General features: G+C 47.6%; 2 protein-coding genes across 4 annotated transcripts; both read left to right on the forward strand.

Annotated features, from left to right (window-relative positions):
- The first annotated feature begins 77098 nt into the window (after positions 1-77098).
- COL5A1 (collagen type V alpha 1 chain) lies at positions 77099-208776 on the forward strand. 2 transcript variants are annotated; one of them, XM_088525323.1, is made up of 66 exons: positions 77099-77422; positions 108635-108802; positions 114918-115131; positions 115750-115912; positions 135912-136043; positions 137807-137953; positions 138088-138336; positions 141789-141941; positions 142280-142336; positions 144995-145036; positions 145344-145406; positions 151164-151238; positions 152471-152563; positions 154579-154635; positions 155039-155092; positions 155555-155608; positions 155816-155869; positions 157472-157525; positions 158275-158328; positions 160072-160116; positions 161737-161790; positions 162963-163007; positions 163668-163721; positions 164350-164394; positions 165614-165667; positions 167931-167975; positions 170168-170221; positions 172978-173022; positions 174173-174226; positions 175548-175655; positions 176143-176196; positions 177534-177587; positions 180916-180960; positions 181193-181246; positions 181735-181779; positions 182380-182433; positions 183013-183066; positions 186384-186437; positions 187467-187574; positions 187825-187914; positions 188002-188055; positions 188726-188833; positions 190637-190744; positions 191350-191403; positions 191807-191860; positions 192011-192118; positions 192205-192258; positions 192341-192448; positions 193351-193404; positions 193831-193938; positions 194998-195051; positions 195425-195478; positions 195983-196036; positions 196449-196502; positions 197052-197159; positions 197610-197663; positions 197787-197840; positions 198195-198302; positions 198785-198838; positions 199087-199122; positions 199931-199984; positions 200318-200576; positions 200942-201054; positions 202745-202813; positions 206343-206576; positions 208526-208776. In XM_088525323.1, the coding sequence occupies exons 1-66, from the start codon at positions 77323-77325 to the stop codon at positions 208670-208672; spliced, it is 5514 nt and encodes a 1837-aa protein (XP_088381449.1). In that variant the 5' UTR covers positions 77099-77322; the 3' UTR covers positions 208673-208776. The 2 variants fall into 2 exon arrangements, with proteins under 2 accessions (XP_088381449.1, XP_088381450.1); XM_088525324.1 differs by lacking the exon at positions 202745-202813 and adding an exon at positions 202869-202937.
- Positions 208777-241036: 32260 nt separating this feature from the next.
- OLFM1 (olfactomedin 1) lies at positions 241037-267393 on the forward strand. Of its 2 annotated transcripts, none has more exons than XM_010220544.2 (6): positions 241037-241150; positions 250624-250773; positions 255339-255494; positions 257492-257711; positions 263111-263217; positions 265649-267393. In XM_010220544.2, the coding sequence occupies exons 1-6, from the start codon at positions 241085-241087 to the stop codon at positions 266321-266323; spliced, it is 1374 nt and encodes a 457-aa protein (XP_010218846.1). In that variant the 5' UTR covers positions 241037-241084; the 3' UTR covers positions 266324-267393. The 2 variants fall into 2 exon arrangements, with proteins under 2 accessions (XP_010218846.1, XP_010218847.2); XM_010220545.2 differs by lacking the exon at positions 241037-241150 and adding an exon at positions 248756-249138.
- Positions 267394-284327: the final 16934 nt, after the last annotated feature.

Here is a 284327-nt window from a genome sequence, read left to right on the forward strand (position 1 = left end):
AAAAAAATAAAATAAAATAAAAAGCAAACGCTGTCCTGGCCAGCTCTGGAAAATACCTGCCCTGCTCTCGGGAGGACCCTGCGGGCTGTTCCACAGTAACTGATTCAGGTGGAAGCTGTAAAGTTCAGTGGCTTCCTATGACATTTTTTTTTTTTTAGACTTGGCAAAATATGGCATTTGGGCTGAATTCTTGCTCTGAGTTCCGCTTCCATGAGAGCGGAGTTCGAAAGGCCATGGAGAAGCCAGCTGGAATGAAATCAAATCCAGGTTCCTGGGGAAACCTCCCAGCCACTTCTTTGTCTCACACCTAGCTAGATTTTAACTGGGATTCTGGTTCCAGGGATGAATATTATTGCCTTTGTCTGCTGTTATTTCTCTAGAATATGGGAAAAGTCCCTGTGGGATAGATGCTGCTTTTCCAGACTCCTTGACCTCAAAGTTCTTGCGAACTCTTAAAGAAAGGCAATGGCTAAAGAAAGGGCAGAAGGAGAAGCAACTTTTCCAGTAACGCCCAAGCCTCAATTTGCCTTTTTCTCCAGAGTCCTTGGCTGAGCAATTGCAGCACATTTTGCTAGCGAGTTCCACAAGGCTTTTGCAAAGCGCCTGTATTCTCCTCAAATGCAATTATTTGAAACGGAGCATGAACTTTTACCATGCCCAGCAATCCTCTGGAGCAGCATTCGGACCGTGTGCTGGTGAGCACCATAATTCCTGGTGGAAATCTGCTCCGTTTGGTCACATGTGCAGCTTGGAGCAAACGGAGCAGTTCCAACCCGCACGTTTGGAGATGCCCTTCCAAAAGTGTGCCATAATTGCAGAAGACAGCCAGGCCCCCTTTAAAACTCACTCAAGCCAATGCAAATCCCTCACTAACTCCAGCAGGCTTTTGGTGAGGTTTGCTCTGAGGGAGAGGGATTTTTGCTGCTTTTTGTGGGTTGTGGAAGCCAAAAGCTAATCTCCATGCTTATTGGAAATAATGAAGCACAAATGTTCCTGGAAAGCAAATATATCAGGGCTGCAAATATGGGTGCATTAACTGTTATAGCTGGGTTTTGCACACACAAAGACTTTCCTCCCTCAGGTCTGCTGTGCATGAACATTACCAGGTGTAGGAGCCAGGTGCTGTTCGGAGGGATGGTCCATGGTCCAAAGTTGATGGAAATGGATAAAGGAAGGTCCTAGGGTCCCAAACTTGCTCTTCATTGCTGATGATTCCTGCAGAGCCCCTCCTGTGCTCCGAGCTGCGGCTCTGCCCTGTGCAATGCCACCAGGTAAGTGCCAGGGTGGAACTGGGCAGGGAGAAGGGGCTTTCCCTGCGTTTGGGGTTTGCAGCCTGTTGTCTGGTAGCAATTTTGGGTGTAAGGTGGAAAGTCACCCCGCGCTAGGAGATAAAAGCTGTGCGGCTATCAAATAATTCCTGCTGCAGCTCCTGGTAATCCTGCTCGCAGGGCTGCCGCCTCCGTGGTGATCACTGAGCCTCCAGGTCCTCCCAACTTGGCTTTCCTGACCATTGTATGAAGAAAATATTATTCCTTTATTGCTATTGCTCCAGCCTATTACCCTGCGCCATTTCAGATCATGTTACAGCACGAGCCTCCCTGTTCGAAGCCAGGACTAATTCTAAATCATGTATGGATATTAAACGGGGCAGGTTAATGCGAGGGTACCGCACACGGCAGCGAGCAGAGCTCCCGGAGCCGAGTCCGTGCCTGGTGCTCACCTGGAATTGCAAAGTGCTTCCGTGTTCCCGAGGGAACATGTGTGGGCATCGCAACCCCGTCGGTGCTGCCGTTGGCTCCTCTTCCTCCTCCTCACCCCCTGGGAGGGCTTTTTCTCTTGGGCCAGGACTGAAGGTGCTTTAAAGCACCAAATCTCCCCCATTTCACCCCATTGCAAAGCTCCTTCTAGGGCCGCAGATCACCGCAGCGCCTGGGAACACTGTGCTCGCTTGTTAAGGCAAAACCAGGGGAATTTCAGTTTCTATCTAACCCCCCAGCTTCAGCTGTCCCTTTGGTGGCTGGGAACTGAGCCGAGACATGAAATAATGAACTGAAACCCTCCGAAGCATCGACCAAAGAAAACAAGCTGTCACACAGACATATTCCCCGTCCCTTCCCGAGGCGCTCCGAATCTCCCTCCCATCTGTACGGACCGCTAGGCCGGCAAGGCAGCATAAGTAACGCAGCATGAAATTGTCAGCGACAGCATGTGATACTGTTTGTAGAGCATAAATCAGTCTAGGAAATGAAAAGTGCTGTCTTTTTTCTTTTTTTTTTCTTTTTTTTCCAGGTTTGCTCAGCATTTTATACCTCTGCAGGGACTCTCTGAAGGTGGTTCTTTGACAGATGAAACCTAAGTCTAACTTTTGTTGTTAGGGCTTTAATTATGCTGAGGTTTCTTTGTGCCATTTGCATTAGGCTGTATCTCCCTCTCCTTTTCTCCAGCAGAGTCCGTGACTTTGGCAGGAATAGGCTTGGGAGAGGCTGAGTTGCTCCAGGTTTGCCTGTTTTTGACCAGGCCTGGAGAATGAGAGTCCAGGGCAGCTCTTCTTCATCGACCTTCCCCACCACGTCTGTGCTCAAACATCTGCTCCCACCAGGAAAGTAAATGCAACTTGAACTAATGCACCAAACCAGGCAGAGATTTCTGGGTGCAGATGGGTTTTGAATGAACTTGGGTCATCTGTAAACAGGGCCAAAGAGCAATCGCCAGCTCTGTGTTAAACACTCAGTGGAAAGCTCATTGGAAAGGGGATGCCCCACTCCCAGCTGGGGTAATGCCCAGTATCCGCCAGCAAATATGCAATTGGGAATTGCATTGCAATTGGGAATATGCAATTGGGGACCTGGAGGGAATCTGCTCCAGCCTTGGAGCCCGGACGCCACGGTGATGGCAGAGACACGAAAGCTGGGACAGACCGGGGTGGCCGTGCACATTGCTCTCCATTCCACGTTCCTGCAGAAGCCAAGGGCCTGTCCTGCCTCCGTGTCCCTGGATATTGCCAGCTTAGTGCCCAGCCAGCTCCATTCCTGCCTTCTCACCTCTCTCCCTCTCCTGAAGGCAGAGCCGGCTGCTGCATCCCAGCGCTTGCACGGAGCTCCGGCTGCAGCAGCTCCGCAGCCTGCACGGACCAGGCTGCGAATTCTCAAGCAAAACAACAACTTGCACACATTTTCCTAGACAACTGCTCCCATCTGTTCTCCACGCTATTTGTATTTGCTTAGTGCGGGTAGCAGATTTTTTTGCCGAGCTCACGTGGTTTCTTACAAGTACGGCAAAGTGAGATAGGCTGTTTAATTTAAGCCAGTTCCTTATTTTTTTTTTCCTACAAGGAGCCCAGCCAAGACTTTTGTTTTTAACTGCATGACAAAGCTGCATAAAGCAAAACCTTGGAGGAAGCACGAGCTGCAGAAACGTCTCTGAGGCTTCACTGATTTGCTGCAGAAACAGAACAAACTTTCCACGTGGCTTTGAGCTCAGCACAGTCCCTGGGACTTTGCGCCTCTTTGGCTAAGCCATGCAACTTTTGCTCAGTTTTGCATGGAGCAAAACTCCTCCTTTCTTCCCCAGCTCTGCCCGGGTCCGGTTGCAAATTCAGCTGTGGCCAATGGCCCTGGAGGCTTTGCAGGACGGGAGCGTCGGAGCTGCAAGCAGGGAGGAAATGCCATTTTGGGGGGAAATGGGTGTTTGCTGCAGTGGAGGAGAGGTCTTTTGGGCAGCGTGGTCTCTGGGAGACTCGTCTCTATGTGGCCCTGAGCTCCTACGGATCTCCTGTGCATTCCAAGAGGGATCCGTCATGCATGGGGAATGCAGAAGTTAGGATTACACTGAAAAATGTTGATTTTTTTTCCCTCCTCCCCATTCAGTCCTGCTGAACCCCGATTCCCTGGAAGTTTTTCAGGACTCAGCTATGCCAAAGTCGCTGCAAAAGTGCTGCCCCCCACGGGATCCCTTCACCACCCCCAAAGCCTGACCCAGCTTTGCATTGCTGGGCCTAAAGTGACTCTTTAGGGGAAACAGGTAACATGGCCAGGGTGTAACCAGCTCATGAGCATCATTTCTGGACTGCTAGTCTGGAAAAGGGCAGATGATCAAAATACTGAGCAAGAAATTTCCTACTCCACAGGAGCTATAGCTCATAGGCTTCCTGAAGAGCGTTGTTTCCTACATGGCTCCCAAGGGATGTGAGAGGCAAGGATTTGTTCAAGAGCCTTCAGGGAAGGCATAGTCCCATCTTCTGCATCCTGGTCCCATTCTCCTCCCTTTGGCTTGCTTTTATTGATAAAACAAGTGATATCTGACCACATAGCTTTTTGTTATCTCCTTGACAAATGAGGGTTACAAGGACTGATTTTTACATGACATTAACATCAGTGCTCTTCCAGCTGTTCCTTCATTCCCTGCTGCTCTAAGGGGATCATCTCATTTATTGCCAAATGCTTTCCTGCTGGGACACTGGCCTCGTGGCTATTTAACCTACATTTCCTGGTGCTGCCTGGTTATTTGTCCCACCTGAGTAGGATGGAGAGCCCATGTGGGGTGCAGTATGGAGAGGAGCAGGAGGGACAGCAGCTTTTGGCAGTGCCTGTGTCCTGGAAGCGAGACAGCAGGTATGTGGTGGGGTGAGAATAGACTCGTTGTGTGTGAATTGGTACCTGCTGCAGCCTTCTGGGCAATGGGACCCAGAGAAGAAGCTCTTCTTTGGGTTTGAAGGCTGAGGATTTGGGTGTTCCCCCAGAACTTGTCTATTTCGGCTCTTAAAGCTGATTCTTTTCTTGGCTGGGCTAAATTCTGCTTAACAGCAGTTTGGGTCTTGGTGCGTTGTCAGCTCCAAGCTTGTTTCCACTAGCTGGCAGGTGAGGGAAAGAAATCCCTGCTCCGGGCTGGCTCTGCACCAAGATTCCCTGGAGAGCCCGGCCGGGCGCTGCCTGCGCTCGTGTCTCCGGCTCAGCTGGATGCCTCCCGGCTTTGCAGCCTCCTCCATCACCGGATTTCTTCATCATTCCTGTGCTCCCTGTCTGCATCATTCCGGAGGTACCACTGCCCCCCTGGGGAGCAGAACTAACCAATAAATTGCTACTATAGGTGAGCAGGGAGGTGTCCAGGCCCCATAAGCACAAGACATTTGACCCCCAAGCAGAAATGCCCCCTAAATCAACTTTTATTTAATTTTTTTTCAGTAATGAACATTTGTTATGAGATGTTGCTACAGCAACCTTGCAAAGCTAGATCCTCCTCTCCTGCACTCTGCAGGCATCTGGATTGCATTTGGGATCGCGTGTGGCTCAACTTTGCATCTTGAGTCCAGCCAGGCTCGTAATTAATTGCACAGAAAGGCTATGCCACGTCCTGCTGCTCTGCAGGCTGGAAGTGTTGATGCAGTGGATGGAAAGAGTCATGCAAAGAGTTACATCGAGCCTGCAGGCCCTCTGGAAGAATGTTTTATGGATGCAATGGGGAGTTGAAGAGTAAACTGCAGAGATGAGTCAAATTAATGATTTTCCTACATTGTTGATGCTCTTTGGGCCTGTTCAGATACCGACCGTGGGCAAAGGAGGTGAGGGGAGATGGAGGCAGAACTTGTTGATGGTGAAACTGGATCTTAAAGGAAATTTGTTGCATTGGGTGCAGCTGAGCTGTGCTCTCTGGACCCCTGCGCTGGGCTCTTAGGATGTGTCCTGGTTTTCTACAGGAAATATGATCTTCTTGATCATCCTGTATCTTTCACAGCTAGGATGTGCTTGAAAGAGCATCTTGGTGTCTGTCTTGAAGGGCATTTGGAGAAATACCACTTCTACTTGGTAGAAGAATCACTTCTACCAGGACCCCCTGGTTAATTATGGACTGTTGTTGCACCTGGGTGCAAGGCAAACGTGAGGAGGGCTGCACAGCTCAGTCCCAGGAGACGCAGCAGCCGCTTCACAGCCCAAATGCTGCTCTAGGCTGGTGCAAATCTGCCCTGGATGCAGGATGAGAGCATCAAATCCCAAAAGACCCGAGAAAGCCTCATCTCTGACCATGCATCTGTGCCAGGAGGGAGCTGTGGAGCTGTGGCTGTGCAAGGGGAATGCAGGGGGATGAATAGCTCCTCTGTTCAATGCAAAGAGCTTGAGTTGAGCTTGAGGAGGAGGGTGCACAGGAGCAGTAGGAGAGGCCCTGCCTTGCAAGGCAAATAAACCACTGACACGTGAGCATGAGAAATCTGTTACCCTCCAGGGCCTAGGGGTGATTTAGCACCTGATGTCCAACTCCCTTGCCTTGAGGAAGGGATGCCAATGAATGGAAACTGAGGAAAGAGGGGGGAATAGCAGCTGCAGGAAAACAGCTGTATTTTTTAACTGCAAGGGTGAAATAACCCAGGCCTGATCATTTTCTTCAGTGGCTCTCTTTGATTCCTGACAATAATTAGGGCCACCCTTTTCTTGTTTACATGACATCACTGCAGGCTGTGTTGCAATGAGTAGAGTGGGCCTGTTTGTTTGGACTAGTTTAATCTTTCCATTTTCAAATCTGCTGATTTTTATAAACAGTTTTAAATAAGCGCCTGGATTGGATGCTCTGTTTCCTTGGACTCTGGCCCTTGCCAAACAGATACAGTGAAAACTGCATCTGGGCAATTCTGTAGCCATAATTCATCACTGAGATTCCAGGGAATAAAGCGTGAGGGGAAGGGTGAGGATCTGATACACTCGGTGGCAATTTTCTAAGTTATCAGAGTGACTTAGGAGCCAGGATTTAACCCCTGGTAGCAGCAAAAGCCACTGTGGCTGTGCCAGAGGCTTTCCTAGAGGTTCATTCCATGTGTGGAAGAAACGTCATCTTGATGGTGATCTCTGAGGGGGAATAAAATAAGTTCTGTTAGAGAGGGGCTCCAAGGACAAACCAGTCTCTGATTTTCTTTCCTTCCTTGGGTTAATCCCTCTTTCTCCTTTGGTCACTGGGGCCGAGGAGCTTCCTCGTGCTTCTGGAGCCGGTAGGTTTGTCACCAAGGCAGAGGTTCCATGGGAAACTGGAGTCCGTGTGGCCTCGTGAATGGCTCTGTGGTGACCCCACCGGGGCCACCAGCCCTTCGAGGTGCCCCGTGGGCAACGCATCAGCTGTGTCTTCTGCACACTTGGGCAGCAGTGGTGGTCAAGCTCCATTAATGATAAAAATGAGCTCTGTTCTGGGGGGGAAAAAACAGATTTGGAAAGAGTGTGGTGGGGAACAGCAAAAACCTTGCTCTGAAGTGCTCTTTTCTGGCCTTAATTTCCCTGCTCTCTGCTCGCTGGGTGGTGAGAGGGGAAGGTGCTGCACGGGCCCTGCTGCAGGAGGAATCGCGGGGCCAGCCTGAGCAATTCCAGATGCTGCGGGATGAGGTCGCGCCGGGATTCGGCCCTTCCCGGCCACGTTTGCCGGCAGCTCCGGGGCTGGCGAGGGGGAAAGGGCTCGGCCGGAGGTGGCCGGTGTCCGCTCTGCGCAGACACGTGGGTTGGTTGTTCCCGGGCTGAGATCTGGAGAGCAGCAGCAATGCAGGACACGCGGTGCCCTGAGGGTGGTGGGGACACGAGCTGGTCCCAGGGCAGCTGCTGGTGCCCCTGGAAGGGGGCAGAGCATCCCTGGAAGGGGGCAGAGCATCCCTGGCCATGAAGCCGCAGGCAATGGAACTGCAGCAGGCAGGAGGGCTGTACAAAGTGGGACCCGAGCGGGATTCTGCAGCGAGGGGCCGGTGGCAGGTCAGTCCCTGCCCTGTCCTGCAGTGAGAGCACAGAGGTGACCGTCCCTGGTGTATTGGCATGCCGTTTCCGCAGACGTCCCAATCCTTCGTTGCTATAAACAGATGGCTTTTGAGGAATTGTTTTCTTTTGCTTTTATTAAAATTGTGCAAACTGGAATTCCAGATTTATTGCTCTCCAGAGATCCAGGAGACACATGAAGGGCTGATTAGAGACGGGCCAATATATTCATTTATTTTTTTAAGGACAGCCCTGCAGGACGAGAAGTGAGGATATCCACTAGCACAACACAGCTTGTATTTTAATTCCGACAAGTCCTCCTGGTGCCCTAGAGATGCTTCATCTGCTTGAGTCAAATGACGTGGCAATTCAAGGGCAGCGTGTAGAGCCTTAAATTATCCTCTCTGTGCAATGCAACTCGTTAGCAGTGATGGCCAGAGGGGCTGGCCTGCGCTCGAAGAGCTTCATCTTACATGAGCCCCTGGGGATGGAGACGCAGGCAGATTGGAGGGAGTTGCTCATTTTTTTATGTGCTTGTAGTATGTGATTTAGCCGCTCGGTGTCTCTGCGGACTGCCCGGAGCTGGGAGAAATGTGACAATTTGGGGAGCAAGGCTGGGGAGCGAGCGAGGTTGGAGGTCTGGGCTTTGCATGGGCCTTTGCCAGCAAATACGTGATGCTGACGGTGACCTGCTAGTCCGCATCACACCCTGATTTCCAAAGCAAAACTGCTGAAACAAAGGATCTGGGGAATGTTTATTCTAATTTTCACACAGGAGGAGGGCAAAAAGGAGTGGGGGGAGCAGCTTTGCAGCTCAGTGTAAAGCCTGTCCAGCGCAGGGATGGTCAGTGTGGAGTTACTACCTGCTCTTGGGATTTTTGACTTTAAAGAGGAGCCAGTGGCTGGGACACAGTTTTCTCAGGGCCAGTTTTGCCACTTGGAGCCTTTTTCCATCAGCCACGGCTGAACTCCTGCGAGCTCCACAGAACTGCAGCCTGGCTGGTCCTGGATCCAGGGAAAAGCTGCCCCTGCGCGAGGGCCTGCAGGAAAAGATGGAGCTTGGTCCCCCTGGGCCAGCTTTACACTTCTGGAGCTTCCACGACTCTTGGAGTTTGCTTATTTGAAGCATGCACTTGGAATGCATTTTTTTCCTCTTTTTTGCACAAGTTGTGCACGTGCTCAGGTCTCAGTGGGTCCCAGCTTGCCCGGGAGCAGCGGGGCTGTATCGGGACCCCTTTCGGGGCGATGCTGAGGATGGGTTAAGCCGGGGCTCGTGCTGGCTGCCGGGCTGCGGTGGCTGCTGTTGTGCCTCAGCGGAAGGGAATGTTCCTGGGAAATTTTAAAGGCTGTCTGCAGCGCTCGCTCCGGATCGCATGAGTCACCGAGCCGGAGCACACGTTGGCTCCGGCTCAGCCCCTTTCCCGGAGCGCCAGCAGCAACGTAGCCTAGCAAGCGGGAGCAACCCTACGATAATAAAACGGAGGCAGCAGCTCTCAGAGCCTCTATAGCAAACCCACATTAACTAATTGCTCTTGATGAGCATTTTCCAGCAAGCAGGCAGCAGGGGCTGCCATTGTGGGGAAGGAGAGATGTCGGAGGAGCTGGGATCCATTTGCGGCGTGGGAATTGCTTCCAGGCGTTGCATTGCAAAATCCAAGTATTTTTGGCTCAGGGGGCAGATTCTGCTCACAGCTACTCTGCTCCCTGTTGCATCTGTGTGGCTTGTCATGGTGAAGTTCACGTTTGCTGTTTGCAAGCCTCTGTGTTGCACAGGGCTGGGTTTCCAGACTTGTATTGCTCATGCTGGGGGCTCTTTCTTTGCAACCCCCTTTCTTGCTTTTGCCTCCCTGGCCCGTCTTTTCCTTTTTCCCTGGCCCAATGGGCACACTGAGCGTGTTGTGCAACACAGAAGAATAAGTAATGTCAAGGTCTGCCCTCTGAATGAGGACACATGAGGACTGCTTTGCTTGGTGTGCTGAGAACTTAATTAACCTGATGAGTACGAGCCTATGCTTGCTGGCACGTGGCGTGAGTGATTCCTGCAAACCTTGTTCTGTTTTGCTGGCTTAGTGTAATGAAATTGCACTAGGAATGCAGCCCTCCGCCTAGGAAAGGGACAGCAACTGTGACCTAGAGAGGGATAATTTTTTCCTGAAACACTTTGTCTCTGCCATCGGAAAAATCTTGGTTCTTGGAAAGGGGAAACTTTCATGGCAGCAAAGCAGTGTTGATAAACCTTTTATTTGGAAAAGGGATTTTCGGGTCCTGGATGGGATTTCTGTGCCAAATCCTAGAGGAAGACAGAGGTTTGTAGAGGAGGAGAGTGGAGCCAGGTCTGCAGGAGAGCAGCAGGTCGGGGTTCACCCCGTGGTCTCCTGCCCGCAAGGAGGAACCGCTTCTCCCCCTGCTTTGGGGACAGGAGGTGGCTGCTCTTGTTGACAAAGTCTGGAAGGTCTTTGGCTTCCTGAGGAGGTAGGGGAAAATATTGCACATCTCAAATGCTTCTGTAGTGAGAAATAATCTGTTGCCTATGGCTGGTTGAGAGTCCGTGAACCGGGTTAGCCTTTGGAAACGCGCAGTATGGGAAGGCAGGAATGGTTGGAGTCTCCAAGTATTCATGGGTGAAAAGAAGCAATATTAAATGTTCTGAAATTCAACATGAATTAACTGGCCCAGCTATGGTCATTTATGATGTCTTTCAGGTTTTTTCTTTTTTTTTTAAAAAAAAAACCCTCCTCATTTCTGAGGATTTAGAGTCCACTCCTGCCTTTAATGGGACTATTCTCCTTGCAGCTCTTGCTGTGGGTAAAGACTTAAAGTGAAACCATAATTACTCCCAGGAAAGAAACACTGTTTTCATGTCATGTTCCATTAAATATTTCACAGCACGAGCCAAAGAATTAATGACCTTATTATCCAGCCTCCAAAATGTATCATTAAAGAGGCAAAGGCAACTCTGGCGAACACGGCAGGCTCTGGGGACGGGATGGCTGTTGGGATGCTCGGGGCTGGCTCTGAGGATCAACCAGGTGCCTAAGCAGTGGGAAAGGATGGCTCCAAGGATAGAGGCAATCCGGGAATCCTCCGCTAGGATTTGCTCCCTGCGGAGATGAGGCTTCTCCTTCACCTTGGCACGTGCGGTTGTCTCTGCTCCGGCTTTGCCCGCGGATGGTTGGTTGCAGTAGGTTCTTATGGCTCTCCAGGGCTGGCAGGACATGTCTTTGCTCCATGGTAGGTGTCAGCTGGAGCAGGGAATGTGCCGCAGCCCCGTGCTGGCAGCGGGAACGCGAGACGCGCCGGATCCGTGCGCGTTGCTGCTTCCCCTGGAGCCAGAGGACCTGGCAGCCTTCGGTATGTTTGGAAGAACATCAAATCCCCCAAGGAGAAGCAGAGTTTCCATCCCTCCCCCACGGCTCCAGGGCTTGCGGTGCGGAGGATCCAGCCCGTTCCTCACCCAGACACCTGCAGACGCGCTCGGACGTGCGCGAGAGGCCCCGGCTGCTGATCTCTGTGGCTCCAGGGCTGCTCGTTCCACCTCTGCAGCCTGGGGTTAAGAGATTTGCTCACTTGAGTTGAAGCTGGAGAAGTTCCAGGAGGCTCCGAGTGCTGCTCGTCTGCTTGTGGTTCAGATAGGGCACTTCTTCCACAGGCAACCGGTTTGAGATGCTCCTGTAGAGATGCAGGTCTCATGCATCTCCATACACTATGGTGAGGAGCCAAAAAAATCAAGGGATATCTGTTATATGGTGGTTACCCCACAAGGAATTTGTCTCGGGCATTGCCATGTCTTCTGCAGGCACCTTCCTCTGAAGAAATCTGGAAGAACTTTGAGGGAGAAACAAGGAGTGGAAGGCTTTGTTTTTCATGAATACTAAATTGCAGAGTGAAAATTCAGGGAAAATCCCTCCTGGCTCTCATGGGCCTGTGTCCATGCTGCCTCATTTGTCAGTCTTTAATTAGCTTGCAGACAGACTTGCCAATATTCCCATCCTTTCATTTTATGGGGTCAGTGGGACAGGAGGAGAACCCTCCGCTTGTGTCTTTCTTTTTCCTTTGCTCTGGAAGTGGGAATATCTCCTGCATAGCACCGGCAAAAAGCCTGGCTTTGTAGAGCATCGTGCGGAGGAGGCTGGGCGTGTGCCCCGTCTCCTCCGCTTCCTGCTCCGTGGTTTATTTTCCCTTGGGAATTGTAACTAAAAAGCACTTGGTGATGCAGGGCGGTGCTGGACTGCTCGACTCCATCCCACCAATGCTGCCAGGGTGCCACGTATCTGCTGTCGAGGGGGAGGAATTAAGGGAAGGAAACCACCGTCCGGCTCGTCAGCCCTGCGTTGGAGCCAAGCATCAAAAACCTGTAGCTGCAGCAGGATGTTGGGATGAAGCAAATCTGCTGCTCCCTGGCACAGGGAACTCAGGGCAGCATCCTAGACAAGACCTCATACGGCCCTCGGAGTCTGGAAAGGCAGCAGAGGAAAGGCTGGTGGTTCTGGTTTCCTTTCTCTCCTCTTGTGTGTCATGAGCTGGCAGCGCTCGGTGACATTTTAATCAAAGTTGGCTCATAGTGAGAGAAAAAGAAAACACAGAGGCGCAGGAGGCCAGGGGTCTCCTGGGACAGCCAGACAGAACTAGAGCCCAGAATTAGGAAGCTCAATCTGGGTCTGACAGAGGGCAGTGACATCTGGACCAAGCCCTTGAAAAACGTGTTTGCTGAGACCAGCTCCATTCCCTTGGGAAGTGCCTGTGGAACGTACTGGTTCTGTTGTTACCTTAAACTAGTGTCTTTTTCCTTTATTTAAATACATCACATCTCCATCTTTGTAAACACCTGCCCCTTCCCCATATAGTTCTGGCCCAGGTGAAGGTCAGCGAATGCTTTCAGAGACCAAGTGCAAGACGAGTCCCTCTAAAAGCCAGATGTTCCTCCACTGACCCAAGCTCAGAACCCCTACTGAGGTCTCTCCCAAAGATTAGGCTAGTTTAGGTAATAGAAAGATCTGTATTTCTATTCTTTTCTTACTGGGAAGAAGAAAATACGCCTGGAAATGTTGAAATGCCTTGTGACGCTGAGGCAAGCTCCAGGATCTTGTGGATATGGATGGGGCTGGTTGCAAGACATACTCATTAGGTGTCCTCTGTTAGTCTTATCTGGGTTGTGGTGGAAATCCTGCTGTACATGGTGCTGGATACCAATCCTGAAGGATTATTTTCTTGTAGAGGTGACTTTTAAAATAATGGCTCTTACCCTGCAGAGAGAAACTGGGGTCTGGGTCCATCTTATCCTTGAGCAACACAGGTGGCTGGACATTTTTTCCCTGCCAAAATGCTGCTGAAGAGTTTTACTGATAACTCATGGTCTCCGGTCCCCAGGAGGAAGAGGTTGTTTGTCATCTTCACACAGTGCTTTATTTAGAAAAGGCCTCGGCCTGTTGGTAGCGAGCTCTGCTTCCTAGAAAGCACCTCAGCACAGGCCACAAAAGGCGTTTACAGGTCAGGGGACTTATTCCCACCAAGGCAGCGGTGCCAGCGGTTGTTTCTGCAGCACGTGACGGCGGCTCCTGCCACGCTGGCAGTGCCGGGGTGACTCAGTGTGATGGGGAGGTGCCTTTTCCTGCCCAAGGAAACCTCTGGGACACGGTGGCTGCAGGACTGCCCATCCGAGAGGCCCGTGGTTAGGCGGGAGGTGCTGGGTACTGCAGGGAGGGTAGGGGATGGCGGGGATGATGGATGTGATGTTGGCCAACTGAGCTGGCCTGAGGCCAGTGGTGAGAGGAATGCAGTTTTTGTAGGGTGTTTAACATCAAAGCTTTACCATTTTATTCCCTTTTTTTTTTTCTCCTATAAATTGGAGTGTCATTATGTCCAAGATGAACCTTCCCGTGTAGGGTGGATGCGTTTCTGATGTTGAAGAATGCTGCTTTGGGAATGTTTTGCGTGGCTCTGTTATGTTGTGTTGTCCTCTGCCATGAGTCCAGCAACAGCATTTGCTGGTCCTTGGGCTTCTAGGCAACCTCAGGATGCAAAACGGTGCCATATTCCAGTGGGCTGATGTCCCCAGGAGGTCTCCTGACTTCTAGGGGAGGGAGACCTGCATGCACCAGCATTGCAACCCAGTGCCCATCTGCCACGGTCCCTGCAGAGCTCCCAAAGGAAGAGGAGAGTGACGGAGGATCGGCTGCTCCAACCCTGATCCAGCACATCCCTAGTATCTGTCCTTCCACAGCGGGGAAATGGGGATATCCCATTGCCCTGGTGCTCCCGCACGGACTCCTTGCCCGGCGTCTCGGGAGCCGTTTCTCCTTGCTGGGAAAATGAAGTCTCTGTTGATTCAGTCTCTGTTTACCTGGCCTTGCGTCCAGGAAAGTTTCCTTCTGGCCCGTCCATCGCTTTGGAACCGCTTCCAAATGTGTCAGGCAGCCCAAGAGAGTGCGAAACAAAAAGGAAATAAATCTTAATAAAGTTACTATGAGTTTTTTCCTTTTTTTAGGCTCTGCTGTACAAGCTCTTGCAGACCAAATGTTATTTTTCATTTTTTGGATGGACATAGCAGCTGTGAGGTTTTTAATAGCGCCTTCCTCTTCTAAATGCCAGTCTAAGAAGCTCATTTTTATGTACTTTGGTCTCTTCTGATTTCATTACCTATTTCAGTTTCAACAGAGATTGCTGGATAAAGCTAAGCTAATTTGAAGACAAAGGGACACTCTGCTGCTTGTTTTTCTGCTTCAGCCTAATGTCATTAATCAGGTCTGCATGATCTTTTCATTAAGAGGCTAGGCTTTAAATGCACTTTACAGATGAAAAATCCCTCTGTGCAGTGGTAGGGTGCTTACAACACAGGGCGCTCATCCAGCAGCTGAAATTATATTAGAGGGAACTTGACCAAGGGCAGTGGGACTTCTTGGAGTGACGTTAAGTTATGCGCAAGCGTGGAAGCTGCCAGGGTAGGAACCGTCTCATCCTAAATCAGATGTGAGAGGAAGAGCCTCACATGCCAGCAGACAGGGCCAAGTGACTTGGTTACCCCCCAAAAATGTTGAAGTGCGATCAATATTTTTTTTGCAGTTTATTTTTATTTCTAATTTGGTTTCTGCTCTGTGGAATGGGCTAAAAATTCCCAACTGAAAGAAAGACAAAGTTGGGCTCAGCAGTGTTAACCAGGCCACCTTCCAGGTGTTTCAGGAGTCACAGGATGCTATTCCTGCCCTGGTGCTGGGGCACAGAGAAATGCATCATCCCCAACCTGCCTTGTAGTGCTCTGTGTGGGGAAAAATATAAAGCTAATGCCCTCTTGTGGCTTGGTAAAGCAAAATATTTGGTTGCAGGGTAGTAGCTGAGTTTTCTCACCTTTTGGGGAATGGTAGGAAAAGTGATGGAGCTGCTCCTGGTTTATCAAGGCAAGGTGCAATGTGTTGGCCGAGCTCCTTGCCATGCAGCATCCCTGCGTCTAGCCTTGGCAGGCTCTTCCCCAGCTAAAAGGAGGGGTTTTTAGAAACATTTGAGTCAATTTGGCAGATCTGGAAGCTCTCCAGAAACACACAGTGTTTGGCTCTTTGCAGCTATTTGTGCTGCACCAGCAGTATTTTCTCTCGAGGCAAAGCAGCCTGTGGGCACTGGGCATGCAGAACCTCCTGGCCTGTCCCAGAACTGTCCATCCTCAATGGACACCCAAAGGGCAGCAGGTTCTGTGCAACTGCTTGTTTGTTTTTGATGCTTTTTTGTTTGTTTGTTTGTTTTTGATTTTTTTCCTAAATAAATCAAGTGATTTTAAGGGTTTTCATCAAAGCCCAATTCTCATCTGGTTTGGAACTGCTCCCAAATGTGTAGTTGTTGCCTGTCGGTGGTGCAAGGCACCTGAAGACACATCCAAGTACATGTTTAACATATTTTTTTTCTAAGTGTGGACATTAACATATAATAATAATAATAACTTGCCATATTTTAAAGCCCATATGCCTCTCCTCACACCGGCCTTCCAAGAAGGACCTTTGTCAGCATCTGTTTCTGATTACACATCACTGGGTTCCAGCCCAAAATAACTTCAAAGATTTATTGAATTCCATGATTTCTAGCTTGATCCCAAGGAGCAGGGCAGCAAAGGGGGTTGTCCGGCGCTTCCCGCGTTGATGCCGCTGTCCCAGCGGGATGAGATGATGCCTGGTGCTCCCTAGCCCTTGGATTGACCAGACCTGGAGCCTGTCATTTCCCATTTGGATCTTAGCCTAAAACTATTTGCACTATATTAGGAATATAGGAATAGTAAATTTGCTGAGCAGAAGGAAGATCAGACAGTGGACATCATAGCACACCCCAGCAGCGACCTCCCCTTCCCCGTGAAAAGTCTCCATCCATGAGGCATTAGCAACCTAAAAGGGGTGGATGTACCTGTTGTGACATTTTATTCAATCCCTGCTATTGTAAGTGGATATTCTCTCTCTCCAAAGCAAAACTGAATTTTTGTGGGCCCCAGGGCTCTGTGGTGACTGAGAGCTGTGGGCTTCAGGAACAGCATTGCTGCTGAGCTGGTTCTTCACTGTTTCTTTGTCTTCCATGAGAAATTTCAAGAGAAGAACAAAGTTTTCTGTCAAAACATAAGTTTAGAGTCGTTTGTAAAGATATTCTCAATTTCAGTTTTTTTTTCAGGCATCTAGAAAGCAAAGTTTTGTGTTTCTGCTTGAGCTCCAGTAAGCTGCAGTGAAAAGGGACTTTTTTTAGCTGCTTGGCTTGTTTCAGGGCAAATCAACCCGCAGTAGACGGCGTTTCTCGCTGGGCTTGCTTTCTGTTGCCTCCGACCTGGCTGCGTGGAGCCATGCACATCGAATTCCCACTGGGAGAATAACACAGAGGGAGCAAGTGGAGGGATGTGGTGGTTAATGTGTGACATGCAGAGGTGGGTTTGCACTGGGGCTCTCTGTGCTGGGGGAGCAACTGCAGCAGGAGCCGGGCAGGTCTCTGCCTTCTCCTACCAGCCCCCAAGCAGGGCATGGGGTTGGGGACGGTCCCTTCCTGCCTGGGAACAGGAGCATTTGCCACTGGCTGCTGTCCTGAGACCAAAGGGAGCCGGGAAGGGCTCCCATTCCGCACGTTTTTGTGGCCTGGGTAATGCGAGCCATGCCAAGCGCCCGGGGCATCCCCAGATGCCTCCCGCGGCTCCTGCCTGTTCCCAGCCCATTCCAGCGACGTGGCAAGGGAGAGACTGGGGCTGCGAGGAGGAACGTGGGGAAGCTGCAGGAGAGGACCCAGGGACAAGGTCCAGCAGGAGATGGGTAGGGAGAACTAGCCCTCAATCCTGAATGATTCCGGCTTAGGAGAGAGGAGCCGGCTCGCGGCACAGGGCTCCGGCAGCGGCGTTCCCAAGCCTCCAGATCAGCAGTGGGACAGAGGAGTAAATCCGACACATTTTTTCCATCCTCAGCTCTCTGCATTGCCCCTAACCTGATCCCAATTAGATACACAGAGGCAGCTGCCAAGGAACTTTTATGACTCATTGGAAAGGGAGCCTGCAGAAGAGCCGCCGGTCCCAATCCAGCTGTCTCCTCTCTGCTGTTGTTTAGGGAGGACATTTGTGCTCATTTAGTTACCTAGGAAAGGGCCAGCAGGCGCCTGCACACGGGGAAACAGCTACCAGCCCAGCCTGGGAACATGCTGCATTCCTTAGAAAAGGGAGAGATGCAGCAGAGTTGGGGTAACCACATTTAGTCTCATCCCAGACTTTAATAACGCCAGACCAACCTAAACCCTGAAAAGTGAACTGAAAATCGCTCCCTGAATGCTTACTGTTATAACAAGTGCCCTGATCCCTGCTGTTACCATGCTGCTCACGCTGCTTTCCTGTTCCCATGCAGTGCCACATGCTTCTGGGTATCGGCTGCACTCGGTGCCGGGAGTTTTTTCCACTGGAATTGGGCAACGTGCAGAATACGATGCCTGTGTCGTGTGAGGAGTCCGGACGCTGTGTGAGCAAAACATTATTTCCGATCCCAGTCTCATACAAGAAATAATGATGTTTATCTTGAAGATCACGGCTTTGCATCGAATCAAACATGCACAGAAACACCCCAGCGCAGTGAAGCCGAGGAGGCTCTCGCTGGCCCTTCTTGCTCAAAGGGCAGTTTCACAAAACCGGCCTGGAGATGGAGCGGTCACAGAGATGTCTGTCACTATCAGGGTTGATTTTCTCGGCAATTCCCCTGGCTTTTAGATATTTCGCTTTCAGCGTGGAACAGGCCACATTTTCCCTCAATACCCTGAAAACTTTCATGAAGTGGAATTCTCCTTTTACTGCCCATCTCTAGAATTAAATATCCGTAACACATCTCCCTCTTGGCTATGTAAGAGCCTGAAGCTCTGCCACTCACTTAGCTCATATTTTCCCAGCCTTTACAAATACGTATTTTTAAATGAGAGCCAAGAATCTTATAGATTCACATGATTCTAAGAACTGGGGTTTTGGGAAAAGTACCTGATATCCTGAGATATTTGCTAGCAAGAGAGGACGGGTGCTGTGCCATGGGTCTTCCTGTGCCACCGTGTTCCCTGAGCCACCATCTGCACCCTCTGTGCCTGCAGATCAGGGATTTATGTATTCCCCAAAGCGCAGGCAGATTCCAGCTGAGTTAAACACACTTGGCCCCTTACCCAGAGCAGGACTTCCATGTGTGGCACCAAGGCCAACACAGCAGCCCCATGGCCCTGCAGCCACTGCCAGCCTCATTTTTGGGGTCAGCTGGCACCGGGCCTGCTCTGGGCGCCCTGTGCCTTGAGGACCAGGGCCAGCATCACTAGATGGTGCTACCGCTTGCGTTTTCCCGAGCTGCCGACACGCTGCAAGGCCTGGGCATCCCGGCTGCACCGGCAGCAGGATACGGAAGGAGAGCGGCGACACTCTGGAAAGACGGGGCAGAGTTTGGGTTAGAAGGGGCCCTGCTCCACCTCTCCTTGTGGTGACACTCCAGCTCTGGGCATTCTCCTCCGGAGCAGGGCTGGGAATGGGGGATGTCGGGCACAGGCTTTTGCCAAATGGACTTGCACAAGTGCCATGCGTGGGTGGAGGGAGGGAAGATGTTCAAATCCAGGGTCAGGTCCTGTCCATCGCAGCTCTGCCACAGGTGTCCTGCATGACCCCATCAAGCTGCTCCATCCCGCTGTGCCTCTGATCCCAGCTGCAAATGGGCACTGAAGCTATTAACAGTAGCAGCAAGGAGGGATTTGCTTCTTTTCTGCTTTTCTCCAAGGGTCTGTGCTCAGCATGCTGCAGGATGGGTGACCCTTTTCCAGGTCCAGTGATGCTGCTGTTGGTGGTGGAGTTGGTGCTCAAATGGGAGCTTGCGGGATGGGAGCTTTTCTCTCCTGTAGGAGGATGACTTGCTTTTGGGATCCCTGCTCTCAGGGCTTTATTGATAAGGTACTTTCTGAGCTGCAGCTGGCTGGTTTTACCCCTCTTCTGTGTGAACAGGGCTCTGAGGAGGTGCTGGGGCACAAGAAAGAGGAGGCATCACCCACACAGTTGACTTAATGCTGACAAGCTGTTATAGCCAGAAACTAAACAAATGTGTCTGGGAATTTTCTGTTTCCACTAACCAGGCGCTCCTCAAGTTTCCTGGGATGTGCTTAGGGAATGGAGCTGCCTCTGCCTCCGAGGGTGTCAGTGTGCAGTGAGGGGGGCTGGCTCTCCTGGCGGGTCCTGGACAGCGATCCAAAGGGATGCATTCCCACCCAGGGAGGAGGTGGTCAGCAAGGCCCTCTTGCAGCAGCAGTCAAGGCCCTGAGTCATTCCCAGACAGGGTAGTCACTTCCAGGCCTGGGATGCAGCAGCCCTGGGCACGGATGGAGGAAGCAGAAGGGATGTTCTGTCAAGCCTGAAGTCTTCCCCAGGGAGAGAGTGTGGGAGTGCTCCTTACCCTGCCCGTCTTCCAAACCTCTCAGGCATCCATAAGGATGGCGAGATTTTTTGCAGAAAATGTATCTAAATATTATTTTTCTTGCTGAGCAAGAAGGGTGTAAACATTACAAATACTCCACGTCCTCAAACAGCCATTTCTGGAATAAAAGGCATGGCAACGTGCCCCTGGCAGAACCAAAGCAGGGCTATCATTTACTGAATTCTCTAGGAAAGCTCTTCTACCTCCCACATGCTGCATTCTCCTCTATGGCCAAACCCTCCAGACCATCACCATCAACCATGGAAATAACTTATTCATGGTCAACCCGAAGGCTCGTGCAAAAGCTCATGGGGCAGCTAGAGCTAGTGGTCTGTTTGGGGGAAAAAGCACAGCTTTGCAGGCTATGGCTTTGGCTGATCTTGATGCTGTACACAGAGCAAATACTATTTTCACCACCCTGGTGGTTCTTGCTCTTTGAAGCTAAATTGAGCCTGGAGCACAGAAACTTGAGGGAGGCCACATAGGGAGAGCAAGGCAAACCCAGGCTCAGATGCCTTGGGTACAACCATCACATGGCAGTTGCCTGTCTCGGGGTGACACTGACCTTGCTCAGCATGGAGGGATCCTTCCATAGCACAAACCGTGGGCAGAGAGGGATGTCCTTCACCTGCAGCTGCTGGCATCGCTTTGCTGCAGGTTACCCCCACTTAGGTGAGCAGGTTTGGCTCTCTGATCAGACACGTGGGAGTAATTAGCATCCTGGGCTTGTGATGTGATCGTATCAGGTTGAGCAAACACCTCCTGACATCTTAATCACAAGATCTTCTCTTCGCACTCTGTTCAGACGTAGGGAGGAGGATTAGAGCTGAGTGGAGGGCTCTCTGGGATGAGAATTACCTGCAGCTTCAAACCTGCTGCCGTGGGCAATTCTCCTCCCATGGGGATGTCCATGGCAGCCATCCCTGCACCAGAGCCTTCAAGAGAGAAGGTTGGATGGAGGTTTGTGGGCAGCAGCTGTATGGCCCAGGGTGGCTGCTCTGCCGTGGTGTCCAGAACTACTGCAGCCAGCTAAAGCTCCTCTAAAGGCTGTGAGCAGGGACCTTGTCTTCTCCTTTATTGCTCCTTTATCCTTGGGCTTGAGGAATGTTAAAAAACACAAGGAACATGTAAGGTACAGAAGTACTGTGAGGATGGCCAGGTGCCAGCCAAGCTTGTAATTTTGTTAATAGACTAATAGAGGAGCAAATGAAAACGCTGCAGGTAATATTAACACTGCACAGTCCCATCACGATCAGAAGTTCAGCCACATCACTAATGCGTTTACTTCTGCAGCAACTTATTTGTCCTTGGCTATATCAGAATTGGGTGATGCTGGTAATGTTTTCAATTCTTTGGCATTATTTTAATGAAAAGGCTCCAGTGGGCGTCTTAAGTTCACTTTTTAATGAATTGGTGTAAAGTAAAAGAGTAAGCACATAGTCTTCATGAGGATTTGTCTCAGGTGTTTAAGTTATGGCACTCGTATTTTAAATACTTAACTTACCAAGCGGTAAGTTAGAGGTCTAGGTGTCCAGGATCGTATAGAAATGCTCCCATAGATCCCACGAGCACTTTCCCTATGTGAGGACTGGGCCTGTGGGGTGTCTCGTGCTAAGATAGCGGAAGATTTATGTGACAGGCCAGAAATGCAAATACTGTGCGGGGCTGAGAAATGGCTTTAGCAGAGGAGTGCTCGGATGATGTAAACTCTACTAACACAAATTACCAGATTCCGACAGAGAAAGGCATCAATACTGCTCGCCTTCCTGCATGTCCTCCATCGCTCACGCTAGCTGGGAATTCCTTTGCCATTTGCTCCCATGTCTTGGGGGAAACCAGGTCCAGGCGAGGAAGGAATCACTGGCTCCAAATGGGAGGAAAAGCAAAGGCACAAGCACTCGAGGGCTGCAAAACTTCTTGCAAAAGGCATTGCCTTTTCCCTGGGCCCGTGCAGAGCTCGAGAAGGAGGCACTTGGGTACGGAGCAGCGTGGCCTGGGGACAAATGCCCTGCGGTGCTGGCAGGCTGCGACCCAATAACAAAGGTGTCATTTGCAGACCCAGTTACCCACCTATCCGAGGATGTGACACAGATCTGCCAGCTGAGAAATGCAATGCATTCTGCTCTAATAACTCGTGCTTTTCTTTGATTGCAGCAGACAGGTTGCACAAGCACAAGCTTTCCTTCCCCGATGCCAGGCAGCATCTGTATAGCCACAGGCCATGTGTTTCCTTGCCACTTGGGACCGGGCCATGACTAATTTTAGCCACCTAGTCTAGAAGGACGGGCTGTTAGTGAATGAAATATTGTTAATTCACCTGCTCCCCAAAGCAGATGCACTGAATGCGGAGAAGCAGGTAACTTGCTGCTGAAACATGAAGGAAGTGACAATGTCAGCTGTAAATAAAACCCCACTGCTCGAATCCCCCGGAGACCTCAAAGGAGAGGGGGAAATTTCTCCTGGATTTCCCTTTTCCCTCTCCTGCAGGGAGATTTCCCTCTTTTTTTTTTTTTTTTTTTTTTTTTTTTTTTGAGATTTAAAGTAAAGCAATGTTTCTTAATGGCCATCTCATTTAAAAAAAAAATTCTCCCCCCATTTTGGGGTGTCTCACACCTTGGTCTCAGGGGTTGCACTGGAAAGGACAGCAGGGCCAGGGAAAGCTTAGGGAAAATTTAAGGAGGCAGCTGGGATTAAGGAGGCATTCTAAGGATGCCTGCAGGAGTGGAACACCTGGGATTTCGCACTTTCACCTAAGGCTGGGGCAGGAATGAGCAGTGAAACTCAGTATTTTGCAGCGGGACTTGGGAATGCTGCAGCGAAGCAGCCGGAGAGGCCGGAGCCGTCGGGAAGGGCTTGCCGGAGCGGGGCCCCTGTGTCTGCGTGCGCCGGGGCCGCCTGACCTCACGCTGCATGTCCGCGAAGCCAGCAAAAAAAAGGGAAAAAGGAGGGGAAAAAAAAGCAACATGAGCAAACTGCAATGTGTTTTCACTTAGCTCGTCCTCCGGGGCCAAATGATGTAACTCCCGCGAAGCCCTGCAATATGTTGGCAGGAGGAGCCTAGTGACAACTCCAACTGTAAGTTCCTGAGCTAATGAGCGGAGAAACTGAATAAAAGAGAAAAAAAAAGAAGTCTTTTTCTTTGGCTTCACATTGCGATCCTCCCCGGGACTGTGTGTTTGAGCAGGGAAACAGCACACTGACGGAACAGAAATCCAGCCCCAAAAGATCCTGGCTCTCTTCCCGCTGGGTCTAAGTGGGGCCAAGTCAAGGGGTCAAAATCTATTGGGAAAAGGGTTTGGAGGCAGCAGAAGGGGCTTTGCTCAGCTTGTGGGATCCTGAAGCAGATCCCGGCTCCAGCAGCACCTCCCTCACCCTCCTTTTCTCCAGCGTTTACACAGATAACCGCAGTTATTATTATTAAGGGTGGGTTTTTCTTTCTTGGTGTGTGTTACTAGCAAAGAATGTTTTACTACGGCTCTCCACACAGCCACCAGCCTCCAAATGGACCATGTTACAGTAGAGCTAAATACTGTGTCAGGAACCATGTGTTCCTTGTAAGATGGGCTTGAGCCACGACTGTAGGAAATTGTTTATCTCTGTCTCCTCCGTCTCCCTCTTTCTGCCTTATCCTCCTGTGGACTGCGTGGACAGGCAAAACCCTGGGTATGCTGCCAATTTTTTTTCTTTTCCTTTTCCCCTTTTTTCCCATTTTTTAATTTATTTTTTGAGTTGTGGTGTGTCCTCCTGCATCTGCCTCCGCTTTGGTCTGAGGCTGCAGCAGAAATGCTAGTGATTTGCTGCGTGTTGCAAGGAGGAATTGCAGCACCAAGGTGGAGGGGAACCACGTTGCTTCAGTGGGATTCCTGATACCTGCAGGGTTGGGGCAGACAATGCGGGTTTGTAAAGTCAGCAGATTGATGCAAAAGTGGAACCATCTCCTTGACACTTGTCCTCTCAGCAGCTTATCCAGGGCAGGGCAGCCCTGCTGGGTCCATGTCCCCAGGATCTATATGGACTGGGGCAGGAATCCCAAAGATCCTCAGATGGCTCTGGACAAGGGCTTCCCATCCCCATTTCCCTACTTTTCCATGGATCATCTTGGCAGCCTGCAGGAGGGGAAAGAGGGTTGAAGGACCCACTTCCCCATGGCCCCCGGTCCCTGCTGAGCACCTGGGCTGGACCCCGGCGGGTTTAGCTCTTTCTTTGCAATCTCTCTCTGAAAAATGCAAGTTTCTTTCCCCCTTCAGCCCCAATCCCAGGGCAAAGTCTCCCTGCCCTTTGCTGGGTGGGAGCCGGAGGGTTTTGGCTGCGCTTCTCTCTCTGCTGCTCTGCAAAAGGGATGTGGGGGAAACCTGAGCCCCTCTCATGTTATCTGTCCATCTCCAAACTGAAAAAAAACCACTCTGCCCTTTTACTGCCTCTTCTCCCTCACTGTGCTCTGCCACCGATCTGCACAATACCATAATTGTATATAAACATCTGATTTCTTTTACTTTGCCTCGGTAATAGCTTGTAGCAGCTCTTTCCAACATCTATTAATACCGTGCTATATATTAGATCCAGGCTTCAGATCCCCAAACGCGAGTGTCTCCAGAAAGGGGGAGCGGCGGAGCGCAGATCAAACGTTCCCCCTCTGCACGGCTTTAATCCAGGATGAAGTGTGGTGCCACATAAACACAGCAAGCCCTGCCTGTTCGCTCTCGTCTCCGAACACCTCTTCTCTCTCTGAGATATCAGAGTCGAGGCCAGCCTGCATCAGACTGATGCTCCTTGACATTTGCTCCTTGCTGATAGGCATGCAGTTGCTTTCGGAGCCAGGTTTGTATTTGTTGTGTTATATAGAACAGGAGGGCTCTTATTCTTTCAAAAATCAAGATTTTTCCAGAGTGCCTTTCTTTTTCTGGCCTTTTTTTCACTTTTTTTTTTAGCTTTAAACAGATCTTGAGGCTGTCTCACTGGACATGTGTCCCCCATCCTTTTCCACCCAGCTGCAGGGGCAAAACCCCCCATCAACAAAAATAAAGCCATGTATAATTCCTGTCCTTTCCCACCGGAAAATAGGATCATTTTTGATCTATTCTGTAAAAAAACAGCTCCTGCTTTTAGTGTAGCTGGAAGGCTCTGAGAGTGAGTCGTGCCTGGGTGAAGTCAGGGCCAGGAATAGAGGCAGTGCTTTCCATTGAGAAATTAGCTCTCTTTGCTCAAAAAGAAAAATCCAGCCAGGTTATCATAACAAAAAAGCACATTAGCCCTGGTCACATTGATGGGAAGGAGGGAACCAGCTGGGGTTAAACCTCCCAGCTGGTTCTAATCCCCAGGAAATGCCCCCAGCTCTTCCTAGTTAGGACATTGCCAAGGTCCTTATTTTAAAAAGGTCACGTTGGGGGATGCCTAGACCTTGGGTCTTTGCTTCCTTCCTCCTATAGAGCACATGGAGTGCTGGTACTTGGCTGTTTGCTTATGCTAGGCTGCTATGAGACCATAGTGACTGCCTTATTGCTGCCAGAGTGTTCCTGTGGTGTGATCTACTAGAAGATGTTTAAGGTAAAAAGAGGGGAAGAAAATCTCTCAAGAGCTGCTGAGGTTTTTTGATAGGTTTTCATGTGTGTTAGGGCTGCTAAAAGTGGTTTGGTGGTTCTTCACTAGAAACAGCCACTTAGGGTTTTTCTCTGCTCTGGATTTCTTCTTAGGACTGATCATGAGCCTAAAAGCCAGGTATGAGGTGGAGATGGTTTTGTGTTTTTCTGTTCCTGATGGCTGAGCTGCCTGGTGGCCTGGACCAGCCCTTCGAGTGATGTTCAGCTTCACCACCAGCCTCTGCCCAGAATTTATTTGGCAGTAGCTAGAGATCTGTCTCTTTGATCCATCTCTGCTATTAAACAGTCTTCAGATAAAGCCAACAAACTCATTTCTAGGAAAGGAAGCGGAGCCTAAATCCTGGAGCTCAACAGCAGTGGAGGGTGGATCTGAGCACTGCGTTTCCTAACCTGCTTGAAAAGGCAAGTGGTTTGCTTTATAGCCTCTCTGTGCTTGAGGAATCACTAAAGCACCCTAAATGTGGACCCAATTCATCCCAGGATGCCAGGTACAACAAACTGCATCAGAAGCATCATCCCTATGGGTGTCTCATTGCCGTTGTCTCACTCCTTCACAAAGCTGGAACAAAAATAGTCTGGAGCACCATGTACATCCTCATACAGACATAACCCCCTAAAAGTGAAGCTGTTGTGTTGAGGAGTGAGCTGAACAGCCACGGGACCAAACTACAGCAAAGAGGAGAAAAAAAAAAAAGGCCTGGGAAATAATGTCCTAAAATCCTGAGCCTGTTCATCATTGTGGCTTCAGTGATTGTCTCCATCATAAATTCCCCTTTCACTCTATTGGAATCTGATGCTAGTGAAGTGCCTGTTATTGCAGAAGGAGATGGGCTGTAACTGGTGGGTAATTGGTAGGAAAAATTGCTGAACAGAGCAAAGAGCTGCTACTGTTGTAGTAGTTCTCCTGAGAGAGGGAAACTGGGGAATTCTGCTTAGCACAAGGGACATATTATTGGTGGATAAATGTGCTCGCTGCCTAAAGTCTTGCTTGTGTACGTAGATTCCTTCCTCACCAGCATCTTAACACAAAAATTAACCATTCTTTCCCCCTGCCCAGCAATTCTGGATTGAGTAACAGCAGAGCTATTACTTGGTAGAAACTGTTGTCAGTGCAAAAAATGACCTTAATGTGAGACTGGAGTGAATTTTTTATTCATTTCGTTCTGAGTTTTTTCCAGAAAGAGGGTGATTACAGTAATTTCTTAATCAGCTAGATTATTCAAATTCTGTGAATACCTCTGGCCCACAACATCCTTCCAGGCCAGAGCCGTTGTAGGATTTGTTTCTATTTCTCTGCAGGCTGGACAGTTGGTTTAGTAACACTGTTCCTTGCCACCTGACAACCCAGTTCCAGTGTGCTGTCTATAAATTATAGAGCCCATTTTGAGCTCTAAGTCTAACTTAGACTAAGTCAAATGGCAAAGCTGATATCTCTAAAAATGCCAGTGGAAGAGTTAGAACCAGGTCCAGAGAAAACATCTTGTCTCTGTTGCAATGAGTGATAGCTCTGTGTGATCTGGTGGATATGTGACTTTCTTGGAGATTTCCTGGTCCTCTTTTGCAGCAAAAGAGAGTTACTACTGAAATGAGAATGTTTTTTTTTTGTGAGTACATCAGCTTTTTAAATTAGCTCTCTTGAGTATTCACAAAAGCCAAGCTGAAAGGCATGGACTCAGAGGACTGAATTTGCTACAGAAACGCTAGCACTTATTCGTAGTAAAACATCTGCACTATTTGCTCTGCTCTGACAGTAGCTTGCCATCATGTCTTGTACCTTTCTGGGAAGAAGGCAATGATGATGGAGGATTGCTCCACTGGAGCCCAAGGGCATTTTGCAATTGCTTTCACTGGAGCTAGGGCTTTAACCCTGTGCATTCCCCATGTCTCTGCACCACCCCATGGGCTCCCCACCATGGGCATGTAACCAGCTGTGGAGAAAACAAACCCTGCATTTTCCATGCTGCTGCCAGCAGCTCAAAAGCAGACCAGCTTTGCCTGCGGAGAGCCTGAGGATCCAGGCTCTGCTCTTGAGCCCATTGTGGTTAATGTCCCACCAGTGGCTGCTGTTTTGGAGCCAAAATGAGCGCAGAAGCTGGTGAAACTCATCTCCCTTCAGAGATTGGGGTAGGGGGGTTATTTGAATTGTCAGTCTGATTTTGCTGGCTGGTGGGATGGATGTGGCGATCTGGATGGGAGTGCAGGAGAGTCTTCTATGCGGCAGGTAAATGAATTGGCAGCAGCTTTGCCCATTCTCAGCACTGCTATGGGACTGGTTGATTTGGGCACAAAGCATACGGCAAAGCTGTCCAGAGAGAAGGAGCCAGCAGGGATTGAAGTCAATCCTTAAAATAGGTTTGTCTGTAAAGGGGATTTGGACAAAGATGAGAAATCAGACCCCCAAAGAAAGAGCTGAACTTGCAAGGGTGAATGGAAACTTTGAGCTTCTCCTTGGGGCTGCCTGGGACAAGGGGTAGTAACAGCCCTTAGAGCTGCCAAGTGCTGCCCTGGCACTGAACTATCCTGTTCTGATGGTGTCTGGAGTTAATTCTCATGCCCTTGGTGCTGGTAGGAGCGGGAGGCACCAGCTCTCTCTGCACCTCTCCTAGAAGCTGCTGAAGTGGGGACTGAGATGTCAGCTTTTCCCTGCAGCCACATGGAACTGGGCGCTGAGCCTGCAAATCCTGACTCTGAACTCATTGCGCTCTGTTTTATGGGACACTGTGCAAAACGGTGTCAGCAGGGTGAAATAGATGTGATTGTAGTGGCTGTGTTCCCGCCTGCTTCTTATACTCTTCCACTTGACTCACCCTTGAGAAAGCCTAGATAATTTTTTTAGAGGCTGTTTTAGAAACTCCTTAATTCATCTAATTCATAGCCAGGGCCTCCCTAGTCCTGCTTGCTGTACCCTCCCCTAGGGCCGTGTTTAATCCGTGGTTGCACAGGGATGGTTGGGAAGGTGTCCGATGTGCTCGAGGCTGTTCCCATGCAGCTGTGGTGCTGCCTGGACAGGGATGTACCCTGCTGCTATCCGAGGCTGCACTTGGCAGTGAAAACCTTGGCTGCAGCCTGACACCAGCTTCATGTTCTTGCCTTTCAGCAAGGCAAGTTGTTTGCCAAGGAGGAGATGAACTTGCTGGGGTCTTCCAGGGTGCTCATAAGATACAGCTCTGAAGAACTGCAGTGCAATATCCCTGCAAGAAGTGTTTTCTTATCTTGTTGCCTCTTTTCTTTTCTTCTTTCTGCCATTCCCTCCTCACCCCTTCCCTCATTTGGGCCAATTGTACAGACCAGGAACCTGCGAATGGTTTTTTTTGGAGTCTTGGCAACAGCTCATGGTAACTGGAAACTGTCTTGATCTCCCCCATGATGAGTGAAGGATGTTGGAGGGGGAGGCGAGCTCCAGTGCCAGACATCCCTGGCCCTTTCCCTGCACATCCCTGGCGGAGCAGCCAGCGCTTCAAGAGGCTGGTGGCCCCAGAGAGGTTATGGGAGGAGTCCCTGTGATGGGAGACAACCTCCAGCACGAGCATCTTCATGTTTGATTTATCAAAGGGTAAGAGAAAGCAAGAGCAGGACCAGCCAAGCTGGAGCATTTCTGGTCCCCCGTGGCCTGGCCACATATTATTTTGTTTTATTCAAACCTGCTCTAATGCATCTCTGCATGTGCTTTGTGGACACCTCAGCTCTTCTTGCTCCTACCCGAAGAACCGCTTGAAGTCCATCCCAGAGTCTGTTTTTCCTGTTAGAAGATGAATGTGCTGAAAAGCAGCTTGCAAGACTCAAATTTTGACTCAAAGAATGACTTTTCATATCACCTATGCTTCTTGTTTGAGGTCTGTTTCCTTTTCTGTCCAAAAGGAAAGATTACTGTTAATACTTTATTGACAGATTTGTAGTTATGGAAGAGCAAATCCTGGTCAGAGAAGATATTGGAAAAGCTTTCCTTGAATTCAGTAGTGGGTCAGGAATGCTCAAATATCCCATTATTCTCTGCTCATTGCAAAGCATGTTCCCAAAGATTAGGCATGCAGTGATAAATGAATTTCCGTGAGCTTAGAGGTTCTACTTGGCTAAGGGGAAAAAATGCTGGTGCATCTCTGAACGCAGCAAACCTGATTTTCCGCTTACATGCCTGATTATAAATCAGGAGTAAATGTAATTATGTTGACATGCCAAGTTTTCCCCTGGATGTTGTTCTATAGGCACACGCTCCTTCAACCGCAGGTGATTAGATTTGATGAGGAAACCACGGAGTGAGGTGCTTTGGCTGGTATCAGCAGGAGGTCCTATTCGATTAGCCCGGTGTTGCCTTTTGGCTGTAGAATCTATGACTAATTTTGCACAGGCAAAGGAGGGATGCCAGCAGGAATTGTGACCCAGTGGAGATCCGGCCTGTGGGAATTCTCTGCCGGCAAAGCTCCTCAAGTCTGTAAAAAGGGGTTGGAAATCTCTTAAGAGGTTTTTGATTAATGTAAATTCCGCTTTTTTTTTTTTTGCAGCAAAATAAAGCTTTGGTTTATATTCATGTCCCCTTGAGGCTTATTCAGTCTGAGGTTTCCTTGCTAAGAATTATGTGCAGCTCTTCTTTTTGCTTGCTCCTAGGCACAGCAGAAAACCTCTTGTGCTTGTGGCTCGGAAGAGGCCTCAAGACTGCGAGCCAGAGCCACCAGGATGCAAAATAAGGCATGAGAAGAACAAGACAAGCAACCTTGGTAAGTCCCTGCAAACTGCAAAGGGGGTGCCAATTTAAGATAGGAGCAAAAGTTGAAATTATATGGAATTATATAAATTGATTAATCTGAGAAAAAGCAGGAGTCACGGGAGGTTGCCTACCTATCCTATTCCTGGGTCATAAAGCTGCCCACAGTCTTCCTGTGGGGCTGGTCTGCAGTTCAATCTATCTCACCTAATAATAATACACTGTCTTTCCCTCTTCAGTATCATTCCTTTGCTCCTAGTCACACTTCCTTGTACCATCCAACATATTTTTGTTTCAACCCTTGGTGTTCACACCCTTGAAATATTTCCAGGCTGCTATCGTGTCCACTCTAACTCACCTCTCCGAGCCAAGCTATACATCCAGGCTCTAATTCATCCCCATAAATCAATCCCTGTGGGCCCCTGACTTTTACTTTTTGTATTTGCATGAACTGTGCAACTCATTGTGGGTTCGGTTCTTCCCTCTGAACATTAATAAAAGTCCAGAGGCTTACACCAGGGCGAGAAGAGAGTCAGGTTTCTGGGTTTGTTTTATAACTTCTTGAAAGGCGAAGCTGAGGGATGCTTTACATGGTCTTTGCTGAGCAGTAAAGAACCAGGGCAGGACACATTGAGCAGATGGTGATTCTGGACTGCAGATGAGGCCTAAATTACTGTGTTCCAAACACATCTTTGATACACTTCCAGCTTTTATCAGATGGTTCCACTCAATGTTTGGCACAGCTGATGTGAAGGGAGGGCCAGGAAAGCAATGAAACGGTGCAAGCAGAGAGGCAGCTCGCGCGAGGAGCAGGGCCCCAGCCTCCTGTGCCTGTGTGCAATGCTGAGCACAGCTCCCTCTCCACCCCCAGATCCAGGGCATAGTGACCTGGGGACTTCCCTGGCTGCTCTGGCTCTTGCAAAGCTTCTATCTCTGCCCCTACGTGCTCTACTCTTGCAGCACTTGTTAGCATGTTTACAAAAACCCGGCGTTGCTCCTACTACGCAGGCCCTGCTCCTACTGCCACATCATTTCATGTTGCAAACAGCTTGCTCGGGCAATGCAACAGTAAGTTAAAATAGCTGGGAGTATTGATGGCATGTGAGCAATTCCTTGGAGTTAAGCTCTGTTCCTTGGGTTTTGGCTTTGGATGACCTTCGCTCTTAATGCACTCTTCACTTAATCCACCCCTGCCAGTACAAATGCTCTTATTTATGGGGTGGGTAATCACTTTCTATCAACACGCTCTGAAAATCTGCTCCTTCTGCAAAACTTCACATTGAGTAAATCCTTCCCCATGAATGTTCTCAGTGCAAGCCTAGTCCAAGACCTGCTCAGGGCCTATGTGAGGACTTTTGGAGGACTCCTACTGAGTTCAATTGGCTCAGACCATAGGCAAAAATGCACATCAACACCCACAAAGCTCAGGTAAAAATGGCCCAGTGCAAGCTCACAAGAAGGAAATGACACTTTTCCCCCAGTCCTTAGGAGGGTCCATGGTTATGTTGCCATCTCTACTGCACACAAACCATGGAATTTTTCCTTTAGGGAGGTATATAGGGCAGCACCATAAAGCACATGCAGGAAGGGCTGTGCTAATTTAAAATCTTCGCAGGACACTTTGGTGTCTTTCTTTTTTTTTTTTTCTTTTTTTTTTTAATTAACTTGAAAGCCACAAGAACATCTTGAAAAGTCTATACAGGAGAATGAATTGCATCACCAAGGAACCTTCTGGGTCCCACGAAAAACTCCATGCTTTTGGTCTGGATAGTTAATTCCTCCAGCTTTTGGGAGACAGCACAGATAGATTTTCCATTTGAAACATCCCAGGGTTCTTGAGACTCACGCTGAGCCCTCAGAAGTAAACAAGCCGCTTTCCTCAGCAGCAGGCCCAGCTGCAATTAAGAGCTGCTATATTTTTTGAGATGAGCTAGGCTGGCACTTGGTTCAAGCAGCAGGAAAGCTGCTGCTCCAGGCCACAAGGCCAGTTAAGGCACAGGCTGCATGCCAGCATAGTACCAATAAGGGTATAACTGACCATCTTAACTTGGAGTTTTCTGCTACATTATCTCCCAGCTGCTTTACAGAGCTCTTAATCAGCGTCATTTACTCAGCTATTAACTGTTTTTTGTTGTTTTTTTTTCTCCTTTTATTCCCCCCCCCCCCCTTTTCTATCCCCAAGCTCTGCAGTGGGCAAATAGAAACGTGCAATGAACTTGCCTCAAATCGAAACAGATATTTAACTAGAATAAACCAGCGGCTGGACTGAATAAACACTGCAGGCACTTAGGAAGAATGTTTAGTTGACATAAGATTTGTTGGATGAAATCAAGAACGGGGAGATTTTATTCTGAAATCATAAGTTTTGGGAGGTTAAGAAGAGGGTATTGCTGAGCTCTGCACCTTGGTGCCCGTCTGGGAGGCCAATACAGGATGTTTGCTGTCCTTGAGACTGTGGAGCTCTTGGTGTGGGCATTTAGGCTTCTTTCCTGTGACAGCTTTCCAGAAATGTGGATTTCTACCTGTTTCTGTTCTGCAGCCATAGAGGTTCCTGTAAGTCTGGGGCAAAGGGTCTTATTGACTGCTCGAACACAGGTATGTCATGGGGAGCCAAGTCTGAACTGCTAGACCCTGGCACAGGGGTGTCCTGTAGGACACAAATGCTCAAGAAGCTCCTTTGAAGCCCAGGCTCCCTGCATCGTTATCTACTCCACCTGGGACACCCTAAATGCTGCCCAGGGCCAAAAGTGTGCAGAGAGGCAGTGGATTTTCTAGGTGCAGCTCTCCCTGTGCCCAGAAACCAGCGTGCCCTTGTGTGACCCAACAAGCTCTTGCCTGTCTCGGTCCTCCTTTTCCTCTGAAATGTGAGCACGGGTGCAAGGGCGGATCTGTGCTCGATGGCTCTCTGCTCCTTATCGTTTTCGAGCAGCCCTATTGCAACAAGCAAGTTGTAGCGTGTTTTCCAGGGGCTTGCAGGTGCTTGTTTTATGCTCCGTGTTACACGTGGTCCTCACGGCCACAGGAAGCATGAATTGCCTGCAGCTCTGTACACAACCCACGACACTGATGAGAGTAGACTCAGAATGCCGATAGCCCCAGATGAAGTTCATCCCTGGGCTGAGTAGGATAACACCTTGTATACTGCTGAAATTCCCTTCTTTTTAGTGATGTAGCCCCTTCCGCAGGGGCTAATTTCGCACAAGGTGAGTAGATTTGGAAGAGCCCAGTGTGCTGTAATGCACGTGGCTACTGTATTTCTGCTGCAGAAAAGCCAGTGATGGATGCCTGGGGAGGGGGCTGCTCTCAACAAAATGAATTCCACTTCCCTCCATGTTTTCTGGAGCGTGGGCTCAGCAGTGATCCAAGGGGTGAGAGTTCACTCTGGTAAGTCAGCCTTTGCTAAAGACTGGCAGATGTTTAATATTTCTAGTCCTAGCTCCAAGAATAGGGAGAGAGAAGCTGCAATAGCAATACTTTTTTTTTCAATACATTCCATATGTTTCCTCCATAAGTAAAGATGAAACAGTGGTGCAGGTCAGAATAGAAATAAGCCTACAGGCTGTTCTGCTTTCTGGAGAAAGAATGAGCCTCAGCACAACTTGCCCTTTAGAGGGGAAAGTCTTCTGACCTGCTTTGAGAGTCTATTCTCATAGAAGCAGGTGGCTGAGCTGTCATTCACATCATCACCTCTCTCTGGGATGCTTTTGCCTTTCTAATTCCACTCTTGCTCCAAGGCCTTGTTGACCACGACTCCACCAGCATGGTGGAATATGCTGCTTTTGGACTCATCAGCTTGGAGGCTCCTGGTACCTTCCTGCTGTTGCACAGTGACATGCTCGAGTGTGTTTGGCTGGACCACACATCAAGCAGCCTCCCTTTTCCCCTGGCTTGTACCTGCCTCTTGGGTGCACCTTGGTGAGCACCTAGGGACAAACCTACCTTTAACCAGGTCCACTTTGAGACCCTCCTTTGCTAGAGCATATGCAAGGAGTGAGGCAGAAACCACAAATCTGTGTCCCCCAGAGCCTGTCACTGGAGTGTCCTTGATAACCTCCTGCATTGGCCACATCCCTAGAGCACCTGTGAAGATGCAGATCCTCCTTGGAATCCTCCAGGGAAACATGTGGAATTTCAGCCTTGTACCCAGTTGCCCACTGGCAACTGCAGATTTTGCAAAAATCATCACCGAGTAAGGCAGAGAGAGGAGGAAAATGCAGCAACCACAAGAAGAGGGAATGTGCTCTCCTGAAGGGCGTGCTTGGCATAATTATGCATGACAAACATGTACCAAAGTCCTTAGTAATTGCCATGGAAATCATTTCACATGTGTGGGTTTTTTCCTAGGCTTATGCATAGTTACAGCTAATTGTTGTTTGATTCCTGTTTACATAGCCATTAAAGGAATTGTTGAAATGTCTTTGCTCTAAAGGCTTTCCTCTTCCTTTTTTCTTTTTCTTAAATCATTCTAAAAAAGAGATCATGTTGCAACACTGGGTGTTCATGAATGGCCATTAGCTCTCCAATGATCTTGCAACAAAGAGCCACGTTAAGTCTGCAGAAATCTGCTGTTTTCCCAGTGTTGGGAACAGCCAGTGCTTGAATCTGCAGAAACAGCTAGAATTTGAAAATATCTTGGCTGTTTGTTAATGAAAGCTGCCTGGGCAAGAGGCTGAGTCTGGATTCATGTGAGGAGATGGGAGGATGTGAACCATTTGTTGCAAGAACAAGGATAGGTGCCCTCAACTAGTTGTTCCTATATTAAAGTTATTTTTCTGCTCTCTTCCCTTTGAGTAATTGGGCCAGGTGGATAGTATATAGCAAATACCTCTGTCCTATGCATGTAATTTTTCAGAAGGATCCAGTATTTTGGAGTGCTTTCTTGGCTCAGCATTTTGGGAGTTACCATGTTCTATTGGCCTGCAGTGAGGCCAGGTAATTATCACTTCATCAATTTAAGTGTGTGTGTGCACACAATACATATATAATATATCTTTGAGCCATCCTCCAGAATGGCTTTGCAGCTTTTTATTTTTATATGGGAATACTGGATTTCTGGTAAGGTTCTGAGCCAGTTTGGGGAAAGAAAACAGAAAGAGTCAGTTTTCCTGCTCTGGAAGAACCTTGCTTTCCCATGCCCATTCAGAATGAAAAAACTGAAACTGTGCAGGATGTTGATAGACAAAAATATTTTTGATTAGGCTCACTGAAATACTTTCAGGTTCACTCTTATTTTTTATGAAAAAAGATATGTTCTGTTTTTTAGTATTTGTTACTAGAAGATCAAGAAGGTGTGTTTTTCTTTTATTCTTCTCTTTTATTTTTTATTTTTTTTTCTCCAGAAGCTTCTCTCCTATGCATGTTGCCTCATGGACTACAGGTGTGGGACTGGCTGACCTCCTCATCTGCTCTTTGTGGACTGAGGTCCTTCTCTCCGGCCAGCACTTATTTCTTTTATTCTTCTCTCTTTTATTTTATTTTTTATTTTTATTTTTTTTTCTCCAGAAGCTTCTCTCCTATGCATGTTGCCTCATGGGCTCTTTGGGGACTGAGGTCCTCCTTTCTGTCCAGCTGTGTGCTCCTTGAGGAATGGTTTTCCTTGTCATTGGGCTCCTTGGATCTACGTGTGGCCAGGGGATTGCAAGTCAGCTGAGGCAGGATACTGACCATGGGCTTGAGGCTCAGGAGCAGAATTAGACACAAGGTGGGTGATACCCTATGGAAAGCTTGGCTAAAGATGGGTTGGAAAGAGACTCTTAAGATGCCTTTAAGCCCAGGTTGGAAACAGAGCCAGGCAGCCCCTCAAACCTCATGGGAACGCAGCGTTGTCCTGGAGGGAGGAGAGACCCTGTCTCATGCAATGGTCTCGGTCTGGAGCATTGTACCCTTCCGAAGGGACCATGACCCCAGGAAAACCATCTTGCATGTGGTTAGCCACGAGCAACGGCTCCAGCTCCTCCTCAGCCGCACGCAGGATTCAGAGTAATCACAGAAAACATGAGCATTACGTTACTAAGGGACTGGATGGAAAGAGAGAGCTGGTGCCATGGCAGCTTTTTGCCTTGGAAAATGGGGAATTTGCTTCTTTTATACTTTTACTTCTTTTGCCTTTTCTGTTTGGCTTCTGACTCTGCTCTAAGAAGCCAGATGAGCTCATGGTCTGAGGCTCCAGAGCTGAACATAAGCAGAAGCAAGCTGATGTTGGCTAGAAATAGGAGCAAAAATAGAGCTATTTACCATCCTCTTTTACTTTGACACTTCTCGGGAGCAGGAAGCAACTTCAGGGCATGGGCACTCGCATACAGACACCACAAACACGTCTGTAAGCCCGATGGTTTCCCGTACAGCAGATGCTTTATGGCTTCTCCTTATATCCACTCCAGAGTGGCAGGAACTGGGCACCCTCTGAGAGAAATTGTGACATGTTTTAGTGCAGACTAACTCAGACAGCTTTAAAATTCATCTGATTCTTTGCCCTGACACTGTCAAATTTCCCTTTCCCACTCCCCCTCCATTTCAGCTGCTGGATGCAGATGGACAGTTGCATTTTTTGGCCACTTGTAGTGTTCCAAATTTCAGGCTTTGGTTCATGGTAGGAGGAAAAAAAACCCAAATCTTTGTTGATTCTATTTTATGAAAAACAGAATGATGGCCATGAGTGGGTTTAGATGCCTGAGTAGTGATGGAGCCAGGAAATCAGCCAAGGAGACACTGATGGAGGTTCCTCCTCTGAATGGATTCAGTAGGAAAAGGACTTGGGCCCGTTTTCAAGCCACTGCCCTGTCACTAGATGGGACATGTGGCTACTGCCATGTGTCCCTGGCACTTCAGCTGTGCCTGAGCTCTGGCAATGCAAAATACTGTGGGCTAGGAAGTCACCTGCTTCAGCTAGGATGTCCCCCCACATCCAGTGGGTGTTAATAAACTGATATCTGTGAAGCCACATTGATTTTCCTGAGTAGAGGATCTGAGCTCACATCTCAGTTTCTCAGCTTCTTTTGCTGATTCACAGTTCATTAAGGAAAGAGGAAGATTGAAAACCACAACATCACGGCTGGTGGCTTATTCCTAATTAAGGACCCTTTGAACTGGTGATTCTCTGCAAGCTTCTGCCCACTCAGTGCAGGAGCATCTGTGGATATATGATGTATTTTTAACCAGACTCTTCCTCAGAAGATGATAATACAGTGGAGGCTCCTCCCTGCAATTTTGTAAAGCCTCTGTTTGGAAGATGATTTCAGCTCTGGTGCTTACACGGTAAGTAGAAGGTGGAGAAAGAATGAGCTCATGATAAAATAAGTCTAGACATCTTCAGTATTTATAGGTCCTGATTTTGAGGTCCTAGGTTTGGAGGGATTTACATCCTTTCCAAAATCTGATCTGCTGTTTCTGATGGTAGAAGCATGGTTCCCACAACCAACTCTCCATCTTATCAGTAGTCTCAGGATGTTTGCTATTCCCCTGGTGGCCCCAGCCTGGATCTGTCTGGCTATGGAGGAATATCAGCTTTCTTTGCTGTAAAAATAGAAAGTTATAATCCTTAATGAGACCCTTAGAGTGGGGTGAGGAGGGTAGTGAAACCAAATGGATATTAAATGGGGTATTTGGAGCCATCTCATGACTTTTGAAGGCTTGAGGTTGTTATGGCTGTAGTGTCTGTGATTCTTGCTTACCCACCATCCACCAAATGCTTTGAAAGGACCTGCTGTTGTGCAGGAATGATGGCCTGAGGGATGAGATGTGGCAACTGAGTCTTTCCAATGCAAGACCAGCTTGCTCCCATTCAAAACGTGCTGGCAGCAGCCACGGGATGGGTTTTCCAACAACGCGAATGGACACAAACTAAAAGCAATTTACTCTGCCTGTAGAAATGCATTAGGAGCCCAATCAGCCATGGTCCAGGCACCTGTTAAAAAACCTGCAATACACAAAACCCACCTGATTAATGGAGGCATTGGCTGCACATATCCTCCACTGCAATTATTGCTGACACTCAGCTTGATTTGAAAATCAATAACAGTCCTATTATTTAAACATGTTGAGCAAACCCAAAATAGTCTGCGGTTTCCACCCTCTGGTTAACTCTCAGCCAAACTGTTTTCAACATTTGCGATGTGAATGTGTGTTTAGTTGCAAAGACTTTTGGGCATAGGAACTCGCTGTCCAACCTGATGCAACTTGATTGAAGGAGTGAGTCTCCAAAATTGGCCTTCAAATGCAGACACAGGCAATACTCAAGGCTACTTTTGCAGAGAAAGAGAGATGGAAATACTCTGATTCTAAGAACAATGACGGTGATCCCTTGCAGAGATTCAGAGAAAACAGGTTCTGGAGTATTTGGGCACAAAATTAGTTCTGCCAAAGTCTGTTTCTCTTGCAGAAGTGTCTGATTCTGCAAGTCACTGAGCTGTTTTGGGAAGGACAGCTTTCTCCATGCTTTGCAAAGGAGATTTCCCAACAACCACTAAGGACTCATGGATCCCAGTGGACAAGGGGAAAAGGAAAGGAAGCACAGGAAAATGCAAAGGAAATAGAAGCCCCTAACAGACATAATGAAATTTGGATTAATTCCTAAATGGTCTCGAACGAGAAAATCAGAAGTGTGTGTTTTATCCTGACAGAAGAGTGATTTTATTTTTTTCAATTGCTGCCATGCCCAGCAGCATTAAATGAAAGACAGGATGAGAAAAATGAGGACTACCATGTGATTAACAATCCTCTAATCTGTTATGCTGAGAGTCTTGCTCTTATTACAAAAGCTTTTGTCCTATGAATGTGTAACCAAGAAGATAGTATTGTGCAGCTGGAATAACACTTCATGACAGCTTGTGGAGGTGGGACTTGAAAAAGTTAATGAGAAACACAAGCTTGCAAAAAGTGGGTGGGAAAAAAGGCTAGAGATACACCAAAGTGGCTTCTTTCCAGATCGGAACATCTAATGACTCAGTGCATGCTGATCTCCAAGCTACGGATGTTGTTGACTTCTTAATTATTTCTCCATCCATGGGTCTTTATGGTGGGTTTTAATGTACTGAAGATGTGAGTCACTATTCCAGCTCCTACAAGGCATAAGATCCCAAGGGAAAGCAAGAAATGGGTCCTTACTACGCCCTATGGGTATGACTGACCACAGGAACTCTCTGCAACTGTGTCATCGCAAGGGAATCATTGAAAATCCGTGTGGGAATCCTGCACCAGGATGGTGGCCAGGCAAACTGAACCACAAAGCAAAGTTAACTCTTGGATTTGTGTGCCCAACAGGAGCCTTGCTTCCAAGGGCTGATGTCTCTGCTCCCCATCAGCATCCCACCTTCCTTCTAGCTTGGAGCTGTCCTCTTTCCTTGGATGAAAGCTAATTTCCAAGGCAGATGGGGTGTCCTGCAGCTCTTGTCCTGTGTTTGTCTGCATAGTTCAGGCCATTGCTATCTCTTCTCACAGGGAACATCTGATCAGAAGCTCTGAATTTCATCTGAAAACTTACAAATGAAGCTTTCTACTAAATAAAACTTCTCCCCCCAGACTTTACTGAAATACTCTTTAAAAAAAACCAAATCCTTATATATTTTAAACTCAAAAACATCTGGGTTTCCAAGCCTCAGGAAATTACAACTCCCAATCTGGAAATAAAATACATGTTTGTCCATATATCACATTAATTAAAACCTATAATATGGAAAGAAGCTGGTAAAATGTTTTCCTGATGGCTACCAGATTTGCATAGCAATTTTTCATATTACCTATTGCAAATGTTATTATTATTGCTTAGAGGGTCATATTTTCCTTTATATCAGCTGAGTATAGATAGAAAATATGTTCTTTACAGATTAAGAGAGAAAAAGGCCTAGTCTCTGGGTGCTTTGTGAATTATTTACATGCATTGCCTTGTATCAGGGGATCCCAATGCCTTTTAGACATACTCAATTATTGATTTTTAGCATGTGATTTTAGCAAGGAAGAGATTTTATCACCAGGCTCAATACACTGAATTATGACACTGCTAATTTATTAAAACAAGCTCTGATGGAACTAAGACAACAGTGGATCTGTTCTCCAGCCTGCTACCGGCAGGGCTGTGGTTATATCCCCCACTTCTCTCTCGAAGAGTTTCCCATCTGCCTCTGTTAAGTGATGAATGGGAAAAGCCCTGGAGATGGAGTCTTCTCAGGGCTGAAATTCCCTCACGACTTTGTGAGGAAGCCCTGAGCTGGGTTGCTGCAGCTCCTGGCCCACGAGCCGAGCGGTAGGAAATGCCACATCAGAAACATTCCTGCTACTGGGGAAAATGATTTGATTGACTGGGAAAACTGCAGACTTTGGGTTATTCTTCGTGGGCTCTGCATTTTTTCCTGGTGAGGTACCGTGCACGGAAAACCATCGTATCGTATGTGGTCAGCACTTTTACCATAAATGGAGCAGTTGCACATTGTTAATTCATCGTTAGTTTAGTTACCCCTGGGAGGGTTGTCTTTGCCCCCTCCACCAGGACCAGAACAAACATCCATTGATTGCACAAGCTCTTAACTAGTTAGTAGGAATGCGTGACGCTCCCGGAATATGCACTAACATCTGTCCTTGCAGACACCAGTCCTTTTTCCTCCACGGCTAGAGAAAAAAGACAGAGCAGGCACGTCTCATCAGAAGAAATCATTTGCAAAGAGATGGGCTGAACTTGTGGGTTCTGAGTGGAGTCCAAATTTTTTCAGGCTTCAATATGCGACTCCCTTCACTTGTTGTGTGAGCCCATCCTCAGTTGAAGAACTGACTGCCAAGGAAAATCTGGACTCAAATTTTGGATCCCAACCTCAAGGGCTGGCAAAGTTTGCATCAAGAAAATTGACAAAATTAGGAAAGTTTGTGCATGGTCTATTTTCTGCTTGGATACTGCTCTTGCCATTCAGTGATGCCAACAACAATACCAATCCTGGGAAAGATTGTGAGGGTATTTTGCTGTGCCTAGGCCACAGGAAAAAGGTGTTACTTGGTCAACAACGGGCTTTGTGTAGGGTCTGTAGGAACAGCACGTAGCAAGCTCCTCATCCAAGGGGCATCCGTGAAAGCAAAGTTGAGATCTGGATCGCAGCCTTAACCTGGATGACCGTCCTGCTCTCCAGGGAGTCACGTTTCAGCCTCCAGAGCCCTGCTGAGAAGAGATGGCCAAGAAACGTGGCAATCTGCACGGGTCATCCCTCTGCCACAAATATCTGCTGTATGGACAGCTGGCAGCAGTGTGTTCAGTCGCTATGAGTTGGTACAGGAGGGAACGTTTCCTACATCCCAGTGCTGTGTCCCTGACCCCCCAGACCTCCTTGGCTTACACAACAGTTTCGAAACATCTAATCCCTCCAAGTCCAAGGAGGTTTCATTCTCAGCAATTTTGTTGGCCCAGAAACCATATACTCCTTATGTGAAAAGCTTAAGGTTTTAGGATAGTTACCTTGTCCTGCAAAGCAGGGGACATTGGACAAGACAAAACATCCCATTCCCTCTCTTCCCTTGTTCAAATAAATGTCATACACTGTGATCTGCCTCTGTGTACATGCGTGCAACCAACAGGATAAAATCAAACATCAAAAGGAAAATAAAACCCAAACCCACCCCAACAGGATATTGATATCAATAGGAGTTCAGTGCATAGAGATGAAATATAACATTGAGTTGCAGCTTGGCTGATAGAAGTAAAAGGAGCCGTTAACCCTTGAGCAGTTCTGCTGCTGGCCTCGAAGGGAGCAGAGCTGTTAGGGCTCAGGGCTGCTTGTTCTTACAGGACTGTGCTTTTCACAGGGATCTGGAGGGAATCTGGCACCCAAAATTCCATAGAAAATTAGGTACAAAAGCTTCTGATGGAAAATTCCAAGCAGTTTTAATGAACTTTGTGCAACCTCCCACAGACGCCCTCCCTGGACACCCAGCAGTCCGGTCTGGACACTGGGTCTGGATCCATCGTCCCGGCAGGAGGCAACTCAAGCTGGGAAATCAACCCCCAAATCCAAGACTGGGAGTGAAAAATCAAGCTCAGATGCCCATCTACATCCCCAGGTGAGGACTACAAACCAGACATGACCCTGAACCGCTGCCCTGAAACCTGCAATGTGCCATGAGTACGTTCCTATGTGCCTTTAGAAAACTCAGTTTATTTTCTTAGCATCTTTTTGTTTGTTTAAGAAATAACCAGGAATCGAGTTAATGTGAGGGATTGGCTTTTTGTGCACGTTTTTATCTGACAGAACAAAGGGATTTATTTCTGCCATGAAAAAAACAGCAAAACAACATGTAAGAGCCCACTGTAATCCCATCTATTTGAAGTTGCTGCTAGCTCCGAAGCAGCTGCAGATAACTTAAGATGTTGTAAGTTCAGAAGGGATTTTTATCTCGCCGCTTGGAAAAGCAGCGTGTTGGCTTTAGGGCTGGAATCTCAACACGAGGCTGTTGTTGAAAGAGCAGGAAGGGACGGCGGTGGCCCCAGGTCCAAGTTTGCCCCAGGATTTGGGATGAAAGCCTGGTCGTCTGGTGGGGTGGCCCCTTTCTGCAGAGCAGCCAGGGCTGTGATCCAGCCCATGTGCTCCTGCGGCAAGGGAGGAATTTGGGAGATGCCGATGCTCTCGGTGCTTTGGTGGGATCGGGAGGTCACTGTGACTTCAGGGGACCTTGAGACGAAGTGCGAAGCCAAGACGCGGTGGCAGGGAGCAGAATAGCCCCATGTTGAGGTTGTTTGGACCGTGCTGGGGTGAGCAGTGACACGGATGGACACATCCTCACCAGGGCTCCGCTTTGGCTCCCGACGGTCCCATCTGCTTGTCCGGCGCCAGCCGCTAAACAGCACCACTTGTCTGGCCTCGGCTGACCCCGCTCCTACCTGGAAGCGATGAGATGGAGCGGCCACGAAGGCAAAGGGAATCGTTATTTAACATCCCCTGGCTGCAACCTCACCCTTGCTCCTCCTCGAGGCCATGGGATATAGCCCCCTGGAATTCCTGGGAAAGGGAAGGGGCTCCTTGCTGGCAGCCTCAGCATGCTGCAAGTGCCAAAGACCCAGGTGCCAAAGCTTGGTGCCTCTTGGCTGCTGGCACACGTTTTGCTTTGTCTTAACTTTAGGTTTTCAGCTTGCATTTCTTCTCCTATTTTACAGAAACAGCCTAAATTACTCCCCATCGGAGCAGGATTAAGACAAAGGGTATGAGCTGCAGGTTTTCAAGCTCTGCAGCAATTCCCATCTGTGCAGCACCAATGACCTGGCCCTTTGCAAACGCTACAGCTGATTCTGCATGTGAACGGTGCTGGATACAGACCTTTCTGGCCCCAAATGGTGCTGAGCCCCACATGCATGTCGTCCCCAGCAAAAGGACCAGCACCGTCTCAAGTGCCTGCCACATTCCCAACTTTTGGACCCAGGCTCCCAGCCGGGGGTACATCATGAAGCCGATGACATGGGACATATGGAGCTGTGTGTTTCAACATACATTTTCAAAAGCTATTTAATACATTCCAACACGCCAAGTAATATGTTGGAAAAGGTCCAGGCTTAGGGATGTTTCTATAAACACATCATCCCTTTCTGCTCCTCTGCCTCCTTCTCTGGGACTTGAAGGATATGGTGTTTCCCTCTCTTTTTGAGGTACCCTTGGATGTTGTTTAAGAGCTCACTAATCCCTTAAAGTGCAATCTTTCATTCTTATTCACTGTTCAAGTCGATATAAGCCACAGCAGAAAAGGTTATTTTGAAACAGACAGTGGTTAAAAACAAGCTTTAGATGTTTGTTTCTATAGCACCAGCAGGCATATGTATACATATGCTGAAAATATCAGAACTGCTAGTTCAGGGGTTTTATTTAAAAGGAAAAGTCTTGTAGAAGCTTGGCGTGAGCCCTGGGTGCTGTGTTGAAACGCAGGCCAACATCTTCCAGGTGGGGAGGAGGAGACACTCAAACCAAAATTCACTCATTTCCCCAGTTTCTAAATTGCCCCAAAACCCAAACCAGCACTGGTTGTTACAGTGCAATATTCAAATCTCTATTTTGAACCTCAAACTAAACCAGTTGATTCTTTGCGTGGAAGGAAAACTCGGAGTTTTAGGTTTATAGCGAGGGTCATTGCAGAAAGTTTTCCTTCATCATGACGGGGGACGCGGCCACCCCATGTCCTCAGTACCCGGTGGCTCTGGGCTCCCCAGCAAGCCCTGAGGGCTACCGAAAGCAGCGATTTGGCAGTAAAATGGATTGGGAATCTCCTAACCTCAACCCAAAGTGGGAGCACGGACCAGAGCTCACGTGGGCAGATCAAGAGCAGCTATGAGAGCCGTGACCGTGCTGGGCGCAGACGCTCCTGGTCTTCCTGCCAACCCAGTTCAGCAGTTTTCTCAGGGCAAAGAGGTCTTTCTCACAGCCTTTAACTTACATTTTTATGTCAAGTTTCTTAGAGTTTGTCCTTAGTAGTTTAGACTTTATTTTCCTACCGCTTTCTGGCTCCGATCCAGCTCATCATATCTGGAAAGAGCCTTTACTCAGCAAGTCTCCACTCTTTTCTTCTTCAGCGAGATTCTCAGGATTATTATTTTCAAAGCAAAACATAATATAAAGGTTAATGGGAAGCAATAGCGCGGTGCCCCCCTCGAATGAATGTCAAATTATCCAGCGCAAGCAAATCATGCTGACGCTATACCTTTATTTTCCTGCTTATTCAATAGACTTTGATCCCATCTGCAGGCCTGGCAGCTCCTGCCTTCTAGCATCACACAAAGACTCGCTCATGAGTTACAGGAAAGTGAGTATAAAGGAGGAGGGTGACTCCATTGACCCTAATTAACAATTTCTAATTAACACGCGGTCTCTAGAAATTAATTTTTATGCGCTATTCAATGGGTTCTGCTGCTCCAGCAAAACATGACGTGTTCCCGAGACCCGAAGGCTGGAGGAGGGACATGACAAGGAGCGAATCTGGCTTCAGAGATGAGGAGGTGCAGCAATTAATTCCCAGAGTTTAGCTCATGGCCTGGCTCTGCCTGGATCCTCACGTCTTTCCAGACCAGCTTTCCAAAATCTGTGCTGCAAATGAGGGAGGCTGCGTGTCCCATTTTCCTGCCCCTGCTCCTGCTATAGCTCTCTCCGGAGCTGCCCTATTTCTTCTGCTGACCATCGTGTGCCTCTGCAGGGGCTGCAGCAACTTCTTAGGTAGTACAAGAAGCAAAAATCCTGTGTGTTCCCCATTAGGATCTGTTTAATTAAAGTCAGAGGGAATGGGCAATATGCTATGGCCATGTTTCTATTTTTTCCTAAAATTTCATTAACTTCTTTAATTACATCCAGAGCAGAAACGGGCATGTCCTGTTGTGTTTTGCTCTCCTGTTACGAGCATAAAACATTGCTTTTAATGGCTCTTCACCTTTTCTCCCATAAATAAGGACAGAATGTGCGTAATTAAAACAAAAGTTGCATGTTTTCATTCAGAGAGACATCCCAACAAAAGCAATTTGCAGCGCGGAGCAGCCCGAAGTTAGATGTAAGGGCTGAATCAATCTAACTCCAATTTTGTTGTAAGTGCTAATTAGAATCGGAGGCAACTTTGACTGAAGCAACAAGGCAAATGCAGCGTGCACCATTTCTTCCAATTTCCAGAGACCAATAGGCATGAGAACTGGACTCCCCATTTAATTTATGTTGTGAGAATCCCGTACTGCATAATGCCTGTGTTTCTAGATATTATTAACAGAGCTGGAGCGTCCTTCCATGTGTTCTGGTGGAAAGTAGCAATAAATCAGGAATGCTTCTGGGATGATTACAAAACCTCCATGCAACTTGACTCACAGTCTAAAAATGTGCTCGTGGAATGGCTGCGGTTGCATCACGTAGGTGCTGCAGAGCAAACACAAATCCAGGGACCTCCTCTCCCCATCGGCTCTTCCTTCCCTGGAGCACGTTGCCTTATCTCCCTCCTGGGGAAGATGCATCCCTGCCTCTGCTCCGGCTGTTGCTTTTCTCAAAGTGAAAAATTAACCAAAACTGGAATAAAACCGGAGAATAAAGGAGCAAGGAAGGCAGAGGAGAAATGCATTTGGAGGCTGGTCCATGGCAGCTTGGCCTCCACCTCCAGAGTGCTGTGTTGGGAAAGGGAATTGCCCTGTGGATGCTGATCCGAGCGTTTGCTTGCGAGGAGCGGTGGGCTTAGGCAGCGAAGGGAAATTCCTAAGTGCCAAGTGAAACACAAGGAAAAGCAATGCGGATCCTGGAAGGAAACTTATGCACTGAGGAGAATCATTAAGCAACTGAGTGTGGGCAAGGAGCTGGGATGGAAACGCAGCTGGGTGCCATGGAGGGACAGCTCCTGCTCTGCCCTTCCTGCACTGGGGTATCAAAGTCTTCCAGCATGGGGTGATTTCTTTCCCCATGTCCAGCTTGCTCACTGTGGAACCAGCAGTGGGGAGAAAAGAAAGGAAAAAGAGGGAAAAAAAAACCCACGACGACACTATTTTCTGTTTTTCTGTGACCCTCCTCCGGCCTCCTCGTACAAAAAGTCCTGGCATCCATACTGATCAGGCCTTTGATTGAGCGATGCTTTAATTTGGGATATATTAAAACAACATGTTTTCCATGAACCATCTCAGCATAGAAAGGGGAGAGGAGGCTCCCAAGAACGTCTCCAGCTTCAGAGTCTCAAGATGTGCCCCAGATGCCATCGCAGCATCTCTGATAGGCAGCCCGCTTGATTTAAACAGCGGCGGAGGGAGCTCAGCTAATTGAAACCATTGTGTTATGATAACCAAATGTCCTATATCTTTTGCATCTCCCATAGATGGCAACGCATATTGGAAAAAAGAAATAATAATGCTACGTCCGTTTTCAGGGAGAGATCAAAGGATCTCCTGGAAAGAGGAGCCCAGTTGTCCCTTGAATGCATCTGGACTGCAGACAGCCTCTGGAAAAGACTATCTCATTCATTCATGAGGCAAAGGAATGTTGTCTGGATGCTTTGGAAAGTGCATGGGCTGGTTCAGGGAGGGAAAAGACTATATGTAAAGAGAGCTGTAGTACCTTCATATGGGTTTTATGGCACCTCATGACTTTTCTCTGGATGGATCCAAGAGCCACAGGCCTCCACAGCAGCAAGGAGGGCATGGCATTCCTCCCATCCATCCATCCATCCATCCATCCATCCATCCATCCATCCATCCATCCACCCACACCTCTGGAACTGTGGCACCCATAATACTGTGGTCTGTAGCAAGGGACTGGTAAAAAGAAGATGCAACATCACAAACACAAACCCAAATAGACCTGGTAGTCTTGGGAGACACGGGCTTCCCCAAATTCCTATGGGAATCCTGGCTGGACAGAGATCTTCAGATGAACTACTGCCCATGGAGAATTAATCCCTGGAAACCAGTAGACTCCAAACCAGTCCACAAAATCACCTTGGCAGAGATTTCCTTCTCCATCCAGACCATGGTCTTCAAGACATCTCCACTCCCACTCGCTTTCAGCTAGAATCTGGCCTGGTTTTGGCAGATGAAGCTTTCTGTGTAGCTAAGGGTGTCCTGTCTAGATGAATCACGATCATTAAAATCCTGCAAAATAAATAAATTAAATAAATAAATAAATAAAAGCATGACCCTTTTGGGATTGCCCTGACATGTTCCTTGGCAGAACATCTGCTTGCACGTACCCAGCTGCTCAGGTGGAGCCGGCAGCTCATTGCAGTCACCTTTTATGCTCCTGGTGCACTTGCCTGACCTTAACGGCTGGGCATATCCAGGGCAGTAACCGCTTATGCAATAGCTGCTGTCTCTTAGCCAGGGAGATACCTCATTTATTTATAGGTTATAGCTGCTTCTGCAGGAAGCAAAATCAGTGGCCAAAATCTGATAGCCTAAAGGAATTCCCTGGGAATCTACCTGTCTGTGCCTGTGGAACAGGAGCACCTGATATCTGCCCAAGAAAAGGCAAAGAGCTCATAGAGTAAAGGGGACAACACTCGGATACCCTGAGCCCTGTTTTTATGCTGTAACTATGGGATAAGCCCTTTTCCTCATAGCAGGACAAAACAGAAATAACATTTACTTAATTAGTGGAAATTAGAGCAGAACTGGGAGGGATAAGGAGAGATTTGATACTCTGGTGCCACTCAGCATCACTCTGGGTGCCACCAAGGATGTTTTTTTCCCTTGTTCGTGAAGATATTTCTGAGGAAAAAGGGGTGAGCTTTGCTGATTTTGGAAGGCAACTGATTGCACCAGATGGTAAATATGTTTTTTGCATTCTCCTGGGAGGATGCCCTGTGAATCACCTAACAGGGCTTTATTGCTTTCTTCTGCATCCTCTGGCAAATTTCTGAGTGCAAAAGCTGTGTTTTGTTTGCATTTATAATGAGGAATTTGGAAACATCTGCCAGTAGCTCATCTTACCAACCAGACAGAAAGCCCACTTTCAATTACAGGCATTTTAAATTTCAGTTAAAATTACAGACCATATTCTCCTCATACTTCCACAAGAAGTGGGGTATGGCCTCTAGAAATCCAGAATAACCAAAAGCAGAGCTTGCTCCTATGTTTTGCTGAGGAGTATTCTGAATGCAAGACATCACAATGAAAAAGAAAAAGAAAAAAAAAAACCACTTTATTAAATGCACAACACTTGAGTCGATAGTTTCGCTAAACATTTATGAGATATTGGAAAATTCAACTCCAGCCCTCATGTTTCATCAGCTGCAGCTAAATACTTCAGTACAGATGGACGGAGCCCAGATGGCAACCTAATCTGTGGAATTTGTCTCTGCTCTGTACCATATGCTGCTAAGAAGTAGAAAAGGATGCAGAGTTTGCTTTGAAGCTAGTGCCTGTGGTACCCTTTGGGCTGACGGATGCCACATGGAAACTTCTTGCCTACGTGGGATTGACCTGCAAATTCGGTTCTGGTGATATGGCATGGAAGTGGTGCTGATAATCCCATGCACAGTCTCATCAGTTCATGGAGGTGCATCCTGCTAGGGAGGGAAGGGCATCCCAAAGAGCCAGGGACATTCATCCTTGTGCTGGGACAGAATCACTGCATCCCGCTTGCTGGCGCCACTGCCAGAAGAGCAACAAAACAAACAGGAGCATCTTTAGGGCAGCGCATATAGTTATGGATTTATATAGCAGAGTGAGGAGGGTTTGGTAATGTGGGCTCAGCACTATCCATATCCTAAGAGCAGGCAGATTTTCCTTCTAGAGCCAAGCAAGCATCTTCATGGACAACCTTGACCCATCTCTGTCTGAAACTGGCCTCCTCCCTGAAATGCCTGCAAAATTTAACCTTCTTCATGCCTTCCCCAGGCTCCTGGCCCAGGCTGTTGCAGGTGCCAGGCTTTGCACGAGTGACGTTCCCCAATTGAGCATGAGTTTCATTAACACCTGGTTAGCCGAGCAGCAGTCGGTGTGAGAGGAGGATGGATGAGGTTCCTAGACATATGAGTAAGTGCTAAGACTCAGTTTTCGCCCTGCAGTCTGCACGTCTGGCTTGGCACACGGCAACCCAAGGACGTGACCGCCTTGGTTCAGCAGAGAGGGGTATTTTTAATGGGCCTCAGCACAAGGCCCCGAATCAGAAAGAGGGTTTGGGGATGACAGATGCTGGAAAAAGGCACAAAATGGAGAAACCCAAGTGAGGGAATAACCAAATTGAATCAAGCTGTGCTTGCTTAGCAAGGTGTGCTGGTGACGGGCACCACGCTTCCATCTACCCTAGCCCTGGACAGGGTGTGATGCTCCTGGCACAGTCCAAGGAACCTCCTCCATTGGAACTGCCTCCAGCACACACGCAAAGGGATTGCTCTGCAGCTGGGTGACCTCCATCCCGCTCTGCATGGTGCTTCCCTGCTCCCTTCACTGGGCAGGGAGCAGACAGGACCTTCAGAGAGTCCCGTGCAATGATTATGTTTCAGAGACATATGTTTTTAAATGTAGCAGATGTTAAAGAAAGCCTGTTTGCCAATTCCCTTTGGTTTAACTGCTACTCTGGGAACCTTTCCCCTTATTTATTACCTCTGAAAGCAGGAGCGTGATATCAGTCTTCGCAGAGATGCAGTTAATTGAGCCCCCTTTTCCACTCGCTGCATGGCTTCCTGCCCTTCCCAGCCCCGCGACATCTCCATGGGCGCTGGAGCTGGGCCAGGAATCCTCCCCACTGCTCATCCCGGCCTGTTCCCTCCTTCTTGTGTCTTTGCACAGCTCTGGGTACAAGCAGATCCTCCTTCTGCAACCCCAAAATGATGGCTGTGCTGTGAAACCAGGTATCTCCAAGCATGCAAAAGAGCAGGCAGGATCCTCATGTTGGATCATGTTTTGGATCACGATCCCTTTGCACAAGCCTTCAAAGAAGGAGAGGGAACTCTCACTGCACTGACAGCTCCATGGACCTCGTCCGTAACATTTGTTTCTCCTAGATGTACATATGTTTATCTGCAGCCATTCCTACAAGCGGAGATGTTAATTTGGCATGATGCATGGAAAGTTTTAGATCAGAATCACCGCAAGCTTCTGGGAGCTGCTAGCCTGCTGAAGGCAAAAGAGAAGGCTGATATTAAAATGAAGCCTTTCCTTAATAAACATAAGTACTCACAATATAAACACATAAAAATGCTATTAACTGTACTTAGAAAGTTTTGGTGAATCAATAAATTATGGATAGGAAAGAGTGAGGCTGAGGCAACAAAATGCAAAGTTTGTGTTTTCTTCTTGGAGTGCCCTGAGAGAGATGGGCTTTCCAAAGCTGCCTCCCAATCTGCATGTCCGATTTTATATATGCAATTCATTTTATTTACTTTGAGCCTGATCCAAAGTCCTTTAAACTCCTTGCAGTCAACTGGGACTGTTCTTCCCCACCAGCCATCACTCATTTCTGCAGACAGCTTCTGTTCAGCACTGCCCGGGCGAGCAGCTTGTGCAGCCTCTTCTTCAGAAGAGGAGGCTGAGAAGGGTCCAGGCACCCAGCCTGGTGCCCCAGGTGCTCTTTTTGGGGGGAATCCAGGCTGTTTTCCCAGGAGGCAGCCCCAGGAATGAGCATGGGCTTTGGGCTCTGCTGCCTGTCCCGATGGGCAGCCCTCCTGCAGCAGTTTGCTCTGCAAACTTAGGGGCTTGGTGCCAAGATGGCAGAAACGCATGAAAAAATAAAGAGAGAAAACAAAAAGGGTCAAAGACAGAATTTGTTAGTTCTTGCAAACAGCTATGGAGAATATTTTTCTCAGCCACAAGCTAAAAATAGTTTTCCCTCTCTACCCTGCTGTCCTCCTTCTGTGGGTACTGCTTGTTCCTCATCAGACTGTGCAGAAGAAAATTTGGGATGGGGAGAGGGGAAGTGCCATGGAATGAGGCCCTAGAGCTGAAATACCTTCCCCACGTGGGGAAAATTGGGACCTTATCAGTCCGAAGAGAAAAAGACAGGATTGTCCATGGGCTCTCCAGCTTTGGGGAAGCTAGAGCGGATCTACAGCACTTCCCAGCAGGCAGGAACAGGAGTGTTGCCAGACCATGTCCTCAGTCATGGTGCCACCACGTTTCTCACCACTGTCTCTGGCTCTGCTTTGGCCCCATCACTATAATTAGGTGATCCCAATTTAGGTCTGCATATGCTTTGTTCTAGTCCCTCCTTCCCCTTGCAAGAGGCGCAGGGGTAGCCAGGCAAGGGCGTTCCAGCTATTTTGGGGCTGACACTATTATTCCTGACGTTGGGATTGGAAGCTCTGCCCACGGAGGGCAGCTGGGCCAGCAGCAGCGGCTGTCGGAGAAATGCAGGAGCCAGAGCAATGGCAAGCTGTTTGGGTGGTCCCCGTCACTCCGGGACATTTCGTGACGTTCCTCATTTCCCAATGGGCGGAAAAGGGGAGGCACAGCCCAGACACAGCTTTGGCTAAGCACGCGTTGCATTCGGGAGTGCAGAATCCAGCTTATTTAGACACCAGACTCTGCAGATGAAAAGAGAGCTTGGTGACTCCACAGGTTCCTTTATTTTTCATTATTTTTTTCTTTCCTTAGGTGCCCAGGGTTTGACAGATCTAGAAGTGCAGCTGCAGAACCTGAGGAGAGGTTGCCAGCAAAACACTGTGATCTTTGCAGATCTGATTTGAGTGTCCTACCCATAGGCAGGAGGACGACTTCCCTGATGAACAAGCAAAAACCCCAGCGCTCTCCCAGTCCCAGCTGAGAAGTTACTTGGGGATGGTCAGGAATACCCATTTTCTCTTTTTTTCCCTGTCTTTTTTTTTTGTTTTGTTCTATTTTTGGGGTTTTTGTTGTTTGTTTCCTTTCTGCACATCTCATGCTCTCCCTAGCTACCAAAGTTTGAAAAATATCAAGACATGTTTTGTGGCCCAAGCAGAACCATACAAAGGTGAAACACCTCTTGAGAAAACTCATTTGCAAGAGGAAGCTTCTATATCCCTGCATTTCTGCAGCCTAGGGGAGGACTGGGACTTGTCTGCTCTGCTGTAGCTGCAGCAATACATGTTCCTGGCTTCACTGAGGCACTGCTCAAAGACCCATGCCAAAGAGCACGCCAGAAACGTGGCCTTCTCATGAACTTTGGGTCTATTTTCTAGCCAGCGCCCAGCTCTTTGCAGGCAGGGCTGTTTGGCCGAGGCATTCTGGCCCTTTTGCATGGAAAGTGAGATGTGTCGGCCTCCATGGCTGGCTGGCTTGCCAGCTGTGTCCCTAACAGCACTCTGCATGCTCCTTGTGCTCCTTGTTCAACGTGTTGCCTTTGCTTATATTCACTTTGCACATGGGATTGCAGCAAGGGGACTCGTTCAAGTTGTCCTCGGGGGCCTCGGGCCAGCTGGCCAGCCCCAGCTTTCTCCACTGCAACAACCAGCAGGCTCCTTTGCAAAAGGGAACTTCATGTACAGCCTTTTCCCTCCTTCCTCTGTTCCTGCTGTTTTCTTTGCACCGTGCCCCATTTCCCAGTTTTTGGTGTATGGGATGCAGGGATCCCACCCTTCCCTGGCCTCTCGCTGCACTGGTGATGTCCAGCTGCCGTGGAGCTGAAACCAGCATCGCTCCTCACCCGCATCGGTGTGATCCACCCCAGACTAAGGCAGTTGCTGCTGATATTAATAACCAGGAGCCAAGTTACAGCATTAAGGATTTTCATTAAGCTTTCCACTCTGGACGCTAATTGAATTTGGTGGCTGCTTTTGCTTTGCTCCTGGTGTGTCAGCTTTTGCAGGGGCTCCCAAACCTCACCTGGCAAATCCCACCACCAAGTCCCCTCCAACTTGGTACCCATCCAGGGGCAAGGCTGGGTATTTCTAGACCACTTTGCTGCTAGAAAAAGACCCTGCTTCTTCTGTGGTTATGACATTGAAGAGAGAACTCTGCAGTTAAGCAGTTCTTCCAGTCACCCTATTCACGAGCCTTTTAATTAGTAGCTTTATTTGCTAATTGCTGTAGCATTAGCTCCACTTGGGTGATGCACGTGCACTAGAAGTGGGGCGCTCCAGGGAAGCAGAGGTGTTGAGCCAAACTCAGCCAAAGCTGCTTTTTGCAACTGAAAATAGGACTTAGGTCAGAAGGGGCTGTTAATAAGCTAATAATTAAATAATAGGCTACTAATTAAAAGTCTTAACCACAGTGATTTCTGGGGGATCTCAAGGGAGAGCTGGTCATGCTGGTGAGGAGCATCCTGGCAGGTTCCAGCTGGGCCATTCCTAAATGGCCATTCCCAGTTTTCAAGGGAAAGCAGAGAGGAGGTTCCGGGTGCTTTTGCACATGATCCCACTGGGAAGCCAGGGCTGGCGGTGTTGCTTCAGGTAAAAAAAACCCTATCCTTGTAGCTGGGAAAATTCCAGGTGAGTGGAATTCTGATGCACAGTAAACGGAGCCCCCGGTGCCAGGGCCCTGGAAAGCTCTCAGCTTTAAGGGCACTTTTCCTTCCAGCACTGTGGCTTCCTTTGCAGATGTGATGGGTTCCTGGTGAGACCCACATGTTCCCCCTCTTCTGAGGGGTGGCACCTGTGTCACTGACACCTTGGCCGTCTTTTTTCCTCCCTAGCTTTAAGGGCTTATGAGCAATACTTTGCATCAGAAAGGATGAAAAAGCATACACATATGTGTATATATACATATATGTTTATATATAGTAGTGTGCTGTAATGCACTAAAGGAGGAACCTCATCTTGCCCTCCGTGTTTTTTCTGGAAATGTCACTGCCCTTAATGCATCAAATAATTAGCATCACTTCTCCCCCTCTGTTTGCCTTGGCCTCGGAGCCCGTGTTGCAGAGGCCAACATAAACCCCCGCGCGACGCAGGGATTTTAGGCTGGGCCTATTCCGCAGAGCTGGGCTCCAAAGGGAGCCGTGATCCCGGCCGGGCTTCGCGTGTCCGAGCGGCCAGGGATGCACAGGGAACCCATTTAGTCCTGTTTCGTCCTCAAAGCTGTAGGCACATGAGAAAGGCAACACTTGGTGGTTCTGGGTCTAGCACCAAACACCAGCAATGAAAAAGGCTATTTTAGTCCTGAAATTCCCTATCTATGTCATCCCTGAATGTAAGGCAGTAGACTATTAAATATATGTATTGAGGATTAGCTATGCTGTAGGTACAGAGCCTTTTCAGATTTGCTGAGTTTCAGCAAGTATGTTTTCAATAATTGGCTAGTATTTTTAAGAAATGAGTAAACCATATCCTACTAAATCTAGTCCTTCTATTACAGTATGACGTTTACTGCATGTTCAATAGCATATGTCTTCAATAGCAGAAACAAAGTAATATAAAAGGTATTTTAAACTTGAATACATGTAGTCATAATCACAATTATTAGTCATCATTGGAGGTCCACTAATGGCATAAGGAAACCCTATTGTTAGTGACTTTACAACTGGAATATGCTTAAGAAATAAAAACAAATCAAGGTTTGTCCCTCTTAACAATTTGAGATTTAATAAGATAAAAAAAAAAAGAAACCCCAAAAAACTAAGTGTCCTGAGGTGTCTCTCCATCTTTGAAGGGATTTATAGACCAAGTGAACAGATCAAAACTCTTTGGGAGCCATGAAGATAATTCTGGAAGCCAGTTTTGCAACTGATTCCTGCTTCCAGTCTCTTGGAAAACTGCAGCTGGAAAATTCCCTGCTGCTGCTGCCACTGCAGAGGTATTTATGGGTGTGCAGGATTGTGGTCTGTCTGTGCAGCGGTGCAAACCCTGCTTCTCGACAGTGAGGGAATTGTGCAGGTTCTCAGTGGGAAGAACTACGCGTATTTCCAGGGATTTTTTGTTGTCTTTTGTTTGCAAACACAATCAAAGTCAGTTCTGCTCTTCGACCAAGCAGAACTCTAAATATTACCCGGGGAGCTCTTTTTAAATAAGAGCAGGACTTGCCACCAGCCACAGGTTGCAGTATTGCTGAGACTCCGCTCGCCAGCTGACTCTCTGTCCACATCGATTTCTTGCCTTTTTTATTCTGTTTTGAAGCTGGTGCTTGAGCTTTCTGGCTCTGAAACAGATTCTTTTCTTCCAAGATTTCATTGTTGAGGATTCTTATCCTAATCCTCAATAGTTCAGCCAATTATTAATCAGAATCAGAACCTAGCACCACTTTCTTGTACTGTGACACTGTAAAATCTGTGGCATGTAAAATCTGCGTCTTTTTTTTTGTTGTTTTTTCCTTTAAAGATACACCATGACTTTTTTTCTCTTTTGCCTCTGTTTGTTTTAGTTGTTGTTCCTCAGCCACAGAATAGCCACATTTCACATCTGCTTTCATCTTTTAGCTGTCTTCCTCTGGTACTCAATATCCTACCAGGATAACACAGGAGTCAAGGCACACTTTAAAAATACTGGTAAAACAAGAAAATACTCATTCAGGAAAGGCTTGGAATAAGCCAGAAAACCATAAAGAAGCTCTGCTCTTCCCCCTTTCCGCAGGGTGCTCCATCAAGTGCAGACAAGGGAATCTCCTTATAAAAACTTGGTGTATTGATAAGCAATTAGCTCCGGCAGTGACATGGGTTATAGAGCACAGGAGGGATTTGTACAGCACCATCCATATGCTGTGCATGCACAAACCTCTCGTATTCACCATTTATCTTAAAAGCAGACAGTAAGTCATGGCCAACCTACAATCTGGCTACACAGGAGTCCAAATACCTTGACTTTTCCTGCCTGGATGCACCTGCATGTGCAGGGCGGTTGGACTAGATGATCTCCAGAGGTCCCTTCCAACCTCAAGCAATTTATGGGATGAATTAACTGCCACCGGCTTCCTTGGGTCAGGAGATGTAGTGGTCCCTTCTGCTCCCGTGGCAAGCGGTCTGCTCTCTGCTTTGGTGGGGACTATGGCTTTTCATATCTCTTTCTGTGGATAAACACAGCACATAACACGTTTTGAAACGGTTCTCCTGGGCTGCATCCTGGTCCGTGCTGTCTGAAGCTCTTTGCTCGATAGACGGGCGCGCGCTGCCAGGGCTCGCGGCCACAAAACGGGACGTGATTTGCACTGGTCCCGCTCATTCCACGAGCTGTCACCAGGGATGGAGCTGGCACCGGATACCCGCTGAGGAATCCCCTGTTGTTGCTGCTGTTGTCTGACGAACTGCATGTGAAGGAATGTGTAAGCCAGTAGGTATTCTTGGAGACAAAACCCCCAGCCTGCTCCCAAAACCGTTCTTTGAGCTTTAGTTGGTTTCTTATTTCCTTGAGAATTGGATGCTTCTCCCTCTGTCCGCTGACAAAACTGCAGCCCGGACCAGGCCAGCTGCATCCTCTGTTTCAAACCAAGGACCAGATCCAAACGCTGCAAAGCCAGAGAAGCTCCCGCTGTCGCCAGCACTTGTTGGATCAAGCCCGGAGGAAGGAGCTGTGGCTTTTCAGTGAGCTCTGCTCGGAGAAGAGGCCATAAGCTAGTCCTGACTGCAGCCTGAATTTAAAGGTTCCCATAGGGTCCTTCTAGAAGGTAAATTCTGCCCAGACTTTTCAAGAAATCTAGCATCTGGGCGAAATGGTCCCATAATAACCATGAAAAAACAAATCTGAGGAAGCCAGGGTCTATTTCTGCATAAGACGGGCCTCGATTTATAAATACACTGCCTGCTGCACCAGTGCTGCCTCCTCCGTTTACCAGCCAGCAATTATCATCACTTGAGCTCCTGCTTATTGAGCTGCTTTGCAAGCCCCACGTGCAGGAGTGGGGTTTGCTCCCTGGGGGATAATGTGAAAATGTCACCAGCACTGAGGACAGGACAGCAAAGTGCGGGTCCGACTGCAGCCACCGCTTCCAAGCGGTGCCATGCAATGGGCTGGGGCTCTGCAGAGCTGGGTGGTTACAGGGACAGCAGGTATTATCATTATTTTTTTTTTTTTGGCAGCACATAAGACACACAAATCTTGCTTGCAACCCTCAGTCTCCTGAAACTGAGTGGTAATTTTGAGCAGAAGAGAAACCTGTAAAATTCTCCCGCTTTCATGCTTTATTGTGCAGATTTGGGTGTTTCAGTGGTGCAATTCCTTCACGAGAGGGGAACACCTCCCAGCCCCCTCAATGCCTGTCTGGCTTGACAGGCAGGAGAGGACTCATGCACATTGCAAGAGTGACCTGCAGGGCTGAGCTTCAACTGGGGCTCTTTGGGGACATGGAGCGACTAAAGAGCGTGCAAGGACTGACCATCCCAGCACTTTCTGCACTTGCTGCAGGCACGATGTCCAGACCCAGATGCCAGGAAGCCTCTGAACCCTTCTCTGAGGACATGCTCCACCTTCACATCTCACCTACGTCAGAATTACCTCATGTTCATAACTCCAGGAATTTCCAGCTGGCGCAGCCAAGCCTTTGGCTGCTAAGTTAAAGTTTCTACCTCTCCCTTGAGAGTTATTTTCTCTCTGTTCTCTTTCTTAATAAATTAATAATACAGTATTGTGCTGGAGAGACACTGGGAATTCATCAGAGTCTCACTCGGGGAGATAGAGGGAATTCATCTAAACACCAGCGTGAAACAAGTATAAACATCAGCTTGTGAAAAGAAGCACATCTATCTGCAGGGCTTGGGGACCAGAAAGCAAAAGCTTTGCCTAATATTTGCCGGAGTAATGGGAAGGTGCAATGGATACAGAAAACCAGCACCTTTCCTTGTACTCATGCAGTGAATAGCTGCTCGTGCACCTTCACCCTGCACCTGCAAGGCTCCTGGTTTCCTCTGCACTGTCCAAATTTTAGTGCTGTTCCTCCAAGGAACCATTAAGTTTTGCCCCTTAGAGGACATAACTGAGCATATTTGTTTATGGCTATGCCAAAATACCATCTCTCATCTCATTTATTAGCCCCAGGGCAGCAGCAGGGAGCTGCACTGTTATCGTGGTGGCAGGAAACTTCAGATGGAGCTGCTGGCCAGGGGACCATGGCTTTGATCAGCTGATGGTTTGGGCACCTGACTACTACAAATAGGTTGAGATTAAGAGGATGAATGAGCATATGAAGTCAGGACATAAATAAATTGTCCCAGTCTATCCATATCTCTGCTTTCTGTTCTCTGCTGAGCTCTGATGCCCAAAGATATCATATAGTTGTAAATACAAGTGGAAAACAGCAAAGTCTGCAATCCATTGGTTCATTACAGCACTTATATTCTTTTATTCATTAAGCTGGGACTCATTTTGTAATCATCACGCAAATCTCCAGCTCAGTGTTGATTTATATCACTGCTTTTTTCCCCCTAGCACTTAGGTGAACTAGAAGCCAACTGCACAAAAGGATTTTCCTTGGTCTGTATCTTGCAGGAACCTTTGGATTGCAGCATAGTAGGGGCTTCACAACACAGAGTGAAGTGGTTGAACACTGAAAAGCTGCACCTGGGAAGCCAAGTGTCCAAAGCCAAAGAGCGGACATCAAATCCATGGCTGCTACTGAGTCCCTAGTCTGGAATAGCTTGGAACAGCTGATCCTAGGAGAGAAAGCTGGTTTAGATTCCACATTGCCAACAGCTGAGCTACCAGCTGAGCTGCATTCAGGGTGATTGGGCAGGGCTGGGCTTTATTAGGAGCCCATGAGGAGCTCTGTTCTCTTTCTATGTCTTGGTGTGATGCTGGGAGGGTCTGCTAGGACCAAGCTGGAGCACAGAGGCACCAGGTAGGGGCTTTCTTTGGACTCTGCGAGGCTGCAGAGCTGAAGTTCATCACCCTTTTCCCATGTCTGCTGGTCCCAGGAAGCATCTTCATGAGGCTGCTCCTCTGCAAGCACCGAAGGTGGGAAATGCTCTTCTGGGAACCTTCTTCCAGGAGGATTCTCCTCTCTATGTGGGAATGGGGAAGCTCTAGAGAACCCATTCTTGGTGTAAAGGCGTCTGCAAGCTATGGGCATGTCTTGCTAGGAAGATTCCCATACCCAGAAATGAAGGGGAGAAGGAATTTTTTCTTTCTTAAGGAGGTTTTTTGTTTTATTTGTGTGCTCCTCTAAGGGCCTGTATGTTTTTGGTGTGGGTTAGGTTGAAATGTTAGGGGTAATGACAGGTTAAAATTCCAAATTAGTGCTAAAGAAATGTCTGGCTACTATAGCCTGAGTCAGGCCAAGTCTGCTCTTGGGTGATCTGGAAATTGCAGACGTGTCTTTGCATATATCTATATGGAGAAAGAGAGAGGGATGTCAGTGGAAAAACCCTGTTTATGTGCATATTCCTGGCACGCCATAGACATATTGATTTCCATATGAAAATGGAGTATGTTTGTATTACGGTAGCACCTGAGGTTTCCCGGGATGTGCAAGTATCAAAGACCTTGAGCTTGCAAGGGGCAGAGGATGCTCTGCAGATGACCATAACTTTGAGAGGAGCATTTCTTAATTTTGCTCAGAGACCAGGGGCTGTTTTAGCTGGAAGACTTAGAGTTCTGCTCAAGTGTGATTCAATTAAGGGATAAAAAATATTCCTCTGAATGAAAACCAGTCTTATGAATAAATGAATGAACTTTCCAGCAATTGGGCTTTTCTCTGTCCTTGGTGGTAGGAAAGAAAGCAAAATATCTTGATTTGTGGTATTTACTGCTCCTAGCTTTGCTTGATTCACTTGAACCTGAAATTCAAAGCTACATTAAAGTTAAAGGGTGTGAATCCAGTTAAATTGAAACCAAATGACAGCTGGCTGGGATGCCTGGGAAGGGAAACCACGGAGCTATGCATGGCTCCCTCCAAAGCCAATGGAAAAATGGCTGTATCTTTGTCAATGGAAAACTCCCATTGACTGTTAGTGACCAAATGAGTTTTCTAGTTAGCATCTAATGTGCAGTACCTGTGTTTGTAGGATTGTGCATGGGCAGGCCCAGAAGGGATCAAAATTTTAAGCCCCAGCCTTTGTTTAACTTTGGGAAAGCCTGTGCAAGTTCCTTGTGTCTGGGCTGAATTTTTAAGGAGCAACAGGGTGATGTGCATAAGGACAGGAGGCAGTTTTCCAGCCTAGCCTATTAAAAACTCATTTGTGATGTAACCACAGAACAGCATTCCAGGGACCAGAGGCACCATGCCTTCTTCCTCATTAATTAGAGATAATCCAGAATTACTGTGTCTAATTATTTGCAGAGAAGGATTTAATAATACTAACATGATGCACTGATTAAAGTTCAAGAAATTGCCTATTCCCAGGATAGTGCATCCTCTTGCAATGTCACTCAAAAGAAATATATTTATGAACAATTCAGGACTAATTCTGAATTAGTGAGGAGTGGAGGGCCTGAAATGTGGGGCTGTTGTGGGGCAGTTATGCTGGTGAATGGTCACTTGGAGGGCAGGTTTGCTTTCCTGAGTGTCTCTGTGCTCCCAGTTAGGAGCAGGTTCCAGCTATTAGCAATAACTGCTGGCTTCCCCTTGAAGCTGAGCTGAGTTTTGCAGCCTGAACAGCTGAGAGTTGCAGGTTTCTCTAAAGACTTGCCAGATACTTTTATGTTCTGCTGAGAAATTGTCATTAATTCACGCTGCTTTTATTTATAAGTGCATATCCAGATGTGCTGATGCAGTACTTGCATTATGGGCACACCAGTGCAAGAATTCTGGGTGTAATCCTGGGTGTTTTAGCGTTATGAGCAACATATGGGACAAGCTTCTCCTCCTCAACAAGAGATCCCAGCAGGAACTGCTCCCCTGCTTGGCTGCTCTTACCTGGCACCCCTTTGCAGGAGATGGAAGAAGGGCTGTTCTTGATCCAAACTCCTCTTCACGGTTCAGTGCTGGTCTTTGCCTTTGAGCTTTGCTTTGCTTCCAGTTCTTTGTGAAATGGGAATACAGACTTTTTTTTCCCTTTTCTCATGGGACTATCACATTTTTCAGACAAGGACTTTGCTTTCAGGCTGGAAGTCATAAAGCGAATCTGAAGCTACACCATGCAGCTCATGTCAGGCACAGCTCCCCTCACCCAGCCAGGCTTGTCTGCCCTCGTGATATATTCCCTTCCTTATTAATTTTATAGATTGCTTACAGCCTTGTGGCTCTTGAAGTCAGAATTTCCTATTGAACAGCCTCACAGTCAGTCATCATTAGCCATTACCAGCTTTGCATTGCTGCTTACTCTGATTTCATGCTGAAATAATTCTTTAATCTCTTCCAGAATTATGTGAGCTTTCTGTAAGTCACTTGGCAACTCCATGCTATAATTTAAGAAAAAGGAGGTAAAAGACACAGAAGTTAGGTTAAGCTGCTCCTCTCAGTGCAGCAAGTAGGCTCTTAAATGTACATTTAAGGCACAAAAGAAACCAGACAATGCATTTGTTAAGGAGCAAGGCATTAAGATATTGATTGTGCTGCAGGTTTTTGTCAGACTGAAATCATTTCCTGCATAGGATGGAAAGCGTGTGCCATCACCCAGCTGTAAGGCAGGAGGTGTGTGTACCTCATAATTTAAAAAGGGAAAAAAACAAGTGTAGTTTTGAAAGCATTCACAGTTCCCATCACAGCTTGCATAAGTGTCACCTTGCAGTGTCTAGCCAAAAGAGACAACTGTCTGAGGCAGAGAGCAAAAAAGGATGGTGTGACTCTAGAGCTTATGTTGGTTTAAATCCCAATGTTTTTGACATCTATGGAGTTGCGCTGGTTTAGAACTGTTGCGAATACGGACTTGGCCCTCAGTCTCTTGGTCCCAGTGCTTTCCATCACATTGGGGCTGTTTTTCACATGCCAGCATGAGAAGCTAGTGAAACAGCAACAAAAGTTGCTCTTTAGACCTGCCAGCTAAATGGAAGAATGAATCTGTCTTGCTTTGCTTGTTTAATGTTCCTCTTCTGGAGGGAACAGAGGCACTTACTTGCACTTTCCAATATGTTGGGACAGTCTTTTGGCCCCAGAATGCTCCAAAATAATGAAAAAGACTATTTACAGTAGCAAATGCTCAGTCTGCTTTCTCTTGGGATCAATTTACTACACTGGGATTTCTGAAAAGGCTGCTTTCTGTCTCAAAAAGAAGAGTGACTTGGCAGCTCCTCACCAATGCCAGTTAGGAAGCTTTCAGAAATGTCCCATGTGTTTTATTACTTGGACATTTGGGGGACCTTTCCTGAGGGGGGGAAGCTTCTATTCCATCCTGGCTCACCATGTGCCCTTGCCTTAGGCATAAAGAGCAAGGAGGATTTTGGATGCTATTTAATACCAGACATGTAATGGAGATAAATCTGGTGTTATCCTGCATGGTGCTTTGGAGGGTAAGTGTGGCAACAGGCACATCCTCTTACCTGGGCCTGGCTGAATCTTTTCCTTTTGGAAGATGTTGCATTTATTGCAATGATTTTTGCTTTGCTTTGCAGTAGTATTTGAGGAGGTTCTGCTGCTCGATCGTCACCCAGATGCGACCTTTGCTGCGTGGGATATACTTAATTTCTTTTGGAATTAGTGTCTGAAAGTGCAGTGAAGGAGAGCTGTTCTCTGCTGGTGGTAGCCAAGGAGCAGTTCCCCACAAATGTCCTTGGAGAGCTGTAAGAAGGTCCTCTGACTGCAGGTATCACAAATATGGGCTCTCTGGCCAATTCCCAAATGCAGAATATTGCATTTTATTTGCCTGTGTGGAAAAAAAGAGCAAGACTAGCCACTAAAAAAAGGAGTACAAAAGAGGCAGGTTTTATTCTTGCTTTTCCTGCATTCCTCTGAGTTGAATGGAGACTCTGGCCTTTCCCATCCCTGGCTCCCCCAGTTTCTTCCCTCCCTGCTCGCGAGTGCCTTCACACACATGCACTTTTGCTAGCTGATTTACATTCTTTGAGCTGAAATTTGACTCTGTGCTCCTGCTTGCAGCTTCAATTCACAAAATTCCAGGCTAACGTCACTGGAGGACTTGGAGGCAGTTAAGAAAATAAAAGCAAAGAGGGGGAGGGAATGACAAAGCCATCTGTGTTGTAGTAGAGGTGCCAGGGAGTTTGTTATTCCAGGTCACAACTGTGATTTCACTTCTGTATCATGATGCCAATTGCAGTACACTGGTCCCTGGGCTGCCCACCAGGTTACAACGTTCTTCCTTGCAGCCTATAGATTTTAGGCAAGACAGCTGATTTTCCATTACCAAGAGCTTCTGGACCCCCAAGGGTCCCTGAACTTAATTATTCCTAAGGCTGCCCAGCTCATAAATTTAACATTTCATTCAACTAGTTGCTCTCCTTAAAAATAACATCCCAGCTGTTTCTCATGTCCATCTCAGGTCTAACAAGGGGAAAAAGTAAGACTTGTCCAACTGTCTCGTGGAGTGTAGCTTTTCCATATGATATCCTCATGCTTTAAAGGTCTGGTAGACTCGTTATGATGTCTTCTAGCTGCAAGATCTGTTTGGCCAAGAGAAATCTCTTTTTTTTTTTCCTTGTGTCAAAAGCAAGCTGTGGTATGTATGAGAAATGCAAATAGCTTGGCTAATTTTGGAAGCCAGCAGCTAAGATTATGGACCATGTCCTGCAGAGTGGGATTTGGCCTTGGATGTGGTTCTTCAAGCAGTGTGTACTGTCAGCTGTAACCATACTGATCCCAAACCTCTGGGCAGAATAAGTGATTAGCACTGAAAAGCCAAAAGTAATTTAGCTTTTAGGAGGAGAGGCTCCTATACTGGGCTATTTCTCCTGTAAGATGTTTTCAGTTAGACTTATTAAATATCCTGAAAATTCTCATGTATTTAACTCCCTTGCATGCAAGAAATCCTTGTTTTTGCTCCCACCTGCATGCACATTCATGCACAGTCTGTTGTACCTGAACAGCTGTAATTTGAACTCATGCATTTGGGAAACTAGATTGTTTTGGAGGAAAAATACCTATCTGGTGGTACTCTCCTATTCCCACTTTTTGCAAGCACAGCAGTGGTTTTTACCTTTGAATATCAGGATTTTTCTTACTAGTTCCAGTGTATGCTGGTGAATGCACCAGACTGAAAAGAAAAGATTGTAATATGAGCAGGCAAAAGCCTGACAGTGACTTTAAAAAAAAAAAAAAAAATCTTATTTATTCCCAGCCTTTTGGCAAATGGTATCTGACACAATCCTTTGTATCACTGGTACCAGACATGTTCATAAACTGGTGACTGATTGCTGCTCTTCTGAAGGACAAACTGGAAACAGTTTCTCAGCAATTTTCTATTCTAATGCTCCCCCAAAAGCCTTAGCAGACACCATGGTGACTGGACCTGGAAAGAAGGGGGGAAAAAAACAGTGGTACCTTTTGCTATCTGGGAGGAACAAACAATAAGTGCCCTAGAGGGATATTCAGTGTCTAGAATGAGCTGCCTGAAAGGCTCTGAGTAGCATGTCTTGACAAGGATGTCCATAGAATTATCAAAAGCCACAGAAAATGGGAGTTTGTGCCCTCTCCATTTTTTAACAAAGACCATAGATTGCCTCCTCTTCATATTACTGTGCATTAAAAGAAACCAGAGTAAGGGATGCAGACTTTTCCCTATCCCCAGGGCTATTGATACTAGTGCAGCATGCAGGAAACAAGGGAGCCCCTGTTCAAACTCATAATGTTAACTCCATATCATAGCATAGGCAGCAAGGGGTTGAATAACCCTGCACAGCTGATTGCTGTTTGACTTAAAGGCAGTGATGAAAATGTGCTGTTTTATTGTGTGACCTTTTCTGTGCATGAAAGCAATGCTAGGGATGTTTGTGCTCAGCCTGGCACGGGGTGGCAGCTGAATCCTTGCGGTCTCTGCAAGGGGAGCACTGTGGTGCCTCTTCCCAAGTGCAGTGGCCAGAGTAAGAGGAGCTCGTAAGGAAAAGATGCCTTTGAACAGAGTGATGGATGTGGGAGCCTGTGCTTCCAACTTGACTGCCTGCAAGGTGATAAATCAAGGAGCAGAAGGGAGAGGGCTCTGCTGAGTTGCAGCTGTGGATGTAGTGGCTCCTGGAGGCGATGCTTGCAGGGTGCCTGCTTTTCTCAGAGTGCTTGAGGTCTGTTGCATGGCCAAGTTCCTGCTTGTGCAGGGATTGCTGTTATCTTTGCCTTGCTTTACAGGAGGATTTGCATGGGAATTTACTGTTATTGCAATGAATTCACCTTTTTACAAGCGAATGATGATCTCAGTCCTGCTATTAAGTGATAGCAGTGCTGGTGTGTGTTTAACATCCTTAATGAACTGAGATGCGTGGTGTCCCTGAAGGTCAAGTTGTGTATTGCAAGATGTGGTTCCTTCTGTGCTCTTGTTTTCCTGGGATCCAGCAGAAGAAAAGCCAGAGCAGGATAAGGATGATATATGTATATATATGTAAGCTTATACGATGTAAACTTATCAGACTTTGCATATCAGAGAGATTGCAGCATAACGCAGAGAAAAAGCTGTGCTTAGTGGTAAGTGAAATGGCACCAGAGAGATTTCTGCCCATGTTGCAGGGGATTGCTGTTGCATATGAGAAGATGAACCACAGGAAGCAAATGTAATGGTGAACCCCTTTTTGGCTCCAGGCTTTGCTCTCGAATGCTCAGATGATGCTGCTGGGAGCCTGGTGCTGCTACATTTAAGTGCCTGAGAATTTGAACTATAGCAAGGATGTGAAACAGCAAGCTGTGCTTGTCTGCCTTTATTTACACCAAGGGGATTTGTGTGGGGAGAATCGTTTTACGGTGGCTTCCAGGCTGATATTTTCATAAACATTTCCAGCTTGTTTGAGGACATTGCTCAATGGTCCATGCTTAAACTGCAAGCCTGAGAAATACAGATTCGGAGGCAGTTGGAGTAATTCAGTTGGGGATGCAGAAGTGCAGGCACTGAAGAGGCCAGCCTAGAGTTTTATTAGGAAATGATTCAGCTAGCACATCTGGGATGTTCCTAGCATCAGGACATGGTTCAGCTGCTATATGGCATGCCAAAAACCCCTCCAAGCTTTATGTGCCTGAACTCTTTTCAGTGTCCTACTATGCACGCACCCCTAACCTACACACTGTTGTGTCCTGGAGTTAACATACAAGAAAGAGCCCTTCAGACCCAGAAAGAGCCACTTCTGCCCCTTTCCTGTGTCCTGCCTTGGAGTAAATCAGGTGAAAAGTCATAAAAGTGAAAGATTTGTAGGACATTATTCAGAGCTGATCAGGAAAGATTTGGATGTGTTTGCTTGCTTTGTAGTTGGCAAGCTCTAATTCTCTGGAACAAAAACTTTTGGAAATTTATCATTTATCTTCCACAGTTAGGGAGGAGGAGGACAGGTTTAAATCTGTTCCAAATAAGGTAGACAAGGCTGGGTTGCTGAACAAATATCCAAAAATCATTTTCTTCTCAAAAGAATAGCAGTTTTGCAGACTACTTGGGGACTGCTGTTTAGCTTGTTTACAGTGACCCATTCACTAGTTAATGAAGGGACTGGAAGGGGAAAAAGAGATTTCTTCCCCATGCCAGTGGCTCAAAAGGCTCTTTCTCCTTGGACTGCTATGGCAAGCTACCAATTCAGGTGGGAGAGATGCACGTCTTGCTGCTGGAAGTCCTGAGCCTGGTCCTTGCTAATGTCTCCTGACTTATGTTAAAGAAGGCTAGACTGTTTCCTGCTAATGTTAAGACAAATTAGCGTGGGGATGGGGGAAGAGCTGGTGGGCTAATGCGCCTGCCTCTGCTGCAAAGGCTGTTTTATGAAGAGTTTGCAATGTGCTTTTTGTGGGGCAGGTGCTGTTCCTAGAGACTCCTCTGCTTCTCTTCTGCAAACCTGATTTCCTCTGCTTGGGCACATCTGCTTTTCCCATTTGCTGCCTCCTCCTCTAGTGAGGGTCTGCCTGGGTTGCAATGTGAGAGGTCTCAATTCTGCCATTCACTGAGGTCTGGCCAAGCAGAGATCCTCCAGCATTCCCTGCAGGAAAAGGTCCTTCCAGAACCTGGAAGGACATCCAAAGGATGTCTAACTTTTACTTTTTGCAAGTTTTACTGTGTTGGAGTAATTCTTTATAATTGAGTTCTTTTCCAATTTGGTGCTTCCCTGGAGTGTCAGGTTGTACTGACATTGGAAAAGGGAGCGGGGAGGAAGTAGTTTGCAGATTCACTAAGGAGCTCTTCTGTGAACCTTGCAATTCTGGCTGCATGCATGCATCAAAATCAATTACTGTAGGAAAAGCAGCAAGTGTTTGGGGGTGTGTAGCCCAGCAGCAAACATGCTGCGAGTCATTTGCTAATTAGAAGCTGGCAAAGCTGTTGCAATGAGAAGTTATGTGGAAAATGGAGTGGCCCTGCATTTGAATATTTAGATAAAAATGGTGAGATCAGGCCATTTTCTAAAAACTGAACACCTCTTTCCTAACTAGTCTGTTGTTTATGTGCAAAATTAAGGTTATTTGAAGTAAACCTGCTTTACTACTGTGATGCAGCATGGACATAATGAATGCAAGGACGGGCATAGCTACAAGATGCTCTCTTAGTTACTGCTATGGGAGGCATTGCCAGGGAAAATGTTTTCTGAGACCCTGCAGCCCAGGGCTCCCCTTTTTTTCCATTCCTACTGTTAAAAGTAGTTGGTGCAGCTTGCAGGAACTCTTAGCATGTGTCCATTAATGGCATTCTGCAAGGCTGCCCCTGAACTGGTGGATACAGAGGGTCTTAAAGGCAGGTTAGCCTTCCTATTTGTGGCCTTTCCAATCTGGTGAGATGACTAAGATATTAGTTTCCTCCCTATATCTTTGAATGCCAAAAGAAATAACCTCCTTCTGCTGAGCCTCTGTTCCCTTCTGAGGGCTAGTGCATTTCCAGAGGTGTAGGATATACAAAAACCAAAAAGGATGAATGCTTCCATGACATAATTTGAGATGTGACTTGCCAGCCCAAACTTGGCTGGCAGATGGATGCAGTAAGCTGTACCCACTGGGTAAGCAAATGGTGTCACCCGCTTCCCAAATCCCAAACAACCTCGTCAATGTGTAGGCAGCCGCTGCTGCTCCTCATGGAACAAACACGTCGCATTCCAGCATGAAATACGACACAAGGTCCTTTGATTCCTCCTAATTGCGTCTCAGTTTGTGGCACAATTGTATGGTTTCTGCAGGAGTGCAGCGGTTCTGGTTGCTGGCTTCCTCTCCTTGCTGACCTACAAATACCAGTTTTCAGAGCAAGATTTATGAGCAGTGTGAAATTACCATCTTGTAAAAGCAGCGATCGCAGCTATAAATAGGAGGTTGGTATAGGCAGCCCAGAAACCCCACGGGAATAGCAACTCTCCTGCTTTGTCTGAGATGGTCCTGCCAACCCAGGTTAAGGAGTCCAGTACTCTGACTCCTGTAAACTGGCCTAGGGCCAGCCAGCCTTTCCTAATCCATATCTTTGCATGGATGGAAATAACATCTGGTCAGGCTGACAGTAGTCAGGCTTCACAGTAATGGAGAGCTCTGCAGAGTGAACCTTCTCGAACCTTGTACCCATTTATCATCTTTTCCAGAACATTAGTAGGCAGAGTTTGTTTTCAATGAGTTCTTTAGCAGAAAGAGGGATTAGACCTAGGGCTAGCATTGATTAACCCCTGCATGTTGAGTTGTTTAACAGCCTAATGGATTAGTCATGTTTTCTAGTGGCCTGTGTGAATTTAATTCCCCATTTGAAGACTCTTCTGTCATCTTTCCTAAATATACAGATTCTTAAGTGGAATTAATGGTGAGATATAGCTAAGGGAATGGCCTATTTAGCAAAGCACAGGTGTGGGGACAAACAGTCTCAGGAGATCAAATCTGAGGTTTGACATTGTGTAGTCTGTCCTCCCACTGAGTGGAAGTCCACTTATGAACTTGAATGCTCAGTATTGCCTATGGAATTGACTAATAAATATTTGTGAGGGTGTATGTAAGAGCTCTGAGGGAGTCAAAAAAGTCTGAATGAAAAGGTGCTTCTGGAAAAAAAAAATTCCTTGAGCCATGGCAAATATAGAGTATAGTGCAAGCTTGTTTGACAGTAGGACTTAATGTCACCTTGGAGTTCAAATTGGTTTTGGTGATCAAGCAGTTGAGTTAAAGGAAGGTATAGGGGCCAGAGATGCTGCAAGCATAAGGGAGTGAAACTTCATTGCCTTCAGTGGAGCAAGATCAGTCTAAATCAGCTGAGCATCTGATGTAGATATAATATTTATGTGCTTCTGCTGCTGAAGCCAAGGATCCAAGGGGGAGACTGAAATTGCTCGCTGGGGCCAGATATGACACTAATAAAAGCATTTCCCACTGAGAAGGCTCTGGTAGCAGTTTAATGTCCCTTCATGTTGCTGGGAAAGGCATAAAGGGATCTCAAAAAAGGATTGGATGCAGTGAAGTGCCTGGGATGCAGCTGTCCCCTTGGCTCTTGCATGGTCTCAGCAATGCAGTGAGGAGGTTGTTATACTTGACTCCTCAACCATAACATCCTTCCACTGCAGCCAGGAGTTTTCTGGGCTCATTTTGCTGTAGTAGGTCAAGAAGCTGGGTTTGCTTAAAAAAAAAAAAAAAAAAAACTCTAGTTCAAACAAGTCTTAATTCAGTGGAGCCCTATGGCCTCTGAAACATGATCACCCCTGGCCTGGTGATTTATGAACACAAAGGCATGGGGCAAGTCTTGCCTGAAGAAAACAAGCTTGTGTGGTAGATAAATAAAAGGCACTGGGGCAGGAAAGGGTTAAAGGCACTCATCAGTCTGGAGGCTGCACAGCTGGGAGGTGTAATGAGCTGTGAAGGGCTCTGCCCTCCCAAAAAGGCCCTGTCTCATAGGGGTGGGCAGCTGCTGAGATGGTCTGGAGTAGGTGGCCTTGCTTTAGTAGAGGCTTTTGATTGTCTTGCAGGCCAGAGCTTGGTGACCAGCATGTAATGAGATGGTCAGGAATGATGTATCCATGTTCTGGACATGGGAGCACTGTGTCTGGCTAAGTGTTAGGGATCTGGCACCTCGTTCTGGCTGATGTCTGCACCAGGACATGCACCAGGAATGTTAGGACGTGCTGGCTGCTCTACCCAAGAGTTCCCCAAACTGAAAAACTCATCACTGAGAAGAAAGGCAGCAAGTTACTAGGGGACTTGTGGCAAGGTGCTGATGCATCTGAAAAGGTGACTTACTGGAAACACTGAATAGACAGAAGTAAAAATTAGTCATGTCAGAGACCACTAGGTAATTGGATCGGATTCTTTCAATGATTCATCCACAAAAATGTCTGCTTTGCTTGACATTTTGTTTCCCCTCTATTTAGAAAGTAGCTTAGACAAACCAAGACTGTGGCCTGTTGTCTGAATTGCTTTTTGATGGATGGGTGCTCATAAATCCTTGTATTATCATAACTTCTAAACCATTACTTGAACAAAGGAAAAGACGAAGAAATTATGGGCTTTATGACACCAGAAGCACTCAGTGGAATTGACCTGTAATCTTGCAAAAGTGAAGGGGAATCTACAAAATGTGTCATTTTTGGTGTTGCTGTTAATGCAACAAAGCTATATATGGAAATAGGAGTTTAGAAGTTGTGTTACAAGGTGAATTGTTGGGAATATTAGAGAAGGGAAAACATGGATGAAAATAGCTTGGAAAAATAAATCTGTAGGTTTAAGCTAATCTATAGCTTCCTCAAAAAGAGGAGTAGAGAATGAAGGGTAGGAATATCTATGCACTTTGATTACTAGACTTGTATAGAACAAATGATTAATTATGCTAATTTTGCTTGGATGGATGCCAAAAAAGTCACTTGGTGACTTTGGTGTGGGGGGAACATGTAGTAAATGATGCTGCTTGCCCTAAAGAGGGTATGTGCTCAATGAGCAAAGGAAGGGAAGGTCTGCTGGGATGTCCAGCACATTCCAGAGGAGACTGGGGCTTGAGATGAGAAGGGTCCAACCAGGCAGCTTTTTGGTAGAAGAGCCAGCAACAGCAGACCGGCCTGTCCTGGGCTGTGACTGGGCTTTATTGTGAAATTCACCCACATTTTTTCAGGATTACTGAACTGCAGAAACCATCAGTGGAAAAGATCTCTGGTCATCTAATATGTGTGTGTCAGGCACAGTTGCAGCAGTCTATAGTTTTGTCCAGACTAACCTGATTTGACTCAAGCAATGGGACTTTTCATCACTTCCTTTGGGAAGTCTAATAGATCTCCCACAGCTGCACTAGACCTTAATGTAAGGATTTTCCTGACACTTTAGTTGGAATTTTACACTGCTGAATGTTCAGCCAGGGATCTTGTTCAAGCTCAGACTTAGTACTGCTTGGTGTTGGTATTATTTGCTTAGATCTGACTTGCTCACATGCTGAGTGCAAGTGGCATGGGCTGCAAGATGCCTCCCACACCTGCTTTTGACAATACACAGCTATGGAACAGCTCTAATACCAAAAAAAAAGAGATGATAACTCTTTAGAAACCTATCTTTAGAAGTATAAAACTTTTGAAGCTTTTTTTTAACTAATATCAAATATTATGCATAGAATATTTGGCCAAAAAAGGCATAACGAAGGCCTGAAACAGGCAGGCAATGAGGAAAGACTGGGCATAACCACAAATGACTTCTGTCCTGACTTTTATTTGAGGAAATCAAAGGCTATGAGGAAAGGGGCCTCAGTTCTCAACTGGGTTCCACCAGCAGAAATGCTCATCCACCTCCATGGAACAACTATGTTAAAGTCACAGAAAAATAGGTGTTGCTGTCGTGGTAGGTGGTGGTTTAAGGAAACTTGTGATCATTGCTTAACATGCAAAGTGTAAGTGTCATCTGGCAGAGTGCTGCCCATTCACCTCCATCCTTGGGGAAAATATTGTGCATGGGTTGAGGGTGATGAACACCACTGTTTTCTAGATGAACATATTCTTACCAGACATTCCAGCCCAACCCCTCAACACAAATGTCACTGGGGAGTTTGGATCTGTGTGTAGATCTTGTGGTCTTGGGCTCACCTTTAATCTTCACAGACATGATTGTGATGGATAAATTTGAGCTTAAAAAAAAGTGAACTCTGCAGTCTGTACTCAACAAAGCTTTCTTTGGGTCAATGAGAGTTTACTCCAAGCAACTTGGGAACGTCTTCATTTTTGACCCTCGTGAAGATCATAGGGTCAGATCTTTGATGCTAATGTACAGCTTTGTGGTTTAGTGTGACACTTGTTGTAGCACCAAGAGTTATTTTTTTAGGAGTCTAGACAGATTGTGCAGGGTTTAGCCTGGGCCATCTGACCACAGATCACAGGGCATGAAGTGAAACTCAGGGATGGGAGCGGGAATGGCAGCTCTCCTATGGGTCTACCAGGCTGGTGGTGGGAGTGTGAAGAGGAACTGACCTATTCTGCCCCTTCCTTCAAGAAGGTCAACTGAGTTCATGCTTCTCAATAGACACTTTGATGCAAATTTTGCCTTTTTCCCATGTTTGATGAACAAGAACAGCCTGAACACATACAAGACTTGGAGTCCTGAGCATTAAACTGAAGGGAAGGCAGTAACACTGGAAAAAGAGGAGGAGTGGAAAGTCTGTTCTTGTTATAAAGATATTTCCTCTATTAAACCTCTTTTCTCTATGAAAAACATTGAAACCTACGGAAAAACAAGCCCCACCTCATGCTGGCTACACTGCACTCTCTTTCTCTGGTGGGGTTTGTCCCGATGCCACCCCATGGCAAAAACCAGCCTTAAATTTCCAACAGAGCAGACAAAATCAGGAAGAATTGGCAGTCTGGCTCCTGGATTCTTGCAGCACTAACTGTTTTTTAAAGAAATTGGCCTGCAAAGCCAAAACAAGTGTTCAGCTACAGAAATGGGGTGTTATTTTTATTGTTTTGTTACTTTCTTGGGGAAAAAGCTTTAATCCTAGGAGGAGTTTTGCATTTCTTACATTTGGGAGCTATAACTAAGGATGTCCCCAGCCAGTTTAAGGTCAGTTAAAACAGTGTTGTTGGCTTGTATGCTTTTTTGGTGTCATGTCTGCAATAAGTACTGCAATTAAGTGTTATTAATGTGTTGCCCATTATGGTGTTGTATAAAAGCTGGTTTGATCTTTAAGAGAATATTTTGAGAGGTTTAAGGTGTTGTGGAACCTCCAGCCCTAACCAGGCTAGGGATGGATATGAGTGGTCCTGAGTCAATAGAATAAGTATCTTGCCCAGGCTAAAGGAACCCAAAATGATGCAGATGTGGGGCAGGATACCAGATGTGCCACCCCCAGCTCTGCTTTGCCATGCTTGCTCTTTTGGAGGATGCAATGAGTCATGCTGCTGAAATGAAGGGAGGACTAGCTTTTTAGGGGGTAAGCATGTGCATCTGGTACAGTAATGATGGCCATGTCTGCACTCTGTGGCTGGGAAGTGGGCGATAATAGCTACTTATTGCAAAATTATAAGAGAAAAATCCATGTGACTATTAATATCCATAGATGTCATCAGAGCATAAAGCTTTTCTGAAAGGTGCCTCCTTGGTAGAAAAATCATAGCTTTAGTTTCCAAGTCTCTTAATCTAAAAACTTTCACTAGCACTCAATTCTCATTTTTTTTCTGAGGTCATAAGTTGATTTTAAGTGCTACTGTTGCCATAGCAACGTGCATGAGGTCACAAGTTAGGATTATGACTTCAGCATAAGACAATTTGTAAAGGCTGAGCTTTTTGCTCAGCTGCTTGCAAAGAAAGTGAAGGAAGGCATAAGATGGAAAGGGTGAAACAGTGTTTTTAGGAATTGTTCTTTGTAGGGAGCATTTTAAGCTATTCCAGACTGAAATTGTTCCTCCTGAGCACTTATACAACAGCACAGGCAGATTTAAGTCTCCTTTTCAATCAGCTCTCATCCCCTGTTTGTAGGGCATAACTGGCCAAGAACACCTAGTGTTGCTCCTTCCTGGTTATCCACATAGTTATTTTCAAAATAAAGAAGAATGTCTTAAAGTTTTTTGGCTGAATCCTCAAGTTGGATTGTTTCATAGTGTAAATGTCTATTAAATTTTCTACCTATGTATCCAGAGATTTTTTTGAGAGCCTGCGAATAATGCCTTCCACCTTGTAAACAAATGAGCTGAACTCAAGATGCTTTTAGTCTTAAATACTTTTATAAATAACCGCTTTTCCTAAAAGGGATTTGGCCATATGCCATGGTTGCAATCTAGTCTTTTGGATGTTCCCTTGTCACCCCAACTGGCTGCTGGAGGGGTTTGGAGCTGGCATGAGCCCATCTGACTCGTGTAAAGCTACCTGCACCTCCAGATGAGCTGGCCTGTGCTGCTTTGGAGGTTGGCTCCTTGCACTTGGCAGGAGACTGCTGGAATTTTTCAGTTTGCCATTGCAAGCTTCTCTTTCTGTTGTTGAGGAGGGGCAAACAGGTCTGCACAAGCCTCTAAATCACCTGGAAAGCAACTGAGAGCTAAACTATTGTGCAAAAAGCCCTTTTCAGTCAACTTTTCAACTGTCTAAATGCAAAGCAACTTTGCTTTGTGTCAGATGAAGGTCCATGTCTGGCTGCTTCTGGCTTGCTTCCTGAGTCAGGCAGTGGGAGTGCATGGAATACAGGTGATGTCTGTGTGTTTTGACTGCTCTGCCCTGCTTTTCTTTCCTTGTTTGCAGTGCTTTCACTATTTTAGTTATTCCCCTGGCTTCCTATCACTGCACATGCTTGAAAAGACATAATTTCAACACCTGAGCAGCAGTGTTCAGGTGTTGGTGGATTTTCCATTTGGAGATGGAGAAGACAAAGGTCTCACTGCACAGCAATGGGCTGCTGGTGTGATCACAAATGCCACAACATGTGGGACGGGAGGACTTGCAAGATCCTGGCATTAACTGGGGGACTGAAATGGGGCACCACCTCTTGCTGCTCAGGCTGGTGGTGCCTTGCAAGTGTCCCTATGCCTGGGAGCAAGGGATTGGGCAGAAATATCATGAAATAGATACAACAGAAATATAGCAGAAATAGATATAACAGAAATCATGGATGGAATTGCTGCTTTGTTTCATTATCATAATTAAAAAGGGCTCCTGGGAAGCTTTTGCAACCAGAATTTGCTGGTTTTAGCTGTCCTAGTTGTATATAAGTATGCATGGGATGCTCTGCTTTTCCAGATGAGAAATCATCTCCCTCTGTCAGTGTTTGAGCTGTGGGATGGCTGCTCTGCCCCACACCAGTTGCAGGTGTGAACTTGTGAGAAATGGAGTATTTGGAACAGGAAGTGCTAGAGATGGAGAACCCTTCCAATGCTGGGTTGCATCTGCTGGGTGCTCTGCAGTGATGCCCAGGTGTTACTTATGCTGAAAGAACTTGCCTCCAGGCTTCTCCTAGATAAGGAGCATCACTTAATTTGTCTCGCCAGCCTCTAGTCATCTGGTTACTCATGAAAGCTGCATCAGGGAAGGGGCTTTGATCTGGGTGGTTTTCCTGGGAGTGTGCCTGGTGCCCAGCACATGGTTCCAGCAGATGCAAGCGCCTGGAGTATCTTGTTCTCCTCAGCCCACAACTCAAGGGAGGGCAGCCAATACATCCTTTGCCTGTTTTTCTGCATGGAAGAATCTCAGCAGTCTCGTGTGGCTCATCCGAGGTGCTCCAGCTTCCTGGGAGGCTGCTAGCAGGGGAAGGCGTTTCAGCAAGCTTGCAAGTAAAGGGGGAGGTTATATTTGCCATAGCTCTTCTCCACTGAGCCATTAGCCTCTTTATTAGGCTGCAACCTGAGCTGATTGGGAACACCTCTTCCCCCTTGCTCCCTTATGGAGATATGGTGGGATTCAGGCTCCTGTGCTTGTGGATTTTGACCTATTATTGATATCAAAAATCTATCCAAGAAACTCATTCTGGTTTTGGCATGGTGCAGGGAAGGGAGCCCCCGGGTCAAGTTTGGAGTCAGCAGGTGAGATTACTGCTCCTTGACAACTAGTGTGACTCCAGATGCTAAACTCAAGAGGCTTCTCACCTGTTGCATGCCAGCAATAAGTGACCCCTGATGCTTAATGCACTGAAAATGCTGATACTAGTAAATCTTCAAAGTTTTTTAGGAAAATATAGGAAGGGTTAGGGCTGCACTTGGCTGTTGCTTCCTGCCAAGCACAGTGATGTGATCTGGGATTTGTCAAGGGGTTTGCAGTGGTGCATGCCTGGGTCCTGCTGGCCCAGGGCCTGGAGAGAGGGCACTGCTGGAGGGAAGGAGATGGGGAAGTTGAGATGGGTTGTTGCAGGTGCCTTGGTGCTGTGCTGATATTGCTGCAATAGGATATGCTATACAGAACCAGAGCTGGTGAAACTGGCTGGAGTTGATGCTTGCTACCAGCTTGTGCCATATTAGCTGTCACCAGCATGATGATGAGCAGCGTTGGATGCCTTAGAAGGGTTACAGGAGCAGAGGAGCAGTGGGGTTAGACCCAGTGCAAACTGCACAGCCTGAAGGCAGCAGTTCTGAGAGCTGATGTCCTCCTTGGCCACCAGCCAGGGACACATTTTGCCACTACTGAGCCAACCTGGCAGGGGATAACACCTTGCCATGCTTCCCTACCTGCAAAAGCATCCCTTTTTCCAAGGCAAAGGGATGCAGCAAAAGGAGGCTGCCCGAAGCATCTTTGAGCCCCATCCCTGCAACCACGAAGAAAAGGGGGCAAAAACCCCCAGCCTGGGGGCTACTGACGTGGGACCGAGCGGGGACCGGGCGGCAGCGGCCGGGCCGCCCGGTGCGGCCGTTCAAACTTGCCGGGGGGGGCCGGGCCGGGGCCGGGCGGCGCCGGGCGGGCCGGGCCGCGTAGGGGGCCGCGCCGCCCGGTCCTGATTTGCTGCGCGGCTCCGAGATTGACAAACTCTCGCCTTGGCTTTAAGAGAAAAAAGGAGCGAGGGGGCGAGAGAGAGAGGGAGCGAGCGAGGAAGAAAGTTTTTTGCTCCCGCAGCGAGCAGGGGAAGGGCCGAGCGCGGCGGAGCCCCCCGGCAGCCCCATGACTTTATAAAGCGGCTGCTCCCGGGGGGGGAGGCGGGGGGGTCTGAGCGGCTTTTCGTTGCTTTTTTCTTTTTCCCCTCCCTTTTCTCAGATTTTTTTTTTTTAATTTTTATTTTTTTTCTCGGTGCTTGCCGAGTTGTCCCGAGCTGGTGCCCCTTTTCCCTTGGAGCATGGATACGCACACGCGGTGGAAAAGGCGAAGCTGGATACGGAGCTGGCCGCTGCCCTGCGCGCTGCTCCTGCTGGGCGCCGCGGCCCTGCGCGCTGCAGGTAACGCGGCCGCGGAGCGGGGGGCGCGGGGGGACCCGGCCCGGGCGCTGCCCGCCCCGCACCCTCCGGGAAGGAAGGAAGGAGGGGAAGAAAAAGCTGGAGCTGCCCAAGTCTCTGGATGCCATTTGTCAGGGGGCCCGTAAAAGGGGAAAAACTTAAAACAAGACTTTTTTCCCCTTAAACGGATCTGCCTGTTGCTTGTTTTTCTGGAGCGGGAGGCAGTATGTGCATCTAGAGCTCGTGGTGGTTCTTATATGTGTGTATGTGTGTGTATGTGTGTGCGTTTAACTGGAAAACTCTTCTTGCCGAGTCGTTCCTCCTCCTCGAGGAAACTTTTGTCGGGAAGGAATCTGCTCTCCGCTTCAAAGCGCCTGAGCTCGGAGCACAAAAGCTGTGCAGGCTCCAGACCCCCAGGCTCCCTGTGCTTCTCTAACCCATTTTTTTAAGACTTTCCCCCTCAAATTACTACTGCTGAGAGTGGCAAGAAGTGCTGTGGAATAATAGATGTGAAAGTTAGATATGCAAGACAGGAACAACAAAAAAGGAAAAACTCCCTGAAATGTCATTATAAAAATCGTGCAGAAGAGGGACTAAGCACTTCAGCCGGATGCTTTAGCTGCCCGGCTAGGCAGCTCTTTAGGGAACTCTGTTTCTCAAATATCTGTGCTCCCTGCGGTGGATTGTGAAATACCAGAGCAGGACAGCTGGATACTTATGAATCTGCTGCAGAAGTTGTGCTTTCAGGGTCTTTTCTGAGATGGTAGGAGGCACTTGGAGGCATCGGTCCTCTGAGATGTTTCTGAATAGTGTTACAAGAGAATAAATGGTGTGTTGCCAGAGCTGATATGGAAAATTGCAATGCTAAAGTGGATTGAGTTTTGCAGGATACTTGCTGAACTAAGCTGAAAGTGCCCAAAATAGCTGCTCTGCCTGAGATTCAGTTTTCATGCTCAAGTTTGTGCAAGTTTTGGATGTTTTTGTGTCCTGGGAAGTTCTGCCTCCTGGGTTGCTTGTGTGTTTCTGGGATAAATGCATGTGGGATTTGTTATGTAGCTGTGTGGATGTTGCTTATTGTCACTTGTAGACTCTCAAAATGATTTTAAGGAACAAGATAAAAGGCAGTAGTATGAGGAATGCTTTCATCAAGAGTTTTCTTGCAAGTTCTGAGCAGAATGGAAAATGAGTTCTCCAGTGAATAAAATGCTCCTAGTTTTTTCCTGGCAACAATGTACTAATGGCAATTAGTTATTGAGACTGTATTCTATTGCAAAAGTATTGGATTATTCTTTAGAGTGGCTTTCACTACTAATACAGTATTGCAGCAATATTAACTTAATTTCCCTTTTTATGCAGCCAGTAGCATCAGGTAACTGTTACTTTGTGGTAACTGCAGATTGTATTAGTGATCTACAGGGTTTCCAAGAATAGAGATGTTCATTTTACAACCTCTGTGGTTACTCCAATAATATTTAGGTGGTTTCGGAGCATCCCTGAGCACGCTGCCTCTCAGGGCATATCCTCCAAGCAGCTTCAACGTAAGACCAGGTCTTTCTAAACTTATGGGCAACTTTTGCTGATTTCTGGATCCGTGGCTGTGGAAGCGGCAGTCTGTCCAGCTGGACGTGGGATGTGGTGGGAGCTGGGGAACATCTCCAGGGCCAGCTCTGAGCAGTGACTCCTGCAGCAAAAGGTTTGAGTTACCCTAATGAGCCTCCTGATAGGCCACCAAATAATTTAGCTGAGGGAGGAGTCGGATTTGGACAGCTGATGGCATTGACTGATACCCTCTCTGGCTCTTTTTAATCCTTCCAAGCTCTTAGTCTTCTATTAGCTGTTTCAGTTTCTTTTTATCCGGTATTTGTGAGGTGAAACCCTGAATCCTCTTCAGAAATACATCAGTTATGTCCCTCAAAAAAGGGGAAGGAAACATATCCACAAGGGTTTCCAGAATGTCAGAGAAGTCCTATCAGGAGAGACATGAACTGAAATGCTGCTGCACACTGTCCTGCTAACCTGGACTCTTCCTGCTTTTAACAGATATCTTATTAAAATCTAACTCACCAACTTGAGAGCATCTTCTTTAACAAGTCCCTATAAAACTGAATTGGGTTTCTGGGTAAAAAATTTTGGAAGTAGTAGTTTCCTTTAGTGGCAAAGAAAAGTGTAATAACAATACATGGCATGTCCTTTAAAAGAAATAAAAATACTGGAAGTCATGAAGTATCTTGTTGCCATCTGTTGCTTCTCTCCTTGGCTGTTCCCCAGTCATTTAAAATGAGCTTAAAAAAAAATCTTAGCATTCAGCCAGTTAGAACAGTTTTGTTTAATATTTTGCCAGTTGAAAATGTTGATATTGTTTTACAAGAAGAAATATGACTTTATAAGTTTGGAATTGGTGATGGATCTGATCTCTAGAGTGAGACCTGGATGCTGTCAGTGTGTTGCCTGCTTGGAAGAGGGCTCCAACTTAAATGCAGCTGTTATACATGCCTCATCCAGAGGATGGACTCGAGGCTTTCAGCTTAAGCAATGTATTATTCTTCCCTGTAAACTAGGGGTATGATGACACATCTTCTGAAGCCGTTCCCTCCCAGAGGCAGCTCTTTGAAGGCTGCTCGCTGCTCTCTTCCCTGCTGTCGTGCGGGATTGCTGGATGCAGGAGTTGCTGTTCCTGGACCCTGAGCTTGGCTCAGCTCTTGGGCAATGTGCACAGGGATTTTTCTCCAGTCCAGGACATTTGCTGCACTGCCTAGTTTTGGGGACTGGAGAAACACCACTCCATCCAAGGTCTTCAGGCCAAGCCTGTTGAATAACCACTGATTTCTGTGTAAAACAGCAGAACAGTGTGGACCTTCTGTCTGCTGGCATTGAATTCTGGCTACAGAGATCTTTTTTCTTTTCCTAGTTTGAAATTACCTCTTGGTGGGCATTACTATTTTAGATAGACTATTTTAGAATATTGGGTCTTTCCAGATAACTTCTCTTTAAAATCAAGGGTAACACTCTAAACAAACTCTATTGGCCTCAATGCAAACTCTTGCAGGCATGAAGGCTGCCCTAGAACAAATAGGAAAGGGCTGTAAAGGGGATGTGTGCCCTTGGTTTAAGTGGCTGTTGCCCCTGCCTTTGCATTTTGTAGTTTAAGGAGATGGACTTTCCTTTAGTTTTGTTCTTTTTAAATGTGGAGTGGATCTTTTCAGTCATTCCTTCATGATTCCTTGTGGTTCTGTAGTGTTGCCAGGGATGCGCTAGCATCTGCTGGTGGGTGAAGCCTTTGGGTGACTCCGGTTCCTATCTGAGCTCTCCTTCCCTTGTGCTGTGGGCTGGGATCCGGATATGGAGCAGGCCTGGGAAGGGGATGTGGGCATGGGAAAACCAGGCCTTGTGCAGAGCCCAGCTTACGGCTGGGGTGGTTAATCCCCTCTTTATCTGATCTCTTGGGATGAAATCCTCAGCTGCTATCCCAGGACCCAGACCCCTAATGGCCTGATGTCACTTGGCAGCATGCACCAAGTGACAGCAGTGTCCTGTGCCAATGTGCAGCATGTGCCTCCTGGTTTCCTTTAGCAGCTCAGTCCTGGTCCCTGCTGTTCCCCTCCGCTTGGGTGCAGAATACCTGCCTCAAAGCTTCCCCATCTGTCCTGAAGCCTGGCCTCAGTCTGCAGTTTGAGAATGTGCTTTCTCACAACTGCTTTGAGTTAGTGCTTAAAAGGAGACACAGCGTGGCAGCAGATGTGGAGACAGACAGTGCTGCTGTGGCAGATGTCACTAATGCAGAGGCATTTGTGCGAAGTACCCCTTATAGAGGTACTCTAGGTATTCTGGGTTTTGTGCCTCAACTTCAGAAATGAATATGTAGGAGAACAAGGAAATTGCTTTTCAGAGTTTCTTCTACAAAAGGAGAGCAAATTTGCTATCTAATTCTTTGACAATTACATTTTTCTACCTCTTATGCCCTGATTCTTCCACCTGTTTCATGCCCCGTTCCTCTCCCCAGGCTTCCTTGTTTTGATCCATTTGAATGCTGAATATGTTTCTTGGAGCAGTCGTTGAATGTTAGAAAATGGAATATGTGTATTCATAGGGCCTGATCCAGGTTTCTTTCATGTTGATGGAAAGTTGCCCACTGGCTTCAGTAGAAATTGGTTCTGGTTATAAAAGATAAGGAACAAGCAGGTGTCTATAAAAGCGCTGAGTCTGTTTTTAAGACTTCTAGTTCTGTCTACAACAGCAAATGCATATTTAACCAAGATTCCTTGTTCTAGGTAATTCCTGGGCTCTTGGCTGCAACTCTGCCTTGTCTGCTGGTGAATGTCAGTAGTGTAGAACAGACTGAAGTGCTTTAAGGACACCATGCTCCTACTTTCCTGTTGGAATTGAAGATCTTTCCTTTTGTGAAAAGTCGTGATATTGTGCTCCCTGGGGGATAGGGGCCATAGGATTTGGGTTATGACTGTTAGCAAAGTGCTCGGCACGATGCTGAGGATGCAGTGCAGGATGCTGCGTGGTCCCAGCCAGCTCGCTATGGAGGGGTGATGGACCCTGGGGTAGGTGAATGAATCACCAGTGAGTCATGGTTTTGCTATTTATGTTTGCTTGTTTGTGGATCCATCTGGAGAACATATGGATGAGAGGGGAGAGCTGAGCCCTGGGCTGCAGGTAGAGAGGGGCAGTGCTGGGACTCCTTGATGGTGCTCAGGTCCTGTGCATGTTGCAGCAGGTGATGCTTGGGCTCAAACACCTTCCCAACAGCTGAATTAGGAGCCTCTGGATTTATTGGCCTGCTGGTTGTTACTTGCATTGGAGAGATAAGGGCCTGTCTGCATATCAAGCAATTGGGGGTATAGCCCCCAAGGTCTGGGATCATCTGGCAAGAACAACTGCATTTGGAGTTTGCACTTTGCCTTGGTGTGAATTAATTTTGAAGCAAAACAATTCCAGAGATGGGGGAAATCCCTGTTGTATTATAAGTATGAATTTGGCACTTTCCTGAATTATACTTGCCCATTCATGTATGCTCTAGCTTAGTTATTTGGTAGGAATCTTCTCAATGCAACTATCTTTCTATAAAAAGAATTGTTTTACAGAGACAAAGAACATCACTTGGGTTTTGCTGAAAACATGACTAACTTCTGAATGCCTAGCCTTTGGTAAATGACAGTTGCTACTTTAAAGAGAAGAATTCTTTAATCTCTCCACTCATTTCCCTGCTTGATATGTGCATGTCTCTGCTAATTTTTAGCTGCTTTGTAGTGTTGGAGTGCAACCCTGTGTCCTGGATTTATCGCAAGCCTTGTTTGATCTTAGTAGTAGTACCTGGTACTGAAGAATGCAAATTGGGCTTTATTGATTACACTTGTCCTATCTGTGTAAGTGCGCAGGGCCTCTTCCTAAGCTCCTAAAACCCCAGTTGGGCCTTTGTGAATTTGAGATTAAAAATGAGGATGCTGCTTGGAGATCTTGGATGAGGTTATAAGGTGGATTTCTTCCCTGCCACATGCTTGACAGCTGTTCCAGTAGTCCAAGGCTGTTAGGGACTGTGACTTGTGGCATGTGCCATGCCTGCAGTTTGACAAGATTTTTTAAAATCTTTATATCTGAAATGGTGTTTCCTGGAAAATGGATATTTGTGGAGTCTTCACATGTCCTGTTTATGCCCTGTATCAGTGGCATGCTGGCTGTTGGACAGCTATAGGCAGATGGATCCTGATTCCAGGATGAAGTAGACTTGAGAGAATGATTAGAGTGGTGTCAGTTTTGGTAAAAGTCCACAAGCAGAAATTCTTTCTGGGTGTAGGGTGTGCAGGACCAGTCTGAAATACCTGTATTTTGCTGAGCTGAAACCTTCTGCCCTTGCAGGACTGTCCATAGGTCCAGGAGCTTCTTCCAGATGCAGGTTGCATTGCTCAGAGCCCTGCTGTCTCCCTATGGCTGAGCATCAGCAAAGCCCATGGGAATGCACTTAGCTAGTGACTTTGCTGGTGGGCCATGGCATGCATCTCTGCAAGGCAAAAAGGGGCAATTGTCAGGCTTAATTTCCTCAAATACCTGTTCTTGCCATCAGCTTATGGTAGGTGCAGTGCTAGCCCTCTTGTCTGCCCCCCTGGCTTGCTCCAGAGAGGCTCTTGGGCTGTGTTCTCCAGTTGCAGCCTTGCTTTGCTGCCTATCAAAGCTTTTATTCTTGCTAACTAGAGTGGAGCGCATGCGATATATGCTGACTATGCAAGCTGGCAGCTTTTTCCCTTAAAAAAAGAAAGAAAAAGAACACCCTGTAAATAGAAACCTTTGTGTGAAATGGGAAAAAAAATGAAGTGACCAAAACCAAAAAAGGCAAAAGAAAGGCATGAAAGAATGGAAAAATTTTGTTAAAATAGTGTTATATGGAAAAAACGCTTAGATTGGCAGCTAGGGTGCATTTAGCCACTGGGTTACTGTCTAAATTTCAGAGCCCTTGAAATGAAGCCGAGCAGCGAGTGAAGCATCCAAGTGATGCCGTGGTTTCTCTGGATGTGTCTGGAACATCTTCAGAACTAAAATAAATGAAGGAGCGACACAAAAGGCATTTTTGAGGTTGGTTGTTCAGAGTCTGGGCGGCTTATTCTCCAGAAGCCAAAAAGCTTCTCTTAGCATCATCTGGAAGCTTTCACAATGTTGAAAGACTTTTTTTTAAGAAAAAGAGGAGTATGGTATGAACATATTTACCATGCTGGAGTTTTCTTTTTAGATTGTGTAATGAGCTGGAAAGAAAAAAAGGATAGTTTGGGGATTGGATGCTGGAAGGAGCTGCCACCCCGGCCTGCCCTTGGCCTTGCTGCTCTCATGCTGTCCTGAACCTGTGCTTGCCCTCGAGGTATGGCTGCAACATGTGTAGTACTGCATGCTGATTGCTGACAAGGTGTATTTGTTTTGAAGCAGTGAAGTATTTTAAAAGCCTCTTCTCAACCCTGTGCCTCAGGCTGTTAGTGGTTGTGTTTGAAGCGATTTCTCCTTTAAAAATGCTTCTCTTCCATGGGATGGTGTGTTCCTTCCTAACCCTGCTGGTGCCTTAAATGTTGCAAACCCAGAAGGTTGTTTGGATTTTGTGTGTGGCTTTGGACAAGCTTGTGTTGCAGTTTAGGTCATGGAGTATAACACAGACCACTGCTGTTATATAAAGTTGTCTCAAGTCAAGTGAGATGGTCTCAGCATGACTTTCATCTGCCTTCAGACTTGATGACATCCAGCTATTTTACCAGTATACAGAAGTGCATTTTATATTTGAATGCTCTGCCTTGCACAGGCTTTTGGGGGCTAAAGTGCATTCATCCCTAAGGATCTGGAATGACTGAGATGCCTGATGCTGTGTTGCTGGCAGTATTCAGCCCTGCTGCAGCAAGTTCTCTGGTGGAAGAGGTTTGAAGGCCAAACCTTAGTCCTGCTGTGCTCAGTGTTAACTTTCTCCTGGTCTGAACAGTCTGTTTTACCTAAAGGAGCCGGATCCCCTGTTTTCCCATGGCCGATGGGTGCATTCGTGTGGCTCCTCCGTTGTCCCCAGAGGATGCTGCCGCTTGCTGGAGGTTTGAACTATCTGCCAAGTTAAATGCATCTAACCCTTGCTGTTGGCTTGGGATGACCCTGAATGCCATCCCTGCCTGGATCAAGCTGTGCATCTGCAGTCAGGGAGATGTTAATTCTTTCAGAGTAAATAAAGTGGTTTTTTTTTTTTTTTTTTTTTCCTGGCTCAGCTTTTAAGAAAACTGTTTGAAGCTTTCTTCTTTCCTCACTTTTCTGTACTTCGCTGCTAGAATTTGCAAAGGATGAGGAAGAGGCTACAGCTCTGCTGGAAATGCTGCAAGAAGTTAATGAGGGAACTTTGGGGAAGAGGTCCCTAGGGGTCTGTTGGAGTCTCTGCTTGAAGGGACTGTTTAGTGGCTAAATTTAGTTTCATTCACATGTCAGCTTGGGTTTCTATTTTGTTTTATGTGGACATACAGAAAGAGCTGGGCTTTAGCTGAAGTGCACATGTATTATCATGGAGAGCCTGGTTTCTTTTCCTTTTCTGTTCCTCCCATTTGCCCTCAACCCCTTTGTTGTTTCCAAGACAATATTTGAGTGAGAATGCACTGCAGCTGGATTCCTGGAGGTCATGCTGCCAGTTTCCCTGGATCAATGGAGGGGAGTCTTTACACAGTGAATTTGGCAGTATTGCACCCCTTGGATATGAAGTGGGAAGCAACAAATTTGGGTGGTTTTGCTAGGGCTCATCCTAGATGTACCCTGTGCTGGAATATCAAGATAGAGCCTGAGCGCTGTCGTCTGTTCCAGGTTAAAGATCTGGGTTGAGGACTGTGTTTCACCAGCAGAATAATGAATGCATTGTTTGTCTGCCCTTATTTTGAGCTTGCACTGTTAAAAGTGAATAGAAAGGTCAAGGAGATGAGTCACTGTGAATACAAGTGTCATTCTTTGGAGGAGAAATGGAAAAAAATAAAAAAGCTTCCAAGCCAGGTGCTTCAGCTGGTGCCAGACAGCTCAGTGTCACTGTGCTTTAAGGGAATTAGGAGGGTAAATGTGAGCTGGGGCCTGCTGAAGTGTTCTAGCACCTAGAAGTTAACAAGGGTCAGGAGCTGGGATTTGCTGCTGGTTGTTGCCAGGGATTGAGCTGGACTGTGCATTGCTGACCCAGGTAGCGTGCTGCGGTCCTGGCTCTTTGCTGTGATATTGCTATTGCTTTGCACAGCAAACTAGCTGAAAGGGTTAGTAAGCTCTTGACTTCCTTACAAGCTCTGTGATATGCAGGAAAAAAGGCTTTCTCTAAGTTGATGCAGAAGCACCTAATACTCACCAGACTGCTTTCCTGCAACGCTGGGATGCTATGTGCTCTGCTCTGGGGTAAGCAAGGCTACTAGTGCTGGGAAGATGCTATACTGGGAAAGTAGTGTTGCCTGTTGAAATGCTGGCAAGAAAACTCTCCTACCTTAAGCAGTAAGTCCCAGCATCACCCCAGGACATGCCCTGAGTGCAAGACTTTGCTGGAGTGATGGGCAGGGGGTGATGTGCCCATGGGCAGGGTGCCTGCAGGGACACAGGACTCCTTTGCCTGGCCCAGCTTCCACCAATGCCAGTTATAAACTAAGCTTTCTTAATTTCCTGCCCAAAAGCTTCATTCAAGCCCTAGGCAGTTGGTTAACCACATTGGCAGAGCTCTGGAAATGGGAATCTGGCTCATGGGCAGCATGTGTTGAAGGGGGAGCTGTGGATGGGCTGCTGCCAAGTGGGATAGGTTGGCTAGAACTTCTTTCATTGATACTGCTGGGGCAATTTCAGTAAAGGTGGCCCTGAGGCCAGAAAATAGAAGCCAGTCCAGAAGTCATTAATGCTCTTAATTGGCTGGAGTTTCTTTAAGCTGTGGCCAACTTTGGTACCTGTGGGTTTCCTTTTAAAGTGGCTGAAATGCCCTTGTTTGGGAGCAACTGGTTGGTTGGAGGAAACACGTGTAGCGTCCTGCTCAGTGCACCTGAGTTGGTGGGATGCTATGAGAGATCCCCGCCTGTTATCCAGCATTGCGCTGGGGTGGAATATGAATTCTATGAGATAAATATAATTGTGTGCCCTTCTAGTTTCTAGCTGATGGATTTTTTTTCTGTTGCAAAATATTATTCTGATGTAAACCAGATTTTTTTCACCCCAGAGTTTTAGAATCTTGATTGATTTATCCTATCAAAATCTTACTTGAATAGAAAACTTTTTTTTTTCTTGCCCACTTAATGCAGCATCACTTTCAAAAAGGGGAAAAAAGTGATTGATGGGCAAGTTTTGGGTTTGCAGTGTTTGGGCAAGCAGCAGGGTGGGTTTGCAGATGCTGTTGGCATCTCCCTGAAATTATTCCTGGAGCATGGGCTGCTTGGTGTCTGCCTTAGAGAGCCCTTGGTTCCTGGAGGGATGAAGATGGATGGCCTGGAGCAGCGGCTTTGCCGATGTTTTTCCGAATGAGGCCTATGTTACTTTGCTCTTGTTTCCTTTGGGTTTTCTGCTTTTTGTAAAAAAAGATTGGTGAGAATCCCCCTGTTGTCTGCGGCCCAAAAAGCGCTGTGAAGGGTGGGAGGAGGAAGCACCTTTGATCCATGTCACGGGTGCTTTGGCACCCAAGGGCCAGCGCTCGGATAGGAAACTGTTAGGAATGTCCCTGCACGAGGGCTTGCAGGGATAGGGAGAGGCGAACCATCACGTCGGGTGAGTTTGGGGAGAAAGCCTCTCTGCTTGGTGAATGCTTAAATTAAAACAAGCTGTCTGCAGCTGCTGGCTGCTTTCCCTCCGACCTCGGAGTTGGGATGGGGAGGAGCTGTCGGACCCCGGCGCTCCGAGCTGCCTCGGGAGTTTGTTAAGCTTCAGTTCCCATTCCCTGCAAAACAGAAGAGCCAAGAGGGCCATGTCTGCTCTGCAAACATCCATTTTCCCAGTGCTCTGTAATTAAAGAGCTATATTGGGAAGCAGCAAAGTCCTTATGTGCCGCAGGCTGTTGTCTTACAGGACTACATATAGGAAGAACAGACTTCAGCCCTCTGAGGGCTTTTGGGAACTTGAGCCTTGACCTGTCAGCTTTGGGGATTTAGGCAGTGAAATAGGCTTTGCACAGTGGGGACTAAATCACAAAGCTACTCTGTATCTCTTTACCACTGCTTTTCTTTCTTGTTCAAAGACACTTAAATTCCATTTAACTTTGATGCTCTGCAATCTTCTGCTCATGCTAGAAGTTAAAGGCCTTGCTAATGTGGGTGTTGGCCAGAGTATTTTCATGAACACCTTAGTAATGAGACACGTTTTGCATTTCCAAAATGCAAAGAACTTGTAAGAACTCCATGTACCTGCCATTCTGGCCGCGAGTTGGGGTCAACTTCATCATTTTTGAGTAGTGAAATGTGCAGGGTATTCCATAGGAAGTCTTGCAGTTAATGGTGGGACTGAAAGTCTGTGTGGGAGATGAGGGGAGAGAATATCCTCATCCTTGTAAAATGTTCCAGCCTCGTGAGGTGGGTCTGTTCTGTGACTTACTGAAGTCTCTTCATGCTGTTTTAAAGGGGTATTTCTCACCCTTAGAGTTCTGCTTGAACAATATGAAACAGGAATTGCTTCAGCCTCCTTTGGGACAAAACACTTGGTTGTACATTGCTAATTTGGGATGCGAAGGGCCAGAAAATCTGGCCTGTGCTGATGACTTCTCAGGAAAAGATTAGTGGCTTCCTGAATGGGCCATGTCTGTGTCTGCCTGCATACTTCAGTGCTGGGACACAGGGAAAGTGAATATTTAATTTTCCTTCCTTTGGAGGAGCCCCAGGCTTCTGTGCCTGCAGCAACAGACCTGGTTCATGCTTGCAAGCTTCTTCCCCCTGTTCTTTTTTGGGTCACTTAAACTCCAACTTTCACTGCCCATCGCTGAGGACCCAGTGCTGCAACATGCCACCAGTCATGGATTTGGGGAGCAGATCTGACTTGGCTTTTTTTCCTCTTCCTGATCCAAGGCCTGACAGGTGAGGGGTGTTAATGCAGCCAGGGATGTCACATCTGTGTAACATCAGTCAGCAGAGGATTAAATCAGGCATGTGGAAAATGCTCCTGGGAAGCAAAGTGCAGTGCAAAATAACTGGGGGGAGAGCTTGAAGGGCTGCTCTGGATGAGGCCTGGTCATCTTCTGTGTTGCTAGAAACCTGATAGGGGATGGATCAGCCCTTTCGGAGGGGATGGCACTGGTGTGGCTGCCAGACCATCCTGTGATGCTGGCAAGCTAAACAGCTTTGTTTCACTTAAACATACCTTTATATATGAGTTTCTTGGAATGCATGAAGGGAGCTGATATGACCCTGTTGGCTGCTGTGGAAGGGAAAGCATCAGTTCTTGGGGTCTGTGAGCAAGGAGGCTGGTGTCCATTGCAGCAGGAATGAACCACTGGGGCTTGGAAGAGCTGGATGGGAGAAGCAAAGCCCTTTTTCTTTGCACTGAGGATGGGTTTTGATGCTTGCAGAAAGTACCAGAGTTCAGGCCATTAGCCAAGTGGCAGGAGGGCAGGGGTGGATGGAGGAGGACTGAGAGGGCTGCACATGAGCTTTGGGTTTGTGCCTGTGGTGAACGGGTAATGGTGGATTTGACCTGTAATATTCTGCATTTAATCTGAAATTATGTAGCAATGGATTTAAACCAAATTTCTCTGTGGATGCAGCTATCCTGAAGCTTTTGCCCACAATATGCAGGAAGATTTAAGAGGGCCCTGACAAGGGGCAAAGGAGACCCAAATTTGCTGGGTTTGAACCCTGCATGCAGCTTGCAGTTTGGTTTTTTAGGATGTCTGACTTAGTGAATGGCTCCTCCCTTCTCTTTCCTCTGGAAAAGAGATCTTAGCGTGTTTATAAAGGAATTATTGAAGGGAAGAGGACTATACTGTAAGTGACCTCTTTGTGCTTTTGCAAGGATGAAACTTTTTCCCCCCATGGCTATGCAGAGACTGTCACTTTGAATAATAAATGATGGCATATTAAATGTACCCAGATGTCCTTTAGGCAATATAATATATTCTAGTGGATGGTATTATAACTATAGTAATACAGCTTATTTTAGTGATGGAGAGAATATCAAGAGCTCCCAGTTTATAATTCAGTTTTCTCAAAGTATGCTGATAACTCCCCTTGGCATTTGCCTTTGTCAATAGTTTTTTAAATATATATTTATTTCTACCTTGCTTGCCTGTTTTGCTATTCAATGCTCCTTGATCCTGGCCTGCTGCACCTATCTGGATGGGTTGAGGACTTGATGTGTCACTTTTGCTCTCTGTATATATGTAAAAATTCCAAATGTTATTTATACACACACACACATGAATGGATGCACAAATGATTGGAAGTGTCAGCATGCACTTTTCCAGATGGTGGAAGTATGTTCATTCCTTCATTTATTACACTTGTCAAACTCGGTGAGATTAATTACTGCCAGACTTGCATTGCTTCTCTTCTAGAAGATGTTTTTCTCAGTTTGCACTGACTTTCGGGACAGGAATTCCAGAAATACCTGTGGGATGTAGGCAAAATTCCCAAACTGGGTGCTAGCTTTGGGTGCCGCAGTTAGGTGAAGGGCTGGATTTCAGCCTAGCGCTTGCTGCACAGGGAGGGTTTTTGCTTTCCATGCAGTTGGGAACCAGGCCTGACAAGTCTGGAGTCCCCCAGGAACCCCAGCAGCGACCCCAGCAACTGTGGCCGTGGTTCCTGCTTGCTGTTGTGCATTGCATTTCCCTGCTGTGTTTGCTTTGTGCTTGTCCTAGTTCTGGGAATTGCAGAGAGCTCCAGGGAATTGATTGATGTTGCAGACGCTGCGTCAGAAGCAGAGCTGAGAGGCTTCATGCAGGTTCTTAGCAATGACACTGTGCAGTTATTTTCAGTGTTTGGTTTTCACGCTCTCCTTTGACTTCTCGTAGAAAGAAAGCCTGTTCTTGTAAGGGCTTTTCTTGATAATTTGTTATAATCCTGTGTGTGTCAGACCCTCCTTCCTCCTTTTGGGTGATAACCTGCAGCAAGAACTGCAAGTCGATCACAGGAGTTTGCCATTCACTGCAGGGAAATAGCTGTTATCAGAGTGTCTCACTATGGCTAATTAGGGATTCATCCATTTTTAACCCTGTGGTTTTCAGTCCTGACTTATGTCTGATGCTCTCGGTCTTAGTGGCCAGTTTTCCCATTGTTCCCAGCACTCCGTGCAATGGCTCCCTTGTCCCATAGCTGGAAAAATCAACAGCCCATCTCCTCCTGCCCTCTCTTGTCTCTTCCCTTTGTGTTAAGTACAGTAATGCTCTGAGCTACCCGGCGGCTTCTGTGTTCCCTCTTACAAAGGACTCTTTTCTCCAGGCTTTCTGTGTGTTATGGCTCTGCAAACATGTGCCACACATTCTGTGTAAAAATAGGCACTGCCTTTCAGTAGCTGTCACTTATTTTTGGTCCTTTAATTAGATTTGATCATGCTTGTGTTTTTTTTCCCCCTTGACCCTTCTCTTTACTCTGGCAAGTGTATCTTTGAAAAGCTTTTCCTTTTCTGTATCTGTAGATGCAGCCTTACTGGCTCATGCAACTGTGTCTCTTTGGATTGAGTTTGGAGCAACTTTAATTGCAAGATGGAAATTTTCCCAAGTGCTTCCTGCTTTTCCAGGATCCTTCTAGGATGGTGCTATGATTCCCATCACCCTGTCTGCTTTTGTCTCAATCTGGCAGCTATTTGCATGACTCCCTCAAATGCTTGCCTCCGTGGGTATTTTAATACCGCTATCATCATTAAATCTGAAATATTCCTACTCGGTGGCATCTTCATTTATCCTGTCTGGCTGCTTTTCAAGGCACATGTCCAGGCAGGGAAGGACCTGATAATTCTCATGTGTGTTGATCATCATCTGCTGTGGCTTCTCCATGTGTGGGAGATCTTTCCCTGCAATAAACTGCACACACTGGTTTTCAGCAGAGAGCTGATACAACTGCATGTGGATCTGCCCTGTGGCACCAACTGTAGATAGATATATGAATATACACACTTACAGAAAGCTCTTTTTCCACCTCATCAATATCTCATTAATCAAAATCTCTTTTCCCTAAGGATCAAAGTGGGTCTGGTCTTCACACAAGCACAGCCTGATCTGCAGAAACCTTTCTGGCTGCGACCACCCTGGAAGTGGAGCCTAGAGCAGCATCCCTGGAGCACCTGGTGCCTTTATTGTCCCTGGCTCCCTGTCATCCTGCAGTGTGTCCCATCAGACAGTGTTTATACCATATCTCTGGAGGCCCAGTTTCATTTCTTGCCAAAGCTCCTACCTCTTCCTCCTGTTGTCTTTAACCCTTGAGCAGGCTGTGCTGGGGGTTTGTGTGGGTTTCCTTGGCTGCTGCCACAAAGTGTGGATGTGATTTGCACTGGCAACACTTCCAAATGCACCTTTGGGAGTCAGCTGGGCTTTCCGAGCATCTTGGTGCTACATCCTTGTTGTGAACGTGCTTTTACCCAGGTGATCCTTGTATTTGAGCCTTAAGCTGGAAAATTTTCCTGTTATAAAGCACATGCTTAATTAACATCTAATGTCTAAGGTAATTAAGGGAAAGAGTTGGTTGATCAAGTCAGTATTTTTGAATATTTAGAGCTGTGGATGATATGGCTCCATCTGTTGCTGATGGCCTCTGTGACCTTCCTCAAGGTTGCTTTTCTTTTCTATAACCAGGACAGTAATACACTTAAATAATGGGGACAATGTCAAGGTAAATGTATTACCATATAAAATGATACAAAATTTGTCTGATATGTCTAGGTATTGATCTCAGAGCTTTGTACTCATCTGTGTTATTTACCTCCTGCATTTTGCAGCCTTTAGAAAGGTTGGAAGTTGTGGGCTGTATATATTGTATATGTTGTCTATTGTAATTGAGGTGGGTAAAGTGACCTGTGTGGCTTCAGTTATCCTGGATTTATCTTTTGAAACCCACTAGGATGGGTTCCAAGGGCTGCTTAGCTTATTCCAAGCAGCTGGCTGTATACCCATGCCTGGGGCTGTGACTCTGCTGTAGGTACTCAAGGTTGCTGTATTAGAGCTTGTTTGGCTGTGTTTTTAGATGCTGTGACTCTGCTTCCCAACATCATGCAAATGAATGCTTGTTTTGCTCTGTTCTCCTACACAAATTTGCTTTTTGATTACCCATCTCTTAGGGACAGATTCTGCCAGCCTTATTGCCTTACCTTCTTAAGTAAATTGTTGCTGAACATATTGGATTGTTTGAAAGCAATGTAATGCTCTGCTCCTCAGTGGGAATAAGGACCTGCAAGAATTGTGGGGAACATATGGCTGTTAGGCTTCTCTGTAAAACCTTAGCTTTGCTAAGGCACTTTATTTACAGAGCTGGAGTTCAGTTGTTTCCCTTTAGAGAAGTCATTTGTCATCTGATGCAGAATTTGTTCTTCAGTGCTAGCAAAGATCCCACCAAAACAGAGCCTGGCTTTTAGCAGCCAACGTATCAAAGTGTCCAGAGCTTCTGTGCTTCACCTGGCTTTAAATCAAGTCTCTAAACTGTCTGCAGTTTTGTCCTGGAAACTTGCAATAATTCTAGAAATATTTGTTCCCTGATAAAATTTTGAATTCCTTCCCCAATTCGGCACCATTTCAGGTTGAGAAACATCAGGAGGACTCCACAGTGAAATTAAGCCTGTAGTGTCTACTTAATCTATTTAGTTTTGGTCTCAAATATGTGGGAAAGACTGGGGCTGAGATGAAAATTGCCTTGTACAGCTACTGACAATGCCTCAGTTTTCCTGATCTATTTTCCTAAACAGCCCCAAGACGTCCTTTTAATATTTGCTCTTACCTGACCCTCTGATGGAACCTCTTTACCGGAACCTCTAGATCCCTGAAATAACTCAGAGGCATCTGCTATGTCAGCCTGTAAACGCAATCTTTCATCTAAGCACAGTATTTGCCAAATTATTTGGACCAAAACTTGAAGATGAAGTTCACTGGCAATTTGGGTGGAGGAAACCTGCTTTAATGGGGACATTAGCTTTTTATACTGCCTGCTGTCTGCCCATTGGCCATGATTTAAGAGGCAGCGAAACTGAAAACGTGATAGGAATTGCTGCTGCACATGCAAGGGGTGGTCCACGTTGACCTGCCAAAGTGTGCAAGAAAGATGTTAATCCCACTGCATCCCTTTGCCAAGCCTGCGCTCGTGGCACCCTTTATATTGCCCTGTTTGGTGCTTTATTGATTTATTTTCCCCTGAGAATGCAAATATGCCCAGCTGCCTGTCAGGAGCAGAGGTTGGCATTGCTGGAAGGGCTCTGCATCCTGCTGCTGCCAGGGGCTGTCCTTGCCCGCGGTGCTGCTCACGCTGGTGCAATGCTAAACACCTTGTCCGCGTGCCAAGCTCTTCCTTCAATGTCATGGAACTTGCTTGCTAGCAGTTAAGAGGCCAGAAGTATCACTTCTTGAAAGGACTCGAGGAATATATGCATTAGGATAGGAATAGCATCATTATAGCAGCCTGCAAATATTACAGGCCTGACTGATCAAAGCTGTGATTGAGCTCTTTAAACCTCCAAGTGTGATTAAAGGGTAATGCCATGAGCTAGTTTCAGGCAACCGAAAATACACCGGAGACTGGAATTTATCTCTTGTAGATGCTTTTTGCATAAAGCTTGAGAAAGTGTCCTGCAGATGCAGCTATTCAAATACAACACTCTTCTTACCTGTCGAAAGCCTTTATGCAGCAGCAGTCACCTGCTAGATAAATATTGCCAAACAATCTTGAGCTGTTTTTGCTCATTGGAAAGAAATGAGTAGAGATTGTATCTTTTCAGCTGCAGCACTCGATCTGGATTCTTTGTATACTAATGTGAATAAAGGCTTTTATTTACTTTAACTCCCTGAACATAGTGATTAACCCTGCTGTTTGATGGCTAATTTGCCCTGGCTGCAGGCTTTGGCTTTTGCAACCCACAGTGATCTGTGGTTCATGTGGAACCTCTCTAGTGAAAGCTCTTGCCCGTGTTCAGTGATAAACACACACTCTTCTCATTTGAACAAACCACTCGAGTGTCTGGGCTTTTGGATATTTTAATGGAAATGAAAGGCTTCCAGGTGTGGTTTTGGTGCTTGGGTTCACCAGAAGGTTATTCCCTCATTGTTTTCTTGTATTTTAGCAGGAAGGAGCACTAATTGTGTTTTTGCATGGGCTCTGTGACCTGAGTTTGTGGGGAGCACATAGAGGCTTTCCTCTCCACTGGCATCCCAAGGAGGGCTTGTGCTGACTTGCACTTTGCAGCGTGAGCTGTTGTGCACTGCCTCCCTTACTGCAAAGGTAGCAGCTTCCAAAGAAAGTCCTTGACTTTTGAGGACTTTCCTTTCTTCACATCTATCCTTGGGGTGGGAAGATCAAGAGGGGAAAGAAATTTCCTTTCTTGCTGTTCCAACTTAGCTTTATGGTCCTGGATAGCTTCATTTCTGTTCTTTCTCCACAGCCCTCTGATGGATTGCCTTGCTGTCAGTAACTTGAATCCCAGCTCGAAAGGCCTCAGGAGCACAATAAAACTGTGAGAAAAGAGGAGGAAAAAAGATATTCAGCAAGCGATTATGTACTTGAGGCATCTATTGCTGGTTATCAGCTTGTGGCTTGATGTGGCAGTGCGGGGGAGTGAGAGGGAAGAAATCAAACCTTTGAGCTGCAAAGAGGGTCATGACCAGGAGCTGCTTATTAATGGTCCTTCCTTGCCTGCTGTGCAAGGCCCTCAGGAGAATATGGTTTTCCTGCCTTCTTTCTTGCTTAGAAGACTTAGGGAAGCTGAAAAGGCTCTGGGAAAGCACAGCTGGCATGGTGATTTGAGGCTGGATTGATAGAAGCAAATCAACAGGCAAAGGTCATTTCCAGAGGCATGAATATTTAGGTGCTTCATCTGACTCTTTGCTCAGGTCTGTGAGTCTGGGGGAGAGCTGGGTGCCTAAGCCAGAGTCAGGCTGTAATGAAAATGGCCTTGAGTGAAGTTATGAGGGTCCTGGAGCAGGGACTTTCCAGCTATGGAGCAAAACTTAGGAGGAAAGAAGCAATCTGAATAACAGCAGAAATGGTGCGTGGCCCCCAGCGTCATCTCCATTGGTGTGATCTCAAGCATGGACAGAAGGGGCTTGATGGATATTGGTGGTTTTGTGCTGTAGTGCCAGGAATGCCTTTTCCTCATCTTTTACTTCATCAGGATACTTGCAACCTTACCTTCCTTCAAACATTACTTTTATTAAATTGAACAGTTTATTAATAAAGTGGGCCATGGGTACATCAGCATGTGTTTGTTTTCTATGCTAAGCAGATCTATACTCACAAAATATAGCTAAGTTATGGTGGGAATTCGGAACAAAATGTATATTTTGGGTAGCCTGCACGCCTTCAGAAAAAGCCCAGTCCCCTAAGGATGCTCAGTATGACAGAGGTGACTTGTTCAGTGTTTACTGGTGCTAAACTTGAGAAAGTACCTGATATCCATGGGCATTTTAGCCAAGGGACTTTTGATCACTTGTTCTTCCATTTTTTGCAGCACACAACAAGCCAGATAGAAAAGCCACTGCCTCTCTAGCCTCTTGTCTGCAGGAGGATGGTCCTTTTTTAATAACTCCCTCCTGATTTCCCAAGCCAATGGGGAGGGTGGCCACAGCTTTGGTGCTCCTGATGACTGAAATAGCACTTGCTTTTTGTCAATGCTGCAGGAGAATTTGCAGTGAGCTTTATAACTGTCATTGGCCTCTAATTAGATGGTAGATGCCAAAGTAGTAATAAAAGGCTCTTTATTTAAAACAAGCCCATGTGAATAATTGTGTAAATATTTGTCTGGGCCAGTGTTGCTCTGAGTCCTGGGAAAGCTTTTGGATGGGTATCTAGGATATTTGTTAGCTTTTTATAGAAGCATATTTAAATGCAGATGTTATCTTTGGGGTTGAATTCACCTTCATGTATAGTAGACATGCAATGGCATTACACTATTCTTGGAAATACCTAGTGCACTTGAGAATTGAGAGAACTTCATTTTAATCAATTTTACAGAAAATATGTAAGGGAGGAGGAAGAAAATGAAGCTAAGCCCTGAATGGTGATCTAAGGTGTTAAATCAGTTCTGTTGTATCTTGGTGTATGATGACAAAATGCTGCAAGGTAACTGGGTTTTGCACAGGCAGAGCCAAAATTTAGAGCAATTTTGCTATAGCGAGCAAAAAACCTGCTATTTCTTTATCTTCTGAGGCTGAAGTGAGATTTCTGATGCTTTTTCTTTGCATTTCTGCTGTCACAGGTAGGACAGTGCAGGAGGTGGGGAGCTGGTGCTGGGTCATCAGTCTGCGTTTGGGTCGTGGTAGTTATTTGTAACGGAGACACAGCTGCTCTGCTGCAAGTCTAAGGGTGGATTAATCACTTGGCTTTCTCCCCTAATGACCGAGGGTCAGGGATGGCAAAGGTCAGTCAAGGCTGAGCATGAGTTCCTTGGTGTTACTCTAATGCTGCCCGATGTGCTCATTTCTTCTTTCGGGGAATATGTCATGTACTCATGGCTTGTTTGTAATGGGGCTGGAATCAGAAAGGGATGGGAGCTGGATTGCTGTGTTTGGATGAGCCTCTCTTTTTCTGTGCATGTTTGGACATCAGCAGCTTATGTATTGTTCCAGCTGGTGTATTAAAAAAAACCTCAATTGGCTTAAAGGAAAATAGTATTCACTTGCTATTGATGGTAAGAAAGAAATACATTTAAGCACCTTATCAGGACTAAGATCTGCTGAACAAATATGGATTGGAACTGAGAAAATCATTAGGAGTAATTGATTTGCTGCACTTTTCTCTTCCTGCTTGCAAACTTCCCTTGGGGGAATCACAGGTTTTTTTTTTTGTTTTAGTGGAGTTTATTGTGTATTGATGAAACTTGCAGTAGTGGCTGGCTAGGTGTGGGTCATTAATTCAGGCCGGCATCTTATTTGCCCTATTTCTTCTCCCCCAAAGCAGCATTTGTGAGGATGTGGATTATATAAATTCCCAGAGGCAGGGAGCAAGTGTGCCTGAGAATTTTGGAGAACAAGCCTAGGAAACCTTTTCACGAAGCCAAGCAGGTATCAGTTAGAAATTTGCCTTCTGGCTACTTTTTTTGAAGGAAAATCAAATACAGATATAAAGCAAATGCTGAGAGCTATTGATTTAAATATTTGTAAGAAAGGAGTAGTTTTACATTTCTCTTTCAAAATATTTAAATCTTCTTCAGTGTTAAAGTAATTCAGTGTTTTCTACACATTTAATAAAATGTTTCAAAATTGGTACAGTTACTTATGTCCAGTTCTGTTAACTTTATGGACAGCAAAACACCATGAAAAGGAGTTTTTTTTGCTCTTAAATGACTCTGTCCTGGCAGTGCTGCAGCTGGGCTACCTGCATCGTGTTGGATGGGCCCTGCTGTCACCTCCTTAGTGGTTTTGTGGTGTTCTCTGTATGTGTTTAACATATAGGCTGCAATGCTGATTGCTAGCCCAAACGGAGCTGCTATGTTTACTGTGGCGGAAAGGATTCTAATTGCATGGGTGCTTGTGTTAATGTGTTTAATTAAGCTCATAGTTGGGTGATCCATTTACAATGCCACAGAAATTAAAGGTCTGGGCATGGTTAGGGGAAGGCTGTAAAGAGGGAGTTATTGCAGAATGACTAATGTTCTCCCAAAGCTCTGCAGTATTCTGTATATTCTATAAAAAGCATTTTCTCAACCGTGTAGGTTTGGCATAGGCTGCCTGGCCTATGTACCTTGTCCCTTCTGTCTTTGTGGTGTGGCAGCTCTAGCTGCAGTTACTTAAAAACCTGCTCAATATGAACTTTCTCCTTGCTCAGGAAAAGCAAGAACTTGAATGTGTGTTTTCTCTCAGATGATTTTTCTCTCGTGCTTGGTACTTCTGTGTGCTCTCTCAGGCCAAGGTGGTCCAGAGACCTTGCAAGGATTAAAAAAGTGGCTGTTTCTTGTCCCTCTTCCTCTTGCATAAAGGGGATAGATTTAATGGAGCGGGGGAACAGGGATGCCTGTTATTTGCACCAAACTTGTCGTCTTTTACATCCTTTTGCATCCTGGCTTTCAGAAACTGCTCCTGAAGTTGAGCCTTCTTTAAGACCTTAGTTAATCCCTCCAGAAGGAGCTGCCCTGTCACTGTTTCCTCTTGCAACTCTGCTGAGCACATGAGCCTGTAGTTTGAACGCTCAGACCCCAATAGGGTATTTTTAAAGGCTGAGATTCTTGCTAGCCGTCAAGTTTCTGTTGGAAAACTTCCTAAAATGCCAGGGTGACCCAGAAATGCTCAATCCCAAGTGAGGGGGAAGCTGAGAGGCTCCGCGCTGGGCCGGTAGCCGGCCGGGCCGCCGTGGGCTGGCCGGAATGCGAGGCATCTCGGCGGCGGCGGCGTGCGAGCGGAGGCCGCGCGGGGATGCCGAGGCTGCTGATTCACCTCTATCTCTTGACCCTGCTGTCAGGACGAGCCCGTAAAAACTCCTTGGATGCTGAACAGCCGCTCCGAGCGCTGACGTGGCCGGGAGGGCCGAGGCCTTGGGCCAGGCTTGGATGGGCTCTGCCTTAAAAGGCTTCGCGCTGTTCCCAGCGGATCGTCCTGCGCTTTGCCGTGGTTGGCGGGCCCTCTCTTTTGGGGGAAATGGTGAAAAAATGGCACAAATCCCATGGATTTGGGCAGGGCTGGGATGAACAGGGCAGGCAGGATGTGCGCTGTTGGCCTGTGCAACTGCAGGGCCCTGCCATGTCCTCACAGGCCATTGCTGGGCCAAGCAGTCCTTTCCCTGATGGATTCACATGAATCCCCTTTTCCTGGGATTCATGGGGGGCCCCATGCAGGGGTCAGGAGCGGCTCCTGGGATCTCCCTGCCTGTGTGCGCTTCCCAAGGAGCCATGTGTCACCGCCACCTCCTCACTTGGCTCCCAGCTGGGCACGGAGGCACCGGAGCCAGGCAGCATGGCACGGCTCCCACGCTGGCACGCGCCAGGAATCTCCCTGCCAGAGCCGTGCCTATGCCAGGAGAAAGCTGGGCCTCTTCCCTGTGCCCCTCAGCATCCCTCTGCCTGCATCGGGCCCTTCCTGTGCTCCTGGAGATGATCCTACTGTGAGAGAACCCCAAAACCTTCAGTTCTTTCAAACAAGTTGCCCTGGACTTGAATTGGGACCGGAATTTCTCCCGGTGTCTTAAAGGTTTGCTGATTTTCTGTGTTTAGGTCAGGTCCTGGATGGCATTTGCAGCTAAGATTTTTGGCGTGGTTCAGTTGCAGTCAGTGCAGGGAAGGCCTGTTCTTGGCTTGGTGTTGGCCAAGAACACCTGTGCTTTGTTAAGAACCCAAATGATTGATTATTTTCAAGAAATGATTTATACTCAAAGAAACAAAGATTACTTGATCCTTGGGATTTAATATATTCTTGCAGAGCTGCTCCAGTATATCAGCCATGGGTTTCTTTCTTTTCCTTTTGGGATTATGCATACAGTCTTTTGAATCTGGCTCAGTATAATGGTTTCCTTTGTTCACAGTTGGGACTATTTGGGCCCTAAAAAATGGGGGGGGTGACATGAGTCACTAGTGAAATATTCAGCTATCTGGACCCATGTGAGTGGACACAGCTCTGCAGTTAATGGAAGTGAGCTGATGTGCACCAGATGAGTATCTGGCCCTTCTGAGGTTGGCCTTTTTGCTGTATTATGCCCCTTCCTAGGGAACAGACTTTTATAGCTTCAGTCCTGCAGTTCACATGCCTTGATTCTCTCTCTTAAAGCGCCTTTCCTCTTTGTCCAAATATATCACTTTGTTTTATTGGGCAGCTGAAGAATTCGAGTGGCTGCAATAAGTCTATCCAAAGGATGGTTAAATGATGGCAGCTGGGCCTTTCCATTATTATTATTATTTTTTGTCTGTGCTTTGGCTTGGCCTCTATCATCTTGTTTATTTAGTCACTAATCCAGAGACTGCAGCAAGGAGAGCAACAGTGGGTGAAAACAGTTCAGATAAGGAGCAACTGTTAAAATCCCATGAGTATGACCTGGAGCCCCCAGGCCCCATGGAGGTAGGTAGCTATCTGCACATCCAGCTCTGCATTTGGCTTTGGATCTCAGTGCAGGAACATCTAGCTCTCAATGTTCAAATAGTTCCTGCAATTGTCTAGAATAAAACTAAGCTTGCTGAAGTGAGGAACGGCAGCTCCAGGACAGCTGGGCACACACTGCTCCTCGCTGCAGGCTTGAGCTTACTCCCCTTGCTGTGATCCCTGGCTAAGGTGAGGGAGGAATTTGGTGTTCAATTAGTGCTAAGGGAATAAATAACAATGGAAAAGTTTTCTCTGGAGAGAAAAAATCAGAAGCTGGTGCAGATGGGAAGCTCTGTGGCTTTGCTGCTGTTTGGAGGGGTTTGTTTTCCCTAGCTGGTTTCCACGCTGGGCCAACGCAGCCAGCGCGTTGCTCCGGCGGCAGCGTTGTCAGCGCTGAGGAATTTCGGTGTGAGCCCCTGCGGATGGGGATTAAAGCGTGGCGCTGCTGCTGGTCACAGCTGGCGTTCCTGCCTCCTGGCCGGGGCGATGCTGCAGTGTGAGTACCCCTCAGCTCACTGCTATATAGAATTTGTTCCTATAAAATGACTCTTTTCTCCTTTCTGTGGGTCTCATGATAATTTTTAAGGAGATACTACTTTTGAAATTTGCCTCAATTTCCTTGTTTGGTGTTACTACTTGAGCTGGGGTGGGGAGTTTGTTTTATGTTGGCTGGTTCATTAGCGATGTGATGTTTGGATGCCGATACCCAGACTCTGGTGGGCTATGCAGGAAATGATGGGAAAGCTTGCAGACTGGCCCTGGAATGAGTGGGAACACTAACGCTTACTCATTTTCCACCTTTTGACCTCAAGTCTTTGGCAATAATTGCGCATAGGCTATGGCATGACTAAGTGCTGTGTCATGAAGTCCTGGAGGGCTTCGGATGCCCTTCAGCTGTTATGAAAGCAAGTACAGAAGAAGGGTTCTCTGCTGTTACAGGATGGTGACCTCTCCTCCAGCCCCCAAACCTTTCCATTATGGATTACCCAAATAGGCCTGTTGTGCAGAGTAAGTACATGTTTCAAGATGCTGATGGAGAATATTTTACTGTGAAGGGTGGTGTTGGGCAAAGTGCTGGAAAAGGGGGATATCCTTGACTTTAAATACTAGGAATTAGAATTAGTTACAGAAGTAGATTAGGATGACATTGGTTTTCAGGGGCCTCTTAAGACCACATTTGGATACAGCTGGTGATGCTGCTGACTGTGGCAGTACAGCTGTTTTCTTGCCTTGTGGATAACTGTGTTGTGCTTGATGGAGTTGCTGGTGTGTGTGCTGTTCTGCTATTTTAAACCACTCTGCTAAAACCTTTTCAGCTCCTGGTCCCTTGAGAGCCTCGAGGCTGCTGACCCTCTTAATAGGGTGAGCAAAAAGCAGCAGGAAGAGCTGGCTTTTCGGCAATATGCCACGTCTTGCTGCAAAATTCACTGCAGCTCCACTAAAAAGCATGTAGAGGTCTGTAGATCGGAAAAGGTTGGGCTTGGTGCAAACTGGTTTGGAGTGTTCAAACTGTTCCAGTTACTGATCTTATTGCAATGAGGACACTGGCCTCATAGGGCAAGTAGACTTTCCATGTTGACTGGTAGGCACGCGCTCTTTCCAGCCCGGCAGAGGAAGGAATTAGCCGGGCATGGTGTGGGAGCCTGTCTGCTGCTCTCATTACTGCAAATGTTCTCAAAGAGTTGGCTTTGATCTCCAGGGATGTCAAGCCAGAGCCTTTCACTAGCAATCAAATGAATGCAGCAGTGAGTCATTAAGAGTTGGGGTAGGTTTTCCAGATGTGCTCCCTGTGCTAGAAACAGCCTTTCTCCTCCTACCAAACACATGCTGTGTTACTCTGCCTTGGGTACCTGGCATCTCTGCAGCAGATTGCTTGGAGTCTGGGCTGCCCTTGAATCCTACTCTACCCTTGTGCTAAATGTGCTGTTTTGAGATGCGAAGCAGCACTGCTGATTTGCTGGATTTGCATGCGGAGTCCCAGGATGGCTGGTTGGATCTTTTGCTTCCCATTTCTGAAAGTCTCTGCTCCTGCAGCAACCTAATTGCTTTAAGTTTAAAAAAGCCTTCCTGAACACCCTCTGGAAGAGGGCACAACTTCAACAGCGGCTTTATTAAAACCTCCTGTATGTGATTAGAGTGCACTTAAATTTTGTAGTTTATAAGAAGTTGTAGGGGGCTGCTTAGCAGGCCCTGATGGGCCAGGGGAGCGCGAGTGCCACCAGATGCCATCACCTGCAGAAGGAGGAAGGTCACTGCACATGTCTGTCACAAGCGCTGCGAGGCTGCAATAACTTGAGCCTTCAGCTCAGTGGCAAGCTTAAATATTTCAGATTTCCTTGGGGATAGGGATTTAATTAAATACTCAGAAAAATGATGGGGGGAGAATTGTTTAGAGGCTTGTTACTTGCAGCTTAGTAATTTTTCAGACACTGGAAATGCAGAATCCTGCCAGTAACATATAGGTGACTTATGTATTCTGACGCTTGGCAGAAAAAAAGCTCTGGGTTTGGTTGGAGAGCTCTGCTCCAGGTGTTAAAATTGATGATTACAGGCACAAATGTGGCTTAGATGAATGATCTCTGGCTGCTGCTTGTGCTGGGCTTCTCCATGTGGCTTTGGGAGAGGCTTGAATCAGCCTGGCATGAGTTGCAATAGCACCGTTTGCTCCTTGCTCCTGTATTCCTGCTGCTCAAGGAAGGCAATGGGAATTGCTGAGGGCCAGGGAAGCCAATGGGCAGGATAAAAATCGGCCTTGGCCTGGTGGGATATGGGAAGAGGGTCTGGGGTTGGTGTCCTCATGGATCTGATAGTGGCAGTGTCCAGGGCTCTCGCTGAAGTTGGATCAATGGGATGGAATTGGATCTGGATTTCTGATGTAGATAATTCCATTTGAGGATGGAGCAGGGAATAATAGTGAAGGCTGAACCCACCCTTGTTGTCACTCCTCTTCTGCAGTGGCTCAGAGTGGAATGGCCTTAGCAGGCGGCTGCAGTGAGAAAAGGCTTTAACCTTTCTGTGTGTTTAAAAAAAGAAAAAAAAGGGGAAAAGGGCTATTGGCTGGTGTGGAGCTATAAAGTGAACACCAGCAGCCTCTCCTCCAGGCTTTAGCTGGTAATTAACTAATTAGGAGCCTGATTAACACAGGAAGGTTGGCCTTGTAGTTAAAGTCCTGGTGGGTGCTGAGGAATTGGGGACTTAATGGCTGCTTTTGCCACTGTGGAGCTCATCAGTGAGACATTCATCTGCTTTGCCTGGTTAAAGCGGGGGAATTAATGGTTCCTCTGTCTCCTAATGCCCCTTTTGGGCACAGGAGCTTTTGGGACAGGGTCTGGTGCTGGTTATTTGATGAGACCCTGTAGCTCTGCATCCTGCATCTGCCAGCAGCAAGGACCTGCATCCTCAGATTTGCACCAGAGTTTCAAGCATTTCTTCTACTTTCCACCCTCCTGTGCTGAGCAGGTGAAGCAGGGAGGTCTACAGCATGGATTAAACATCATTTGGGGTTTCCACCTTTTTCCTCTGCCCACCCAAACCCCAATCAGGTTGTTGCTGCAGTGGGCTTGCCCTTGGCTCTTTGCATTTGGCTGCCACCTTCTCCTGGTGCATCAGGGCAGGAACGGAGCCGCTGGTCTCCTGGGCAGCCGTGTGCATCTTGATGGGAAGAATGCTCCTGTGTAGTGTCGCATAGTGATGTTATTCATGGAGCAGCAAGCAAGGAAAGCAACAGCTTATTTGGTTCTAGGATGAAGGCCAAGCCCAGTGCAAGCTGGTAGGAAATACCCTATAGGGCCCATTTTCTAGTCAGTCTGGTCTGTCCTTCCCTGTCCAAATCACCGTAGCCACTCGTAGGGGAGGCTGCTGAGCTTAGATTTGGCTGGAAAATCAAGGGAAAACAAGCTAGTTAGCATGAAGCGCATCTTTGTGGAAGGTGCTACTGAAGGCTTTCATGCTGCTCAAGTCCTCCTCAGACCAGGGCTTTTAGTGGTTAAGTGCAATACGAGTGGGTCTGTAGGGCATAAGTTGGATCTTTGCCTCTCCTTGGGTTTCCAGGAGCTGGCACAGTTCTGCCCAGCGGTGATGTCCTCTCCTGCCACGGCCCTGAGCAGCTTGCAGGCGGCTCTGCACCAACAGTGCTGCATCCGCTGGGATATTTCACTAATGACTTGGTCAGTTCGGTCCTTGTTGCCTGTGGGGTTTGGAGGACCTTCCTGCAAAGCAGGAGCTGTGTTTGGAGCCTTGCAGCACCATTCCCTTAAGTTAAATTTCCTTCCTCTCCTGAGACGTTGCACAACTCATAGGCTGTCGGATCATTGCAAACTGACTTGTTCCACGCTGCCCATCTCCTGCACGATGCCGGTGACAGGCTCTGTGGTTTGCCTGGCTCTTGTGGCTGTAGCAACCAGGCTTTTGGAGGACCAAGGCTCCTGCTGCAGATATTTTGGTCCTTCCCTCCGCAGAGCTCAGCCCTGCTGTGCTGGCTGCTCCCTGGGAATGGTTTATGTGCAATCCTGCAGGCGAGTCTCCAAATTCCCCCTGCAGCAGCCTTTGCTTGGGAAGCAGCAGGCTGATGTCAGGAGTCTGGAATTCACGTCCCCTCCCCCTTCCTCTTTGCCTTTTTTCCCCCTCTTTCAAAGTTTGGGGACTGATAGGAATCTCTCCGAGCTCAAGGAGGTGCCTGGAGAGAGGGTATTTTATTGTAATAATTTGCTCAAAGTCAGCCTGAGCTAAATGTGCTGATATTTTTGCATAAAATAAAGCACAGTTAGAGGCAGCAGGAACATCTAAGCTGTAGATGTGTCATCTAGTAGGCTTTGTCTAACGAGTGAGAGATGGGGAGACTTCACAGCTGCTTGGACAAACCAGCTCAGAGAGCCTGATCTGCACTCTTGACTTGCATTTGCCATGTGTTTGTAATCTCTCATTAAGGGCCCAAATTCTCTGGCCTGGAAACTTCTCATTCTGTTTAACAGTATACATGATTTTTCCATGCAAGTATTAGGTCTCGGTAAGCACAGCCTGTTGTATTTCAGATCTGTACGTGTTGCTGTCAGCACTGGCGTGTTTGGGTTCCAGTGCTATTGGACATTCTGTAGCCCTTCCCCGTGTCACTGCCCCTCGTGTGTGGCATGTGTCCTGGGGACCCCCTCTTGCAAATCCCCTCCCCTCCTTCCTTTCTGGTGTTTCTTCTAATGTGCATGATCCCAGTAGGAAGTTGCTTATTTTTTTGCATTTTTTCCTATATTTTCTTGCCTTTTGGAGATTGGTGCTTTTTGGCCATGAAGGAGATCTCACGTTGGGCTAGATGATCTCTAGAGGTCCCTTCCACCTCGATCGTTCTGTGATTCCCTGATGATACACCTTGTGTAGATGGGCTGTTTGTTTTCCTATGAGTTGAAAACCTGGTTGCACCCTTGGCAAGACAGCTTGGGAACATGGGGAGAAGCTGAAGGCCAGCCAGCCCCGGAGCCTTGTTTGGTCTCATGACAAATGTTGGACTACTGAATATGCAGCTCTCCTTGAGGGTCTGAGTAACATCATTCTTCAGGGAAAATAATGGATTAGGTGGCGAAAGAGGGCAGCTGTGATATACTGTCCAGACAAGGCTAAATGGAGCTGTCGTGCAGACGTTTGCTCTGGGCCTTGCCAGGCTCTCACTGAGTCGGATGGTTCATCATTTTTGACAGTAGCTCCAAGTATCAGGTCAAAATTCAGAGTTTATTTTAAATGCTTGAAGTCAGATCTGGTTACTCTTTTGGAGGCACCGTCTATCCTGACATGAGCAAGGCCAGATTAGGAAGCTGATGAGATGTGCACATTGCATATTTGCTTTCCTAGATGTTTAAATATCTGGAGGTGAGCAATCCCTGAACCAGCTAGCACAGGAGCACTGGGCACAAATGTTCTTCCATTAGAGCCTTAAAAGGCTTTTGCTCCCTGAAGGGTTAATTGGTGTGTAGGCCTAATGGGATGTGGTTGGGAAGGGCTGCTGAGGAAAGGAGCCTTTCCCTTTGCTTCCTTAGTCAGGATGCTCTGCAGTTTGTTCTGAGGGCCTCTGGATGCCCAAACCCAAAGCTCTTGGCCCAGGTGGCAGCTGCAGTAGGTGGCAAAACCAGAACCAAGGTTCTGCCCAAGCCAGGGTGTTACTGGGCTCTTCCACGATGCCCATGCGCTGTGTGGGTAACCCCAGCTGAACGTTGCGGGCACAATGGCTTGTGCAGAAACCCTGGCATGTTGGAGGGGAAACCATAGAATCATGGAATCCTTAAGGCTGGAAGGGACCTCTAGAGGTCCTCTAGTCCAACCCCCTGCACACGCAGGGTCACCTAGAGCATGTGGCACAGGACTGTGTCCAAGCGGGTTTGAAGATCTCCAGAGAAGGAGACTCCACAACCTCTCCGGGCAGCCTGTTCCAGGGCTCTGGCACCCTCACTGTTAAAAATTTTTTCTTTAAGTTCCTGTGGAACTTTTGGTGCTTCAGTTTGTGGCCATTACCTCTAGTTCTCTTAGTGGCCACCAGTGAAAAGAGGCCAGCCCATCCTCCTCACTGCCTCCCTTGAGGTACTTGTAGACACTGCTCAGGTCCCCTCTCAGCCTTCTCTTCTCCAGCTGAACAGGCCCAGCTCACTCAGCCTCTCCTCATAGGGCAGATGTTCTAGGCCCCTGATCATCCTTGTGGCCCTGCGCTGGACTCTCTCCAGCAGCTCCACATCCCTCTTGTCCTGTGGAGCCCAGAACTGGACACAATACTCCAGATGTGGCCTCACCAGGGCTGAGTAGAGGGGCAGGATCCCCTCCCTCGACCTGCTGGAGACGCTGCTTTTACTGCACCTGAGGATCCCATTGGCCTTCTTGGCCACAAGGGCAAATAGCTGGTGAAGGGGGCGAGTTATCAACGGGACAGAGCTGGGGTTGGGAGATGCGCGGGTGAGTGCCGTGGGGTTGGGCCGCATCCCTGCCTGGATGTGGGATGTGCAGCAAATCCTCGCAGTGTCCCCAGGGGAGCAGGGCCTTGGGGCCTTGCCCTGCTCTGCCATAACTCGCTCCTACCCTGTGGCACGGGGTTGTCCCAGCTGCTGTGACTGCATGGGCAGTTCTCCTCCAGTGTGGAATCCTCTAGGGAACTTACCCAGGCATTTGCCTCAAAACAATTTTAGGATCAATGAATTTATGGAAAAAAAATATTTGCACTGGTATGACAATAATTTCTTGATTTAAAGCCTTTCTCTGAGATCATGAATTTCTTCTCTAATGCTTAATCTTTAGGATGTGCTTGAGTGATGGGGACTGGGTGAAGACATCCAGAAAATATATAACTACTAGGACTAATAAGACAGTATATCCTTCCTTCCCTCCTAGTGCAGACAGCTGATAAACGGCTCCTCTCTGTATTGAATTAGTGTCTTTAACCAGCAATACAGTGGTCTAGCCTTGATGCTGGTTATTAATACTGTATTTGCAGATGTATTGGAAACATTTCATCTGTTACTTTTCAAATTGTGATGAATGATTTGTGTGATATGGGCCAATGATTTGGCTCTTAGCAAATGCCAATACTGTTGCCTGCTAATTCTTGTTTTCTCCTTCTCTGTTTACAGCTGAGCCTGCAGATCTCTTGAAGGTATTAGATTTTCATAATTTACCTGATGGTATAAAAAAAACAACAGGGTTTTGCACAAGCAGAAGATCTTCAAAAGAAGCAGATGTTGCTTATCGAGTAACAAAAGATGCTCAGCTTAGTGCACCAACAAAGCAGCTGTATCCTGGTGAGTCTACACCATTTTATTTGGTTAGCATGTGGAAATACCTGCTCCTTTTCTTGGATTCTCCAGCCACACACTGGGCATGTGCTGTTCTCTTGGCAAAGGGGCAGTTTCACTGTTTGGGGGATGCAGACTTTGAGCCATCAAGCAGCACTGCAATAACTGCTTTTCCATTATTGCATTTGAACACAGTGACTGGTTTCACTATGGAAGATGTAGCCCCTGCCTACATCTGTTCTCCTATATTAGAAAGTTTTCACTATCCCATTATCGCACAGTGAAATCCAGCTGGGAAGAGAGAATTGGAAGATGCAAAGGAACGTGGACTGTGTTTTGCTCTGCATGTGTAGAGTGCCAAGCACAGTAGGGTTTTATTCTGTGGTTGTGGTGTGTCTCATAGTACAAATAATCACCATATAAAAATAAGACTGCCCCACAAGAGCAGATGTCCTAAGAAAAGTTGTTTGAAAATACATGTCATGGAATTCAGAGGTTTGTTGGACACGAGGATGCAGGAAGTTCACAAAGCCCTTAAAGAATACGTGGGCCACTGACCATTTTATTTCTCACTGAGAATATGTTGGGGACTTCTGATCTTTCAAGCCAAAGAATAACTGTTGCTCTAGAGCAAAATGTGCCTTTAAAAAAAGACATATGGGCTGAATTATTCACTGTCTGAGGGCTTCACAGACTAGGACAAATAGTCACCTTTGAAAACTTCCTTACAGAGATGAGGGGTGATGGATCCCTCCTTTACATAGGAGGAAGCTTAGGGATACCGGGAGTAGATATTGTAGAAGTTCTGGGTTTGTAGGAAGTTCTGTGTCTGCATTCTGCAAGTCTGTGAGAGTCAGAAATGAATCTGACCTGCCTGCATGAGAGGGTCCTCATGCCTTCCAGGGACAGGCAGGATAGATGGCAACAAGCTCCTTGCAGTGAACAAAAAGCCCTTCTAGCAGCAGGCAGAAGGGCACTGAAGAACTGAGCTGTAAAGCAGCAGATGACTTGGGCTGCATGCACACACTGCTCTGGTGTTGGGAAGGAATTCAATCATACAGAATCCATTAGCTAAATCACAGGTAATGTGACATGCTGCTACCAGTACTTCCAATTAACGTGCAGTATCTATCAGACCCAGTCTGTCAGCAGCCTAAATGAGGATTCGGAGTCTACTGTGGATGCACTTCCATCCTCTAGTCCTGTATTTCCTTTACTGAGGACTGCTATTAAGGTTATTTTAAGACTTATTATCTTATTGTGACAGTAAGCAGGTGAATTATTTAATCCCTGGGGAACATAAGCATAACCTATAGCTGTCCTTCCTGCTCGACTTGTGTAGTAACTGGAGACAGACAGTAAGAAGACAGTGGCTGCGGCAGGGACGGGTGTGACATGCCTTGCTGGAAGCTGGAAGTGCTCCATGGTACAGTCAGCCCTTAGCTTGGCTTTTGTTTTGTCTAAAGCCTGCTTCAGAATCTGAAGTGCAGAGCAGACCCTTTATCCACATCTTCATTAGGATTCCTGCCCAGGAATCCTAATCCAGGATTTGGGATGATAGCCATCACATGCCCAACTGCACCTTTTCCTTTTCTGGTTTTGCCTGCACCTCCCTGTGGATTGCACCAGTGGATACTGGGAATACTCAGTTTTCTCCCAGATACGCTTGAAGAAACGTATCCTGTTTGGAATACAGACCCAAACCGATTTGGGAAAGCGCTTTCCAATGGTCATGTTAATGGTCATGGAATCTTGCCTAATTGCTTTTGTTGTGGACACCAGGAAACAAAACAACCAAGACCACAAGATAGAAAAGTAATGGATGAAGTTTTCCATCTGTTTAGTGTGAATGCAGTGAAGAAACCGATGCTATTTCTGGTAAAGGTTAGCATGACACAGCATGCAGAATTTGATCTTGGTCCCAGGAATTTGATATTGCGGTAGATATCTTGGTTTTGTCACACCTTACTATTCATGGATCCTCTTTGAGTTCGTATTTTGCACTGAATTTTTTTTTGGGTGTTGATCTGCATGGTGTTTCCTTGGTGTCATCAGGCAACTTTTAAATCATCCCATAGTCTGGATAATCACATGGTCACTGAAATCTCCCCCTGCCAAGACTTCCAAAGTCGTTAGTCCTAGTTTTGCTAAGGAAATAAGAAGCAAAGATCTGAATGAAGAAACCCAGGGCTTTCAATCAGATGCACAGATGGTGTCTCAATATATCTCCATAACTAGATGGGACTTCAGCTCATACCACCAAATGAATGAGTGCAGATAAAGATGATAAAGTAATTGTAGTGCACTGTACCTGGGGAAATGTGGTTTTAGAGATTTCAGTAACCTATGGGTGAGTTGTAGTAAAACCTTCTCTGCTACAGAGCACCCTAGACAACTGTCCACTACACATAATATTTTTGTGCTAATTACAAGTTGGTGTTTTTCTAAGATGGTAATTTTATGGGCTTTGCCTTCTGCTTCTGTAGCCACAGCCAACAAAGCACGACAGATGTGTCTGTGTGTGTGTGTATATATATATGTATATATATGTATGTATATATGTATATATATATATGTATATATGTGTATATATATATATATACACACACACACATGTGTAGAAAAGCCTGTCTGCTTTTGAAGCCCTCAAAAGTGAGAAGATCTGCTGAGATGCTCTGTCTTTGCGGCCTAAACAAGTTTTGCTTCCCACCAAAGCTGCCCTCTTCCAGCAGAGACAAGGAAGGCAAAGTCTTCCGTGGCAGCCAGCAAAGTGTCATTTACATTCTTTTAGCAGACTTCATATTCTGTGCTCCATGTGGGTGTCTGCATATATATTTAAAGAGCTAAAAAGTCATTATTATAGCTTGAACAGTCATCTCGGAAGAAAAGGAGCCATTCTAAAACTGAAAGTTCTCGGATGAAAAAAAGGCCAAAACTGAGACCTTTGGATAACTGTTCTCCTTTGAAAAGTGTGGAAGTGACAGTCTTGCACTACCAGAAGCTGGATCAGCTCAGTACATTATCAGAGGATTCATTTTGATTTTTTGCCTTTAAGAGGCTGCAGCTTTCCTAGGTCAGCAGCAGGTCTGATCTGATGGAACCTGCAAGGTGAGCAGCAGGAGTGGCTTGTTCCCAAGACAAGGATTGTCCTGGAGCCCTCGAGTTCTGGTCACAGTGCTTAAAGAAGCACCGAATTCCCTGGTCGGAGCTGGGTTGTTGCTAATAACTGATGATGGAATTGTGGTGTGTGTGGAGGGGGGACTCTCTCCATCACCATCCTGGTGTTCCTGATGGCAGAGCAGTGAAAGCATGGAAGGGGAAGGCAGGCTGAGGTCCAGGGTCTGGATGGACATTCCCAGGGTCTCTGTCCCCTTCCAGCAGTCAAGCTGACGGCAGGATATGGATTTCTTCCTGCCGGAGCGCTAAGTGTGGAGCACACGGAAAGGGCAAGGAATTCATGTGGTTTGTGGAGTTTGTAGGGCCTGGGCAATGGGGTGAAGCTGCACTGAGCCACATTGGAGCAGGTCCCCTTGCTGGAGAGGTGGCTGTGCAGCATCTTTCAGCGTGAGCTCATTTGGAAAACTGGGATTGACCATAAGAGCATTATCCCAAACCTGTTGTCACTGCATGTCTCTACCTTTACAGGAATTTGGGCTGTTTTCTATGTCCTTTATATATTTATTGTGAAGTATTTATTATTATTGCTGCCTATGCGGATGGGTTTTCATACATCATTCAATAGCCTGGGCCATTTCTGGCTGTGACAGTGAAGGCATTGTTATTTTGCCAGGATAGCAGAGCAATAACAGAGTAATGTCAGCTATAATTCATCCATTATGGTTATTTGGGTTGAGAAACTCGCATCACCATGGAGACATTTTAATAATAATGAAAAAAAAAATTAAAAGCAGACTTTTAATGAGTTGGCAGCTTGTCCAAGTTGAAAGGTACTGTATTGTGGATTCATAATGAAATTTTGGACATGAACTATTTTACATAAAAGGCCCAAAAACCGTAGCCTGTAATTGGGACCAGGAAGGCGTATGGTCTTGATTCAGAGCTACGGGAGAGTTTGTGTATGGCAGGAGGGAGATAAAGCTCAGATCATCTTATAGGGACGCACAATAATCATGTCTTCCTTTGCCAAATATCTGGGTCTGTGTCCAGGCCTATAATTCGGTCATTTAATGACTGTCTGCATCCTCCATTCAAAATAATGCTAAATGCTTTCTATCTTAGTGCTGTCTAAGGAGGGAATGTTAAGTTGGGGTAAATGCCATGTGCTTCTAGCTCTCCTCACGTGTCTTGCAGTGCCCCAGTGTTTTCCCCTATGTGGGGCAGTGTTACTGATATCTGTTTGTCAACATGCCCTTTCTGACATGGCTTTCAATTAAAGCAGCCAAATGCATTCAAAATAGGGGCAGTGGTTAATAAGAGCTGCAGCAAACTCCCAGACAGGAGCGGAGAGGGTGATTTTTGTGGCCTCTTGCTTTTGAACTTCTGAGCTTTGCTGTGGTCAGAAGAATTCCCTGCTCATGTTCTCCATCCCCTCCCTGGGTCAAAACCCCTTAGGCAGCCCCAGGATACCATCTACAAAAAGCCTAAAGGGGAGCAGGAAATCTATTTGAAGCTTCTGGGCGCAGAGCTTGACATTTTTGTGGTTTATACGGCTACAAATGTGCAGTTTAAGAAGGATCCATTGTGTTGCCGGCTGCCACACACGTAGAGTCCCATCGCGCTGCCCAGGACGGCGCTGCCCCACTTTGCCGTGCCGAGGTTTAAGATTTCCCACCCAGATACCCAGTGCTACAATGCAACTTGTGTTTTGAGAGCCTGAACCTTTAAAGGAAAGACACCCTGCAAGTCCTGCAGCTGAAATGCAGCATGTGGAGAGGTTACACTGTGTAGGTCTCATCTCCAAAACTTCATCAAGCTCCTCTGCTAACACTTCAGTGTTTTTGAAGACCTCCTGTTTTGGGGCTATTTGTGCAGACTTTTCAGTGGGGCCCATCTGTCCAATCTGTGTTTTTGCTAGAATAGCATAGAAAATCCAAAATGAGGAGCTCCCATGCAGAGTATGGGCAACTTGGTTCATGTTGACTTGAAACTTCAGGTGGGTTGATCAGGATTTGCAGGGAATAGACCCTTCCCTTGGGGCCAGCACTGGCTCATACTAACTGGGTGCACTCAATGCTGCTTTAATCCTTCAAGAAAACCCATGGGAATCACCTGGGCTTCTTTAAGGTTGCTTCCTTTGAAAGAGCAGACAACCCCCAATGCCTCCTTAATGACTAGGAGAGACTTTCCTAGCTGCTTTTAAATATGCAGGCAAACTCATGTCTCCTACCGATTGCCAGATTAATTTCTGCTTTCAATTTTTTTGAACCAGCCCAATGAGACAGCCACAGAATGTTCTGTTCTGGTGTAAAACAGACAAAACCTAATGCATCTCCCCATTCCCTTAAACCCCTTCAATATTGTGCAGGCTGAACTAGCACAAGATGCTTAATTTCTTCTCTTCCTCTGACATTTTAAGTCAATTTGGAGACCTTATGATGCATGAAATAGAAGACAGCCAAAACTTTCTCTAAATAGTGCCAGGATGCACTAAGGAAAGGGTGTTTGGTTCAAGAAATAGAGAGAAATCCACTTTTTTCAGGACCTCTGCTCCTTGACCGCAGCCCTTCCATCCCAAAACAGTTGCCCTCTTGCTGTCTTTCAGCTTGGATGCAAAGGGCTGTTGTCTCTGTAATGGACTGCAACAAGCTGGAGAGAAAAAACAACAACAAAAAACAAAAACACTTTCTGATGATTATTTAAGATGCTGTTAGAACAGGTAGCCTTTGGGACATGCTACCTTCCATTGGCTTCGCTAGTGCAATGTGCTTTGGGCTGATCACATCACAGCCTCATATCACAGTAGGTTGTGGGGGGAGAAAACCAGGTCTTCAGATGGTAACTGAAATGCTGCTCAATTCCAACTTGGGGTTGCTGATGTGCAAATAACTGTAGGGGCAAATAGTTGCTAGTGGTCTCCCCATGGGCAATTAGACAACAGGACTGTTTATTAAACAAGCGTTTTTGAAATGACCTGGCTAACCTCTTTGCTTCTTCACTCCAGCTTCCCCATTCCCAGAGGACTTCTCCATTTTAACCACTGTAAAAGCAAAGAAAGGAGGTCAGTCCTTCTTGATCTCAATTTACAATGAGCAAGGGATCCAGCAAATTGGTGTGGAGATGGGTAGATCTCCTGTATTCCTGTATGAAGACCATACAGGAAAGCCAGGCCCAGAAGACTATCCTCTCTTTAGAGGCATTAACCTAGCAGATGGCAAGTAAGTGAAACTTTATGCACAAAAGGGAAAAAATACACTGTTTATATCGATACCAGCATATGTTGAATATCGTGTGCAAAATAGAAATTATGTATTAATGTATGTACACACTCTTCATGACTGCCAAGCCTTCCATTCTTGAGTTTTTTGCTTTGCCAGATAATACTGCAGATATGGTAAAGTGAATCTGAAGAATCAGTTCAGGTTATTTGAAATTTATGGGAGATAGCAGAGCTGAATTTTGTTACAAAAATTCATAGATAAGTTAGTGTACTGTACCATGTCAATTTAAATACTTTGCCAAACAAAAGGAGAATGAAAGAGAGGGGTAGTTAGGGGGTAATCTTGAGAGCTTTCATGGACCTCTTTTTAAAACCAGAGCATACTCCCCTACCTGTTCTGGAGGAACAAGTGATATCCTTTGGCAACACAGCTAGTAATTTCCATTTCCAATAGCACATTTAGGGTCTGCCCAGGGATGACTTTCATCCTTTTGCCCATGATAACTGGTGTCAAGTTTTGCAGGAACGTTATTTCATGAGTCGTTGTTATAAAGCTGGCTTGTTCTCCAATGCCTAAAGCTCTGTTTAACTCCTCTGTGGGACTATGTTCTTCTAGGTGGCACAGAATAGCCATCAGTGTGCAGAAGAAAAACATCACCTTAATTTTGGACTGTAAAAAGAAGATAACCAAATTCTTGGACCGAAGTGACCACCCCATCATTGACGTCAATGGCATCATTGTATTTGGAACAAGGATACTGGATGAGGAAGTCTTCGAGGTAAGTCATGGCAATAAGGAGCTGGAGAGGTTCCACAGAGAAGAGCTGGCTTCTGCTTTGCTAAGTTGTTAGCTTGTTTTTGAGATGCTTCCTGTGTGTTTGTGTAGTAAAATTGTAAGACTGTTGTCAGAATTTGTTTGGACTAGGTAAAGGCTTTCTGTAATAGCCATCAAAAGAGTGAGCCAGAGCATCTGCTGCAATGAGCTCTCCTGGTTCTCTTTGGTTTCATGCCCTTGTTGTTCTAGACGAGCTGCTGTGCCAGGACTTTGTATGTCTGTAGTTTTCAGTCTCTTGGCTTGTTCAGTGTGGGAAGGGCTCCACCCTTGGATGCAGCAGGATCTCATTCATCCCTGCACTGTGATTTAAGTTGTATTTCAGGGGCAGTTAACAGACTGAGGGAAAGCAGCTCCCTTGCAAATCGCAGTTTACTGAGGACTAAGAATTTGTTCTTTCCACATGTGCTGGACATGGATTATTGGTTTCCTGCATTTTGGTGTAACAGCAGTCTCCTCTTTAAAAGCAGCCCCAAATCTTGATGGGCAGAGTGTTTCTGTGAGCAGAGATGCAAGATTATAGAGGAGGAAGGAATAGAGCAGCAGTTCCTCCTGTAGTTTAGTGGCTCATTTGATGTATGAATTTAACTAGCAGTCTCAGCTTTGGTGATCTGCTGCATTTCTGAGGCTTTTGTGCAAAAATACTGACCCTGATGTTGAAAGCTAGAAGAGCTGAAATCAGAGCCAGTGCAGAGGAGTGTAAACTAAGACTTATTGACTTCTTTATCTCCTTATATGTTGTGTTTACTTGGAAGGAAGAGGTGTTTGCTGCTTGTGGGTTTAGCTGACAAATACAGCAAAGGAATGGGGAGCATCTTATGACAGTGGGGAATAATTAGTCACAGTGAAGCCAGCTCTCATCTGCTTTGCACTATCTGTCACTCGGAAGGAAAGTTCCAGTCTATTTGACATTGCCAACATCTGGGAGCTGCTCAGCTGTAAGCAGAGCAAGAATGCCTGGACTGAACGTTGCTGCCAAAATCCTAGTTAGGGAGTTAGAGCGGGATCTGTAAACTGCATTAAGCTAATAGACAGTCCCTGGAAAGTTTTTAAATTAGAAGGGAAAGTAAAAGCTGGGTTTAAGGGGCACTGGATTGGACAATCTGTCAAGAATTTCTGCAATTGCACTGGGTGTGATAGTGTAAGTAGAGCTGTTAGGTAAAGCGGTCAGCTTTTCTGGGAGGCCACTGAACCCAGAGATCTAGTAGATGCTCTAAAAAGTCAGTATTGCATCCAAATCGGATAAGGAAGCTGCAGTTTGGAGGCTTGACCTGTTGCTGATGAGGCTGTGATGATACCTGCCTTGCTGGAGGCTGCAGCGTGCACGGGGCTGTGCTGATGTAGGTGCAGTCCCTGCAGTAATGCAGTTTCCATAACTGCCCCTAAAGCTTGAGATCTTCCTTTGCAGGCTTTTAAGGGTGAGGACTAACAGACCCTCTTCCAGACAGGGCAACATGTGCATTTAGGGATGGCAGCCTGATCCCAGCTCTCCTCTTGAGCCTTCCCAGGAGGTTGGACACCAGTTCCCCTGCTGAACATGATCATCTTGGCATACGAGTTGACAGGACTTGTGAAATGTGGCTCTTGGGAGATGGTGTGAAACGGCTGTAGCTCCTCTTCCCTGGAGCCCTTTGCGGTCAGCTCCAAGCACACGACGACTACCAGCTCGTTGCAGATCTCTCCAGAGAGACTTGGCATAAGGGGCAGTTTGTGTTTCCCTCATGTGTTGTACAGTATTAGTACATGTGTTAAACAGCCTCTCCAGTTCTGACCTTTGTCCTTTCCTCTTCTGTCTTGTCCACCAAACTGTTTTCAGCCTGTCCACGTGCCCAAGCTCTAAACTGAATGCAACAAGCTTCCTGAAGGCAGCTATAACCTCATCTCCTAATTCCTATCTCAGCAACCTAATTTCTTTTGGGTCCTTCTTCCTTTTCTCTCCAGTCTGCAAGCCTAAGCAGAAACTTGGGAAAAAATCTGAGCCCACAAAAATGGGAAAGGCATGGAACTAATCCAGGGTGGTATGTGTTCCTAGAAAGCTGCTAACTTCTGGATTTTGAATTGCAGCCACAACGAGATGAAGCTGCTGCTGTCTTGAACTCCTCCATAGGCTGAGATGTTCCCCAGGGTTTTGTGTAGCCATGGAGTTGTCTGGCTGTTATGTCTGTGCCTGTTGCTAGGATCTAAAATAACCAAGTTAACCTAGAGTGAGGTGGAAGGCCTTGGAGGCCTAGTCTTGTTTCAGCACAGATCAGTAAGAGCTCTAAGTTATGGGGATTCACATTGTGCTTCTCTGAACCTGTCAGGACTGAAACCAAATAAAACCTGAAACTTTCTTGTTTTGAAAGTTCAAGTTATTTAAACTTTAGGTCTAGCTGGGTCCCAAGCAAAGCAACAGTTGAGTGTGCAGGGGGTGACTTCCTTGCTCATACTCCATTGCAGAAAGACTCTGGCAGGGAAGGTTAGAGAAGTTTCAAAACATTTCTGTAGAACGACATTCTTCCAGTGGAAAAACGACTTCCCTTCATTAAAATTCAATTAGTTTGGAGGCTCCGTGGATCTCTGTGTGGCTCTGGGAATGCCGAGTTGGTTTGAAAAAGGGCCAAGCAGGAGCCCAGGTTATACAAGTTAAGTTTTGTGCTGAGCTGTTGAAAACAGGAGTTTACAAATGTGAAAAAGCGTCAGGACAGGCTCTCGCGCTGGGTTTGGGAAGTGGCGCCTGGCTTCGTGCTGGGAATGAGGGGATGATGTTGTGAGACAGAAAAGAGCCATTTGCAGAGAGCAAAAGAAAAGAAGTAGCCCCTGGTGCAAGATAAACACATTCTCTTTGTCCAGGCTGTAGTAAGCAGAGTTCCTATGGATTTAGCAACACTGGGAGGAAGTCAAAGACATGTGAATGCATCTTGCCTTTTTTTTTTAGAGAGATTAACTGTTTCTTTTTGCTGTGTGATCTTTTCTAATATGTCTTAAAAGGCAGTGGACCTTCTGCTGGAAGCTTTACCTGTCAACCACGGCTGTGGGTCATCTCTGTACTCGGTAGCCTTCAAGCAAGGTTGTTCTTGGAAGATACATAAATCTGATTGCTGGCCTCAGTGGATGGCAGCAATCACCCCAGGGCTTGCTCCTGGTCCTCAGATGGGAATGGGGCTGGAATATTGCCCCCTTGCTTGGCAAAGCTTGGATATGTTTAGCTAAAACATGTAGCTCCATCCCATGTATTGCATGTTCCAGGGCCATATGGGTGGCACCTTGCAGAGGGTTTGGGTTTCTGACCTGCTGTTTTCCATAGTGGTTGTCCTTTGGAAAAGCAGTTGAGCACTTTGGGCCGAAGTTGCTCTGATTTAGCACGTGTGGGGTGAAGTGAAGGCCAAGTCACGGCTCCTTTGCAAGGTGGCTGATGCTGGGCTCTCAACCCAGGAGCGGTGATGAAAAAAGAAACCCCCAAACCTCCTGTTGGAGGATCTTTTATAAATGAAAAGTGGTGTTATAACATCTGTGACAGCAAAATGTCCCTGTGGGCTGGATTAGGTGAAAAGCCCATTTGCAGAGGTGTTTTTGGACATACGGTCCCACAATAGCATGTGGGCCAGCCCTGTTTTACTACCCAGTGTTGCTCTGTAGGCTAGGTGGGCTGATGAAATGAAACTTGCCCAGACCTTGCTGAAGTCCCAGGTGTGTAATGCTGTTGATATTTCTACAGGAAATCCTGTATTTCCTGCTTTTCTCCTGATCTGTCTCCTGAAGTCTCCTGGTGCTACAGCACCTAGAAAGTGCCCTACAGCCCCAGCTGGCCCACAACTACAGTGTTAATGGGTAAAATTGTTCTGTGGATGGTGGCGAAATTGCTGAGGAAACCCTGGTATAAAAAATAGGTGCTTAATTTGACTAATTTTGGTTCATCTATTTACAATTTTGTGGGGCTGTCCCACAAGGTAAGTGGTGTTTGGAGCATCTAGAAATACGTCGTTTTGGGTTAGTCTCTGGTATTTGCCTTGAGAAAAATGTAGCTGCTTTTCCTAAGAGTGGGAAAGCTGGTGCATATGAATATTGCCATTTAGCTTGATGCTTGTTCCGGTTGGCTTTCCTGGAAATGGAGGGAGCCAATTTTGTTCCCCCTGAATACCTTGTGTGTCGCACTGGCCGTAGCCGGTGCTGTAACATGAAGGGGCTTCTGATTCTGTAAAGCAAGGTGCAAAAGTTAGGAGCTTTGCATTTGCTGTTGTGCCAAAGCAATAAAACTGATGAGCAGAAGCATTTGTGCTAGCCAGAGGCATGGGAGGAAGAGGCAGGGAGCACTGCTGTGTTCTGGATGATGCAAAAAGGAGGGTGCTGCTTATTCCTTTCCCGCTTTGCGTTTTGGGAGACCAGGAGTGAGATGAAGGCAGCAGAAGCGGAGGGAGGGCAGGTTGTGCCGGGGACGCCAGCAGGGCTGGGCACGGTGCCTGCGGCGCTTTCAGGGCTGCTGAATGTTTCAAGGTGCCACAAGACAAAGCGGGATGGAAACCCCAGCGACCTGGGCCGTAACGGTGCCGCTGGGGCGCTCGGATCGAAACGCCAGCTCCCTTGTAATCTTGTCCTTTTGTTAGGTGTAAACAGCTCTTATCCTTAACGTTGATAACGCCAGGTTCCATTTCATTATTGTCACAATTAACCTCCCTTCCTTCCCATGCTCTTGGTTTTAGTGTTTTCAGCCCTGGGGAGTGCTCTTGTTTTCAATATTTGTGTGTGTTTTTTTTTCCAGGAACTCCTGGGGTTAGCAGAGGGGATCGATAGCTCTTGCTTTACCAAATTGTGTGCAAATGATACCAAGATTCCTGCTGTGGAACTCCTTGTAGTGCTTGTCATTGAGGACAGAGTCTGGGGCTTCCCTTCTGCAAGCAAAGCTGCTCTCCTATAGTCTGTTCTATAGGGATGCATTATATAGTGTCTATGTAACCTTGCAGGAAGATAGCCGTAGAGGAGTACACTGGGCTGTGTTTGCAAAATTCAGGTGTTTTTTTTTTTTTTTTTTTTTTTTAGTTCAAATGTACCATGGGGGCCTCTGCTGTGAATCCCCCAATTCCCATCTAGCTCCAGGTTTTCCTCCCCGGGGAGATCTCGGGGAGTCCTGTTTGCAGGAGCCTCTTGTACAAATAACAGAGTAGGGCCCAGGCATGGAGCACCCTGGAGCACTTATTTATGGGAGCAGTAACAAATTCCCCAATCTCCTCAACCTATGTGTGTTTTATTGCACATCGGGCTATGCCAGGTGTGCTCAGCAAGATCCGGGCCTAGTCCAGAGCAGGAGAAAGGAAGCAGGCCCAGCTCTTGCCTTAGGTTTTTGCTCAACCCTCAAAAACGATTTCTACTAATTAATCCGAGTTGTGCTAACCTGAATTTCCCTGCCGGGATGCGCTGCGGCCACGTGCTCCGGGGTGGTTTTTTCCCTCCTTGGGCAGACTGCTGAAAGAAGCTGATTTACAGCCCTGGCTGCTCGTGCTGCTGGCCCTGCCAAATCTGATTTCACCTCTCCTGCTGTAGGGCCTTTCAGGGAGCGCAAGGAGAGGAGGTGTTTAACACCATGGTGTACACCGGGGTGCGAGGGGATGGAAAATGGAGCCCTAGGAGCCAGCGTGAGGGCTCCTTGCTGGAGATGTCTGTAGCTTTCCCTGCTCTCCTAATAATTCTCCGTTTAGTTGCTGGTTTTGTCATTGTTGCTTCGGCTTTTGGTTTTTCCAAGGGGTCGTCTCCAGTGAAATGGTGCGGTCGAGACAAATGGATCAAATCCCAGGGCTGGGTGCTTTGGGAATAGCAATGCTGCCTAGAAAACGTCTGCAGTTGCAGAAGGTTGTGCCCTTGGCTTGGCAATTAATGATGGGACTTCTGTGCAAAAATCCAAGCGATGCAGTCAGTCTATCAAAACCCAAACGTGATATTTGGCTTCTGTAGGTGAGGACTTACATCCAGGATTGTTTTACCTAGGGATGTCATCTGGTTTTATCAGCATGTCTCAACACATGCTGTACAGAGCAGGAGGGACAGGGCTATATCCAGCCCCAGGGCTGGAAAACAGCTCAAACAGCTCCAGGTAACTTGGTTTGGATCCGAAGGGGATCCCTTTCTATGGATGGGAGGAACATCATATGTTTGAGAACACTTCTCAGCTCGTGCTCTTCGTTTCCTGTTAATTTACTTGGTTATTGTCACTTTAGGCAGCTGGGCTGCAGGGAGGCTTGGTGACTGGGTCAGTGTTACCTGCAATGATGTGACATTATTACTAATGATGACAAAAAACAAATATTAAATGCTTTAGTCTTTATTTCTCAGTGATAAATTCCCTTTCATAAACTGTGTAAGAAACCTCATGCTGGGTATGTGTGGATAATTACTGCAGTTTGCTGGTATTGAATGTCTTCTAGCCTACGGCCACAAATAATGTGAACAAAGATATGTTTTTTTTGTTCAAACAGACCATAAAAAGGCTTTTACTGAGATTTAACAGCTATGCAGTGCATCATCTATCTTATAATATGGCCAAGTTATGCATCAGACCTAAGAAGCTCTATGGTCTCACTGTTTCTTGCTATTTGTCTCGAGTCAAACCCAGTCTCACAGCAAGATCCACATGGACCTTGGTAGGATCCAGGTGTACTGTGAGTCTGGGAAGGGTTTTGGTCCTTCAGGTGTTGTTTTGGGTAAGAAGCTTCAAATTAATGCTTTTCTGTGGGTTTGTATTTGTGGGTGCAGGACCTTGCTTGAAGTACCATGAAGGAGAAGCAGATGAGCTTGTAATATGTAGTTGTTTTGGACTGGATATGGTCAATGCAGGAGGTATCAAACAGCTCTGAGGAGGTACTTGGCTGTGAGCTGGGGTTTGCAAGCAGGGACTGCTCCCTGCTTGAGGGCAGAAACAAGGTGGTAGGTGCTTGTAAATGGAAAATTTGTTCAAATCGGAGCAATTTCTTCTTGAAAGGTCTGTCCTGGTGACTGTTAGCAAAGCCTGATGAATTCCTGCCTTGCTAGTGATGCCAATTTGCTGTTTTTGGGGTTGGGTTGGAAGGCAGAGGTGATGGTCAGCTGGAAGGATGCTGAGAGACAGGGAGCAGGGAAGATGTTCCATCACCACCATCCTGTTGGGATGGCGCATGGTGGCCTCCTTTCCAGGGCAAAAGCCATCCTGGAAAGACGGGGTGGACAGACCCCACTGTCTGTTTCTTTCCTGGCCTGGGAATTCCTGCTGCCGAGTGGAGCTCCCGGGATAACAAGTACAAGCTGCTAGTGAGGAAACCGGAGCAGCCTCTGGAAGGCAGGCCTCATCCTTCAAATGGACTGCTGGCCTCCAAAGGGATTGCGAGATTCTGGGAGCAAATTCCATGTGTTTGCTCCTGACACCTGGCAGAGCGTTCAGTGCTGCAGCCAGGGCCATGGGCCGGCTCGTTGTGTTTGATGGATGCTGCTCCGCGCCGGGTCGTTACTCCTGGAGCTGATGGCTTCATTTGTAGCTTGCTTTTCCCTCTTAAATAACGGGAGGGAGGACGAGCAGCCCAGGGAGAAGCTCCGGTTTGTTCCATGGAAACTCTGAGGTGAAGACGCTCAGCCCAGACAGGGTGATGTAATGCTGGAAACCTGCTCCTCTCCATGACATCGCGCCAGGGCTTACGGAGGGTTTTGGAAAGGGGTGTCCCCCCGGAGGGGCACCGGGAGCAGAAGAGGCCCTGAAAGGGACCTGGGCTGTGGTAGAAAAGTACTGGAGGGGGGACAAAACTGGGGCCTGCTTGGGAAGCTTTGAAAAGGTGATTTTTTTCCTCAGTTTGAACAAGGAGGGGAAAGCTGAATACTCGTGCTACTGGGGGTGATGCTTCCAGCTGGATGTCATTGGCAGCATCCCTGTGCAATATGTAAAAGTAATCACTGAGAGCAGCAAGAGTGTTAGGGTGTCAGACCCAGGCAGTGGATGTTTTCCTCTTCCTGCTTATTTGGGAAGCTTGATCAATGTGGAAGGTCACACATGCTGCTCACTTGCATAAAAGTGCATTTGTGGAGCAGAAGTCTGTGGATAGGAGTAAGACTGCTTTCTTCTCTTAGATAAAAAAAGAGTCTGACTTTTTTTCTTCGTTTTGGCAGGAATGTGTTATAGGAAATCAGACTTATCCAAACCAAACTCCAGGGAGAAATGCAGGGAAGGGTTGTGGCAAAGCAGTGAGTGATTAATTCAGACAGGCAGCTCAGGGCGCTGAGCTTGTGTCCTCGGTGCTCTAAGTGAAGTTGCAGTAAAATTTAGGGACTTCTTGTTGCTGTCCTGCCCTTGCAGGGCCCTGCTTGAAGTCCATCCTGCCTCTAGGCCAGGTTTTGGTGCACATGGGCCTTTCTTTGCAGCAAGGACAGAGCGAAAACCCAGCATAGAGAACCTGTCCTATCTAGGAACCTCTTAGCTGACTGCATTCACCACCTTCCCTTGTGTTTTAGGTATGAACAAATGAAGCACATGTTCCCTGCACACGGTGAGGCTTGCTTTATTTTATTTTTCTGAGGCAGTCTGGGCTGCTTGCCAAAGCCCAAAGGAAAATCCGAGCCCGCTCCAGACATCCCTAGTGTGCAGGTGTACTGCTCTGTCAGAGCTGAGCAGGATTGAATGTATATGTTCACAATAAATACATCACCCTGGGGACAGGAGCTGGAAGAGGGGATTCCTAATGAGCTGTGCAGAGTATTGGATGGGGTTTGTGTGTTTTCTCTTCCCTCCAAGAACATGGAAAAAAGTCTCTAAGCGTGGACTCATTGTTCTGCACACGTAGCCACATACTGGCCATGGTTCAGGAGGTCAGGGCTGCTTGAACAAACAGTGCTCTGGCCACTGGAGCGAGATGTGCGTGTGCAGATGAGAGGATCTGTGGTGCAAATTACATTTGTCCGCAGTTCTTTTCTCTGGAATGTCTGCAAACATAGCGAGGTTTTCCTGGGGCCCTGATGCCTGGCACAAATTTATCTGCAAATTATGTTTACCCTCTTACAGCTTTGCTGCTTGAAGCATCAACCTGGGCTATGATGCTTAGTCCCTGCTAGCCGTGCCAGTCACCCTGCATTATCTCCTCTTTCTTGGTGAGTTTTGGCCACACAAGCACATTTCTAGGCTGAGCTTGGCCTCTTCGGGCCATAGGGTGTAGGAACCCAAGCCCTGTTTTGGGATGAAAACTGGTGCCCAGTTGGTTTGGTTATGGAAGCTAAAAGCAGGTTTTTATGTTTCAACACAAGACTTGAGAGCAGAATTTGAGATGAGAGCCCTGCACAAAGGAAAAATTATCTTTCCTGGACATTAGTGCTCTTGAAACAACCACAGAAGGAAGGAATTTGGAGCAGGGATGCCCAGATTTGCAGAAATGGTGGCAAAGAGGACTGGGAACCTACACAAAAGTCCTTCTCTGGTGGTCCCGGCAGCTGGGTCCTGCTTGCTGCTCCATGACTTGGTGATGGTTGCCTGTCAAACACAGGGAAATTCTTTTGCAACCAAAATTTGGTGTTAAGTTTAAATTCCGAGTGTGTCAGCAAATATCCCCATGGCTAAACATGCAGCCCCACTTATAACCTGAGATAACTTTGGCAGCCAGATCTGTTTTTCCCCATTTACTTCAATCCATAAAACCTGGATTCTGTGTTTACCTCCTGGGGCAGGAAACATTCCAGGAACTGATTCAAAGCCTCTGTGTATCCGAAATGCTCAATCCTGAGCTGCTGCAGGATTGGGGATGATAACTTGGGGTGGATCTCCGGGTTGTGGACAGAGCTTAGCTTGGGAAAGGGGAAAACTCTGCACTGCGCCTGGTTGCTTTTCCTTCCCTTATAGCATCGGTGTGAATCGTCCAGCAATCTATTGAGAGCTCATCCCTTGCACGTGGGTAATGATTCCCCTTATTTCTCCCTTATTTCCTAGGGTGAGCGCATATTAAAAACAGTTAAGGTTGTCTCCAGGCTCCCCTGGTGTCCCTTGAGCTTCATTCCCTGCCTTTCCTACCTCTGCTCTTTCCCTTTGCTCCTCGCTTTCCCTCATAGCCAGGTGTGGGATTGATCCTGCAGGGTTTTGGGTCGCTGGGATCAGCACCCTCCAGGTTTCCCTGTTTACACAGGGCTGAGTGGGATGCGAATGGGGCTGGCTCGGTGCAGCACCCGCAGCAACTCGGGCCAGCAGCTTCACTAAATTTACTACATATTTTCCATGGTGTGAGAGCCCTGCTTACAATACGCCTGCAGAGCCAGCTTTGTGTGGGCGGTGCAGCGAGCAGGATCTAATCTTGTTCCTAATTTTCCATAGACTAAAGGGAAATAAATCACTGGAGCCAGGAAACGGCAAGTTTTGGGGCAAAGGAGGAAGATGCAGAAGAGCCGCGCGGCGACGCACTGCAGCTTGCAAGGAGGGGGAATCTGGTTTTAAGCTATCCTGTATGCTTCACGCATATGTCATTGAAAAATAACTTCTATGGGGAAAAAAGGCAGCTTTTTGTTGGCTATTAGTGGGTTATTTGAGTTGGATGAAGGAGGGGAACTTGGAGCAGGGTTGAGCGGTGCTTGGTAACACGGTGACATAAGGAGATTAAGGCGAATGGAGGGAGTGCAGCACTAGGTGGAACGGTAAAGAAAATACGGAATGGTAACAAAAATATGAAATGGTAAAGAAAATATGAAACTTGAGTATGTGGTCAGGTCTGTGCGCCCACAAGAAGGCGGCTGCAGCCTGGGCAGCCTTTGGCAGCCCTGGGCCCTGTAATTTGGGCTTGCACGGAGTTTTCTGGAGACTCTGCTGCACTACGTGGGGCTGGAGCTCCTCTCCCCTGGAAACCCTGCAATTTCCTCCGGTCGGAATAGAAGGGGAGCCTGGATGAAACTGCTGGTCAGAACTGATGCCCTCAGCAGATTTCAGCAGCTGGGAAAGGCTTTAGCCCATGGGGGAGGCAGAATTGGAGGGTTCCCCATAGCCTTGATTGATTTGTGCAATCCAGAGCTGCAAACTGCTCCTGCTGGGATGGGAATGCGGTGCTTGGTACCTCACCCCAGACACCCCCATGGGCTCCCACCGAAAAGGGAGGCAGGGAGGGGGCCTGGCTGTGTTCACCCTGCAGCAAGGAAGGCAGGGAACCAACACTGATAACAAGAGACCACGCAAAGTTAGTGACAGGGGAGCAGGAAGCAAAGAAAACCCACCCAGGAATAAAATAGATCCATCCTAGAGCTACGGAGAACCGTAGCTGAATGTGGTTAGTCCCAGGAAGGTGTTGCCAGGGGCCACGATGGCTTTGCTGTCACTCGTTGGGATGGATCCCGCGGTGGCCACCAGGCTGAGGCTCCTTCGGCTCCTCTGATCCTTCACCCCCAAAAGCAGCTCTGGGGCAGCCTGAGGCGCCCTGCTTAGGGCCCAAACCCGGTAGTGTGGAGAAAAGGGGTGCACAAGAGGCTTCCTGGGTAGCCAGAGGCGCTCCTAAAATCCTCACAGCCTTTGCTGTGTGATTCGGAATACACCGGACACAAAAACGAGGGCCTGATGGCAGAATTGCTCATTGTTTCATCCCCTCTCTCCCTCTCAGCTTTATTAACTGCCAGTTAGAGCCCTGGCAGATGACAGACAATGACATCCATTCATTTGGCCCCATTCATTTCTCAGAGGCCAGGGTTGGGCTCTTTTTTTTCTTTTCCCTTTTTAATTTCCATGCTGGACAGTAGAAGGTCAGGCACAAACTGTCCTCCCTTTATGTGAGTGCCTCCCCCAGCACGCAGGCCATCAGATACTGCAGTTTTTAAGCAGGGCTCAGTCCGAGGGTTGCAGTTTGCACTGATATTGTCCAGGCAAGGCTGGGACCTTGTGCTCGGGGCACCCACAAAGCGGGTGGCATCTCTGCTTGTCCCAACTGTGGTCCTTGCTGGACACTTGGTCCATGGCATGTGGCCACACTGCCTGGCATCTCACCTAGGTTCACAGAAAACCCATCCCTGCCTTGCAATCCCTAATCCCTGCTTGTAAAGTTACTCTTAGCTGGCATTACTATTGAAAGCCTGTAGGGATTAGGTCTGTTATAGTCCAAAAAAAAAAAAAAAAAAAAGCTATGAACTCGGCAATACAATCTCTAAGTAGTCTAAAGGTCTTTTAGAAGATATTGTATGTATTTACATTATTCTTAGCTGATATTTGTAATCTGGAAAAAGAAATGGCTATGGTGGCCCTAGTTAAAAGTTTATATTAAGGCTAAGGGTTCAGACAGTGACAACAGCCCATGTGATTGCGGGGCCACTATTTTGAGAGATCAATGCTGTAATTTGTCTGTGTGGAATCTGCTCTAAGTGCTGATTTTACGTTACCAAATGAAGAGTTTGAAGGCAGAGATCACAGAGCAGCAAACTGCAGTGTGGCCATGTAGGAAAACAACTTCAAGGGTTTGATCCTAGCGTGCTTGCTGGAAAGCCAGTGATAATTAAAGTCTGCTCTGTGCATGGGTAAATCACTCGTGGTGGCTTGTTCGAGGTCACCTGGATGCCCGTGTCAGGTGTGGCCATGGCCAGCACGTGGTGATGGTCCCTGTGCTGGGGGATGTGGGTGAGAGCTCCCTGGGTGCTGGTTAGAGCCTTGGTTTTCCCCTCTATTCTTTATGTGCCTGACAAATTGAGGAGGAGGAGAGGGTGTTTTCTATGTATAGACAGACATGCAGCAAGAACCACTTATTTTGTGGTGCTTCAGCTCATCTTTTCTTCAGTTGTTGGATTTGGGAATTCTAGAGATGCCTTGAGGTTGAAGTCTTTCCATGAGTGCTGGAATTAGTCAAGTCTGGGTTCCTTCTAATTTGTGTCTTGTGGTCGCTTAAAGCCTGTCCTATGGTTGGAACATGAAGGAGATGTCATCTTGTGGATGCTTCTCTAGGCAATAAGATGCAAACTCACCCTGCAAAGCCTCCCTCCAGACAGTGAACTTGCACAGGGCCTTTTTACCTGGCTGCCTCCTTCCATGACATTTATAGGGATTTAATTATCTCGAGCCTTTTTCCTCTGTCAGATGTGATTGAAATCAGCTCTGGGATCCGGGAGTTATTGAGGCAGACACACACACCTGTAGCTGTGCAGAGATCATGCACGGTTTATTTTCCAGGGAAACCAGCCAAAAAATGCACTGCTGTCCTAATGGTTTGTTAGAGGAGAAGACTTCCTCACGTGTTAGAGTATAAAACTTCATATTAAATCACTCCGGGGTTTCTGGTGTATGAAAGTGAGGTGAATTTTTAGTTGTTACAAACATGTTGGCATAGATGGATGGGAGGATGGATTATTTCTTTAGCAGAGGTGTCTCTCTCCAGCATGCCCACACCTGCCATGCATGCAACACACAGACTGAATCTGTTCTCAAGATAGGAACATTTTAAGGAGAGTCACCTAGCTTCCCCGTAGTTCTTTGTGCTGGCAATATTTACTTCAATGTGATGAAATTTGAACTAGAAGTCATGCAGTTTAATGAAAACGTGTGGTTTGGATTCCGTGTTCTTCCCATATGTTTCTAATCTGCTGGGGGGTTTCAGACGTCTGCCCAGAACATACAACTTGCACACAAAGAAAAAGTTTAAAAATGCTCCTTTTGCAAAGAGAAAGACTGACTTTACAACAGGAAAAAAAAATTTGAGAGCAATATCCTCTCTTTATTGGAGTGAAGTGGGACTGTCAGGGTTTTCTTTGTTTTTCTTTGCCTTTAAAAAGGCCTGAACTATGTGTCGTTGTGTTCTTCCTCTTTGAAATAGCTACAGAAACCTCCCCTATGAGCTCTGCCCGTGCTGCTGCAGTGAAGAAACAAATATAAGAGCTTGTCCAGCCCGGCCCTTCTCCAGCCTGCAGAGCCAGAGAAATCCACTCGATAGCCCAACTGTGCTCCCTGCGACCCAAAACGATGGTTTTGCTCGTAAAAATTCTACATAAAGAGATTTTGCTTTAGAAGGTGCAAGTGCATCTCAAACTCTTCTCCACCAGCTCGTATTTTCACTATTATTTGCTAGAGTAAAATAAGATAACTGAGCAGCTCCTGCACAACACCCTGCTGCACCAATGTTGCAGTATTGGCATGGTAGCCTCGCTGCTTGTTGTCCCCTGCCGATGCCACCTGCTTCCCAAGCTGTCCCTTTCTCAAGCTGCTTTCTTGTCTACTTTATCTGCCTTAAATTCCTGGGTCATAATTAAAGGGCAAGTTGTTGATCTGCTGATCTTATCAGGGTTTTTCCACTGCTTGGCAGGGGCTCTGGTGGGATGGGACACCCGTTGTGGGCAGGTGACGTCCCTGTGGGCCCTGCTCTGCGGCCCCTTGGCCGGCAGCGAGGTGTGGGGTTGCATGAGGTTAAATGCAGTTGCCTGCAAGCGTGAACCAGCCCTGGAGCTTTTCAGGTCCTTTAAACCAGGATTAGACCCCTCTTCTGGAAGGCTGGAAGCTTCAATTAGGCAACGCGCCAGGGGATGAATCAGCAGCGGCTCCTGCCCAAAAGGGCACCCGGTGCGAGGCAGGTGGGGAGGACTCGTGTCTCGTGAGGTAAAAAGATGTCTCCCCTTTGGGATGGTGCCCAGCAAAGCCAATATATTGTATTAAAAACCAAGAGGGGGATGCTTCTCCCTTCCCAAGGCACCCCGGTATCCGGGAGCCGTAGGTAGAGCTGCCGCGTGGGATCGGAGGGACGCGGGCTCTGTGCTGCTGGGGTTTGATGAGGAGTCTATGGAAAGTTGCATGAATTATGCATGTGTAATTAGGAATGATTAATGGATTTGACAAACTCAGCCATTTGGAAAAAGGGAAGAAAATCCTTCATCCATTACAAATAGGAAACTCTCTGGAATGGCGGCTGGGCCCGTCCGCCGCCTGTAAAGCACTGTTGTGTAAATAATCCATACTGCTGATTAATACTTTGTGTATATTGTCTTTGGGAATTAGGCCTGCGCCGTCATACAGGCGGGAATAGGCCTTGGCATGGGCCGTGGCTCTGCTCCGGCTTCATCGCGGAGAGGGCGCTGGGGCCGAACATGCAGCTCCCAGGAATGTCCCATGGAGGAGACATTCCTGTGTCTTCCTGTGGGACACCGGAATGAGCAGGGGGAAGGGAACCACTTGGGAATGAGCGTCTCCCCCTCTGCTGATGGCTCGAGCCCTTGACGGGTGTTTGGGTTTTGGCGGAGCGGAGGCTTTTTCGGGGGAGCTTTCCGGAGTTAAAGAGCCATGTGGCTTTTGTTCACGCAGGAGAGCATTGCTCGTTGTTATTCCAGCAAGGAGGTGCTGGTTAAAGCGCCCGGAGCTCGTGGGGAGGGTTGTGCTGGCAGAGCTGTCGCGGCCGGAGCCCTAATCCGCTTGGACACTGCCAGGGTATAAGAAACGGATCCACTTGCTCCAGCGAGGCCGTTTGCCGGGCAGTGCCACCCCTGGGAAGGGGCCTTTGGGCTCTCTGAAGAGCTGTTCTAGTTTTAATGTGGTGTCGGAAGGGTAGCGGGGTTGTTTGGAGATGGGGATGCAGAATTAGGTGCGAAACGTGTTGGGCGAAGAGAGTTGTCGAGGTGCTGATGCAGTGGGAGTGAGGGAGCGTTGTTGGCTCTTGCAAAATGCTTTTACTTGGGGCCGTATTTGGTTTTGGGGAAATTTCCGTCCCTTTTGTGCGTAATCAAGTATGGCTTTTTTTGAGGAGGGGGTCAGCAGAGGTTCCTACCCTAGTGCTAGGAGCCTTGGGTTTGTCCACACCACCAAGGCTTTGTAGCTGATTCATGACTGCTTGTGAATTCAGATGGGGTTTTTGGAGCCAGTTGTCCAACTATTGCCTTGCAGTTTTGTTCTGGAGATTATTTGGAAGCTCAAAGGGTGTCATTTAGATCCCAGCAAACGAGGAGTCACCTGGAGCCTGGATTGGGAGAGCCTCCATCCATGGACAAGCCCTAATGACACCTTCTATCAAGGGGAACATCGGAGGGCTGGCAGGCCCTCTCCAAGACAGGGATTATGTGTTTTGGAGGCTCTCTGGTGCCTGGATTTCAAAGCCTTCACTTCATCATAGGCTCTCATTGAACTTCTGCCACTCTTTAGCCACCTGACTCAGTTGCATTTGCAGAAGCAACAAGGTTTTATGTCATAATAAAAGAAAACACAGCAGCATCCCAATTGCTTCTGATAATTTTTATGACCTTTCTTTGTTGCAGCAGGACTGGGCCTGTGGTTATTTGCTTTAAATGTAGGAGTTTAAAAAAGACACATCAAGCAGTATTTATTTTTATTGATGGTAAGAGTCTCTAAGACTTCTGTTGTAAGGCACTAAAACAACAGTCCAGTTAATTATTAGTGCATTGCGGTGAGAGCCCCAAAGAATTCCAGTATTTATGGAGCTGCTGCCAATGCCAGATGAAGTCACTGCTCTTATCCTCACCGGCTGTTTGTTTTGTTGAACCGCAGCAGTTTCTCCGAGTTACTGAAGTTGATGTCATTGGAAGCGATGTGACATTTTTTTGCACACGTATAGAATAAGTGTTAAAAACTGCTCCAGAAAAGCTTTTCCAGTCTTGTCTGGGAGCTGGTTGGGGAGTTGAATTAAACTCGCCCTATGGAACTTAATCCATAGCGCAAATGAGTCATCCGGCATAAATGACTTTACCATAAACGTCAGACAAACTCGCACTGGTCGTGACAGTTAGCACTTCCATTTGTTTGGTGGAGCAAATAAAACCTCTCAGTTCACAATTGCTTTTATAAATGTGCTGTCTTGCCTCTTCCTTGGAATTTTTATGAATAAAGGTCAAAATGGGATTTATTTCAGTTTTTTAAATAGACCTTCTGGTGAATGAAATGTTTTTTTTCGGACAAAACTGACCTTTTTTCCCCTCTTCAGATTTTTGTTAAATTGGGAAATTTGGACTAGTCTCTTATGTGCCATGAAGTATTCCATTCCTGAAATGTTGTGTGAAATACTCCTGTTTGAGCTCTAGCTTTGTCCCAGTAACGAGAGAATCTGCACTAAGGAGGCTGTGGCTCCAGCTGCAATCCATTTTTGAGTTTCTTGGGATAACACTCCAGGAAAACGTTTGGAAAGTCAAGGAGCTCCATGGCATTTAGGGCCAGGTTGATGCTAGCAGAAGCCTTGGGAGGCTCTTGTTCATGGTGGGGGCTCCTGACAGTATCCACCTGCTAGTCATATTCCAGGGATGGAATATATCACATCTGGAAGTGCTTTCTTGAGCCTTCCATGTGTCCAGGCACCACCAACACATTAATGTGCCCAAAGATGGTGCTGGTGGCATGGGCCATGCTGCCCCTTCCATTGCGCTTACCCGTTTCCTCCCTGGCTTGAGGGCTTTGCTTGAAAATAGGACTTAAAAACCTCAATTATTTGGCCGGTAAAGCCTTCAAGCTGCCGCCTTGGGTGCAGTTACACATTATAGATCTTGCAAAGGCTTCGTGGAAGGTCTGTCACTGGGGTGCATGGGGAGCACGAGGGCACGGACCCATGCCGGGCTGGGGGCGGCTATCGGGGCAATATTTATTAGCAGCAACACACTTGAGAGGCCACAAAAGGCTCGTGAGCCTCCCCGCACAGCTTGCTTTATGTAAAGTCAGCTTTTTAAATCAAAGAAATGGGGCGTCTTGACAGCACAGCTTTGTGCGTCTTTTGTGAAGTGCAGATAGTGGGGCTTTTTATTGCTGGCTAAATTAGCCCATTTTATTGTTTTGCGCTGAAGGATGAGGTCAGTTGACTGGGAATCTTGCTAACAAGGTTTTTACTTCTGTCTTCCTTTTCTAAGTGTTAAGGCAGGGCACGCACTGGTGCTTGGCAGTTGCTGTTAATGAAACAAGGATGAATGGTCTAGTAGCCCTTGGAGTCTCTCCCCTCTCTCCAGCTGCTCACCTCATCGCAGCGTCCGCGAGCTCGGATGGTTCCTCGGGCTCTCATTCCTCCAAAATCCGATGTGTTGATTTTCCTCCTGGCTTTACGTGCTTGCATGTTGCTGCTGGAGCAGCAAGGGAGCGATGGGCAGGGTGATTGATGGGGTTCGAAAAGGAAATCGGGAAGGACGCTTAGCGTCGAGCTGGGATTTCTTCCCGTACGTAGCTCAGGAGCTGCAGTCAGCCGAGACGAAAAGCAAACTCAGCGCTGAAAAATTCTTTTCCGCTTAACCTTTTGCACTGCGTTTAGCCTACGTGCCTTTCTTTGCTTTATCTGTTCCTCAAGGAAACAGAATTTTAGTCCTCGTTACTTATAGGATACAGCCTGTCAGCTCTCCTTGAGGTGTAAATCCGTGCTTATCAGGAAGAAAAAGCTTTCAGCCTTCCTTCCTTGCCTCTTGGAGACAAGTGTCAGGTCTGTTGGTGGCTGTTTTATTTCAGCTTGTCCCAGGAGTGCAGGAGAGTCCCCAAAGCCTCATGGAAAGTGGGGAGTTGCAGCCACCAACCAAGAGAAGGACATGGGTGACTTAAGTCAGTTGGCCATGAAGGGACAGAAGTAGTTGAGAACCTGTCCTGGGAAATAGGAGCTAAACAGATATTCACATCATTACCTTAAATTATCTTAGCCAGGTAAGCAGCCTGGCCCTGTTCCCTTTGCTTATCTCGCTATCGGTGTGACAAAAGCTCAGTGAGAAAAATACCTGGTGTTTTTTGACCGTTTTCCCTGTGTTTCATCCCAGTTTTGAGTGGTTAGATGGAAAAAGCGTAAGGCAGCAATGACAAAAGCAAATAATAATAATCGCAAAGGGGGATAAAAGCCCTTTTCTGATCTAAGGCAGTAATTGGAAACCTGCTTGCAGACGTTTCTGCTAATCTTGCAAAGGTTAGTCACAGGAAATTATGACTAATAAGCGAAAACCAACCCGCAGTTTTGGGATAACTCGCGGAGCGCTCGAAAGCTGCCCAGATGTCGCAGGGAGCAGCAGCGGGAACGCGGAGCAGGGCGGGATGGCGCTGGGTCCGTGCAGCTCCTCGCAGCCCTTCCTCTCCTGGGGGTTTCTGCATTGAAGAAACTGGCTCGTTTTGGGGGGACACGGAGGGTGCCGTGGTGGGTGTCCAGATGGCATCGGCGCCGATGGCTCCGAGGGTTGAATTCCTCCCGCTCCGTCTGCTCCCACAGCTGGAGCGGGTGTCGCTTGCATGCACAAAAGCAGAGCCGGCCCGTTGGTTCAAAAATATACTCTGGTTTTCCATGGGGCTTTTAGACATTTTGGCCAGACTCCATCCTGAGCTTCTGGTTCCTATTACATGCCCAAGTCATCCTCCCAGTTTTGCTGTAATGCTTCTTTTTTCTTCTTTTTTCTCCCTGATGCCTTAGCAATACTTTTCTATTATTAAATGAGACTTTTTCCCCAATTAAAGCATCAGCTCTAATAATTCAAGTAGTAAAGTCTTTTCTTATGTAACTGTCTACTGGATAAACTGTGTTTTGGCGCAAAGGTTGAGCAGTGCTGTGGTTCTTTAGAAAACTAAGCAGCAATTTGGACCTGACCCCCGGGCTTCGGCTGTGCTGTGCTTAGTTTGCTGAGTATCAAGGGGTCCTTAGGTAGTCACAGGAAACTCGCCTGGTTTTCAAGAAGCCACTTCTGATTTTCTTTTTTTTCCCTCCTTATCAGGCTTGTTTCTAATGTGTTTCTAAGTTTGGCAGCTGCTGTGGGTGGGAAGTTGAGGATGAGCAAGAGGCTGAAGCCCCTAGAACCTCTTCCCTCGCTCTTGTCCCTGGGGCTGTCGGCGCTGCCGGGTCGGCAGGGCAGGACTGAGCCTGTCCAGGGCTGGTGAGCGCTCTCCAGATAGGATTATCCCATTGGAAAGATGCTGCTGGGATGCAGGGTGACCGGCGCTAAGTGGCCGCTTGACACAGCCCTGGGACCGGGCACGTGTGCGGCTGGCTTAGCTCAGGCGCAGTTTTGAGCAGCTCCCTGATCTGCCTTTAATTTCTCGCTGTTCTTATCCCCTCGTAGCCGTTTCCCTTACCCGTTTCCTTCCCTTGCAGGGTGACATCCAGCAGCTCCTGATCGTGGCAGACCCCAGAGCAGCGCACGATTACTGCGAGCACTACAGCCCCGACTGCGACACCGCCGTCCCCGACTCGCCCCAGTCCCAGGACCCCAACCAGGACGAATACGTGAGTGGGGAGCGCGCCGAGGAGGCGGAGGGGAGGCGATGAAGGCTGCTCCGTCGGCCTCCCGGGCGCGCCGGCCTCCGCGGTGCAGACTTCCTTCTGCTCCGCTTCCCCGCAGATCATCCATAAGTCATCTGCCCATCTTCGCGTGTTCCCCCTGCGGTTAACAGCATCATTTGGATAACGAAATCAATGGGAGCAGTCAAGTTGAAACTTTGCCTTTTTCCTTTCCCTCTCTTCTGGTCTATTGACCTCAATAGTTTTTCCTCCTCTGCGAGCCGGAGGCCGCGCAGCCAGCGCGGGCACCGGGAAGCAGCGCCGATGCAGAGCTTGTTTTTAGGGCTTGCAGGTTTGCATCCCAGCTCTGCTTCTGCCTTGGGTTTTCCCTTAGGAATTTTGTTTTGTTTCTGCACTGTTCCTAGTCACTAAAGGGAGTGTTTACTTGGAGCCCTATGGCCATCAGTAACTGCAGTGGAAATGTTGCTGCCTTTCCTTGCTTGCTGCCATCCCATGCAAGACTTGTTTCTAAATTTGAATTTTTGTTATTGCCCATTTTAAAAGAATATCTTTCTTTGTTACTACCTGAAAAAATAGGTATGGCTGGGGGGATCCTATTTGCCTATGCATTTGCCATTTATATTTCATTTTGACAGGAATGCTGCAAGCTGATATGTTCCCCTGTATAAACTGTTGTACTTTACTGCTGCACTGCATCAGATTTCAGCCAAAGATTTTTATTTTTTACGTCCAGTGCTCTGCTCCTGTCTTACTTCTGTAGCTAATTAGAGATGTCTGAATGGGGCTGATTGCCAGACGACTCCTTGCATCCATCACTTGGAATTTGCACTTTTTTTTAAGGGGTCTCAAGCTCGCTCACAGGAACTGGACTGTCTAGCATCCTCAGGCGCTTCTGAAAATCTTGGCTGCTCCCAGTGTCTGATTTGCAGGCACAGGCTGCCCTTCCTTTAGGCTGACCTTGTACCTGAGGGCTTCTCCGGGTCCCTGCGAGTCCATGGGGCAGTGAACATGCTGCTTTTGGGGTGGGTTTGGGCCTGAGGTAAGAAACCACCCGTGACTTGAAGGATTTTTGGGTTCACGTTTGCAAGGGCTGTTTGCATTGCAGCCGGGTCACTTTGCACCAGAGCAAGGTGCTGCCTCCGAGCCCCGGGAAAAAGCTGTAACAGCTCCACCAGCTTCTGCAGAACCAATAAATAAGTAGAATAAAATAGACTCCGGCATGGTCAAAATACAGAGGAGCGGGAAAATAAACTCCTCTTTTGGAGCCAGCAGGCTAACAAGGGCTGGCTTGTCTCTGCAGGGCCGCGGGGCTCGGAGCCGGGATAACTCCCGTGTGCCGGCATCTCCCGCCAGGGAAACCAGTGGCCTGGCTAGGGAATGTGCCGTGCCCGGCTGCGACCAAACGTTTTGTTTGTTTTTCATCTTGAAGAATGACTGACTGACGCCTTGTGGAAAGCTCGGAAAACATCTTGGTTTTGAAGGCGTTTGGGCCGCCGGCCGCGGGTGGATCGGGAGTCGCACATGTGCTGTTATTGCAGTTGCATGAATGAAAATAGCAGAGCTGCTTCTCGGAGTGGCTGCGTGGTTCAAGGTTTTCCATCCCCTCCCTGAATATGCAAGATGTGACCTCAAAAAAATCACTTTTTTGTTTAAAAAAAAAATCTTTATTTTCCTTTCTATTGTGTTATCCTGGGTGACTCAATTGGCGTGCTGGATATTTATCTCGTGTTCTCGTGCTCTCTTGGCAGTACACGGATGGGGAGGGAGAAAGCGACACTTATTACTACGAATACCCCTACTACGAGGATGTGGATGAAACCGTGAAGCCAGAAGCCCCAACCACCAAACCTGGCCCTGCAGAGGCGGCCGCGGGAGAGCGGCCCGAAACCAAGCAGGTACCAACGTGGATTCCTCCTGGAATCGTGGTAACCCCTTGCACCTTTCCAGAGCGACTGATGGGAGAGTTGGGGGGAAGATGCAGATGCTCAGTTTACCTCAGTTTACCATTTTCACCCCATTTTTGCAATAGGACTACCCTGCGCCCACGCAGTCACCCGATGGAGAAGCCCCCGGCAAGGAGAGGAAGGAGGAGCGCGAGGTGGACGATCCCATCGTGGACGAGTACAACTACGAGACCATCAACGAGGAGTATTTCACACCTCCGCCTTACGAGGATATCAACTACAACGAGGAGCTGGATCCCCAGGGAGGGCTTACGGAAAACGCAGTTGAAGCGGAGCTCCCCACTAGCACCGTCATCACCTACAATGACACCGAGGTAATTCTTCATAATTCTTCATGCATTTTTCCCAATTTGAGTTGTTTTTTTTTTGGTATTTCCTAGCCCTCGGAGAAAGGAGTTGATGCGCGTGTGGTAAAGCTTTAAGAGACTTGGGCAGCTGTTGGAATAGGGAGGTTCTCGTAAAATATTATCACTCCAGGCCATGTTTCAGGGCGTGCACTGCAGATATGTAGAATTGGTTGAGGATTATCCTGGTGGAGAAATCTGTTCTTACTGACATCAGCGTTTCCTGCAAGCAGCACAATTTGACAAAAAGAAAAATGAGGTTTTAGTGTAAAAAACTTAAGCAAGACCATTTTATTTCAGAGCTGTTGATATAAATTCTTAAAATGTTGACTCCATAGAGAGCATCAGTATTTCTCATTTTACTGCTCTCACTGAATTGCATTCTGACATTTTTTTGGATTGTAACTTTTAAAAAATTTTCCCCATTAAAAAAAAAAAAACACCCTCAATTCCAAGCTATTAAACTCTCCCACAGACAGGTATTCCCTTTGTGCAGATCTGCTAAAAGATGATATCGCTCCAGGTCCCATAGCCAACTTTGTGGAGCAGTTACATTTTTAGTTACCCACACTTAATACAACTGAATCATGTTGCACTTGTGAATATTCTACCCTTAGACTAGCCCGGATTTTCTTTTTTTGTATTGGTGCTCAAATATATGAATGTTGGTCACATTCTCAGATCAAACTGCAATAAATTTCCATGCACTTGGGTGTGTGTCTTGCAATGCAAGAGAATGACTTTGTGCTAGACAAGGAATGGTTTCTGTTGCCCAGGATCATGGGGAAGTAGAGTCCATAGTGGGATAATGTTTCCAGGGAGGTTGGTTTGGGCTTGGCAGCTTTGTGCTTGTATATTAATAATTCAGTTATGGGACTGTCAAAAGTCAAAGCTATCTGGGAATCAATGAAGGGTGGCAGAAGAGGCAGCCGAAGCTGGCCAGAACAACTGGAGCTGGCCCAAAAAGCTTGAATTAAGTGGGAAGCGGAGACATGGAAAGGGTCCAAGCAGAGAGCTGAACAGCTGGAGCGAGAGGCAGCCCCAGCTGGGGGCTCGTGACAAGGCAGGGATGAGTCTGCTCAACTGGGGACACAAACTGTGGTGTCCAAAAGGATGCATGGAGAAGGAGAAAGGAGACACTTAAGGGTATCGAGGATGCAAGCACCAACCTAAGGGAAACTTCCCTGCATTCGGAAAGAGAGCCAGAAATGTTTGGCCAAGCTAGAACTTTCTAATAGAGAAGAACTAAGGATTGGATAAGGTGACTTTGTACAAAGAAACGGAAGAGGGAATAAGAGACTTAAAGGCCACTTCAGTTGTTGGGATAAGGAAACTGAAGAAAGTTCAGGTGAGGAAATGGGCTGCTTTCCCATGGAAGGGGAAGGCTGGAGGCTGCTCTGGGATGGCTGCCTGTCCCAGGGGACCAAGGGCCTCATGTAGCAGATGATGCAGCTGGTCCTGCTGCAGGGACCTGCCCTTGGGCGAAGGCCAACGCAGTGTGACCATAGCAGGGATCCTGGAGAGCATCAGGACTGCCCAGGAGGTTCTGGAAGCTGTAGCCTTGAGCTCTTAGGAGGTCCAAGTCCTTTAATCCTGCAGCAGATGGAGCAGCTTAGGAGCACACTGGGGTCTGGGTCTCGTGAATGTAATCGCCTGCTTAACGCCTGTTATTAGGAGTGGGATTTTGGTCGGAGATATGGACCGCTGGAGCCATTCAGCTAGTTAGTGGGAATTGCAAGGGAATTTAGCAACTTTCTGGAGCCCGTGGGTTAGATTTAGTCAATGAATTCACCCTGGGCTTGGATTTTGCTGTGGTTTGTAAGTGATAAATGCCAGGGAAGCGATTCTGAGCTGGAGCAGGTTGCAGTGGTGCTGTGAACATGAGCAACCAGGGGGAAATATACTCTGTTCATTGCCTGTTTTTCATCAGGCAGTCTGCTCTCCTTGTCCAGGTGCAGGTACCAAGGCTCCAAACCTGCCTTGCTTTCTCAAAAGGGAAGATTAAAGTTGATTTAAATGAGGCAATTAACAACAAAACAGAATTGCTGTATTTTGTGTGATCATTTTTGACCTCTTTCTTTCCTTCCGGGCTATTTTGTGATCCAAATTTCCTAACAGCATTTTTGAAAAATTATTCTTAGGAGTTTCCCATCAGCACCAAATGGCACAAATCTCAGCATGCAGAACCTCTCCTTTCCCCTGAAGGATTTTCTGATATAGGAGCTTGTGGATTTTTCAAGGAAGGAAAGTTACCCTTGTAGCAATTGCCAAACTGTAATTTCTGCTAAGAATACTTGGATTTGAAGAGGTTTAAAAAAAAAAAAAAAAAGACAAGATGGTGGGGGGTGACTATTGAAATTTAGTTTATTCTTGTTTTAAAACCTCTTGCCTATTAAATACAGATGCTCACGCTTATAGATGCTGAGCAGTTTTGGCAGAAACACAAGGTCTGGAAGCGATGGTGGCATTTAACAGTAATTTGGGATTCTTAGTAGTGAGATTTTTTTTCTTGGAAGTGTTGGAAATAATTCATTTTATGGATACTTTGTTCATTACCTGGCCAGGAAAGAAGGCAAACAAAACAATTATCAGCACATATTCTTCCTTATATTGCTCCTCAGACTGAAGGGTGCCAAGGGACAGTTGGCTTATGAGGTTGCAAGAAGTGCAGGGGTGTGATTTTCACACACAGACCTGGACAGAAGGCAGGGAAATTCTGGTGCTCATCTAAAAGTCCTTGTCTGTGAGCAAGAACATCTGTTACTTTGAAGATTCAGAAAGGACTTGGGGGTTATTGCATCAGATTTTCAAAAATTGCTGCTCTGCTCTTAGGACAAGCGCAGTTACAGCCTGGATTCTAGACTAAACAAACAGGATTTCTTCATACAAGCAAACTTGGATTTTTCCAAAGTTCCTCCTATAACCTGATACTTGTAGTAATGACTCACTGTGTTCTGATATGGATTTAAAATACGGGACTGGCTGTGGGACTCTTGATGCTTAATAATCTAGTGACTCCAGTATTCAGGCTGCAAGAGATGAGTTGGAAGTTTTGAACTCAAGACCCATCTCATGGGTTTTTAGGCTTATCTAGTGCTTGCGGGGTGCTTCGTTTTCCAAGGAATGTGACCCTTGCAGCATTTCATAGACGGATGGAGAATTCCTGGGGAATGCCAGGCTGTGCGCTTAGACAAGGACATCATCCCATCCGCTTTTCCCAACACAGGACCCTTATGGGTCACTGGAGACCTTTAAACTCCAGGCGTTAACTTTTATTGTGAATTTTATTTTCAATCATTGTTCTAAAGCTTTTTTCCGTGACAAAAGAAAAAAAAAAAAAAAGGAAAAAGCCATAATCGGATATAAAAAGGATATAAAGGCATAAAGAGACTTGCATGTTGACATGTTATTCCTGTTTTCAGGGTGGTCAAGGAGGAGAGGACCTGGATAAAGATTTCACCGAGGAAACAATAAAAGAATATGATGGGAATTACTATGACAGCTATTATGACCGGACAGTATCTCCTGATATTGGGCCGGGAATGCCGGCCAACCAGGACACCATCTACGAAGGGGTAAGAGGGCACTGGGGGTTTTCCAGCCTCCAGACAGCATCAAACCTAAACCTGGTCCCAAATGTTCTTCTTCCCATCATTATAGCATAGGAATTAGCCATGGATTCATGCACCTGAAATGGATCTTTGCGCAGGAGGGAAGTCTTTGCCCAAACTAGGAAGAGATGCTCTATGTCTAGTCAAATATTAATGGTCCTCTGCCTGCATAATTCTCCCCAATATGTATTTTCCCCAATACAAGATATAATTTCCTCAATATGTTCCTGCTCCCACTCTAGCTGATGAGGCCATCGATGTCCCCTATGACTGTTTGACTTTTTCTCTGTTGTGTCCTATAGATCGGTGGCCCACGGGGCGAGAAAGGGCAGAAAGGGGAGCCTGCAATTATCGAACCGGTGAGGACAACTTCTTTTTTTTCCAAGGAAAAAGGTAGAAGGGGGATGTCCTCTGCATGACTTGATACTCCCAGTGGAACAGTTGGCATGAAGCATTTCTCATGGAACAATTATTTGCTTATTTAGAAGTCTTTTAACACGAAATTCTCTATTTTTGTCAACCTCAAGAAGCAAACTAAATTAGGAAGTGCAGAATTTCCCATGAAATTTTGCATTTGCCCAAGCAAAATCCAGACTATTTAAAAATGAAGCAATGGACAGAGAATTTCCCAGCTCTGCAGGGTCTTTGATGAGCCCATGGGCTTGGTGAAGCTTCCGAGGCCGCTGCCTGCCCGGGCTGGTGACGGGGACGTTTGGGCCCTTCCAATTACCCCATTCCGCCGGGTCCCCGGGGCCGAGCGCACGCTCGCTGCACACCAGCAACTCAATTAACCTAATTTTGATTGGCAGCGTGCCAGCACGGCGCCCGCGGAGACGCCAGCGCTTCCCAGCGCTCGGAGCCCATTAGTTTTTCTTTTAATTCCTTCTCCCTTTCCCTCCTTGCCCAATATTTTGCCGGCTGGGGGCAGGGAGAAGAGGCAGCAGGAGCGTTTTGGAAGCCCAAGTCAGTGCCTTATAGCAGAGTTTCCAACCCTTCCTTCCTCCGCTTCCTTGTGGGCTCTCCCGCAAACAAAGGCAGAGCCGGAGCTGGGATGGGAGCTGGGAATGGGCAGGATGGGGAGCAGGGAAGGGGCGAGCGAAGCCGCCCCAGCCTGGCCTGCCCTTGTCCAGAACCAATGTGAGTTACCGAGCGAGCAGAAGAGTTAAATTTAATCATCCAGAAGGAATTTGGCTGCCTTCGCTGTTTCAAAACACTGGAGCACGTATAGCTTTTGCCAGAAAGTAAACAAGACCAAATGCCGCTTTCTTCCCCGCTCAGTCGCACTCAGCTGGGATATTGGGATTTGCTGCACTTTTTGTCTTTCTGTGATCGGAGCTGCTGCAAAAAGGGGGATGAGAAGCCCCGGCAGCAGCAGGTTCTGGGAGGTTCTCCCTCCTCTCGCTCCATCCCGCCGTTCTCCATCCTTACTCGGTGCTGACGCTCGCTGGAGGCGGCTGGGCAGCACAGGCTGGAGCATTCCAGAGGCTTGGAAGAGCCGCGGGACTCTGAGGATGCCTCCATCCTCAAAGCCTTTGCTCTTTCCTGGATGATGCTTGGGAATGCAGGGAGGGTTTTTGAAAGGGAAATGCACCCCTGGGCAGAATGGGCAGCCCTTCTCCCCCTTGGGTAGTCCCAAATCCGTATCCATCCACTCGCCCCATCCATCCGAGCGGCCGCTCCTCCCCCGGTCCGGGTGCTTCCCGCTCCTCCCGCTGAGATGTCTCGTGGAGGAGAATCTCCAGATGTCCCCGAAGCCGGAGCTCAACATAAACCAACGGAGAAATATGGGAAGATGCCAAGGCTGTTTGCATCCGGAATCGGCTAATTAGGCCAGGCCCTTCCCCCTTGCAGAGCAGCCTCCCTGGCCGCGGGGCTGCCCTGGGAGAGGGCAGGATAGGGGAATGCCCAGTGTACACCCAGAAGAGCAGGATAATTTATAGAAGTGTGTGAAATTGCAGGCAAAATGGATATGGGGTGAAGGCTGCGAGCTAAATTCTTTACCAGTGAAAAAAGACCACACATGACAGCGTGTTTTGCTCCATTTCTGCTTTTCTTGGGCTGTGGACTTTGGGGGCAGGAATCTCTGGATTCCTCCATGCATTTTGGATTCGTTCAGCTCAGCCCCATCCGCCGTGGCCTCAGCTGACACTTTGGTGGCTTAGAGCCATCGGCTGAGCCCAGCACAAAGTGGTCTGTGGTCTGGGCTCGCCTCCTCCAGGCTCCCCCTTGGATATTTGCTGATTTTTATGGGCTGATCTCATCCCAAAGGAGAAACATTCTTCCTTCTCCCGTTTTCTGTGGAGAAGCCTTTGAGCTGAACCTGCTTTGGCTCGAGTTGGGTGCCCCGCTGGGTGCACGGTCGCAGCTCCAGAAGGAAAAGGGCAGCGCTCACCGGGGGGCTCTTCCCAACAGATCATCCCAGCTCCTTCCCTGAAAGCATTTGCCAGGTTCATTGGAAGGTTTATTTCCTCTCTTACATACACATGAGGAAAAAAATATCCAGTTCTACCAAGGACATGACATACCTGATTTAAAGTTATGACAAAATATTTAGATTAAAAAGAATGAAATAACATTATTCTACCATTTTGCCCACAGAGTGATTTCCTAGGTACACAGAGTAAATCACAGCATGCAGCCTGCTAGGAAAGTCATTTCAAAACCACCTTGCAATTTGATTATTAACTTTTTTTTTCCCCCTCGTTAAGCTGCTTGGGTCTACAGACATCTCGTTCTGGAAGAGGAGCTCTTCTCTCCTACGCTGGCATGAGCAGGGCTTGCCAGTGCCTTGGTGTGCTCCGTTTGCCTGTCCTGGAGCTAAGGGAGCAAGGTCAGAGCAGGAGAGATGCCCCTGTGCTGGGGCAAGGATTTTGCCCTGCTCTGCTGTGCCCTGGCATCCATGGGGAGCAAAATCTCAGGGGGTTTGAAGAACAAATGAGGCTCTGGCATTTAAGCACTGTATTTGGATGCCTTTGAGGAGGCCCCTTGCTAATCCCTACTCTTTCTACCTGTTTTAGGGCATGCTGGTGGAAGGGCCACCCGGTCCCGAAGGCCCAGCGGTAAGTTGAGCTTTGTGTGCAGCTTGGAGGGAGGGATGCCCACCCCGCTGCAGGGCACCTATATATAAACCTATATGCATAGGTTTGTGCATAGCCCCAGGTGCAGATGCTTGGTGTGCCCAGATGTTTTGGGGGCTCCATCACTTCCATAAGACATGTACATGTATTAAAAGAACTTCGGGGTCAGTTTTCTGGAGCCAAAATCGACAGCCCTAATTCCTTTTCTCTTGTTCTTTATGCAAATAAATTACAAACAATAAAGTCTTTTTATTTAATAGCTGTTTTTTTTCTGTCTTTTCCATGCTAGGGCATGCCAGGACCACCAGGGCCGACTGGACCCGTGGGCCAAATGGGTGACCCTGGGGAGCGAGTGAGTATCCACATGTTGTGCTTTGGCTGGGGCCTTGTGTCGCTGCACGCATGCAAAGCTGGACTTGAGTGTATCATCACAGTCCTAAAATATCCCACAGGGGTTTTGGTAGCAATCCCTGGAGTCCTTAACCCCATTCCCTCCAAATTAAGCTGAGGGGATGTCACTCCTAGAGAGCCTGGGCTAGGGGTAAGGGCTTTGTGTCTGGGGACAAATGATTTGGGAACGGCCAAGCAGGGTAAATGTGACGAGGGATTTTCTGCAGGTTAAACAAGAGCATCTTCCTCCCTTTTTTCTCTCTGACTGCTCCATTGGGAAGGTTTCACTTCACACCATCTCACCTTTTTAGACCATGGATTGCTGATCTGTACCAGCAGTCACTAGAGACTGATTTATGTACTTCAGCAGTGCAGTAACTTAGGTTTTGCGTATCTGACGTTGCTTTAGATCAATTTTATCCCTGCTAGCCGATGCTTTGTGCACTAATGTCTGCGCTCAAGGTAGCATTTCCTGAGCATTATGGTCTGTAACCTCAAATCCCATGGCTGGGCTTGGGAACGGCTGAACCTTGATTCAGTAAGTGGTGGTCAAGCACCAAACCAGCTGCAATCCATAAACTTTGCAATACTGGGGGGGGAAAAAAAAAAAAAAAAAAAGAAAGAAAACCTTTGCTCTGCAGACCTGAGTCCCAGAAATGACCATTTGCTTTTGTATCTGAACCACTGATCCCTGTGCAAAGTCTATTCCTCTTGCTGATGGAAGGTGGTCCAGCATGGAAAGGTTCCCCCTGTGCAATGGGCTCTGCAGGAGCCAAGCTGCCTCCTCCGGGCTACATGGTGTTCCTAGCTGTGTGTGGAGTGGTAATTTTGGCCTGACATCTAGTGGAAGATTCACCATAGCACAGAAGGGCTCTGGTTTTACAGAAAGGCTAAAACAGCCTCAGCCTCGGCTGCTAGAGCAGCTCAGCTCAAGTCTAAAGCTGGAGGGGTCCAATAGTCCCTTTGGAAGAGCCTGGGTTCAGCTGATGGAGCGTGTAAATCACTGCTTTGCTCTAGGAAAAAGGTTAAGGGAGTGAGGGTGGGAAGAGAGTCTTGTTAGGAAACATTACTCTTGCTTTTTCTGCTAAAAAACTATGGCTGGAGAGGTCTAATTTTAGGTTTAAATCAGGATTTTCCCTGAGTGGCTCCTCCAGATGTCCAGGGCCCATGAGACCTTTTTTGTGGCCCATAAGCAGCCTGATACCTGCAGCAGGCACCGGTGTCCAGGAGCATCTTCTGCTGGTTTACCAGCCCTGCAGGACTGGTTTCCAGCTGGGGAATTGTCCCGTTTGCCTCCGGGTTGTCCCATGGCTTCCAGCAGAAGGGACCCCTGGACCCCCAGTTTTTCTCCTGGCAGCAAGTTCCCTGATGCTCTTAAGTTCTCTATGGCCTGATGAGGTTTGAACGAGCCCTAAGCAGGAAAGGGAGAGAGGGGAGAGTTTTGCCCTGCTATTCTGATGTGTTTCTCACTGCAGCTAATTGCTTTGACTCCTAATGGCGATACCTTGTTGTCTATCTTCTCTTTAACCTTTCTTTTCTCTTTTAATTGCATAGCCTAAGACCTAGAATAAACTTAAGGGAGCACTTGCTGCTTTGTAGAGAATCTGCACAAGATCTCAGCACTACAAAACAAAAAATCCCACTTCAGCCTAATTTTGAAAGCCCAAGCAAGGGGAGAGGTTTGAGGTGGCACTTCGAGTTGCCATCGGCCGTGCATCAAATCCCCTGGTTTTATTTCTCCTGGTCTGGTTGCTGGCACCAGAGCTGATCCACCTCTGGAAATGACTAAGCACATTTATACCTTAGAGCACATTAAAAGATACCAAAATATGCAAGCACTGATCATACAGACTGACCAAATGCTTTTCCCTTGCTAAGGTAAATAGGTGAAAGCTGTTGTTTATCTCCCTGCTCCATGGCATGTATGCTGCAAAATAGAACGACCGTGAGGACTGGGAAGCATCTCCTGGAGATTGAAGGAGTGCCTAGGGAAATAACTTGGGTGTTGGAGTATCGGTGGCCCAAATTTGGGCACTTATTTTTTAATTAAGCTACTTTGTTCTGCTGGTTCCTGAGCATCTTGGATGGAGTTCCCTGGTCGTTGTGCGCCCATGGCCTCTCTGAAGCCCTTCTGCAAAGGCAGCCCCTGCCTCCTTGAAGCTCCTGGTGTATTTATTGTTTTTTGATGGAGCAGTAATAGCGTTTCTTGTGGTTGTGACATGATTGAGAACTAGAGGCCTTGACTGTGCTCCATCGATCGGCGCCTTGGAAGGCTGAGGAAGTCGATACGTGACCGCAGGCTCAGGCTTGTTCCGGGGGGATTAACCCTTGGAGACACCGCGGTGCCGATTCCCCCTGCATCAGGAAGGCTGAGAGGGGCGTCTGCATCTGTTGGGTGCTGGACCGTATCAGGGAACCTTTGCAGTTCAGCTGGGTAGGTCCCAGGCAGCTCTTGCATCCCAAGAAATCCCCGATACAGCAGGATGGACGCTCATCCCAATCCCCTACAACCAAATGCAACATATTGCATGTAGAAAAGGGATGAGCTTGCAGAGCCAGGAGCTGCGACCATGTTAAAATACTCCTTTCCAATTAAAGCAGCCCCTCTTTAATTTGTTTATTATTATTATTAAGCTGCACATAGCTCATGAATTTACGTGGCACTTGTGTGTGTAAAGCGAGGAGCATCTCATATGCCTGCGTTTGATGGAAAGACTTTTTATTTGCAATCAGGCAGGTGCACCGAGTTAATGTACCACCAATATTCAGCTTTGTTAATATGACCAACGCGTGTTTAGCTCTGCTCCATTCATCACGTCAGTTTGTTCATTTATCCCAGTTATTTTACAATGCTGGGAAGCGCTGGCGTCACCAGCAGAGCAGCCTGGTTGTGGGAGGTTTTGGAGAAACGAGGGCAGTTTGGGAGGGTTTAGGCAGGTTTCTGAGTAGTGGGAAGGAGAAATATGGCACTTGGGAGAAGAGAGAGCTGTTTCCTGGGAACACCAAGGAAGTGGGAAAAATAGGCTCTTTTTTTACAAGATGATCTGCAGCAGTAGAACAGACTGGAGCTCTCTAACTACTGCACCCTGTGCTGGAAGCCGTCGGCACTTTGCTGCTGCTGGGCTCTCTGATGAGTCTGCTCAAAGCAGTGGTTATATTTTCCAAGACTGTTGCAGGCATCGCTTCCCAATGGACTTATTCCCAGTGAGGCCAGTTTTGCATTTCAGAAATGTAATGCATCTCTAAAATCCTTCCTGCAGTTCTGAAATATTTAAAGTTTTCAGGGTGCCCTTTTTCCCATCAGACTGCAAGTGGGGCCTTACCTCGAAGTCCCCAAAATACTGCATGAAAGCTGTTTTCTTGCAGAATGCTCTGGCCAGGCCTGAATAGGGCAGAAGTGTAATCCTTGAGAGGGACTTCAAGCAAATTTGGAGGCTCAAAAATGTGGGCTCTTAAGTGGATCGATGCCGCTGCTGCTGGGGACCGTGCTGAGCACTGAGCTGCCTTCAGCCTGTCTGTCACCATCTCTCGTTACAGCCGCACGAGCAGCAACACACTGAGATATCCAGCGAAACGGTTCCTTGCAGGATCACATTAATGCTTGCACTCAGCATGGCATTTTGGAGCACTGCACCAAATAAAAATTAAAGTCCCCCTCCTTGGCTGCTATATATCAGCAGCTCTCTATTTACATAATTAGTGATGCTCATTTACACCAGCTGAGAGTCTGCTGGGTTAAGGTGCCTAAAAGCATTTAAAGGCTTCAGAAAACCAGCCTGGATTTAAATGGAAGCAATGCTTTATGGTTTTGTTTTTTCCTTCCTTTCATTGCCTCTTCTACTCCTTGTACCCTCTGAAATAAGCCCTAACATGGTCAAATTGAAACAAACCCGGGCATTTATGTGCAAAAACCTTCCACCAACGTTTGTGAGGCAAAGCACACAGAGATCCATCGTAGGTGGGACTGAAGCTACTGAAGAGGGGGCAGAGAAGAAGGAGAGTTTATTGTATAAGATGAGTCTGGCCTAAATTATTTACTGGGCTTCTGATGCAGCAGCTGGGGCTGCCCTCTGTGCCGATGTGCTCCTCATCTGCAGCGACAGGGACCCGGTGTCGGAGAGGCCGAGTAAACAGCAGGAACCTGTCGTGGAAAACGGATGGCCGGGCTGCTTGGCAGCTTCCCCCCGCACACAGGGACCTGCTGGGGGGTGGCTGATAAATCACGGGCTGCAGCGCTGTTTGCTGCAGCCCTGGGAGCAGCCTTGGTCCGGGATGCTGATCCAGGCAGGGTGGGAATGGTGCTTCCCAGTCCCATCCGCTCCCTTTCCTGCATCGGGACTCCTGGCTGGTGCCTGAAACTCAGCCCGAGGCAAAACAGGTCTCAAGGCATTTCCAAAAATAGATCTGCAAACACCTGAATCTCGCTGGGAAACAGTAGGGCTAAGATAACACTTCAGTTACCTTTTTCTTGTTGTTGTTCTAGTTTTCCATTTGTTTCTGTTTGTTTATTTTCTTTCCAAGTGCTTTGCTTTCAGCACTTTGTACCCTTTCCCTGTGCCCTCTCTCACCTTTACCACCTCCCATTGCCTCGTCCCATGAGCGTGTTGTTTCCCCAAGTCAAGGACTGTCTCTACTGTCGCGTGTGCATCCGGGTCTTTGATTTGTGGCAGGGTTTTATTTTTACTTTAGTTTGGTGTATGGGCTTGTAGGCAGGTTGAAGGGACTGAGAACTAATGCAGATATTTGTTGCTTGCCCTTCCAAGAGCTTTGGATCTGCAAAAATGAATATATTATTGGTATTTGTTAAGGTTATGAGTGTTCTCAGTCCTCAGCCTAGAGGTGTCCGCCAGGCAGCTCTGGTTACCTCCCCGTGACACGAGCACCCTGGCTTGGCCTCCCTGTCATATATTCAGCTCTAGGAGCTGCTGTTATAATTGCAATTATGCAGGCAAGTTGAGTTGTTGGAGGTCATCCTCATGTGCATGTAGGATTGTCGGATGTGCAAATTTGGGTTAATTTAAACTTTCCACCGAGTACACAATTGGGAATGCAAATGATCTATGGGCTGCCGTAGGAAAATTGGCCATATTTGATTATTTATGGGTTCATCAATAGATCTTTTACTGCATACTCGTTTCTTTAGTGCGAGTTAAAGATACTCAACTGATATTAATCAGCATAGCTCCATTGAAATCCTCCGAGCTTTGCTGATTTACTGCTGCTGACAGCAGTGCTCAATTGTAGACAGAAGTAGCCTCATAGGACAAAAAAAAAAAAAAGAAGAGAGAAAAATGGAATGACCCAGATGACTGAACATGTATGGAAATATATTTATCTTTCCACATTTCTGTTTCTCTAGCCTGAGTTATGAAGCTTCATATACTTTTTTTAATAGATTTTTAACAGACCTAAGTAAACATTGATTCTTTTGCTCTGGAACCTTGCAGAGGTTTTTATTGTTCATTGGGTATGGCAGACCTTGAAACTGCAGGGGCCAGAATGCAAGGAGAGAGAGCTGCTAAGGAAAACCATGTGCATTTACAGATCTGCTTTCCCAGATTTTTGCCTCAGCATCGGGGTGCTAAAGGACTCACTATCTATCTGTCAAGACAGGGAGCCCTTTGTGGTGTGACACGTGCCTTTACAGCCACAACTGCTTATGTAAGGCCATGACTCAGATGACATTATAGAAATTTATTTTTATTTGCCTCTCTTCTAGGGACCACCTGGTCGACCAGGTCTTCCAGGAGCAGATGGTTTGCCCGGACCACCAGGGACAATGCTTATGTTGCCTGTAAGTATGAATGTAGCTTAAAAATAGCATTAAAATGACTATATCCTGTGCTTTGCTACTGCTTAGTACCAGTTCTTGCAGAAGTCCCCTCCTCTCCTCATTTACAAGGGCAATCCAGGTGATTCTTCTCGGAAATGTACATTTTTCCAAGTCCTGGGTCATCTTCACTAGTCAGAAGTGCAGAGCAATGATTAAGTTTAAGTACTTCAGGTTAGGCATGGTATTGGGGGGGTGAAAGTCATGAGATAACTGAAGACACCTCCAAGGGCCAAGGTTATAGTAAAACCCTCTCTGTGGTGAGGAACTTCTAAAGGCTCTTCAAAACCGGTACCAATGGAGTGAGCACCTAAATTAACTGATCTCTTCTGATGCCCAGTGGTTAATTTGCCCTGTGTTTTTGCTCTGCACCAAGTTAGCAAGTCCTGAGTCAGCCTTCTTGGTTCTGGGACACTAAAGGAATGATTATGGTTGTCTCTGCTTTGATGTGAGAAAGCCCTAAGGAAACCAGCTGCTGAAAATAACTGGTTAGGTACTGAGAGGAGGAGTCGTTAATGAGGAACCACAGCACGCTTGTCCAGACTCCACATGGCAGGGGAAACACGTGTAGGTTCCTGGCAGGGTGCCTAGGGCGGCCGGGCCAAGTGCTCGACACGGAGCTTGGCTGCCCGGTGCGATACATCTGTTGGCCCTTGCAGTGACCAACTGTAGGCCTAGAAATTGTGCCTTTTTGCCTCAGTTTGCCACGTTTGTGTGGTCATGTCCCTAGCGCCAACCTGGCGAAACGCAGGGGTGAAACTGAGGTGAAAGAGCCACCCAAAAGGTCCTGCAGCCCAGGGAGTCCCTCTTGCAAGCCCCCAAAGAGGACAGGTGGTTAAGGTGGGTGAAGGGTGTGTGTGCCAGAAGGAAGGAAGAAGATGATAAGGGTTTGGAAGAGCAGTGATGGGGTTGGGTCTGTCATGCTAGAGAGAGGTATTGAGGAATATGAAGAACTTCTTTGCTAAGAGGGTGACAGAGCACTGGAACAGGCTGCCCACAGAGGTCGTGGAGGCTCCTTCTCTGGAGATCTTCAAACCCACCTGGGTGCCACCCTGTGCTCCGTGCTCTGGGTGTCCCTGCTGGAGCAGGGGGTTGGACTGGGTGATCCCTAGAGGTCCCTTCCAACCTCGACCATTCTGGGTGAAGCTGCCTAGTGCAAGCCCCGTGACCTGCCTTGTCCATCTTGTTCCTACCAGTTCCGCTTCAGCGGTGGAGGAGACGCTGGCTCCAAAGGACCCCTCGTGTCGGCGCAGGAGGCCCAGGCCCAAGCCATCCTGCAGCAGGCGAGGGTAAGTGAGGGGCCTCTGCAACGGGTGCCCGAGGACGAGCGAAATGATTGCGTGGAGGAGATGTCTCTGCACTTGCACCGTCTCCAGCAGTGCTATGGTTGGAACACTATCTCAGCCTGGTCTGGAGGTGAAGAATTGCTGCTATGGCTTAAGATGATCACATTTACCTGACTTGGTCTTTTATTAATGGCCATGAACAGGTTTTGGGTGACTTGCAGTGTGCAGATCAGGCCTGTCACTGATGCAAGTTCTTGTGTTGGTGCAAGGGGATGTTGACCCAAAGGGACATTGACCTGTTGGCTTCAACACTTTGGCTCATGCTGACAGAAGGAGCAGCCCTTGGTTCTGTGAAGGCTCGTGGTATATGCTTGCTTTATAGGCGGCTTGCTTTATTTTTTCTCAGTAAATCTTACTCGATCACTGACTGTATGTCACAGGAGTTAGCTGTTCTCAGCTCTGTGGGTCTCTGCAGGCAACCTGCAATTTCCTTTAATGTGTTTATTTGGAAATATGTGATGAATATCCTTGCAATATTTTTTTCTCGGAAGACCACATTGATTGATGATAAAATATTCCCTGCAGTGTTTATTATTTAGGCCTCACTGGTGAAATGAGACCAGCCCCGCACAGCACTAATACAATTCCTGTTCCCTGGCCAGAGGAGCATGTTTGTGTTGCAAGCTCTAAGAAGAAACTTCAGTTTCTAGATAGTAAAATTTCGAAACTTGTGTGGCCCACAGAAAGGAAGTTTCAAGATGTTAAAAGCAGAAATGCAACAGGCACAATTCCAAATTTCAAATTGGGGAGGCAGTAGGCAGAGGGACACCGGCCTTCAGGATTGTACGTGTCCCTTTTAGGTTAGCAATGAGGATTTTGGCTTAGCTGGTTATTCTGGTTTCCATCCAACCCGCTTTTTACCCAGGAGTTCAGTTTTAAGCATTTTCAGGCAGAGTGCAGGGCCCTGATGCCATCAGCCGTTGCATTTTCCCAGCCATTTACTTTCCTCGGAGCAGAGTATTGGTGGATTATGATTCTGGCATTACCTCATCAGTCCTAATTCTAAGACTGCCTACAACTTTTTCATCGGTATTTATTTTCTGGGAGATTGGATTTTCGACTGAATGAAAATTTCATGAGAAGCATCTGCTCTCACAGACTCCCTATTCTTGTTTGTTTTTTTTTCCTCCTGACCATTGCAAATTAGGACTGTTTTGAAAAACAAAGCAGTGCCCCCCCACCTTCCCTCCTTCAAAGTAAATTCCCTTTTCTCTCTAGTTTCTCAATTGTTCGGTTAAATGTTGAAAAAAAAATGTGTGTGTGTATAAATATATATATATATATATATATATATATATACACCTAGGTGACTCAGGCAATAGATGAGAAGTTGAACATTTCCAATGAGGAAGAGATTGGTTTCTGGACTAGATTCAACCAATCATGAGACGATTTCAGCTGAAAACCGTAACAAAGCTGAAAGGGAGATAAAATAATGTTTTCTGTGGGGAACTTTTTGAATGTGGTGGGAAAGGAAATGGAGTGCTGCAGATGGGGGAAATATCTCTTGTTTTGTTTGTTATTCGGTTGATTTATTCCCTTAAAATTCGATTTTCCATATAGACACTGAACATTGTCCCAGCAGGCAGCATTTCAGAGCAACTCCTATTTAATGGAGAGCTGTAAAAAGATGCCCTGCAATTTAGCATTTGTGCCATTCCAAGTGCAGCCACGGGTAGATGTTAATCACTGGAGTACACAGATAATTACGAGCCTTTTAAAATATCGAATTGTCACAACGGTACAAATTGTCCAAGGGATGTTATAAAATGTGGACTGCCCCATTAGCCACCATGAAAATCATTGACTTGATGCTGGCTGCATGACTTAATTATTGAGCTAAGCTCCCCGCACTGTAAGAACTGTTCTGTTTGGAGGAATATTAAACGGTTGCCAAGAAGAGGTTGATAGTAACAAAGCCCGGAGACCAACTAAGTGCTGTTTTCTTCCCCTTGCAGCTGGCGCTGAGAGGACCGGCCGGTCCAATGGGCCTGACGGGACGGCCAGGCCCTGTGGTGAGTAAATGGGCGAGGAGGAGGATGGAGCTGGTGAAGCAGGAGCCTGGCCAGCACCAGGCTTTGGAGCCTGATTTCTTGTTTCTGTGACATTGAGCTGGGTGCAGACGCCAACCTGTGTCTCTGGAGAGCAGTGTGCGACCCATCCCGTCGCGCAGCCTCGTTGCTGGCGTCTCCCGTTGTCTTCCCACACGTTTATCCCTTTGCATGGAAGCTCCTGGCGGGTGCCAGCCATGCCCAAACCTGCCGTGGTGCTCGGAGGACACGGTTGACCTGAGCATCTGCTGCACGGGGGGCTGCGTTGGCCCCACGAGCTCTCTTGGTTCCCTGCACGTGCCTCTTCCTTGAGGCCTGCTCCGTCTTCCCGTCGGCACAGCCTGATAAATGTCCTCTCTTCCCAAAGGGACCACCGGGCAGCGGAGGACTGAAGGGCGAAGCAGGAGAAATGGGACCACAGGTGCGTGGGGCTGGTTTGGGGACGGGGGGATGCGGAGGTGAGGAGCAGGTCCCCTCAGGGAGGCTGCTGTGAAGGAGCAACCCAAATCCCTAAATGTCATGGACGTGGGGAAGCTGTGGGAACATCTGTTTTGGGTGCAAATGTCCCTTCGAGTCCCCACATGCAGACTGAAAAAGTAAAAAATCAGAAATCCTGCTGCAGATGATGCTCCTTGGCAGTGAAGGCATCCATGGAGATGCTTGGAAAACCCAGATTCTTGCGTTTGTGTGAGCCCAGGTGGCCCAGGGGAGGTGACTACTTGGCTGCCCTGTGCATTTGGATCCATGGCCTCCGTTCCAGGGACTTTTGTCCTATTTTGAAGCCCCAGTGACCCTCAGTGCCGAGCTGAGGCTGGCAGGGATTCGGTGCATCCGAATGCTTTGGGATGCTGCGATCTCCCGTTCACTCCTTTCTGCCTTGCAGGGTCCACGAGGCATCCAAGGCCCTCCAGGCCCAGCAGGAAAACCAGGCCGCAGGGTGAGTGTCCCGGGAATTGCGCTGCTGGCGGCTGTTCATCTCCCTGTGCCCAGCTGAGCTGGGGATGCTGCTTCAAACGCAGACTGTCGTTTCCTCCCCTTGCTCCCAGCCATCAGGCTGCAGCTTAAAACTCTGCTCAGACCAACAAGCAGGTGTCTGGGCTCTGGTTTTACCCGTTGTCCTTGACTTTGCTCCTCTCTTTTGCAGGGACGTGCAGGCAGCGATGGTGCCCGGGGAATGCCAGGCCAGACAGGCCCAAAGGTAGTGCCATGTATTTACATATTAATATGCTTTAGGGATTTACCTCTGCTTTCTTTAATTTATTTTTTATTCTTTTTGGTGCAAGTTTTTAAAATTGCTTGATCCTCTTAAGGATAAATACACTCCCATGGTTGCAGTTGTAGAGCAAACACTTTGGAATCTCAATTAAGCAAAACAAACATGAATGAGCAATTGAACATGCCCTAAAATATAACTACCCAAAAACACCTATTAACTGGGTGAGGGAAACGTAGACGGTGTGGTGTGGAATTCTAATGCCCTGTACTTATATTTGAGAGCAAATCCCTTCGTTCAGCTGTGATCTGCTGGTATTATCAAGCAAGACAGGAGCTGTTCGACCAAAATTGAATTCTGAGAAAGTTTGCTTGGGGAATCATGTATTAGAAGGCTTAAGTACTTTATGATGTAGATATTTAAAGCTGGAATAGATGAGGGGTGATGCAAAGACAGGACACTGCAAATCATTTACCCACTAAAGCACTTTAACGAGCGCCAACTGCCCTCGGAGGAGTGGATACCAGGGATGAAGGGAAAACAGAATAGGGAACAGCACGAGAAATGAAGACTAAATTCACTGTGAGAAGAGAAAGAGCAATTTTCTACGGTGTGACCACAATGAACGAGCTGTCAGCGCATGTACGTCCTGGTCAACCTACCAAAATGCTTTGCACTTTTGCTGGATGGATGTATCCTTCAAGCAAGTTTCTTTTCCTTGTTAATAGATGAAGGGTTTGTGGGCGGTAGGATGAATTATGTGCTGGCACTCTTGGCACTTAGCAGTAGTGCTATGGTGTGGCTTTTCACAAGGGCTTTCCCTCTTCTGCAGAGGAAAAAGGACTTTTTTAGTTACTGGGTGATGCTGCTGTTTTTTGCACTGGCCATGGTGAGACAGCATCAGCCCCAAACTGCCCTCTGGTCAGGTTTACCCAACTTTTGCTTTTTCTTCTTTGTGATTGAATTTGACGTGAGTTGTCCAAGCTCGTGCGGTGGTTGGGACGGAGCCGCCTTCCGGCATGCGGCCACACTGTCCTGTTGCAAGAGGTTTTGGGGCAGAAAGGGTCCAAACCAAGACTTGACTTAGCCCATTGGAAGGGACTGGGTATGTCGTGTTGGAATAGGGTCCATGGTTTGTATATTTGCTCCCACGGAGCATCCAGGAGGGTTAAAAGCAATGTCTTGTCCATAGAGGTGGGATGCCTTATAGGCCTGTTAGTAGGTATGGGAATACTGATGTTCAGTTTGTGACTAGTGGATCATGATTTGTAGTTTTGTGGAATTAAAAATAACAAGTTGACTGGAAGAAAATTCTGGAGAAACTGGAGAGAAATCACTTAGGGAAGCTCTGAAATCCACGTGAGAGAAAAAAAAAATGTGTAGGTGTTGAGGGAGAGGGAGGATGTACAATGGCTTTATTTGAGCCTTTTTTTAATCTATAACTTTGAAATCATGACTAGTCTGATGAGATGTGAAGCCACAACATCTCAGGGAGAAAATTGATTCCTTCTTGATACAGCGAGGAAACAAATTGGAAACATATTCAATGGCAAGTGGAAATGTGAACTAAACTGTTTTTTCTTTCAGGGTGACCGAGGGTTTGACGGCTTGGCTGGTTTGCCTGGCGAGAAGGGGAATAGGGTAAGTTATTTTCCGGTTGTCTTCTGGCCACCGTCTACAATGAGAACTTGGCAGCGGGATGTGGGCAGGTGGGAAGAGCCAGAACGTGACACTTGGGAGAGGATGGGAATGTACCAGCACTCAGGGTGTCCCTGCAACCCTCCCAGTCCCAGCACTTGCATCCAGGGAAGCTGCAGAGTCCTTCTAGGATTGCACAGACCTGGGGAAGAACATGACAATTGCTTTAATAAAATGCAAACTAAAAGATCAAGCGGGAGACAAAATCTGCTTTTAGACAGTGCAGCCGCTGATGGAAACTGCCAAATTTTAATCGTGTTCTTCTCTGCTTTATAATTAAGCCATGGAAAAAATGCAAGGAACTGGTTCTTTGGGCAGGCTGTTCCTACCTCCTCTTCCCAAGGAATGCAACCATTGCTTTATAAAGCAGGGGAGGGCTGGCACAGCAGGGATTGCATGGTGGTTACAAACTGCACAGGAAAAAGGGAAGAGGGTGCCTAAGAAGGGTCTTCCAGAAATGGAAGAGCACGTGTTGGGTAAAAGTCATAACGATGCGCAGTGCTGGAGACCCTGTCCTGCAGGAGGAGCTAGATCTAGACCCCTAGAGAGGGATCACAAGCAAATCTGGTGAAAATATCCAGGATAGGGTGCAGACAGAAACGTCAAGGCCGTTGCTGGGTTTCTCAGCGTTGTCTGTTTTGCATCGCGGTGAGTCTGGCTTCTCTGAGGCTTATTCTGGTTTCTCTTTATAGGGAGAGCCTGGTCCCCACGGACCCCCGGGAGCGCCCGGAGAGGACGGCGAGAGGGTGAGTTGCCTCTGGGCTCCTTTGCATTTGCAGCTAAATCCTGCAAACAAGAAGCAGATGCAATGTCAACCAGACACGGCCTGTAAAGCACTGGCATGTCATCTAACACAGAGTCAGATAACTCCAAAAGTCCTGGGGATGTCGCACAGGGCTGTGTCCCTGCAGGGTGGGAGTCACTCCGGTCCTGTTTTCTGGGCTAAATCAAGCAAATTTTACCTTGAGCTGAAGGCCAGCCTGGAATGGGGCTTGTTGCATTGATAAGACGGAGAGATGAAGGTTCTGACTCAACTTTTTTTTTTTTTCTCCACACACAAACGTTTTTTTTTAATGGAAAAGCAGGGGTTTTCCATGATTTTCTATTTTTAGCAAGACAAAACTTCAAAACGTTTGGGTGTTTTGTTTTGATTTTTCTTACCTTCTCTTATTATTTTCCTCCTTCTGCATAAGAAGGAGCATGTAGGCTCTATAGACCCATAGGGAGATGGGAAGAAAAGTTAAAACTGGAACATCTTCTTTAAAGATTGGTTTTGGTCATAAAACTCTGGTTTTGTTAAACGAAATTGAGAAGTATGTTCTTCATCTGTGTGTGCAGACTATTATTTCTTGCTTTCTAAGATACAGCACTAAGATATTGCACTAAGACTCAAGGAGCAGAGATTCCAGACAGACATGGAAGTCAAAGATTAAGTTGTTCAATTCTCCTTTAACGCTGTTTAGTCAATAATTGGAAGGCCTTTAGCAAAACACTAAACTAAGTGATTACAGGGCTAGAAGGGCTGGTTTAGGAGGAAAGATTGAAAATGCTGAATACATAGCTCTGAGAAATGTGTGGTTTAATCAGGGAATTTAGTAGAGATTTCCGAGGCTCTAATCCCCATCCACAATGTTCTTTTCCACCTCTGGCTATTTGTTTCTTCTGTAAAGCGCGGATGATAACACCTTCCTCGCCACAAAATTGTGAGGACTAATTAGTTGTGGAGATGAAATGCTCTGAAGGGGAAAAGCCCTCAGCTTTCATTGGTACCATGAGTCTGGGGAGAAATTTAATCCTAAGGCACAAGAGAAGCTGTTTAAGGGATGTGGGGAGCGATGCTCAGAGGTCATAATGGGAATGGGAAAAATGAATTTTACCAATGGAAGAGGCAGGTTTACAAGGGCTGACTGCAGGGATTGCTTTCCTAAGAGGGAGTATCCCAGGCTGTGATAGCCCCAGGGGAGCCTCCTGTTTTGAGTGATTTAGAAGTGACTTGGAGAAAGCACCAAACATTCCCTGGAGCCCTGTGCTCCATCAGCAGGAGACAGAAGGGCTCAGAACGAGCCCTCTGATGCCTCTAGTTGATCTGAGGAGCCAGTAGGTTAATTTGGCCAAACCAGCCTCCCAAGCTGGTGTTCCCAGGCTAGTTTCCCATTGCATTAGGTCCTCAACCTGGAGGTTATCGACTCACACGCCTTGAATTGTTCCTACAATCTCTCGTCTATTAGCAAAATCCATTTTTAGAAGCACTGACATGAATTATGAAGTCTCCTTACAGCATTTCTAATCCTCAGTAAATTCCACACGCACGGTATTAGTCTCAGGGCTTACGATGTCTTCCTTATGCACGGCTACACTTTTATTACTCCAGGGGAGCTGGTTTTTGGTGTGATTATTATTTAACAAGGAGGAAACGCCTGTGATGTGACTGAAATATAACGGGTTTACTCTCTTTTGCTGTTTCTCTTGGCATCTTTGCTACCAAACAGGGAGATGATGGAGAAGTTGGACCTAGAGGGCTGCCTGGTGAACCCGTAAGTACCTCCTTGCCTTGATGTACATCAGCACTGCTTTAGTCAAGGGTTTGGTCAGCCCTGTTTTCTTTTGGGAGCTAAATAAGTCCTCTGAGGTCTTGCAGGGCCTGAGCTTTTGTTGCATCAAGATTTAAGTGACCAGTTTACAGAACATCTTTGTCTTCACGATGGTTTTGTTCAGATGGCTGCAATTAGCCATGAATCTCCCTTATGCACCCATTTAAGCTCTGTGCAGTGTAAATGGTCCTGTTTAAATCTCAGGATGAAGTCCTAGCAGGCTTAAGTTCAAGTAGACTTTTGCCAAGGCTTCAGTGGGGTCAATATTCTAATCACAGTGGATAAGACCTCCTAAATCTGCAAATTTGTCAATGTTTTGGCCTACAGCTCTAGGTGTTGCTAACAGTGGAGCAGCTAAAGCAAGGTTAGCAACAAATCAAATTCCTATGATCAATAAGGCTAAAGAGAGGTGCCAGCATCATTGAATGGAATTCTCTTGAAAAATTCAAGGGAACGTTTTCATGGAGTAAAAGATGGAAAAGAAACAGTTGGATTGTCAAATTTGAGACTCTGAAGGCTCTTTTTGCACTGAATACAAGTCTTTTTGACTTTATTGGGAAGGATAAACTTAGTTTCCAACAGCTCATAGATTTCTGTGAGCAGTACAATTATAGCAGTGCTATAATTAAGCGCTTATTGTGTCCAAAATACATTTCCTTTGTAATAAAAAGAACATTAGCTATATATCATTTAGCATCAGCTCTGATTTTAAATGTCTTATTTTGCTGTTTTAAGCCCCAGCATGGTGGCCTGAGATTAATTGATGAGAAAAATGTTGGACACACTTCGTGTAAGAAAGGAAAGGGTTGGCATTTACAGACTCATTGGAACTAAATTATAGATGAGATGTCTGATTAACTTCTGGGAAAGATTAATCAGCCCGGCTACCTCCTTAGCACATGTCTAAGCAATAACTTCTGGGTTATTAACTTCTTAAAAGCATTTATGTGCTCAGGTAATACAGTCACAAAAGAGGGACATAAATGATGATAATACATGCAGGAAAGTTTATTTTTGCATCAGCAGCACAGGAAAAAAATGTCTATGATGCCCAGAGGAAAGGCGTAAATTGCATTACAGGAAGCTTTTAGTCCTAAAAACACACCCCAAATCTGCACATTTGCAGCCACGAGCCTTGGCTACCTCTGGTTTAGGAACCAAATGCCTCTCAAGATAAACTTTTGGCTGTGGACTGCAAACCCTTCCAGACCTGCCAAGTTATATAGATTGTCAATGATAAAAATTGAATCTGGACCGATTTTGAAATGCTAACCCTAACGATCCATTAACCGTGTCAGTTCATTCCTCGTAACGCCAGCTAGAATGACTTGGCTGCAAAGTATTTTACATCATTGTGTGCATTATAGGGTAATTCAGGATTATGAGCGAATTAGTGAGAAGGGGGGGGAAAAAAAGAAAAAGTTAAAGCGAGATGCCTTCCCTTCCAAAGAATAAGTGTCTGTTTATATTATTTATCTTTATTAAAAGCATTTCAAGGATATGTGCACACAGGAACACATCTGTCGGCACTGCTAAGCTCACCCCGTTTGCTTGCTCCAACAGGGACCTCGAGGACTGCTGGGACCCAAAGGACCACCGGGTCCTCCAGGGCCACCGGTACGTGTAGGACCCCTTGCCTGGACCTGCTGCTCTCCCTGGATCCTCTTGGCCAGCACAGCTGAGCTTTCCAGGGAAAACTACCCTGTTCTGATGGGTTATTCAGGCAGATGATGCAAGTGGGTCATTTTATATGTGCTATGAAAAGAAGCAGCATTAAAAAACAATCAATAAATAAAGCTCAAAGACCATATTCTACTTCTTTTCAGTGGCATCGTGCCCATTTGCTGCTACTCAAGATCTGACCCACCCGAGTAAAAATTAAAGCCTATAGGAAAGGGGAGAATGGGAGTTATTAACACAGTGGCCTCACTATTAACTTTTGCCTGAGAGCTGTTGAATCTTTAGAGCCATTTGCTTGGATTTCAGGCAAAAGCAGTGAAGAAACATGTAAGATTTTTTTTATTCAGGAACTGGGAAGAGATCTTCCAAAATTGACTGGCTTTCCTGAGTGTGCCAGGAAGCCAGGATAACTTACCCTACCCCCAGGGTAAACCAGTAAATTCAGAAGTTCCAGCAAGAGGTTTCCAGTTGACCTGTCTGTGGTGTTAGATTCTTAACGAAGATGCTCAGAGCACATAGAACCTGCCCGTTCTTCTTGGTCCTCAGCTGCGTTTTGTTTGCACATGGAAAGGAGAGGATTTGGGGGGGTCTCAGCATGTCGTCTTTGTGAAGAGACCTCAGCCAGCCCTGGGGGCTCTGCTTCATCTGTAACGGCACTAAAAACAGTGAGGGCCAGGTCCTTATTTTGGCATCGATCAGTGCAGCCTTGTTGGCTTCACCCCCCGTCTGGCTGGACAAAACATTCAATTTCTGAGCGAGATCTTTTGTCCAGTTGTTCCTTTTCATTAGCTCCTACGAGCCTGCTTGCTGTCGGAAGCAATCAGGCTGCAGTGCTTAGCCAGGATTTGCACAATCTGGCGCTGATTCTTCTTTGCAGGCAGGTTAAACCAGTGGGAAAAACTCTGAAATGACTTTTTTTTTTTAAGGCATAAACCTGCATTGGATTCCTGGAGCTTGCTGCTTTACCGAGCACCTTGAGAAAATTGTTCCATTTCCATTCCATCCAAAGTGCCTCCTGATGCTTTGCTATTTTTATTGCAATTTCCCTGTTGTTGTACTGCAAAATAGTCACATATTTTCATAATACTACTTCTTAAATCCTTTTGCAGGGTGTGGCTGGTATGGATGGACAAACCGGTCCCAAGGGGAATGTGGTAAGTTTGCACTGCTGATTTTACAGGCAGTTGAGATATATAGAGAGAGTGTCTGAAATGTAGAATCTAAATTAGATTTGCTAATTGCTTTTAAGTCTAGATTCATATCAGTGCCTGTGAAAGCCATGGAGAGTATCTTCCTGCTGCAAATGAATGTTAATTTATTATAATTTCTGATGGAAGTGCACATTATTTCCCCATGAAGATCAAGTGTTTTCATCAGGATGTGTGTTGTTTTAATGAGTATCAAAATATAGTAGTTTAAGGGAAAAAAAAACCCTTTATATTCCTCATGCTTTGTGCTGCTAGGAGGAAATGGGCTCCCTGCAGCAGAGCCCATGCAGAAGCAGGGAGCGGTAAAGCCCTGCTCTGCTCTTTTGGGCTGCGTGTCCGTGTGTAGGAGCAAGTGTGAGCAGCAATAACAACATTCCTGCCTTACCCCCCTGTGTAGGGAAGTCAGGAAGGTGTTTGCCCTTCCCAGGAGTGCCAGGTTGGTGATGCTGCCCCCAGGCAGGGCTTTAGGGAGGGCTTCAAGATGCTGAAGAGGAGTTGGGAAGCAGGACAGTCTCCTTCCTGAGCCATGGGCTGATGCCCAAGGGTGTTAGCACCATTCCCACTCCAGGGTTTCCTGCTCTCAACTCTCCTCTTGTTTCCTGACAGGGTCCTCAAGGTGAACCAGGTCCCCCAGGACAACAGGGTAATCCAGGCGCCCAGGTAAGATGGAAACTCTTCTCCCATGGATGGGAAAAGGAATTGGGTGTTCGTTTTGGACAAACTTGGCTCCTCTGTGGAGAAAGGAGCAGCAGTAAGGAGATTTGCCAGGAATTGGCTGGATTATATGCAATTGGCTTGAGAGCTCACATGCTTGATGCATGAAATCAAGCCCGGTTTTAGATCCCCATGGTTCTCACCTGGCTCTTGCTGCCATAATCCAATGCAACATCCCGGTCCATGTGCTGACCCCCATCCAGTGGCTCATGTCTAACTTTTAGTATCCAGCGGTCCAGTTGCTTTGGAGCTATTTGGGTAATACCAGATGTCTATATATCACTGTGAGCCTTCTGCAGGACCTTGAGCAAGTCTTGTTGCCCAGGCTGTCTCCATTCCCCGTCTTGGAGATGAACCTGGCTGCACACTGCTGAGAAATGTGGTTTTCCAGGCCTTACACGCCATACAAAAATTAAATTTTATCTTCTCTCTGAAGACATTTTGAGAATGAATGGAGCTGGGGAAATCCCAAGCCATTGCAAGCACTAGAATGATGTTTAGCTGAGGCACTGCCAAAATGCATTTGGAATGAATAACTTGTTACTTAATGACCCTAGTTTTCTTCTGTTCACAGGGTCTTCCAGGTCCACAAGGCCCAATCGGTCCCCCAGGAGAGAAAGTACGTTAAAATGCTGCAGCTCTGACTTAAAACAACTGTTGCCATTAAAATGCATTTGCTACTTCAGCTGCTCCTTTGCCCCATATGCAACATCTGTTTGCAGCCGTGTCTATGAAAGTCTAATGTGTCTCATTCCAGACAGACGAGAGACAAGAAAACACAGTTTACCTCTAATTCATAATATTTGCATTCATTTCCCATTTTAAGAGAAACATTTTGAAGGCAGCCCACAGTAAAACATTAGGGGAGCCCTGAAAATTGTCTCGTTCTGTGGGCTGAATGCCTGTAAGTCTGAAGAGGATGGTAATGGGCAGAGCCTGCGGATTCGGATTGCTCAGCCAAGACCTCCTCCCAGCTCCCACGGATTTTCCATTGCCGATACCACGGGATAACTGCTGACCTGGCTTCCGCCCGGGCAGCACTGTGGCCATCAGGGGTTGAACACGGGCAACGTTTTTGCCTGCTGAGCTGGCAGAGCAGCGATTCTCCCAGGGTGTTTGTGCAGCTCCCATTGACGAGGGATATACCATGTGCACCCACACGTGCACGAGGAGAATTCCCTGCTTGCGTTGGCAGCGTCTGGTGTGATGACATTATTGATCCGTCACTCCCCAAGAGAAGGGCTGGCTGGATGCACTAGCACGTTGGGCAGATAACCCAGCTCTCCGATTGCAGGGCTGGCTCACATGCTTGCAGCAGTGGCAGCGCTCCTTGACAGTGTGAGAAATCAGGGATTTGCTTAATTAAAAGGGTCATCACTTAATAGCCTTAAAGCAGCAAAACACAGTCAATGGGGTGAGCTCCACTCTGCTAACTTTGCTTCCTTTGACAGTTAATCTTCCTGTCGTTTGTCACCAAAGGCTTTTTTGGTCCAGTGAACCCTGTGCTTTGGTAGCCTCCAACTAGCACTTACACAAATGCGCAGTGTGGTGTCTGCTGCCAGCCTTGGGATCCACTGGCTTTTGCAGCCCTGTGTCCAGGCTTTTCTTGTTGAGCTCCCATGGCTATTTTGTGCCTGCCTCAGTGAGGTCCTGGCACTAATCCTGCAGCATCCCCAGCTGCTAGAACAACTCTGCCCCCCAAAATCATCAGGTTCCCTGCAAGTGGCAACTTTTCCCAAAGACCTTCCTCTCTGCAGCATCCTGACCAAGAAAAGCAAGAACTCTGTGCCATCCCCTGTTCTCACTGCTTCTGTGGTTGATTTTCTGTTTGCTTGCAGGGCCCACTGGGCAAACCTGGTCTTCCTGGCATGCCTGGTGCAGATGGTCCTCCGGTGAGTAGTCGGGTCCCTGCTTGGTGTGACTGCTGGGCACGCCGTGGGCTGCTGGAGCTGGCAAGCTCAGACCAGCACAATCTGCCCACATTTTCACTATGTTGAACCATTTGCACTTGAGAAGCCTCGGCCCTGCTCCAAGCTTAGCTCTGCATGACATCAGGGTCTTCTCATCCTCTCCTTGGGTCTCTCTCTGCCCTCCCTCTGTTTCTCTCTCTGTTTTACATAGGTCAGGCCGGGCTCTCCTGGCTGTGCCTGTTCCGCAGCCCTAACGTGATAAGAACAGGTCGAAACTGCATGCTGATGTTGTATTCCTGCTGCTGCCTCCTAATCCTGCTTTAAACATCATTTACTCCTTGCCCTGGAAGTTGGGCTTGAAAATTTCCTGGCCTTTAAAATTGACCTCGTTTTGTGCATGTCTCAGATACACCTGGTTTTAAGAGTGATAAATGTAAAATAGTTACATGCAAAGCATGGGGAAAAAAAAAAAAAAAAGAAAATTATTCACCCTGGGGTTATGATCCCTATAGTGGGCATTTAGGACGTCCATAAAACTTAACGGAGTCAACAGAGCAGCTAAAGCAAAGTCCAGAACATCAAGGCTGTCGCTTTTGGTGTGAAATTCTTGCAGCAGCCTCCAGGGAAGGGCAGGTGTAGAAGATGCCAGGTCTGTTTTTATGCAGGTGAAGGTTGTGGATGACCTCCAAGGCGAGCAGATAGGTGAGCACGGACACAGCTCCTTTGTCACTGGTCACCACATAGTTTGCAGGCAGTAGTTTGTCAGTTTGTAAGTATATGGGTTGCCCTTCCTAAGGGCAAAACCCTGCCCATGGACTCTTTGCAGGAAGTAGTTTTGCAAGATATTGGAAAACCCCTAAAGGTCCGGGGCATCTTGCTGCACAAACCAAGTCACTCATCATTTTTTGATCTCAGCAATGATGATGGAGATGGGTGTTTTGAAAAGGGGGATGGTGCATTGTGCAGTGGATGAGGGCTTGTGGAATGCTGTTGTACTTGCATTTCACCTCTCTTGAAGTGCAGACGAGTGCTGGGCTGATGGTTATATGGCCTGTTTTGTGCCCCAATGCTGTTAATGCCATTTAAATTCTCAGGCACTGTAGGGTGGATTCAGATGGCAATTTCTCAGCTGTTTTGAAGGTGTATTAATGACAGCTGTCACTTTCCTTCTTTTAAACCAGACCTGCTCGATGAAATCTGGGTGTTTGACCTTCCCTTTATAAAGACAGATCATGAAAAATAGTCAATGAATTTGCTTGCTTGGCTGCTAGAATGTTATTTGTGTATTGAGGAGAGTTTATGTGTAAAGAAACTCTTGAGCACAGAAGTTCTCAGTGGCTGTAGAGTGCCTGGATGCACTTTTATCCCCCTTAAAAAAAAAAAAAAAGGGGGGGGGGGACCATAACTGTGCATTAGCAGAGGTTAACTTGTTGGCATGAGTGCCTAAGCTGAGATTTAATGCCTTTGTATGAACACTACCAACCCAAACGTCATGTTTCCTATTAGCACCAATTGATTCCTACAGCAGGAAAATCAACATTGCAGACCGCTTCCGTGGCTTTCCACAATTTCTCACTAATCTTCCCAGCTACATCTGAAGCAATTCACACCTTCATTTTCTACAGTTTGAAATCCCAACAGAAGGCTTCCGAAAGCTGAGAGTGTGTTGGAAACTCTAGGACGTTGGGTTATTCGGCATCAAATCCCAAGCGGAATGCTGGCAGGCACCCAGGCGGCATGCAACCCGGGCACGGGTTAACGGAGCCTTTGTCATGAGATCTCACAACTGACTCTAGGAATTAGTAAATTAATGAGGGGCTCTGACCAGTCTGGGCATCTTGTGACCTTCACAAGTTTCCTAACACAAGGCGTTAATTTTATCTTGGATTCCCATCTGCAAAATTGATATGCAGCTCACTCCTGAACTCGCTGAGGTGTTCTAATTTGTGAATTAATATTTGCAAAGTGGTTTGTGCTTCTCTGTTGAAAGGCAGTGAAGAATAAGAAGGTGTAGAATAATAACAAAGTAGAGTACCACCAAGAGCCCAAGGACAGTCCTCTCTTAGGGTGAGAGCTTATTCATGCAAGCTGGCTTCAGTGGGGCTGTTTGTACCAGTAAGTGCTTTCTGGAGGGTAGCTGTTCTCTTGCAAATAAATCATAGCTGGCTGATTGAGCTTGCTGCTTTCTGAAGCATTAGGCACACAATAAACCCATTTCCCTCTTCTCTTTGCCTCTAATTAATAGGGTCATCCTGGCAAGGAAGGTCCTCCTGGAGAGAAGGGCAGTCAGGTAAGTGTCAACAAGCTCCTTATTATTAGGAAGTGTCACAAAATATGAATTAAGAGCTTAACATTAGCCTTGAAGTTGGAGATACATTCATTACCACAGAGGCATGAAAGTGCTGCAGTCAGTGTTGAAGAGGAGAATGTGTCTGTATTAAGGGCAGTTGCTATTAGCAGCTGCTGCTTGTATTACCAAAAGAGAGATTTTTCTGTTACGGTCATAGCTCTTCTTTCTTCCCCAAATAAACAATACTGTCAGGAAGATGCTTGCCAGCATGAGGACTTCTGCTGGCAGAGCCGTGTCGAGCAGTTTCTCATTCCCAGCTGACACGGGGATGTTGCAAGTGCTGGGCCTGGGTGGGAGCACGGATGCGCGCTGGGAAGCTCGAATTAACGGGATGGGGACAAACCTTCTGGAGCCCAGGGGTGGCCAAGCAGCTGGGAGATCTGGTTCATGGGAGGTGGCAAGAAGCAAACCACATCTGTTTGTCTTTCTCTTTTGATTTTTTGGGGCTATTCTTTCCTCAATTAATTTTTCAAGGTGAAGAAAGAAATATGCAGATAATACGATATTCTTTCAGTGTGTGTGAGAACCAAGAAGATGCCACCTGGAAGGGTGGATATTGCAAGACTAGCAGCTGGTTTAGCTGTCAGATTTTTGTTTAATCCTGAGCCCTTTCCAATGGTTGTGCCAGGGAGTTTTCTCTTGGGTGCTTTGGTCGCAGGAGGAGCGAGGGGGCAGCTGTGATTTTTCCAATAATGCAGCAGTTACCCCAGAAATCCAGCAAAACATCATTACTTCTCCCTGCTCTCCTGGCAAGCAGCACCGAGTAGCTCAACTGACATAAAGACTGAAACTGTGAAGGAAAACCTTCTCTTAATCAGACACAAATAAATATGCTTCGTGGCTCAGGGGAATGCAGAAAATTACTCTTTTTTTGTATTCGTGGTCTTTCTTTTCCTCCCCCACCCCAGTCAAAGTCCCTCTTTAACAATATATTCAAGCATATTGCTCGAGGCTAGAGTCCTTGAATTATACGGTCGTCAGTCTGTCTGGGAGATTTACCATCTGCATTCCCGCTGCGTCCCATTCGGTTGAAAAACATTGCATTTGTCAAAAGTCTTTTATTAGAGCTAGGGCCGCTTTGATTGAAGTTCACCCGAGCCCCGGCCGGGCACCGTGCGGAGCAGGAAATGATGGCCCTGATTGGGGCCATTTGTCCGGCTGGCATCGCGCAAGGCCAGGAATCTCAAAGTTCAGGGCTGGAGAATATTAAAAGCCAATAAGCGGCGGTGCCGGTGCTGCCTGGGTTGGAGACATTTAGCAAACGTCGGGGAGTCGGCAGGTGTCAGGGTAAAAGTCCAGATCCTGGCCGTAAGTTTCTCCATGAGTTATTGCTGGAGCAGTTATGATCTCAGAGCAGTGTTTGCGCTGCTAGATTGGTTCCAATTGACACCAGCGTGAGGTCTGAGGCTCCGGAGCTAGAGCCCTCTGCTCCGGCTGGCTGTCAGGCTGGAAAAAATTGTCCAGCTCCATCCAAAAGAAATGGAAGAGCGTTTACTTAGTCTGCTGATGGAGCAAAAAATAAAACACGACCAAATTGAAGAGAGAAGGTGGTTTATCTGCAGGGTGGCAGCAAGGGGACCGGGCAGGTTCCTGGCGCTGCATCCAGCACTAGTAGTGCCCGTGGTGATTCACAGCTTTTGGGGCCAGAGAGGAGTTTTATGAGCATCTCCTCTCTGTGTAAGTGAGGCCAGAGAACATCACCCAGGGGCTTGTCCATCATCTGCGACTCCTGTTTGCGGTCACTACCGCACGCCCTTGTCTTGCACCCAAGGAGGGCTGCTGCGTTAGTGCAAAACCAGAACCCTCTTTCTTTTCTTTTTTTTCCCTTTTCTCTCTCACATCCAACACGAGTCTTCGGTCTCGTATATGAATCTGCTTTGTAGCAAGTTGCCACTCTGTTGTTTGGCTCTCCCGTCTCTTCCTCCTTTCCTGCCGTATAGATCCTTGAGGAGCTGTGCTCAAGCAACGCTCCTGTATTATTCTGACACATTTTCAGATGGTTGTTGCCATTCCTGCCTGGCTTGAGGCAGTCAGATAACTGGATGGTTTGTTCCCCACACATTCTCTTTAGTCTTGCACCTTTGAATTGATTTAATGCACTTTTCTTTTTGGTATTTTTTTTTTAACCACAGGGTCCACCAGGTCCTCAGGGCCCCATTGGATACCCAGGGCCACGTGGAGTCAAGGTAAGAAGAAGGTAGAGATGCTGTCTTGCTTGAATTGATTTCTCCAGCTTATGCTGGAGATCCATAGGACCTGCCAGGTCTTCTTGAGCAAACCTGAAGCAGGATCCCACCTTGGTGCTTGGGTGAACAGGATGCTGCCCGCTCTGGTTCTGTGGCTGCAGCAGTGATGAGAGAGTGACAGGAGAGGGTGCTGCATGGAAGTGAGTTGTGGGGAAACTCATGGGCATGGCAGAGATGTCTGAAGGAAACAGTCATGGTAAATGTGGAAGGTTTTACTTGAAAAAAGACCTTGTGGCCTCATTCAGCGCTTTGGAGAGATTTCTCTCTTAATTCTTGGTGAGTATGGCTCAGTCCCATTCCAATCGTTTTCAGTTTACAACCAAACTAAATCTCAGCCAGAATGTGAAGACTTTAACAAGCCTGTTAATGAAACAGAATAGGCTATTACGAAAACAAAGCAAGCTTTTCATGCTCCTGATCCAAACTCTTGTCAGACGAAGCCTGTGTGTCTCAGCAATGGGTTTTCTCACTAGATTGAATTCCTCCTCTCTGGCTTGCTGTGCTGCCTGCACTCCTGCACACTGATAAGAAGGCAGGATTTTTTTTTTCCCTGCTCTGTTAGGGCTGTTATGCTCTGTCAGGATATATTAGTTCAGCTGTGGTTGCATCCTGCATCCCAAGGGCCCATTGAATCTGCAGGGACCTGTGCTGGTGGATGCAAACACAGTCTGAGGCTGCAGGTGAAATTAAGCCCTCTTAAATCCCCTGTATATTTTTTTTCAATAGCAAAAGCCCATTTGCTGTTCTGCCTTCAAAATCTAAGCTAGATGTATTTAGCCAAAGCAAGCTTTCATCTCATTTCTTGCAGTGCTGCAGATGGAGATGCAGTGGCCCACTGGGAATGGTTTGCTGTTGTGTTTACCATTAAGTGGAACTGTTCCACATTATAGTGATCTGCAGAAAGTGTGTCATGCACCAAATCCATAGTGCTTACAAAAAAGGTTTTGTTTCCTACAAGCAGTGCTCTAGTAAGTGAACGAATCTCCAGTTCTGAGAAAAATGTGCCTCTTTGGGCTTGAAGCTATAAATAATTTTTAGATCTTGCCTCACTTACCAGAATCCTGTCCTGCTGCAAAAATTGCTGATGTGCTTTTGATTTTACTTTTTTCTTGACATGCCAAAGGGAGGGAAAAGATGTTAGAGTACCTGGAGCAAAATATTAGTCCTTGAAGAAAAAAAAAATGTATTGTAAGAATTACATCACCTCCAGGAATGATCCTGCCGTGAGGCTGGTGATGCAGGGATGCTCAGTGTGGTCCTTTGCCTGTAGCCCCAACCTGCAGCAAGGCAGCTCGTGCACCTGGGGCAGCCCTGCTCCCTCTTGGAGAGAAACACTAGCCCAGGTGGAGCCTGGATTGATCCCGTTTCCTCTCTCCCAGGCTCTCTTTTGTGTTGCTCCCTCCTTTCCTCAACTCTGAGCTGGAAGTGCAAAATTCCTCTTCGTTCTCCCACTGGAGAACTAGCAGTTGAGGGGATGGAGAGTGACCTGCGTTAATGCAATTAGTTATCGTGCTGCATCGATAAGTGACAGCTTTGCTCTTGTGCACAGCTTCAACCTTAGCTTGACTGCAGGTGCCTGTCCCCACTGCTCCCCTCTCGCCCCAGGTTCTTGGTGTCAGCAGCTTTTCTCTTAGATGTAGCAGACGGGTGCTGAGCACAGCGGGGCTCCGAGCACAGTGACGAGCAGCCCTGGGAAGGGGTTAGCACTAGATACCCCTTGGCTGCATCTCCCGAATCCCGAGAGCAGCGATATCTGCTGGAAAATTACACCCTCCTTACCTTGCCCGTTTGCAACTAACGATCTCGGCCACCGGGAGCTAATTAAGCAGCAGCCTGTTTAATGGCACCGCCGAGCCGTGTCGCCCGGGACGCACGTGGGTTACAGGTAATGCTGCCTTGGATGCTGTTTGTGTGAAGTCCCGCTCTGGCTTTGAGCTGCAGGGCTGAGCTGTGTGATTCCAGGTGCAGGGGGATATTCCCAGGCCATGGGAATGCTGTGGGATGGCATCTGTGTGGGCTGCTGGGCCTTGCAGGGCAAGGGAAAGCAGAGCACATGCTTCAAAAGCAGCCTTAAATGTGCTCATTTGCCCTGCCAATGGTCCAGCTCCATCCCATCAGGCAGGGGAAGAGAAATCCAGGTGTTGTCATTGACCTGAGGAGCTTCCAGGTTCTCCAGACAGTGGAAGTCATAAAAACCCTGTGCATGCACAGAGCTGAGATCCATGGTAAAAGGAGCCAGGCTTAACATCCATGAGCACTGTAGCAACGTTGCTCACCAGATCAGCACGGAAAGCCTGGGATTCGTGCTCCAGGGTGCTGAATGGATCCACTTCTCAAGCAGAGTCTGCACCAGGCTGCTTTTCTGCTAAAACTCAAGTGAGCTCAACATGCAGGCAAGGCATTTGCAAAACTACTTTTGGAGAGTACATACAGAAAACGTATGTTTCATCCTCAGTTTTATGCCTGGAAATTTGATTGCAGGAACCTGCTCTATCAACTCAGCAGAAGTTTTTGTGTATCAACACTCCCTGAGAAGCCAAAAGCCAGTAATGAGCAGCTGATGTTCGATGACTGATACCTTTAGGGGCATAACTTGTACAGATGTTGTTGGCAACGCAGCAGGAAGCAGAAATCAATGGTTCTTGAATCTTAAGCTTGCATGTACCCTTGTAACATGTCTTTTTATCTCCTGCAAGGGAGCAGATGGTGTTCGTGGACTGAAAGGTACCAAAGGTGAAAAGGTGAGTTAATATAATATTATTTGGCTTGTTTTTTTATAAGGGCTGTGAGCATTTTTGCAGGCTGTCCTGCAGCATGCCCTCCAGAGAAGCTTTCTCATCGGAATGAGTGCTCGAGCTGAGGGCCTCGGGATCTGGTCACCTCCGTTTATTTTTTGGAGCGGATGCAGGCTGGATGCTCTGCCACACGTCTCGGCTCCCACCTACCACTAATTGAGTCTTGGTGACCTGCTCGGGTTTGGGTCTGATGGCTGAGGCCACCCGTTGCTCATAACTCAGAGTCCAGGTTCGTGGCCGTTTCGTCCTGGCAGAATTTGCAGATTTAGTGTTCCGGGCACAATTCCACAGAGATGGAGGGCGTGAAGGGTGAGTTACAGCTGGATAGGTGCGAGCAGATTTAGACCTGGAAGTCAGCATATGGAATACGCTACCCAGGCCAGTCAGCAGAGTAGCTTGTGAAATCTAAGTCAGTAAGAAAGTCGACACAGTCTATAAGTCCATATATCAATGATGCAGTGGGTTTTTTTTTTTTTCCTAGGGGAAGAGTAGGAGATGGAGAAAACTCTTGCCCTTTTCCAGTCCTAAAGAAATCCATATTCTTTCGTTCTTACCTCCTAACAATTTGGCAGCAGAGCTGACAGTTTTAGCTAGGGAATCCTGGCAGAGGCCTTCCAGACTCCAAAGGTGTTTCTGGGAACTATGTCTTCATTGCCTGTGAGGGATTTGCTGTAGGATGAAATACATTATTGATTTGAGCTCAGCAATTAAAGCGTCTTGGCTGACAGAAATATTGCCACTATCCTAGAGGTTGCTTGGAAGCAGGGTGTAAAACATTCTCTGTGAAAATAAAGCCGGTTTTACTTCGGAAATAATTGATTCCCGATCCTGGCAAGGCGGCGTTATTCACGTGGAGCCAGATTTGTGATCTCGACTCGCAGCCAGTGCGGGATGGGAGGGAGTAGATGCCTGGGATCCCTCCGTGGCCTTGGCTGTGCAGCCTGGCTGGGCTGTGCAGCACGAGGACGTTAGTCCTTCCTTGGAGCAGCTCTGCACCTTTTCATTCCTGCTCAGGTATGGCAAAGACAGAAGCCTTTTTCCTTTCTTTTTACCCTTAATCTATGCAACTTTTCTATTTTCTCTCTCTCTCATATAGGGTGAAGATGGTTTCCCTGGCTTCAAAGGTGATATGGGCATCAAGGGAGACCGGGTAAGGTTCCTTGTGGTGCAGTGTGGCTCCTACTGAGGGTAGGAAAATATGAGGCACATCCTGGTTCCTGCAACCCAGTTACCCATCCAGAGGATTTCCTTTGCACAGACCTAGGAGTGACCAGGAGCAAAATCCTGCAGCTGCATGGTTCTTGCTTTATCTCTTGCATTTTATTGGGAAAAATGACTAGGGATAATAGCAAGTTACGTTCTTCTCCAAGTTCTTCTGTCACGTCCAAGCTCTAGGAGCAAGAGGTTTGTGTTCACATAAAGTAAAAGAATTATCCCTAAATTTTCTAGTTCGACTTAGAAGGTAAAATAAATCTGAGTAATAATAGAAGGCCCTGTTCTGCTGCTTTGGCTGCTGAGAATCCTAAAAGATCCGGCTGCATCATTTATTCATTTCCAGTACCTCCTTTCCCCATAATATTGCGCCTAGGGTCTGGTAGGTCTCTATTTGCAGAGCATAATGTGCTTCTGTACCATCAGTGCCAAGTGTAGAGATACCAGGAACTGGAGCAGTGCTAAGAAAACTGCAAAGACTACGGTTTTATAGTACACTCATCTCTATCAGTGGAGCACTGTGCTCTCAAAAGCTTTTAAAGCCATTGGCACAAGCAGACCAAACCAAAACCAAAATAATGCTTCCACGCGGGCACATGCCTTTGGAGCTGTCCTAGGCTGACCTGGGAAAGCTCCCCAGTCCCCCACTCCTTTCCAGGGAAGACGTGGGGCTGCGGTGCCCAAGGGCAGCATCGCGGGGAGGCGACTTTCGTCCTTGCCAAGTGCAGATGGGCAGAAGCGGTTTCAAACGGAGCTCTCGGCTCCTGCTTCCCACCGACAAGCGCTTTGTATTTTATGATGATAAATGTACCGAGCTGTGAAAGGACAAGGGGTACTTGAGAGCCTCGCAGATAAATCTGAGGCCATCCAGCATCCTGGGAGCAAGGAAAGGCTGCCCGTGTTCACAGTGTAGGAACATCTCTCCGTACTCTGCACGACAAGATGACAGCTGAGGTTTTGTGTTCCGAAGCCCGCAGTGTCATAACAATTCATGTTAATAGCTCAATCCTAGCTGCTCTCGGATTTCTTAATGATTTTCAGCACAAAAGCTGGAGTCCTCTATTTCATCTCGAGTCTCCCAGCTCAGTTACACAAGTCCCAGGACTTGCTTGCCCCCAAACCCGCAATTTGGGAAGCTGGAAGGGGTTAAAGGGTGCAGGGCAATCACAGCTATGGAAGGCTGTTTTGGTGGGCATGTCTGTGGATGGGATAGTTGAGTGAAGAGCCTTCTTCATTGGTACCTGTCTTGTGATCCACAGGGTGAAATTGGTCCTCCTGGGCCTAGAGGTGAGGACGGTCCTGAAGGCCCCAAAGGTCGTTCTGGTCCCAATGGAGATCCTGGTCCTCTTGGTCCTGCTGGAGAAAAGGTGAGTCCTTAGGGTGGAGTAGATGATTTACAACAAAACCTGCTTCTCGGGTGTGTGGCCAGGGCAGTGGCCAAGGTGAAGAAGCTGGAGATCAGGTTTAGGGCAGAAACAGAGCTGGGGATGCTCTGTGTGAAGGCTGATGTGACCAGTTCAGATGAGAAGACCAGAGGGGAGGGTTGCACTGCAGTGGGGTGACCCAGTGTACCCAGACATTGGTCTCTTCAAGGTTACCTGCTTGTGGGATCTGTCTTGCAATGGGAAAGAAAGAGGAAAAATGCAAATATTGGGGATTACAGTTTAATTTCTACAAGCATCAAGTGGAGAAGAAAATTGATGGCAAAAAAACAGACGTGTGATGGACATCAGCTTGATTTCACCCATGTGATACCTGCCCTGCTCTCAGCTTCTCAGCACCCGGCACTTTTCCTTTTTCCTGGTATAAACTTGCACCTTTCCCTCTGCTAACGTGCTTTTATCTGCATTCCAGGGAAAACTCGGCGTTCCAGGATTACCAGGGTACCCTGGAAGACAAGGTCCAAAGGTAACTGCAACACGTACCCCGCCAGAGAGGTGAGGTGTGGATGGGACCGTTGGGGGCCATCGCATCCCTGCTCCTGTGTCATACGGAGGGCTTGGATGTCAGCTAACAGGGATAACGTGGAATGGCAGCTGCTTTCCGGCATATCCATGTCAGGCTCTTCAAGCCCAAATCAGGGGGGACATTTTGCAGGAGGAGGACAGGCAGCACCTTCTCCTCTGGGCCCTCTGCCATCACCGTGTCACTTTGCAAGGGCACAATTTGCTGCATAAAATCCAAGGCAATGAAGCCTTTCCCTCCTCCCTTCCGGAGCTGTTGGGTGTGCAGCATTCCCAGCATTTCCTACCCGGTCCTGGGGAAAAATGGCCCCCATCCCTAGCATGGGAATGGGCCGCGTTGCTTCCATAAGGGATTCTGAAGGGGCTGAGGACAAGGTGTGCAGCCCACGGGACGACTTGCAGCGCGTGGGAAGGGGCTCCGTGCTGCTCATACCGGTGCTTCTCCCTCCGCCACGCTCGGCATCCTCAAAGCTCTCGGCAGCTGCACACCAATTATTAAGGAGAATGGCTGATGAATCGGGGTCTCCCTGAATATAAAAATAAAACTGCCGTTTTCAGCTTTGCAAATATCCTTTGCACCTTCTCTGCACGCCCACCTTTGTTGGGGCTATTTTCAGATCTTCTTTTTAAATTAAAAGCGAGAATTCCTCTACATAGAGGCTCTTACACACCCTGGGGGCTTTGGGAACTTATGCTTTTGTTAACATTTTTTTTAGAAGAATCATATTTCATTATTCATGTTCATTGCTTGAAAAAACAGGCTTGTTTAACACTGGAGACATAATTAACTGTGAAAGATTGTTTCCTGGTTGTGGTGTTGATGTTTTATTTTTTTAATTTGCATTTTATATCTGTTTTTTTTTTTTTTCTGCGTTGCTTTAGTGATTCAAATTTTAAAAGCAGCAGCAGCAGCTATTCCCTAGGTGTTTAAATCAGAAAGGAAAAGCCAGGAGTTAAATTTTCATGAGCAAAAAAAAGTGACTTAGGAGCTAAAAACAAAACCCTTCCTATTCTTCAGGCGTCTGATACAATTGTGAGCTTGAGCCTTCGCAGTGGCCACTAATGAGGCATGGATGCTTTTTTTGTTGTTGTTATTTTTGGATGAAAGTTAGTTTCTGAGGTCATTTCAGGACTGTCTTTGGTTTTGTTTTTAATAGAGGAATGTTTAACAAAAAGACACGTTGGGAGCTGTAGACGTCAGCAGGATTGGATGGGGGTTATTTGAGGCCAGCGGCGCCTCCCGCCGCTTGACCCCTTCTCTCTCTCTCCTGTTTCCCCAAGGGCTCAATCGGATTCCCAGGATTTCCAGGAGCCAACGGAGAGAAGGGTGCACGGGTAAGTGCTGTTTGGTTGGATTTCAGCTCAAAAACAAGGTGGTCACTTGTGGACCATGCCTGGCACCAACCCACGCGATTCCGTAGCTCGGGTGGACGCCAGCAAGATCGTGGTTTCCTACGTGGACTGCAGCTTTCCAATGAAGCGCTGGGTATTTTCCCCTTAAGATATTTTAAGAGATTTCTCTCAACCTGAATCCCTCCCTTGCTGTCAGACATTGCTGGGAACAAGAAGAGCTTTTTAATTAGCAGCAATTATCAGAGAGGGGCAGATCTTTTGAAAAGCAGCAAGAGCCATCTCTGACCTAACTTGAAATGTGTAATGCATAGGCAAAAAACATCCATCTCCATACATATGTACCCATGGACAACTCGGCACCGGAGCAGCTATGGAGGTGGCACAGGGTTGTCTCAATCTACTGGTGTGTTTTATTTTGTGGAAGGAAAACTGGAGCCAGGCAGTTCAGAGCACAAATATTAAGTCATAATTTGCACCAGCTCGTGTCACAGGGGAGGAAGAAAATATTGTGTGTGTGCGGAGAGTGGGTAGAATTAGTTTCCTTTTTATTCTCATTTAAATACAAATGACTTTTAACAGACGGGTTTGATAGGAGCGTGAAAAATATAAATCACTTGGCACTGCATTAATATTGTGCTGCTGAAATTCAGTTTATCTCTCAGCGGATTCCCCCCTACCGCTGTTGCTTCCACCAAGTAATTTCATCTCCTTGGGAGCTGCAAACCCGGTGGCTCCCGCGCTCTCCATCCCTGTCGGAGAGGGCAGCCCTGGAATTACGGGTGGCTTATCCGGATGGCAGGCGGGAAGCCCTGGAACTGGTGCCTGGGGGTCTGTGTCCCCAGGAAGGGCCTGCAAAGGGAGCAGGAGGGATGGGAAGGGGCACAAGCAGTTGAGACACCGGAGCTAAGAAGCAGCAAGGCACCAGTTTTGCATCGCTAAGGTTTGTGTTGGTCTGTGCACGAGGTGAGGAGAACACCTTCACCTGCAAATCCCCAAATCTGAGCAGGAGTCCAGCCTTTAAAAGTAGCAAAAATGCAAATTTACTCTTTTAGTATCCTTTTATTTCTCTCTCTCTCTCTCTCCCAGTTATCTGATTCAAAATAAGTGAAGAGCTATTATATATAGAGCAAGGCAGAGCTAGGATCACACCACACCAGATGAAACGGAGGCTATCAGCTTAAATTTACCTTTACCCCTCTCTGAGTTAGGCTTGACAAATTACACTCTGCCTCTCCTGAGAGCAGTAAATTTGCTATTTTATGAGCATGTCTACCTATAGTGAAGAAAGAGTGTTTGTAAGATTCGTTTCTCCGGTGCAATGCAGGGTAACCCAATTTGCAGCTAAAACATCCCCAAATCATTTGTTTGTCTTTCTCTTTGCAAGGTGTTACTGTTAGAGTGTCCAGCGTGGTTATTGATGGGCCCCCAATTGTATCAATCACCGGCTTCCCTTATGGTTGTCATCATCTAGGAATTGCAATAAGCTTTCCAGCTCGTTATTTCAGCAACACAAAAGACTTCCCAAGTTTTCTTTTTTTAAATAAATAAATAAGAGATGGACAACAAGAGCAGCAGGAGCAGAGCAGCAGCTCTCGAGGCTCAGTGCATGCAGACGGATTTGGGCTTTGCTGGAGCCCTGCGGAGCTGAGGACAGAATGGGGTGCTCAGGGCTCCTGCATCCCTAGGGATTTGCCTCTGGAATTTGCCAGCCTGGCTTGCAGAAGCAGGAATAGCCACAGGTGAGCTCTAGCTCTCCTGGATGCTTTCAAAACCTGGTCAGAGAATCAATACGTGAATGGTGAATAGGTGGTTTTATTTTTAGAGCTAATAAGCCTCTGCTATTAGCACAGAATAATAGATCTTCCTGCCCTTCTTGTCTGACAGTGCCCGGAGGGTACATGGAGCTACTGAAATCCAGGCCATTTATTTGGGTACCTAGGAAATAATCTGAATTTAGATGCCTTTCCTTCTGCATCCCTGTTTGAAAAATATAGGCCTGTGTGCGTTTACAGCGCCATATAAATTCTTAGCAACGGTACACCAGGCTGTATGCATGATTAATGATAGCAATAAGCAGGGTAAAATTTTGCTTAAAAATAGAATTGGAAAAGCAGGACAGGGTTGCATGGGGCTACCTGCAGGCAGGCTGCGCTCCTCGACCCCTCAGCTGCATTCGACCTCTCAGAGATTAAGGAAAACCAGACAGGGCACTTCATAATGGTTTTAGTAATTAATTTTAAAAAGTATGTGAGGAAGGTTTGTTAAATGGAGATGCAGAACCAGGAGGATTCAGCAGGGCTAATTTTAGTAGCTGAAAAAAAAAAGTTGATTCTAAAGTTTTCTAGGTCCTGTTTTATGTTTGCCTGTTTAATGAGTGCCAAATAGGAGAAGGCAGGATTTTGAGCTGATGGATTTGGGGCAGAAGAGACAAGCGATATTTTGAGCTTCCTTGTGCCTTTGAAGGAAAATGAGTCTTTTCCTTTCTTTAACGGGGGGATTGGTAAAAACAGTGGACTGTTGGTCTGAAGGAATAAAGGGAAACCCACTGTTTTTGATGTGTGTGGGTTTTTTGGGTGTATTTTTCTTTTCGATCATTTGGCTCTAGCCAAAACAGTGTTTGCAGGGAGTGAGATCTAGGCAATTACTCCTCTTCTAGGTAGATGCTTATGGGGGTTAAGCTAATGCTGCATTTGGGACCCAGACCTCTCCGTTTTCTTTCCATCAGAGCTGATTGCAGTTGGCCTTTGCTCTTATATCCTGCTGTTCTGTCACCTCCTTAAATTACTTATTCAGCACCGAGTTCACCAAAACAGTGTAGGACCTATAAAGATGTGAGGTGGCTGAATTGGCTTGTATTGTGTAAAGGAATTGCTGAGGTTCAGGGTCCAGCCCTGCAGCTCCTTGAGCATTCAGCAAGGCAGGGCCAGGAGCCTGATTTCTGCACAGCGGGTGCTCAAGAAGGATGAGGAGAAGATCGGCAGGGAAAAAGGGCAGATTTGGGGTGTTGAGGTGGAAGAGCTTTGGCTTCGGTGTGTTTGCTGGCTTTCTATATTTTAATTAAAAAAAAAATTGTGTATGTGCCATTTCACTGATGCGACTGCATGGTCCATGCTGGTGGCCTCGTCTTCGAATTACTTTAAAGGCCCTGGGTAGAGGATGCTGTAAGAGACTCCCTTCCTCCAATGTGGAGTTTCATCGAGGCATTGGGATCGTGGGCCAGGCCTGTCCAGACGTTTTAACTGAAAGCAAATACAAGAATCAGGAGGCCAGAGCAAAGCGAGCAACTCACCCGTGTTTCTTCTCATTGCAGGGGACACCTGGCAAACCAGGTCCAAGGGGGCAGCGCGGTCCAACGGTAACAATAATTTTATTTTCTTTATTCTGTTTTCCTGTGCATTTTGAAAGCTTGTTGAGGCCATCACGTGGGTGAAGACTGATGTGATTCCCACCCTGGCTGGCTAAGATCTGGCCCTCCAATGCTTGTCCAGCACCAAAGTGCTTTTTTGCCTAATACATGTTTTAAAGTGCCATCGGGATGCTGTGGGCACCAAGAAGAGCTGAAATGTTGTATTTTTCTTCTTTTTAAGGGTCCACGTGGTGAAAGAGGCCCTAGGGGCAGCACTGGAAAACCTGGTCCAAAGGTAAGGAGTTGGAGCCTTTGCCAGCAGTTAGAAGAGGAATTACATCCTAAAGGGGGCTGATGCACAAGACTGGCTCCTTGCCCTCCATTTCCCTTCTTCTCTGGAGAAAAACGGGAGACCCCTCTGGAGCATCAGCTGGATCGACCCCTCTGGAGCGGCACTTGGGCAGTGAAACGTTGTCACCGCGGCGTTGGCAGCTTTACAGATCAATGTTGATCCTCGTTGTGTCAGCATGAACTCGTGACAAATCCTGTGGATTTGCCGTGCGGTTTATCTCACAGAGAGAGGCTGTTATCTAGCAGCAATATCATGCATTTGCTGCCGTTATCTTTCCTGTGTTTTTATTAAGCCGTGCTGGGGGACGAGCAGCCGCTCGTCTGCCGCTGGATGCTGCTCCTGGTGCAGAGTTGTTAGCGTTTAAAGTCTTTGTGCAAAGCAGCAGAATTGGCGATATGTATTTTTAATGTTGTTTTGTTTCTCCTTAAAAGGGCAACTCTGGTGGTGACGGCCCCCCTGGTCCTCCTGGCGAAAGGGTAAGCGTGTCCCATGGGGGTAGAGCTGAGTTTAAAAGTCTGTTGGGTTAATACGGTGCAAGGGGCCTGGTGCTGAGGCAGGGGGTCCTCCAGGACCCTCGCTGCTTCCTCCAGGATGTGAGGACACAGCTGGGATTTTCATCATTTTAGCCCCTGTTTGTGCAGGGTGTGGATAAGGTTGACTTTGCACCTTGCTGCTGGTGACATCGGGATGCCACAGCACAGACTGACTTTGCATTGGGAGCAGCAGTCCCCAAATCACTTTTATTTCTGCTCAGGACATGGACGCTGGTAGTTCCTAGATGCTCGACATTGAGCAGTGATGGGAGAAGACCTATTTTCCCTTGTGTTGGGAGGGAAAGCTACAGAGGGGTCAAAAACCTGCTTAACATCTGTAGTGTTTCCTCCAACCAGCCACTCGGTTCTTGTTTCCCCATGCGTTTCTTCAAGGGATGGCCCTGGGGTCACTGCAGTGACACTTCTTTGTGGCAGAGAGGGAATGGGCATCTCTGTGCTCACCTGATGTTCACACAGTGGGGATATTTTGTTCTAAGTGTGTAAGCCTTTTAACTGTGTTTTCTGGCTTGTTTTGCATCCCAGGGACCACCAGGGCCTCAAGGACCAACTGGATTTCCAGGACCAAAAGGCCCCCCTGTAAGTAACTCTTTCCAGAACATGCAAAGAAATGCATTAAGTATTTTCCATCCAGCTGTGATCGTCTGTGCCAGCTCAGTCCTAGCCACTTCTCCAACGAGTGGTGATGTATCCAGTAAAAGGCAATGCTGAGACATCCTGGTAATAACGTAACAGTTTAAGATTTTAAATAGCTAAGTAAATTGTGGCTCATTGTAAGTGTTCATTTCCTAATGACTCAATAGCACCAGGATCGCTCATGGTTGCTCTTTTCCTTCTCCCTCCCTCTATACTGGGAGGACAACGCAATAGAGTGACACTTGTAGCTCTGCAGTTGTTATATGTGGATGGGGAACCTCAGAAACCTTTTTGGAGTGATTTCTTTCCCCGTGGTGGACAACTCTCTCCATCTCTGGATCTTAATCTTCCTTTTAGAGAGTTGTGCAAAAGGGCTGTATCTTTCAGGGTTTTGAGCAGCCCCCGTTTCACTGTAAGATGAATGGGAATTAATGTAAGGATGCAAGCAGATTTGATTCCTCGTCACATTTGAACTACCAAGCCAGTAGTCACGGTTCTTCTCATCCTCTTTTTCTTCTCTAGGGTCCTCCTGGAAAGGATGGATTGCCTGGTCACCCCGGACAGCGAGGAGAAACTGTAAGTAGCCCCAGCTCTTGGGTAGATCATTAGTCCTGAGTCTTGTCCTGCTGGTTGGTTTCTCTAAACCGTTCTGTGCAGCCGAGGAGATGTTGCCATGTGTTGTTTTTCTCAAAGAGGTCTGTGTCTCTTCAGCTGCATGGGATGGTCTACGGGAAGCAACCCTGTTGTGGGCAGGACGAGTCGGTCTAATGATGCTTTGCATGATGGCCCTGAACCAGCTTCTCTCCCCATCCCTTTTGTGGTCTGCGGTGGCCACAGTGGCATCATGCACAGAGAAAACATGAGCAGAGATGTAGTGAAAGCGGTGACCAGCGTCGAGGCCAGTGGCTTCCTGCAGTGCCGGGTGCTGCGGAGTTGGCCACCATGGTCCTTGCTGCATGGGGGGTTGCTGCAATTGAGGCTCTGAGATGCTCTTGGGACCGATACAGCCAAATCTGTGGGTTTTTTTCTCACTCTGCCCTTGGAAACATGCGAGTTTTGCAGCTCTCTGCTCCATGATGCAGCCCCAGACCTGTGATTGCAGGGATTTTCCCTTAGAAAAGGACTTCCTCCTTCACAGCTGTCACTGCTTAGGTTGGGGCAGGTTCCTTCTGCCATTTGTCTTTCTGTGGAACCTGACAGGGGGAGAAATAAATGCTTTTCCTTGTCCCTCATGCTTCATGTGGCCGGCACCAACAGTTCTGCAGCAGAAGACACTTGCAGCCCAGTTTTAACAGCACCTATTACGAAAAAAGAAAGCAATCTCTGGCCCAGAGCAAGGATGCAATGGTTTTGCTCTAGCTTTTCTGCTCGGGTATCAGCCCCTGCTTTAGCACACCAGCAAGAAGAGCATCCCTGCTGCTGCTTCTGCCTTGAGCTAAAGCTACTCGTGGTGGCCCTGCAAAGCCTGGGCTAAGCCCTGGCCATGAATAACCCCTTGGCACGGCTGCCCCGCGAGGAGCCTGGCTGGGCTAGGGACCCCTCTGTGTCCTGCGCTTACGGCTTTGTCAACTCTGAAGGATTTTGTCGCACAGATGTAATCAGTGTTTCTCACCAAAGGAGAATGATGAGGCATGTGGAAGGTATGAGAATACGGCTGTTGTACGTCTCTGGTGGTCTGTTTTCTGCACCTTTTTTTGCTTAAAGGATGCCCTGAGCAAAAATGATCATTGTGCCATGTGTTCTTCTGCATGCAGTGATTGGTATCGTTCTGTTTTGTGTTTGGGGGGATTTTTTTTATTCTTTTTTCTCAACTGATCACAACCCAGCTCATTTGCTGCTGCTGGTATTTTGCTGTCCCCCATGCTGCATGCTGCATGTTAGCAGATAGACTCTACTTTGTTCTCTGTTTATTTTACAGGAGAAAAAACCTGACTATTTCCTCTACCCAGCTTTGCATTTTTCTCCACTGCCTTTCCTAGCAAATGAGCATTACAAAGGCTTTGCACATTATGCGTTTTTTTTCCCTCAACTTATCACACAGAAATTTAATTAACTTGCCTGGCATTTGCTAGGCAAGGCAATGCAAATACTGCACAACGCAACAGCGGATATTTATTTCCACTCCATAAGACTGACTTTATGGCAGTGCTCGTGGTATTTTCAAGCACACAGTTCTCAGGTCAGGATTAGTTTAAAGGTGAAGATGAGTGCTCACCTGCCGAAGTCTGATTGTACCATTTAGTCTCCCTTCATTGAGTTATCTATAGCATTAGGGACGCCTACATTCAAATAAGGACAAGCAGTGAAGTCTTAACTTGCTTCTGCTGCTTTCAGCACTTGACACTGGAGTAGAGCATCCAAGTGAACGTGTATATAAACACAGCTTTCCGTTATTTAGAGTGTGGATTCCCAAAGAAAACCATTCCCTAATGGCTTTCGTTAGTCATTCTGGTAAGGACCTACCTATATGAACAACTGCTTGCAGGAAACAAGTTTCTCTCCATCTTGGCCTGGATGAGGCTTGCAGAAATCCTTCCCCCCAGCTCCTTGGGGGCACCCGGGTTTGTCCACAGCCCTTTTGGTATCTCCGACTTCCAGCTGCTAGAAACAATTCAGCTTAGGCTGCCCATGAGGCTACTAGATTTAGTGCCCAGGCAGATTTTAAAGCAAATGGTCAGTGCTGGCTCACTTAAGATAGTTTCCCATTTCTCTCCCCTTTTTTTTTGGTCCACTTTTCTTATGATGTGCCGAAGGGGAGAGGAGATAAGCACAAAAAAAAAAAAAAAAAAAGGAAAATTGAGACAGGATTAAAAAAAAAATTAAGTCCAGCATAGAAGTAGTTGGAATATTTTTCTAAAAATAGGGTTTAAATTGTACTTTGGTTTCACACAGGTATTTTACCATTTCCCCATCGACTATGGGATATTTTCTGTGATCTACAGGCAGCTGTACTAGTGCTGGGTAGTCTTTTAGCATCACATGGTACCATTGGCTTGGGATTTATCTGATCATCTTTTGTGGCAATGAGAAAATGAGCTTTTAAGCCCTAAATGACATTTTTCAAGCATGTCAACCTGATATAGCAAGAATGATAATTATGTGCTTTTAGAAGGGTGGTTTAGGAGAGCTAAACAATTATCGTGGTGATAGTTCGTTACTGTCACCCTTTAAAGGTCATTCTAAGAAGCTGTCATGGGTCTCAGATTTGCAGGCTTGGTTATTCATCATCATTTGGTGATCTAAAGAGAAACACACTAGTGACTTTTTTAACAGGTGTTGATGAAGGAAATAAAACTTCACTCAAAACCCAAAGCTGACATGGTTGTGTGCTTAGCAGAACTAGGGATTGGTGCTGCCTGTGTGAAAAATGAAAGATGGTCACCCAGTTCCAGAGCTCCTGAGAAGCTTAAAATGGCAATTTTACCAGAAGTGGGAATAGGAGAAGGGTTATTAAGAATTGCTCAGCGTTAAGCATCTTGCCCATTCTGACTTTAGTGGCTATTTTCTCTATAGGTTTCAGGAGTGTAGCAATTTTTAAATACTTTTTTTCTTGCATGTGTGGCCAGTCCTTCAGTAGCTCCATCAGAATAGCAGAGCTGGGCTGAGGATCTGGTCCCTGTCGGAAGGACTCAGTGCCCAGGGAAGTGCTGCTCCCAGAGCCCTTGCTGGAGCTGAAAGACTTTGATCATCCCTTTTCCCTTCCACCCCTTTGCAAATATATAGATAGATATTTTCCATTTTCTGTTTGATTCCTCCTTTCTTTTGCTTTTGGGTGTCCATTCTTTCATAGTCAGTAGTCTCCTTGGAGTAGGAGCAGTTGAGGAACTCGCTTGACCCTCGCTTGATTACTCATGAGAAGTGTCATCGATTTGTCTTCTCCCTTTTCCCAACAGGGTTTCCAAGGCAAGACCGGCCCTCCAGGCCCTCCTGGTGTCGTGGGCCCTCAGGTAAGAACCGTCTGCTCCGTGGTTGAGCCTTGCCCGTGCAGCATCCCGGGGATGTCCTGGATCAGCTGGGATTAGCGGCACATTGCCCAGCCCAGAGCATCTGCACAACCAGTGTCCGTATCCCTGAACAGGGGCTTGCAGCCTCATGCATCAGTTTTATAGCTAGAGCCTCAGACCAAATAGGACTGGGTCTTGGTAGTCATCCCTTCTGAACTGCTGGGGAGGTGCACTCTTTAATTAAAAAGTAATTAACTTGTCCTCTTTAGTGGCAGTGTCAGTTCCACAGTTTATAAATTCCCTGATTGGGGCAATTCCCTGTTTCTGTCTATCTTCACAAGTGCAAATTAGGTTTTGTGGCAGTTGCATTTGGCTCTTCTGTGCGTAGTTAGTGTGATGGGTGGTTGCTGAGTGATCACAGCGTTATCCTTCTGCTTACACTAAGCGGCACCCTGTGGCGTGACGTGAGTTATTACCATGGTCCCAGCGGACACCAATGTGCAGGAATGTCACAGACTTGTGCGAAGGGATTTTGTCCTCCCCTGGAACGGGCCGCTTGGGAGCCTTCTGCCTAGAGCCTTACGTTACACTTGTCACCATTAGTGCCCCTATACAGCACAGAGGCAGTCAATAATTGCCATGTACTACAAGCCTAATCCATTATTTATGCCCAATATGAGGAAGAAATAGCATGATTGTAGAATACTTAGGAAGCTTTCAATATTAAAAACCCTAAGCATAATAACCGTAATAGTAGTATCTGTCACTTATGTGAACACTTGAATTCCAGTGGTTCCCAGTGCCTGGAGGTTGTTAAGTACCATTTTAACCCCTTTCAAAACAATGTCCCTTTATATGCTAAAAGAAAGCATCCCTACTGGGCTTCCCAGTGATGCCATGTGTGGCAGAAGAAGCATCTTCTGTCCCCTCTGTCCCATTGCAGCTTAAAGGATGAAACTGTTAAACTTTATCATTTTTTCTTGCTTGCTTTGCTGATCTCCAACACCTTCTCCTTGATCTCTGCTTCTTTAGGGTCCGACCGGTGAGACTGGCCCAATGGGTGAGCGGGGACATCCAGGCCCTCCAGGGCCCCCCGGCGAACAGGGTCTTCCTGGCCTCACTGGAAAGGAAGGGACCAAGGTAGGCGACTGCTGCTGCAGTCCTACTGCGTAGGATGGAGATGAGGATGAGCCCAAGTTCCCTTTGTGGGATGAAGAAGGAAGGAATTCAGCAGGAAGGAAGGAATTCACTTTCTTTGCAAGTCTGGTGGAGAGCAGAGGATTCAGGAAAAAGATCCTGTTTCACAACGTGCCATCAAGAGTTGAATCCAGAGAAGGGGAACTGAGTCCTGAAGTCTGCAGATCCTCAGGATTTATCACTCTTATTGCAGGGTGACCCTGGTCCCGCCGGTCTCCCAGGAAAGGACGGTCCCCCCGGCTTGAGAGGCTTCCCTGGAGAGAGGGGCCTCCCTGGCCCCATTGTAAGTAAAGGCTTTTCCAGCCTTTCCAGTGGGAGGGATGCTCAGGCAGCACACGGCTCTGGAGTGACTTTGTTCTCCTCCTTCCAGGGTGCTCCAGGCCTGAAAGGCAACGAAGGTCCCCCAGGCCCCCCAGGTCCAGCAGTAAGTACCCTTGTCCTCACATCACCACCTAACACGTTTGCAAGCTTGGCAAGCCAAAAGTGAGGTGAAGTCACAGCTCAGAGCTTTGCCTGCTGTTTCTTTTGCACTATCTTACTGCTTGCTGTGGATACTGCTTTACTTTACAAGGCACGTGTGTAATAGTTCAGTCATTTTGTGGTGTCAGCCATGAACATATGTGACAAACTGAGGGTGCTGGATGATTCAGGACATAGAGAATGAGGAAGCTGAGCATTTTGCTTCAGCGTCACCAGCCTTCCTTCTGAAAGCTACTCCCACTTGAGATTCTTGCACAGTGCAGCCCTCCTGGAAGAAAATATTCACCTTATTCACCTGGAATAAAATATTCAGCCTTAACTGTGAAATGGCTTATGCTCTTCCTCCAAACTCTGATAATATGCTCCCAGGAACGGAGCTCCCTACTCTGGCCCTGGAAGAACTCAGCTATTCCAGGGATTTTAATTAAAAAGATTCCACAGGGCCCCTTGGGTTGGTGGTACCAAGTCATTACATGACAGTCACCCCATCAAATGCACTCGCTTGCTCACATCTGCACGTGATGCATTTGCAGCATCCTGCTGTAGCGTCACCTTCTTTCCACAGCTCTATAAATCCGTATACGCCGATTAATGCTGCTTTCTTCTCCAAACAGGGCTCTCCTGGTGAGCGAGGTCCTGCGGGTTCAGCTGGCCCAATAGGCCTGCCAGGACGCCCGGGCCCACAGGGACCTCCAGGACCTGCAGGTGAAAAGGGAGCCCCGGTAAGGACTGGTGTGAGATGATCGGTTGGGGGTCAAATAGGTGTGTGGGCAGCTGAGTGTGGGGTAGCTCTGTAAAGGGAGAAGAAAAAAGAATCCAGTTAAGAAGAGTCGTCTCGTCTTGGCTGCATCAAGGCAGGTAATGTTCTCTGCTAACTACCCTGTTTGGGACATCCGTGCTGTCAAAAATGGATATGGTGCTAGGGACCAAAATAACTTGAGGCCTTAGGAAGGTATGCGGACTGAAGAGGTGAAATGACAGGCAGTGTGACCTTGTTGTGACAAATAGCCACAGGACAGGCCTCTGGGCACTGAAGTGACCCTTGTCTGCGCTTATGAGAATATGAGAGTAAAGCAGCATCTGTGATCATTTCCATTGGGGCCAAATCTGAGCAGCACTTTTTAATGGATGCAGTGGAATAAGCCATCCTGGACTGTAGCTAAGCAACAGAAGTAACAACCACCCCGAATAAAAGTGGTGCTGAATAAAATCCTTATCCCTGCTCTATCCCTGGCCGAGAGCCCACGGCGGGTAGCCAGGGGGTTGTGGCTGGGGATCATCCCCCTGGCTGGGGATGCCGCGTGCTCCTACAGCACACGTGGCCCAGGTTATCCCACCGGCGCCCATAGGAAGGGCTGATTTAAGCAGGATTGGGGCAGGTAGCTGCTGAGTGCTGCCATATGGTCCTGCCCCTGCGTGTTCGACAGCCTGTGCAGGCTGTCAAGTCTTTCGCTCCCGAGGCGTGCGCGTGAAGCATCACATGAAGGCAGCAGAGACTATTTTTGTGATTGAAAAACACAGCATCGTGGCAGTCCCAAGGAGGCAGGCTGCACATCTCTCTTACACCCAAATGGTTTTGCAGAGAAATATCAGCGGCTTTTGCTTTGCCTGGTTCAAACTCGAGCTCAGCTTCAGGTGCAGCAAAATGGGCAAATGCTGGCATCAGTTATTTCAGACTGCACTAGGACACTTGGGTTGACTGTTGTTATTAAAGGTGTTTATCAACCTCTGTATTCTGTATTTGCAGGCTTATTAAAAATGCTGACAGCTAGTCCAGAGGCAAGAATTTCCTGGTGAATCAGCTCTATGAACATCTGTACTGCCGAGTGTCTATATGATGTGTTATTGGATAGATGAATAGGCAATTTATGTGGCATCTATTTATCCAGAGGAGAGCATAGATGCGATTAAATTATGTGCTAGGGAAGTGAAAAATATCCACTGTTCAGTTCCTATAAACAAACAAAATTTGATTGAAGGCTCCAGGTTTGAGGAATAGAAGTAGATCGTTGGAGCAGGAGGCAGCAGAGATTGGTTTGTTTGCTTAGTGTGTTTTCTGCTGTCCAGAAGGCTCGGGAGGGAGGTCAGGGACTCCTGAGAAATCTCCATCTGCTGTGCAATGGCCAGGAAGGAGGCAGTCATGCAGGGAGGATTGGCATCAGTAAAACTTGGCTTGTGGGAATAAAAGATAGTCGGAGTCTTGTTCCTTATTGAGAGAGAGATATGAGGGAGATGACAGAGGGCTCAGACTGAACATGATTATGTTGTTATAGCAGCAAAATTACAGCCGTGATACAAGCATTCACCATTTAGATTTATCTGTGTTTTATTTGTCTCCTGAGATAGAAATTTTGTCTTGCTGAGACAACGAACACAGAGACACCCATGAAACATCCGCTGAAAACTAGCTCTGTTACACACGATCCTATCACATGGGGTCATTAGTTAATGTTAATGGAATTTAATGGGTAGATAGGAAGATGAAGGAGAGTGTTATATAACCTGTCTGCTCATTTCATTTCTAGGGTGAGAAAGGTCCTCAAGGACCAGCTGGCCGGGATGGCATCCAGGGCCCCGTTGGACTCCCAGGGCCAGCAGGTCCTGTTGGGCCACCCGGAGAGGATGGTGACAAGGTGAGAAAAGTCTCTCCACGGTTCTGCTCTCTTGGAAGAAACTGTGCAGCATGATCCTTCCCCACCGTGTGGATCTGCTGCTTGTATTTGATTGTGTCAGATTGCTGCATATCCTAACATGAAGATGTCTTGTAGTCCTTCCGATGCTATTAGATCAACCGAGTCAGATTTGAGGGAGAATCAGACTGTGCTGTGTGTGCATTGTCAACTGGACTGTTTGTGGAATCACACTTACTCTCCATAAGCTTATTCTGGATGTTCTGCCCCCAGATTCCTGTCCTTTCCAAACTTTTCCCCACTCTTTCAGTCCCTCTGGATTCTTAGAAGACATTGGCTGGGCTGTATCACTCATCACAGCTAACAAGGGTAGCAAAAGGATATCTCCAGCTTCTAGCAGCAGCTCAGGAGAGATTTAGGGTGCAGAAGGGTTTGGTTACACATGCAGTGGCCAAAGCCCTGGCCTTTTCCAAAGCTTCCTGGGGAAGGCTTATGGGACTTGACATCTTTGGAACCAAGCCCAGATGTGTAAGACTATTACTTGATTGTCGAGGTGTTGAATTGGTCACCAAGGCGTTTGAACTAACTGTGCACCTTTACCCTGGCAGGGTGAGATTGGAGAACCTGGTCAGAAGGGCAGCAAGGGCGACAAAGGGGAGCAGGTAAGTGGGACACATGGCTTTGGTAGCTGCTTTCCAGCCGGGATACATACTTATGTTGTGTGATTTGCTGGGAATAGAAAGCTATATGTTTTTAATTTCTCCCCTTTTCTTCACTCCCCTTTTCTACATTGAATAGCAACTTTTTTGCAGAGAGACTCTTTAGACACATCTTTGGATGTGTCCTTCAGTGCAGTGCTGTCATACTGTTGGCATCAGTCCTGCTAGAGGCTGGTGTGTCCAGTGAGACCTGACCCAGTCTTCCCAATCCTTTATTTTGAGAGTTTGTGCTAGTCTAAGGGAGACTGTGCTGGAATGGCTTCTTATTTTATAGGTGATCTTTTATTTATTTATTTATTTATTGCTCTGCTGCCAAATGTGACTCTGCATTTCTGTTTCTCAACAGGGTCCACCAGGTCCTACAGGACCACAGGGTCCAATCGGTCAGCCAGGCCCAGCGGTGAGTATTGTCCCCTGTTAGTAGTATTCCTGTCCTTGGGAATCGCTGTAAAGAATTGCTGTTGGTGACTCCCTGTCAAAGCTGGGTGGGAATGGGGCTTTGCATGCAGTGTGTGCCCACACTAACCCGTGTTAGACCCTTTCCTTGTAGGGTGCTGATGGAGAGCCGGGTCCCAGAGGACAGCAAGGCCTCTTTGGTCAGAAAGGTGATGAAGGACCCCGAGGTTTCCCTGGTCCCCCCGGCCCTGTAGGATTGCAGGTAATTTCCAACATCAAGGGAGGGCTTCGGGTAATGGCAACGAGGGTTGAACTTGAGCTGAGTTATTCCTTCCCACATCTCCATAGGGCTTGCCTGGACCACCTGGTGAGAAGGGAGAAACAGGCGATGTTGGGCAAATGGTAAGATGTTTTCCTCCCTTTATTTCCATTGCAGACATTGCTTCAAAAAACATGACTTACATTTGCCTCCCTTTTCTTTCAGGGCCCACCAGGCCCACCTGGGCCTAGAGGTCCATCTGGACCACCAGGAGCAGACGGTCCACAGGGTCCTCCTGGGGGAATAGGAAATCCTGGCGCAGTAGGAGAGAAGGTAAAATACTCAGGAATACCCAAGCTGAGCCAGCAGGAAGCTTGCTGCCAAAGTCATTTGGGGGTTTTATGATTAGACACTCTTCTTCGTTAAGATATCAGTGTCATGGTCATTTGTAAAGGCAAGTGGAGGCAGGAAAGCATCCAAGAAGATAAGCCAGATCTGCTTGTCGGTAAAGCCTTGGCTTATACTAATCCTTGAGAGGGCTCAGGTGCACAAGTGCCTACCAGCTGCCCGTGCACAATTACTATTGGTCTCATTAGAGACCATTTTTGGGATGACAAGGTGAGAGTTTGGGCAGGAAAGTGGGGCAGTGAGGGGGTAATTCATGGCTGTGGCCACTTGGTGCATTCACTTGATGTATAAGTCAGTAAATGTATTTAGAGGAGGCAGCTTCTTCCAGCTTGAAGCACATTTAATTTCTGTTTGAGATGCTTGTAATAGTGTTTGCTTCTACTTAAGTGAACAGATTCATTTAAGAATGTATATGTTGCTGTGTTTTTGTTATGAGCCCGCAAGATGGAAATGCACCCACACAGAAAGGAAAATGATAATGCAGTGTCTGAGATGAGCACTAAGGAGGAAATGGGGAAGAAGTGGTGTCAGCCTGGTGTGCTGCTGAGACGGCCCCCAGCAAGCTCGGGGGGAACAGAGGATGTTGAGCACATTAGCAGAAACTCAGCACACTCCAGAAACTGGTTTATGGTCAGTCAGTGCTAGGCCATGAGCAACACCACAGGAGCTGGAATTAGAATATTTTAGCCCTTAATCCAGAAGTTTAGGATTTTTCGTTTGTTTTCTCCTGAGCTTTTGCTTCCATCCCCCTGCTGAGGACTGCTGTGGCCGTGAAGCACTATGACAACAGCAGCATAATCCTGTTTATCCTCCTTTCCCATCTGCAGGGTGAACCTGGGGAATCTGGTGAGCCTGGTCTTCCTGGGGAAGTTGGCCTCCCGGTAAGTGTGCTGCGGGTTGACTCTTGCTCTTTTAGTAGGCGTTAAATACTCTGCCTTCAGCTACAGAAGAGCTGTTCTGCGGTGGTTTTCCCTAAGGTTAAAGGGGTTTCAGAAAGGCAGGAATGTGGATGGGACTGAGCCAGGTGTCTCCTCATTCTGGGGTCAGCCAGAGCCATCGTCAGTGGCCCCAAGGGGCTGGCATAGCTATGAGATAAGATTTTTACAATATAACGTATAGGTGCTAGATATAAGCTACCCATGATTTAACAACATGAACATGATCAAATCTTTGTGGGAGGGGATTGCTAAACCATGCCCACATGTTTTAAGATACGAATGGAGGGTCTTTTTCAGAATTGATTAAAAGATAGTTGGAGATAATGAGATTATTTCCCTGAGCAATGGAAACATCCTTTTTCTTTACAGGGTCCTAAAGGTGAAAGAGGTGAAAAAGGTGAAGCAGGTCCCTCGGGTGCTGCTGGTCCACCTGGCCCCAAAGGTCCCCCAGGCGACGACGGTCCCAAGGGCAGCCCCGTAAGTACCTTGTCCTGCAGAGCAGGGCTCCCTTGCCTTATCCAGCAGAGATTTCCCTGTGCACAGATGTTTGTAGAAACTGGAAGTAGTTGAGCAGACAGAGAATTATGCCCCCTAATGATAGGTGATATTAATCTGTTCTTTTGCAGTGCTAATGAGAAAAGATCTAACTGCAATATATTCCAGTAATGCTCAAGTTGTTAGTCTTTTTTTTGCAAAGCTGTTTCAAAACTCATCTCTGGGGGCCCATGGCAGGCTTGCTTTGCACTTAACGTTACGCGCTGGCAAGATCCTCTGCATCAGGGAAGCTTCTGAGATAGCATAGAGGAAATTTCTGTGAATTTGGGATTTTTACCTTTAGGGGCATCTGATGCAAATTGGTGTAGTCTATTGAAGCCAGTAGAGCTACACTGATTTATACCAGATGACCGTGGTACAGTATTTGTCTTTCCTGCTCCTTTGATGCTTGCAGGTGGAAGAAATTTATTATGTGTTAAGCAAAGATGGTACAAAACAGCAGAGGAGGCAGGGGGGAGTTAGTCATCTCTCTTAGCAGATGGGTTTTAGGGATATTGTATTATTGGTTGCAGTCTATTGTGTGAACACCGTTCTCGGAGTCATTTGAAACGCGCAGCAGACATTGTACTGAGAAGAGTCGGGAAGTGTTTTAGTCATTAAATGCATTGAGAGGATCTTCATGTGAAAATGTTACGCATCATGTAGCAAGCAAACGCAAAGCCTTCCCATCTGCACTCTGCTGCAAGGATTTCACTGTCACTTGGGCGATATATTTTTGAAAAACTAGACAGATTTCACAGTGTTAAGATCAGAGGTTTCCATAGTCCAGTTCTGGAGCTGATCTGATAGTTGTGATGGCGTTTTGGGAATATTTCACCCAAAACTGGGATGTGATCTAGTTCTGTTTGAGGGTGACGACTTAGGATCTTGTTCTGCAGGGTGACTCCTCATGTTGTTGCTGTGGTAGCAGGTCCCTGGTGCTCTGCAGTTCTCCAAAGGCAGTATCTCTAATTTGGGGATATCTTTCTTATCTGTTTCCAGGGCCCAGTTGGCTTTCCTGGTGATCCTGGTCCTCCTGGAGAACCTGGTCCAGCTGTAAGTGTTTGTCTCACAGAACTGCCCTTAAGTTCTTCCTTTTGGTTTTGTGAAGCCTGACTGTTCCCTGGTCATTGAGCAGCAGCAGCTCTGACATTTACTCTCTCTTTTCTGGGGAAAGAGGAGAAAGTTCCACCCTAAAGTTGTTCTTCTGACCATGCTATAATCTTTGGGACAGGAGCAATACAAATGTTGCTTGCTATCTTCAATATTTGACAGTGAATCAGGAAGCCATTGCTGACATTCTTAATGGGAAGGGATGGTGCCTGGTGGCATGAAAATGAGTGGAACCACTGCTGCTATTGCTGACCCTCCATTCAGCTTCATTCTTACCCTAAATAAGGATGCTCATTTCGTTTTTCTCCCCTTTTAGGGTCAAGATGGTCCCCCTGGTGACAAAGGTGATGATGGCGAACCTGGGCAGACTGTGAGTAAAATGATGGACAGGATCTGTGGTGGCCAGTCCCAGCAGTTCCTGTGCTAAATCCAAGGACTTCAGTGCACATATATGACACATTTAACACATGCACATTTAATGACAGCATCTAATTCCCGCTGGCTTCACCCGACATCTGTAAATCCCTTTCCTTCCTTCCTTCCTCTCTGCCTAAGCCTGGTTGCAACCATCTAGCTTGGCTACTCAGCAATGAATTCTGAAGAGAAAAATTAGCTTAAAGGAAGGAAAAAAAAATCTAGCCTTTAAGTTTGCTGTGCCTTCTGGTATTACATTGTGGGAGGGCAATAAAACAAGATACCACCTGCACCCCCGAGGAGGTGTCAGAAGTTGTGCTGACCGCCTACACCTCGGCTTAGCACAAACTCTAGAGCTCAGCTCGAGTTTTACTCTAGAGCTCAGCTCGAGCTCAGCTCGCTCCTCCCTTGCGCATCTCGTGGTGCATTTATGGCTTGTTCTCCTCTGCTCTCCATCTAGGGTTCCCCTGGTCCCACAGGAGAGCCAGGCCCCTCTGGACCACCAGGAAAAAGGGTAAGCTGATTATTTAGGAATATTTTTCTGTGTATAGCGGTATTGATTTTTTTAAAAAAACAATGTTATTTTTAGGCTTAAAGGAGATGCAAAGCAGTAGTTGCATTAAAAAAATAACATGTGCCATCTACAGCCATTGGAAATTGATGGAAGTCCACTAAAGTCCCTGGTTTTTTGTGATTTTTAAAACCCAAATGAAAACATAAATATTAAGTGCTCCTGCTCTTCCTTCTTTGCTGGCAGAGCCCTGGGATTAATTTATCAAGAAGCTAATTTATAAAACTTTTCAGAGATATTTGGCTGTGTGTTGCCCTCTTCCCTAGGGCTGCACTATCATTTTGATAATTCCTCTAGACCATTTCAGATCAGTGGTGATCAACCATGTTTTATATCTATTTTGTGCTTTCCCTAGGGTCCCCCTGGTCCAGCTGGTCCTGAAGGAAGACAAGGAGAGAAAGGAGCCAAGGTAAGCACCGAATGGATTTTGACTTCTACCATATCCTTCTCATGCCAAAATGCTGGTAACAGTTGTGTTTTGAAAGAAAGTGAATTGATTTGCGGTACATTGCAACAAATAATCCTGAATTTGAGGCCATCAGCCTCAAATCTAAGTGTGTGTTTTGTCTTTTAACAAATCCCTTGGATATAAGTAAGGCTTGGTAAGGTTATGGGCATGTTTTTCTTTTTGTGAAATGACCAAGTGCCATATTTGGCAATTTAGTGTGTTGCAAAAAGCATGGCATGCTCTTGCAAGGAGATAACAAGGAGAGGTTCCTGCTCTAGAGAGTTTCTGTTCTTGCTGTAAATCAGCAGAAATGAGCAGGGCTGAAAAGTGAGGCCGTTTACAGGCTAATTCTCAGCACGGAAGGGGTAGGAAGCCGGGGGATTCAACAAGAGGAAGTTTTAACTGTTGTGTAGGGGCCCTATGTTCATTCTGTGTAGTCCTGCCAGTGCCAATCAAATTTGCAGTTTGATGCTCCACTGCATATTAAAGCAAACTGTCTCTTGCATCTAGGGTGAAGCTGGTTTGGAAGGACCTCCTGGGAAGACTGGCCCAATTGGTCCCCAAGGTGCTCCAGGGAAACCCGGCCCCGATGGCCTTCGAGGAATTCCTGGTCCAGTCGTGAGTATTCCCCAGCTGAGGAAAGATGGAGAAAGTTACTGAGCAGGATGGCTTTCCATGCTTTACCAAAATCCATGTGCCTTGGAAGATGCCTTTCTGTAACATTCTGTTCACAAGTGAGCTGGTACTTCCGATGCTCGAATGCCTGACAGCAGTAAGCCATAGTAATGGAGATAATATAACAACAAAAATCGTCTCCCAGCATGATTTATCTGAGTGTTGAGTCTGCTTATCTGCTCTCTGGATAACATTTCCGTGAGATCCCAAGTCCTTTTCCAGTAGAGACTTGAGCATGATAGGAACATAAGTCCTTTTGCCTTCATGGAAAGTAAAGACAAACATTTCCCAGCCATGGTGAGCAGATAAGGATGGGTGAATAATCAAAATGATCCCAGCTGGGGAGCCCCTCTCTGTGGATGCCTTGTCTGAGCAGATTCCATTGCTTTACAGGGTGAACAAGGTCTCCCAGGGTCCCCTGGCCCAGACGGTCCTCCAGGCCCAATGGTATGTGCACGCTGATCAAATTCTATGAGATTTTATAAAAAGTGTAAATGTACAGATGTTACACAGAATCATATTCTCTCATTCTATGTATCCATTTATTTTACCCCCTTTTGTCTCCTACAGGGTCCACCTGGTTTGCCTGGTCTTAAAGGAGACTCTGGTCCCAAGGGTGAGAAGGTGAGAGTGCTGCACACCAGGGCCGGTGTGTGGCTGCGGGCAGCCTGTGTCATTGCAAACACCTGCCTTGCTTGAGGGCATGAGTCTCAACCTTGCAGAAATTTCTGTAATGCATCTTGGTGTGTGATGTGAGCAGATGCCCTAGTGCAGCGGTTCTGTTTCTGCATTTCTAGCATTTTTGGTTGCAAAAACCTAATGTTCCTCCCTGCTCTGGGACTTCCAGGTGTCAGGGATAGCTATAATTACCTTGCTTAGATTTTTTGCTTTTGTATCCAGAAATGTCGTTCATGGGAGGCTTGGGTGTTTTGGTCACTTCCAAAGAGAGCATAATTAACATCTACTGTTTTCCCTTAGGGTCATCCAGGCTTAATTGGCCTTATTGGACCACCAGGCGAGCAAGGAGAGAAGGGTGACAGAGGCCTCCCAGGACCCCAGGGCTCAGCTGGCCCCAAAGGAGAGCAGGTAAATGTCCATTGCACGTGACCCTCGTTGCATGCACCTTTGAACAGTGGGGTTCACTGCCTTGGAGAAGGGAATAACTGCAGAGATGGTTGGCTGCTGTCACAGTAGGACAGACCTGCTGGTTTTTGAGGAATACATCTGGTATTGCTGGGCTTTGCTCCCTATTTGAAAGGTGAAATGAGTCACTCTGGACCCTATTTTGGTGGAAAAGCAGAAGCCAAAGGGTCGTGTGAATATGCTGAAGAGACCTGGAGGGATGCTAACATTAAATATACATCTAGGGGGATGATTTCTATACCTGGCTGCCTATATGAGCTTCCCCCCTCTCGCTCGTCTGGACCATGTACATGTCTGAAAAGCAGCTGAATCTCCAAATCTGAAATACTTCCAAATCAGAGTCAGTGGGGAACAGGGTTTAGCTGTGTAGTTATAGGCAAGCATCTCTGCATTCACATAAATGCCTTTCTCCTTTTATTTTTCAGGGTATCACAGGTCCTTCTGGGCCAATTGGACCTCCAGGGCCACCAGGATTACCGGTAGGTGACCTGTAAGAGCAGCAGGGAGGCTGGTCAGACACGTTTGCAAATAAAAGGAACATCCAACTCCAATGGATGTGAAACATAGAAAGGAAGGGATTTTTAAGGGATTTTTTCTCTTTCTTTTTTTTTTTTTTTATTGAAAATATTTAACATTATTCTACCTCACTTTTTAAGGGGAGAGATAGATTGACAAGTCCTCTAATTAAGAACAATGCTAACTTTCTTTTTTATTTTTCTCTATATAGGGTCCACCTGGTCCCAAAGGTGCTAAAGGATCATCAGTGAGTATAGACATTGATAAATGAAATGCATAACCTGCTGCTACTCCTCCACTTTGGTGGCATTAAGGCAATTAGCTAAAGATGACTGTGGCAAATGTGGCCTTTACAGGCTGTTGAAATCCAGAAATTATAATTGGGAAAGGGTGCTGTTACATGCATTGTACTTTATTCAACATCAGTGTAGCAAAGATCATAACGAGGGCTTCAGTGCACACTCTTTAGGAGAAAACCTACTACTGTAAAGAGAGGATAGTAAAAATAGGCTGTGAAGGCTGTGAAGCGGGAGGTGGCAGCTAAATAGCAAAGAACTTGGTGAGAAATGCCACACTAAAGCCAGCTTCATGTTACAGCTCTCCGTGTACATGTAGCTAAAAATTTCTCCTGGGCAACTTCCTAAAGGCTTTTGCCCTCACGGAACATATTATACATTTTAGTTTTTTGATTTATAAAATGCTAAATTGATTTGGATAGTTAATATTTTCATGCATTGAAAGACACTTTCTTTTCTATCTAGAAACTTAAACAAAAGTTTTCTATTTAACCCCAGTATTAGACAGACAGTTTTTTACCCAATCATCAGAGAATAATCCTCAAAAAATAATTTCTTGGAGGAGGGGAAGAGACTCCTCTTGTGTTCCTAAAGGGACAGGAAGAAAGTCTTTGCCACAGCAGACTGTTACACCTTCATTTGAGGCGACAGAGCACTGTTAAAGGAATAACATTTGGGCTGTGATTTAAGTTTTGGGGTTTTTTTGTTATTTTTTTTTCCCTGAGTAATTCATATTTATCCCTCTGTTTTGCCCTCCAGGGTCCAACGGGTCCAAAGGGTGAATCTGGTCTTCCTGGGCCCCCAGGACCTCCTGTAAGTAGATCCTATGTCATAAGTATCAAATAGGATTGAGATCTAATGGGTGTCATGGTGTTAGTAAATGCAAGATTTCCAGACAAAGATGCAGCAGGTAGTGAGCAGCATCTCTTAGAAATACTGGGGAGGAAGGCAGGATGTGAAAGGATAAGTTGCTAATGGGCAGATGAGGGCATTGAGCCAGCCCTGAAGTCTGGCTGAGGTTTTCACGAGTGCCATCGTGGATGTCTTGCTTGTCTAGTGTGTATCTTGTCATGCTGTTTCTCAGCACTGTTGGCCAATGGTTCTTCTGGCTGATAAGAAGTTATATCTTCCTTCCCCACAAACCAGGGTCCTCCTGGAGAAGTCATCCAGCCCCTGCCCATCCAGGCTTCCAAGAGGACCAGGCGCAACATCGATGCCAGCCAGCTGGTGGACGATGGCAATGCGGACAACTATATGGACTATGCAGATGGCATGGAGGAAATTTTTGGCTCACTGAATTCCTTGAAACTGGAAATCGAGCAGATGAAGCATCCTTTGGGCACTCAACACAACCCAGCTCGCACCTGCAAGGACCTGCAGCTCTGTCACCCTGATTTCCCAGATGGTGTGTCCTGGGGTAGAGGGTGCCCGGGCAAAACGGTGGCTTTCACAGGACCTCCATACAGTGAATAACATCAAATGTAGTAAGAGAAATAATTTGGACACTCCCCAGCCCCACAAGAGATGTGTGGCTGGCAAAGGAGCAATAAGTAGAGGAGAACAGGGGCATTTAATGCAAAATAGCTGCTCTTGTGAGGTGTCACAGTATTATCTGGAAAGAGAGCATGACCATTTTTCCAAGAATACATATAGCATTAGTCCATCACTGGGGCAAAATATCCCTGATAAGATGGTTGTTGACCTTCCCGTTGTTCTGGTTTGAATGTACTGATGTTTTCTTCCATTTTCTTCCATCTCTCACCAATCCAGGTGAATACTGGGTTGATCCTAACCAAGGATGCTCTAGGGACTCTTTCAAAGTTTACTGTAATTTCACAGCTGGTGGAGAGACTTGCATCTTCCCTGACAAGAAATCAGAAGGAGTAAGTCCATACAATCTTTTCCTCCCCTCATATTGTGATGATAATAGATTGTTTCTCAATATGAGTGTTCACAGACAGCCATTTTCAGATGAAATCAACAATTCAAAGATTAAAGAAACAGAATATTTTTGTTAGATGAAATAAGCTTCTAAAACAATAAGCAATGCGTATACAAAGAGCATTTCTTTGAGTGAAAAGTCATTTTAAACAGTGTTCTAGAACAAGTCTGATTTCCTAGACATGATAAAACCTTAATGTTTTATGTTGCTTTACAAAGGCAGAAGTTTGTGTTGGCACCAGAACTGTGGGTCCGGCGGAGCTTCGTTTAATTCATCCCGTTTTCCCTCCTGTAGCCTGTCTGCCCTGCTGTTTGCAAACATAAGCACTACTGGCTCCTCTTCCCTTACTTTGTCTTCAGGCGGAGCAGATGATGTTTATCTCCTGTATTTTTTCCTGGTGTTTCTTGTGGATATTTGATTTCCTGAATGGTTGACAGTAGCCTCAGCTCTGTCCTGCCCCTGGTGCACAAGGTTGATGGAGTTCACACGTATTGCTATATTCAGCTCATCTGTGCTCAAATGACTGTCACACTGGCTCTGTAGGAGTCCTCCAGCCACCAGCTGGGATGCTCCCCAAATGCAAATGGTTGTTGCTCTTTTGCAATGCTCATAAAGGAGAGAAAGGTCCAGCCTGCTGTTTGTCCCCACAGCAGAAGGAGAACAGCTACCATGCTAGCACTGATTTATTATAAACCACAGTAGAGTTTAAGACAATATCCCATTTTAGTCCATCCTTAGCACTGCAGAGAGACACTGACTTGTTTTATGGTTCACATCATGGGAAGGAAAGGACAGTCCCCAGACACTTGCATTACGTTTGGCCATTTTTTTTTGAGAGCTTTACTGGAGAAGTGAGGGAACTTGTGGAAGAGCAAGGAAGCGGGCTGTAAACACACTCCTTGTGTTTTGACTGGAAAAAAAAAATGATCCAGCCTAGACAGGTCTGCCATAGAGGATGCTCCGACAGCTCATTTCTTGTCAAGGTCACTTGCAGTGTCGCTCCCAGTGCCTGGAGCTCCATCACCTACGATGGATCGTGGTCTGCGGAGGGGCCCTGCTCCCTGGGCTGTGCTTCACTGCTCTACAAGGGTAGAAAGCAGACAGAGGCTTTTTCTTAATCCCAATCTCTCCCTGCTTCCCAGCCCTACCACATCTGGATTTAGTCAGAGCAGCCTTCTCTGTTATCAGCATCACTTTTCCAACCCAGCCCTCCCTTGAAGATCATGAATCGTTTGCTGTTAATATCTCCTTTTTTCTTCTTTTTTTCTTCTTTCCTGAAAAGGACTGTGCTGACAATTTCACATCCAAAGTATTTAGGGTTACAGATTATTATCCCGTGAAGGAGGGTGATGCTGAGCCATCCACACTGCTGTGCAGCGATGAGCACCCTGACCCAGGGCCACACCATCCATGGTCTCGTTTTGAGGCTGCTGGGTCCTTAGGGCTCGGCAAACTGGGTTTATTACTGGTGCATAAAGGTTAAGAAAACATGTTTCTCTAGAAAATTGGACTACTTTCAGTAAGACATGCAGACTCTGCTTACAAAACTGAATGTAACTTCTTTTAATTCTTTTTTTTTCTTTCCTTCTCTTTTTTTCTCTTTCCTTTCCAACTTGCCGTCTACAAACTAGGCTAGAATTACTTCTTGGCCCAAGGAAAACCCAGGCTCCTGGTTCAGTGAATTCAAGCGCGGTAAACTGGTAAGATGCATCTCGCTGCTTTCTGGTTTTCTTTAACCCGTGTCGTATTTTACAGAGTAAAATGGCTCGCTGGCCCAAAGAGCAGCCCTCCACATGGTATAGTCAATACAAGCGGGGGTCTCTGGTAAGTGGCTAACCTTGGCGCTCGGGCTGCAATCCGAGCACGTCCCCTGCTTTGGAATGGCCAAGCCTGTTGCTCTCTGCATGCTGGACTAATAAACCTCACGAGCCGCGGAGAAAACGTTTCAGGTGGAATGCTGGAAACAAAGTAGGATCCAGTGCGGGTGCTTTCCCAGCCCCAGGTTCTGCCCGACTTTGGAGAGCTGCTGATGCAGCGTGGCCTTATCCAGAGAGACTTCTTATGTGATGCTTTGGTCTGGAGTGGGGCTCTGCAGCCCATATTTGTTATTTGCCTTGTTCAGCGTGTCCCAGAGTCCGTGCTGAGTCTGGGAATCTGTCCCTCTCCAGGATGGGGCTGTCCTTGTGGCAGAGCCCCATATACCCCCACCAGCCTCTTGGCTTGGGGGACGTCACTCACTCAAAGGCAGGTTTCAAACCAAGTGTGTTTTTCAAGCCTGGTGGCCTTGAGCTTGGCTTAGTGACAATTAAGGATTTTTAAAGGGAGAAAACCTGTCTTGGGGTCAAACAAGACATTGATGTCAGCAAGAAAAGCAAGACACTGAGCTGAAAAGGAAAGAAATCTCTAGTGTTTGGTCCTGTGAAAAGGATGGTCATGCACATGTGGTCAAACTTTGGTCCAGGACCTCAGAGCAGCGAGTAACTACCATGAATTGGGTCTCCTTGAGCAACAGAAACATCCCACTTGTGTGTTAGATCCTTTAGGATTAGTGGGATGTGGCAAATAAGCTCAGTTTATCCTTGATTCCACCACGGGCACAGAGGTTTCTTGCCATGCAGAGAAACTTTCACCTTAAAAGGCAAGCGATGAGGAAAACCAGCCCGTTGTTTTCCTTCCTGAGCCGTTTCTTTGCTGCTGAGCACACGCTCGGGTTCTGCCCACGAGAAGGCAACGGCTTCTGTAGCTCCTTCTGCACCAAGCCATAAAGCCAAAGCTTCAGCCTCTTAGTGACTTGGAGGGCAATCGCTCATAGCTTCATTACAGGGCACTTAATTAATGTTATGAGCACTCCTCTTTGCCGCCTTTCTGCTTTTCTTCAGTCTGTTTGGCAGCTACTGTAGAGACTGAATTGCCAAAGTAGGTTTTAGGGCCCGATTTTTAAATAGAAATTTCAGCGCTACTTAGAGCCCCTTTGTTTCACTTTCTGCATTGCCATTTTCTTGCTTTTTACCTGTCCTGTATTGACTGTTTGAGAAAGAAAAAAAACCACCAGCACATAGAAGACCTTTTTTTAAGCAAAATACAATGTTTTAAGCACATAAGCCATAAAAATGAGGTTTGTTTTGTAAAAGCGCCTGTTGTTTTGCTCCCGTCAATGGTTTGGAGCTAGGGAATAGGAAAATCGGGGAAAAACGTGCCTGGAGAAGTGGGTTTGAGTTTTCCCACACCCTTTGGGCACTGATCCGAAGGCTCCCTCAAGACCATGGGGAGATTCCTATGGATGGGAGCAGCCAGTGAGCTGCATTTGCAGGTGCTTAATGCAGGCTGTGCAATCCAGGCAGCATTTGCCTTTCTTCTGGGCAGGGGACATCCAAAGCAGAAAGGACACAGCAAATGTGAAGTACAGAGAAAACAGCTTATTTTGATGTTTTCACATCTTAATTGATCAATATCTGAGGAACATGGAGTATTCACAGCTCATTTCCTACCACTTGTCCTGATGCAGCCCAACATGGTTAGAGGGATCAAAGGGCTCCGGGTGCTTCCTTGAGGACTTTCCTCCCATGTGTTACACATGTGCACACATAATTCCCACTAGCCCAACAAGCCCTTCCACCCAGCCAGCCCTATTACCATTCAGTGCCAGATGGCATCTGTCAAAACCAAAGCATCACACTAAAAAAAAGGAAAAGATGTTTTTTTGCCAAGCCGCATTCCCAGAGCACACCTTGTGCACACAGCTGGTTCCCAGGGGCTGGAGCTTCAAAGGGAAAGGCCCTTGTACCATCTGTAGAAGAAAGAGCAGCAACATCCCTTAAACTTCTGTTCCCCTCCTTCTACGTCCTGGTGGTTCTCTGGCCTCTCTCTGCGCCTGGCATGTTTGGCTTTCCCCTGGTCAGTCATATTTAGCTCTCAGGAGGACAGTGCAACAGTATCCTGACAACCGGTTGGTATATTTATTTATTTTTATTCCCTCTCACTCATGATTGTGTTGTCTGGTTATGAATCTCTTCTACTGTTTGCAGCTCACAGCGCAGCTTGATGTTTTTGTGGCACCTCGAAGAACCCTACGCTGTTGGCGTGCCGGAATTTTTCTCCCGGTTATTTCAAAAGACTTGGACTGTCTGGAGCTCCCAGCCCACGGGCAGCAGCTCTCGTAGCTTGGCTGTGGTTGGAGATGCCCCCTCATTTGCAATCAGTTTGCACATGCAATGTAGCTGGCCTGTTGCACGTTTGCCTCCTTGGTGGGGTATGAGATGAAGTCCCACCTTAACCTTATCCCTAGGTGCTAGGCAAATCCTAAGGTGCTGCATGGGGGCTCCATGGATTGTCTTTTGCAGAAATACATTCCTAGAAGCAGCTCTGCTCCTGGGCAGAGAGGGATTGCAGGATGGTGCAAATCCCTGTGACGTGCACAGGGATAGGGAGCATCCCTTCCCTCCTGCTGAGCACTGCCGTCCTGGACCTCACCTGCAGGAGCTGAATTTCTGCAGATTTGGTGCCACGTTCGCTTTGAAAGCAGCGTGTGGACATGCAGGAGAGATGCTGGGGAAATACCCCAGCATGTGCAGAGTGAGGTCAGGCAGTGGGAGCAAGCAGGGAATGTCCCCAGCTCTGCCCTGCACCTTCTGCAACCCCCGGGTTGCAACCCCCGTGCAACAGCAGAGGAGAGCGGGGCCCCTGGTAGCCCAGCTGCAGGGTTGGAAGCACCCAGCAAGTGCCCAGTGGGGTGCCAGGAGCCCGGACGAGCATCCCGAGCGGGACAAGCATCCTGACTGGGGTGCCAGGAGCCCCAGTGAGCATCCCGAGTGGGACAAGCATCCTGAGTGGGATGCCAGGAGCCCCGATGAGCATCCCAAGTGGGACAAGCATCCCGAGCAGGATGCGAAGAGCCCCAGTGAGCATCCCAAGCGGGACAAGCATCCTCAGTGGGATGCCAGGAGTCCCAGTGAGCATCCCGAGTGGGACAAGCATCCTCAGTGGGATGCCAGGAGTCCCAGTGAGCATCCCGAGTGGGACAAGCATCCTGAGTGGAATGCCGGGAGCCCCAGTGAGCATCCCGAGTGGGACAAGCATCCCGAGCGGGATGCTGGGAGACCCGGGGGGTATCCCAATTGGGACAAGCATCCCAAGCAGGACAAGCATTCCAAGTGGGATGCCAGGAGCCCCGGCGAGCATCCCGAGCAGGGCTCCGGGTCCCTCACTGCGCAGCGTGTCCCCTTCCCACAGCTCTCCTACGTGGATGCGGATGGGAACCCCATCGGCGTGGTGCAGATGACCTTCCTGCGGCTGCTGAGCGCCTCGGCCCGCCAGAACGTCACCTACAACTGCTACCAGTCCGTGGCGTGGCACGACGCCACCGCCGACAGCTACGACAAGGCCATCCGCTTCCTGGGCTCCAACGACGAGGAGATGTCCTACGACAACAACCCCTACATCCGAGCCGCCCTCGACGGCTGCGCGGTGAGTGGCCCCGAGCTGTCCCCCCTTTGGTGGCCTTTGCACCACCTTGCTTGGGGTTTGCTTCCTAAAACTGCTTTGGGATGCTCCGTGTTATCCTCTCTCTTGCTCCACTCACCCCTGGGAGCTGAGCGCTTGGCAGGTGCCAGTTGTGTTGATTTGGAACCCCGTTTTGCTACAAAACATGCATAATTCCCACCCTCTACAATGATTGAAGCCCATGGGACCAAGAGATGTTTAACAGGAAAAAAAAAATCCCTATAATCCAAGATTAAAATGATTCTGTTTTGGCAGACCTTTTTTTTTTTTTTTTTAGCTGTAGGAGTAAGGAGCAAAATCAAATTAGAATCACTTATTCTCTTAATGGTGCTGCAGAAAGGGAAAGGACATTCATTCCTCTGCTGCAAACGTACAGAAACCACATGGGGAAGTTTATCCTCAAGTACTTCCTATCTCCTGATAATGCAACGTGTTGTCAGAATAAAAAAGGGAAAAAAAAAAAAACCCCTTCCCCTCCCTTTTCCTTGTTAAGTGCCAGGGATGCTGCAAGATCGTGTGTCACAGATCTTAAGGCTGAGGTGTCTGATGAGAACACTTTGTGTAAGAGATTCTGCTCAGGTGCCCTACATTGCTCTTCTCCCTAATGAGGGATATTTGCATGGAAACGGGGCTGCAGCTCCTGTGGGTTTGTTGTCCCTGCAGCTCCTTATGGGAAGCTGTAATGCAGCCTGGTGTAACCAGTCTCAATGTCACAGGGAAAAGATGTCACAAAAATAAGCAGCAGGGAATGGGACCTGGGGGAGCTGGAGCAACTCGGGTCCCTGATGCTGCTCCGGATGCTCCCAGATGGATATTGGGGATAATAGAGCCTTGTTGTTTGGACCGGGATGCAGCAATGCTGCCCAGGTCTGAGATGTTTGGGTACTTGGCTGTGTTTTTCCTGCTCTAACAGCCCTTTTTCTGTACCTCTGTTCTGCTGAGATGCACAAATCGGCGAGTAGGGTTGAGCCAAAAGCTGCCCCATAAATTCACTTGTTTGTGCACTTTTTGTATGCCCTCGGGTGCGCTTCTGCTCCCCTAATAATTATTTATATTTTGGGAACAACTGTATGGCTACCAGGCACAATAAAAAAAAGACACCCTCACCTTGTGAATTCCATCAAACTTTAAACACGGTCTTTTTTGAGAGCCCTCGGATATAATAGTCGAACTAATATATTCAAATTAAATCGCTCACATTTGCTCAACAACCCATGCGTGTCCTCAGGGAGGCAAAACAACTCTACCGCAGCCACAGTTTTACTGGTCTCCTGCTCCAGCCCTGAGATGTGCTGAAAAGCCACTTTTAGTGTCTTTAGATCTGCTCAGCAACAGCCTTTTCTGCTCCCGAGCCCGAGCTCAGGCCGTTGTCCCTCCTATTTGTGCTCAGCCGTGGGCCTGGGGACTGGTCCTTCCCTGTCGAGGTCACTAGTTGTGACAGCAGCTGCTGCTTGACACTTTGTCCTTGTAGACCGTGTTTTATTTGACCCGTCTCTATTTCTCCACATCAGATTCCTTGTTTTACACCTCCCCGTGGTGTAAGTTGGCCCGTAGGGTGCTGTCATCAGGAACCTTCCTCTCCTTGTCCTCGAGTTTTGTTAGCTGTGACTGGCATGAGAGTGCAGGGACTCCAACCTTGCCATGCGTGTCCTTGTGGGGTGCATAAAATCCAAATAATCCACCCCTCTTGCCTTGTTCCATGGATCTGGTGCAAGTGCACACCTGGGAGCATATCTGTTAGGTTTTGGGGTGAATGAATCATCTTTAGGGACCGGGTCCCCGTGGATCAGCTTTGATGGCACCTAGGCAAGTCATCTCCATGTGGACTGGCTGATGCTCACGGGTGGTAACTTTCTGTCACCGTGTCAAAGGTGTCATCACCGTTCCTCTTTCTCCCTTTTCCCCTCTTTCAGGCAAGGAAAGGCTATCAGAAGACTATCCTGGAGATCAACACGCCCAAGGTAGAGCAAGTTCCTGTAGTCGACATCATGTTCAATGACTTCGGAGAAGCGTCACAGAAATTTGGATTCGAGGTGGGACCAGCTTGCTTCTTGGGCTAAGAGCCACCTGAAAACTAGTCTCCAAATGAGCAACCTCGTAACCTCATTGCGCCATTTAATGAATTAAAAAATCTAAAAAAAAAAAAAAGAAAAAAAAAAGAAAATCCCTTGTCACATGCACGTTCTGAAACTGGACAGTGATGGGTTGTTATTTTTTTTTCCCCCCGTTTCATTCCTCGTTTTTCCCGAGTTCTCCCGCGCCGCCGGGCGCAGAATCGCACGACCCGCGCGCCCCGCTCCCGCCGCCGCCTCCGTGGGGTATCCGCACGCGGAAGCAGAGCTCAGACTTTTCCTTGCCGTGACGTGACACCCGGCGCTTGTCTCTAGGTTATTTTCTTCGTTTGCTCGCTTGGTTTCTAAGGAAAAAAAAAAACATGGAAAAACTTGAAACTCCTGCGTTCAACTTGACGTTGAAGTCCCGACAGCCCTGGCGCTAACCCGAGCCCTGCCGCTCGTTGACTTCCATGAGATTGGGATGCAAGCAGAAGTAATGGCCATCTCCAGAGTTTCCAGTGCCTCTATTGAATCATCTTTGTTTTTTTAATCAAAAATTAACCCGATAAATTTGACAGCAAAAAAAAAAAAAAAATCACACTGGGCATCTCCTTCCCGGGTGTTAAAGGTGCTTATATTTTTGTATGTTTGTAAGTAAATATATGTATTTTATATTATTTTAAATGTTTAAATGTTTCCGGCTTCAAAACATGCATGTGACCCTGTCTGTATTCCCGCTCGCCTCCCAGCCACGCGGCCACCTCGAAATGCCATCGGTCCCCCCGTGCCCGAGGCCTGCAGGGACAGGGGGTGCTCAGGGGCTGCCCTTAAACCCAGGCCGAGGTCCCAACCCGGAGCCACCGGTGCCTTCTGGAGTCATTTGCTCCAAAGCAAGAATAGCCAGAGCCCCTTTTGCAACAAAATTTCCACCAAACCCTGATTCAAAACCAGGATGCAGTTGAAATCTCTGCTTTTTCACACGCTTGTTTGCCTTTAGCATACGTGGTTTAAATTAATTTCTTCCTGCTTTTTGTTTCCTGCCCCACCTTCAAAAATTCTGCTAAAATGAAGATATAAATCCATTCCTGGTGGCAGATTGGCCTGGCAGGGGAGACCCATTGGGCCTCTCTTCATATAATGTGTAAAAAAACAAAAGAAAGCAAGCCAGAAAAGGTGCTCTCTGTTTTTATATTTCTCTTTGTGGTGCTATCTATTTGAATACCTTTAATACAACACTGGTGATTCCCTGCCAGCGGCCAACCTCCCGCATCATTTTCCATGCACAGTGCATGCCTCTCTGCTTATAAATGCATGTTGCCTTCCTCTGTTATGTAGAAAACCTGCTTTTCTCCATTGTACTGTGGTTTCTTATGCGGCCCATATAGAAAGTATTAAATGTGCTTTTTTCTTTTTTTTTTTTTTTTTTTTGCAAGCATATTCATGCATTTTATGCAGCGGTAACCAGGCCAGATTGTACTCGGTCGCTCAGTGTTCGTGGTGCTAATTTATGTATTTGTTCCCGTACGGAGGTGAGGATGCGGCTCCCGCAGCCGGGCTGCCCACAGTGTGCAATGTTCCTTGTCTTCCCGTGTGGCATTTTCGGATTGCAGCCTGCTGCTGACACCAGCTTGCTTTATTTTTTTTTTTTAATTATTACTTTATTTTTTCCCCCATTTTCCTGGCCATTTCCATGTTTGGCTGGAAAATAAGATATTGCAGGGCTTTTTGCGTGGCCGGGAGGCTTAGAGCGCGCTCGAGCCCGGAGAGGGGGGTCTGTCACCGTGCTGGAAATGACATCACATTTACTGTGAATAAAAGCCTATATATGATGTCTTTTCCCCCGCTCCTTCCCAGCGGAGCGCGGCGGATCCCGCGAGGCCGCGCGGTGCTTCTCCCTCCCCGAGACCGGCTCCATCCGTCTCCCTCGTCTCGTTTTATTTCTGGTTATTTCCCACCCTGCATTTTAGGGGGGGAAAATGATTTTTACAAAAGGTGCTACCCTAAAAACCGCCGAGTCCAGCAGCAAAGCAGTGACCAGGAGCGTGGGACGTGTCGGCGTGCGGGGACAGCGGGGAGGTGGCACGTCCCTCTCTGCAGCAAAGCCATATCCATGCGTGCGCATCCGCTAGGTCGTGTGATTCTGTTACCGTGCGTTTTCATCAAGGGAGCTTTTTTCTTCTTTTTTTTTTTTTCCTTTTATTTCTTTGCTTTAAGAAAAAAAAAATCCTCTGTCAACTTCCACAGTGTTGTAATTGTACTGAAGTTCAAAACTGTTCCGATTTCCCCAGACCACTTAGCTCTACGGTATATTGCAATAAAATTACTACTTGTATTTGCAGACATTCTTTTTGTGTAATTTTATTTCCCTCCTCCCTTAATATATATGACTTGAACAAATGTTGATAAGAAAAATAAACCTATGGAAAAAAAAAGAATTTAGTACATTAAGGCCCTTTTTAAAATATACTGTCAAATGACATATTGTACATTTCTTCGAAGCCCAATAAACATGTCGTAAAATTTAAGTGTAATGCCCATAAGAGCTATTTTAAAATATTTTAAACCTGTGTAATAAAGGAATAAATGTAATAGATTTTTTTTCAATAAATCAAGTTTACTGTTTCCACCTAATCCACCGTGATGTGAATGTCTTCTTGGAGTTGGTTGCAGCGTGATTTCCCCACGACCCTCTGCTGAGCGGAGCACGAAGAGCTCGTCAGAGGAGCGGCCAAGCCCCCAAAAGCAAAATATACTGAGAAATCACAAGAGAAGAACGTCGGAGAGGGGACTCCCACTTCCCAGCCTGGGATCTTTGCTCCATAAGAAACGCGGATGGACTCAACGAGTGCTGGGACTGAGAGGAGGAGATAGAGAGGCCGCCAGCCCTCCTCATCCATCATCCATCGTTTCCTCATCTCCATCCATCGCGGTACACAGGAGCGGCTGCCTCCCCTGGTGCTTTTGCCCAACCATGGATTTGGGAAAAAGGAGCAACAGGGCCCGTTGTGGAGGAATCTCCGGATTCGGGTCACAGCCGCCAGCCCCTCCACCTCTAGCAGCGGCACCTTTCAAACGAAGGGAGAGCCAGAGGTAAGTAGCCAAAGTTCTTTATTTGATGTGTATAAAATTAACTTAGGAGAGATGGAAACCTTGAGATGCTGCAGCCAAAGCCTCCTCCGAACAGACCCCAGAAATGCAGAGGTAGCGCAACGGGGGGAAGGAAATAGGGGGGAAGAAGTGGAGTTATTTGAACCTGGGCAGAAGGATTTGCCGTTGATCCTGCAGGCGCCTCGTGGCGATGCTGCCCACGTGCCCTTTGCAGGAAACGCCACCAAGATGAGCAGAAAGAGGCTTCCATCTCCTGGTTGGAAAAAGCGCTTGGAATTCTGCGAGCTGAGATCCGTGTGTGGGTCTGGAGGCGCCTGGAGCTGCTCCATGGGAAAGGTGCAGCGTGTTGCTCATCTCTGTAGATAGCAGGGCCCTGTTTGGTGCTGCAGGGAGAACGTGGTGGTTTTGCCTGCCAGGTGGGACGTGGAGAATCAGTGCTGGGCAGCAGATCATGGAAACCCGGTGCAGGAGCTGGAGATGGCTCAGATTTGTGCCGTGGTCTGAAGTTTTCCTTGTCAAGATGCACTCGTATAAATAAGGGTGGTGCATGGGCCAAGGATGCAGACTGGAGTGGGGAAATGTGGGCCAGCTGCACCCAAAGGCCAGCCCCATACACGGGGCTGGAGCAGAGGGATGGGAATGTGGGATTCAGCTGCGAGGGGTCAGCCTGGCCCTCCTGGACCAGCACCAACCATCACACCCAAACCCTGGCCCCGGCACGATGCCAGTGACGAGGTGTTGGGGACCATGGATGCGTCTGAGCACCTCTTTCCTACCTCATGGTGATAAGGAAGGGGCCAGCTTGAGCCTGGATTTGCAGGGTAACTTGTTTGAAAGCAAAACTGAGGGGTCTTGGAGACCTATTAAAAAAATCCCCTCTCCTCCTTTAATGCATCTGCCTGACTTCATCTTCCCGCTTCCTTTCTCATTTGTGGGAAGAGGGAGGAGGAAAATTCCCAGCTCTGGCGCATCCCTTTGGCAGCGCAATCTGTGCTGCAGCCCCCAGGCTCTGTGCAGGACGAGGTGGCAGCAGGGGGACACCCCACGCTGTCCTTGTCCCTGAGCAAAGCTCCTTCCAAGCACCCAAAATACCGTGTTTGCACAAGGCCGACACGCTGGGCAAGAATAAGAGTGGCTAAAAAAGGAGCATTGCCGAGGATTAAATTTAGAGTCTGGATCCGTGGGGTTTATTCCCAATGGTGAGTTTGGGAAAAAAAAAAAAAACACAGAAGAAAATACTTTTTAAAAATATATATGTATAAATATACCAAGCCTTGGGCTTCCTTAACACTGCTAAAGCTCTGTTAGAAAGAGAAAAATAGCCAGGCCAGGTAGGAGGCTGTGACTAGGAGAGAGGAGGAGTGTGTTTTAGCACGAAGTGAGTATGCAAAGCATTGGGCAGAGCACGATTTTCATGCCTAAAAGGCAAGGGAGTTTCTTCCAATATTCATCTGTTTTCCATCCAGCATCTTTTCTCATCAACTAAGGCTAGTTTGTTCCTGTTTTTTTTTTATTATCGCCTCAAACAAATCAGTTGAAATGATGTGCTCTAAAGCACCTGGACGAGACTTCCATGACTTGCCATGGGAAAGAGCGAGTGCCCTGGAGATGCCTCCTGGCAGTTCTCCACCTCCTCTAAATTAAGCTGAAGAGTCTCCAGCAAAAATAAGGCCGTGCAAGAGGAATTGACCCCTCTCTGCTCCCACCTCAAACTTGAGCCTTGCAGTGCCCAAAGCTCCTGGGGTGCCCTGCTCTACTCTGCTCTTCCTACCAGCGAGCTTTCCCATTTTCCCTGTTTTTCCCTCTGCTCTGCCGTGCTGCATAGCTCAAAAGCAGCAGGTGGGAAGCAATATATTATCATATAGTTATCCATAAATCATTATGTCACTGCAAGGAGGCCTTTTTTTTCCCATCTTCTTTTCTTTCCATTTTCTTTTTCTTTCCTTCAGGCAAGAGGGAATTGCCCGCTTGGCTTGGCCTTGGCCACGTCGTTTTTGAAACTGCCCAGGGCTGATGCTCTCCACATCTACCCATAGCTGTTTAACCAGCTGAAAGAACATCCTGGAACCCGCTGCTTCGTGCCAGGTATCAGGGTCATCCTACAGAGTCACCACAGAGCCATTCTCTGGGTCCTTAAAGCCTTGGGATCATCCCAAGACTGCAGGTTCCAGCTGGGAAGATCCTGAGGATGCCCCAGGATCCAGGACCATCAAGGACCTTGGCCATCGTGGAGCCCTTCAGCTTTTCAGAGCACGGGATCAGCCTGCAAATTTGGGGACTTTACCCCAAGTTACACCCCTAAAAAACGTTTTTGCTTTTGCTCTTTAAAGCAGAAAGGGAACTGCTAATCGGCTGCAACTTTATTTATGGTCCCCGTGACCATTTCACTTGCTCCTTGAAGCTTCTGGTGTGGATTGGAGCATCCTCCGGCACTGTGGCAGCCAAGTGGTTTTCTCCAGAGGCGCCAGTTCAGGCCCTACATGCATCTCCCTTCCCGACAAGCAAAACTTGGCAATCCACGCTCATCTCCGATCGGTTTTCTCAGTTATCCAAGGGCGAAAATAAACACCCCAAAGAAATCAGAAACCTGAAAACCCTGAAGCAGCAGCAGCTTTTCTCATGCCGGGAGAAGCCAGCGCTCTTGTTTGCAGGAGACGCACGACGAGGAGCGCTCCGAAGCGCTAAAATTACATCTTGTAACGCGCGGCTGTCACGCTCGGCACAGCCCCGCGCGGGAGCCAGCGCGCCGCCGTCGCGCCTCGTGTTGGGACTTAACGTTCTCCTTCTGCCTAATTATTAATATGTTAATTTGACAACGAGATGTTCCTCATTGCAGAAATTTTCCACACCGCGCTGTTTTTTTTTTTCAGCTGCTCTGTAGCTCTGCGAATTTGCTGTTTTTCTGCATTTCTGTGGCGTGTTTTAGCACTGGGGAGGGACATTTGGGCTTTTTGAGGCCCCTTGCCCTTGGGGACTGCAACTAAGTCACTTATGGGCTGGTTCTGCTATAGGTCCTGCACTCGCAGCCCAGTTGAGACAAGTTACTCCCTGGCCGAGATGCCAGAAGAAATTCCAGCCGTGAATTCAGGAACATCCTGAATCCCGGATTTCAGGAACAAGCAGGAGCATCAACCGAAAGGGGAGAAAAAAAAAAAAATCCCTTTTTGAGGTTTTTCTTTCAAGCAGCCTGATCAGAGACCCTGTTGAAATGGAAATCAAAAAGCTGCCAGACTCAAAGCATTAATTAAGATACACAACAGGGAGAAGGAAGGAGGGGAGCGCCTCTCCATGAATTATCCGCTCGGAGAGGAAGTGTTTGTGGAGTCAAAGTGCGTATATCATTTTGGTGGTGAATGAAAGAAATTAAATCAAACTACACAGGAAGTTTATACACCACGGTGGATTTAATTTTCAGACTCGCATTGGGTGAAGATTAACCTTGCTGAAGGGCGTTAGCTGAGCAGGCAAAATGTGTAAAATTAATCCTTCTCTAAGATTATTTTTTCAGGAGAAAACACTAAGCAGGAATAAATATTTATTGTATATAAATAGGTATTTTTTTCTGCTGTTTTCTGGTGGCATTTCTGTCACTTTTGCTCAGGCCTATCTGCGCAGCGGAGCAGAACGGCTGCTCCGCGCTGCAGCCGTCGCTGCACGAGGCCGCTGCGAATCCCAGGATGCTGCGAGTGCAGGACCTGCTGTTTGGAGCACGATCGGATGCAGCAGAGCCCAGGCAGGTCTGAGCGCTGGTGGCCAAGGCCGAGTGGCCCCAGGGCCAGAGAAACATGTGGTTTTAATGTGCACGGCAGCAAAATCTTCCGTAGGCTGTAACGATGCTGCGCACAAACACCTGTGTGGAATTTATGGCATCTTTTAGACCAAACAGCTCAAGCTGTTGCAGAAGATGCCCATAATTGTTTTTTATCAAGGAGAATATCTTTGGATGCCTCAGCCTCACCCAAGTGGTGTTAAATTGCAGCTGATGGGCACAGCTCTGCCTGGAAAAGAAACTGGGACTCAACTATGGATCCCGAAATGTGTCTCGGGAAGGGAATGGATCACTAGGGAGGAGGGGATACCCCTGCATCCCCTGCTAGCATTGACGTCCCTTTCTGCATCGCACGGCTCATGTATTTTTTAGCATGTCTGAGGGGGGCGGATGACCCACTTCTCTGCTTCACTCCCTATATATTTCCTCTGATTTCTCTCATCTCATGTCTGGCAAAACCCGGGCGTTTCTATTGCAGAGCGTTGTGTTGCCTAATTAAATAAATGTTTCTAAAAGGGGTTGAGACCTGTGGAAGAAAGCCAGATGTTTACAACCAAATATTCTTAATAAGGTCGATGATGCTCCGGGCCCACGATGTTTGTGTTTGTGTAAAGGGGGTTGTAACAGCCTCTGCAACCTAAAAGGCAGTGGTTTGATTTCATGGGGCTGCAAGCTGAGCCTGCTGGCCCTGGAGTCCAGGATTTGGAGCTGTGGGTTGGATTTCTGCTATTAGATGTGTCTGTCCAGGCTGATGTCTGGGGCTACATGGCCCTCGTGCTGTTGCATGTACCATAGTGCAAGGTTTTCCTTTTTTTTTTTTTCGCGGATAAAGGAATCGATATGAGGAATGATGTGTTTGCCCCCTTGATATTTTTACTCATTGCTCTGTAGAGATTGATACCATTTTAAAGAGAAAAGAGAAAAAAACAGGTTGTGTTGATCTAAAACAAGATTCTGCTTGTTCCTGTAAAGCCTCATCTGCAATTTGGCATCTTTGGAATGAACATCCCTGTGCGATCTCCCCATCTGGTTGGAAATATGCCATTACTTCCCTCCTCTTCCTTCTCAAATGCCATATCCTTCCCGTGAGGACAAGATGGTACAAATGCTGTGGATGGTGCTTCACATTCAGATGGTTGTGGAAGTTCTGGACCGTGAGGAATGTTCTCATGCAGCTCAGGAAGGACCACGCTGCCTCTTTGTTTCCTTTTCCTTCTTTCTATTCTTTTCTCCTCTCTTTTTACTCCAGATTTTGGAACGGGTGATGAATTCATCACTTCTCCTCATGGTTTGTAGGAGTATTTGCTATTTAGCGGCACGGCGGGACCGAGCCTGGGCTGCCCTTGTCCCGCTGTGTCCTGCTCCGGCCACCATGAGCGGAGCGGACAGGCAGGAATCCACCTGAGACACTCATCCCATCGGATCCGTCTCGTCCTCAAGTGCTTTCCTGGCTCTGATCCCACCGCCTTTCTCGTGGCTTCGTTTCTATCCATTTTCTAACACACAAGATCCTGTTTTGTTGCAGTTTTCTGGAGAGCTAATCGGATTGGCAAGGAGAAAGCGCTTCCAGGAGAAGCAGCCGCTGAGCAGTTAGTGCAGAGAGCGGCAAGTGTAATCCCAGCTTTATTAAGATCTAGATTTTTTCTTTTCTTTGCAGACATATATCCGGCTGAATTTCTTATTAGGTCTCTGTGATTTCTCCCTCTCCTTCACGGTGGATTTTTTTTTTCCCACATAATTTGCTGCCTTTTGCTGGAGGAAAGAATCTAGTTTAACAGGCACACGTGCGGCACCGAGGAACAGCCTCCATTTAAATGGAAATTGTATCGATAGCGAACACGCACTATCTCTCCCACCTGCAAAAGGGCTTGGGAAATATCACGGAGAGGTTATAGAAAAACCAGAGCTCGAGCCCAGCTCTACAAGTGCAGCCACAGCCTTTGCACCGAGGCCAATCGCAGATAACAAGCTGCCCACTTGGTAGCATGAATTATCTGGGGGAAATACGAGTTTAGGAGCCAGGCTGGAAATACAGCTAGGGCTGGGGGGATATGAGAAGCACGTTATAGAATTAGTATTATCACTTTTTTTGCAGCCTGAAGCCAACCTGTCTCATGGCAGATGGGCAGAGGATGGTGGAAATATCCCTTTAGGTGCCCCAACACCCTGTGGCCTTGGCCATGTGGAAAGGAGGGTCCTAGCCTGTTCCTTCCCTGTGCTGGAATTAGATGTGGAAACCTGGCTGTATACTTAAAACAAAGATTTCTCTGCATATATAATGCCATAGAGGCTTCATAATCATTCTTCTGCTTTGTAGAGGTCTTAATGCAAAATCACGATGAAAAATGAAACAGACTTAAAAATATTTTGAGTGGGGAGAAGAAGGAGCTCGACTAATTCAGTCTCATTTCATCATTCCGAATTTCAGAAATCTTCAGAAACTCTTCTTTTCTGGATGAGGAACTTCCCAAAAGGAGAACCCTTGCCAGATGTCAACATTGTTTAAAAAGCCCTTTTCTGCTAAAAGGGCTGCTCCGAAGGAAATTCTTCAGCCTGCTGTAAAAATAAATCACTGAGTATTGCTTCCTTTGACAGGTAATATTTATCGGTGCTGTATGGGTGATTTATAGAGAGGCTCACATAAAGATGCATTCTCGGCTTTACTCAATCCACCCCAAGTCTTCGGCCTGTGTTCGGCTGCTGCTCGTTGCGAATCAAACCCGTTGGCATCGTCACTAAATGTGCGAATGGTTCCGTCCTCCCTGCGGCTCCGACCACACTCCTGTCCCCTTCTTTTCCTGCCAGAGCTGGAGGTTGGCCAAGCCAAGGAGATTGGCCAAGCATGGAGAGATGGGGAGACCCCCAGGACATCCCTTGGGATGTCCATCCCTTAGCGGGCACCACAAGGGATGAACGTCTCTTTCAATGTGTATTGGGTTTGCTCATTAATTTAATGCGCTCCTTAATTTCTTGCCATCCAGAACAGCAGGTCCACAGGGTCCCCAGCCTCCCTGGACTGAGGCTACGGGGGGAGAAGCCCATCTCATGTTGGATGAGCTTCAGGAACTGTCCAGATTGGGGGATTTGGACAGTTTGCTAAATCTGTAGAGGTTCATTTGTCACTGCAATGGATCCGCTGCCCATATGTCTAAATACCAAAGAAATTTGTGCTCAGCTGGGATGAATAATTCTGCTTGACAGGCAATCAAAACAACATTAGTATTTTTGTTGTCACCAACAAGTCTAAAATACTTGGTGAGTAGTTTCCACGCGCCTCCTTTTTGCAAAGCTACTTGGTGTCTCATCATTATTTTTGCTGCTGGTGATAGTGGTGTTTTGTTTTTCCCTTTCGTCTCATTCCCAGAGGGCAGAGCTATTTGCAAACCCAATAACATGTTCAGGGATTTTAACCTTGCAGGAAAAGTGAAATTATGGGCTCCTATGGGCCCCCAGGCTGGTGTTGAATTCATCAGTCCTCTGTTCTGTCCAGTGCTGCTTGTGGCTGAGCCTTTTATGAACAGTTTTGCAGGCAGCGGATGTTTCCGAACTTGTGGTAACAGTAGTAATGAGGAAAAATAATATGCAATCATCTATATTGTCTGGCCGCACTGACTATATTTCAGAAAATGCTGTAGGAGCCACCTGTGTGAAATAAAAGGCTTTAAAGAGCAAAAACATCAGTTTTACCCAAAGATGTTTCCTCAGAAGCTGAAAAGAGACTTTCTTTGCCTTCATATGCTTCTTTGGTCAGTAACTGGTACTGTTTTCTATATGGAAAATGGTGCTATTTTCTATATGGGAAATAGTATGGAAAAATCTACACCCTCCTTCAATAGATGCAGTTTAGGAGGGAGGGAAATGCGCGAGGAACAGAAAAACCTCCTTCACTGTGTGTGTGGCATCTGCTGAAATTTTTTTTCTGGCATCTATAAAGCATCTCTTCTCCCTGCTGAATTTGTATCCGGTCATGTTTGCTTAAGGGAAAAATAAACTCCACCAAACAATAAATAAATACGAGCGATAAATTAAATAAAACAGCGCGTCTCCCCTAAGGAGAGGGCTGTCCTGGAGCTGCGGAGGATCCAGGCGCCTGGCCGGGAGGTTTGGGAGCAGTTTTGAGGCCATCCTGATTCCCGTGCAGGAGCCCCGAGGCAGCCCTGCAACTCAACCTCCAAAGCAGTGCAATTTTCCAGGGCAGAGGAACCGCGGAAAGGTTAACGTATTATTAAAAATTCATTAATATGCTAACGATCAAAAAAACTCATGCTAATGATCAGGGAAACCTTTGGTGAAAATCGTTTCTACTGCCTGTGCTTTCCCCACTCCTTTCTGCCCATGGGCGCCGATCCCAGCCCGGCACTAAGGGACTTTTTTAACGTCATTCCAAGGTTTCTGACTCTATTTCCCCTTGGTTCAAGCTCCGGGGCAATGGGGGCTTTTTCAGCACCACGGGGCTGGTCTGATATCCTGGGGCCAACATCCACCATCCTCCTGGATGGCTCCTATATCTGCAGACCTTCCCGGTCTGAAAACAAGGTGAGATCTTCCTTAGGAGCAGGACCATCGGCACAGGACTAATATACTCGAGCTTAGCTACAGCACGTGGCTTTGCAGTCCTCTGCTTCCAGGCAATGCCTCCTAACTGAGCTCAGATGCTGCTGACTCACTTATTCCATTGCTTTTAGAACAGCTATATATATATGTACACATATATATACGTGCTGTGATGGGTGCGCTTTGCATTGCAAGGGAGGTGGGGGACAGGGGGAAGCAGCAGGAGGAGGGAGCGTTAGACTCAGCTGCAGCAGCGTTTAAGGATGGCAACAAAACATGGAAATGAGTTGATGTCCCATCAATACCAGTATGTTCTTGAAAGCTTCTCGCATGTTGTTTCTCCAAGCCCTGGAAAATGCACATTTCCAGAGTGTGTCTTTCCAGATGTGTTCTCCTAGAGAGCAGGAGCATAGGAACGTTGTGGATTCCTTTAAAAGGGAATCATCCCCTTTTTGAGCCAGGCTTTGGGTTTTGCAGGTGGGATAAGTTGCTTTCAGAAGCTACCTGTGCTGAGAGGAGAGCGGCCAGGGTAAGAGCACCCCTGAAACCAGCTGCTTTTGCCTTAAACAGCTGAGGACAGAAGGGTTGCAGAGCACTTACAGATTGGACTTTATGAGGGATTTGTGCACCCAAATCCTCCAGAAAGCTCTAGCCCAGGTCCTTCTCTCCACATTTATGGCATGTGGCATACCCTTGTTAAGTGTTGAGGTTTATGTGGCTTAAAAAAGTAAATAAACAAGCCACAAACTGTCTATTGTGGGTCTACAACTTGGCCTAGCACCCAAGGGTGCTCACTAACCACCATGGGGCAAACCCAGGGCAAGACGTGGCATTGGGCTTGCTTCGAGCCCCAGACGTTTTGCGGTCAGGAAATTCTCACCATGTGCTACATAAAACAAAGGAAACTTGTGTTCGTTCGTTCGTTTCTTTCTTTCTTTCTTTCTTTCTTTCTGTCTTTCTGTCTTTCTGTCTTTCTGTCTTTCTGTCTTTCTGTCTTTCTGTCTTTCTGTCTTCTTTCTGTCTTTCTGTCTGTCTTTCATGGGGCCTCTTTCCATATTAAAGTGAATGAGAAGATCATAAGGATATAAGAGAAAGATATTGAAAGAACAGTCCAAATTGTTTCAGAAATGGGTCTCAGTGGGGAGCGGAGTTATAAAAATTAAGCCAATTAGACACAGGTTGTTTTTCTCTATCATGAAGAATCAGGCAGAGGTGGGTAATTAAGACCAGCGCAGAGGTAAGGATTAGTTTTCCTGTGAAATACCGTGGATTTAATTACTCACTGGGTCTTTCTGCAAGGCCATGTTAAGTAGACAAGGGCATGCTGATCCTTCCTTCCCTTTTCCTTTTCCCTTCCCTTTTCCCTTCCCTTTTCCCTTCCCTTTTCCCTTCCCTTTTCCCTTCCCTTTTCCCTTCCCTTTTCCCTTTCCTTTTCCTTTTCCCTTTCCCTTTCCCTTTCCCTTTCCCTTTTCCTTTCTCTGGAAAGTGAGAAATGCAGCGGCCAAAGAGCCCATGGGACCAAAGTAGGGATGCCCCCTGGGATGTATGGATCATATTTTCAAAGGCATCTACTTCACTTTATATGAAAGTCACTGAAATAAGCTTTTAATATGGGTAGACACTTGTCACAACGTTATTCTCTATTTCTATCTTCCTGGTGTTCTGCCTACAGGCAAACATGGTTTTCTCCTTTTCCCTTTCCTATACATGCTACTTCTACCCTGTTATCTACACCTCCTTTTAAGAAAAATACCGTGAGATTTCTTAGGGAAATCTTAAGAAAGCAGAGACACCTTTAAAGTACTGATAAGTTCAACACGTCATCTCCAGCTTGCCGGCTGCCTTGCACAAGCAAATTCCCCCGAAGCTCTTTGAAATACAATGAGTATTTATAAAAATAGGAAACTTGCCATTGACCATGTCTCGTGGCTGTGATTTTTCCACTATTACAAGCATCATTGCCAATATATATAGGATAAAGCCCAAACCCACGCATGAAGGAATGTGCATTTATTGCATGTGAGACGCTATTAGAGGGCTGAGGGTGATAGAAGTGAGACAGAGATTTTGGGTTCTGTTCAGAGCTCTGTGTACAGAAGCTTTTCAAGTGTAAAGTAAATAAGAAGAGGGAGAGGCTGAAAATGCTTTCCTGGATAAAGGAAAGAGAGTAAAAGGATGGATGTGGCTGACAGTGGAGCATAGGATCTAGTAAGGGTGTTTGGGAATGACAAAATACAGCGGTGAGACTCAATCCCAGCCTTATGGACATTGCTCCTCTTGTCACAAGCAACTGCTCAGCCCAATTCCTCATAAAAGAAGAAAACCTCTTTTTCGTCAGTAGTTTAGGTTTGAAGACCCTCCCTTCAGGATTTCTCTGCTCTTTATTTGGGAGCAAAGTAATATTTGAAAGCGCAGTGAGATGCAGCACTGTGTGGAGCACAGGAAGCATCCCAGGTGCATGTTCATGGAGCAAGTTTCCCTATCACTAGGATCAAACTGCATTTAAGAAGTTGCATGGGGGTAAATATATGTCTGTGTGTGTGTAATAACAAGTAGCTGTTTAGCAAACCATTGATCTGCTAGGTTTTATTGATGCAGAAAGATAATTTGCAGGTCTTTGAAATGAAAGAAATCGCCTAGTCCCTTTTGTAACAATTTCAGTGTTTATACCTTGCTGGAGTAAATCAGCTGGATCGAGTTTGCTGCATCTCTGCCATTAGATCAGGATCAAGTCCAAAACCTGGCAATAAGTGAACCGCATCAGCAAAAACAAGAGTAATGGATACGCGCAGCCCTTGGTTTATTGCTGGCTTGTAGGAGAACAGCAACCATTTAATTGACTTTGATAGCAGAGGGTCTCTTTAACGCTGTAGACTAGGGCAAAACTGATGAAGAGTATAAAGAAGGCATTTACTTCCAAGTACACTTGTTCCAGTTTTGCTGTAACTCCTGCTATGCAAATTTTGCAAGCAATGGAGGATCTCAATGATTTCTTTCCTTTCCTTTTTTTTTTTTTTTTTTTTTTTTTTCCTTGAGGGGGAATTGAAGGTTATTGAGCAGCTGCCTTTGGCTTTTGGAAGCAAATCAAGAGCTAAATGTGACCCCCCGTCTACCTCAGAGAGGGGATTTGCCTTGTTCTTCCCCTCTGGATGAGGTTCCCTCATTGCCATCCTTCCAAATGCAGAGTACAAACGCAACACAATTATCACCCAATTAATTCCAGTCTTGTCCCTGTTACCCTCTCTTTGGCCTTATCCATAGAGACTTGATCTCCATCTCTTTAATATTTCAGGTGACCTTTTGGGCTGCCGTTTCTCGGTGGCGGCGCCGAGCGCGGCCGTCATCCCTCCTCGTTCATCATCCCGTTGCAGGTGGCGGCAGAGCCATTAGTCAAGCGGCCGGTCACCCGCGTGATCAATCTTTAATGAAACAATAATTGCACCTTCCGCTCCGGGAGACCTCTGCCTCTCTTGAAGATATCTCGTGTATTAATTATGGGTCACAATTGTGTTTTACCAGCAACAAGGGTTGTTTTGCATCAGTTGCCATCTTCCAAGAGAATTTTAATTGGGAAATATATGACCTGCGAACAGTGTTTTCTATTCTTCTTTCTCCTGTTATAGCATTTCTCTTGATGATGGTCGGGTTTTGCACCTTGCCAGAAACAGCGAAGGACAAGGGACAAGGAAAGGGTCCCACTTGTACCTGCCACCCCAAGGGGACCTTGGCTGAATGTCCCTGTGCAAAGAACCTCACTTTATGGCAAATGAAAAGTTTGGAGAAGGTTTCCAGGTGACTTTACAGCTGCCCATGCCTTGTTTCCTTCAGAGAAGTATCCAGACTCGCATCATTTGCTAATATTTGATATTGTAAATTCTGAAACTAAGGTTTTCACCAGGAGAGGGTCCTTTTGGCTTCTGGCCCATAAAAAGCCACCAGGTAAATTGCTCAGTGACAGAGCAGCATTTGGAAAAGTTAAAGCACAGGCTGTGTGCTAAGTGCTGTCATAGCTCGGGGTCTAACCTCTGTGGATTTGAGAAATAGCAGCAGGGCACCAGCCCTATTATAGCAACAGGGATGCTAATATTAAGAAAGTTGCATTATTAGTCGTCTTATTTGCTCAGGATTGTGGTTTTCTGCATGGTTCCTTCAGCCTGCTCACAGGCTTGTCAGCGGTTATTCTAGAGGAGCTGTTTGTTTGCTTGTTTTGTCTTGCTTTCTTCCTGAAATTGCTCACGGTCTCATTGGAAAAGGATACTACAAGGGCCTGGCGTCCTGTGCTATTTGCTCTGCTATCCCTGCGGAGGAGGTGAGCTGGCAGGGAGAGGAAAATGAACAGTTCTGTTTATGCAGCAAGTGCGACGATGGGGGAACAAGGTAAATATGCCACCAAGAGCCTCCTGTTTGCCTCGGTGGCAGCAGAGCTGTGTCTTGGGTAACGATCGGCCCTGCTGCTGAGTTTCTCCCTGGTTCTTATCGACCGGCTTTGCACTGCGTTAAAACAGCCCTTGCAAAGTCTAGCAAAATTGTGGTGGATCAGGCAAGCAGTCGAGCACGTGAAGGTGGATTTTCTCTCAAATGATGTCCCTTGTTTGCCCCCAGCTCAAGCTCTGGGGTTTCTTGCAGGGTTGCTGCTCGCTGCCCCTGGGGACCCAGCGCTGGAGGTGCCACCACAGCAGAAATGTCCCCAGGAATCCTGCAGCGTGACCGGGACCCGCTGCAAGGGCAGGAGCTGCCACCAACCTCCTGCTGAGCCAAAGCTGAGCAGGTTCCAGGGCCCCAGGGTCCTACAGAGGGAAGGAAATAAAAAACATTAAACCATTCTGCCAGCACAGGGTTAGGGAGAGGTGGCTTAAATTCCTCTCCTTTAAAAGGATGGATTGCAGGGTGATAAATGGCTTAACTTCCAGTATTATTTGATAATTAATTATCTGAATCCCATTGTGCTAAGTGAGGAGGGGAGGTGGGGAAAGGAAAGATAAAAGGAATGCCCTGTTCCTTCCCATGTGCACTGAACTCCATTCAGTGGGGAAAGGATTTATAGTTTTCATCATAGTTTAATTCTAAAACATATCACTTAATTAAAGGGATTTATTAAAATCCTCTGGCACTGCCTTTTTACGGTTAGCCCAGGACTCAGCCCGTGAATGTCATGGAGAAAATTCATCAATTGATTTGTTTAACTGCACCTTTTTCCCTCCTCCCTGCTCTGGCCGACGCTGAGTGGAGGGCAGAAATCTATAGTCAAAGCTTCAGAATCTAGAAGATAGATAGATCAGTTTGCTGTTTTCACCCCCTTTTTTTTCCCTCCCTATCCCTCTGGGACTGGTTTTACCCGCCTTCGTTAATGAGGTGATTAGTATTGATGGTAGAGCACTAAGCTGTCAGCCTGTGTGCCAAAGGGGCCCAGGCGACCGGGCACCCGCATCCAAGGGGCTGGGGTCTGCACGGTGCTGTCCCCAGTGCAGAGGGGACAGACAAGTGCTGGACACTGCTATTTGAAGAAGAAATACAGGTTAGTTCCAAAAGGGATGCACTATGCACCAATCCTTTGGTCACTGGGACCTCAAACCTTGCTATTGTGTTGGCTGCTCTCCTCCAATTTAGGTTTCTTATTAAATATCTTGAGAACAGCCCCTCTCTAAACCCATAATTCTTCCCCTAACCCAAAAAGAGAGCTTGGGACTCCTGCTAAAAAAATCTCATGAATGAGTTCAAGCTTTCTCTGATGACATTGTTGTGCCTTTCGCCTTTCAAGTGTTCCACTGTGAAAGCAGGAATTTCAGCCCCGAGCCTGGCATCCCTCCCCGAGCTAATGTCTCGTGCTGAATACAAATCAGTGCTTTAGGGCTACATCTGCGAAGCCTCATGTCAGCCTTACGAGCAGTAAATCTTTGGATGTAGCTGTCTATTAGCCCTGTTTATTGGATCTGGAAGGACTACGGGGAAAAGCAAAAGGAAAAAGGCCCTCAAAGGGCGCGTTCTCCAGTCCTTCTCCTGTGCTATACAGTGATGGAGATTGAAGATGAAATGATAGTTTGGGTGGCACCTTTGCAATATTGCTCTGCTAACGTTTTAATTGGCCCTGCATGTTTGTAGTAGGTGATTCCAGTGTTAGTGTTTGATGCTTTTCTTCCACTCTACCATCTCAGCACCAGGGACCAGACCTCTTCTTCAGGTCATCCCAAGACGCCTGCGCAGGCTCAATGTTTGTGGTGGGATTTAGAAAGGCAGTGAAATTATCTGGGAATTTGGCCCCTCAGAGGGTGTTTTATGGTTTTTTCCTCCCATCTTTTCTCCTGGGGGTGGGTTGGGGTGGGAGGGCTGCTGCATAGCAGCTCCTTTGCGTTACACATTGGGAATCAGACGTTGTCCTCAGACTTCCAAAGCGCCATCAGGACTGAATTAAAACACAATGCCCCAGTCCCGCTCAGTTTGTATTTAATTAAGGCCTTTAATTCATCATTTATTTCAGCATCCCATCATCTTTAGTGCTTGATCAAGGAAGAGAAAAGAGGTTTTCCTCTGTCAAAGATGCTGATGAATGCTTTTTGAAGGCAACAGACTCCTCCGCCATCTATATCTCGATTGCTTTTTTTCTTTTTTTAATGACACATGCACTTTTATGTTCATTTTATATTTATTTTTCACTTAAGAGAACCCTGCCAGGTCTACAAGCAACAGAGAACTACTTATTTTCCCTCTCACCGGGCTGGTTAACAGAAATGGGAGCTCTTATCTACACACCTCAGTTTCACTGCAGTCATTGGTGCCCAGCACTTTTGAGGGTGGAGAACGGGATGATGATGCATTTGGAGAAAACTGAGTAAACAGTGAGGAAAATAGAGCAATGAGGTCTGCCTACTGATTTTTCTCTTGTGGCAATGCCATGAGTCAGAAACTTCCACCTCTCCTTAGCAAATGCTTCCCCAGCAGAGCATTCGTTCAAAGTTTGGCTATGAAAGTGATGTTTTATACAAACCTCGGCTTGGTTTCTGTAAAAAATCAAGGAGGAGGAAGAGGATTCAGGTAATCCTAATACATATCCCGTTGCTTATGTTCCATTCTTTACATAGGCTTAATGGGGATCTGTGTTCTGCCTCATTCTCCAAAGATCCATATTCCAGCTATGACTTTTGAGAGCTCCTTTCCACAATCCATATAGACATCTCCAAGCACTTGCCCAGCTCTCACCCCCCCAAACAATACATTATTTAAGTAAATTAGATCTGAAGTGCATACGTGACTATGGGCCCATGCAGCAGGGGATTTGCTGGGACACATGAAGACCTCTCCTCGCGAAGTCTCCCGCTACGTTTGTCATCACCCGAATCATTTCTGACAGTGCTTATGAATTATTTGGGTCCTCATTGCCTAGGGAAGGCTCTTTGCAATGATATCAATGCCCAAAATCTCAGGTCCCCAGTGCTGCTCCCTCCTGACGACGTCTCCTTTGCTCTTGGCCAAGCAGGAATTTCCTCCCCTGGGTTTCTTCTCCATCCAGATGTGCAGGGGATTGTGAGAGACAGAGACAGGGATAAACGGTGGGTCTGTTTGTTTGATTTTTGCCCTTCCTCACTTCATGTAAAACAGTGGAATGGGAATGTGTTTTGACCCAAAATCTGACATATAGCACCACAATCTAGCAATGAAGTTTGAAAAAACAAATTTGGGGCTTTGCAGCATCCAAAACTCTCCCCAGCGGGAGAGGACTCACTAAAATCCAAGACTTTTTGTGCCCCCCACCCCAATCCAGCTGATCCATATCTGCCAGCTCCCCTCTTAAAACCTCCTCCCCTGCGCTCCCAGTTTGCTGCCCTGGATGAATCAGTGAAAATGGATCGTCATTGTTATTTATGACGCTCTGTATAGATTTGGTGGCAAGCCTGGAAGACTGAATGTCCCCTTTATCTCCACACATCGTCCTCCAGGGCCGGGCTGGGTGATGCAGAGCCTTTACCACTGCTCATCCCCATGTACCTATTCAGGAGGTGACAAAAGGCCACCTTTCTCCTGGGCTGGCAGCCCTATTCCTCTCTCCAGTGATTTTTTTCCCTATTTCGGTGTGGTTCTTAATAAGAGCTTTAGAAAGCAGAAGCCTTGTAGGGTATTTTCTGAAACAGGCCCCGGCTCAGCCAAGCACTGTTATTAAGAAGGCACTTGAAGCAAGGCAGATGTTTACGTGAATTTTGGAGCGGGAGCAGGGACGTGCTTGCAGAACACGGCTCTCAGCTTGGTATCTGGAGACACAGATACATTTCATGCTGCAATTCAGGGCATTCAGACACAGCCTGCCTCCACTGATGTTTTGAAACGTTCCCTTTGCCATTAATCTAACAGTTCTGAGCACATAATGGTGCATTTCCCGCTTCTCGCTTTTTTTTCCCTCCTCCTCTCATTGCCTTTTTTTTTTTTTTTCCTCTTTTTCTTAGAAAATCCTTTGATTTATCTTGCTGGATTGATCCCCAGGAGCTGCGTCTCAAGGCAGGTAAATGCAGCCAGGGCAGTGCAAGGTGCTGGGGGCTGCTGCATCCTCAAGCACAGAATGGGCCTAATGCAGTTAAGACCATGAATGTGTTTGGTGGGTTTATTTTTTTTTTTTTTTTGTAGCTCATTACTCAGCAAGTCATTTTAATTAACACCATCTAATACGGGCTGAGATGTATTATGCAAATGTCAGCACTCTTCATTTCCTTTTTTTTTTTCTCCCTGCAGACCAAATGTGGAAAGTTCCAAGAGGACAGCGCTAAATGATCGCCGTTGATTTAGCAGTGGCAAAGCAAGTCGTTAGCAAAGTGCTTTATGAAGCCGTAAATGTCCTTTCTGAGACCTTTATGGGGTTCTTGGGGAAAATCTGTTTGTCATGGAAGATTACACGCAGCTCTCCACCTGAGGAGACCCTGCTCTCCACCTCCTGCTCGCGATCCCTCCTCCTGAAAGCAAATTTCATTGCTCAAGGGGGAAAATTAAAAAAAAAAAAAAAAAAAAAGAGGAATTGCTATTAGGAAGTTTATATAGGTGGAAATGAAGTACCGATGTGATGGAAGCTGAAGATAAAAACACGTCGAGAGCAGAGAACATGATGGAGGTGGTGACCGCTGGCTGGGTTGCTCCCTGGGGTTTTATTTATTTTATTTTTGGAGGCAACATACAGAATGATTTGCTGTTTTCAAATCACTCTCTGAGCTGCCAGCTCTGACCTGATAAATAGTAGTCAAGGTTAGTGGATAAACTGCACAGTCATAAACCAGTGGCTTTGTGTAAAGGATCCTCCTCCTCGTTACACTGGCTCGACAGACTGTGCAAAACCAGTGAAGAACTCGGTACAACCCACAGCGTGTTTAGCAACACTTGCAGAGAGGTGTTTGCCAGTGCATTTCTCTCACATGCCTGGGATACCAGGTATAAACATAAAGCGGGTGATATATTCAGCATCCTTCCTTCTTGGCACACACAAGTGCAAAACGATCGTTGATGTTTAAAACATTTCTGTGAACAAGATTTTGTGCGGATTTAAAGCACAAGGTCTACTTCTTTCCCTCGCATTTTGCACAACTCCTCTGACTTTGGCTCGAGCTTCATTAGGAGCAGATTATTACGAACGATAAATGAGGATGTGTGGCCTGTAATGAACAGCAGGGTTTGAAGGCTGCGTCCTCCTCCACACCAGTGAACCAAGGCCATAAAGTTGATACTGCATCACTGTTTTTTGTACATTAAATGGAAATACTCCTGGGGCTGGGATGTGGGAGAAGGAAGAGGTGTTTGTCAAGGGCCCAGAGAAACCAGGGAGCTTCCCCTAGAGCCTGGGGAAGAATCAAGGTTAAACCCCTCCAGCTGCAGAAAGTCTCTGTGGCCTCACAAGGGCAGTGCTGGAGTGCTCAGGTGTGTTGAATGCCTTCAATGACCATTAATTAAGGAGCAGGGCAGCACCAGAGAGGTTATATAAGTCTGAGTGGCCAGAAGCAGGGAGTTTTGGGCTCTTCTGCACCCCTGGATGAGGGTAAGCTCTTAGGACCTTTCCTTGGGCAGTGAATATTGTCACTGGAATATTGAGTATTGTCACTGGAATATTGTTCTTTCTATGCTCGAGGTTTAGGGAGTGATGCTGTTTTGAGGTCTCAGTATCTGGGCTTCCTCCTGCCCCCCTGGGTAGATATCAGAGCCTCTGCTTCCTCCTCCAACGTGATCTAGCAAAAACTGCAGCAGTTTAAGGGCCTCTGCAAGAGGGCAGCCTCCTGGTCCCTGTCTGAATAAAGCGCTTTCCATCATCTTAGTGACTTGTTGACTAGATTCTTCCATTTCTTTGTATTTTTTATTTTCTCCTCCCAGTAAGAACAGCTTTCTCGAGTGCAAAATTGCAGCCCTGACTCATTCTGCAAAGCTTCCTCCTGTTCCTCCCATCTGCTTGTGCTCAGCTACTTGGAGCTGGCAGCAGCATCCCTGTCACTCCCCCCTCGCTGTCCTCCTGCCCTAACCCTCTCTGCATCGTCCCGTGTGGCTTCAAACCATGGCTAGTGGGTTTAGTGGCTGTTTAATGCTGTTATATTGCTTTAATTGCATCCCACCAGCCCAATATTCCCCCTGGTTTTCTCTGTTTTTTGCGGGGTCTCCCCATGCAGGAGAAGGCTTGAGTAGTGCATTGGGATTGAAGGTCCTCCTGCCCTTTGCCAAGCCGGGATGGTCAGGGCTGGCACAGATGAGGATGACATCCCAGTGGGACCACGTCACCCGAACCACTCGTCTGTGTTATCAAAACCAAGTCCCCAAAGCCTCTCAAATGCCTCTATTTGCCCTCACTGCAGGTTTTTCCTTCCTTCTCCTTGCTCTTTTTTTGAAATGAACATATCCCAGTGCTCAGATATCTAAAGATGCCTTGCTGTCTGGATTTTAAGACCTGAAGGACAGTGGCAATTCTCCAGTTTTGTAAGGGAGGTTGTGTGAGGTCCCCAGGCTCGGTGAGGAGGAGAGGGCTGCTGGTGACCTAGATTTAGTCCCGCTGTGTCCCCATGCATGTGCTTACCTGTCCCTGCCAACTGCTGGCACGTGGCAAGGTATCTACAGGCAGCCAGTGAGGAAGAGTCATTTCAGCCAAATCTAGCAGAAAAATAAAAAAGGGGGAAGAACTGACCCCTCAGTGAGCTGCTTGGGTCCTAAATGACCATTCCCTGCTCCTCAGCACCGTGTGGTTTTATTGCAATTAAATAATTAAAGCCCAGACTGCAGGGTGGCCCACGGGGCTGGTTTTGCACTGAGGGTGAAGCACAGCAATGTAGAGCTGCACAGCCCAGGACACCCCTTGATCCACCACTGAAACAGCAGCGCTGAGCTGGGTTGATAGAGGGAGAAGCAGACACCAAAATCAAATTAAATAATTATTCTCACTTTCCTTGACTTGAGGAGGATCCTATTAAAGAGAAGAGCTTGGATTACTGGCTGGCTGACATTTCCCTTTGAGCCTGTCTCCAGATTGGATTTTAGCTCTTTTATCTCCTAATCCCCAGAGCTTTTTAATGTAGTAAGTAATGGCATCCAAAGGCAAATTTAATTTCGACAAGTAATCTGACTTCCTTTCGTTTTCGGGAGTCGGGTTTTAATCCTGTTTGCCAACTGAAGCTGCGTTATGTTGGTGTATTTAAAATCTTTACTGCTCTAAAATCTTCTGAAAAGTGAGGACAAAAATGGGGGAAAACTTGTCAGCTTAGAAGCGACGACTTGCTCCTTATCGGACATTTCAAAGTGTCTGCTGGTTATTGCTGCTGGTTTTAAGTGCTGTGCTACTCTTAACTGTACTCTGTTCTTTTGGATTTGGAGAGAGATCGCCAGGCAAAGACACTGGCCTTGGGAATGATATATCCAACATCCCAGGGGTGTCCGTGTGTCCTGGCAAGTGCCAGGACAGCAGGTGTTGCTGATGGGGATTTGGCTTGTTATTAGCCATCAAAAGTTGCAAAAAAACATGCACAGAAGGAGCTGTGAATAATGGAGCTCCAAAGTCACTGATCTCCATGGACAGGGCAGAGAAAATAGAAATTTCTGTTTTTATTATGTTTCTCCAGCTCCAGGTCCCAGAGAACCACATCTAGATAAGGATCGAGTGTGCTGATGGCGGGATATGCAGCAATGTCTCACCCTGTGCCATTTTCCTGATTTGTATCAGCTCAGAGCCCACTGTTTCCCTGAAAACATCAATTGCAAATAGGGTCTTCTCCTCCTGGGAAAATCTGTGCTCACCGACTGGGGGCTGCTTGCAACCAACGGCCGCAAAATGCAGAATGTCCCTGTCACTCTGCAGCAACCCGGCTGATGGCTCATTATGTCAGCACGTAAATACCCGGCTCCTGCAGCAGCAAAACGGCAGCTTGAGGCATTGACAGCCCCTCGCTATTATAAATAAATAAATGAGTAAAAAGTACAACATCTTTCTCTAGCTTGGTGGAAAAAAAAGAAAAACACATCAGCAAGAGAAGGGAATTGGTATAAATTCATGTACTTGCAAGTGTCAGCCTCACAATAGGAAGGAAAAGTTGCAGCAGTGCTGAAGTCCTTGGAAGCGTGAGGATGGATGGGTTTCTCTTAGCCAAGTATTAGGTGTATTGCATTAGGTGCTGGACTAGGGCTGAAAAACTCTTCTTGCAGCTCCTGCAGGAGCTGTTTTCCCACCATCCAAAGGCTGGAAGGATCCAAGGTGGTTTCTCCGGAGTGTTTCCAGCCTCTCTCTGTTTGGTGAGTTCAAACCGAGCCCCTGCTTGCGATGTTCATACCCATTCCTTAGGATAGATCCACTCTCCTGGCAGTGGATGAACATGGATGTTGGATTTGGCACGATTGGCACCGTTAGTGGTTTGCAACTGCATTTTGCTAGCGATCTGCATAACTGCAAAACATCAATTTCTTTGGTTGACAATGTTTAAAAGCTGAAATACTTAAAGCTAATATTAGAAATAACCCATCTGCTGCTTTTAATGTGTGTGTATATATAGATGATCATCATTACAAGCTATTTATTTTTTTAATCTCACCTGTTTTGTCACTCGATGTCAAAACATAGACCTCAAATACCAAAACACTGTTGCCAACAAAACCCACTCCAAGGTGCACGTGGGAGCATCACAGTGAATTTAGCGGGGACCCTCAAAAAAGCAAGCACAGGAGCAGTTCAACCTTATGCCATCACAAACTGAATTTTGGGGAAAAGAAACATTGGGAGGAGAGGATTTTAGGTAAGGATTTTAGGGTTTAACCAAGTTTTCTGGGAGGCACTCTGGAAAGAAGGGGAGGCACTCTGGAAAGAGGAAAAAAAAAAAAAAAGAAAATAGAATTTTCTGACCAAATCTGAGGGAAGTGAGGAGAAAAGCAACCTGCCACTTTTTTTTTTTTTTTTTAATAGCTAAAATATTTACATTCACATTAGGCTTCAGCAAATCCCTTTTAGCTGCACACTGAAGCTGGACTTCACAAATTTCTGCAGCATCTCTGGGGAACAGCGAGAGCCTCTGAAGAAGCAATATTTGGAAGGGAAACTTATGTCCTCCAAGCTGGCATGTGGCAGCGCTGACACAGATTTTCTCGTAGCAGCAAAGTTCTCCATGCAAAGGGCACCAAGTCCCTTCTGCCTGCCTTCCTCCCCTCCTCCTCCTCTTCTGAGTGTAACAACTGGCTGTGCTTTGCATGGTTCATTAATGCTGCTGTAACACTGACACGCACATTCCCAAACATACCAGGAGGTTTATTTGACCTAGACCCTCTATTTGCTGCAAATGCCCCAGAGGATTTGGAGAACAGTGATTCGAAGCGATTGCCTGGGATAAGAGTGTTACACGATGCAAATACAATTGGATGCAACCATTTAATCCAAAAAAAAAAAAAGCCCTGCTCCTGGAGAGCCTGAGACGGTGAGAACAGCAGCTTTGCTTCCTTGGAGATCTCCATCCCGGAGAGGCACCAGAACCCCCTGAGCCAGCGCAGGGGAAGCACAAGGAGGGATGTGGGGATTCTCCTTCCATCCTCCTGCCTATCCCGTGTTTTAATCATGCAAATTCATCAGTGGAGTGTTTCAAATTCCATCTGCAGGCAGTTCTGAAGGGCCTTGGAGCCTGTGCCAGGTCCCAGCTCCTGTTTCTATCTGCTTGAGCATCATCTGCCCAGCTGGATACCCAGCGGATGGGGATCTCCTGAGGGATAGGATGGCATTTCCCTTGCTGGGGAAAAATGCTGCTGTGTCCATTCTACCTGCTCTTCCCATGCACTGCTCTTATTTTATGACCCCAGATGTGGGGCTCCAGGAAGCAAGGCACTGCCCCAGCTGCCTCCAGAGATAACGGAGCTTCTCTATCAGAAAACATGGAGCACAAGTCATGATTCCTGAGAAAGGGACTGGCATCAAAAGACAAGAGGCCAGCTGGAAGCCCGGGATTTCTGCAGGTCTCCAGCGGGCTCTGATTGCAGCATTTAACTGCAGAGGGACATGAAGCAAAATCCAAATGAAGGCGGCAGGGTCCTGGTTTAGCTGAGGCCACCCGGCCTCGTGTCAAGGGGGTTAGGGCCAAGCCAAGAAAGCAGAGCTGAGCGAAGGAAACCTTGCAAAAACATCAGCGATCCGGGAAGCAGCCAGGACTTGGGACTTTGGTCGAAGTTGCACTTTCTTTATTTACCACTGGTGACTTTGAAAATGCTAAATATTTAGCAGCAGACTTCAGTTCTGATTTGATCCCCAGGCTGACCTGTGGCATATAGTTTAATAAGCTGGTTTAATTATGCCAGAACCTAAATATGAAGGACAGGGGCTTGGCGGCCATAAATATTCAATTCACCCAGATGGGGCCTTTTAAACTCGCTTTTAATTATTTATGACGATGCTTCCACGGCTGTAGGAGAAATGTCGTAACAGGAGCAAAAAGAAAAAAAAAAAAAAAAAAAAAAAAAAAAGCCCTTCTGTATCTAAAAGCTCAGCAAGAGCCATTTTCATATATTATGCATCACTAAGTGCAGTTTATGGCTGCTCTTGGCAGGGTCTGTGCTGCAGCAAGGCAGGAGCAGTGAGGGGACTGGGCAAGGCATGAGGCTGGCTGCCACGGGGATGGGCATGAATAGGAAATGTCCCCAGCTGGGTCATTAATGATGGCAAAGCCCGTGGTCCTTAACGAAGGAGCGAGCGCTCGTCGGCGCCAGCTGGATGGAGGTCACTGGGGCGTCTTTATTCTGCGGGCCGAGCGGCTGCTGATGCTTCCCGGGGAAGAGTCCCAGAGGGATGAGGTTTTTATCCATATCGGCTGCAGAAAATCGTTGCCTGGCTGTTCAGGCAGCTCATCCAGTGCAGAGGAGCGAATTCGCCGGGAGATAAAATCCCAGGAAAGCCTCTGAGATGCTGCAAAGCCAGGAAGGCCGGATTATGTTGAGCTTGGAAAGATGTGTTACCCTAGTCATGGAGCTGGTGGGTTTTGGTCTCCTCCAGTTTCACAACTGGATGTGCAGCTTGCACACACGTACATGCAGAGTGCAGCCTCGTAGGCTTCATTTCCCGAGGAAATCAGATTTAAAATTAAGGCTAATCAGAGTTTAAAAAACACACTGCAGTTACCCTAAACCAAATGATACTATAATGTACTCGGTATATTACATTCTCAATAGCAAAGCAGCATCTGCTCCATAAAATGAAATGTGTGTGTCACCATATGTAGGCAGCATAATGTGGACTCAAATTAAATAAAAACATTTCAGGGTATATGGTCCAATATGCAATCTGGGCCCTGGAAAGTGCTGAGATTTACTCTATAGTTCTTAGCAGTTGGCTAAAACGCTGAACCCAAAACAGTGCAAAGTTGTTTTTTTAGCAACATAAGCTGTTGTCTGCACTTCCCTCCCTAAGAGCCAATATTACTTCTGGAAATTGGGGAGAATATTGGTTTTATTTGTTTCTATTTTCCCCATTTTATTTTGTAGGAGGCTTTTTGCCTGTCTCTATTAGCTGCAAGATGCCTGCAGGAGCAGGACTCTGCATGGTAGCAGCCCTTGCTTCCCACCTCCTTGGCTGCACATCTCAAATACCACAGAATCTCCTTAAGAACACATCATTTAAAAACCCCACAAATCAGTCACCGTGCTACCTGCATGCCACAAATAAACTGGAAGAGGCTAACTTTGCAAAGGTCTCAGTGCTCACCTTTTCCAGCTCTTTTTCTACCCTCTGAAATCTCTCCTGGAGAAAGGGCTTGGGAAAGCATGCAGAAAGTGAGGTTATTTTATGAGATGAGGCTGCTAATGCATACGAGGCGATCTTCCCTGTGTGAACCCAGCACAGAGTCTCTAATGTTGGCTATTATCCTCCTCGACCTCATTTGCTTGATGCAAAAATGTGGCAGAAAGCGCTGACTCCTTCCAGGTGTCAGAAACCCTAGCAATATACTGGAAGTTCTTGCCTGGTTTGAATACCAGAAGAGTTTATTATCATGAAACATTGATCCTTGTGTGAGTTCAAGACTGCTGGGAAGCTTGCAGGCACTTTAAAATGTGCTAATGTGGATTTTATTTTATTTTAAAGAGGATTCACCCCGTGCAAAAGAAGAAAATGGGCAGAAAAATGCTGCTTTGCACAGTGTTTTGGATGGTTGGAGCAATTGCGCTTTCCAAGCCAGGTTCAACTGATGTTGGGCTTATCTTTCTTGCTCAAGGACTTGCATTAGTTGGCTAATAAGGAGGCCAGGTTCCACTCTCATCAAAGAAGTGATAAGAATTTTCCAACTGTGAAGCTTGGACTGAAGTGGTTGATGAGGGGAAAAAGATACAACCGTACCAGAAAGCAAAGGAAAACATAATGTTGGGTAGTGGCACTCGCTGTGCATCCATCTGGAAATCCTGGATACACCTGTAAAGCCCCTAGGAAGTTGCTACGATGCAAAGACACAATATCTGCGTGCTCTTTGCAGCAGGAAAAGGGAATTAAAGGCAAATAATAAGGAGAATTCTGTAACAAGCCTTTTTCTGCCTGAGGCACTGCAGCAGGCAGGAGCCTTTGCCTTGAGTCTCGTTGGAGACTTTATGCAATGATGGGGAGAGGACTCGGCATCTCCTTGTCACACACACCTGCCCCCCGGGTCCCCTCGGTGCCACAAGCAAAGAGACAAGCTGCAAATGTTGTAGCAATTGACCTGGTTGCTCTTTGCTTTCATACCTACCTATTTGCAAGTTGATGGAGTGAGAAGGAAGATTATTGACATCATTTTAATTAGCAAGTTCCCTAAGGTGGCTGAAACAACACAGCACAACCCAACATCTGGTGCAGGCTGTTGTGCTCCTCCCGCTGCCCCTGGGTCTCTCCTGGTGCTGAGTCTCCCATCCAGGAAACATGGAAAACAGCAAAGCTGCAATGCTTGGCCCTAACTCTCTGCAGAGAAACCCCTCCTGGTGCCCTCTGCCAAAGTGCATGTTATTTTGGGGGTAAATGCAGTAACTCAACAGCTAGAACACCAATGGATGTTCCCTTGCCATCAGGTCTTTCTTTTCCAGTTACTTTCTTGCCATTTGTCCCTTTTACCTCCTCATTTCTTCAGCTGCTTTATCATTTCTCCTCTCCGATGCAAAGGCTGGTTCTCACCATTCCTTGCACGCACTGAGCCCTGCTCTCCCCAAAGCATTAGTGGAGAGGCTGGATTTCGGCAGTGTCTGCTCTTTAGCCCATTTCTCAACAGGAAGGTGAAGAGCTGCAAAGACTCAGAGCTATTTTCTAATATTAGAAGCAAGGCACCTTTTAGGATGCACATATGCACCTTGCTTTCCTTTCTTTCCTCCTCCATCCTTTGGGTGCTCTTTGGACCCCCAGGGCTGAGAGAGCAGGTGAGAACACATGGGAAATGGCCTTGACCTACTCAAACCAACCCCCTGCAAGACCAGCGCCTCAGAGGGGGACACAAGAGCCACCAACAAGCACAGGGAGGTGTTAATGGGCAAGTTAGGAATCTTGTGTTCAGTTTGGGCAGGCACGGATCATGGCAAAGACCAGGCTCAGGTGCAGCAGAGTTTGGAAGAGCCACATGAAATCCCCTTGTGTGCATTGGCCAAACACCCCACGTTCCCTTGGAGGGGATGAAGGCAGCTGCAAACAAGAGGTTTCTGCCCACAAACAGTACACGGGCACGTGTAGGATTGCTTTTCAAGAAAAAGAAAATAAAACCCAAACATCCTGTAAATACATGTAACCCTGGGGCGACGTAACATAGATCCTGGCAACGTATGTGGGTTTCGCTGTTCCATGACCATTTGCTTTGCTGTTCATGAGAAAATATGTTGGTGCTGTTACCTTAGCAACTGCCGCATCACGTTATGGTGATGCTCTGCCGGAGGTACATGGAGCCCTGCCTTAAAGGAGCGCGGACTTATTTAGTGGTGCATTTGCCTGTGGAAAGGGAGGGGATTGGAGTCTGCACCCTTGCCAGGGACGCTACGGAAGCTGCTAATGAAACGGGAGGAAATGCATTAATTGACATTTATTGTTCGGAGTGAAGCACTGCCTAATCATGGCCCAAAACAACTCTGCACTATATATGGTATAAGGGTGCAGGAAAAGGTGATTATTTCTCCGGAACACACTTGTAAAGGAAGGATGATCATTTGATGGTTGAAGGTATGATAAGGAATAATTTTGTAACATGCAGTTCTCTGCATCCATACTGTTATTGTTAGCATCCTCTACTAAGGTTTCCCACTTCTCCAAGCAGCACTATTTTCTGTCTTTGGGTTGATACCAGAAAAAAACAATGGAGAATCCATTGCAGAGGCCATCGCGGTGGTGTCTGGTCACCCAGAAGAAGGCACCCGGTGTTCATCATTGGTCTATATGCAACAGGCTGCTCAGGAGGCAGCACCTATGATTCGCTCCAAGAACACATTTCCCGATATTCCCGTATCGGATGCTATGGCTGCATGCTGAGGGAGGTTTTCCAACCCTTGAACCATTTAGTTCCTCAAACCCCTCCAACTTAGCAGTTCTTCAACACCTGTGCAAGATCGTGAGGGTTTGCAGGCTCCTGCCATGTTGGGCAGATTATCCTGGTTCTTCTGCCTCCTGGGATTTACCATAGTGGTGAGGAGCTTCCTAGGACAATGCTCTCCCAGGGCCTCCCATCTGGAGTTTGGAGCTCTAGGTCCGTAACAAGGTTCTTGATATCAGATGTAAAGGCATTTAAAGAGCAATGAATTATAACAAATTACAGAGCTGATGCTTTCAGTGTTTACCCAAGTGCAAACTGACTCCTGCAGAAGGCCAGTAAGATCAGATGCATGAAAAAGCAAAGGAGGGGAGGGAAAGGGATCCTCCCTTGGGGACTTGCTACTAATCCATTGCTTATCTTCCTAGAAAAGAGTTGCCAGAAACTACAGGATGCTGGTGAGAAATCCAGGTGGGCCATGGAAGCAGGTCCAGGTAACAGCTCCAAGCAATTCCTTGGACATTTCCTGGTGGGAACACACTGAAATCTTGGTCCAGTTCATTCTCAGCTATGTGTCACCACTACACCTCAGCCCAGAGTCCCCTTTTTGCAGAGCCTCTGATTTCTGTGGTCCTTTCCATGGGGAATAGCCATACAGCAGCCTATTCCATGGGAAGCCTGGCTCTGCAGCCCCATAACCTCTTCCCAGCAGGAGCAGGGGGCAAAGGGCTGGAGAAGGAGAAACCTCCTGCAAGGAGCAACCAGGACCCTCCCATAGGGCCTCTGCTGGCTGTGAGTGCCTGGAAAGTGATTTCAATTAAAACATTTAACAATAATAAAGTGAAGGGGAGCTCCTGTGTTACCTCTTCCACCTCTAAGAGAGGGGATGATGCTGCCCACCTGTGCTGCCAGGTACTAAGAGGATTAGTAGCATCTGTGAGGTCTTGGGGGAACTTTCTGGCTTAGAAATCATTGGAAATGTGTGATCAGGAGAGAAATGAGGGGCCAGCAGCCCTGCTCTGAGCTGAGGGGAGGAAGGCAGGAGCTGGAGCTGCAGTTGTGATGCCAAAAGCCCCCAGGAGCAGGAGGGCACCAGGGACCCCCACCGTGGTGCTCCAGGGTGATTCCACCTGGCCCTCAGGTTCGCATTAGGGCTTCCACAAGGGTTTGGGTTGGGAAAGACCCCCGGGTGGGGGGTACTTATTGCATCCCTTCATCCCGATCTTCCTCCCCCTCCTTCCCAATTTGCACCTCACAGGGAAGCAGCCGCTGGAATTCAGTGCTCCAGGATTCCTCATCCCCTTTCCCAGACACAGCCTGGGGGGCCATGGGCAGAGAGGGGGTTAAGCGGCTCCTGTCCCCGCCGCCACCGAGGACCAGCCCCCACCTCGGCCACGGGCGCCTTCCCGGCCTCCGCAGCCTCCCCGCTCCGCATCCCTGCGCCTCCGCATCCCTCCGCACCCGCATCCGTCCCCCTGCCCCGCGCTCCCGGGGCGCCTTTTCCCCCTCTTCCCTCCGCCGGGTTTAGTTAAATTTCCCCCGCCTTGCTTGATGTCACATCCTGTTCCACAGCCGTCCCCTGCTAGTAGCCAGCCCCACCAATTCCTTCCATTCTGCTTTTTTTTTTTTTTTTAATCCCTGTCCTCTCCCCATCACCCCCCCTTTTCAAGGCAAACTTTTGGCCATAGCGGAGATAATCATTTCGTGCTCCGTTGAATTCCTCCCCGCAAATGTCTTTCAATCAGAGGAGCCATTAAAAAAAAAAAGAAAGAAAGAAAAAGAAATTGCCAGAGAGCCAGCACAGAGAGCAGAGAAACTGGGATCCCAATAAATATGCAAAGTGAAGGCTCTGCCAAGCAGATTTCTTGCATTGGTTCCTGAGAGACGCCCATCCTGATTTTTATTTTATTTTTTTAATTTGCCTTTGTTGTCTTTTTTTAATTAAAATAATAATAAGAATAAAGGAGCAGGAAGGCAGCGAGCACTCGGTGACCGGCGCAGGGAGGCTCGGCGGCAGGAGAGGCGGCGATCTGCATGCAAGGTGCCTAGACCGGGCTGCGCGACATGCAAGCGGCAAGCAAGCTCCTCACCCTCTTCTTCCTCATCCTGATGGGCACAGAACTAACTCAAGTAGGTGGCTCGCTTCCCTTTCCTCCCCATCACCGCCCGGCTTTTTCCTCCCCAACGCCATTTTCTGTTAAATCTGGAGGGAAAACGGGGGGCGCCGATGGCCGAGGCCCCTCGCTCGGTTGCAGCTTGCGGCACGAATCCCCGGAGCGGCCCCGGGATGGGGCCGGGAGAAGGAGACTGGAGCCCAGGGGAATGGAGAGGGGGGATGCAGGGATGACTCTGCTCCCCCTTTTGGGATTAAAAGTTGAGATTTGGGGAGAAGCAATGAGGGGAGCCCCTGCTCTGTGCTTTGGGGAGGGGGCATCTCGGGGTCCCTTATTGCTTCCATCTGCGACCTGCTCAGAGGTGGGAGAAAAGGGGCATCTTATCCCCCCCTCTCCCAATATACCAGGTTTTATTTTCTTTAATCACCTGCTTTTACTTTTCTAGCCCCTGAGGGAGCAGTGGGGCTGGGGGGAAGGAAGGGGCTCCCAGAGTGGTGGCTCCAAAGTGGAGGCAAAAGTCCCTTTGACTTCCCAGAGATATCGGGGGGAAGGGAGGCTGCCTCTTGGGGTTATTTTATTTTGTTTTTCCTCGGTCAGAAAGGAAAGAAAAAAAAGAAAGTAATTGCAAGAGGATGCTCTAGATTGTGGGGTTAATTGTGATGCTGCCTGGAAGCAAAAAAAAAGAAAGAAAAAGAAGCTATAAATAGGAAAGGAATGGAGGCTTCTTAGTGTAAAGGCAATTAGCAGCTGGGCTCTCGTCCTGGACGGGTTTTGGAGATTGTTTTTCCCTATTCTCCCGCTCACGCTGCTCCCCCGTCCCTGCCCTGGTGCTGAAGTTTCGGTAGCTGGAGCCTTTTGTCTTGGCACCCTCCGAGGGTTTCTGCTGCCTCCAGGAGGAAATGGCTAAAGGAAGAGCGGCCGTAATTGCACGGAGCCCTGCAAAGAGAAGGGAGGGAGAAATAATCCGGGGGATGGGGAAGGCGATGGAAATGTGTGGGTCGGGGGGGCAGGAAGGCAGCGGAGCCGCGCGTGAGGAAGCCCATTGTGTGCGCGGGGAGCACGCGAGGAAGCCCATTGTGTGCGCGGGGAGCGCGCACGGAGTGCGCATGCGCCCGGGAGCCGCCGGGAATGCTCCCAAACTCCCCCAAGGGGCTCCTGGTCAAGCCCCCGGGGCTGGAATGGGCTCCCGGGCGAGCTCGGGGGTCTCAGCAGCCCCCTTGTCGCCCTGTGGCCACCTGGGTCACCCAGGGCCACCACTGGCGAGTGTGGCCCTGGCACAAGGAGCCTGCAGGTCACATGCACCTCCCCAGGTGCTGCTGCCTGCCCTCCTTGGCCCACTCAGCCCCCATCCTTCTGCATTTTTTTATTATTATTTCCCACTCCCCAAAGGACACTGAGCTGTCACATCTCATGCAAAGGATGTCACTGTGGCTGGTGGCCGCTGCTTTTTCTTGCTTTGCATTTTTGGGAACGTGGCATTCAAACTTCTCACCCAACTTTCATTTGGGCTGGGAGAAGGGAATCGCATCAGCCCCTGCACTGGGGGGGCTGAGCATCGTTAGCCAACATGGGTGCGTGGACCTAGAGCGGGTCCCTGCCTCAGGCCCAACACTGAAGCCCCAAACTGAAATCCCAGCTTTTCAGAGTGGAAATTTGGCAGGGATGGATTCCTGGGCTGGTCCTGGTCTACCTGGGATTTGCTGCCTGAAGGTAGCCGATTCCCAGGCATTCCCAGTGGGCTCGGGGACTTGTTTGGCGTGCGAATCCCTTCCAGAGTTTGAGCATCTCACCCGGCAGTGCGGGTGCCAGCTGCGATCCCCAGACCTGCCCTTCATCCCAGACACCGCCCAGCAGATCCACGTCTCCATCCCGTGCCGGGGATCCCGTGCCAGGGCAGCAGGGATGGCTGTTGGGGCAGAGATGCTGGGAATTGGGGCAGCTTTCCCTGGCTCTCCCCCATTGCGGAGCCAATGGGCTGGGAATGGAAGAAACAGGGAGCGTGTGGTTGTGCCTCCACCGGGCACAGCGAGCCTGGCGGGACGGGCAGGGATTCCTCCTGGCACCTCGATGTCTTCCTTGTCATTTCATTTTGGATCTGGCTTTGGCTCTTTGCGGGTCGGTGGCCAAACTCGGAGGTGCCGGATGCTCCGGCCGCGCGGCCTCTTGCACGCGGGCGCGATGCAGGGATGCTCCATCGGGATGGGTGCCCTGTTCCCCTTTCCTGCTGCGTGCGTGGGTTTGTGCAGAGCATCTAGGGGCAAAACACGTGGCTTCTTCCCCTGGGGAAGTCTCCCTGTCCAGGGATCTCCACTGGCTTGGCTTCTCAGCTGCAGGAATAGAGGGTGCTGCCAAAGGACACGGTTTGGCTGCTGTGGCAAAGCCCGGGTTTTCCACGGAGGGCAGCAGGATGCCGTCCGCTTGTCTGTCTGTCCGTCCCGTCCCCCTGCCGTGCCTGGCGCTTGCCGATATTCCTAGAAACCTCTTTGCATTCCTCAAAGTTTGAGGGCGCAGAGCAGGGCTGGCAGCGCTCGGACATCCCTGACCCCAAAATCACAGAAACCACAGGGGAAACGATGCAGCCAGGGAGCTATTAACCACCCAGGGCTTCTGCGAGGCAAAACCAAACCCGGCAGGAGGCTCTGGAGCACCCGGCTCGATGGCTGGGCTCCTTCCTCCCCTGGCATCGAGACACGCTCAAACTAGGAGGATTAAGCTGCAAATCTGCAGCCAGTAACAGGAGGCAGCTGCCTCGTCTCGTAAGCCAATTTGTGTCTCATTTCACTAACTTCAGCTTTAACCAATAAAAAAGAAAGGTAATTTTCAGCCTTGGGTCATGTTTATTACTCAAGTTATCAGTCCTTGTAATCAGTATTAGCATCACCGTGTAAGGTAATACAAAACTAATCACTATCTGAGGGAATTGGATGGATGGGGGCTGTAGGCTGCGTCGATGGTGGAAGAAGGAGCTAATTCCTGGTTATGAGTGATAAGTGTCGGCTTTGCCTTGCTGTGCTTCACCGGCGAAGGGAAGAGCGGGATGCGCCGCTGGAAAGGGATGCGAGGGGCTTCCAGGGAGAGATGGGCTCTCCTAGGAGCGTGTGGGATGGGCAGATAGGGGAGCTTCCCCCCTGGAAGGGGAAGGTTTCCTTGGGGAAACTGAGGCACAAGGCCTGAGCTGTCTGTTAGCACGAGCAAATCTCAACCGCAGCACAGGGAAGAGCACCCAAAAATCCCGATTCTGGCTGTTTTTCAGGCTGGAACCCTAACTTGTGATTTAATCTCCCCAACCTGCACCTGGGAACCCTGATTCCCAACTGTGGGCCTGGCTTTTCCTTGGCGTTTTTGCCAAGGCTTTTGCCCCATTCGGAAATCGGAGCAGAGCCAAGGAGTCCTGACTCCCACTTCCCCATCCCGGCTGGGCAGCAACATTCAAAATATTCCCCCTAAGGGGAAGGGTCTTGGGAATGATGAGCAGCAGGACAGCAGCTCCAGGAAGGTATCAAAAGTGACACCCAGCACCATTTGGGGGTTTATTTTTTAGCAAACGGCTCCCACAGACCAGCAGAGGAGCCTGCAGCACCTCGTGCCTGCAGGAAGGGACGTCCCCAGGGCTCGGGGGCCTCTTCAGCCTGGAGCTGCTTCCAGCCCTCTGGGACAGGATCTTCACAGGCCACTTCTGAGCCCCTCCATGGCCCATGGAAGAGACCTTTGGAGAAAAGCCACCTGCACGCTCCCTTGCTGGAGATATTGGGTATCAGCTGAGATGTCCAAGCTGACGAGGAGCAGCGTGCAGGTTGCAACAGCACCGTTTGATGCTGCTACAATATAGGGGCATATGTGCTTTAAGCCAGCCCCCCGGCAGTCCATAGAAGTCTTTTGCCTATGGAAACCATGGGCTTCTGAGGCTCGGGAGCTGCAGAAACTTCCTCCCTTCTTCTCTGAACCAGCCAGGAGAGGGAGACAACGACCGCCGTGTAGCAGGGATGCGTTGGCCATGTCTGCAAACGCGGGTCCTTGCAGCGCTCAGCCAGCGCCTCTGCGTTATCCCAGGGAAAGCAAACCTTCCCCATCAGTGGGTTTTTCCCCTTGGGAGCAGTTTGGGAAGACTCTGCTCTTTTCTTTTACCTCTCTTTCCTCCTCCTTCCCTGCTCCAAAATGATGTGTGTAAATGGGATCTTCTGTTTCTTGACCTTTCATCTTTTGCTGTTGCTTGTGCTCTGTTTGCAGAGTAATCGCCTCCAGGTAGCACCCAAAAAAGCAGCTCTGGTCTTGGGGACAGGACAGATGCAGCATGGGCATCAGGAGGAGAAAAAGCCAGGGGATGGAAGGAGCCTTTCTCCAAATCAGTGCCCTTTGCAATTAAAAAAAAAAAAAAAAAGAAGCAATCAGGAGACAGGTAGAATAAGCCAATTAGGCAAAACTGTTATTGAAGGAGATTGCTGTAGGTGTTACAAGGGAAAGTTGCTCTTTAAGGGTCAGACCCTGCTTTGCCCTGAAAAAGGCCATCGAATGAACCCTGTCAAGTTGAAAAGAGTAATACGGATGTCCTCCGATTTGTCCTTCTCCTCATTTCCTCTGGCATGGATAAAGGTAATGCCAGGCTTCCGGAATTCAGTTCATTTCCTTACCTTGTGGTCTTGGTTTTGTTTAGTTGCCGTGTTTGGGTTCTAAAACCAGGGAAAGCCGTAAGGATCCGAGTCATTAGGTAGGAAGGAGTTTTCCCCGTTTGCACTTTATTTGGCCCAAGCACTGAATGTCTCGGGTGCCTGCCTCCACTTTGGGCAAGTTCTTTCCCAGTCTGGGTTCTCCAGGGAGAGAGATCCCCATCCCACTCCAGGCCCAGGAAGTAAATGCATGAAGTCCCTGTGTGGAAAGGCATGGAAAGATGCAGAAGAACAAGTGGTCTCTAATGTCCTTGCCACAACCTCGTATGCAGACAGCAAAGAAAACACTGCCACGAAAGCTGTCACTCTTGGCTATTTCATAAAGACTGGTAGCAAAAGGGACAAAAAATCTCCTAGACTTTGCTCCTGCAGTTTATTATAACATCCACTCCCTCAGCTGACATTATAAGGTATAACAGGATGGGAATCCATGCATGGCCTCCCGCATGGACTCGTCTGCATCCTGACTGGTTGCAAAAGGCACCGGGGTCCCCTCCTGATCTAGCTGTGACCGTGGTTCCTCTTTGTGCCCTGCTGTCCCCGTCTGCAGAACCTTTCATTGCTGCAAAGCGTGTGAAGGGCAGGCAAGTGAAATCACCTGCACGCACCAGCAGGCAATGACTCTCTCCTGAGTCCTAGAAGAATCCAGCATAAAGCAAGGGAATGTGTTTTTACACCTGCTCTGAACATAAGTTTAAATAATGAAGTATCTGTAGCTCTAATTCCCTTTTATATGTGTTTGGAGCAGACAAATAGGAGAGACAAACTTTACTTCAAGCCCAATTTCGGGATGAACATTAAAATGATTTGTGTAGCACTCAAGTATTTTATATGGTATGAAATCAGATATGAAATCGGGTTCCCAGCTATTACCATGCTGAGCACAATGCAAGAACCTGCTTAGAAAAGCAGAGACTAAAGCCGACATGTTGTGATTTCTTTTAGAAAATCACCAGTTATTGACTGACATTGCTGGAAACATCAGCATCCAGAGCCGCGCTCCGTGTGAGGGTGCAAGGACCAGCTCTGATCCTGCCCGTGCCAGAGCAAACCCGGTGCTGTTTGCGTGAAGCGTGGGGTTATCTTGTTTGATTTTCATGCAAGCAAGAAAAAAAATCTTCCACTATTGTGGCTTTTTCCAAGGTGATCATTTTTTTTTTTCACCATTTGGTGTGAGGCTTTGCGCTGGGTAGTTCTTGTGAGGGCTCTCTTGGCTCCTGTACCATCCAAGCCATTGGCCTCCTCACTCTGTTCCTCCCCTCACAGCATGAGAACCCGCCGGGTGCTGAGCACCTTTCCTAGCAGAACACTGCATGAGTCAAAAACGTGCAATTCTGCCCCAAAAGGATGCCTAGAAAGAGGGGAGTGCCTGGGTCTTGGTGAGGCCAGTTTCGCAGAACACAAATAGGTCGAGTTTGGAGTTCGAAGCCAGACAGTGTCAGATTTGGAGACACCCAGGAGCATTTTCCACTCGTTTCCTTCCAGAAGATTGCCCCGGCAGCCTATTCCGGCTGGAATGGAGCCAAGCTAGCGCGGACGGAGGGCACGGCCGGCGGCTCAGCTCGGCGTTTCCAACGCCGCAGCCCGGGAGAAGCTCGAGCCGCGGCGCTGCCGGAGGGACGGCGGGACGCGGCCAGGGCGCTCGCACGCTCCCGCATCTCTTTTTCTCCACCTGGTGGACTGTCACGATGTGATTTCATTCCAGCAATCCAGGGGAGCTTCCCGGCGCCCTCTCCGCGCTCCTCCTTGCCCAGAGCTGAGGACGTGCTACAATCCCCTTCTTGGCACTGGAGCATTTCATGGCACAGCCCCTGCAGAGCCGGGACTGGTCTCCCCAGGGCCCCGAGCTTCCCACGCTGCCTGTGGAGCAGATCCCTGCATCCAAACTGCAGTGTCCTGGGTGCGGGGTGGCAAGGAAGAAGCGGTGGCCAAGGCCACCCGCCAGCTCTTGCGCCCAACCTCTATTGCCCTCCCTGCAGAGGGTGCCCTTGCGAGGGACGGCACGGAGGGGTGACTTGTCCCATGGAAAACCCACAGGGATTGTCACTTTTGTGTCCTGGGAGAGCCGGGGGATACAGTGGGGACACAGTTTTCTCCCCACTCCGGACGCTCCGGCGGCGATCAGCGCTGATCCCCCTCCAGGCATCCCTGCTTACAGGGACAGAGCGACACGGGCACTACAGCCACCAACGCGAGGCTGGCCGGAGTTGTGGATCTGGGGACACTTGTGGGTTTATCAGGCCCTTGCCAAGTGCCAACCCGGTCTGCCTGGCGGGCGAAGAGAGCGGGGGGGACCAGGGGCCACCCCTAGCCCGGGATTATCCGTGGGAAGGAAGCGGGAACGGGCCGGGAACGCCGCTCCCGGTGCCACCCGCGCCCCGCGGCGCCACCACGAGCCACCAGGGGGCGCCGCAGCGCCGCAACGGGGGGGGGGCTCCCCGGCCCGGCCCCCCCCGCCCCGCCCTCCCCCAAACCTGCCCCCCCACCTGCCCCCCCATCTTTTCCTCCCGCCTCTTCCCAAGTCTTTGCCCCTCTCCCGAGCCTCGTCTCCCCTCCTCGCTTCTCTCCCCGCATCGTTTCCCCCCTCCCCAAATCTCTCTCCTCCTCCCCAAATCTTTTGCCCCTTCCTCACATCTCCCCGCCAGAATCTCTCCCCCCTTTCCACATCTCTCCCTCTCTTTCCCAGATCCTCCCCGCCAAAATCTTTCCCTCTTCCTCAAATCTCACCCCGCGCCGCAAATAACCTCCCGCCGTAAATCCTCTCCCTTCCCGAATCTCGTCCCCTTCCCCAAATTTCCCCTCCCCGACGTCCACATTTTCTCCCCTTCGATTTTCCCCAAACCTTTCCCGTAATATTTTTCCCTTCCCTGATTCTCCCCCCGCTCCGACCAGCTCCGGCTCCGCGCCCCGCCCCTCCCGCCCCGCCTTCCTCCTCCTCCTCCTCCTCCTGCTGCTGCTGCTGCTGCTGCCGCCGGCTCCGGCAGCTCCGCGGCGGCAGCTCCGCGGCGGGCACCGCCACCAACCGCCCCCTCCCCAGCCCCGGGCATCGCCCCCGGCCCCGGCGAGCGGCCCCGGCGGAGGATGGGCCGGCAGCGAGCGGCGGCGGCGGCGGCCGGGCGGGCTCAGCCCGTCCCCAGCGGCACGGAGCCCGGTGCAGAATGAAGGGTGCGCGGCGCCCTCCCCCGCAGACATGTCCGTGCCTTTACTCAAGATTGGAGTGGTCCTCAGCACCATGGCCATGATCACCAACTGGATGTCGCAGACGCTGCCCTCCCTCGTGGGGCTCAACACCACCAAGCTCACGGCGGCCACGGGCGGCACCTTGGACCGCAGCACGGGAGTGAGTGCGGGGCGCGGGGCGGGGGGTGCCGCCCCGGACGCCTGGGTCCCTCGTTGCGCGGTCCCTCTAGTGCCGGGTCCCCTCGAGCGATGCTGCTCCATCCGCCCCATCTCCACGGGGGTGCAGAGAGAGGGGAGAGCACCCGGCTCCCGCTTTACCTCACCCGGGGGGATTGCAGAGTTGTCCCTGTGACCACCTTGCTGGGGACCTGCCCCGCTCCCTCACCTGCCGTCAGCAGCCACTAACGGGACGGAAAATGTGGCGCAGAAGTTGCCGTGTATTTTGGTCACGCCGTATGTCTGCTGTCCTTGTCCTGCCGGGGGCTAGCAGGGAGCCCGCTCTGGCAGCAGTGGAGGAAAGCAAGCAGGTTTCCTTCCCAGGTGAGCCTGTTTCCTTCCAAAACAAGCAGGTTTCCTTCCCAAATGAGCCGCTTTCCTTTCCTTCCCAGGGAAGACCCAGTACTGTTTGCCTCTAGGCTGCGTCCTTGCACCTTATTAAAAAAAAAAACAATGTTTTGCAGCTTTGCTGTTTCAAGGAGAGTATTTCATATAGTGACTCTGACTGTTGTGAATGAAGATGGGATTTTTTTTTTTTCTGGTCGTGTTAGCAGGGATGATGGGACACAAATTTTGCGGTTGTTTTTGCTGGAGAATCCAGTGGTCTGTTTATCTCTGTGGCCGTCTCTGTCTCAGTGCATGTCTATCAACCCGGGTATCGACAAGGTTGTTGGAGCAACCTGAGGCAGCAGGAAGGACGTTATCTGTCTGGTCGGTAACGCGGTGGTGCCGTCAAAGCCATTGGGGGCTGAATTGTGATTAAATCATTTTGCAAAGCGCTGTGAGAGCAATGGGGATTAAGATGGGGGCTTTGGAGAGCATGAGGATAGGAGGGAGGCAGCTGGGTTTGCTGCTGGGCTCCCGTCTGGGCGGCTGTGCTGTGTCCTCCGGGCACCTTCGAAGTGTTTGAGGTTGTGGTGAAGTTCCCTTCTCCTGGGAGAGCTGTGAGGAGAGGGGGGATGTAACTCCCGGTACTGGTCTCCTTGGAAGAGCTGTTTTCCCGGGGAGCGCTGCGGATGCTCCGCTCGCGGTCGGGACGCCGGAGCTGTCCTGGCGCTCGGCTCCGGCTCTGTGTCCTCCTCGGAGCGTCAAGGAGAAGCCGCGTGAGCGGCGGCGCAGGACACGTTTCCCGCCGGCTCCGTGGGCATCCCGGCGGTTTCAGCTGCGCAACCTCCCCGCTCCGTTATCCTCCTCATTCACTGCTCACGTTCCTTGCTTCATCTCTTGCTCTCCTTTTCAGACCCTCCCGTTTGTCCCCAATCCATATTTTTGCATTGCAAGTGAATCCCGCTTGCCGCCCCCCTCCCAGCCTGTTTATTCCGCCATTCCCGGATTTGCCACTTTTATGCCGCTTTCTCCCTCCGTTTCCACTCGGCCTCGCTCCCAACAGACCCTTCTTACTGAACCCATCTCTCCTGGTGTTAATTAGGTGTTGCCGACCAACCCAGAGGAAAGCTGGCAGGTGTACAGCTCTGCCCAGGACAGCGAGGGACGTTGTATATGCACAGTGGTGGCACCTCAGCAGACGATGTGCTCGCGTGACGCCAGGACGAAACAGCTGAGACAACTATTAGAAAAGGTAACGGCCGCCTTCACTTCGAGGGGGTTAAATACAGACCCCGTGTGCGTGTGTGCGGAGTCAGGAGGAAAAATCCCCGGGTGATTTTGGAGCAAAAAGGGCCCCGGCCTAATGCTGAGTGAAAACGCTTGAGATCAGAGAGCATCTCATTAAAAAAAGGATGCAATTTGCCTGTTTTTTCATTACGTTAGCAAAAGCGGTTTCAAAGGGCGAGTCTCCAAAAAATGAGCGAGGATAGAATTAAAAAGAGCCAAGCCCTTGCACTCGCAGCCAAGCTGGTGTTAAACAGGTCCGATAAAATGACACAAGCCATCGACGTCGGATAGTAGAGAAGTGACAGCTAGCGGTTTTCTTTCTCCTGTTGACATCCACTTGATTAGTTTTTAATAGTCTGCTGTCCGGAGAGATCAAAGAATCTCATTAGGGAAGCCTTTCTGATAACAAGAAATTTTCCAGATAATAGATTTCATTGAAGAAATGCCTTTTCAAGTGAAATGGTGCACCTCTTTTTAAAATGTAAGTGGACCCTTGTGCTGCTATGTAATTACCCCTCCTGCCCTAATGCTCTGTTGGCATGTGTTGTGCATGATGAAATCATTTTTGTCCCGCTCCTCTGCAGAAGCTGGGGCACTACACTGATTTTTTTCTTTATTTTTCCTATGTGATAAATACCGTAACCGAGACAGGAAACACTCAGCCCTAAAACAGTTCTTCAGCGTGTCAGAAGCTTCTAAAAATAATCGCACTAAAGCTTTTATCTCTCCAAGCAGTAGCAGCAGTGGGTTCAACAGAACAACATTTGTCTAAGAGGGAGCAGGAATGATCCTCCTGGCTGGCACGGAGAGCCGTAGCGTTCCCAGAACTGGTCACATGTGTAAAATAAGGAGGTTTTTGACCCCGTGCCCTCTGCTAATGCCCAGGGGAGCTGGGTGTGCGAGATGCGCAATAGCAGCGGTGCAGAGGACGTAGCCACGTGGTGATTTTTCTTTTTCCCCCTTGTGCAGCTGCCGGGGAAGGCAGCGAGGGCGGCGCGGTGTTTGGGGCGATGCTGCCCGTTTGCTGCTCCGTCTGCGTCTCACTCCTACGCTAACCTATATGAAAACCCCAAAATAAAGGAGAGGCTCCTAGTGCCAGACAGCCAGTCTCGAGCAAGGCTGAAATGATGATCCCCATAGGAAAATGCAGCAACTGCAAAAGCGAACTCCCAGCTTCCAAGAAGGATTTCAAGCCCTTTCCACCAGCTGATGGTTAACTCTCGTTTTGCAATATGCAGACTTGCATCTCCTTATTTCTCTCTGCCAGCAAATGAAGGAGAAAAACATGTCAAAGAGGTAATAGTGTTTGGTTATAAGGCATTGCTTTTAGGAGCCGGAGCAAAGCCGCATTTCTGCATGTGCACACAAGAAATTAGAGCATCCTCAGTGAGAAGCTGCACCGAGGCCTTGGCAGCTGAACGTGGTTTGAGGCTCAACGCTGCCAAGACCCCGTGTGCCTTAAACACACGGGCAAGAACATATGAACAGGAACCTGGGTTTGTGCCGCTTGCAGGGTGATCCCGGGCACCCCACGGTTTAAGGAACAAGCCGAGGTCGGTGAGAGGAGCAGGGTCTGCTCCCCGCCGCACGTCCTGCTCCGCCGGGACCTGAGCTCATCCTTGGCTGGAGCACGCGGAGCCCTTCCAGCCTTGTGTGTCAGCTGTTGAGCACAGGTCTTGGACCCGGTCCAGACCGAGGCATCACCTAAATCCTGCTCATAGCAGGATTGTGTTTTACCTTTGGAATGATTTTTTTTTTTTTTTTTTTTTTTGCTCCCTGTTACTCTGGAAAGGATTCCTCCTTTTCCTCCTCTGATGCGTAAACCATTTCTTGTTTCTTTCTTGCGTTTCTTTCTCACTACCGCTATCTTCCAGCTTAAACAGTTCTGTGTTCACTCTTGCTGTTCACCGTGAGATGCATACAGAGAGGATGATGACATCTCTTGTCGGCCTTTGCTTTGCCTTCTGCTGTCCTTATGCAATGCTGCTCGTGTCCAGGTCAATAGGTTGAGCCGTCTCTGCTGGTTGTTCCTGCAGACCGCAAAAACCTCCTCGAGATATCTACTGCTGTTGCTTCAGCTCGTTTGTCCAGCTACATAAAGCTGCTGTGCCATTCCTATGATAAAAATTCATCCAGACTCAAACCCGAAGATGGGCTTAGCCAGCTTCTTTCTGAAGTGGCAAAAAGAAAACCCCACTGATCAATAAGCAGGATGAGCAAGTCTAAAAGCATGGCACTGGCCATATAAATCTTCCTCGGGTCATCATTAGCTCTGTTACTCTGGTTTAATTCTGAATCAACTCAGCATCAAGCAAGATGACAGGAACTGCAAGCTGCATTTGTATCAATTTTCTATTTCAAATGATAAAATAACTCTTTTTCCCGAGACAATTACAGGTTTATCTATCCCATTAGCTTGATGGCAGACGAGGTTTTGTGTTGAGAGTGCATGTCCCAAACAGCTCAGGGCAGAAAGCGTTTTAACTGATGCTTAAGGGCAGCAGTTAATGGATGAAGCTTTGGAGATCTGGGAGTCGATATGCTTAGGTCTCTGTTCATTAGAGTGCTTATGTGCATGCTTAACTTTAAGCATGTGAGCAGTCTCATCGAAATCTAATCTTGTGCCAATGTACTTTGCTGGATCAAGGGCTTAATATGTTAATGAAGCAGAACAAGTAGATCTTCAGATGATGAAGCATGTGTTGCTGTCAGATCGAGCTTGATGGAGACGGAGTTTTACAAGGAGACTGAGGTTTAGATGTCTCACCAAGAGCTCATCTGGTGGAAAACAATACGGGCAACAAATAGCAAGAGTCTGAACTTGCAAAGTGCCTCCCTGAAATAGCACAGCAGCTAATTTTAGAGGTCTCAGATGAGATGCACATGTTGGGAGCAAACTTCCTTTGAAGTCAGGGGAGAACCAGGCTCCTCCAGGCGTGACTCAGTGCAGAAGCTGGAGTGCAATGCTCTGATTCACTTCCTATGTGAATCCGTCTGTCCCTCTCGTCCATCCCAGAGAAAATATAGGGAGCTGCCTTAGCCTCAGCCAGGCCCAGAGGGACGTGGCTGCTGGCACATGTCCCTGTGTCCTTCCAGAAATGCTCTTGTGATTGCTTGCAGTTTGGTCTTTCATTGGGGTTAAGCATTAATGGAATAAGTGAGATCAGTGTGGTAGGATCCCTGCAAATAATTCCTCTTCCAGCACGTTCAAACAATTCTATGATGTACATGCCATGACTCAAAGGAGGATAGACTGGATTAAACGGATAAAAATATCCATCCAGAGAGACTGCAGAGCGGTCATCCTGGTCAGAGACTTCCCCTCTCCTGCTTCAAACGTCGTATCCAGCCCAGGTAAATTGCTGGCCAGGAGGAGTCTGGCTGTGTGCAATGCTGGACAGGTTTGAATGCAGGATGGCTCCTTTCCTCTCCAAACCAACGTGGTCATGTTCCTCCTCCTTCCTCACGCCTCCCTGAGCAGGTCTTTTCTCTTGGGAAGCCATCAGGAAGGTGGTTGCTCTTGGCATCCTCATGATTTGCAGGGCCTGAAAATACCCTCCTTTTTGCTGAGCAGGGCTGGCAGACCCCGGAGCAGTCATACACATTGTACCAACCGCTTCCTCTCCTCGCTCTTGCCCTTTGAAATACAGGTGGCCCATGAATTTTTAATAGGTAGCCATAATAGTCGCCTTGCCGCCCCGCGTTAGCGAAGGCCATTTCCATCGCTTCAGATAGCTCAAGAGCCAACGTCTTCATCTCTAAGAGTGAGCAGGCTCCTTGGCTCGTCCTCCGGGATGCGCTGGCCTCGCGCATCCCCGGTGCAGCGGAGGTGGCTCCCGCGGGGCATCCGCGGTGACAGTTTTGGCTCGCGTTGCCTCGCGCCCAGACGAAGATGCTCCAAGCGGGATGCCCTTCGTGCCACGGCCCTGACTCAGCATCGCGCTCGGCTGCCCGAGCCGCTTTGGGCGTCATCGCTCCCGGTTCCGACGGGCTCGGGCGGGATGTGCCGGCGGGCGGGAGCGGCAGGAGCGCCAGGCGTGGGCTGAGCGCCGTCATGCACAAAATGCGACACGAAAACAGCCGTCCTGGGCGCAGAGACCTCAAATCGCACCCGTTGCTGCATGCTAAAATACGTGCTTACGTGCTCGCCTAAGTGAGAGCTTCCTTTAACGTTTTGCAGCCTAGAAAAGGAAAGCATGCCAGGGAAATATCTTAATAAATCGGATGGCAGCCAGCCTCCAAAATCAGGTCGTGCTAGTTAGTGTTTGCTCCCTGTCTTTGCAGCCAGTCTCACTTACTTGGAGTGAAGTTTGCACTTTGGCAATCAGTACAGGCCCCATAGGTACAAGAGGAGATGCTAATGTGCGTCTTCCCTGAAGGCATTCCTGCACGTACCTCTGCTAAATGGATAGGAAAAGGGGGAAACGTGGGGAAAAGAGCAGCATTTTGGGGCCAGGAGACACGGATGGTGCTTCCTTGCAGGGAATGGGAAAGGGTTGTCTTTTAAACCGGTCGTTTCTTGCTTGGCAGGTGCAAAACATGTCCCAGTCGATAGAGGTGTTGGACAGGCGAACTCAGAGGGACCTGCAGTACGTTGAGAAGATGGAAAACCAGATGAGGGGCCTGGAGTCAAAATTCAAGCAAGTGGAGGAAAGCCACAAGCAGCACCTGGCGAGGCAGTTTAAGGTGGGTTTTCGCTTTCCGAAGCGCTCGCAAAGCGGCAGGTGGAGGTTCAGGTGGGCGAGCGAGGGCGCACGGTACCGACCAAGCAAATGAGCAAAAATAGGCAAAAAGAAAAAAAAAAGTGCAATTTTTGCAACCATGCTCAGCCCAGTGAGCTTTGCAGCCTGGGGACGTGGCGGTGCCCAGGTCTGAATAATGATCTTGGGAGCAGAGTCAGCCCCTTTTGATGAATTGTGTGTGTTTTGTCCTGCTGTCGTGCAGATTGGGAGAGAAGACAGCAGCCTTTGAAATTACATCTTAAATGAAGCTGTCATGGCAAGCAGGGCTCAAGCCTGCAAGAACTGGGCTAAAAACAAGCGAAATTGCAGTCAAGATATTGTCAGCAGTATCCAAAATGTTAAAAGTTAGTAAAATTTTGGCTTAATAACAACAAAAAAAAAAAACAGATTGAGGAAAATTTCTAGTGAAATTTGGGGAGAAGGTTTCCCCTTTGTTTCCTAACTAATCATATTTTTAAACCAGATACATTTTAACTGCTAAGCTGGATATTAAAATACCAAGATTAAGAATCCCCCTCCCCGTTTTTTAGCCATAAAAACATCCACTGCTTCCACCTCCCTCACTTCTCCACTCCCAGTTACAGAGGGACCCTAATTTGAGCTCAGCAGTTGGGACTTAAGGCCTGTCTTTCTGATTTAAACACAAACTTCTTTTTTTCTTCATTCTGCTGAGTTTTAGGCTGCCCCATTTCCTGATAGGAAACCTGCCCTGGGCATTGCAAATAAATAAGTAAATAAGTTCATAAATGCATTCCCCACCTGCAAAGCGCTGGGGATGTAAATAGGAGGGGATGGAAAGCAGAGATGTGAGGATAGGGGGTTGAATTCTGCTCCCATTCACCCCACAGTCAGAGAGTCAAATATCACAGCCCTGTAAATCTATGAATCTGGTGCCGTTCTGGATATACATTATTTATCGGACACCAGCACCAGGTAGCCTGTCTATACTAACCCTGCTTTATTAACGGGTAGGTGCATGCATATTTATGTCTGCTCATTAGCTGCTGGAGCAAAGCATCCTCAACAAAATGCTGTATACTGTGGCTTTAAACGAGGCCTTTATTTAATTAGGGGGAAAAAAAACCTCTGCATTTCTGCAAAATAAATTGCATAATGACTTTGATTTTTATGTTCGTTATAGCATACGTAAAAACAGTAAGGAATTTTTATATAATTTGCTGCCAAGGCATCATTTTAAATAACAGCCACAGCATTTTGTTTCTGCTAATGCCAGCATTAAAATGTGAGTGGTTTGGGGATCTTGTGTTCTTTTTTTTTTATTTCTCTCTGTAGTTCCGTAAGAGTATTTGTCTATGAATGGCTATCTATATAAGGCAGGTTAGTGAGCTAGCTCCTCAACAGTATTTCATTTTCTTGCTTACAGGGCTAACTTAAAAGCAAGTTTTTTCAATGCTGCAGTGACTGAAGAAGCAGTTCACTCCCATGTAACCATGAAAAGAGGGCCACAGAGCATTTTGCACCATGCATTTATTTTTTTGATTATTTTCCAAATTAGCACCATATCTCACTAAGGAACCTTGAACCACACAACCAAGATCTTCCTTTGCATGCAATTGTAGATGCATTTCATGAATAGTTTGAAACCCTTGTCAATGCATATATATATTATTTTATTTTATTTTTTTGGAAAGAAAAAAAAAAAGAACTCTTTGTGTATGTGATCTGAAGCATGTAACCCTAAGATGTTGCATTCTAAAAATGACAAATAAAGGCCTTTCCCAAATATTTTGGTGTTCTGCAGCCTGTTTAATATGTTCTTTCCAATACATCATTTGGACCAAAATAATAATTAAAATAATATTTATGCTAATAATTGTGGGCTATGTACATTGCACTCACGTAGGAAGCAACCAGGTCAAGGCAGAGTGTTGCAGATTTTTGCACGCATAGCACTGAACCGAGCTTATTTTAACCTTGCAGGCAATAAAAGCGAAAATGGAGGAACTTAGGCCTTTGATACCAGTGTTGGAAGAGTACAAAGCCGATGCAAAATTGGTATTGCAGTTTAAAGAGGAGGTCCAGAATCTGACGTCAGTTCTAAACGAACTCCAGGAAGAGATTGGCGCCTATGACTACGAAGAGCTTCAGAACAGAGTGTCAAATCTTGAAGAAAGGCTTCGTGCATGCATGCAAAAATTAGGTAGGCTCAGAACGACATGGTGGCACTGGCCAAACACCATCAATGTTAACACGTCACCGCTGGAGAGGAGAGATGCTAGATGGACATCTCCCCCGGCCTGGCGCTCAGGGACGAGCTGGCGCTGCCAGGCTTGATCCTGCATCCCTTTATGCCACACGTAACGGTAATCTCGGGAATAGTCCCGCTGAGGATTACGTGCATGACCCAAGTTACTGATGGCATAAGGGCTGCAGGAGGGGGCCCTGACCCGGGCACGCGGCTTCCTGCAGCGTTTGCATAAGTGGACGGTGATATGCAGTAAATACCTGGCCTGTTTTCAATAGCGCTTATGCAAAGCAAACACGGGGGCCCGTTTTTGCTTATACATCAATGTCCCATCTTGTTTTTTTGCTACGTGGGCCGTGCTGCCCAGCCTGGACTGTATGCACTGGAATTGCACGCTCGCAATTCCTCTGCATGCCCTTTTTAAGTAGTACGTGTGTGGGCTGCGACTCGGTTGCCTCTTCCCTTTCCTCCTGCTGCTTGCAAAGGTCCAGGAGAGCATGGCTGGGCGAGGGGGACATGTTTTGGGGTGGGCTGTGACACCAGGCAGGGTGCAAATGCCCCCCAGTGCACCCTGGTGGGATGGGGGATAAGGGGCCCTGCAACCCACAGCTGTGAGAAATCACCATTTGTTGCAAAAGCCCTGGCTTGATTTAATTTCTCCTTACGTTATTGACTTTCTTGTTAAGCAATTTAGATAATCTAAACACATTAACCGCTCTGCAGTCTATTCTGGTAGCACATATGAAATTACACTCAGGAAATTGCAGGGAAGAGCAGCTCTCCTCTGGGCGTTATGGGTCTTGGGAAGGTAACGTGCTGCTCCCCTCCTCTCCATGCCCATGGAATTAGTTTTTCTTTTTTCTGGATGTTTCGACGATGCCACAGGCAGCCTCCCACCTGGTGTTTTCCCTGGCATTTTAATAGCATCCTCATCATGCCCTCAGTTATCTGGTGCTTCCCTTGTTGCTTGCAGTCGTGGAGCAAGGTTTCGCGAGAACTTTAATTCTAATTTACAATTTGGTGCTAATTGCCCCAGGCTTGGCCTGGGGGTGGAAGGGGTTGCAGCAAGTGGGGCCATTTGCTGCATCCAAAGCCTTGAAGGGACACGGGGGTGTCCGGGAGGGAGGACAGCAGCAGGACAGGGGGGTGAATCGCAGCTTTGCCAAGGGTAATTCTTTAACCAAAAGCATCTTGGTTCTCCTGCCGCCCCGTCCCTCTGTGCACAGGGAGGCAGACGTGGAGAAGAGGCTCCCCAAGCCCTTCTTGCTGCAAACGTGGGGTCTCCTCCTGCACCGTCGGCCTCTCCCAGCACCAGCCGCATGCACGTGCTGGGCTGCAAGAGGCATCTGCATCCAGGCTCCCAGTGGGATGGACGCCTGGACCGTGAATGAAAGTCTAATCTGTCTTTCATTGAGTGTTTTGTATTCCCCAAAGCAAAGCCATGGTTTTGGTGTTGATTAGGAGCTCACAGACCTGTTGTGCAGCTGTGGCTCACGCTGCTCTCAGTGACATCGGCAGCATTGTCTGCAGCTGGGAGCTGGTGTGATCTATAAAATGAGGGAAAGGGAAACCTGGCTGCTCAGGTGCTCTAGCTGTGACCAGCCTGGGTCAATATTTCTGGTAAGACTCTGCTCCTAACCTGGATTTGTCCCCTGTTCCAATGTGATTCTCTGCTCTTGGTGTTGCATGACCCAGGATCCTTCCCCAGGCCATCCGTGCTGCAAGGGCGAGTGTCATTTCTCTCCCGTATGTGTAGGAACTGATGGGCAGAAGCATCATTAGCAGGTCCAGACGTGCAGGGAAGGGTGTAGGGGCTGTTTGGCCTCCTGGTGCCTCTGTGGGGCTTTTTGAGCTGGGCAGCAGGAGGCCAAGAAGGGGAGCAAAGCAGCAGAGCAAGGAATTGTCCTGCGAAGAGGCTAGTGCAGAAGTCCTGTCTTATTTTCTCCTAAAATGGACCTCAGCTTGATGCAGACAGGAGGTGTTACCTCCTTACACAGCCCTTGTAGACAGAGGAAACTCCCCACAGGGCAGCAAGTTCTTGCAAGCAGCTCTCCTAGAAGCACTGGCAGGGCTTCCAGCAGCCCTTTCTCAAAGCGTTTAGTTTATTGGGAGTTTTGGTTTATTGGGGACTTATCTAGGCTTTTCTGGGGGCTCTCTGGCCATGCAGGGAGCTTCGGTGCCGCAGGGCTTTGCAGCCACCCATGGGCCCAGCGAGATCAGACACCAAGTCTCAGAGGGCCTTGCCTGCTCGCAGGTGATTGACTTGGTTGCTTGGAGCAAGCAGCACAGATTGAATTTCCAATGTTGTTTATCGCTCCGGAGTGCAAACCAGCAAAAAGGGTAGTTAATTGAGTTAAATTCAGGTAACGACCTTCCCGACACTTTGCTGGCGCGAGACAAGGGGCCTGCTTGCTGACTGTTGTTATTTGCCACAAATTACCTGCTCAGAAGGATGTGCTGGAGTTTCGGGTAATGTGTTTTAGCTCTTTAGTGTTTAGCTTTTCTCATGCTTGGGCTGATAAGTGCTACTCGCTCACGAGCTTGGAATAGAGATCAGGAGCACCCAGAGCAGGATCAGGGAGCTGCAGCAAAACCATGAGATGGACAGCAAGAAATAGCATGTTTATATTGAATTCCTGACCGGTTCTCCTGTCCCCATCCTCCAGACAGGGCTGACATCCACAGCGCAGCAGCGTTTCCCTTAGACAAGGTCCTTTTTGGGCTTTTGGGTGTCCTGAGTGTGTGGATGGATCGATAGTGGAAGCACTTCCCGACGCCGAGCTGTGCAGCGGGGGGAATCAATAACAGCACGTCCAATTTGTTATTCCATTTGCGTTCTTAAAGATCACTGTTTGTGTGGGGATTTTAAGGTTCCCATTAGTGCTCCCAAGTTCAGGGGGATGGAAGAGGATGAATCCCTTGAGCCCTAGGACGTATTTGGCACAGCCAGGCTCATGTTTGCCGGTGGCATGAGCTTTCCTTGACTCCTGCAGTGCCGATATGTGCAACTGCTCTATGGGACTAAGCCACAAATCCCAGCAAAAAATCCTGTGATTCTCCAGTAGGGAAGGAAAGAGTGAGCGTGTCTGCCCCTTCTCTTGCTGTCCCGGGTGCGTTTCCATTAACATCTGTCCTGTTGCAAAGGATCTGGGCACAGGGAGTGAGGACTCCGGCCTGGATTTCATGGAAAGATCCTGCAGGGAAAGCCCTTGGGCAGGGCCAGCCCGCACGGCACCGTGGAGCAGGGTAGGACTGAGCGCTTGATTGCGTTGGGCTGCTCAAACATCCCTTGTGGGCTGCATTTTGGAAGAAATATGGAGCGGGGTGTGAGCATCCTGCGAGGCCGGGAGCTCTCGCTGTAAGTGGCTGAAGGGAAGAGAATCTTCTCCAGGTGGAAAATTCCTTGGAGCGAGGATGCTGTGCAGGAGGGTGCTGCTTGGCTGCTGCTGGCCACAGCTGGTGGGTCAGCCTGGGGGTCACTCAGGAAGAGGCTGTTTTCTGTGCATTTTTCCAGGGAATAGGGATGCACGGGCAATGGTGGGTCACAGTTGCAAGGACCTGGAGAGAGCTGGGAAAACTGGAGTGTCACAGCTTGTCTGTGTGTGCCCGGGGAGCTGCTGTTTCCAGGCTTCTCCTGGTGTCCTGGACAGCTTTCCCATTCCTGAGCACCTTGTAACTCTCGGGCTATTTCATCATCAAAAATAGTGCTCAAAGGAAAATCAGCCCCCAAATGCAGCATCTCCACAAACCCTGTTTAGGGGAATATTGCACCAAAAACACCTTGGCTGCATAAGAGCAGCCCCCGTGCGCTGCTGGAGAGAGCTGCTGTGAATATACGCGTGGCTCTGCGTTCAGGAAGCAGCCTTTCTGCTTGCAGACAGCACCCGTTTGCCCTTATTGGCGCTGGGCCTTTTTTTCTCGTTTTTTTCTTTCTTTTTTTTAATCACTGAGTCTTTATATAACCTTTCTCTCCAGGGAAATGGAAGGGAAGAGATAAAGTGAGGGCAATGTAGGACTCCGATAGCAGCAGGCAGCGTGCGGATCCGTGACCGGAGGAAGGTTGGGTCTCCATGGGGGGAATTTGAGGGAACCTTGGTGGTGCCTTGGCTGAGTGACACTGGTGCATATCGGGAATATCTCCTTCCCACGGATACCCCTGGCAAGAAGGGTATTTGAGGAGAAGCTTTTCCTGAGCTGGCAGAAGCTGGCACAGCTCCATGTGCATCTCGGAGAAGAGTGGAGAAAAACCTCCTGACCCTGAGCGTGCAAGTGTCCCCTGAGCCACCGACCCCGGGCGATGCTGCTGCAGGACCTGCTCTGCACGGAGCATGTGGGGTCTAAAATGAAACGGTTCCTCAGTTCCTGCTGCTGCATCGTACTCCATCGCTTTCCCTGTCCTTTTTCCGTGCACATTTGCTAAATGCTGGTGTTTCAACACCTGGCCTTGCAGATGTGCCCCCAAATTCGGGGGGTGGAACTTTATGGGATGAGGCACCTAAGCATGTTTCCATATTGGACCCTTAACTTTGAGCTGTTTTAGTGCGGGATCATGTTCCCGGTTGGATGATGCTGGAGTCCCTGCGGCAGCTCCTGGGTGCCCAGAGCACCCACTGCAGCAGGTCCCACTCCCTCAATCCTTGCAAGGGGCAAAGCCTTTGGATGCACCTTCTGCATCCGTGCCCTTCTTGCGGGCTTGATGGGCTCTCCAGAGGGATGGGAAGAGGGGTGACAAATGCATTAGCATCTCTTAAGCATGCAAATGTGACAGGCAACAGAGGAGGTGGCTATTAGAAGCCAGGAGATGTTCTTTGTAGAGAAAAGATTTATAGTGTACATAATTTCCCCCGCTTTTTTTCCCCTTCCTCTCTATAACCTGTAATAAATGCATGTTTCCAGCAGGGCTGGAACAGACATGTCCATCTTCATGTTGGCTGCCCCCACTCACCAATAACTTGGTTATTGCAGAAATGAGCAGAGCTATTCAGCTAATTTCTCCACCTGGCTGCTTGACCCTGACTAACTCCTCTTGTTGCCTATTCCGCATTGAAGCCGCATGGCTGTTTGCAGGGAAGTCTGTTTTATTGGGGGCAGCGCGATAAGGAGGATCATTAGGAAGAGGAATGAAGCAAATAAAAGCATGTGATGGCCTTTCTCGGCCTAATTACCTCTAATGAGCTAAAAGCATAGCTTGTGAGGGGCTGGGGAAGCAGCGAGTGGAGCAGCCTGGGTGGTTTTAATGCTGGTGCCACTCGCTGGAGTGATGGGATTGGGCAGGTTGGGCATCCCGAGGGATGTGGGCTAAAGCCGTGTTGGTCGAGGGGATGCTCACCAGCCCTGCGCTCTTTATTTTCCAGCTTGCGGCAAGCTGACCGGGATAAGTGACCCGATCACAATTAAAACCTCGGGGTCCAGGTTCGGATCGTGGATGACGGATCCGCTCGCCCCGGAGGGAGAAAATAAGGTAAGAGCGCGACGGCTTCATCTCCGGGTCATGGCTAGGGCCATTGCAGACTCCTTAAATCCTTGAAAATATCAACATGAGCTCTGTGTCCCCCACATTCCCGACGTGGACCAGTTTCTCCTCCATGTCTGTATTTTTTCCGGCTCCAGGGAGCCATCGTGAGTGCACAAGGGGTTTGGGGCCAAGCAAAAGTCTCTGTCGCTGCTGTTCTGCTGCCAGCGCCTCCCCTAATGTCATTTGACTCCATTTGTCCTCCCTCCTCCACCGCTGTCGTTGTGAAGAATTAACTGACTGCAGCCAGCGAGAGATTTCTCTTGCTTTGTTTGGGTGTTTTTTTCTATTCAGACCATTCAATTTTGATCCCAGGGAGGTAGGAGGCCAATAACTGGCTGAAAATCAATCCAGGCTTCCCGTGACTGATGGAATGGAAAATATCTTGGGTGTTTGCTGAGAATTTGCAGGCAGAAAAACAAAACAGAAATTGCAGACCTTGGCTACGTGGAAATTCCCTCCTGTGTGAAGCAGCCTCCCTCGGAGGAGGGAGGTGCAGCCAGGGTTGGGTCTGTTTGGAGATCTTGCCCCAAAATCGGCTTTCCAGAGCCAAGCGAGTGCGCGGGATGCTCCGGAGGAGCCGCCCTTCGCGCCTGCTGGTGCAGATCCCGCTCCGGGAGGTTTCCTCGCCCCAAATGTGGGCGGTGGAAGCTGGGCAGATGGTCCATGGTGCTGTCTCTCCAGCTCTCCTTCCTTGCCGGAGCCTCGTAGGAACGCGCGTGGGAAGCCGGGAGAGGAGCAGGATCTGCGGAGATGGAGCTCGCTGCGGTGCCAGAGACTCGGGAAGCACCTGGAGATAGTGTTGGAGGGGACAAGAACAGCGAGGAGAATTGAAATCCTTGCTTTCAAAGCTGGAGATGGAGACCTGGATGTCTCTAGGCTCTGTGATGCCCCGTTTGCTGCTCTCGTAGCCCATAACTAATGCAGTTTTAATCACTTGGCCCGATGGAGAAAGGTTCCCAGTATAGCACCTCTTTATAATTACAGAGACGAAGCAGTTTTCCCTGGGATGTAGCTCAAGCTTCACGGGAGCGTGTGGAGCTAACAAAACTCTGCTCTGCATTTTACTAGAAGCAGAAGATTAGGTGATTTAAGCCTGGCCGAGTATGGGGATGGGCAGAAGTGGGGCAGTTTGTCACATCCAGGCTATGTCACCAAGCTGGAGGTGTTTGGTGGCTCCTGAGGTCTCTTGTTCCTGCCGAGGAACCACGGAGCGGGATGCTCGGGATGCTGCCCTGCGTCCTGCAGCGTCACACGGGAGCACCGGCTCCTTCCCGGACTTCTCTTTGTGTCTCAGTCTGCGACGCATGCACCGAGTTGCTTAATCCTTTAATACCAAGTAATGACATGGGAGCAGCACATGATGGGTTTTCAGCGCTGCTTTTTTTTCCCTTCATTTCCCAAACTGGCCTTCTCGAACACAGGTTTTGCATTAGCTGCAGCGTGTTTTCCAGCACTGCATGTGGCTGGGGAAGCCCCGCTGGGCTGCAGGCGCTTTCTGCGCTGCGCTCAGCAGCATCACGGCCTTTTTCTGCTACGTTTGCTGCCATCCTCGAGCCCGCAGTGGAGGTACAGGGACCGGAGCAACCTGGCACAGGTTCCTCTGCAGGTCTGACGTCCCCTACAATGTCCTGCAGACCTTGCTAACCCTTCCAATACATCAAGCCAACTGCAGTACCCACACCATGGGCAGAGACTGCTCTGCTCTTCTGATGGACCCCAGAAATAGCGCTGTTGCAGAGATGATTTGATCAGATTTTGCAATAAAGAAATTAGCACTAAGACATTAGCCAAATGTTTCGTCCTGCTGTTACCTTCTAGATGCACCTTGGAACTGGTTGCTAAATGGCTAAAGCTTTTGTTTATTTATTTATGTTATGAAGTTTAGGAAGTATCCCTGGAGAACTGGCCTTTCAATGACCATCCCAACTCTCTCTCCCACCTACTAATGTTGAGACTTTGATGTCTTTGTCTTTTATATTGCAGCAGCCTAGATTTTAAGTTTTTGGTGCAAAGTGTATGATTTTCAAACCAGTATGGACTTTGCCCAAATTTCCTTGACAATGAGCAATTGCATTCGTATGCTTCTGCATGCCAAATTGATGGCGTTCTGCATAGCAGAGGATATAATCTAGTAAGTGCTGCCATGATGGGGCTTGCAGGAAGGAAAAGCAGCAGCAATGTAATATTCTGGCTCTATGTAGCTGAAGATGTTAGTTTTCCTTTAGGAGGACAGTGTGGAACACGGTGCATCCAGGGAGCAGCAAAAGGTCCCGAGCTCCTGGGGAGACACTGGTTTACCCACCTGGGACACGTTTCCAATGTGAGGTGACAGTTTGGCTGTTCTCTCTAACACCATGTGTTTCTGTCGCTCGCTTAGGTCTGGTACATGGACAGCTACCACAACAACCGCTTTGTCCGCGAGTATAAATCCATGGCAGATTTCATGAATACTGACAATTTTACCTCTCACCGTCTCCCTCACCCTTGGTCAGGCACCGGCCAAGTGGTCTACAATGGCTCTATCTACTTCAATAAATACCAAAGCCACATAATTATCAGGTTTGACTTGAAAACAGAGACCATTCTCAAGACTCGCAGCCTGGATTATGCCGGCTACAACAACATGTACCACTATGCCTGGGGCGGCCACTCGGACATCGACCTCATGGTGGACGAGAACGGCCTCTGGGCCGTCTACGCCACCAACCAGAACGCGGGCAACATCGTCATCAGCAAGCTGGACCCCAACACGCTGCAGAGCCTGCAGACCTGGAACACCAGCTACCCGAAACGCAGCGCCGGGGAGGCCTTCATCATCTGCGGCACGCTCTACGTCACCAACGGCTACTCGGGAGGCACCAAGGTGCACTACGCCTACCAGACCAACGCCTCCACCTACGAGTACATCGACATCCCCTTCCAGAACAAGTACTCACACATCTCCATGTTGGACTACAACCCCAAGGATCGTGCCCTCTATGCTTGGAACAACGGGCACCAAATACTTTACAACGTCACCCTCTTCCACGTCATCAGGTCTGACGAGTTGTAGTCCATCTTTGGTTAGAAACTGATTTAGGAAAAAAAATGAGAGAGAAAAAAGGGAGAAAGGAATGAAATGGAAATACTAATATCAAGGAAATACATTTTAAGTAGATTAAACAGCTGCCAAAATTAAGACCAACGTCATGGAGGATTATTCAGCATAAACCTGACAGATCAGCATTACCTCTACATTTCCAGAAGTCTGGCCCTGTGTTATAGACTTAAGAATAATGATGTACTTGCAGCTGGAACTGCACTTAAAGAACCACTTAGGTTTGGGGTTTTGTTTGGGTTTTTGTTCCAATAGCAAATCTATAGTCCATACTAAAGAAGTAAGGCAATGACTGTTGAAAGTTTATCCTTGGGAGACTCGCTCTCCTCTGTGTGTGGGTTGCATGGACATTTTCTGGCCCCGTGGTCAGCTGTGATGGATGTGTGATTTGTATTTCTAAGCCGAAAAAGCTGGCCCGTGAGGAGCTCTCGCTGTCTGAATAAGCCCCATCACAGGTTAGTTTTTCTTGCATTCCATAGCAGCTACTGTCTCTCAACTGTGTTTTTGTCACTTAGATTAACTGTGCTGAGACCCGAAGTAGCTCATGGATCTGTGTCTTAGTAACTATTAAACACGATGGTTTAAGTATGTATTATGAACAAGTTGTTGTACCCATATTGTTTGAACTTATGTATTCAGCAAATATATTGTATAATGTATGTCTGTTATTTACCAGAGGTGGCAAAACTTTGTATGTCCAGTTTATGCAATGAATGTTGTAAATGCAATGATGTAGTTTGGATTAATAAATGATGGTTTTGTTTCTAAAAAGAAAAAAGATCAGTGTTCACCCTTATACACAGCTAACCAATTTCATGTTGATAATAACAAGAATATTCTCTTACTGTTATAATATCTGCATAGCATTTATGGTGGTTGGAAATAGCTTCTGTGGAAAGTCTGTGGCATCAGATTCCCCTGGGAAGCCCTGTTTATGGAAGTGTGAAGGTAATTAATTTTTTTTAAGAGGAAAACTTTGTACTATCCACAGTTACCTAACAAACAATAAAAATATTAGGAGACTTCCCTGCTTTGCTTATTGTCTCTTCTCTGACCAACTGTCTAGTGGAGGGACAGAATAGCAGGTATTTGCCTAGTGTTTTGGGTAATTTCTGAGCATTTGGTGCAGCGTGGTATGGGGAGATAATGATTCAGTGTTGCAAAGGGGCAAAAATGTTGTCTATCGCATTTGTTAGGTTTAGAGACATTGTGCTTTGGATTGCCTGATGGATCGTTTTCTTTCTCAGTTAATTAGACTGCTTTTCAGCATGATTTTGCTGAAGTGTTAGAGTGGTAAGGATCTTCTATTTATTGTGTCTGTACTGTAAAGCTTCTTATAATGAGTAATTGTTACTGTTTGGGCCTGAGCACTCAATGCAGTCGAGAGCTCCTTGTTTTTGCCAAAGCAAAGACCTTGCAGCGTTGCAGAGTGCTGCAGTACAACAGCCCTTTCCTTGAGCTCAAGTATTTTTCCAGCTGGATGCTCCTAAAGCTCTTAATATGTGGGGACTTAAGGTGCTGGGAGCTTTCATGCTCTTCTGAACAGCTTCGTGACATCTGCCTCTGGCATCACTAGACCCCATTGCTTCCTTTCCAAAGGATGAAGGGGGTGAATGTGCCTAGCATCACTCTGGGTGAAGTTATTTCAGCTATGTGGTGGGTGATCACTTATGGTCTTTGAGGCTAAGCCTTCCAACTCAGCAGACCGATGTACTAGGGCTCTTGGAAGGAGAGAAGCTCACAAATTTGAGGAAAGCGAGTATGTGCAGTTGGTGATTTCTGCAAAGTGCACATATGGATTTGAATTGCTTGGCCTTAGCCAAAGAACCCAGCTTGTCTCTTCAGCAGGAGGAGAGGCCGGGGGGAGAACTGCATCTAGCCTGGGTTCCCAGGGTTGGATTAAGCCATGAGCAGGGAATGGTCCTCCACATGCAGGTGTTTGAGCCAGTTGCGCGGGTTTGGGACACTACCTTGTGTCAGCACCGCTCTTCCCGCTGAACTGTTGGCTGTAGCCAGAATGGGGACAGCTCTCCGAGGACTCCTCTCTGTGCTACACACCGTGTTTCTAGTGCGCTGGGCTGCCAGCTTTGTGGAGATCTTCAATATACAGCAGCGGTTTTCCCTCCAAGAAGCTAAAAATGGGAATAGAGAGCCGTGGTGTAATTGGCAGCAGTACTGATTTTCAATGCACAAGAGAAATCTGGGAAGCCAAAAGCCTTTAAGGCACCTGCAGTCATTTCTATTTAACTAATGCATTTCTTCAGCATAAACCCATTTCAGGGGAGCTCGGTGCTCTTAAAAGATTTAGAGCTGGATGCAGCAGCCTCTGAAATCAATGGGAAGGATGCGGGTGCCTGCAAAAGGGGCCGGAGCAGCTCTTTGCATGTATTGGGACGGAGATGCTTTTCTTTTTCACTGTCATTGCATAGCTTTGGATCACAGTTGTTGCCAGATGTTCTGTTCCTCTTTGTAGGTCCCAGCAGCTGTGGAATCCATGTGGCTTTTACATATTCTTCTCCCTGCTTGCAAGTTGGGGAGCTACACTGATCCCCAGCAGGTCGTTCTTTAACATTTCTGTAGAATTTGAGGGGTTATTAGAGCTGGTCTAGACCATTTCGGGGAGGTGCATGGGGCTTACTCCAGGTACAGTGTGTCACTCCACTGTGTCCTGGCCAGGTACATGGGCACTGTCATGCCTCTATGGGCACCCAAGTGCCCAGAGTCTGCTTCATCTTTAGGCAAGATCTGAGGACAAAAGAACACATTTGCTTCAAAACATTGATCTGCAGAAATAAGTTGAATTACAAAAAGGCGAAATAATGCTGTTTGCTTTGGGGCAAGGCACAGCCACGTTTAGATTCTAATTTTCCTAGCGCAATTCATTTAATGCAAAACTCAACAGCGCAAAATGTCCTTGAACCACAGCAAAGATGGAACAGCTTTCCCATAACATGTACCCAAAGTTAATGAGATGAAAACATTGCTTTAAGGTTCTGTACCTTTGTCCTATTTGCCTGTAGTGCAATATTCTATAAATGGATGCCATATGGTCATATAGTTAATGGTATATATTACTTTTCAAGTGGATGAGCCATTCAAAGACAAGTAAGTCCCAGAGGATTGCTGTGTATAACCTGTGACTTAATTACCAGGGGCACGAGGCTTGTCCAAACTCCCTCATGGAAGAGGGTGAGTTACATCAGTGAAACATCTGACCGTGTTTCACGTGTTTATGTGTTGTTAATATTTTACAAGGGATTAATTTAAAAGCACTTTGCTGGATATTCATGAGGGCTTCCATGTGGTGCCAGGAGGACTCGTGCTCAGAGGAGACGCCGTGGTTGAGGTTCTGCTCTCGGCTGCACTCGCCGTGCTGGCTCTGTGGCTGAGCTAATAACTAGACAGCTTTCGAGCTGCCTGTCATGACATTGCTCCTCTCTGTCCTTTGAATCAGGTGAATTGATGCTCTCCAGCTGCTGCATATCCGCCTGGGGGTGAGCGAGGCATGTGCTGGTGGACCGATGAGGTTTTATTTTCATTCTTGAACTTCTTCAAACTTTGCTGTCTTTCACTGTCAATCAACCTTCCTCCCAAGTCATCATACTTGTCACAGACGCTCTCTGCTTCGGCTTCGGGGCATGGGATGGCACAAATGTAGCTCTCTGCTTCCTGGAGCAGACCTAGTTTGCACCTAGTTAGACATTAGGCAAAAGAGCTCTCTGCACCTCTGAAGAAATGTTGTTAGTGTGATTCTTAGCCCATGTCTAGCAGCATGCAGATGGTTTTGTTGGCTTTTGGGGCCGGGAGAGCCTCCTTTTGGGGTTGGTGTATGGAGACTGAGGCTATTTCATCCCCTGCAGTGGAAAAGCCCATGGGGAGCAGCACTGGACTGTGAAATGCAACTGAGAGCTGTGATAGCAATTACAACAACTGTCCCGTTGAATTAAATGAAGCCCAATGCAGCACTTGGCCTTAAAGCCAGGCAGGAACACTGAGACTGCTGCTTAGCATCATCACAAAACTGAAAGCTCAAAATTTTCCTTTCTTTCCTCCTGTTACTTCTATGACCTTCATTAGTTCTGCAGGCACTGAATGCCGAGCCCATATGGAGCAAGATATCATAAAAAAATGAATCCTGGCCCCTTAATTAGCTCCTCATTATCTGAGAGCTCCATATTGAAGCATTAAGATGTTGCAAAGCAATTTGTTGAGTTTCCAATTAAAACTTTTTAGAATTGTTGAGCCTTTTAATACTTTGTGTTTACAAATTACCTTGGACCTAGACCAATGCACACATTTCCTTCACTGGGGAAATATAACCGAGGAGCCTATAGTTATTAATATAAAATCCTTGGTTTTAATAAAGTCATAAACTATGTCAATGAGGCTGCTCTCTTTTTATATCTGACACAATAGAGATGAGTCTCTTTAAATGAGTGCAGAAGAGTAAGAATCATTAAGAGGGCAATTACAGTCTGATTTCTTAATAACTCCAATTTTACAGCACTGTAAAAACAAATGTACACATCCCTCTTTATACTAATTTAGCCTGGGTGCATTCCTGCCAAATGATGGTAGGTGCCAAGACCCTGCGTGTTCTCAGGAGGCAGCGGGAGCGAGGAAGGCTGCAGGATCCGGCCCTTTAGGAATAAACAACAGGCAGATGGGGACAGGTTCTAGTCCCCGTGCTGCACAGGGATCATCATAGGCAGCCACATTCCTCCCGGGAAGCGGCTTTGGAGCACGGCAGCACTGCAAGGAGGTGACAAACGTCACCTCTTGGAAGCCGCGTGCTCGGCGCTTTGTTCTCAGCCTGCGCCGGGGACTTTTGATAATGCGGCACTTAACGTTCTTTGGGATGTTGTAAAGCCACGAGCTGATCTGTATTGAACATGTCATTTGTATTCCCACGCTGTTTTTTTTTTAAGCAAATCTGTCAAATAAGACCAAAAAAAAAAAAAAAAAAAGAGGATGAAGGGAGGAAAGCAAAGGAGGGATTACATAAGGAATTCACTGCACAGTGTCCACGGGTACTTGGGCACCAGCAGCTTTGCGACCTTGCTGTCCTCCAAGAGCAGGTTATAAAGAAAGAAAAATAGCTTTGGAAGTGAGAGCAGCATCTTGGACCATAGGGCTGATGTCCGGGCAAGGGGGCAGGACTACTTTGGTACCATGTTTGTCCACAGGATGCTTCTCCCCTTGCCCCTCAGCATCCTTCAGTTCTGGAGCTGTTTCACAGTGAATCTGTTCCCTCTCGACAGGCAAGAGCTGAGCGCCCTTTCCAGGCTGAACAGCCCATGCTGCTCCATGCTCCTTTCTCCTTGCTGATCTTTTCCAGTGCCAGGTCCCACGAAGAGGTTTCTACCCCCAGGTCATCCTCAGCAGCAGCAAGGTGGATCTTTTCCCAATCCGCATCTCGAGCCCCCAGCAACACAGGCAGGGGACCATGGGGAGAGAAAAGGTAACTCTACCATCTGTGACAATTTAGCATTTACCAGTCGTATTGCACCAGAGCACTGTCACTTTGAATGAGTGTTAAAGCCTTTTCTCTCCACGGACCAAGCAGGCTCCTCTCCGCATCGCGCTGACCACAGCGTGCCCTAATAAAATAGCCATCCTGTGGCTGCAAAGAGTCACCTGGAGGGGCTGACATTAACATGGGGAGGTCCCCCTCGAAGGAAGGCATTAAATTAAAGCGTTATTGCAATTCTGCAGTGTGAAGGCACAAGGCTGAGCCTCAGTGTTTGTGCTGGGATTTTAAATGAGAGCCTCAGTGCTAATTTGCCAGTGGTCCTGAGCACGAGTCCAGGGTAGCCAGTGGGGCCCAGCTTAGGAGCCCGGGTTGGGGGCAGCGCCTGGTGGCCCCATGTACTTGGGCTGGCTTTTAAATCTGAGAGGGTTTTATTCTTTCTTTACCCCTTTTATAATATATAATCTAATCCAGGGACATATTCCAGCCTGGGTAATGTAACTGCAGCAAGTTCCTATTCCTGGCAGTGTTAGATTAGTCATTCTGCTAGGTCAGATCCTGAATCCTCTGCTCACTTTTCACGATGGCAAAGTCCCAGGTGCAGACGAGGCTTCGGTCAGAATATATAAGCACAGGATTAGTCTCAGTGTTTGTGCTTTATGTAAGGCAGAGAGGTGACTCTGTCTTTAAAATGCTTCAGACAGCATCTCCTCCGCGGACGAGACAGAAGCTGCCTCTCCTTGGGATCCTGTGTCCTCCTGCTGCCATCGATCTGTGGCTCCCAATGAAGCTGCAGCCACTGTTCCTTCCTGTCCAAATACTCTGAGGCCACCATTCACCTTAAAAAAGTGACAGGCTGCAGGTAACCAGGCTACATTTGTGCCCTGTTCCTGCCCCACGTCAAAGGGCTCCTGCCTTCCCCTGTGCTGCAGATCGGTCCGGGCTTTGGGTCTGCTTTGCAGCCTTTAGGTTTAAAAACCCATGGGTACCTGCAAGGGAAAAGCCTTTTTCAGCAGGTTTTGGAAACGCCAGGGTTTCTGCACAAGAACATCCCAAATTTCCATAGGATTCGCCATGCTGCAGACATATGGCACTGCTCCAGTCCAGATGTTTGCAGCAAGTCCCCACCTTAGCCATAGCCCCACACCTTAGTCATAGTGTTTGCTCTCAAAAAGCTCACTGAAACAGTATTTTGAACAGGGAAAAATCTGGGAGACCTTTAATTACCAGCCGTCATTACCGGGTTATAATAACGTGAGCAAATCGGCCTGCCAGATGTCACCTGTCCCCAGACACGGGACCAGGGCACCCTCCTCCGCTCGGCTCCGGTGGACACGAGCCCGGGATGGAGAACTGTGAAATGTTCCAGCCTTCAGGATAAAAATAGACTCTGCAGTTAAACCAGATGGGATCAAACCTGCACAAGAGCAATCAATCCTGGTGCATCCGGGTGCAGAATGATTGTCAGCTAGGGGTTGGGAGGAATTTCATTCCGGGGGTGATACTACCTAACGGGCTGCGTTAGGAGTTTTGATGCTTTCCTGCTGAAAACACGCAGCAGTAGCAACTGCTGGAACAGGGTTGGTGCTGCAGGAAGCAAGCTTGACGGCCCATAGCGTTTCCCTAATGCATTTTGCATTTTCAGTATTAAACGTAGTGCTAATGTTGCAATTCTCTTCTGTTAAATCAATGCCATAGTTACTTTATTATGTCAAATGCATATAGCCTGGTGGTTCTGGAAGCCCTGGGAGACTACCAAAACTGTTGGAGCAGAAAATTTCTCCACCCCTGCTCACTTTCTCCATAACATCTTGGACAGCCATCTGGCTTTGGATGCAGCCCACGTGTGGAGCTGAATTACATTGGGATATCTCGAACCCCATGAGAAGATAAAGCCAAAACAAGTCCATCCTGCCCCAGCTTCATCCCCAGGGAGCCAGCAAGGAGCAAGAGGTGCCCGGGAGCAGAGGGAGAAGAAGAGCCCTTGGGAACTTGGCTCGCTCCATCCCATAGCAACAAGACTGTGCAACAGGAGGAGCGTGAGTGCAGCAGAGCCCTAAAAAAGGACCTGTTAAAATAAACACTGGCATAGCTCACACCTCCCTCTTCCCTGATGGATGCTCTCTGGAAGCACATGTGGACAAAACAGAGAAGGAAAATAGCAGTGAAGGGGAAGATTAGAGGCACTCTAATTAGAGCGCTGAAATTAATCCTCTGTTGTCTTTGCCTATCTAATATGTTTAATCATTACGGCACCTATGTTGTTCGCTGATGAATTCAGGCGTCTCTTTCAGAGCATCTGCTCGTATTATTCGCTTGCTTAATGACAGTATAAGGAACCCAGGGCTTTGCAGTGGAGCGGGTGCTCTGTGTGCACACAGCATCTTGCACGCACACGCTGTGCTCAGGACCAGCCCCTGCATTTCCCATGCGCATGGGTAATTAATTTCAAACTTAAAATCACACTAGTATTTGCTTCCATTGCCCCCATTGTGTTCTTTGGTTTGGGTTTTTTGTTTTCTGTTTTTTTGCATAGGAATAGAGCAAAACACCACATGTCACTGTCATTGCAGGGTAGCTGAAAATGTGGCAAGATTAGAGATCAGGACAATAATGAAGCAGTTTATCTTTCCTACGCATATAGCACTGGTTGAACCACTGGGAAATAATAATAATAAAAAAGCTTCAGTAAATCATATTGCCTCCACCATGGAAGTAATAACATCAACAACCTCAGGTACAGTAAAAAGTTTGTTCCAACAGCAGCTCCCCAGACATCAGGGCTGCGAGTGATGCAATGATCCCTGCCAAATCTGCAAGTCCCGGGAAGCAAATCCCATGTGCAAAGCAGCATCGCACGGTCCTGGGCTGGTCCGGAGCAGGGTGGCTTGTCCCCTTCTGCACCCCAAGAACAGCATGTCCCACCGGGACAACCTAGGCGGGAGCTGCAGCCAGATCCTTCATCTCGGCCGCTCCGTCTCCTCTTGCATAATCCCAGGCTGGGGCAAAGCGACTGGAACCGGCTTCCCACTCCCGTATCCAGCTCCCTGCAAGCAGCTTCGTGCCCTGGTTGAACACAGTATTGTGAGGCAGCCATAAATAGGGAGCAATCAAATAATGCTGCAGCCCACTCCCATCTGCCGGCAGAAAACCCTGCCCAAATGAAAGCGTGAGAGCCGGCAGGAATAGCTGCATCCCGCGCTGTATCCCGCATCCCATAGCAGTGCCTGGGCAGGGATTTGGAGCAGCCGGTGCCTCTTCTGATTGGGAGGACCTGCTGCTTGCAGTGAACGTGTGACATTGAAACGTGTGGCTGAAAGAGTCCTGGGTGTTCTTTAGAGCAGGATATTGGCAATGCCGCATCCAAAATGAAGGAAAATGAAGCTATGTATTGGGGAACATGTGTAAAACTTCGGAATTTTGGCTTGGAGCAGGCTTGCATCACATCATATAGAATGTGCAGGCATCCCTTTTATAAGGATCCTCCTGCCGAAAATAATCAATTCTGCAAAAAAATAAAAAAAGGTTAGAAATCAGTGGCCCTTCACACAGCAGCTTCCAAATCCACTCTGCCACGGTGCCAGGTGCGATGTAGCACAGCTCTTCCCCTGTGTAAGGGTTCAGCCCAGGGGCATTTACTCTTTGGGGCTGCAATGCGGGCACCAAGAGGCTAAAGCAACCCCTGTGTGCCAGAAGGATTTGGAGTTTAGGGCCATATGTTCACGTAGCTGCATGCGGAACGGGGAGGAAATCACTCTCTTTTAGAATAATCAGTAAAGGCAGGGGGAAAAAAAAAAGATTAACCACAAGGATCCTTCTCATCTGCTTTGCCCGGCTCTTCCGACTGGCAGGTGGGAACAACATAAGCTCCGGCGGATCTGTGGAGCATCCCTGGGATCAGAGCGGCTCCGGAGGCGGCAGGAACGGCTCCCTATGGCACCCCCTGGGCTCGTTCATCCCGTGGCCCCTTAGAGCAGGAGAGGGTCTCACGAAGCTGCCGGCCTGCAAATAACTGCACGAGGTGCGACCTCGGGAGCGAGGAACGGCCCTGGAAAAGCTCCAGCAAGTTCCATAGGCTTTTGCTCCTCTCCATCGGGGCTTTGTCTCGCCCTGGGGCTACCCCTGTGTTTAGAAAATATTAAAGAATGGGCTCTTTGGTTTTTTTCTTGTTGCAGAGTTAATTGTTACATGAAAACTGGGTAATTTTCTCTTTCCCTGCAGTTTGCCTTGGGTGCACAAGGTCTTTGATAACCCTCCGGCTCTCATCGGAGTGGCTCTCTTTACCCCTTTGCCAAGGGGAGCATGGGGTTAACGTCCCTTTTTCTTCTATTTTCAGCCTTTGAAGAGGACGAAGCCATGCAATGCCACAAAATACAGCGAAGAAGTCAAAAGCAGCCAACATGTAACTGGCAGAGCTGCTTCTATTGCCTCCAGGCCACAGCACTAAGGGCAGAGCGAGAGGCTTTGCGTTTTAATTAAAGCCTCGTTGAAGGGAATTTGCATTTCCCTGGGAAAGGGGTCTTGGAGAACCAGGCACATGAACCCAGACCCCAGTCTAGAGCTATTTGCTCTGCAAAGAGCCATGGTCGGTCCATGAGGGCATCTCGGCCCCAGCAGCACCATGCCCAGCCTTGGTTACAGAAAGCAGCTGGTTTTCCCAACCAGACCCTGTTCCCTATGGAAGTTTCTCCCTACCATAAAACTCTAGGTTAATATTTTAAGTTCTCTTTCCAGTTCAAGCTCTCGGTGTCAGCATCCAGAGAGCGGCTTCCGTTTGGCACGCTGAAGCATCCATCCAATTTACTTCTCTGGCATAACAAGGCTTATAAATTACCGCCTTGGCAAGGAGCTTTGGGTATTTGTCGGAAAAAAAAAATCCCTTGGCCTTTACTCTCTGCACACTGGGCTGATTAGGGCATCCGCGGTGCCGCCTCTGTGCCAAGATTAACGTCAGGCCACACCAAAATAACCGCAGTGGGAAGAGTCGTTGCCCGCCTCGGTCCTTCCCACTGGGTAGACCAGGCTGGTCCCATTGTGCTGCCCAGAAAAAACCCTCTGGAAGTCGGAGAAGTGATGCTGAAGTGGGTGAGCAGAGGAGAAAGGAGAAACTCGGACTCCTGGTCCTCATGGGATGCAGCAAACTGATGTAACAGGCACCAAAGCGCCGAGCACGGCACAATCCCTGACCAGAGCAAGGATGATGCTGTCCTTGTGTTGCGAGACCATCACTGGCTCCATTCTCCACCAGCTCCGTTCTCTGCCACAGGACAAGGCACGAGGAGGCATCTTCCAAGCAGCCCCTTTCCCCATGTCACACGAGCCAGGGGCAGCATCTCGGGAAGCGGGGCTCTCATATCCCCTTATTAATCCGCGGCAGCATTTCCTGCCGAGAACCATCCTGGCATATTTTTGAGACAGCAAAGCACTAATCATCTCCAGTGGTTTGGCTGATTAAAAAAAAAAAAAGGAAGATCTTAAAGTTCTTGCGCTGAGCACAAGCAGTAATAACGCAGCCCTCCGGCTCCTCCGAACCGGGGTCTGTGAGAGGATAATTAAGCCCGTAGCAGCAGTGTGTCCCGCTGCGTCCTGCAACTTCCAAGCACGGTGTAGATGCCACAGTGCCCATGGGCAGGAGCCTCCACCGTCCCCGTCCCGGAGGCTCCGGCCTCGTGGCACCATCCGTGTTTTCCGGATGCGCCTTCCTGTGTTGCCTCCATTTGATAAGGTCAGATCCACCTCGAGGACAGGCGCTCGGCGTCTGCTTTGGCTTCCCCTCTTCTGGATGCAGCAGGAATGACCTTTTGTGTGCACCTAGTTCAAGGTGGTCAAGAAATTGCACATTTATTCCCCAAAGCAATTTGAAGGCCGAGGCTCTGATGTCTTTGGTTTCAAATGCCAGCTGCTCCCAAGAGCCATCAGAGGGGTTCAGGGCTCTTGGATTTTTCCACTGAAAACAAAGATGAGCAATGGAGCTTGTTAAATTCCAGGAGGAACCTCCCTTTCCAAAACCCAGCTTGGTTTCTGGTGCAAACCACACACAGTGGCCCAGGCACTGGTCAGCAGCAGCTTCCCCTATGGGGGAGGAACCAGATTAGGGAACTGGAAAAGCTGCACTGACCCATTTTCCCCTGGATGATGGATATGGGGATTGGTAAAAGCTCCATAGCAACTGGATGTGCTCGGCTTAATTATTAAATCCCTATGGTGCTCCCTTGCAAAGATAAATGCATCCAGGTTATTTTCACCTTTTGCAGCCATTAAGAAGTCCTCTATATTTAGAAGGTCCCGTTCCACCTCGCGGCGCGTCCTGCAGCTCAAGGAAGGACAGGGATATCGATCCTTGCAGAGGCCTTGCAGCGAGGGCTTGTCCAGGCCTAGGAGCCGTGTCTCGCGTCTGCTCCCAGGAGAGCGGCTGGTGGAAGAGCAGCATTCTGTCCCACCATTTGGTCCTGGTGCAAATAATAAGCCAAGGCATAACGGAGACCTCAGGAACCCGGTCCTAGGTGTTAATCCCCAATGCAGACACTGATCCAGCTGTGGTCCCATTCCAACATGAGTTAGACATGAAGGACTTGCCAAAAGAAACAGAAAGCAAAAGGTGAACTGCACTACTGAGGTGTCTTTTTTACAGCATTTAGGTTCTTTTTTGTCATCTTTTGTTCATGCTCTCAGTGGAAGTTCAGGTCAGCTCTCATCACGCTGCAGCTGTCACTGCTATCCCATGGCACGGAGCAGGGAGACGCAGGCGCGAGCACTTGCAGCTGGAATGATAAATAAAACAGTGGCTGTTATTAAAGCGCTGCTCTGCTTGCTGCTGCCAGGGCATCTCGCGTCTCGTCCGCCTTATTGGCGAGGGCTTCTGTCAGCCCAGCTTGTCTTTTTGGGGTGTTTGATTTATGGTCCCAGGAAAGTGGAAATAACAGAAACATGTGAAAATTGCAGCTGAGACTGCTAGGAGCAGCATGGTCGGGAAAATGAGGGAGAAGATGAGAAAGGGGGATTTGGGGTGGCTGAGAATGAAAGTCCACCTGCTAACTGAGCTGTTTCATTTCCTTGCACCAGACGGCACGGAATTTCCAAGGCAGATGCTTTTCCTTTAATCGGGTATTTTGGCCAGTTCTGCCCACATGTACTAGTCCTGCTTGGATTACACTTCTGTACCGAGGATTACGGCTCAAATCCAGCAGTGCCTTTAATACACGGAGCCGGGCAAGGAAGCGGACGTTAATATATTTCAGGAGTGCACAAACACAGCCAGAGAGCTAGTGGTTATGCAGTAGGATTGAGGATTATAGTGCAAGTTGGTGAAAGCAGGTGTACCAGGGCACTTCCAGCTGTGTATTTGCCTTGGACTGTGCCGCCCACCCACTGCTGAGTTCTGGACTGGGAGTAAATCCTGCAGGAAAGCTGCAAGGACCATGGGAATGCCCATGCAACCTGCCCTGTTTGCACAGGATGCCTGCGAGCCACCAGAAACCACGGGGTAGGAGTCACTGCAGATGCGCTGAGAGCAAAGACTTTTCAAGAAGAGCCAGTAAATTCACTGTGTTGAGTCCTGGGCGCCCTGTGTAAGACAATTTAGTATCTAAATTAAGAAACAATACAACAAAAAATGCTTCTATAAAGCGATGTGTATGAAGGGTTAACTCCACTTGCAGGGCTGGCTCCTCCGCTCCCACCTGTGGCAGAGAGGGTGCTAATTGAACAGGCTGCATGGCGAGGAATTAGTGAAACAGGTGAAAATGAAATTGGTGGGGAAGCAGGCAATTAGCTTCCACTCACGGTAAGCTATGAAGCACCTGAGCAGAGCAGCAGGCCTCTTCCGAGGGGAGGAGCAGGCTCAGGAGCCTTGGAGCATCCCTTGGACAGAGCTCTTGTGCTCAGATGTGGTCCCAGACCTGTGTTGAGGGCTGTGGTTGCTCTTGGCTTGCCCGTGGAGCTCTGGATGGCGGTGAGTGCACAGCATCCCTGCTGAAGTCCTCACCATCATCTGTCCTTCTGCTGCTCACCAGGGCTGTGTGACCTTGGGGAAGGGATAAATATGGCCTTTCCAGCAGAAAATGGGGCTGGTGGCCACATAGCTGGGGTGGACATGGGAGATCTGGAGGCTGGAGGACAACCTGCCCCAGTGCTCCTCAAGGCTGGGAATGTGACCAGGGAGGAAGGGCCGTACATCCCTGTTGTGCCAGGCTGCAAGCAAGAGCCTGCTTTAAACATGACCCAAGCGCCTTTTAATGCCCAGGGTCATGGGGATTAGGTCCTCACTTACTCTTAACTGCCTTATAATTATTTTAACTCCTGATCAGGACATGGTATCAGGCAGCAGCTGTAGTGGGTTGTTTTTCTCTGAGGATTTGAAGGAAAAGGTTTCTGTTTTTCCAGTGACTTCTCTAAGAGACTCAAAGCACCTGAGTGTCAATTTGGCAATAAGGCCCTGTGTCCTGGTGGGACACAGAGCATCTCAAGGCCCCGCGTGTAGCATTGGGTGGGATTTTGGTATTCCCTGATTTTGGGGCCAGGTGCCCCAATGGTAGAAATAAGGGCTTGTCTGAGGACACGGTCCTTCTGGTTTCCTCTGCAAGCAAAGCACCTTGCTCACAAGGAAAAAGCACTTGAAATGGCTTCACCATAGGAAAGTAAAGCGAGTTCAGTCGAGGACTCTGTCTTGAGTCATCTCAGCTGAGATCACTCTGGGTAAACTTTCCATTCCAGCACACTTAGGAAAGCAGGAATTAAACTGCTTGGGGATTTTGATGGTGGAAGAGGCTGATGAAATATTGAAGCGTTGCACCAGCTGCAGCGCCTGGAGCATGGGGTGCCCATGGGGACGGTCACCTGCGCTCAGGAGATGCAGAGGTGGCTGCCTTAGATGGGACCCCATCGTACAGGGGCACGAGAATTGGGAGAGGAAACCAGCTGCTGCTTTGAAATCATCCTCGTGCAAGCAACAAGGCAAGTCTCAAGCAAAATTACTAGCAATTATCAGATGTAGTTATGCACATATATATATATATATATATATATATATATATGGCTTTTTTCTAGATAGAAGCCAAGTTTCTCTCTTGAAGTCCTATTTTGCTTTGCACACATCAGGCAGGTTGGGATGCTGGAAATGTCTCCTGTGAACCACCAAGATGATGCATTTTCACTCCCCTGGAAGTTCCCATGTGTTTCTAAATAGCTTTAAGACTTTCTTCAACCTTTTCAAACATTCCTGTAGCAGGGCCTGCTCTGCTGTCTCCCGATTGGGGTGGCATTTTAACAGAAAAAGAGCCTGCCTGCAAAATCATAACTTTGAGCTGCAAAAATGGATTTATTGAATAAAAGAATGGATGTTTTCACTAGGAAAAGTGGAAACAGCAGCTCCCCAGTATCTCCTGGGATGGCTGCTGCTGGTTTTGCTTTTTGCCTTCAGGAGAACCAGCCAGGTGGACGGGTCGTAAGCCAAAAACTGGCTTCCCCAGAAGGGTTTTGTTTGTTGTTTTGTTTTTCTGGAATGATTTTCTGCAAAATATTCCACCTTTTTTTCTAACTTTCTGTTCCAATTCAGAGTGAGCAAATACAAATAAATCAACTCCAATTATTTCCCTTTCTATATTTCCCCTAGGGCTATACTGCTATTACGTGCAAATAAATAAATTAGATTAAACAATGGTAAATTGTCCTGAGCTGCCTTTTATTATCAGAAAGTTGCGCTGGCAACTAGATAATTTGCTGATGTTATTTTACGTGATCTTGGCTCCTGCATCTATGCATGAGATTATTCTGAATTTTATATTGGTGCATTTAAATTACGCATGGAAGTGTTTTCAGGCTTTTTGCAATGATTGCTTATTTATTTTATTATCAATAATAAATTTAAAACAAAGCTAGACGTCCCTGCTTTTGAGGCCAGTAAAACACAGAGGTGAAGCAAAAGCTGGTAGGATGTAAACAGCAGCTCTTTAGAATCAAGCAGGGATGAGGACATGGAAAGGCTAAAAAAGGCTCCAAGTCTGGGTTCTTTGCCTGATTCTTGCTGTTTTGGAGCAAATTATCTTCTCTGGACTTCACATCCATTCTTGATGGCTGGGAAGCCTGGTATTTATGTCTAGTCGGGGAAATACTTAATGGCCTGTGGCAGGATCGGTGTATAATCTTACCTTGTGATTATTATTCTTAATGATGGGATTTTTCTTTTTCTGAAGAAAGCAACTTTTGCAGACACCATCCTCTTTGCTTTGGCTCAATTTTGCAGATTCTAAACAGGGTTGGAAAGAGGTTGCCTGTGAGGCCAGCAGGTCAGAGCCCTCAGGGTGATGCCGTGCTTGGTTTGCACTGTTGTTTTCCTGCATTACAGCTGGAAAACATCCCTATCCCTGCGGGAGCAGCGATGCGGGGCTGGCACCTTGCAGGGCTCTTCCTTGCGTGGCGGCAACTGGGCCATCAACTCAGCTAATGAACACCAGCCTCGAGCTCGTGCTTCATTTCCCCAGCCCATCCAGCTGCCCTGCTGCATGCCCACCCATCAGTGCGTTATCTAATTGCCAAATTGATTAATTGACCAGGGAGATTATGGACTTTCTTCCTCTGTCTTAATTAGATTTACACTCCTACTCGGGTCCTGGCACGCCGCTTGCAGTGCCATGAATCTTAGCACTGTGTTACAGCAGCAGTGGATTGAAAGAGGTGGGGAAAAAGCCTTAGTTTCTCCATGAGATGGAATTAATGCAATGGGAGAGAAATCAATGCACAGAATTAGTGCAGGTATGGATGATGCCAGGATGCATAAGGCTTGAAGGGGAAATGGTGCCTGCAAAAGTCCTGTGCGCTCATTTGATCTGAGCTATGGTGGGACCACATTGATATGGGTCTTACTAGCCCCAGAAGCAGCTGAACCTTTTTTGTTCTTCATTTCCTGTGCAATAACTTGGTTTCTGTGTGTTTGCAGCTTTGGCAGAGTGTGTAATGAAATGCCTAATATATTATGACAAGTTAAGGGCTTTGTTGCACGGTGGTTAATGTTCCTTTGCTTTCGAGCATGTGGCTGCTAGATCCTTTGCAGGTTTGTTTTTCAATTACTAGGTATGGCTTTAGTGACACGGGTGCTGTTTCTAGCATTTTTGTAGTAGAATCCTTATTATAATAATTATTTAAAATTAGAGGTTGAGTGGAAATGCTCCTGACAGCAAGGGATTATTAGTGCTGATTAAAGCCAATGACAGTAGAGGCAAGAATTAATAGACAGTTCCCTGCATGCTTCTCTCCCTGGCTTGCATGATTCACTCTTTCTAGCTGTGCTACTTTCCAGCACATATTTAATAGTAACAACCTCAGGACCTCTGCACTTTGAGCAATGGGATAATTCCAGAGCGGAAGCCATTGATCTTGCAGAAATGTCCAATATAATGTCTCGGATAACCTACAGAGTTATATTTTCTATTACATTCCCGCTGCAGAGCCCTTCCCTGCAGCTGCAGCAGCATCTTTGAGGGAAATGCGGAGCAATTTCCCTGTGCTGGCCCTGATGGCAGCTGCAGGTGCCCTGTGCTCCTTGCACTCATGGTTTAACACAGATTTGGGCTGGAACTCTGCAATGCTTCAGTCTAGGCATTTGTTTTTCTTCTGCCTGATTTTCCTGGGATCCCATAGCCCCAACACATGCTTGTCCTCAGCACCCACCTCCTCCCACTGCTGCCAGATTTCAAAATGTGATTGCAGAATTAGTGGGCTTGAACACATGTTTGCAGGCGTAACTTGCTGATTTTTAATCTGACTGCTGGATTTGCCTTCTGTAACTGAAACTAGTGGTACATCTTAAAATAGTGTGGCATGTATTATGGATTGATCTGATCCAGTGATGCCTCTTCCTTATGCAATCTGTTTTTTTATCAGGGTAGAAAAGCAGACTGCCTCATCTCGTGAAAAGAAAGTCTATAAGCCTGTTGGAAGACAGCAGAGCTATAGGTCCCTGGAAGCAGGAGGGAATATGTAATGCCATCACTGTCGTAACTGGCTCCTAAATAAAGACGAGGGGACTGAATCATTTTGGTGCAATGTCGATGAAAGGGACACATCTGAAAAACTGCAGTGCTGGGGAATTGGATGACATGTGCAGACAAAGAGGGGTTAGAAGAAAGGTCCAAGCAGTAAATCTTGAGCACGGGTGTCCGTGGGAGCTGTGAAGAGCCGTCTCGCTGCTCGTGGGGGATCTGGGGTGCTGGAAGGTCTATCAGAGGGGCAGTGTTGCAGGGGCTGTGCTGCAGCAGGGCACGTGGGAGCCTTTTGAGAGCCAACTTGGGGGCCTGTGTTTGCTCTTCTTGCTCTATGCAGCTGTTTTCTGGTCTCACGTTGAATGAAAATGTGATAAGAAGCAGTATCATGACACTGCAGTGATGTTCCAAATATGCCCTGGGGTCTCTTGCAACAGGAGCTGCTTCTCAGGAATGCCAGGGCTTTGCCTCAGAGATAAATTCTGCATGTGCGTGTGTATGTATGTCATGCAGA

The sequence above is a fragment of the Tinamus guttatus genome, unplaced genomic scaffold (assembly GCF_059628265.1).
Source record: "Tinamus guttatus ecotype Peru unplaced genomic scaffold, ASM5962826v1 Tinamus_guttatus_pri_ptg000226l, whole genome shotgun sequence".
In the NCBI taxonomy this organism is placed as follows: domain Eukaryota; kingdom Metazoa; phylum Chordata; class Aves; order Tinamiformes; family Tinamidae; genus Tinamus; species Tinamus guttatus.

Excerpts from the sequence above, each read along its gene's own strand:
- COL5A1 (XM_088525323.1), top strand. The coding sequence starts at position 77,323 with ATGGATACGCACACGCGGTGGAAAAGGCGAAGCTGGATACGGAGCTGG. Across the intron at positions 137,954-138,087 it reads AGCGGCCCGAAACCAAGCAG|GACTACCCTGCGCCCACGCA; the intron begins GTACCAACGTGG and ends TTTTTGCAATAG. Across the intron at positions 163,722-164,349 it reads AGGGTAATCCAGGCGCCCAG|GGTCTTCCAGGTCCACAAGG; the intron begins GTAAGATGGAAA and ends TTCTGTTCACAG.
- OLFM1 (XM_010220545.2), top strand. The coding sequence starts at position 248,989 with ATGTCCGTGCCTTTACTCAAGATTGGAGTGGTCCTCAGCACCATGGCC. Across the intron at positions 250,774-255,338 it reads TGAGACAACTATTAGAAAAG|GTGCAAAACATGTCCCAGTC; the intron begins GTAACGGCCGCC and ends CTTGCTTGGCAG. Across the intron at positions 257,712-263,110 it reads TGCATGCATGCAAAAATTAG|CTTGCGGCAAGCTGACCGGG; the intron begins GTAGGCTCAGAA and ends TTTATTTTCCAG.